The 288,358-nt window shown below is 37.5% G+C and overlaps 1 protein-coding gene across 1 annotated transcript; it reads left to right on the top strand.

The window, feature by feature from the left end:
- Positions 1–54,152: 54,152 nt before the first annotated feature.
- On the top strand, positions 54,153–54,716 carry LOC145164138 (uncharacterized). The gene has a single exon (XM_079082863.1). It carries the CDS (start codon positions 54,153–54,155, stop codon positions 54,714–54,716), a length of 564 nt encoding a protein of 187 aa, XP_078938989.1.
- The last annotated feature ends 233,642 nt before the right edge of the window (positions 54,717–288,358 follow it).

Genomic DNA, 288,358 nt, shown 5'->3' with positions numbered 1-288,358 from the left:
GCATAAAATAGGGGTTTAAGGGGTCCAAGATATGCAAAATACGAGTTTGGGGGAATTCCCGACGTCAAAATATCCTGAACTGAAGAAAAAGTCTGAAATGGACAAAAATCCGGGGTGGAGTCCAGAGCCTGCGAGGGTCCGAAGTCAATTCAAAAATTCCGGATTCATTCTCAAAGATCCGGAGTGAATAGGCGAGGTTCGGAGTGTTTTTTTCTCGGATCCGAAGTCCATGCGAAGTCTGGAGCGAAGCCAGCAGTCCGGACCGGAGGTGCGAGATTTACCAGGAAATTCCGAAGCAAGTCTTAAACCTTCCAGAGCATGCGAGATCTGAAGCAAAAAGGGGGGGGGGGGTTCCGAAGGAGCGACTCCTCTTGGTTCCTTAGAGGGCATTCCGGACTAAGAGGGTTCCGGCCAAGAGGTCCAGGACCAAGAGGGTTCCGTACCAAGAGGTTCAGGACCAAGACGGTTCCGGACCAAGAGGTTTTCGGACCCAGAGGATTCCAGACCAAGAGGGTCCTTTTGCGTTTTCTCCTTCGGTTTTGTGCTGTTTTCGACTTAGGAAGGTACATAGAGAGATTTGGTAGAGATTTCACATACTTGGAGACATTTGGGAGAGATTTCATATTCTTGGAGAGATTTGGGAGAGATTTCATATTCTTGGAGAGATTTGGGAGAGATTTCATATACTTGGAGAGATTTGGGAGAGATTTTATATACTTGGAGAGATTTGCATTCTAACTTTACATCCTCCTCCGGGTCCTCCACTATCCTTCCCCCATTCCCCGGGTTTGGGGGAATAGGATCTCTTGGGTGATGGAAGTCTGTCATGGCGTCTGCATGAGAATATATAAGTACGAGAAAATAGATAGACTGTCAAGATACCCCTATAGTATTTTATTTCTTTTAGTTTTGTTCATAGACCCTTATGGTTTTAAAGTTGGTAAGTTTTAGGTTCGTTGTTCACCTTAACCACTCCTAAACATATGTTGGTCATATCTCAAATAAATATAGTTGATCAGGCTATATTTACCCTATATATGATTACATAACTGTCTAAGTTTAGTCCCGATGTCCAACTCCTCTAAATACTTTTTATTAGTTTCTTTGTAATGACACCATCCCTATCATGCACGCATGTATGTATACTATTTATAAAATACTTATATTTTTAAAGTATACTTTTAGTCAGAGTGTTTTAGTCCCCTTGTATTTGTAGTTGTATATCATGTATGGTGAGATATACTAGTTCACTATAAACAATGCTATGATACCAATATGTCACACCCCCGAACCAGGATGGATGTAACGTCCGGGGGCGGATGACGTCATTGTATAGTATCATTACAATTGAATATGAATGAAACATAACAACCAAACAACATACATTAAGAGATACCAACATACATTGTTTACAAAGTGTATTTGTTCATCAATTACACAAAAGTAACATAAAGTATAAAATTCCAAAATGCCGCAAATTCGGTTCTTAGGTACCTGCTTACTGGTTCCCTGAGAATACAAGTCATTTTGAAAATCGTCAACATTGAATTTTGGTGAGTTCATAAGCATATTTGTATCAAAAGCGTTTGTAACATCCTCATTTGTAATAGTTTGTATGACTCCAGAAAATCCGATATTTTCTATTAAATACGTTTGTAGGTCTCGTTCCAAAACTCTGAATATATGCATGCATGTCCCTTGTTTTCTTTTGTTTGTAAAGAGTTTGTTCCCAGAAAATCCAATTTTTTCTTATAAGTAAAACTATAGTCCTAAACCCTAAGACCAGAAGTGTAAATAGGTGTATACTGAAAAGTAATATGCAGTTTTATATTTTAATAAAACCGGTGAAGTATAAGCTTTCCGTAAATCAAAATAGTATTGTTAATTCCTAAGTAAGTTCATATAACCATGCTTGATATGACTGCTATGCCTGAACGACGTTCTTAAGGCATCAGAATTGGTACACTTTTGTCACCCTAGACTTGCCGGTCTAACTGTAGTGAACAGGTGAGGTGTGGGGTTGTCAATCCCGTATAGATCTATACACAACGATCTCGCTCTCTCTCCATGAGACTCTGGTTATAAAGCAGGACTTAAGGTGTACACTAGGTAGGTACGGTGAAGGAAAGTCTCACAAGAGCATTAACATATTTGCGTGAACTATGACTCCCTTTTTTACTTGCAAAGTAAGATAACTATACCTCCAAATAATTATATGTAACTTTGAAAGGTGTGCTTTGTGACTCCCAAACTATACCAATTATAGTTTATCTTGTTGGTTTGAAACTATTTATATAATATTTTATATAAATGTGAAGGTCTATTCCAGCATGAAAATATGAAATCAAACCATAGTATTTTGGGGTTAAAACCCATTGGATTAGTAAGTGACTATAATGTCCCATTTCTGCTAATAAAGTTATCTTTTAGTATAAGTTCCCAAAAGCCATGTATTTTTACAAATCATAACTTTCTTATGATTTTATAACATAGATTAGGTTTGTTTAACAATATGTAAATCACATATATTTATACCAAAAAGCAGTATAAACCATAAGTTATATAAATGATATTTTATCTTTCATATAAAGATGAAAAACGTGAAATTATTTTTCGGATAAACAAAGTTTTACTTGTATTCTCCCCCCCCCTAAAATATGGAAAAAAGCTTAAAAATATGGGGGGTATGAAGCTCACCTTGAGTGGTTGATGTGTGTAGTTGAAGGGATGAGGTGAAGGTTTTGAGCCTAAAACGCTTGGAGTGTTTGATGAACTCTTGAGGATTATGATACCCTAAAGTTGTCAACAGATAATATTATGTGTAAATAGAATGTAATTAACAAGATCATATGTAGATTCACTAGAAAAACTCAAAATACTTACAAGGGTCTAGGGAATGCTTTGAAGAAATAAGTCCTCTTAAAGCTTGAAGCTTGAATTCTTTGAGAGGAAATTTGGAACTTCACAGTAAGTGAAAGTGGAATTGTAGTATGGGAAGAAGGGTTATCGTCCATAATAAAAGAGAGAGCATTTACATGATATTTACTTGGGTTACTGGAGGTTAATGCCTTGTTATTTGATGGTTAATACATGGTTTACTATGACTACCTTTGAAATGGGTGAAATGTCACACATTAAAGTTAACTATACTTGCTTTTTCTTTACTCTAGACCGTAAACACATTAACACTCCATAACATGACCACAAACACAATGATACATCCAAGCATGGCCGCAAACACATGTGTTTGCGGTCCTAAGATGGGTTTTCCTTTTGGTTTTGCAGTCCTAAGTCCTTTCCCATTGAGTTTTCGTCCAAACATTGATCTAACAAGGTAGTTTTCGGCCAAGGTGCTTGTTTTTGGGTTGATTACGGTCTAGAGGTCCTCTATGGAAAGGGTTTTCGGCCTTAGTGGGGGTGTGATGTTATAATTCGTTGGAAATTGTTTAATATGGGCTTTATTGTTAACTTGTCAAGGCTAATTACAACATGTCTCTTCAAGGCTTACATATATATATATATATATATATATATATATATATATATATATATATATATATATATATATATATATGATATTTTATAAACTCAATGCTCATATGACCTTCAAATATTTTATTGCAACACGGTTATATCCTTTATTGTGGATATACTTGTAAAAAAGACTCCTTAGACTATGTTTGACCCTAATTTTTCTAGGTGTGACAATATTGGTTATTATTTGTCAAATACTTGCGTTATTATTCCACGTTTGTTTTAGATTCATACACAAATATTAGGATTTGGGACCATCAACATCCCTACATGTTTGGATTGTCGTTGAGATCTTGTCGACCTTACTATAAGAATTATTGGTATCATTAAATGGGTCACAGATAGGTTGAGCATCAGGGTTAAGGAGCGGATTTTTTCCATTTGATCCAGTGATGAAATTGTAAGGACTTCTCAAGAAGTTGAGCTTAGATAGAGGAAGCAAGCGCATTAACCATCTCAACCAGAAGCAACCCAAAGATTTAAGCATGCCAATTCAAGGTCTAAAGGAAAAAAGGTTCCTCAGTGTAGTATGTATAGAAAATCTCATGAGGGAACTTGTCGTGTTTCGGTAGTCTTCCAGTGCAGCAAGGTGGGACATTACAAACGAGACTATAAGCAAGAGATGCAAGGGATGCACATTTGTTTCCACTACAATTAGAAGGGCCATATCAAGGTCGAATATACTTATCCAAAACCAATGGGTGCATTGAAGGCTCCAACACCTGCAACCTATAGGATGACAAATGGATGTCTTGGGAAAGAGACCCTACAACCACTAAAGGAGTTGTGTTGTTTCATATCAGGGAAGAGAAGTGACATCGGTAGGAAGTATTTGATAGCATGCTACTATGTCTATTTTTAGTATGTAGGTATTATTAAGTAACCCAACAATCGTTGTTATTGCTTGTAAAATTCTATTACACAATAAAATCCACTTTCTCGTGCATGTGTGTTAGCGCATGTTTAGAAAACATTATGCTTGTCACGACCTTATCTTGTTTTGGTCATGCTATGTGAGAAAATCACTTGCAGTAGGCACAATCAGTAGTACTCCAATAAGAATGTTGAAGCTCATTGGATATGACAGACATGAGTTTCTTCCAATGGAGACACAAAATCATGTAGGCTAGGCCGACTTAGACATCGGCTAGTTACGAGCAGCAGTAGATGACGGGTCGAAACCAAGTGGGGGAGAACTGACCCTTAAGGAGGATGTGCGAAAAGTACTTCAACTTCAAGGTCCATGCGAGTTGCAACACGAGTAGGAGGAGGTTGTTATCTTCTTTTTGGTTGTGCGAGTAACTAAAGAAAGAAGCTATGACTTTCTTGTTTCTTGAGGAAAGGTTGACCTTTCCTCCCAAGCGTCTGATAGGATTTAGGAGTATCCAAATCTTCAGGTGCCACATAGATAGCCAAGAGAACCATGTAGTTTCGTGCCTTCGAGGATGTAGGATTGATCCTCGCAACAGAGGATCGGTAGATAAGAAATTCAGTAGGTCGCGTATATTTCAATTAAAAGCGTCAAGTACTCCACACATATATCGGACTTAGAGATTTGATTCAAACCATATTAAGGATTTAGTTAACTCGCGCAAAAGGATTTTAATAGTAGCATTAATGTCAAAGGAGAGAGCGTTTTCGTACGTACGGTTAGAGACACATAGGAGGAGACAATTCGAAAACGACCATGCCCATTAGGAATATGGTAATACTCCAGTGTTACTTTAGGCATCAGGGTAGACGACATGTGTGGTTTAGTGATTCCCTTTAGTGGTAAGCAAAAAAGTTAATATAAAACTAGGACCAAATTTTAGGTCTACGTAGGACGACAATTAGACTTTAGCATCCATACGATGTAGATTAAGGACCTTGGATCGGTTGTAGTCTCAAAATTTTAAATAGTAAATATCTGTTACGATAAGTAGATATCAAGGAAGGATAAATATTGAGTTCCTTTAGGAGAATCATATAATGATTATGATTCTCTAATACCACCAAATGATTGATCGTGAGTCTTCAGCCCGCTGAAGATGATGACAAGAGAGGTATGGTATTGTAATCCGAGTAGCTGCATCGTATATATAACAAAAAAAAATTAAATAATTACAAATAAATGATTTTTATCTCACAAAATACAATCTAATTAACTAATCCCTTAAACTAATCCAAAGAAAGCAATTAAAACGATAATATGGATGGATCTAGGCCTCTAAACTTGTCACGTAAAAAAAAGGTTCAATGCATTTTCCATTCTTAATAAACTGAATGTAATATGTAAATTTGTTTTAATATGTCGAAGAATATTTCGAAAAATGGTTTATTAGTTCCAAAGACAAAACAGAAATTTAATTTAAAGTTTAGGAAACATCATTAAAAAAATATGCAAATGGTAAAAATATTGTCGTCGTGTGGTAGTGTATTGCAATGATCCATGGGCTTTGAATAGGAAATTAAGTGGGAAAATGAGTCATCTAATTCTTATAAACAAGCTTGTTAATAAAAATAACTAGTATAAATTTTTTTTATCGTAGATATGACCACATTCTCCGGAATATCGTATTCTGGAGTGCGTAATTTCATTCCGGATTTGCGATTCGTAATACGATATTCCAGAGTATTTATGATGTTGTTCCGGAGTTGGTGCTGGTTGGTGGGAATTTTGTCTGGAATCTGACATGTAACAACCCGATATTTGGAATCAATGTAACGATCCAAAGTCAAGTTTGGTAACCTATCTTAATATAATATGAATAACGTCAAAAATGAAATGTTCAAAAATCTCAATGTGAATGTACTAAGTGGTAGATATCGGGTTTTCAAAAATATAAAGACCACAAAAATCCGAGTTATAACGAAGAAGTTATGACCAATCGAAAATCCGCAACAAAACCGGCAAAACACTGTTAAGCGTAAAACACGAAATTTCAATAAAATACTTTTTAGCCTTAAGTATCTAAATGAAAGTTGTAGATATCACTAAACCGTAAGCATACATAAAGCGAACGTCCAAATCTGACTTCGTATGACGAAGTTGTGCTTTTTCGAAGTTTCAGACATAGCAGTAGACAGCTAAAAACTCGAAATAGAGATCAGACGACTTTTAGCCAACACAACCTTAACGATAATCGAAGATCTCATCAATAGTAATACAACGGTAAAAAGACAGACAAAAACGGGCGTCAGATGAAGAAGTTATGGATTTTTAACGGACTTTTCCAGTCCCGGCCTGTTAAAAATATAATATTAAAAATATAGTCAAAATTAGCCAACGGAGACTAAGCGAAAGTTGTAGAGCATAATCTCACCTACGCGTGGATATAAAGAAGGTCGAAAACGGAGATCGTATGCAAGAGTTATGATTTTCTGAAGTTTTTAAATAATTAAAATATATAAATTTAATTATTTATTCGGATAATATCCGAAGAGCTGACGAGTCTGATCTGATCCGAAGGGTACGCCCAGCGTACCGAGGAGTACGCCCCGCGTACATGTCGACACCGAGGTACGCCCTGCGTATGAGATAGCTACGCGCAGCGTATAGCTGCTTTCCTCGGCCCAGAAGCGACCACGGTGCACCATCCGGAGCTCGCTACCTGGAGGTCTGATCTGAACTACGCCCCGCGTAGAGCTTCGTACGCCCAGCGTACGTGCGAGGTTCAGCCCCTATAAAAGGGCATGCGAGGCTGCCGAGTTCTTTTGCTCAATTCTTCTCATTCCCGTGCTTTTGCTCTGCGTTTAACCCCTCGAAGCCACCCCGAAGCGTCGGTTTTCATATCCAAGTTCCGAAGGAAGTTTTACGCTTCCGAGATTCCTGAGAATCCCGAGAAATTAGCTTTCTCCAATCGAAGTTCTGATCGATTTTTGTCTCACCTTCTTCAAGCTACCAAGTGAGTTCATACCCCTATCACTACGTTTTTCAATACCTTTTTAAATGCTTTTAAGGGGGGGGGGGGGGGAATACAAGTAAACACACGGGTAAACTCGGGTGAAAAACATCAATCTTTTGCTATACTTATTTTACTATTGTTATAACTATTATATGAAGTTGTTAACATATAAAACATCACACATCGCAACCTTACCCTCATGGGATACAATATGTTTTATAAATAGAAATATGTTTTATTTATATATCTACATACTACATCCTACTAAGGGTAACCATTTCAACTATAACATCATGTTTATACAAGAAAATACAACTCATTTTTATGCCTTTGTTAACACTGTAGAAGGGGTAATCTTTTCAGAAATCATTCATATATATTTCAAAATACGTGACTTAATTGAGAATATGTGAGTCAATCGTCTTCACCATACCTGTCAAGGTACCACTAGAAAGCCCTGTTTTATAACCAGAGTGTCTGTTGTGAGAACGTGATACGTGTGTATAGATCTATACGGCACTGATGATCTCGCGCCCTGACTGTTAGCTACAGTCCGCGGGGTGACAAATATCATATCGCTTCGACGTCTGAAGAACGTCGCCGCAGGCAAATCCATCATAGTACGCTTATGAAAACTCACAGGATAGACAATTATTATGGTATTTATGTTTTTGCGGGAAAAGTAATATTACAATTATCTTTACGCGAAATTACAAACTTCTTATAGTTTTGTTTACTAATAAAACTATGCATCATTATTTTAAGTATGACATATTTACTTACAAAATCATAGTCTTGGACATTTTAAACTACCCCTCACTGTTAGGAAAATATAAGTTCTTCCTGGTTCGATACCTTCATTCTATACAAACAAAAATTCATACCTCCTTTTATGAGAAAATATCGGATTTTCTGGAAAACAAACACGAACTTTCGAATGGCATACATTTATACAAATATATATTTATGAACTCACCAACTTAATTGTTGACACTTTTTCTTGAAATAACTTGTATTCTCAGAAAACCGCTAAGCAGGGTTAACAACTACTTTTGGAGATTAACGCTCTTGCGTTAACATCATCTTTTGGAATTCATCATTCTGTATTTGACTTTTAAACATTTAATAGATACAATCATGTAAACTTTTCAAATATATGTTATGGTGGTGAGTACTTTCTTTACTATTCAATTGTTATGATACTGAATATGACGTCCTTCGCCCCCGAACATTTCCGCCGTTCTGGTTTGGGGTGTGACAGATTGGTATCAGAGCTTTGTTTATAGTGAACTTAGTATATCAAAACCATTTATTTTTGATATACAACTATAAACACAACTAGGCAAAAACACTCTGACTGAGAGTTATACTTTTAAAATGAAATTTTTATAAAGTATACATGCATACATCATATATCAGGGTCAGCATCATAATGAAAACAATATAGAAGTATAATGGATAAGGTGTGCACTACAGGTATGCCTTGTGATATGTAATCGGAACTGGCATGAATATAGCCTGATCAACTATATTTATCCGAGAGTCGACTAACGTATGCCAAGGAATAGCTGTAGTGGACAACAAGTCTAAAACTTACCAAACATATAAAATTTAGAATCAAACATAACATTTAAAATACTATAGGAGTATTTTGTTAATGCAATAGTTTAACCTACATGTTCAGATTTACATGTTTGAAATTTCTAGACAATTCTCATATCCCTATTCTCGCGCAGACACAATGGCCGGATTTCACTCACCAGGGGACCCCTACTACCCGAACCAAAGCGATGGAGGATGGATTGGGAATGATCCAGAGGAGGATCCAGAGGAGAGTGTGGACGAAGAAGAATTCGGGGAAGGAATGCAAGAAGGCCCCGACACCGACCCCGGAGCCAATAACCTACCCTTATTGACTCCGACCCAAAATCCAAATCCTCGACCGGAATTTCAAGGCTCGACACCTCTGTGGGCAATGAACCTGAATAGGTGGAGTCGTGAACAGGGTCAACCCACTCCGTTCAATGGAGACCAGAACTTCTACAATCTGAGCGAGGGAGGCTCAGCAGACAGATGCCTTCCTATAATGGTTCGCCGAATTGCTCACAATGATGAGCAAGGAAGGGCAACTATCCATCAAACTGAGGAGAATGATGCGAACATCGGGGTCAATACAGTTCGCATCCGACAGTTAGGATTAGCCCATGGAAGAATCGTGAATCACAATGAAGCTCTACAGAGAGAGCTAACTACAACTCAAACTGCAGTTAGAAAACTTCAAGCACACCAGGCAATGTATGAAAGTCGTATGCGCAAGATGGAGCGTCAGTTGGCAGAAACAAAGGCTCGTCCAAGCAGTTCACATCACGAGTAGAGGGCACACTACTCGCTCTTTATGTTGGTTTGTGGAATAACCTTAGTATGTACTCCAAGTAGTACTCTTTCCATGTAAACATTTCTATCTAGCAAGTACTGTTTTACTAGATCTCTATGCTGTCAAGTTTTCCCTGTGTGGTGTATTGTAGACCTACTCCAAGGTCAATTTTTCCGAATTCTATGTAACTTCTATACCAACTATTATGATAGACTTCTTGTTTCCTTTAAATATCATCACTATCAATCCATGCTTTGGCTATGTAAACAGTCCATGTCATAAACTGTCTTGGCAACTCACTACACTATCCTTGTTGACCTAATCTATGGAAGTTCAATGGAATTGAACTTGGAACTTTGTTGAAGTCTTGCCACCGTTTCATCTTTAACCATATAGCTGTAAGATGCCGTCTCGCTAATCAAACAGACCCAATCCTTCGATAAATCCAACTTTCCTATCACCTACACCCTTTAGAGAAAGAGACAGTTACCATAGGATATCAAATCTTTACAACTTCAACTAAGGAAATAAAAACAATGACAAAGATTCAACACACTTGAGAAGGACACCCTATATAGATCCTAGGAGATAACAAATCATTACCACCAAAAATAGGACAAAGAACAGAGGAAACCACTCGAGAAGCATGCGAAGTGGTAGAGAGCCTAATGCGTCAAAACAAATAATTAATAATTAATATTACCCAGTGAATTGGTAATTATATTACTCGCGCTATGAGATAGGTATATCACATCCTTCTTCATAACTAGAAATAGTAAGAAAGATACCCTCTGCCAAAACCCATGAAACTAGATCGACCTATGATTTCAACATATATACCCTAATTTGCTAAAACTTAACTCAAATACGATACCTATTTCAACCCTCATTCATTAATACATCATAAGGATGTAGGTCGAAGCATTAAAAACCGAATAAGAGGATGATAAATTTATACTTATAGAATTCAACTAACAACTACCGTAGTTAGCTAACCGACTCGTTTCATACCTTGTAACAGAATCATGTCTTCACATGGAAATAACCAACCAACCAACGAAACACCACTCCTGCATATAGACTCAACTACTTTTCAAGCTGCGGTCACAGCCGCCGTGACAGTCATCATGGAACATCACAATGCAATTAACGCTAGTAAAAATGAAAATGGTATCGACAATTCAAATCTTAGAAACAACCAGGGAAAAAAACGAGTGTCTACCTACAAGAATACTCCAACCCACAAACCTAAAAACATGAAACAAAAGTTCTGGAATGAAAAGGGGAGCAGTTCGACTCAAGGGCCTATCAAAAGGCAACAAGAGGTAGAAATCCCTACGCCCACTGGCCCTACTCCCTCAACATCGGCAACACCATATTTAGGAAACCTACCACAATGCAAAAGGTGCAACTACCATCATTACGGAGCCTGTAAGGAGATGTATTGTGATAGGTGAAAGAAGAAAGGGCACACCAACGGTCACTGTAGGACTCCGATCCTCAATGCTGGAGTAGATCCAGTATGCTATTTATGCGGTGAAAAGGGGCACTTTAAGAGGGATTGCCCGACAGAGAGGAATGGTGGAGGAACGAGAAGAGTTTAACGACGAGACATAAAGAAACAATAGGGAACCTGGTGGAATTTTGGTACGTTTTCCAAATAACAATAATTAAGCATCAAATTTTCATAAAAGTTTTAGACAATTAAATCAAAATCATAAATTAACACATCAGTCATATAAAAACTTAGGATCCATACGGGTGAACTAGGATGGCTTAGTATAACATTAGGGTCATACATTGTTAAGATTTTGCAGACTTAGAGTACGTAATTCCGCTTTACTTCCTGTTTAATGGTTGATTTTGGACTTAGGGCATAGCTGCTCAGTCGACTATCGTCTCAATCTTAACTATATACGATTTGTTTACACAAATCGAGTATAGAGGGACTTTGTAGGGATCATATTGCGGGATTCCACCAGTAATTACCAAAGTAGTCCTACTAGCTATACTAGCTATAAAGGTGGTACAAATATTCACAACAGTAATAACAAGAATAAAACTGAAGGCACTAAAGACACATGCATAGAAGATGCCATGATCGATTTAACGCGCTTTACGATAAGAAGTTCCCAAGTAGCTATTAGAAATGGATTGGCTCGGTCCTCATTATACCAGCTTCATGTGCTACGGAACGACCCTTTGCTTGAACCGTCGACAGGTTTACCAAGTCTGCCCACTTCTTACCAATCAAGGAGACCGATAAGATGGAAAGACTTACAAGGACTTATATCCAAGAAATCGTGCGACTTCGCGGAGTGCCGATATCTATTATATCGGGCAGAGATAGCCGATTCACATCACGATTCTGGCAATCATTGCAGAAAGCCTTGGGAACTAGGCTAGATATGAGTACAGCCTATCACCCACAAACTGACAGACAGAGTGAGAGATCTATCCAAACCCAAGAAGACATGTTACGAGCTTGTGTAATAGACTTCGGTAAAGCATGAGACATCCGCTTACCATTAGTTGAAATCTCGTATAACAACAGTTATCACACTAACATCAAGACTGCTCCTTTTGAAGCCCTCAACGGCCGCAAGTGCAGAGCACCTATGTGCTGGGCGGAAGTGGGTGACACGCAGTTGGCGAGAGGCCTAGTCCCTGATAGCACTCTCACTAGCCCGCAAATCATTAGAGAGACGACTGAAAAGATCGTTCAAATTCGAGAGCGACTGAAAGCCTCAAGAGATAGACAAAAGAGCTATGCCGACAAAAGACGAACACCCTTGGAATTTCCGGTTGGTGACCGCGTTTTACTGAAGGTCTCACCCTGGAAGGGCATGATACGCTTCGGGAAGCGTGGAAAACTAAACCCAAGGTACATTGGACCCTTCGAATTTACTGCAAGGATTGGTCCAGTAGCTTATAGACTTCAGCTTCCAATCGAACTTAGCAAAGTACATCCGGTGTTTCATGTGTCTAACCTGAAGAACTGTCTATCTGACGAAACTCTCGTGATTCCACTCGAGGAAATCGAACTGAATAAAAATATTAACTTTGTGGAAGAACCCGTCGAAATCATGGATAGGAAAATCAAACGAACAAAGAAAAGTAACATACCAATAGTGAAGGTTCGCTGGATTGCTAAACGGGGACCTGAATTCACCTGGGAGCGAGAAGATCAGATGAAACAAAAGTACCCGCATCTCTTCCCTAGTCCATAGACACTTACCTTGTAAATAATTTCGGGACAAAATTCCCTCTAACGGGGGGATGATGTAAGAACCCGATATTTCGAATCAATGTAACGATCCAAAGTCAAGTTTGGTAACCTATCTTAATATAATATGAATAACGTCAAAAATGAAATGTTCAAAAATATCAATGTGAATGTACTAAGTGGTAGATATCGTATCAAGGTTTTCTAAAATATAAACAACACAAAAATCCGAGTTATAACGAAGAAGTTATGACCAATCGAAAATCCGCAACAAAACCGGCAAAACACTGTTAAGCATAAAACACGAAATTTCAATAAAATACTTTTTAGCCTTAAGTATCTAAATGAAAGTTGTAGATATCACTAAACCGTAAGCATAGATAAAGCGAACGTCCAAATCTGACTTCGTATGAGGAAGTTATGATTTTTCTAAGTTTCAAACATAGCAGTAGACAGCTAAAAACTCGAAATAGAGATCGGACGACTTTTAGCCAACGCAACCTTAACGAGAATCGAAGATCTCATCAATAGTAATACAACGGTAAAAAGACAGACAAAAACGGGCGTCGGATGAAGAAGTTATGGATTTTTAACGGACTTTTCCAGTCCCAGCCTGTTAAAAATATAATATTAAAAATATAGTCAAAATTAGCCGACGGAGTCTAAGCAAAAGTTGTAGAGCATAATCTCACCTACGCGTGGATATAAAGAACGTCGAAAACGAATATCGTATGAAAAAGTTATGATTTTCTGAAGTTTTTAAATAATTAAAATATATAAATTTAATTATTTATTCGGATAATATCCGAAGAGCTGACGAGTCCGATCGATCCGAAGGGTACGCCCAGCGTACCGAGGAGTACGCCCCGCGTACATGTCGACACCGAGGTACGCCCTGCGTACGAGATAGCTACGCGCAGCGTACATATGCTTTCCTCGGCCCAGAAGCGACCATGTTGCACCATCCGGAGCTTGCCACCTAGAGGTCTGATTCGAACTACGCCCCGCGTAGAGCTTCGTACGCCCAGCGTACGTGCAAGGTTCAGCTCCTATAAAAGGGCATGCGAGGCTGCCGAGTTCTTTTGCTCAATTCTTCTCATTCTCGTGCTTTTGTTCTGCGTTTAACCCCTCGAAGCCATCACGAAGCCTCAGATTTCATATCCAAGTTCCGAAGGAAGTTTTACGCTCCCGAGATTCCCTACAATCCCGAGAAATTAGCTTTCTCCAATCGAAGTTCTGATCGATTTTTGTCTCACCTTCTTCAAGCTACCAAGTGAGTTCATACCCCTATCACTACGTTTTTAAATACCTTTTTAAATGATTTTAAGGGGGGGGATACAAGTAAACACACGGTTAAACTCGGGTGAAAAACATAAATCTTTTGCTATACTTATCTTACTATTGTTATAACTATTATATGAAGTTGTTAACATATAAAACATCACACATCTCAACCTTACCCTCATGGGATACAATATGTTTTATAAATAGAAATATGTTTTATTTATATATCTACATACTACATCCTACTAAGGGTAACCATTTCAACTATAACATCATGTTTATACAAGAAAATACAACTCATTATTATGCCTTTGTTAACACTGCAGAAGGGGTAATCTTTTTAGAAATCATTCATATATATTTCAAAATACGTGACTTAATTGAGAATATGTGAGTCAATCGTCTTCACCATACCTGTCAAGGTACTACTAGAAAGCCCTGTTTTATAACCAGAGTCTCTGTTGTGAGAACGTCATACGTGTGTATAGATCTATACGAGACTGATGATCTCGTGCCCTAACTGTTAGCTAGAGTCCGCGGGGTGACAAATATCATATCGCTTCGACGCCTGAAGAACATCGCCGCAGGCAAATCCATCATAGTACGGTTATCAAAACTCACGGGATAGACAATTATTATGGTATTTATGTTTTTGCGGGAAAAGTAATATTACAATTATCTTTACGCAAAATTACAAACTTCTTATAGTTTTGTTTACTAATAAAACTATGCATCATTATTTTAAGTATGACATATTTACTTACAAAATCATAGTCTTGGACATTTGAGACTACCCCTCATTGTTAGGAAAATATAGGTTTTTCCTGGTTCGATAGCTTCATTCTATACAAACAAAAATTCATAACCCCTTTTATGAGAAAATATCGGATTTTCTGGAAAACAAACACGAACTTTCTAATGGCATACATTTATACAAATATATATTTATGAATTCACCAACTTAATTGTTGACACTTTTTCTTAAAATAATTTGTATTCTCAGGAAACCGCTAAGCAGGGTTAACAACTACTTTTGGAGATTAACGCTCTTGCGTTAACATCATCTTTTGGAATGCATCATTATGTATTTGACTTTTAAACATGTAATAGATACAATCATGTAAACTTTTCAAATATATGTTATGGTGGTGAGTACTTTCTTTACTATTCAATTGTTATGATACTGAATATGACGTCCTCCGCCCCCGAACGTTTCAGCCGTTCTGGTTTGGGGGTGTGACAGATTGGTATAAGAGCTTTGTTTATAGTGAACTAAGTATATCAAAACCATTTATTTTTGATATACAACTATAAACACAACTTGGCAAAAACACTCTGACTGAGAGTTATACTTTTCAAATGAAATTTTTATAAAGTATACATGCATACATCATATATTAGGGTCAGTATCATAATGAAAACAATATAGAAGTATTATGGATAAGTTGTGCACCACACGTATGCCTTGGGATATATAATCGGAACTGGCATGAATATAGCCTGATCAACTATATTTATCCGAGAGCCGACTAACGTATGCCAAGGAATAGCTGCAGTGGACAACAAGTCTAAAACTTACCAAACATATAAAATTTAGAATCAAACATAACATTTAAAATACTATGGGAGTATTTTGTTAATGCAATATTTTAACCTGCATGTTCAGATTTACATGTTTGAAATTTCTAGACAATTCTCATATCCCTATTCTCGCACAGACACAATGGCCGGATGTCACTCACCAGGGGACCCCTACTACCCGAACCAAAGCGATGGAGGATGGATTGGGAATGATCCAGTGGAGGATCCAGAGGAGAGTGTGGACGAAGAAGAATTCGGGGAAGGAATGCAAGAAGGCCCCGACACCGACCCCGGAGCCAATAACCTACCCTTAGTGACTCCGACCCAAAATCTAAATCCTCGACCGAAATTTCAAGGCTCGACACCTCTGTGGGCAATGAACCTGAATAGGTGGAGTCGTGAACAAGGTCAACCCACTCCTTTCAATGGAGACCAGAACTTCTACAATCTGAGCGAGGGAGGCTCAGCAGACAGAGTCCTTCCTATAATGGTTCGCCGAATTGCTCGCAATGATGAGCAAGGAAGGGCAACTATCCATCAAACTGAGGAGAATGATGCGAACACCGAGGTCAATAAAGTTCGCATCCGACAGTTAGGATTAGCCCATGGAAGAATCGTGAATCACAATGAAGCTCTACAGAGAGAGCTAACTACAACTCAAACTGCAGTTAGAAAACTTCAAGCACACCAGGCAATGTATGAAAGTCGTATGCGCAAGATGGAGCGTCAGTTGGCAGAAACAAAGGCTCGTCCAAGCAGTTCACATCACGAGTAGAGGGCACACTACTCGCTCTTTCTGTTGGTTTGTGGAATAACCTTAGTATGTACTCCAAGTAGCACTCTTTCCATGTAAACATTTCTATCTAGCAAGTACTGTTTTACTAGATCTCTATGCTGTCAAGTTTTCCCTGTGTGGTGTATTGTACACCTACTCCAAGGTCAAGTTTTCCGAATTCTATGTAGCTTCTATACCAACTATTATGACAGACTTCTTGTTTCCTTTGAATATCATCACTATCAATCCATGCTTTGGCTATGTAAACAGTTCATGTCATAAACTGTCTTGGCAACTCACTTCACTATCCTTGTTGACCTAATCTATGGAAGTTCAATGGAATTGAACTTGGAACTTTGTTGAAGTCTTGCCACCGTTTCATCTTTAACCATATAGCTGGAAGATGCCGTCTCGCTAATCAAACAGACCCAATCCTTCGATAAATCCAACTTTCCTATCACCTACACCCTTTAGAGAAAGAGACACTTACCATTGGATATCAAATCTCTACAACTTCAACTAAGGAAATAAAAACAATGACAAAGATTCAGCACACCTGAGAAGGACACCCTATATAGATCCTAGGAAATAACAAATCATTACCACCAAAAATAGGACAGAGAACAGAGGAAACCACTCGAGAAGCATGCGAAGTGGTAGAGAGCCTAATGCGTCAAACAAATAATTAATAATTAATATTACCCAGTGAATTGGTAATTATATTACTCGCGCTATGAGATAGGTATATCACATCCTTCTTCATAACTAGAAATAGTAAGAAAGATACCCTCTGCCAACACCCATGAAACTAGATCGACCTATGATTTCAACATCTATACCCTAATTTGCTAAAACTTAACTCAAATACGATACCTATTTCAACCCTCATTCATTAATACATCATAAGGATGTAGGTCGAAGCATTAAAAACCGAATAAGAGGATGAGAAATTTATACTTATAGACTTCAACTAGCAAGTACCGTAGTTAGCTAACCGACTCGTTTCATACCTTGTAACAGAATCATGTCTTCACATGGAAATAACCAACCAACCAACGAAACACCACTCCTGCATATAGACTCAGCTACTTTTCAAGCTGCGGTCACAGCCGCCGTGACAGTCATCATGGCACATCACAATGCAAGTAACGCTAGTAAAAATGAAAATGGTATCGACAATTCAAATCTTAGAAACAACCAGGGAAAAAAACGAGTGTCTACCTACAAGAATACTCCAACCCACAAACCTAAAAACATGAAACGAAAGTTCTGGAATGAAAAGGGGAGCAGTTCGACTCAAGGGCCTATCAAAAGGCAACAAGAGGTAGAAATCCCTACCCCCACTGGCCTTACTCCCTCAACATCGGCAACACCATATTTAGGAAACCTCCTACAATGCAAAAGGTGCAACTACCATCATTACGGAGCCTGTCGGGAGATGTATTGTGATAGGTGCAAGAAGAAAGGGCACACCAACGATCACTGTAGGACTCCGATCCTCAATGATGGAGTAGATCCAGTATGCTATTTATGCGGTGAAAAGGGGCACTTTAAGAGGGATTGCCCGACAGAGAGGAATGGTGGAGGAACGAGAAGAGTTTAACGACGAGACATAAAGAAACAACAGGGAACCTGCTGGAATTTTGGTACGTTTTCCAAATAACAATAATTAAGCATCAAAATTTCATAAAAGTTTTAGACAATTAAATCAAAATCATAAATTAACACATCAGTCATATAAAAACATAGGATCCATACGGGTGAACTAGGATGGCTTAGTATAACATTAGGGTCATACATTGTTAAGATTTTGCAGACTTAGAGTAAGTAATTCCGCTTTACTTCCTGTTTAATGGTTGATTTTGGACTTAGGGCAGAGCTGCTAGTCGACTATCGTCTGAATCTTAACTATATACGATTTGTTTACACTAATCGAGTATAGAGGGGCTTTGTAGGGATCATATTGCGGGATTCCACTATTAATTACCAAAGTAGTCCTACTACCTATACTAGCTATAAAGGTGGTACAAATATTCACAACAGTAACAACAAGAATAAAACAGAAGGCACTAAAGATACATGCATAGAAGATGCAATGATCGATTTAACGCGCTTTACGATAAGAAGTTCCCAAGTAGCTATTAGAAATGGATTGGCTTGGTCCTCACTATACCAGCTCCATGTGCTACGAAAAGACCCTTTGCTTTAACCGTCGACAGGTTTACCAAGTGTGCCCACATCTTACCAATCAAGGAGACGATAAGATGGAAAGACTGGCAAGGACTTATAACCAAGAAATCGTGTGACTTTGCGGAGTGCCGATATCTATTATGTCGGGGAGAGATAGCCAATTCACATCACGATTCTGGCAATCACTGCAGAAAGCCTTGGGAACTAGGCTAGATATGAGTACAACCTATCACCTACAAATTGACAGACAGAGTGAGAGATCTATCCAAACCCTAGAAGACATGTTACGAGCTTGTGTAATAGACTTCGGTAAAGCATGGGACATCCACTTACCATTAGTTGAAATCTCGTATAACAACAGTTATCACACTAACATCAAGACTGCTCCTTTTGAAGCCCTCTACGGCCGCAAGTGCAGAGCACCTATGTGCTGGGCGGAAGTGGGTGACACGCAGTTGGCGAGAGGCCTAGTCCCTGATGGCACTCTCACTGGCCCGCAAATCATTAGAGAGACGACTGAAAAGATTGTTCAAATTCGAGAGCGACTGAAAGCCTCAAGAGATAGACAAAAGAGCTATGCCCACAAAAGACGAAAACCCTTGGAATTTCAGGTTGGTGACCGCGTTTTACTGAAGGTCTCACCCTGGAGGGGCATGATACGCTTCGGGAACCGTGGAAAACTAAACCCTAGGTACATTGGACCCTTCGAAATTACTGCAAGGATTGGTCCAGTAGCTTATAGACTTCAGCTTCCAATTGAACTTAGCAAAGTACATCGAGTGTTTCATGTGTCTAACCTGAAGAAGTGTCTATCCGAAGAAACTCTCGTGATTCCACTCGAGGAAATTGAACTGAATGAAAATCATAACTTTTGGAAGAACCCGTCGAAATCATGGATAGGGAAATCAAACGAACAAAGCAAAGTCGCATACCAATAGTGAAGGTTCGCTGGATTGCTAAACGGTGACCTGAATTCACTTGGGAGCGAGAAGATCAGATGCAACAAAAGTACCCGCATCTCTTCCCTAGTCCATAGACACTCACCTTGTAAATAATTACGGGACGAAATTTCCTCTAACGGGGGGATGATGTAACAACCCGATATTTCGAATCAATGTAACGATCCAAAGTCAAGTTTGGTAACCTATCTTAATATGAATAACGTCAAAAATGAAATGTTCAAAAATCTCAATGTGAATGTACTAAGTGGTAGATATCGTATCAAGGTTTTCAAAAATATAAAGAACACAAAAATCCGAGTTATAACGAAGAAGTTATGACCAATCGAAATTTCAATAAAATACTTTTTAGCCTTATGTATCTAAATGAAAGTTGTAGATATCACAAAACCGTAAGCATACATAAAGCGAACGTCCAAATCTGAATTCGTATGAGGAAGTTATGATTTTTCGAAGTTTCAGACATAACAGTAGACAGCTAAAAACTCGAAAAAAGATCGGACGAATTTTAGCCAACGCAACCCTAACGAGAATCGAAGATCTCATCAATAGTAATACAACGGTAAAAAGACAGACAAAAACTGGCGTCAGATGAAGAAGTTATGGATTTTTAACGGACTTTTCCGGTCCCGGCCTGTTAAAAATATAATATTAAAAATATATTCAAAATTAGCCGACGGAGTCTAAGCGAAAGTTGGAGAGCATAATCTCACCTACGCGTGGATATAAAGAACGTCGAAAACGGAGATCGTATGCAAGAGTTATGATTTTCTGAAGTTTTTAAATAATTAAAATATATAACTTTAATTATTTATTCGGATAATATCCGAAGAGCTGACGAGTCCGATCTGATCCGAAGGGTACGTCCAGCGTACCGAGGAGTACGCCCCGCGTACATGTCGACACCGAGGTACGCCCTGCATACGAGATAGCTACGTGCAGCGTACATATGCTTTCCTTGGCCCAGAAGCGACCACATTGCACCATCCGAATTACGCCCCGCGTAGAGCTTCGTACGCCCATTGTACATGCGAGGTTCAGCCCCTATCAAAAAGGCATGCGAGGCTTCCGAGTTCTTTTGCTCAATTCTTCTCATTCCGGTGCTTTTGCTCTGTGTTTAACCCATCGAAGCCATCCCGAAGCCTCAGATTGCATATCCAAGTTCCGAAGGAAGTTTTACACTCCCGATATTCCCGAGCATCCCGAGAAATTAGCTTTCTCCAATCGAAGTTCTGATCGATTTTTGTCTCACCTTCTTCAAGCTACCAAGTGAGTTCATACCCCTATCACTATGTTTTTAAATACCTTTTTAAATGCTTTTAAGGGGGGGGGGGATACAAGTAAACACACGGTTAAACTCGGGTGAAAAACATCAATCTTTTGCTGTACTTATCTTACTATTGTTATAACTATTATATGAAGTTGTTAACATATAAAACATCACACATCGCAACCTTACCCTCATGGGATACAATATGTTTTATGAATAGAAATATGTTTTATTTATATATCTACATACTACGTCCTACTAAGGGTAACCATGTCAACTATAACATCATGTTTATACAAGAAAATACAACTCATTATTATGCCTTTGTTAACACTGTAGAAGGGGTAATTTTTTCAGAAATCATTCATATATATTTCAAAATACGTGACTTAATTGAGAATATGTGAGTCAATCGTCTTCACCATACCTGTCAAGGTACCACTAGAAAGCCCTGTTTTATAACCAAAGTCTCTGTTGTGAGAACGTGATACGTGTGTATAGATCTATACGGGACTGATGATCTCGCGCCCTGACTGTTAGGTATAGTCCACGGGGTGACATATATCATATCGCTTCGATGCCTGAAGAACGTCGCCGCAGGCAAATCCATCATAGTACGGTTATGAAAACTCACAGGATAGACAATTATTATGGTATTTATGTTTTTGCGGGAAAAGTAATATTACAATTATCTTTACGCGAAATTACAAACTTCTTATAGTTTTGTTTACTAATAAAACTATGCATCATTATTTTACGTATGACATATTTACTTACAAAATCATAGTCTTGGACATTTGAGACTACCCCTCACTGTTAGGAAAATATAGGTTTTTCCTGGTTCGATACCTTCATTCTATACAAACAAAAATTCATAACTCCTTTTATGAGAAAATATCGTATTTTCTGGAAAACAAACACGAACTTTCGAATGGCATACATTTATACAAATATATATTTATAAACTCATCAACTTAATTGTTGACACTTTTTCTTGAAATAACTTGTATTCTTAGGAAACCGCTAAGCAGGGTTAACAACTACTTTTGGAGATTAACGCTCTTGCGTTAACATCATCTTTTGGAATTCATCATTCCGTATTTGACTTTTAAACATGTAATAGATACAATCATGTAAACTTTTCAAATATATGTTATGGTGGTGAGTACTTTCTTTACTATTCAATTGTTATGATACTGAATATGACGTCCTCCGCCCCCGAACTTTTACGCCGTTCTGGTTTGGGGGTGTGACATGACACACCATACATACCATACTGATAAAGTGTATTCCGGACTAAAGTCCAGAATAGCCGTACATTTCAGAGTGATGTTCCAGAGAGCTAGCATTAGGGTATTTGTTTGGTTTTTGTCCATATATGCAGTTGATTTGTGCGTTTAATATATCTGTGTGTTTGATACTTTCCAGATACGTTCCGGAATGAGTATATATATGGGATTTTATCGAGTGCCAGTTTCTAGTGGAGGACAATGGCAACGTATCGACAGATGTATGTAATATCTTGCTCCAGACTACACATGATTTGGTGTAGATATAAGCAATGATATCAACTTCGTTAGGTTGGTTACGTTTGTTGCTTCCAATTCTAGATTACAAAGTAATGAAAATCACCTATATCTTTAATGTCCTGGAACCAATATAGTTATGCAGATTCTTTACAATAGTGATGTTAGATATTTTCTTAGTTTTGCTAGTACTATGCCTCCCAACACAATATATTTTTTTGCTGTTAATAATGTTATGGAAAGTGGTACTAATCGATATCCCAAGTAAAATCGTTTCGGAAATGGTTCTTTCGGTGCTGGAAGTAACCAAATTTATAACTCATTTCCTACGACAACCCACCATGTTCCTTCAAACAACAATCCTATATATGGGGGTGATTATGTAAGGTTGTTATTCACATTATCCTTACTGTTCATTTTGATGAATCTACGAATGATGAGGCAAAACTAATGATGTTGGTTGATGATGGTAACATAATTCCACATGAAGAGATAATTGAACATCTTCAATGTTACACTAAATTTGATGGGGATGATCATGAAGGTGGAGAGGAGGAAATTGATCTCTTACAACCATGAGAAGCACAAGAGGAAAAGTTACCTTTTTATATTTTTTATTATGAATAAACACAACTCACCCATTGGGTTATGACTGAACCTTTAACACTGCCTAAATTAGCACATCAAAAACATAATGGGGCCACAACTATACTTCCCATGTGAAGTTATACCAACTCTTCAAAACAAAGACTGAGAAAGAAGAAGACATTGTTGGATTAATGTCTAAGTCCATAACTATAATTGGTAAGACTTGACCCGACCCGACATGGTCCATTTGGGTTGCATGGCATCATGCATTTGGATAGACTATAATGAGAGAAATAACACTTAAGGTTGGTTGATATATTATAAGTTCTAATATATTAATAAGGTTATTTAATTAGTATTGATCAAGAATTAATTTGGAATTAATTAAGTGATCAAAAGGAGACTAATTAAATATATGGGTTGATTGTGTAAATCATTCATTCTTATATATGTGGGCTTGTGATCCAAGATTCCTTATGTTGGACTAAGTCCATGGGGTGACCCATGGATACTCCATGGAGGTTAAAATCCACGGAGCATAAGGAATGGGTAAAGTTATGAGTTACATGGTGTAACCCTAATAGCCACCATATAAAAGAATCTCATGGCTCAAGAAATCGTGGACTAATGTGTGAATATGAGGGCTAGACGATTTCAAGGAGTGTTCCATTTCTCTCAAGTCATTCCATGTGCATTTGGTTTTGTGTGAACCATTTGAGGTGTTACACTTGGGGCACTAGGCACTCAAGCTTCATGGAGACAAGCTACATCAAACAAAGGTATGTATTCTATCCATTTGATTACCCAAGTATCAAGTATTGTATGCTAGATAGGGTAATACCTTGGAAAGTTCATAATTGCATGTATAATAGAGAAAACATAGATCCAAGGTATTTAGGGTTGCATGTACACTTAGGAGTGTTAGAATGCTCAAAACCCATCAGTGGTATCAGAGCCAAGTCTTATTTTCTTGTTATACTTGCAAAATTAGATGAAAAATCGAATTGTATTAGTTTAAAAGTTATGCTAATTACTTGAAAAAATTTGATGTGAATTATCTTTGTTCATATGAGTTTATTAGATTAATAGAAAAGTTAATTGATTATGTGTTTTCAATCCATTTTAATCTAAGAGTTGAATCTAAAATGTGTTTTTGTAACTTGTCCTCAAGTTATATGAAAAGTCACATTTAAGTTTCATAAAACTCATAAAAAGTTGGCAATGGTTACAAAAATGAAGAGTCTTGTCCTCATTAAATGGTTTTATGACTCCATAACTTGTCCTCAAGTTATGGAGGTTCAAGAGTCACTTCATTAAATGATAAAATGTGTAACCTTAATTAGTTCCATAAGTTACAAAAATAAAGAAAAGTTACATTCTTTTATTAGTTTAAAGTCTTCCATAACTTGTCCTCAAGTTATGGAACTTGAAGAGTTTTTTTTTTAATTAAAACTACTTTAAACACATAAGTTATGGAATTAATTAGTTTTGAATATTTTCAAAACTTGCCCTCAAGTTTTGGAATTTATAAAGTTTTCCCCATGAATACTTTAATTCCAAGTTAGCCCTTAGAATTTTGAAAGTTAAAATTCAACCCTTATACTTTATAGTATTATAAGTTAATAATAAATATATGTATAAGAGCAAGTCAGTCTTACCGTTAGTAGGCCTCATTCACGAAGCCGGTCTATAAGGGGGTATAAGGTTACTGCCTATAAAATTGCAGTTTAATGGGTGTCCACTCTCACCCACCGCTTCCTTGACTAGTGGAGGGTCGTTAGCTGAACGGGTAGGACAAGGACCATAATTCTCCCTTCATTAAAAGTATTAATGATAAATACTAAGTAACTAAACACTTATAAATTCCCAATCTTAGTTACTTAGGAAAATGTGAATAAGGTGTTAATCCATGAAATTACACTTTGCACTTTGTTTAAACCGTTAGTGGAGCGTGTGTGGTTAACCGGCACACTAACCTAGATTTAACAAAGTAGGCAAAGGGTAACTTAATATTTATCATAGTATCGGTAGAGCTCGTGTGGTTAACCGGCACATCGATTGAGGGGTAAATATTAAGGGTACCAAGTATATTTGCATGGTTACTTCACACCTTGTTTTGTGATCCTCGGCATCCCAGTCACAAAATCTGAAGGGCACACTCGAGATTGAAACGTGCCATTGAAAAGTTCAATGAATCTCAAAAGATCTAGGAGTTTCAAATCCAATTAAAAACCTAATTACATTATTTCGTTTTTCATGGTGGAAATTGGTAAATCGTCATTTACCTACCTTCAACTATTTTATAACTTGGATTACGGCATCCCTCTTCCAGTTATAAATAGGTTGTTGGATCCTAGCCTTAATATTTCATATTGGGTGTTATATTAAGGACTTTAGATCAACTATCTTGAATATCTCCCAAAAGATGTCTAGTTCAGACATTTATGATCTTCCCAAATTTCTTGGAACTTTACTTCCTCCACCTCCTCCAATTATTCTCCCTAACCCACAAGTTCAAGGTCACTCAAGCCCTAATGGCAAGCAAGGTCTATGTGTGATCACATCTTAGAGATGAAGTCACATATTGACAAGCTGGGAGAGTTGGGTGTCAAAGTCTTGAGAAAGTTGGATGTTCAATCACTTTCTAAGTCACATAGTGAGTTCCTTTGGGACTACTATGAAACAGACTATGTCATGAACCTTAATGATCATATCTATTTGCTTGGTGCTGCTGAATCAGCAATGATTTGGAACGATAGTAAAGCAAATTTGATTAGAAGATCAACTTCCCAAAAACTTTATGGACAGTAACAATGGTGACACTGGAAATCCAGAAAAAGCATTCTCTTCCCAATGGAAAGGGATTGGCCATAGTCAACCCGGTTGACCAAATGGTAAGGAGAAAGGCTAAGTCTGAGATAGTCCCATTACCAAAGGGTCCATATGTTTATTTTGCCAAAGGAAGGGGCGTTGATTGCAAAACTACCAAGTTTACCTAAGGAAGTTAAAGTCAATAAGTCTGACTCTACTTCAGGTAGAGCCCATTATGTAACTCTGTTAAGTTTCTATTCTAAGATCCTCATTACACGATGTGACTGGGTCACATGTTGATGTTTTAAGAATCAAAGAATAGAGAGAAAGCTTAAAGGAAGTATATGCTGATTCTGATCGCGTACATGGATTTCGATCGCATCAGAATTTTGAAGCTGTTACTTAGGAGTTATGATATATTGCTTAGGAATAGATAACAACAAGTTTTTCCGTATGCATTTGCACTATAAGGATAAGTTTTTTCCGCAAAGTTTTGAAATAAAATAAAAGTTTTTAATTTTATATTTATTTTAAATATCCTTACAAGTGGCATTTGTGAAAAATGGTTGTTTATATGATTCCATTGATAGCAATATTTGAAAAAAAAATGGACTTGATTCTTTCGTTTGTGGTAGTGTCATAATTTACCAAATAAGGAAAGATTCTCATTCCCAAGGCTTCAGTTGGATAGAAACTTGGAATCATGCAAGTTGAATAGTATGATGAATGAGAACTTTCAAGCATTGGAAAATTAAGACTTGTTCACATGGATGTGTGAGTCAAGTTAAGGACTAAAGGGATCGAGTACACATTCTTGTGCACTGGTCAAGTCCACCACAAAGCTCGTTAAGACTATTCGTCATGATTTACTAAATTTTAGTAAATATGGTTATACTTACAAGTTTAAGTATAATTCTGAAACATTGGAAAAGTCTCAATGTATGGCAGAACGAATGGGAAGAATCAAATTAGGCAGACAGATAAAAGTTTCTCAAATCTGAAAAGATGGGAGAGTACTTTAGTATCATGTTTTGTGATCATGTTAATGATTAAAGAACCACATCACAATTGGTCTTCTAAGGACATCTTAGTGCATTCTTATGACTAAGAAGAGGAGTCATGAATTGTTGAAATGGTTAAATCAAGAAGATGAGTCATACTTCGTTTCAAAACAAGTCTTAGAGTCATACTCCAAGACTATAAGTTGAGTGACATATCTTAAAGAAAGGTTTATAACACTTGTCAAATGTAAGAGTAAAAGTGTCCTACTCTTGTACATTTGAAGTTGGTAAGTTGTGATGTTTTGGATTAAACAAAGACCAACTAAGGCCAATTGTTTGAAGTGTTTGTCTTGATAAAGAATCTGCACTATCTCTTGAATATTTGGCAAGATAGTCTTATATGTCAAGAGGACAGTGGGAGTCTTAAAGATCCTAAAAAGAATTTCAAGAACTAATCAAGAATAAAACCTGAGGTTCTTCACTAGCACACGACTTGAGGTTTATAACCTATCATGTTGACATATTCTATGCCCATTCCAGTTAAAGTTGGTTTTGCATAGGAGTTCTGAAAGTTCTCAATTGGTTGCATAACAACTTGGAAGCAATGGCAGGCCCTGTACTGCCAGGAGGCAAGAAGTTAAGATTGCATAAGTTCAGTCCATATGAGTTTGGATTTGTCATTATCCTTGTCTTGTGACTATGGTTTTGAAGATTCACATGGATAAGAACACATACACCATAAAATCTAAGGGTCATAAGATTTCTCTCCGATTCATGAAAATGATGGTGAGGAAACACTTCCACCAAGTAGATTTGAAGCAGATGGCAAAAGGTCTAAACAATTGAGACTATGATTACGGCATCCCTTTTCATAGTTCTGAAATTGTTTAGACACACATGCATGCTATCTAAGGAAAGGTGTATGATTTTGATAAAGTTTTATCAAAGCATCTCGTATCAGAAATCTGAACTTTGGTAAGGAAGTCAATAAAGTATTGATTTCTAGAAGTCCAGCTGATTTCTGAGTACATGTCAAAGCTAATGGGAGCATAAGTGTTATGCTAATAATCATCATGTTAGTGGGAGCATGATAATTATTGTTAGTGTTGCAAGTTAGCAATGTTAATTATAGAAAACAAAAGTTTCAATTCGTGAGGCTGCAGAGATTGAAAAAGTTGTTTTGCTATATATGAATTTCATGTTGGATTGGTTCAACTTAAGGAAATTCTATATATTGTGCTCTCAAAATTCGATTATGATTACGCCATCCCTCTTCATAGTCAAATTTTGAAAACATGGCAAATAAAAATATTGTAGCAAAAGACTGGTCTAGAATCATATCTTTATGTGAGACATCATGAATCGTGTACCATTTGCTTTGGGTACAGGATCGATTGCATGTGCTATAATATTTGTCATTTCTAAATTTTTCCAAATGCCCAGAGGCATTAAGAAGGGAAAAGGTCTAGAATTGGATATGACTAAAATGATTAAGCAATTGTCGAGGACAATCTGAGGTTTACCAAAGATTGGTTGCTCAGGGACAGTTGGAAGTATAGTGCTAATTTTGGAAGGACCATATTGACATATTCTGAAAAGAGGCATCTCTTATTCAGAAGTGATAGTCAAAATGAGAATATGGAGTTGTCTCCATAGGTGGAAGTTATCCGTGTAAGATTAGAAAACTTAATGCAAGAAGCATGTCCAAAGCAATGTAATTTGAATATGAGACTTAGTTTCCATGGAGTTGATCTCCATTGGAATACCTTATAATGACTGTTGACAAGTCTTTGTGACTTTGTACATATTCATTACAGGAGGGTCAGTGCATATAAGTTTAAAATCTAAACAGATTTCGATAAATGATAGGAATTTGAAATTCTCACATTTTTCGATAAGGATTTGGGAGTGTGAAATTAGAATCATTGAAATTATGTTCAATTGGTTTATTTCACAAAGTAAGGATCATAGACAAACATAGAGTGCATACTTGGTGTATGGCAAAGCTATTGTTTAAGAAAAACATAGTGTACATGCTTGGAGCATGGGACAACTAGTGTTTTTAATTCAAGTATAAAGTTGATAAAACCGAAACAATGAATAATGAGTAATCAGTATGGTGATAAATAAAAGTGTTTATTTATATTCATAGGGTTTGATACCATATTTGATTCATTTATTCTTGTGTTTCACTTTGCATGTTTTGACTTCCAGAATAACTAAGTCGCTCTTCCTGAATGATTAAGTTATTCAAACCATCCACAGTCGGTCATATGTTGGAAGTAGATATGAATCAAGACTGTCATGGGTTCGTTTGTAGAGGTCCAAGTTGGTGGACAGAGTGGTGCTACAACACTCATGAGTGCTTATAAGTTCTGAGTATTGGATTCAACCCGCGCTCATTTGAATCACTTCATGGATTTTATCACGAGTGATCATGAGACGATAATATCTTATATTCTTCAAACGTAGAGATATGAGTTGTTACTATGAGTTGGTTGTACATTGATTGCACGAAAACGCATTCGGTAACTCGATGTTATAAAACGTGCCTTTGTGTATGATTCAACAAGTAGTAGAACAAGCCATATGAGTCGAAGTTTATCCATTCCTTTTACCTTCGGGATAAAAGCGATATCTGTGGGCCCCTCGATGATTTAAAGATGATACATGTGAGTGCTTGGCCAAGCCAGGACTGATTTGATTTGTTCAATCAGTCAGTCATCATGAATCGGAAATCAGGAAACAACAAATGGACAGAGAGAATGATTGATAATCCATGTCTCAGTCCATATGATATCTAGAATGGAGGAATATATGATCCCTTATCTAATGGACAAGTCATTGACAAAGGTCAGAGTTCATCGACAAGGTCAGAGTTAGACAGAAGCTTTTGAGAGCTACGATTGCTGATCGGTTCCTGAAGTCATACGCAATAATAGTTTTAGACTTATCCAAGTGGGAGACTGTTGGATTAATGTCTAAGTCCATAACTATAATTGGTAAGACTTGACCCGACCCGACATGGTCCATTTGGGTTGCATAGCATCATGCATTTGGATAGACTATAATGAGAGAAATAACACTTAAGGTTGGTTGATATATTATATGTTCTAATATATTAATAAGGTTATTTAATTAGTATTGATCAAGAATTAATTTGGAATTAATTAAGTGATCAAAAGGAGACTAATTAAATATATGGGTTGATTGTGTAAATCATTCATTCTTATATATGTGGGCTTGTGATCCAAGATTCCTTATGTTGGACTAAGTCCATGGGGTGACCCATGGATACTCCATGGAGGTTAAAATCCATGGAGCATAAGGAATGGGTAAAGTTATGAGTTACATGGTGTAACCCTAATAGCCACCATATAAAAGAATCCCATGGCTCAAGAAATCGTGGACTAATGTGTGAATATGTGGGCTAGACGATTTCAAGGAGTGTTCCATTTCTCTCAAGTCATTCCATGTGCATTTGGTGTTGTGTGAACCATTTGAGGTGTCACACTTGGGGCACTAGGCACTCAAGCTTCATGGAGACAAGCTACATCAAACAAAGGTATGTATTTTATCCATTTGATTACCCAAGTATCAAGTATTGTATGCTAGATAGGGTAATACCTTGGAAAGTTCATAATTGCATGTATAATAGAGAAAACATAGATCCAAGGTATTTAGGGTTGCATGTACACTTAGGAGTGTTAGAATGCTCAAAACCCATCAGACATAACCATTGAAATTACAGAATGATTGAGGGCAGCAATAAACATCAATAATTGTTCAAGGTGCTTCGTAACATCAGATTGAACACGAAAACTGACACTTTGAATCTCCAATAACAGTTGAGATGTTGCTTCTTCATTGATGTTTGATGGATAAGAACTGTCACTTCACCTTCTTTATGTCACCAGAGAGCTTCGTCATCACAATAACACTTTCACCTTCGATATGAGTTAAGGCTCATTTGCTTTTGGGATTAGAAAGCAAAATCATATGCTAGACTTTATGAAATCTCGGTTTAAGTCGGTATGACCCAAACCTCGAGGATTCTAGTGCACATGTGTGCCAAAGAAATTGCAGTAATCAAATTAAAAAAAATATGCGTATAGTGACATAAAATAATAATTCGATGTAAAAGCAATTGGATCCCGGGAAAAGAGCACTTCATTCCACATCAAGAGGGATGTCGAACTGCTTTTGTGGTATCCCGTGAAGTACAATCGAATACTCCTTAATGAGCATCGAAGGGCTTCTTTTTACATAGACTTCGAAGATAGGCTAAATTTTGTTCAAAACCACAACTTAACATAAGTGTGAGTTAAAGGAACAAAATTACCTGTATGACCGGTGTAGTCAGGAACAAGTGAGGTTGAGAAACATTTTAAAGTGAAAAGAGTTCTAAAACATATTCAGACTGAAATCATTTTCCAAAAAAAAAATGGATCTTGTTAGTGAAAGAACATTTTGTCAAGACCAAACATAACGAAAGGAATACGATTTTGAATATCGAATTGTGGTACAGAAACAATGTTTCATTGAAATCTTGAACAAAGTTCACCGTCAATCCTTATAAGTTGGGATTGTTGGGTTTCACCATCATCATGGAAAAATGAATCAGGATCATTAACACAGACTTGTGCAATATCTACATTTTGGTTGGTTTCTACTAGAGATGTCGAGGATATGAAGTGATGTGTGTGATTCATGAAGAAAATTTGTGATGAAAAAGATTGGTTTAGAAAACACATTGTACCTCTGTGTATGATATGGACTTAGCAGAAATCATTTAACTCACAACGAGAAGAGAAAGGTAGCTCTTCGACTAATGTGAATATAGCCTGATTGGGAAGGAACACTCGTAGTGAGAGATCCATTAAGGCTTCGAAACACATTGAGATTGTGAGACTTATGGTCAACATATAGCAACATGCTTCTAGGGACACCTAACTAGTGCAAAGATTCGAAATTGTACCTGTCCCGCTTTTGAATATATTCCATAAAGCTTTGGCCACCACAATATGTTGATTCAAGTAGGCACTGAAAAATGTTAAACACACAAAACAAAACGAAGAAAATATTTTTGTATTTTTATTTTTGAAATTTAAAGACAAAAATAAGAAAATCTTTTTGGATTTTTGTTTTTGAAATTAGAAGACAAAAATAAGAGAATGTTTTTAGAGTTTTTGTTTTTGAAATTGAAAGAAAAAAATTAAGAAAATCTTTTTGGATTTTTGTTTTTGAAATTAAATGAAAAAAATAAGAAAAACTTTTTGGACTTTTTGTTTTATAAAACTGGAATTAAACCAGCAAAATCTTACCAAACATTCGATGTAAGAAGTATCGACTTCCAGACAGTGTACATCGAACAACATTTCTTCCAATACAACGAAGGTTGGTCTGAACCATTCAGAGACATTTCGAAAACGAGTGTGGTCGAATGTTGAATGGTGAACAGTAACCTCTGAACACTTCAACAGTATTTCAACAACTATTGATTCACGATGAGGACAAAACCAGGAACGAAGCTTGCATCAATCATTCTAAGACCATTTATGATCCTTAGAAATGAATTCTCGTCCAAAGGTTTTATAAAGATTTCTGCAAGTTGATCCGTCATTTTGAAAAAATGAACCTCGATATTACCATCTTTGACATCATCCTTGATAAAATGGTATCGAAGTGCTATGTGCTTTGTCTTTGAATGTTGCACTGGATTATGGCAGATGCGTATGGAACTTTGTGAATCACAATATAAAGGTATCTTCTTCATATTGATTGTGTAATCACGAAGTTGGCTTTGAATCCATATGACCTGAGAAGTGCAAGTAGCAACTACAACATATTCTGCTCCAGTTGTAGAAATCGAAACAGATGTCTGTTTCTTCGATTGCCAGCTTGTACTGGAATAAATAATATAGTAATATGAACTCACATATACAATTAGTTCGAATATTAATAGATATCCGGAGGATCCCACTGAAGAGAAACGAGCCTAACGAGTATTAACCTATAATACTATAACTTATTAGATCCTAAGTTAATTTAGTAATGTAGGCTATATCTATCACTAATCCCAATGAATACCAAGAGTTCTATCAAGGAAAGATCACCTAGGTAGGACAGTTAGTAGGCAGGATCATTTCAACATGTAGCTTTTCTGAAATCTAACAACCAAGCCAATGTGACCATTCTAGACACCTCTCCCGTAACTAGATCAATCAGCATTTTGACTTTGAATTACCGATAAACCTTATTTATGAGTTCATAGTAATCACTTATTACTATAAATATAAGTTACACTAAAAAAACAAAAGAGTGTAGCTTAAGTTACAGAGGTTTTAACGAAATCCGGGAACTGCAGGGACAGAGTCTCGAATCGCATATGACTTCTTTTCGGGCTCCTAGAATTCCCGAGATTCTACTACAATATTCCTAAAAGTTGGAAGAATCTAACTCAAAAGCTATAGAGGCTTTGAGAAAGGATCAAGTGAAACGAGTGAAGAAAATAAATAAGAACAAAAGGGTATATATAGAGTGAGCGAAGATGCACGTCGCGCATATCAGCCTTGCTGGCCCCTCCCTTCTTTCGACACGTGTTGTTGTCGTATGATCCCAAATCACTTCTTTCTGAACCATGACACGTGTCACAAAACCATGGTGACACATGTCAGATTTGATGGTGCCACATCACCTTGCCTCTTCGAGAATTTTGCGGCCGACCATGCCACATGGCGCCTCCAAGGAGCGCCACATCATCACCACACATCGTGCATCGTGGGCACGTGAATTTCCAATTTTCAAAATAACATAACTTCTTCATACTGGCTTCGTTTTTGACGTTCTTTATTAATAGGAAAGCTCTGGAAGAGATCTACAACTTTCCTTTAGATCCCTACAAATAATTCTCAATCTATAAAAATGTATATTTTAGACAGGCTTAGCATGTTAGAAATCATTGCAGAAAGCATAACTCTGACATACAGACTCTGTTCTAGATGTTTTTTATATCGATGGACTCCTATTGATGAGGTCTTCAAGTCTCCTTTAGGTTATTTTTCCTAATAATCTACCATTCTAAAATTCAATTTCTGTGAGCACATTGTTGCATTAATTCTTAGAAAAATGATAACTTCTTCTAACGAAGTTAGATTTACAACTCTTCCCCACTTATGGAGATTTCTTCCCGAAAATCCGACTCCTAGCGTTCCTTAAGCTGATTCCTACATGTTGTTCTAATAGGATATTTGAGATCATCCCATGATCTAGTTGATGTCATCGTGTAGAACTTCATTATCTTCCTTAGACGCACTCGCGAACTCCTCGTGAAGCCTTCCACAACCAAGAATTCGTCATTTTGGAATATACTCTATGACGAATGACCTTATTCAGATGAGATACTTCGATTGGTTACTTTGCATAGGAACACGGTCGAATGGATTTCAGGCAACTGATTAAGGAAATATATCTACGATGTCCTAACAAAATCCAGTTTCAGGGAAAATGCCTCTAAAAGGCTTAAGCTATATCTTTAAATTACACAACAATCTAGATTACAATGGTAGTTTGAACTATTTCATGTTTTCCAATAGCATGTAAATTAACTAAAGCTATTATTACGGCTTTACAAGTTTGAAGCTTTGGAACAAATATTCTAATATTGGTGACAAACTCATCATAAGGTTTGTTTATCGACTAAAGGACTAACTAAATTAAACATGTAGCCTATCCTGATGCCTAAAGTTACACTAAATTATTATCATATCCTCAATAGGCATAGTCCTTTTTAGGTTGGTCTCATCCTATGGGTTCCTAATTGTACTTATGAAAACACTTTTTTCCTTGATTTTGATTATACTGCTAAAATCATTTTTGCATGGGTTAACTAAATCCTTTACTATTGTTGAAATAAAATCCCTAAGTTTGGTGTATATCTTGAGAACTTTGAAAGTTATCTCTACTCCCCACCTGTGACATCCCCAAATTCACGACCAGAAAAGACCGGTTTAATTTATGCTTTTAAAATAATTTCAGAGTAATCATTTGATTAAAAGAGTTGCAGAATTTGTTCCCAAAACGAAATATGATAAAATAAGATTTACCAAAGCATTTCTTAAAGAAATGCATTTTCATTATATAACAAAACTCGGGATGTCATGTTCCGATACAGACCAAAAGCATAAACGACACATTATAAGCCTTACACCAGTTATATTCACTATAGGCCTATAATCAAAATATCTTGATAAGTCGTTCAACTTATGCTCTCGCGCCACTACCTGTAATACAAAGAAAACTGAGTGGGTTAGGCTTGGGAGCCTGGTGAGCATATAGGGTCTTCAACCCATAATAAATAAATTTATTAATTTCATCAAACAACAATAACCCGATTACCCATTCCCGTTATCCTCACTTTACGTCCCTAAAACAACTATCACAAGGGACCTAGTCTAAGGATTTTCATCGGCGCGACAACACTGCTTTGGGGGTTTTCCAGCAATTTATGTCAAATAAGGCAACCATGTGGGGGATGGAGTACAACAAATGAACACCCAAGTTCATTAACACCTACAGGTTGCGAGCCTGCCAGCGTTCCACAGGACTATCTAGAAAAGTCCGTGGTCGTCATCCATACTCCGCTAGATGACTGGATCACAATAACATCGAGGCCGCTCATCATTTTATTTCATCACACATCAACTATCTACCCATGTTATACCCAACATATTTGTAGATAAAAATACATATACAGTTTAAATAATTTAAAACATGTATAAAATTCTTCATCAAATATAGATAGCAAGTATACAGATAATATGCATACATAGCACGTAATTTATATAAAATACTTCATATTTATGTGTAAGATGAAAATAACTATATACTCACTTGGCTAGTTAGTGGAAACTAACTATTATCATGACTTCAAATTCAACCCTGCTTGCCAACTTATTATATTGTCAAAAACCTTATCCGCTGTTCTGTTGGTTTTCTAAATATATGTGAGTAATGAAAATTTGAGTGGGATACAAATTATATTTACTATGAATTCGATTCATAGTTTTTAGATCATCAAAGCATTGTTACCATACAATTTTGACACCTACCCACCCTTTACTTGAGGTTGCACCATCATTTATTAGACACGTATAAGTATTCTTTTCATCTTATCACTATTTTTAAAAGAAATTTAACTTAGTCTGCAATATGTAATATATATTTTTAATTCATCGTTTATAAACTCACAAATATATACATTTCTTATTAAAACTAATAACTAATCCATTTCATTTATAATCTTTCAAAACGATTAGTTTAATTAAGACATTTATAATATTATTAAATGACAAATATTACCAAACCTATAATAAATATTATTTTACAACATATCAAATTTTATAATTTATTATTAACGTCGTAAAATATACGTAGACAGTTATTTTCGGGAGTTATATCTCGAAAATATATCTAATATATATTTATTTTTGTTCTTTTTATCGACATGCTAGTAATTACGGTCTCTATCGCTTTCATTTAGATTAATATTCTAAATGATCTTTTATTTTTAAACTTTTATTTAGCCCTATTTATTAAATTTGAAAAATGAGCTTTTACACAAATATACACATAATTTATAAATAAATCACATTTATATAAACACGTATTATGTTTGAATGATTTTTATTTTATTTATTCACAAGAAGTTTACATTTGTCGACCGACGTAAATACATATTTTTATAGGATATGCCTAGCGAGAAACGTGGGTGTTATAATTCTCTCCCCCTTAGGATGATTCCGTCCATTGAATCATACATCAGCAAACAAATGCGGATAGCGACTCATCATGTCACTCTCCGTTTCCCATGTGAGATTTGACCCATTCGTATGTTTCCAACGCACAAGCACTAAATCGACCATCTTGCGTCGCAAGTTTTTAGTCTTACGGTCAACGATTGCCTCTGGTTCTTCAATTAACCTCTTGTTTTCATCCAACCTTAATTCAGAAATTTGAATTATGTCGGGTACATCTCCCGTAAATTTCCTGAAATAACACACATGGAAAGTGTTATGAATACCATCTAGTTCTTCTGGTAGCTCTAGCTTGTAGGCTTGGTTCCCAATCCTCTGAAGAACGTTGAATGGTCCAATGAACCTTGGACTCAGCTTTCCTCTTTTTCCAAATCTTATAAGTCCCTTCCATGGTGAGACTTTAAGTAAAACCGAATCTCCAACTTCTAATGTCATCGGTCGTCTCTTCTTATTAACATAGCTTTTCTGACGATCCTGAGCTGCTAACATCCTTTCCCTGATCACTTTCAGCTTTTCAGCAGTCTCATGGACTATCTCGGGGGCCATGAACTGCTTTTCCCCAGCCTCAAGCCAACAAGACGGCGTACGACACTTCTCTCCATACAAGGCTTGATAGGGTGCCATCTTCATGCTCGAGTGGAAACTGTTATTGTAGGAAAACTCTACCAGAGGTAAGTGCTCATCCCAGTTTCCTTGGAATTCCAGGGTACATGCTCTCAGCATATCTTCAAGTGTTTGTATCGTTCGTTCGCTCTGACCATCAGTCTGTGGATGGTAAGTTGTACTCAAACATAACTTGGTACCAAATTCCTATTGTAGACTTATCCAAAACCTTGAGGTGAAACGACTGTCACGATCCGATACAATCGTTAAGGGAACACCGTGAAGCCTCACAATTTCCTTCACGTAAGAATTTGCAAGCTTATCCATAGACCATTTCTCAATGGCAGCTATGAAGTGCGCACTCTTAGTGAAGCGATCCACGACCACCCAGATCATGTCGTGACCGTTCTTTGTTCTGGGCAGTTTAGTGACAAAATCCATAGTGATGTCTTCCCATTTACCCATGGGTACAGGTAAAGGTTCTAAACTCCCATATGGTTTCTGATGTTGTGCCTTCACTCTCGCACATGTCACACACTCGGCCACATACTTTGCAACATCAAGCTTCGTCGTCGGCCACCAGTAATAGAGTTTTAGGTCCCTATACATTTTAGTGCTGCCGGGATGAATTGAGTACATGGTTTTTTGAGCTTCTTCCATCAGAAGATATCTTAATCCTCCTGTCTTAGGTACCCAAATCCGATCTTGGAATACCTTCAGTTCGTGACTGTTTATACCGAACACTAACGTTTTGCCCAAACGTTCTTCCTTTCGGTCATTTTTCTCTGAAGCTTCTTCTTGAGCTTTCTTTATACTTTCCACAAGTGTCGAGACAACTTCTATTCTCAACGCCCTTGGCCTTTTTCATTCAAGATTGACTTTCTGACTGAGAGCATCAGCAACAACATTGGCTTTATCGGGGTGGTAAAGTATCTCACAGTCGTAGTCCTTGAGTAACTCTAGCCAACGTCTTTGCCTGATATTCAATTCTTTCTGATTAAAGAGATATTGGAGACTCTTATGATCAGTGAAAAGTTTGAACTTCGTGCCATAGAGGTAATGCCTCCATATCTTTAGATAAAATACTACCGCTGCCAACTCCAGATCATGAGTGGGGTAGTTCTTTTCATGCTCTTTCAACTGTCGAGATGCATACGCTATAATATTTTCTCTTTGGGTCAAAACGCAACCCAACCCAACACCAGACGCAACGCTATAGACAACGAAGTCTTCAACTCCGTCGGGTAGAGAAAGAATCGGTGCTTCACATAATTTCTTCTTTAGCAACTCGAATGCTTCTTTGTGCTTATCAATCCAAGTGTAAATAACTCCTTTGTGGGTCAAAGCTGTTAATGGAGTAGCGATCAAGGAAAAGCCTTGGATAAATCTTCGATAATATCCAGCTAATCCTAGAAAGCTTCGGATCTCCGTAGGACTGTTCGGTTGTTCCCACTTCATCACAGCTTCAATCTTCGTTGGGTCAACCATTATCCCTTCTTGGTTAACCACATGACCCAAAAATTGGACTTCTTGAATCCAAAATTCACATTTGGAGAACTTTGCATACAGATTATCCTTCTTCAGAACTTCTAGCACTTCACGCAGATGCTTGTCATGCTCCTGCTTGCTTTTTGAATAAATCAAAATATCATCTATGAACACTATCACAGATTTATCAACGTATGGTTTACAAACCCTGTTCATCAAATCCATGAAAGCTGCTGGAGCATTGGTTAGTCCAAACGATATAACCAAGAACTCGTAGTGTCCATATCGTGTTCTGAATGCAGTCTTCTCGATATCCTGCTCTCTCACCTTTAGCTGATGATATCTGACCTTAGGTCGATCTTTAAAAAATAGCTTGAGCCTTGCAGCTGATCGAACAGGTCATCAATCCTTGGCAGTGGATATTTATTCTTTATCGTTGCCTTATTCAACTCTCTGTAATCTATGCACATTCTCATGCTCCCGTCCTTTTTCTTTACAAATAACACCGGGGCTCCCCAGGGTGATGAACTAGGTCGAATAAAACCTTTTTCCAATAATTCCTGAAGTTGTGTCATAAGCTCTTTCATCTCTGTTGGTGCTAATCGATACGGTGCTTTTGCTATTGGCGTCATTCCTGGTAACAAGTCATTACAGAATTCTACTTGTCGATCAGGGGGTAATCCGGGAAGATCTTCGGGAAAAACTTCTGGATATTCACACACCACTGGTATACTTTGCACATCCTTTTTCTCCTTCTTAGCATAAATCACGAATGCCAAGTATGAAGTGTATCCTTTAGATAAACATTTTCTGGCTTTCATTAGGGAAATGATTCCAAAATTTACTATGCCCTTATCTCCGTACACCATAAATGACTCTTTCCCTGGCGAGTTTATTTTTACTATCTTCTTCCTACACAATATTTCAGCATCATTGGCACTAAGCCAATCCATTCCCAGCACGATGTCGAAACCATTTAACTCAATAGGCAATAATTCCTCGTGGAACTTCTTCCCATTCAAGTCAATGAAGATGTTTTTCATACGATGGCTAACAGGTACAAACTTGCCACTAACAACCTCGACTATTAAAGCATTAACTAGTCTATCAACATGGAAAGCTAGTTTTCTACCAAATTCATGCGAAATAAAGGAGTAGTTGGCTCCAGAATCAAACAAAATTTGGGCAGGCAATTCGTTTACGAGAAAGGTACCTGAAGCGACATCCGTTGCATCCTTTGCAGCTTCCAGTGTCATCTGGAAAGCTCTGGCTTTTGGCTTTGGTGGAATGTTGGGTTTTGCTGCCTCCTTCTTTTTCGGACAGTCTTTCAAAATGTGCACTTCCTCGTTACATCCAAAGCACACCTTCTTGTTGGACGGACACTCATTGGCATAATGCCCAGTCTTTCTACATTTGTAGCAAGTCACCTCCTCACTACATTTCCCAGAGTGCTTTTTCTTGCACTTTTCACACCATTTCACTTCGTCTCCTCCTCTTCCTCCAAACTTCTTAGACTTTGAAAATTTGCTTTTCTTGTTGGAACCTGAAGTTCCTTCAAACTTTCTCTTCTCGCCAACTTTTTCCCTCTCCAGACCCTTCTCTCTGATCTGAGTCTCAACATTATTAGCAGCCCAGATGGCGGCTTTCAAAGTGGTTGTTTGCTTGACCATCAGACCAAAGTCCGCTGGTAATCCATGGGCAAACTTGTTGACCTTGGAGAGTTCAGTCAGAACTAGATAAGGAACAAGCTTCATCTTTTCCGTAAAACTAGCAGCATATTCAGTGACGCTCATCTTTCCCTTTTACAAATTCTGGAACTCATTGTTGATTTCCAGAAGATCCTGCTCAGAGCAGTATTGCATTTTCAGTTGTACCAGAAAATCCTCCCAAGACATCTTACTAGCTTCTCCCTTAGGCATCAAATAAGCTAGTAGCTTCCACCAGCTCAGTACTCCAGATTTTAACAGAGGAATCGCGAGAGCGGTTTTCTATCTGTTGCTGCATTCGCAACTTTCAAACATTGTCTCCATTTCGGAGATCCAATTCATGACATCCACCGGTGTCGGGCTTCCAGATAGGCACGGTGGTTTGGATGCCATAAAATCCTTGTATTTACATCCACATCTGTCATTTCCTTCATTCTGATGGTTTCGTCTAACTATCGGTGGGTTGGCTTGACCAATAGTCCCACTGTAGTTTCCTCTTTCTGACTGCCCTTCATTCATTTCGGGCTGTTCAACATGCATCGTAGTTTCTTCCCTATTCTGTTGTAGTAATCGCCTTGTCTCTTCCATTTGGCAATCCAACATCATCTGAATCATTGCTTGTACTCCAGCCATTGTCATTGGCTCATGTGCAGCTGCTACAACAGGTACTTGCTCAAGTACTTGGGGTTGAGGTTGTTGATTCCTGTTTCCGTTTGCATTTCCAACTCCACTACGAGTTCTTGCCATTATAATCTATATACCAAATAAGGCGAATTTAGATCTTTATCCACGATCGATATTTTAAATTCTCCTTATCACTCCAAAACGTTTACATGCTAGTTCTAATATGGTAGTCATACGCTTAGTATCCTAAACACATAAAGTTTCAAGATCCGGTCGGCAACAGACCATAGATCCGAACAAATAACATCATATATGGAAAACACATAACATTTAGCACATAAAAGTATTTTAAGCAACTTTCCTAAAATATACTAGTGCTCGTGTCTAAAATATGGTAGACACTCATCTCACGATCATCACTTAGCATTCTAAGTTTAAGTCTAGAAATCCTACAAATTCCTAGTTCGCTTAAACTAATGCTCTGATACCAACTGTGACATCCCCAAATTCACGGCCAGAAAAGACCGGTTTAATTTATGCTTTTAAAATAATTTCAGAGTAATCCTTTGATTAAAAGAGTTGCGTAATTTATTCCCAAAACGAAATATGATAAAATAAGATTTACCAAAGCATTTCTTAAAGAAATGTATTTTCATTATATAACAAAACTCGGGATGTGATGTTCTGATACAGACCAAAAGCATAAACGACACATTATAAGCCTTACAACAGTTATATTCACTACAGGCCTATAATCAAAATATCTTGATAAGTCGTTCAACTTATGCTCTCGCGCCACTACCTGTAATACAAAGAAAACTGAGTGGGCCAGGCTTGGGAGCCTGGTGAGCATATAGGGTTTTCAACCCACAATAAATAAGTTTATTAATTTCATCAAACAACAATAAGCCGATTACTCATTCTCGTTATCCTCACTTTATGTCCCTAAAACAACTATCACAAGGGACCTAGTCTAAGGATTTTCATCGGGGCGACAACACTGCTTTGGAGGTTTCCCAACAATTTATGTCAAATAAGGCAACCATGTGGGGGATGGAGTACAACAAATGAACACCCAAGCTCATTAACACCTATAGGTTGCGAGCCTGCCAGCGTTCCACATGACTATCTAGAAAAGTCCGTGGTCGTCATCCATACTCCGCTAGATGACTGGATCACAATAACATCGAGACCTCTCATCATTTTATTTCATCATACATCAACTATCTACCCATGTTATACCCAACATATTTGTAGATAAAACTACATATACAGTTTAAATAATTTAAAACATGTATAAAATTCTTCATCAGACATAGATAGCAAGTATACAGATAATATGCACACATAGCACGTAATTTATATAAAATACTTCATATTTATGTGTAAGATCAAAGTAACTATGTATTCACTTGGCTAGTTAGTGGAAATTAACTATTATCGTGGCTTCAAGCTCAACACTGCTTGCCAACTTATTATATTGTCAAAAACCTTATCCGCTGTTCTGTTGGTTTCTAAATATATGTGGGTAATGAAAATTTGAGTGGGATACAAACTATATATACTATGAATTCGATATATAGTTTTTAGATCATCAAAGCGTTGTTACCATACAATTTTAACACCTAACCACCCATTACTTGAGGTTGCACCATCATTAACTAGACACATATATTTCCTTATTGACACGTATAAGTATTCTTTTCATCTTATCACTATTTTTAAAAGAAATTTAACTTAGTCTGCAAGTATATGTAATATATATTTTTAATTCATCGTTTATAAACTCACAAATATATACATTTCTTATTAAAACTAATAACTAATCCATTTCATTTATAATCTTTCAAAACGATTAGTTTAATTAAGACACTTATAATATTATTAAATGACAAATATTACCAAACTTATAATAAATATTATTTTACAACATATCAAATTTTATAATTTATTATTAACGTCGTAAAATGTACGTAGACAGTTATTTTCGGGAGTTATATCTCGAAAATATATCTAATATATATTTATTTTTGTTCTTTATATCGACAGGCTAATAATTACGGTCTCTACCGCTTTCATTTAGATTAGTATTCTAAATGATCTTTTATTTTTAAACTTTTATTTAGCCTTATTTATTAAATTTTAAAAAATGAGCTTTTACACAAATATACACATAATTTATAAATAAATCACATTTATATAAACACGTATTATGTTTGAATGATTTTTATTTTATTTATTCACAAGAAGTTTACATTTGTCGACCAACGTAAATACATATTTTTATAGGATATGCTTAGCGAGAAACGTGGGCGTTACACCACCTTTGTCTCTTTTTAAGCTAGTTTCATGATTAGAATCCCTCTTGAGTTGTATTATTTAGTGCTTATTTGAGTTCAGTACTTAAAGGCCCAAGACACTCAAGAATACAAGAAGGAACTAGTTTTCCAGGTGTCTTATCTTGATTGTAAATACGCTTAGATAAAATCATACACTTTGATTTTTCTATCTTCATCAATACCACAAATCCAAATGGGTTCAAAGGCTTCAAAGGTTGTCATTCTAACACACTCTTTGGTTGTTTCAATATCATTCTAACATTTATAATTGAATCCTAGATGGTTTGGTTTTGTTATAAACTTAAAAATAAACTTGTGTGACAACTAGAAAATTTTGGGTCAAACAAACTCTAAGGGGTCTTGTGTATAAGTGTACCCACAATGTATATTTATGTAACTTTAATGCAATGATGATTCATTTAAAAACGAAGAGGGCATCATTTGTATGATTAAAAATAAATACGTGTTGAAAATCATGTTTGTAGTAAACACTTAAAGTCAAGCAACTCAAATAATTAGTGCAAATCATGAGAGTTAAAACATTACTTCATAGTTTAAGCCTAGTACCCCACTAAGCTAGGGATTTCGGCCCTCCTTGGACCGAAATCACCTCCCAATGGAACGCACCAAACCAAAAACCCTTTGATGGATGACCCCAAGACTGAAATCCCAATGCCTAGAAAACACTAAGGCCGAAAACACATGCTAGGGATCCATTAAGGCCGAAAACAACACTTAATGGAGGTGTAGGACCGAAATCACCAAGGGAACAAGGTGATATCGGTCATGTCTGGCCGAAAACACCCATTTGACCCCTTTTTCTAAGTGATTTCGGTTTATAGAAGGAAATGATTAGGATAGTTGACTTTATGATAAGATACTTCGCCCATTTCCAATAAGATAACAGTATCCCATGCAATTACCCATCAAATATCCATGTATTAACCCCCAGTTAACCAATTAAATTTCACATCATTCCTTCCCTATCTTAAGGCCGAAATCCCTTTTCCACAAACACCACCAATTTCACTTCACTTACTGTAAACCTCATTTGCTCTCAAGAAATTAATTCCAAGTTTCAAAGGGGTTTAAATCTTCAAGCATTATTCTTAGATTCTTGGTAAGTATTCCTTCCAATCTAGTGTATTTATACACTTTTATGTTAGTTTCATTATATTTACACACATATTATTATGTGTTAAACTCTTAGGATACCATTCTTGCCAAGAAAGTTCAACCACCACATTCAAGTGTTAGGCTTGGAAATATTAACACCATCTTCTCAAATAACCCACAAAAGCACTCAAGGTGAGTTCATACCCCTACTTTTTCGAATTTTTCATGTTTTTAGGGAGGAGAATACAAGTCAAAATTTATTTATTACATAAATACTTGTTGTTACTTCTTGATGTTGAAGTATAAACCATTATTTGCTCAAGTTATGATTATCACTACTTTTAATACAAATATTTGTGATATATTAGTTTTGATATGAAAAGTTAACAAAGACATAACCCATTACATGATACAAATATCATCAGCAAAAATATGATTTGTAAAACTACAAGGTTTTGGAAACTTTTATTAAAAGATAGCTTTTTTACCAAAAATTGTTACATTATAGTTATTTACTATTCTGGTGGGTTACAACCCAATGATATCATATTTTGATTTCATATTTTGACACTAGACAAGATTACAACTTTATATTTATATAAAAGATTATATAAATAGTCTCAACAAACATACAAGATAAATTATAATTGGTATAATTTGGGAGTCACAAAACCACACTTTCATTTCAGAAGAACCATATAATTATTCAAAGGTATAATTATTTAATTTTACATGAAAAAGGAGTCATAGTTCACGTGAATCTGTTAATTCTCTTGTGAGACATTCACTTCACCGTACCTACCTAGTGTACACCTTAAGTCCTGCATTATAACCAGAGTCTCCTTGAGGGAGAGCGAGATAGTTGTGTATAGATCTATACGGGATTGACAACCCCGCACCTCAGCTATTAGCTATAGTTAGACCGGCAAGTCTAGGGTGACAAATGCCTACCAGCTCCGACACCTGAAGAACGTTGTTAATGCATATCAGTCATATTAGCATGGTTATAATAACTCACATAGGATTAACAAAACTACTCGGTTTACGGGGTAACTTACACTTCATTAGTTTTATAAAAAGATGAAACTACATACTATTTTTCAGTACAACATTACTTACATTTTTGTCTTAGGGTTTAAGACTACAGTTCATATTAAAGAAAATAATCGGATTTTCTAGAAGTATACAAAATCATTTTAGACGAAACCGTTACAAATCCTTCTCATACAAAATGCTTATGAACTCACCAACTTAAATGTTGACGCTTTTCAAAATCACTTGTATTCTCAGGAAATCAGTAAGCAGGTATTCAAACCATTTTGAGGGCCGGCGTCGTAGTTTCATATTTTTTACTTTTCTATTATTTGTATTTAACTTTTGAACAAACAAAGTTTTGTAAAAAATGTAAACTTTAAATATCAATGTATGAATGTTTGTGTTGCTATGTTTCATTTATATTCAATTGTTATGATACTGTACATGAAGTCACTCCATCCGCCCCCAGACGTTTCCGCCGTCCTGGTTTGGGGGAGTGACAGATTGGTATCAGAGCATTGTTTATAGTGAACTAAGTATATCAAACCATTCAAGATATACAACTATAAATACAATGGGGAAAAAACACTGTGACTAAAAGTATACTTTTAAAATATAAGTATTTTTATAAGAAGTATACATCCATGCATACATACTAGGACAGTGTCGTAATAAGAAACATATAAAGTATTTAGATAAGTTAGGCACTGCGATTAAGCTTGGGCATTTATGTAATCATATATGGGATAAATATAGCCTGATCAACTATATTTATACGAGATATGACCAACATGTGTTTAGGAATGGTCGCGGTGGGTAACGAATCTAAAACTTACCAACCCTAAAACTCTAGAATCAAACACAAAGATTACAATACTATAGGATTATTTTAGAATACTACAAAATCATTACATTTAAGCTTCCATGTATTTCTCATATCTCCATTCTCACACAAACCTCATGGCAGGATTTCACATGCCAAGAGACCCCTATTTCCCTAACCAGGGAAATGGTGGGTGGATCGAAGAGGATCCCGAAGAGGATCCTAAGGAACTGATGGAGGAAGAACCTGAAGAGGATCCAGAGGTGGAGGAAGAAGAATACGAGGAAGAGGAAGAGGAGGAATCGGACACCGAGTCCGAAGTCATAAACCCTCCGTACGTCGCTCGATTTAGGCTACAATGGACCTACGCCCCGTTGGGTGGAAGACCTGGAGAGGTGGAGCCGGCAACAACATCAACGCTCGCCATACGACATGGAGTGAGGATTCTATAACCTCAACCATGGAGGACCGGTAGACAGGGCCCTCCCTGTCATGGTACAGTGAATCACACACCTCGGAGACCAGACTAGGACATCAGTAAATCAGATCATGGAGCTGGGAGCTGTTGTGGAGATCACTGACGCACGAACCCAACAACTAGATAGGAACTACCCCCATGTATGTAGTATCATTGACCGCCTCCAGGAAGACCTTACCACCGCTCGAGCGGAAGTGCGAGAGTGTCAGGAGAGACACACGACTCTCGAGGAACGAGTGATTACAACTGAGTGTCAGATAGCAGAGTTACTGGGCGCCTCGACTTCATCCTCTGGACCACAGTAGACTACCCGTCGTGACTAGGGAATGTACTACTCATATCTTGTTTTATTTACAAGTAAGCGTTAGTGCTACTCTTTCATGTAGACCTTATCAAAGGTCAAATTTTCAAAAACCATGTACTAGTACTATAATATTAATGAATGAGTATGCATTTTTATTTCATTAAATGTTGTTATTTGTTAATAGTAAATTCATTATGAATTGCTTATTTCAATTACAACTAGACTTGATACGTATACAAAACAAGGCATTTCATTATTGGAATGTTCGATTCATAATTTTCTTGAAAACTTATCGGCATTCCACCTTTAAACTTTATGGCAGAATTATGCCACCAAGGAAGTCAAACAGGCGCAAGAACAACACATAAACAGCCCCACCACCGCCACTTCCCTCAAAAATGGACTATACAGTGTTCCAAGCTGCAGTGACAACTATTGTGGCTGTTGTCGTGGCCCAAATGAGCAGTAACAACAACGGAGGCGGAAATGGGACTAACAGCTCCAATCAAAGCGAAAACCAAACACACCCAAGGGAATGCACTTACAAAGACTTTACAAACTGCAATCCCAAGCCCTTCAATGGAAGCGGAGGCGTCATTGCCCTAACTCGGTGGTTCGAGAAGACGGAATCAATATTTGAAATCTGTGCTTGCTCAAAGGAGAGCAAAGTCAAATTTGCATCCTGCACTTTTTCTGATATGGCCCTTTCGTGGTGGAATGGCCACGTCAAAGCCCGAACACTCCCGGTGTCGAACTCCATGAGCTGGGAGGATCTCAAAATCATGATGCTCGAAGAGTACTGCCCCAGGGGCGAGGTACAGAAGCTAGAACATTAGCTTTGGAATCTTATTATGAACGGCTTTGACATCGAAGCTTACACCGCCAGATTCAGCGACCTGGCAATCCTATGCCCTGGAATGATCACACCGGAGAGCAAGAAAGTGGAACGTTTCATCTGAGGACTATCTCCCCAGATTCAAGGGAATGTAATTGTTGCCAATCCAACAACTTTTGACAGCGCCTCGCTCAAAGGCTCATTCATCATGGAGTACGACAAGGCATATTGACTCCCATCCCCGAACAGAAAAAGGGGAGTGTTAGGTGCATTTCATGTACCCATTTTGTAGCTTTATTTCATAAAAGTACATTGCATATAGGCTTAAACTCATGCATTTTGCATGTTTTTCGGGATTTTTCATGAGACAATTTCATTTAAATACTTTTGTGATATTTCAGGGACTTTTGGAGGTAGGATATTGTTGGAGGAGGTAAATAAAAGTTGCGGACAAAATTTCAGGACTTGCGGAGCACCGAGGAGCAAGCTATCAAAGAAATGAAGATTTTGGCTTTACAGAGATTTACACGGCCGTGTAAATGCAAGCCTTGCGTTTACGCGGGCCGTGTAAATGTAGATTTCTGCATAGTATATTTTTGCGTTTACGCAGGCCGTGTAAATGACAGTGTTAATTTACGCTGGCCGTGTAAACATAAATGCAGGTTTTAAAGCAGTTTTTCACCATTTTTAAAGGGGGGAACCGACTTTTTACTTTGGGGGGTCGACTTTTGGAGTAGAGAAGGCGATTTTCTTGAGGATTTTGAAGTTGATTAACACTTGGGAACATTTGATTTCATTTTGTAAGAACTTTAATTTCATTTTCTAGATTTGTGATCTTGTTCTAGTCATGAGTGGCTAGAACCCTAGATTCTCCAACTTTATGTCTTGAATTCTAGTTGTGATTTCAATCATATGACTTGATGTTTTCTTTCAATTTTCTATCTAGTGAATTTGATTTTGTTTCAATCGAATGTTTGATTCTAATTGTGATTCTTATTGGCCATTTGAATTAGGGTTAGATCATTCAAGTTATCTAATTGCAAAATCCGTAATTGTTTTGTAAATTGGACTAGGTAACAAGCACTAAACTAATTTCTATTGAATGAATTTAGTGTAAATCTTATTCACACATTCTTATGCTCCCGAGCTTATGAGGAGTATTGAGTGTTGTTGGGAACATTCACATAAAGTTTAATGCAATCTTTCAACCTAATTCTAAGAGTTTGTTTAGATTAGATTGGTAAGGTTAGGATTAATCAAAGAGCTTGTTTTGGTTAATTATTGTGATGAATAGGAAGTGTTAGAGCTTGTTAACACTTTCAAGTACCAACTTAGATAGAATTAAACAAATATCTTGTCATCCATGGAATCACATTGCTAATTTGTCTTGCATAAAGTTGGAGTACTTACAAATCTTGAACTTATTTCACTTAATCAATCATTTACTTATTGCTTTATTCTATAGTTTAAATCATTGCTTATAAATTCCCCCCATTCTGTGACCATTTTTGTACCTTACGCAAAAAGGTATAAACACTTGTCCCGTGTCTCTGTGGATCGACCCTACTTACTTTGTACTACGTTTTTAGTGCATAGTAGTAGTCTTTAAGGAGTCATTTGTACCCTTTATTTGTTGGGTTTGACACGCCTAACAAATTGGCGCCGTTGCCGGGGACACGGTGTTACTAATTGTTTATGCCAAGCATTTTGTGAGCAGGTGCTTTAAAAAAAAGAAAAAAAAGTCAGGTAGAAGATAAGTTTTCAATTGAAGGAAATGGCGAGAAGGTTAATGTGTTGTAAAGGCCCACCTACTTAGAACAAAACACATTCAGGGGCCAAGTCGAGCCAACGACTTAAAACAAGGGCAGCTAACCGGGAGGCAACCCGAAGTTTTTTTTTTCTTTCTTTTAAAACTTTTTAGTCTTTGGTAAATTTCAATTTTTTTTAATGTCCCAAATGGTTTTAAACTTATTTTTTATGTCTAGAAAATGAATCTCCGGCTCCAAAAATACTTCACGGATAGCTTGGGGAGGATGAAGAGGAGGTTCACACCACAATTGTGAGGCACCAAGAAAGATTTGGTAAATTCTTTCCATATCTTAAGTCGTTCATATTTTGCTTAAAAATTCAATTGGTATGCATCTGTGACTGTTTTGGACCCATTCCCAACCCAGCTACCATCCTCCACCATCCGACTCTCAATAGGCCGGCTATGCCTCTCTCCAAGCATCGAGGACGATGCTATATTTTAAGCTTGGGGAGAGGTATCCATCCATGCATAAATCCCGTTGCATGTAGGTTGCATTAATTTTGTACATATTGCATTAATTTTTATTTTCTTGTTCATTTTTCTGCATAGAAAATTTTTCAAAAACCAAAAATATTTTCTTTCTATTCTAATTTTTATTATTTTCTTTGCATCCAAATTTTTGCATTGCATTCTTTGAAAAAAAAAACAATTGATCCAATCCCAAGCAACCGAATCTTTTCAAAACAGTTGAGCTGGTAAATGAGTCATGTGCCTTGAAATTGGCTTGCTCTTTTTATTGAAAAATCTAAAAGCAAGTTAATCACACACGAACACACCTCCCGAAGCTACTTGTGCAAAACAGAAAGTGAGAAGATTGTCAACATTGGAGCATAACAGCAGGTATGAGTTAATTCTTTGGGACATATGACTGGTCTTATGAGTAGTAAGTTCTCAATTGAACTTAAAATGCCAAATAAAAAAAAAGAATGCAAAATTTCAATGTCCCGAGCCTTCCAGCGCTCTAAAAAGTCCTTTCTACTCATTCCCTTTTATATACCCTGCTTGGGGACATAACTTTCAACTATACTTACGGGTCTTTGCATGTTAACCTTTAGTCCCCTGAAAAATGTCTTAGAAGTCCTCACGGTAATAGACCGTGAGATGTCCCACAATAGAAAAGTCAAGGACGAAAATATAAAGAAATTGGCCAAATAAATAAATAAATTAATAAGAGTGTTATGTGTTAACTTAGTTATTTGTATTTGTGTTACTTAAAAAAAAAAAAAACAAAAAAAAAAAAAAAAAAAAACTATTATTAAGTTAATCTGTGACCTTTGGGATTCGAACAAGTAAACTCTGAGGGGTGTTTTACATCTAATCGCCTAAAGCTAAATTGTTTGGGACTGATTGAGTTGAAAATTCGTTACATGGGTTCCATAGAAAGTCATGAACTTAATAATAGCAAATAAAGCTAATCTGTGGCCTTTGAGGTTCGGGCAAGTAAACCCGAGGGATCTCTTTAAATCTAGCACACTAAGGTCATTTGATTTGGATGTGTTGGTTGGAAGCCCGTTACACGGATTTCAAAGAAAGTCATGAGCTTTATTTGTAAAAAATATAATTAAGAAGTTTGTATATAATTGTGTTTATAGTTTAATTGAATATTGTGTTTAGGAAAAATACTTGGCTGTCAAAAGATTCCCTTGGACTTGGATTTGAACTTATGACATTGGACTGAATGTTAATTACTTTGACTGGTGTAAGTGGTTTGAAGTTTCTAACCAATCTGGATAAATATTAGGGAATTTTTAGAAAAGATTTTTCAGAAAAAGATTGTTGTTGATCAACAAATAGCTGGAATCGGGCATTGTTATATTTTATGAAACAAAGATGGTTGAGCATGTTTTGTCACATATAATTTCACGAGAGTAAGACCATAATTTGTTCCAAGAATTGACTTGATGATATTGAAAGGGAATTAGTGTTGTGATCTTTGATTCTGTTGAGTTGTATTAGGGAGTGGCCAAAGTCTTATTTCTATTATCATATAATATTTTGAGACTAAAGCCAAGTTGACTCAAGGCATGACAGGTACATTCTCAACTATGGTACAAAACAGGGTTAATTGGGTTGGATATATTTTTTCATGTTTGTTTTGATTTCTTGCATCAAGATTAAAAAAAAAAAAGTTTAACTTTGATTTTCTTTTCTTCTCTTTTATTTTATTTTCTCCGGTTTAAATTTTCTTGTTCTTTCTTGAGGACAAGAAAGGTTTAAGCTTGGGGAGATTTGTTAGGTGCATTTCATGTACCCATTTTGTAGCTTTATTTCATAAAAGTACATTGCATATAGGCTTAAACTCATGCATTTTGCATGTTTTTCGGGATTTTTCATGAGACAATTTCATTCAAATACTTTTGTGATATTTCAGGGACTTTTGGAGGTAGGATATTGTTGGAGGAGGTAAATAAAAGTTGCAGACAAAATTTCAGGACTTGCGGAGCACCGAGGAGCAAGATATCAAAGAAATGAAGATTTTGGCTTTACAGAGATTTACACGGCCGTGTAAATGCAAGCCTTGCGTTTACGCGGGCCGTGTAAATGTAGATTTCTGCACAGTATATTTTTGTGTTTACGCGGGCCGTGTAAATGACAGTGTTAATTTACGCTGGCCGTGTAAACATAAATGCGGGTTTTAAAGCAGTTTTTCACCATTTTTAAAGGGGGGAACCGACTTTTTACTTTGGGGGGTCGACTTTTGGAGTAGAGAAGGCGATTTTCTTGAGGATTTTGAAGTTGATTAACACTTGGGAACATTTGATTTCATTTTGTAAGAACTTTAATTTCATTTTCTAGATTTGTGATCTTGTTCTAGTCATGAGTGGCTAGAACCCTAGATTCTCCAACTTTATGTCTTGACTTCTAGTTGTGATTTCAATCATATGACTTGATGTTTTCTTTCAATTTTCTATCTAGTGAATTTGATTTTGTTTCAATCGAATGTTTGATTCTAATTGTGATTCTTATTGGCCATTTGAATTAGGGTTAGATCATTCAAGTTATCTAATTGCAAAATCCGTAATTGTTTTGTAAATTGGACTAGGTAACAAGCACTAAACTGATTTCTATTGAATGAATTTAGTGTAAATCTTATTCACACATTCTTATGCCCCCGAGCTTATGAGGAGTATTGAGTGTTGTTGGGAACATTCACATAAAGTTTAATGCAATCTTTCAACCTAATTCTAAGAGTTTGTTTAGATTAGATTGTTAAGGTTAGGATTAATCAAAGAGCTTGTTTTGGTTAATTATTGTGATGAATAGGAAGTGTTAGAGCTTGTTAACACTTTCAAGTACCAACTTAGATAGAATTAAACAAATATCTTGTCATCCATGGAATCACATTGCTAATTTGTCTTGCATAAAGTTGGAGTACTTACAAATCTTGAACTTATTTCACTTAATCAATCATTTACTTATTGCTTTATTCTATAGTTTAAATCATTGCTTATAAATTCCCCCCATTCTGTGACCATTTTTGTACCTTACGCAAAAAGGTATAAACACTTGTCCCGTGTCTCTGTGGATCGACCCTACTTACCTTGTACTACGTTTTTAGTGCATAGTAGTAGTGTTTAAGGAGTCATTTGTACCCTTTATTTGTTGGGTTTGACACGCCTAACAGGGAGTGATAACAAGAGGAAGTTCGGAAACAAGAAGAAGGTTCAACCAACCCAGAAACCCTCAAAGAAACAACAGATCGTGGCGGTTCATGCCTCACCAGCACCTACCAAGCCATATGTCGGTACTCTCCCAAAGTGTGACAAGTGCAACTTTCACCACAACGGCGCCTGCCGGGAGATGCACTATACAAACTGCAACAGGAAGGGGCACACTGCCCGATACTGTAGAACATCCACACAACAGGCCGCCATACCCACAAATGCTGGGGTGAGCCAAGTGTGCTATGGTTGTGGGGAAACGGGGCACTACAAGAGGAATTATCCGAAGGCCAACAACAAAAATACTAGGGGAACGGGAAAGGTCCTAGCAATAGGACACGAGGAGGTGCTGAAAGAGCCTCTAGTGGTTACTGCTACGTTCCTCCCCAATAACATTTATGCATGCATACTATTTGATAGTGGTGCGGAGAGAAGATTTGTGAGTCATAAGTTTAAACATCTACTCAAACAAAACCCTCAAACAGTAAACGAAACATTCACCGTGGAAATGGCCAACAGAAAAACTGAAACAACAAATGATGTATACATAGCATGCAAGCTAACTATGAAGAATCACTCCTTCCAAATCGACTTAATGCCGATTACCATAAGGAGTTTTGATGTTATCATCAGCATGGACTGGATAAGTCCTCACCGTGCTGATATTATGTGTTACGAGAAGGCCGTTCGCCTTCACCTACCAAGTAACAAAACTTTGGTCATATACGGTGACAAACCCAGTACGAACCTCCGAATCATCTCGTGTATCAAGTCCCAGAAGTGCTTAAACAAGAAGAACCATGCCTTTTTAGCTCACGTTATCGATAAGAAGAAAGGAGAAAGGAACATTAAGGACATACCGGAAGTCTGCAACTTCCCTGACGTATTTCCCGTAGACCTCCCAAGAGTACCCCTCGAACGACTAGTCAAATTCAGAATCGACTTGATACCCGGAGCCACACCAATCGCCAAGTCGCCATGCCGCTTAGCTCTTGCAGAGATGCAAGAACTTTCCAGTCAACTGAGTGAACTGCTGAACATGGGGTTCATCAGGCCAAGCTTCTCGCCTTAGGGAGCTCCGATCTTATTTGTAAAGAAGAAGGATGGATCGTTCCGTATGTGCATCGATTACCGAGAACTAAACAAACTCACAGTCAAAACTCGATACCCTCTTCCCTGAATCGACGAACTATTAGACCAGCTACAAAGATCGAGTTACTTCTCGAAGATAGATCTAAGATCCGGGTACCACCAGCTGCGGGTGCGGGAGGAAGATATTCCCAAGACCGCATTCCGAACTCGCTACGGTCACTATGAATTCGTAGTAATGCCCTTCGGTCTAACAAATGCGCCTTCGGCATTCATGGACCTAATGAATCGTGTGTGTCAACCTTACTTAGAAATTTTTTTGATTGTATCCATCGATGACATACTCGACTACTCACAAAGTAAGGAAGAACACAGTCAACACCTGTGGCAGGTCCTGGAAACATTAAGGGCGTAGAAGTTGTATGCAAAGTTCTCCAAATGCGAATTTTGGATCCGAAGAGTGGATTTCCTAGGTCACGTTGTCAGCAAGGAAGGGATACACGTGGACCCGTCTAAAATCAAGGCAATTGAAGGCTGGGCAACACCAAGAACCCCAATGGAGATCAGACAATTCTTAGGCCTCGCTAGATACTACAGGAGGTTCATACAAAATTTCTCCAAGATCGCTAAGCCACTCACCGCCCTAACCCAGAAGGGTGTAACCTTCAACTGGGAGGAGAAACAAGAGGCTGCATTCCAAACCTTGAAACAAGCTCTATGCAGCGCCTCAATCTTGTCCCTCCCAGAAGGGACAGAAGATTTCATGTTCTATTGTGACGCGTCCACACAAGGATTAGGTTGCGTGCTCATGCAGCGAGGAAAAGTCATAGCCTACGCATCAAGATAGCTAAAGAACCATGAGGTCAACTACACCACACAGGACATTGAGTTAGGAGCAGTAGTGTTTGCTATGAAGATCTGGAGGAACTACCTTTAACGTACGAAGTGCACCATTTTCACGGATCACAAGAGCCTCCATCACATTCTCAATCAAAAGGAGCTCAACATGAGACAGCGGCGATGGGTAGAGCTACTGAATGACTACGAATGCGAGATTCGATATCATTCGGGAAAGGCCAATGTAGTAGCAGATTCCCTACGCCAAAAAGAATACCCGGGTCGCCGAGTAAAGTCATTAACCTTGACTATGCATTCCCACCTGTCTTCGCAGATCAGAGAGGCTTAGCTGGAAGCCTTGAAACCCGAGAATGTCATAAACGAAGCCTTGTGAGGGATGGATAAGAACCTTATACTCAAATACAACGAAATCTACTACCTCAAGGATCGAATCTGGACACCGAATTTCGGTGGGTACAGAGACGTTGTAATGAACGATGCCCACAAGACAATGTACTCCATCCATCCATGTTCGGACAAGATGTACATGGACCTCAAGAAACTTTATTGGTGGCCGAACATGAAATCCGAGATCGCTACCTACGTGGCCAAGTGCCTGAATTGTGCTAAAGTCAAGGTAGAGTATCAGAAGCCCTCGGGTTTACTACAACAACCAGACATACCCCAGTGGAAGTGGGAGCGGATAACCATGGACTTCATAACCAAGTTGCCCCGAGACAGCGGGCGGACTTGACACCATCTGGGTGATCGTGGATCGGTTAACTAAATCCGCACACTTCCTGCCAATAAAGGAGACCGACAAGAGAGAGAATCTAACCACGATGTACATAAAGGAAATCCTGCGATTACATGGCGTGCCAATATCCATTATTTCCGACAGAGATAGTAGATTTACCTCCCGGTTCTGGCAGTCGCTACAAAGTTCCTTGGGGACAAAACTCGATATGAGCACAGCCTATCATCCTCAAACAGACGTGAAGGGTCCATGTTATGTTTTGGGCTAGGCTTTGGATGTATAGGTCATTTAGTCTTGTAACAGAAGTGTTTTGGTATGTTTACGGCCAAGAGTGTGTTTACGGCCGTAAACATGTTTACGGTCGTAAACCTGTTTACGGCTATGTCTAGTTTACGGTCAGGTCTATTTCCCTATATATAGGATCACTCTGTGTCTGTTAGTGGTTGTTGATGAACCAAAGTGTTTACAGTCATTGTCAGAGTTGTACCAGACGTTTTCTGAATACAAACGTGTGCAAGCTTTGATTCATTCTTCTTCTACTCATTTCTCATCTTATTTGATTGTTAGATTGCTTGATCACTGGTTAAGATCTTGTTTCTAGGACCTTACAATTGTAATCGGAGCAAGTCCGGTGTCAAAACATCTTTCAGTCATGTTTTCAGTCAAAGGAGTTCAGTTTCATCATTGTTCAAGACTACATGTGGTGTTTTCGTGACATTTTCGACCGTAAACAGTCAATCTTCATTGACCGTAAACAGTCAATCTTCATTGACCGTAAGCAGTCAATCTTCATTGACTGTAAATCCCTCTTAGACCGTAAACTCACCTCAACCGTAAATCCCTCTTAGACCGTAAACTAACCTCAACCGTAAATCCCTCTTAAACCGTAAACCCTCCTTAACCGTAAACTCCCATTAACCGTAAACCCTCGTTGACCGTAAACTCGTGTTTACGGCCATGATCGTGTGACCACAAAATACCTTTTTGGCATTTTAGTTTATTTTTCAAGTCATTTTTTCAATTAAAAAAATTAGAAAAATGGATCCTCAAGGTCAAGCACTTCATCATGAATTGGATTCCATCATGGGAACAACCACTCGCATTCCCCGACTGTTATCTGCAGAAGGGTTCCCAGAATGGAAATACAGAATCGAGAAATACATCAAAATGAAAGATTTCAAGGTTTGGAGAAGCATTCTCAAAGGACCAGTCAGAATCACTATGAATCTTCCAAATGGAAAAGTAGTTGACAAGCTCTACGCTGATTACACTGATGATGATTTTGAAAAGGTTGAAGAACAAGAAAGAGCACTGGCTACTTTGACTATGGCTCTATCACCTGATATTGCTCAAGGATTCAGAGAATACACTTCAACCAAACCACTGTGGGAAGCTTTGATAGAGGTTTACGAGGGAAATGAAGATATAAAGGAAAGCTGTCAGGATATGTTAAGACAGAAATTCAACATGTTCAATTATGTCGTTGGAGAAACCCTGGAAGCTCAGTTGCAGCGATTTACTGCACTTACTACTGAGATAAGTACAGCTGGGATTTACTTGACTAAGTCAGAGATAAACAAAAACTTGCTGAACTCACTTCCAAAGTCGTGGGACATGATTGTGGCTGTTATCAAAAAGACAAAAGATCTAAATCGTCTTAGTCTTGCTGAAACAATGGCAATCATCAAAGCCTGTGATCTTGATGACAAGCAACGAGAGATGAATCATGTGAATTCCTACTCGACTGCGAATCTTGGAATTTCCTCAAATAATGCTTTTTCATCCTATACCTCTTCACTAAGTCAAGCCTTTGCTGTTAAACAACCTCAGAATCAAACATTTATCACTCCATCAGTTCCACCATTTGTTGCTTCAGCATCTGTCCTCATCCACATGTTGCTTCATCATCTGTTACTCATCCACAAAGTCAATATTTCGTTGTTCCTCAAGCTTTTTCCTCCTCAAGTGCACTAGTTGTAGCTCCAGCTCCCCATTCCAAAAAAACTGATGAGAACTTAGCTCTTGCTACTGGACTTGTCAATTGCTACAATGCTTTTGTAGCTGGAGAGCTTCCTCCGCAACTCTCATTTGCTGACCTGGATCAAATTCATCCAGAGGATGTGGAGGAAATGGACATTACTTGGCAAATAGCTATGGCAGTGTTCAGGGCAAAGCAATTTGCTAAGAAAACAGGAAAGAATAACTGGGGATGAATGCGGATAAGAAAGTAGGGTTTAACAAGGGAAAGTTGCGTTGCTACAATTGTCACGAGCCGGGTCATTTTGCTCGTGAGTGTCCCAAACCGGACAGAAGAGTAAGCAGTGATCGAACAATGGTTCTAGTGGGAAATGGTCATGGAACTGATGCTGTCAACAGTGAGACTGCTAATCTAGCAGTGGTTGCTCAGTCCTTTGACTGGGAGGACCAGATTCAGGCACTGAATATTTCAGGACCTGAAAATGATCACTTGGCTCAAATCAATGATACTCCTGTGGAAGAAGCTGAAGTGGATCCTGAAGAAGAGATGATGGAGTTGCAGTTTGCTTTCATGGTATCTTCTACTTCAGAACCTAAAAAGAATGAGGTAAATCAGTCTTGCTGTTCTCAAACATGCATTGATAAAGTTAACAATCTTCTTAAGCATATAGATTTATTACGTAGAGAGAACGAGGACTTGAGATATGAAGGGTATCAACTTAGAAAAGAATAGAAACCCCTGAAGGCTGAATTAGAAGCAAAAACCAAAGACTTTAGAAAACTTCAGGAAGAGTATAGTACTAAGAGTGTGCATTATAGATATGTAACTGAACAACTTACTGAGGTAACTGTTGAGCTTGATACATTGAAAAACAAATTTGAAAATGCAGATTTTACTTTTAGAAAATTTGATGTGTCAAGTGAAGTAGTTGCATCCATGATAGAAACAAATTTGCAATTCAAGAATAATCAGTCAAAAGGTTTAGGGTATGATAAAGTTCCTCCTCCTTTTAATCATACCTATAATAATGTCCCTTTGTCAAAAGAGGAAATGGATAGAGATCCATTTCTTAAATATGGATTTGTGTCGGGAGGTAGTATTAATGTCGAAAATACTAACGTTTCTACTTACCATGCAGATCAATTTTTAAGTCACTCAAAGCAAGAAGCTGGAGGATCTGTTTCTGAAAATAAACATCTTTCTGAACCTGATGTTTTTGTTTCAAAAAATGATTCTTTTGTTTCTGAGGTTAATGTCCATGATACATCTTGTGATACTTCTGCATCGTATCATGTTGATTTAAATTTCTTTGACATATTTGATGATTTGTTTGATAATTCTGATGTTCCTGAATTTGATGTTCCCGTTTCAAGCACATTCACTTCACCAATCACACAACATGATTCACTCCCACCTATCACACAATCTGATTCTTGCACATGTTCCTGTGGAAAAAGTAAGAGTGTCAGTAACGAAAGCAAATCAGACAAAGGCAGTACCAGTTACAATAATAATAAGCAGATTTGTTTTAACTATGGTACTGCCGGTCACATCGCTATGAATTGTTATAATAGGGTATTTGTGCATTTTTCGTCTCAAAGAGGAAAGAATGAGTCTCAAGGAAGGTCTTTAACTAGAAAGTCTTCGAGATCACGTCCTCGAGATGATGATTGGAGGGCTAATCAAAACAAGAAAATGGCAGTTTTTCACAAGAACAAACAGGTTTTCAATAACAAAGTCACAAACAGTTTGCCAAAATCGAGCTCGACTAAGCTAAGGTTGGTTTTGTCAAAAAGGGAATCTGGATCTTCAACCTTTTCTGGTAGAAAATCCAAATGCCCAAAGCAAACTGAAAAGAAAATTGTTTCAAAATCACCAGTGAATGTTAAAAAACCTAAATGCCAGTGGGTGCCCAAATTATCTTCCAACCAATCATCATCATCCTCTGAAAATGTTTTACATGATGATTCAAAATCAAAAGGATTAAAAGATAAATCTGTGATCGTAAAGGGTCCACCCAGGAAAGAAATGACCTGGGTCCTCAAATCTAAATGATCCTGCTCATTTTGCAGGGACAGTTGCGGAGGAATGTCGTCAGACCATGGTATGTCGACAACGACTGCTCCCGACATATGACAGGAGACATCTCCCAATTGAACGACATTCAGACTTTTAACAGGGGATTCGTTTCCTTTGCGGGCGGTGAAGGCGGAAAAATCACTCAGAGAGGAACTGTAACAAACGGAGTGATGAGTTTCGAGAACGTCAACTATGCTCCCGAGTTAAAGCACAGCTTGTTGAGCGTCTCTCAGATTTGCGACAAGGGTTATTCAACGCATTTTACTGATAATGAGTGTCTGATCTTAAAGCCAGGAATTGTCATCCCGGATGAGTGGATTCTTGTTAAGTCAAAGCGGGATGGAAATGCTTACATTATAGACATGAATAGCAACATTCCTGAGCAAGTCACCTGTCTCTTTTAAAAAGTCTCAGAACAAAATGCTATGCTGTGGCACCGACGACTCGGCCATGCTAACGCTAAGAATCTGAATCGTCTTGCTAAAAACGAAATGGTGTGTGGCCTGCCTGTCAGAGACTTTATTACATTTGAAAAGTGTGTGTCATGTGCCCAAGGAAAGCATCACAGGAAACCACAGCTGCCAAAGCAAATCAATTCAATCAGCCACGTGCTCCAATTGTTGCACATGGATTTATTTGGTCCGGTCAATGTCCTAAGCATCAATAGAAACTCATACTGTCTAGTTGTGATTCATGACTTCTCGCGTTTCACGTGGGTTTTCTTCTTAAACAACAAAGTTGGGGTATCTGATCTGATCAAGAAATTCATCGTAATGATTGAGAACCAAACAAATAACCTGGTGAAGGCGCTTCGAACTAATAATGGAACAGAATTAAAGAATGCAGTTCTTGATCACTTTTGCACATAAAAGGGAATTGTGCGTCAATACAGTTCAGTTCACACTCCTCAGCAAAACGGTGTTGTTGAACGGAGAAATCGAACGCTGGAAGACGCTGCAAGGACGATGCTGTGTGATTCAAAGTTACTAGTTTTCTTTTGGGCTGAGGCGATCAACACTGCTTGCTATGTTCAGAATCGTGTTTTGATCAACAAAGCCCAGATAAAGACTCCATATGAAATTTTATACGGTCACAAGCTATCTGTCAGCCATTTCCGCGTATTTGGCTTCCCTTGTACCCTTCTTCAACTGGAGTCCAACCCGAAGTTTAATGCCAAAGCTGATGACTGCTATTTCGTGGGGTATGCTGCTCGCACTGCGTACAGGGTTTACAACAAAAGAACAAAGCAAATTGTAGAATCCTTTGATGTGCGCTGGCTGGAGGAGAATGAAACAGATGCTAGAATGGGTCCTGATTGGCTGTTTAATTACACATCTTTGTTCAAATCGTTCAATATGTGTTCCGATAGTTTATCTGGTTCTACTTCTGGTTCGAAGATTGTACCTGAAGATGAAGACGAAGACGTTGTATATAGACCGCTGATAGTTTCTTCTGCGATTCCTTCGGTGGAGTCATCTATTCCAATTACTAGTCCAGAATCTCCAAGTCAACAATATGCTCCAGATGCTGATGCCACTCCTCTTAGTCCTGATGAAAGAGAGTTCATGTTACGAGATGCTTCCGCTGTTACTCAAACTTTTATGGAACTTCTCTTTCCCGAGCAGATTGATAATGAGTTTGTGGTAGATCCTTCTACTGAGACAGGTTCATCTGAAGTGGATCATTCAGCAAATGATGGAGTTATAAACATTCACAATCTTCCTGTTTCACTCAATGGCATCAGCCAGGAGATACCTTCACGCATTCAACGCGATTATCCGATCGAAAATGTCATTGGCCAACTGGGTGATGGTGTTGAAACAAGAAGTCAGAGTGGAGACGTCAATAAATGTCTCTATTCTTGCTTTATCTCTCAAATAGAGCCAAAGAACATTGAAATGACTTTGAATGAGCCCAGCTGGGTAGATGCTATGCGCGAAGAGCTAAATCAATTTGAAAAACTTGGGGTTTCGAAGCTGGTTGAACTTCCTAAAGGCAAAAAGTCTCTTGACACTCGCTGGGTATACCGCAATAAGCAAGATGATTCCGGAGTCATAGTACGTAATAAAGCGAGATTGGTGGTTCGCGGGTTTAGGCAGATCGAGGGTCTTGAATACACTGAGGTTTATGCTCTGGTGGCTCGCTTGGAGGCTATCCATATCTTCCTTGCATACGCTTCTTACATGAACTTCATTGTTTATCAGATGGATGTCAAGACAGCCTTCTTGTATGGCAAAGTGAAGGAAGAAATCTACGTTGATCAACCCCCTGGGTTTGTTAACTCGAAGCTTCGCAATCATGTCTACAAGTTGGACAAGACGTTTTATGGGTTACATCAAGCTCCTCGAGCGTGGTATGCAACTCTCACAAAGCACTTGCTCGAACATGGATACTCTCGCGGCAATATCGATCAAACTTTGTTCATCAAGCATGTGGGTAATGATCAGATTCTAGTCCAGATCTATGTTGACGACATTATCTTTGGGTCTACAAGTCCACAGCTTTGGAAAGAGTTCGAAGGAGTGATGAAAAAGAGGTTCGAGATGAGCTCGTTAGGCGAAATGACCATGTTTTTGGGGCTTCAGGTCCAACAAAGATCAACCGGCATCCTGATCCATCAAGCAAAGTATGTGGTCGATATACTTGACAAGTTCGGGTTTCAAGACGCAAAACCTGCCTTGACGCCAATGGCCGAAAGACCCCTGCTGACTCCAGATACTGATGGCGAATCCGTAGATCAAACTCATTACAGATCAATGATCGGTTCGTTGATGTATCTAACTACAAGCCGACCAGACATCATGTTTGTAGTTTGTCAATGCGCACGTTATCAGGCTAATCCTAAACTTTCACATCTTATTGTTGTCAAAAGAATTTTTCGGTACCTCAAAGCCACCCTAAAATTGGGTCTTTGGTATCCGAAAAATTCTGAATTTGATTTATATGCAATTGCTGACAATAATTATGGAGGCTGTGAGCTTGACAGGAAATCTACGTCTGGGGGGTGTCAATTTATTAGTGACCGGCTAGTGTCTTGGCAGTGCAAGAAATAGCACACCGTCTCAACCTCAACAGTAGAAGCGGAATATGTTGCTGCCTCTTCCTGTTGCTCTCAAGTAATATGGATCCAACATCAGCTATTGGCTGCGATTCAGATTGCTAAAAATCCAGTCCAGCATTCGAAAACTAAGCACATTGACATCAAAATTCATTTCATTAGAGATTGTTATGAGCGTTCGCTCATTCGGCTGGAACAGGTTCCCACTGCTAATAATGTGGCGGATCTGTTCACAAAGCCGTTTAACAACGCTCGATTCGATGTGCTTGTGAGCTTTTTGAAAATGCTACGTTTTGAGGACTAATTTTTACTTTAGGTTTGTTTAAATTTGCGCATTTTAATTTCATTCTCACCCATGCACAAATCTAGGGGGAGAAATAAACAAAAACCCAAACAAAAAATTAGAAAATTAAAAAATCCAAAAATAGTGTTATTTCCGTTTTTTTTCAGAAAATATTCCAAAAACATTTACAAATCATAAAATCAAAAATATGTTGTTAATAGTTTTTGTTTGTAGGTGATGTGCTGGGAAGTGATATAATCAAGTGATAAAAGACAATTTGAATCTGTGTAAGATGCCAAAAGTTTAATTGTCTAAGCTCTCTGTTCGATGCGCTGGTAGGCACGAAAGTTTTCAAATGGACTTGACTAGGATCAGATGAACTTAAGGAATTTAGAGACCTGGCAAATGTTGACCTAGATAGTTCCATTTAGCCAGACAATAGGACGCTTGGGTAGGTTGAGCAGAGAGATATACATGGGAATCTGCGGATACATTAAAAGGATTTGTATCTAGAACTGTGGATTAACTTTTCCTCGATGTGCGGACTCTGTCCTTAATTCCAGTATTGACGGGGCAAGTGGGGATTCCGATAAGTTAGGTCTGTAGAAAATTATTTTCTTTCTTTCTATCTGTTAGTCATATGTTGCTTCCTCTACTGATTGGAAGAGATCTGACCTGGATTGCAACATATGCAATTCTATTTCTCTGCATCCTCTATCTATGTAATTCTTTCTACCTGTTAGTCATATGTTGTCTCATTTGCGTGATTTACCATCCGACCTGGTACACAGCATATGCAACCTTCCACTTCTCAAACCCTCTAAACTCTAGTTAGTCATATGTTTCATTCTCTGCGTGATTGGAAGAGATCCGACCTGAGTGTATAACATATGCATTCTAAATCTAACTTCTTCCTCAATAATTGTCTACTCATCTGATGTAAGGAGTATTCTGGAAGAACTTGATTACTGGGGTATATCAGGAAATGGGAAACGCGTTCTAATACAATTAAAATTGAACATTTTATAGATTGTCTGTAGATCTCACTGCTCAATTTAGGTGGACAACAATACCTTTGGTCGTCGTCAGCTGAATGGTCTTTTAGGAATATTATCTAAGTTCATAAGATCGAATGACTTGTCACTTACAGTAAGTACAAAGATTTATCAAAACCTTTCGTGTTTAAGTGGGCCACAATATCGGCGATCGACCAGACATGGACATGAAGACAGAAGTATCGATAAGTGGAATATGGTTGTCTAACAACTTTGATCCCAATATCACAAAATTATTTTTAGTATTAGAAAAAGGTGAAATTAGTTTTAATTTCTCGTCAAATTTTAATTTCATTTCAATTTTAATTTTACTTTTATTTTTTATTTTTCTTATTCTTATTTTTATAAAATATCTTATAGTTTTTAGAAAAATTTCTTTTATTTTTATTTTTATTTTTATTTTTATTTTTATTTTTCTTTTTCTTTTTATTTTTATTTTCATTTTTTTATTTTTTATTATTTTTTATTATTCTATTCTATTTTTGTCCTCAAAATGTCTTATTTTTGTAAAGGTTTTCGGGTATTGGACTTTATCATTGTGGATTGCGGCCCATGAATCTTTTGGACCGGGTATATAAAGAAAAAGGGGTCAGCCAAAAACTTTTTACCCTCATTTTTCATTCTGGCGGCAAACCCTCTAAATTCTCTCTCTCTCTCTAAAAATTTTTCGTGAGTTTTGGTGAAATTGATCTGATAGCTTCAAAAGTATGCTAATTCCGACCAGGAATATGCAAATCTCGCATCAAATCGACATGTTTTCAAGCCTTAATCGATGAAAAACAAACTGTCGGTGTTTAAGGCCAAGCCGTTTACGGCCAAATTTTAAATGTTTAAATATATTGTTTTCTCATTTGGCTTGTTTGAGTGCAGATTGAAATGCCATAGCTCATGTTTGCTGACAGTCACAACCTGGCTATCATCTTGGCTGATCCTCCGGCTGCTCACGGAGAATTCAAATCCATGATGAATGGACTGCGAGAGTGTTGCTTGTCTACTTCTTTTACTGTCAATCCAGATATCTATTAAGGATTGATTAAGGAATTCTGGAAGTCAGCATCAGTGAAGAAAGGAAGTGATGGAGTTGTTTCTGTTGAAGCAACAGTCAAAAACTGCAAAATTACCATCAATGAACAGTTCATCAGAAGTACTCTCAAAATTGACGACCAACCAACCTTCTCCCCTAAGATTGAGATTTCCCAAATTGAAGAATTTCTTGTCAAAATGGGATATGGAGGTGTTTTCTCTCCAACCATGAAGAAGTTGTTGCCACCATTTTGGAGATTTTTAGCTCATGTCTTCGTAAGTTGCATTTCTGGAAGAAAGTCTGGCGCAGATGATATGTCTCTAAGAAACACTGGTGCCATCATCTCTCTTGCTGCGAGATTTGACTACAACTTCTCCAAGTTCATTCTCGAAGAATTAATTGCAAACATCAAAGGGATGACTAGGGACAGGTTCTTGTTGTACCCTAGGTTCATTCAAGTCTTCATTGATGAACAATTTCCTGAAATGGCCAAAGATGGAGAAATCCTCGACATGAAGTCTTTAGGGCCACACACTGTCAGATTAATAAAGAAAACAGAAAGGGAAAAATAACTTTTCAAGGAAAGTTCCCCTTAGTGAAGTTTGGCTTGTTTGCCGATTCAAGTGAGGTATCTGAGTCTCATGTTTCATCTGATCGTGTGACCTCTGAAGATGACATTTTTTCTGAAGATGACGTCATTCCGGTTTCTGATCACGAAGATGATGAAGCTACTCCTGCTTTCATTGTAGCTGAAGAGCATGACCTTCACTCTGTACAAGTTGAGAGTGATTTCAACGAAGAAAATGATTCCTTTGAGGATTTGGATCTTTCGGGTTTTGACAAGGATGATATTCCCTTGAATCTTGGAGGAAATGCAAACCTCTTGTCAAATGAGGATCTTGACTCTTTCTTTGACACTATCCATGATGTTGCTCATCCAGCAACGAAGATAAGGGAGTCAGAAGACGTTCTTGAGACTCCGCCTCCTTCTCTAAAACAAATGGCTGAAACTTCAACTCCTATGTAGACATCTTCAGAGATTCCTCCCTCTGAGAATGTTCCTCCTACTATTGAGCCAACAGTGAGTGAACCTATGACAACTCAGACCTTCTCGCCTTCATTGAAGAGGAGAAGACTTGATCCTAGACCGGGTGTATTTGTGCCTGAACTATCTCAAGGCCTGTCAACTCCACCAATTACTATTTCTGTTGCTACTTCACCTATTCCATCCAATGAAGGACCGAGCACATTTTATGAAGCCAGTGGTTCATCAGTTCCTTCGGGATCATCTCCTCTTAGGCCCTATCATGAGGTTCCCTCTGAGAGGCTTGCTCTACATTTGGCCCACGAACAAAGCTCTGTGCCGTCCTCCCGAGCTAAGGGAATTTTTATCGAGGAAGGCCACTCAAAAGAGGATGATCCCACCATAACTGAATTTCAAAAGGAAATCAGCGTGCTTAATCAGAAGAATATTGAGCTTGATATCCGGGTGGCTGATCTTGAAGCTGAAAAGGTCCAACTTAAAATTCAGGTTGCAGATCTTGAAGCGGATAAAACTCTAAAAACTCAGCAAATTTCTGATCTGCAAACTCATCTGGGATCCTTGACTGCAAGTTATTTTGATCTTAAGAAGAAGCTGGCAGAAGAATTTGGCGACAAATTCAAGTCTTCAGTTCAACAAGTCAACGCTGGCCAGTCTTCTGATCAACAAGTTCAAGAACCTCTTGTTGACCCGCCTACTCAAAGAAGAACTACAATTGTCGATCGCTTCGATAAGGAACCAGCTCAAGCTCCAAGCGTTGTTGCACTCAAATGTGCCAAGTTAGCAGCTTCTGACAAGAAAAAACAACTTCTCTTCAAGAAATCTTCTGATCAGAATGCTCCTGGAAATAAACCCACTATCACCGTCACTGATCTTGAACAGAAGAAATTTGGTCACAAGTATGGTGACAGAACGGGAATTGTCTCATGGGGCTTCCATGATTTCTATTCATGGACAAGAGTTGATCTCTCAGAATTATCCAGTGCTCATTTTTCCAATCCATCAGGTGATCCAAAGGCTTCGCATTTCAAGCTTTTCTTGGAGGATCAAGTAAAGAAGGGATTCCCTGGAATGAAGACTACTGAGTCTTTCATCAAAAGTTTCCCTAACGTGCTGGATCCCAAGACCAATAAGCCCTTTCAGACTATCATGTGGCCGTCAAAAAATCAAGTCAGACAAGTTCCAGTGCTGCAGACATTCAGTGATGGATCTCTCAAAAACATGCATTACTGGGTCTATGATGAAACTACTGTGTCTGCAGTCATCAAGTTCCAAGATGGCCGCTTTCGCCTATACGACAAACAAGACCTACTTAAATTTGGGAAGTGGGATGTTCATCATCTGGCCCTACATCAGATCAAGGTAGCTGAAGATATTTTCGAGCCTGCTGCGAAAGAGTACACAACAATGGTTACCAAGATTATCGCAAAGGAGATGTGGCAAGGGGCAATGGGAGGGTCTTATGTTCTTGTAATTGAGAAAGACTGAGTTACATGTCTACAAGTTGGCAAGGCGGAGATTGAAGGGTCCATGTTATGGTTTGGGCTAGGCTTTGGATGTATAGGTCATTTAGTCTTGTAATAGAAGTGTTTTGGTATGTTTACGGCCAAGAGTGTGTTTACGGCCGTAAACATGTTTACGGCCGTAAACTTGTTTACGGCCATGTCTAGTTTACGGTCAGGTCTATTTCCCTATATATAGGATCAGTCTGTGTCTGTTAGTGGTTGTTGATGAACCAAAGTGTTTACGGTCATTGTCAGAGGTTTACCAGACATTTTCTGAATACAAACATGTGCAAGCTTTGATTCATTCTTCTTCTACTCATTTCTCATCTTATTTGATTGTTAGATTGCTTGATCACTGGTTAAGATCCTATTTGTAGGACCTTAGAAGACGGTCAAAGTGAAAGAACCATATAGACGCTAGAAGATATGTTAATAGCTTGTGTGATAGACGTTGGTAAGGACTGGGATACCCACTTACCACTCGTCGAATTCTATTACAATAATAGTTATCACACTTGCATCAAAGTTGCACCATTCGAAGCCCTCTACAGACGCAAGTGCAGATCCCTTATGTGTTGGGCTGAGGTTGGCGGCATGCAACTGGCAAAGAGACAAGTGCTCGACAGCACTCTCACCGGTCCCGATATCGTCACAGAGACAACCGAGAAGATCGTCCAGATTCGAGAACGACTAAAGGCATCTAGGGACCGACAAAAGGGCTACGCAGATAAACGACGGGAACCCTTGGAATTCCAAGTCGGCGACCGCGGGATGTTAAAGGTCTCGCCTTGGAAGGGAATGATACGCTTTGGGAAACGTGGAAAACATTACTTCATAGTTAAAACATTACTTCATAGTTTAAGCACTTAAAGTCAAGCAAGTCAAATAATACGTGTTGAAAATAATGTTAGTAGTAAACACTTAAAGTCAAGAAAGTCAAATAATTAGTGCAAATCATGAGAGTTAAAACATTACTTCATAGTTTAAGCCTAGTACCCCACTAAGCTAGGGATTTCAGCCCTCCTAGGACCGAAATCACCTCCCAATGGAAAGCACCAAACCGAAAACCTATTGATCGATGACCCAAATCCCAATGCCTAGAAAATACTAAGGCCAAAAAAACATGTTAGGGATCCATTAAGGTCAAAAACAACACTTAGTGGAGGTGGAGGACCGAAATCACCAAGAGAACAAGGTGATTTCGGTCATGTATGGCCGAAAAAACCCATTTGACCCTTTTTTCTAAGTGGTTTCGGTTTAGAGAAGGAAAATATAAGGATGGTTGACTTTATGATAAGATACTTCACCCATTTACGATAAGATAACAGTATCCCACACAATTACCCATCAAATATACATGTATTAACCCCCAATTAACAAAGTAAACTTCACATCATTCCTTCCCTATGCTAAGGCCGCAATCCCTTTTCCACAAACACCACCAATTTCGCTTCACTTATTGTAAACCTCATTTTCTCTCAAGAAATCAATTCCAAGTTTCAAAGGGGTTTAAGTATTCAAGCATTAGTCTTAGATTCTTGGTAAGTATTCCTTCAAATCTAGTGTATTTATACACTTTTATGTTAGTTTCATTATATTTACACACATATTATTATGTGTTATACACTTAGGATAACATTCTTGCCATGAAAGTTCAACCACCACATTCAAGTGTTAGGCTTGGAAATCTTCACACCGTCTTCTCAAATAACCCACAAAACCACTCAAGGTGAGTTCATACCCCCACTTTTTCGAGATTTTCGTGTTTTTAGGGGGGAGAATACAAGTAAAAATTTATTTATTACATAAATACTTGTTGTTACTTCTTGATGTTGAAGTATAAACCATTATTTGCTCAAGTTATGATTATCACTACTTTTTATACAATATTTTTGATATATTAGTTTTGATATGCAAAATTAAAAAAGACATAACTCATTACATGATACAAATATCATCAGGAAAATATGATTTGTAAAACTACAAGGTTTTGGAAACTTTTATTAAAAGATAGCTTTTCTAGCAAAAATGGTTAGATTATAGTTATTTACTATTCTGGTGGGTTACAACCCAACGATATCTTGTTTTGATTTCATATTTTGACACTAGACAAGATTACAACTTTATATTTATATAAAAGATTATATAAATAGTCTCAACAAACATACAAGATAAACTATAATTGGTATAGTTTGGGAGTCACAAAACCAAACTTTCATTTCAAAAGAACCATATAATTATTCAAATGTATAATTATTTCATTTTACAAGAAAAATGAGTCATAGTTCACGTGAATCTGTTGATGCTCTTGTGAGACATTCGCTTCACTGTACCTACCTAGTGTACACCATAAGTCATGCATTATAACCAGAGTCTCCTTGAGGGAGAGCGAGATAGTTGTGTATAGATCTATACGGGATTGACAACCCCGCACCTCAACTAGTAGCTATAGTTAGACCGGCAAGTCTAGGGTGACAAATGTCTACCAGCTCCGACACCTTAAGAACATCATTCATGCATATCATTCATATTATCATGGTTATAATAACTCACATATGATTAACAAAACTACTCGGTTTACGGGGTAACTTAGACTTCATTAGTTTTATAAAAAGATGAAACTACATACTATTTGTCAGTACAACATTACTTACATTTTTGTCTTAGGGTTTAAGACTATAGTTCATATTAAAGAAAATATCGGATTTTCTAGAAGTATACAAAATCATTTTACATGAAACCATTACAAATCTTTCTCATACAAAATGCTTATGAACTCACCAACTTAATTGTTCACACTTTTCAAAATCACTTGTATTCTCAGGAAATCAGTAAGCAGGTATTCAAACCATTTTCAGGGTCGGTGTCGTTGTTTCATGTTTTCTACTTTTCAGTTATTGGTATTTATCTTTTGATCAAACAAAGTTTTGTAAACAATTTAAACTTGAAATCTCAATGTATGAATGTTTGTGTTGCGATGTTTCATTTATATTCAATTGTTATGATACTGTACATGAAGTCATTCCATCCGCCCCCAAACGTTTCCGTCGTTCTGGTTTATGGGTGTGACAACTTGTTATTTTTATAAGACTTCTGTTGCGGTTTTTATGAAAACACACTTATATTTCATATGAAAAGCTATCATGTGCATGGTTAAACGACACACTAATTGGGGACTACATAGTTGAACAATGGAACAACTCAAGTTTATGGTTGTTGATGGACCGTGTGTGGTAATCCGACACGACAATAATAGATCATAAATGAGAACGAGGTTGTCACATGGATTTGCATGGTTATTCACATCCTGTTTTTGATCCTCGATATCGTAGTCACAAATCGAAGAGCATATTCTGAGATTAAAGATGCCATTAAATAATTTGATGAATCTCAATAGATCTAGGAATTTCAAAATAGATTGAAATTGGTAAAGTGCTTTACCAACCATAAATGAATTATCAATTAGATTATGACATTCCACTTCTTAATTTCGAACTGCACTTTTGGATCCTAGCCTTAAATATTAACTTTAGCTGATGGACATTCCTAGATAACCCCTAATAGAATAATTAAATATATAATTTAATCTACTTTAGGCAGTTATCCATGTTAGCTATAGGAGACTTCTAGAACCCTAGGAAAACCGTCCACCCTAGGATGATTATGCAATTTCCTCCCTTGCTCAACTTTGATTAGTTCTAAATTAATTCATAACCATTTCTAAATATTTTATTAATCAAATAATAAATTAACAAATCATTTCATCACAATCCTAAAGTTGTTCCTAGCTAATTCTAGTGATTGAGGGAAACCCAAAAAGGACCCTACTTTTATTCCACAATGTTATATCAATTTCATTATGACCTTAGACACCTTAATCAACCACTCATCCACTTGGATAAGTCATCAACTACAATTGAAAATATAGACTCTGAATAAGCAGCAAAGTGTGCTCTCCAAAGCCACTGCTGAACTCTAAATTATATTAGATGATGGCCCTAAGAAAAGTGATCATATATTCCATCATTTTAAAAGATATCATATAGACACAAGACAAGGATACAAACCAATATCATAGTCCAAAATTATGTTTCAAGATTTTTGATTTTTGATGAGCTTATTAGACTATGATTTGAAGACATCACTTTAGTCCACGATGGGTCGCTCACTATAAATTCTACATCAAATCACCGAGTGGCCCAAAGATATCACTTTTCCTTTAGTAGTGCAAAGGAAATAATAAACTTTGACTATATAATCATAACCTTTACTCATCATGCTATATATGGAACTACATTTTAGAACATCTAGTTACAGATGCGTTAATGTAATACCAATGCACAACAGAGTTGAAAATTATATATATATATATATATATATATATATATATATATATATATATATATATATATATATATATATATGTGTGTGTGTGTGTGTGTGTGTTTCAAGAATAGAAGCTATTATCGTTTTAGAATTACTCGTAATTGAATCCATTAAGTAATCTATAAGCACGGGTTTTGACTAATACTTAAAATCCCTAATGAAGCTCTCATAATTATAACAAAATCTCCATTTTAGAACCAATCACTATGAACAATCTACTAAAAATCTATGACAGTCTTAAATCATTACTTGCATCCCAAAAGTATGACCGACTGTTGCGCTTTGAATAATTTTATACTCAGGAACTAAACATGCAAAATGAAAGACAATAAAGAATAATTGAATATGGTAGTTAAGTAACTCATAAACAGATCTCTACTATTTTATCACCAAAAGCAGTTACAATTTATTTTGTTACATTGTTTCTGATGAGACTAAAACTCTTTAAGATCGATAAGATTCTTAACAAGCAACACTAGAACTCAAAGTAAATAAGAACACACGATGAATCAAACTGGTGTCGAATGATTAATAAGACACAACCTTAGAAGAAATCTATTAAGAATTGCTACTGTAGAGGTGTGGTCGGGTTACAATAATGAATTCAACAACTAGGTAATATACAGTGCATGCATGCACTATATATAGATCCTATAACCCTAATAAATGACGGCTGGACAGGCCCAAACCATATACATAATGGACTAAAACAAAAAGCCCAATGACGCAATCTTCTATACCGAACAATCTCCCCCTTTGCGTCAATTGAGGCGAGAAAAATCTACTGTTGTGCTTGTTTTGTCTTTTTTACTGTCTTGAACAGCTTCGGTATGATAGCCAGTAGAGTATGAAGAAAAATAATATACCAACGAAGCATGTCATTAAAATTCTTTTTAGCAGCATCTTCATTTTGTTTGGACCTATTTATAATACTCAAGATATGCTCCAAACAGGTAGTGGAGAAAAGGTGTTTGTCGGGTAAGGCGAACATGCACTTTTGATTTTCTCCACGAGTGAACATCACCGTGAGATATTTCGTGTCTGTTTTTCCCAATTGCATCTTGTTCACATCGCTTAATTTACCAATAGCTTTGATAGTTGGCTTCTTTCTCAAAGCAGAGGCGATCTCCTGATCCAGCTTTGCTACTTCATGAATATATGAGACCAGTATTCGCTTTATGTGAGCAAGAATGAGGTCATACTTCTGTTCTTTGGTTAACAGAAAATTTGTGAGCAGTATCCAATCGTGAGGGTTATGTTCGGCAGATCATCAAGAGAGATCTCATGAACCGAGTTTTCAGAACCTCGCGTCACCCGAAACTAAACATTGATAAAGCTTCCTGTAGCGACTGGCTTTAGAACTTTGACCGATGTAATCTTCTGTGCACTCCTGGTCAAGTACTGAGGTTGAGAAAAAGCAAGATAGTACTCAATTAAAGATCGATCAGTTTTCGCGTCAGGAGAGGGAATTGATGCTGTTGACTCGAAGCAATGAAAAACAAATGCCCTTCGGGTGATTGGCATATCAAATTCTGAGTCTTTAGAATTCTCCAAGTCAAAAGAAATGATCGGCTCAAGCCAATGAGTTCTTGGAGAATCGATTGCTTCTTTCAGTAACTTTTCCAATGTCCATAATGGAAAGAGAGTTTTTCTACTTTCCAAAAGGTCATGGTGTTCTTTCTCTTTTCGTTCCCTCTCTTCGGCTTCTCGTGCAATGCTGAGATTTTCATCAAGAGTCTGATCACGTTGCTTTCGCTTTAACAACTCTTCTTTAGTTTCTTCTTCTTCTTCACTGTCACCAATGATTTTCTTTCCTTTAGAACTCGAAGCTTCATTACCCTTCGGTCGAAGGAGTATGAGTTGGTTCGGTTGTTGGAGGTTGAGTGGGAGGAGGTTGAGTAGTATGTTCTTGAGTTACTTCTCCCCTTTTTTTCGGAGGAGCACCCGCCTCGGAAACACCCTCAAGGCGATGCAAAATCTCAAGTGCTGGACGAAGTTTTTCTGCTAAGTGTTGACGGACACTGATGGTAAGGATTGAGTCATGAGCATCAAGCAGATTGGTGAGTAGTATACTGACATCACCCACACAAGTCTTCATGACTTTCTTTTCTGACTGGAGCTCATGAATATCCTTGTTCGCTTGTTTGAGCTTTAGAGTCTGAGTTTTGAGCTGAGTAGTGCGAAGAGCCAGTTTGTCCATGATTTTGTTTTCCACTGCTAACTCAGTCTGGAGTTGATCAAGATGAGATTTTACTGAACATACGAACTCATTATTATCAGTTTTAATCCCCGTACGAATGCTTTCAAAATGCTCCTTCTCATCCTGGAGCGAAGTGGTGAGTTTCTCAATAGTAGCGTTCATGGTATTAGCGTTCTTTTTAGCAGCCGACTGGATAGATTCCAAAAATACTTGAGCGTCTGAGATTAGTTTTTCGACATTTTTGGTCGCTTTCTTACAAGAAGATGTAGAAGATCCACAGCTTTGGTGGCTTTATCAATGGATTCCTGATGCTCTTTGATCAGTGTAGAAAACTGGGCCTTGACTACTGCTTCAGAGTATTCAGTAGTATAAGAGGAAGATGCAGAGGCAAGCAAAGTATCAAGCTTCTCATTCATGGCTTTAAGATGTCGTTTAGTAACTGGGGCATCATCATCACTGTCACTTTGAACTGTAAAAGGGCTATAGTGGAATGTTTCAAACTCCCCATCGTTGACACCAAGAATGGTGTTAGACTCGTCAGAGTGAAGTGGGGAAAGTGGTTTAGAAGTAACAGGGATTTCAAAGCCAGAAGTTTGGGCACCCGCATTAGATGCGTTGACATGAACCGGTGGTTCGGTTGTAGTGGTAGTGGTGGTGGTGGTTGTCACGGTGAAAATGGGTGGTGGTAATGGAATTGATATGGGTGGTTGAGATGTAACTGGAGTTGGGCAAGGAGCTATCGAAATAGGAATAGAAGAACGAGGTGACGGTGGAGGCGAATTACCTCGAGTTGGTGAAGGTGGAGGCGAATTACCTCGAGGAGAATCCTCAGACAGATGATCTTCGCGTTCGCTTGACTCTTCTACTTAGTGATCCGAAGGTACATAATCGGAATTGCTTGTTGAGAAGACGTTCGGATTGAGAGTCATCTTTCGCAGCTTTCGCTTCTTAGGAGCGCGAAGGTTCAGCGGTTTGACACTTTCGCTTCTTAGGCGTGATAGGTTTAGAGGAGGGTCCCTCTTGAACTTCCTTCTTTTTGTCCCCTTTCTTACCTCCTTTCTTTGACTTGTCAACCTCATCAAGGGAACGTTGCATCTCGGGAGTGAATACCCTTGGACATGAAAAGGATTGTTTCTTGTATTCAGAAATAATTTTACTTGCCCCAGAAACACACATGTACATTGTCTCAGGGATTGGACCGATGAATGGAAACTTGGAAGAGTCTGCCACGATGATCTTTGTGGTGTGGAAAGTATCAATTGCATACATTAAAGAATCCTCCATGACTGGGACTTGAAATTTCTCCATTGCCCTGTGGGTAACGATGGTCCAGAATCTCCCACATGAAATCTCAGTGTGACGAGAAGATGAATTCAAACTTTGAACCAATTGAGTCTAGAGAATAGACCCATAGTCAAGATTGATGCCATGGTATAGACCAAAGATGATGGTCATGAAAGCTTTGCTTGCACCATCGGATCCAGAAACCCGTTCAGAAAAACCCTTAAACAGAAGAGTAAACAACCCATTCCATGGAGGAGGTAGGCAAGATTTCTTGACTTTTGTGATGGTAGAGAGAAGATCAGTGTACCCCATGTTGTAGAACATGTCGAAGATCTGAGCATTAGTGATCGAGTCAGGACGCACCATTGAGTCCACCTGGGTTAGCCCTAAAAGATGGCAAAACCTATATTTGGAGACAAAAATTTTCTTGTTGAAAATCTCGAACATAATACACTGCTCATCCTTGACGTACTTTGCTGAAGAGTAAACTTGAGATAGGAGAGACATTGGCGCACATTCAACGTAGGTAAGAGCCTTGACCAGTGGTGAATACTTAAGGCATTCGACGAACTACAACATAAAAGCATTATACTGGAATGGATACAAGTCAAGAATCAGGTTCTGATTAGGCTTGATCGTGAGGAGAGTGGATTGAGCGGTGTGTTCGTGAACTGAAGATGATTCTGCCATTGCTGAAGCTTGGTGAAGAAGATGAACAGTAGAGAGAGTATTTCCCTTTTGAATGCTCGAGAGATTTTGTAAGTGGTGAAGGAGAAAATGATTTATGAGAAATCCCTTTATACGATTACCAGGAGAGAGAAAATCCTTAATGATAGCGTAAGCGTGATTTTCTGAAACAACGCCTGATTAGACGTGATTTGACAACTGTTACCCTCAAAAGTGTGTCAGGCGGCGTGATCACTTGGTGACGTTTCAAATTCACGCGTCTTTATTTTGAAATCTTATCCATTCCCCGCCTCTTCATCTTATCCTTTAACGCATCATATTCCAAATTAATAAACAAATCTCCTTTCGCCTGAATAATTCCATGTGGAAGCAAGATACCATAGTAACCACGAACTAGACTTTTGGAAAGTCAATAGACTTTTGTGAAAGGGTGTGCCAAAGAAGAAGAAATAAAACAAGACATATCTATGGGATCTAAGTGATGTCATATGAGACATGAAACTGAGGATCCCGGGCACGAATCTCTTCTTTCAAAGTCAAGAGAGACTTAGAAATGTCTGTGTGGTTTCCCGTTGAAGTACGATCAAATGTTTGTTAAGAAACATTGAAAGGCATCTTTTAATTTCGGCTTTAAAGGGTGGCTTTCGCTTCAACCAAACTACGAACTTGACATAAGAACGAAAGTGGGATGAAGTACTTGTGTAGCCAGTGTAGCATTAAACATCAAGTAGGTTGGATAATTTTGTAGTGACTTGGGAAAAGTTTAGAAATCTCAAAAACAAAATTAAAACAGGATCTTCTGGGAAGAAATGTCTTTGTTTTAGACAATTTCATAAAGATCTCAAAAGAAATATTAAATGAGATTTCTTGGTACATACCACATGAGTGGTTTCCTTATACATGGGTGAAAAACTAGAACATTCAATTGTTCACCGTCAATTCATGTAAGGTATTGGATTGTGGGTTTCACTTAGATCATGGTGAAATGAAACTAAGATCATTAACACAGTTGTTATGTAACCGTAAACCTCAGTGGTACATGTTGAGAATCTCAAGGGTTACTTTCATGGAATCGAAAATAATGGTGAAAAATGGTGAGGTGTTTGAAGAACCGAAAGTACCTCTGCTATACGAAAGTGACCAAGCAGATACCTCTTAACTCAATGTGAGAAGAGTATGGTAGCTCATGACTTAAGTGAAGTTAACAGCCTGGTTGGGAAGAGCCGATTTGTATATATCGAAACAGTAAGGCTTCACTCTAGAGTCGACGAGGCTTTGGACAACATGCAACATCATGCTTCTAGGGACACTTAGCTAGTATATAGATTAAGAGTTGATCCCTTACCCATGATACATTAATGAGACTAACAACAATTGTAAAACAATCTAGGTGAAACAAAAATATTTTTGCATTTTCATTATGTCTGAAAAGGAAATAAGAACATAAAGGAAAAATATTTTTGTATTTGTGGATTTTTCAGAAAAAGAAATAAAAATATAAAGAAAAATATTTTTCGATTTTTTGATTTTTCTAAAAAAGAAATAAAAACAGAAAGGAAAAATATTTTTGGATTTTTGGATTTTTCTAAAAAAGAAATAAAAACATAAAGGAAAAATAAAATGAACAAAAAGTATACATAAAGTATCAACCGAACGTTCGCCTTTTGATAGATGAAGCGAAACATACCGAACGTTCGGTACAATTCGGTGCCCGAAAAATTCGGAACCGAAATAGACCGAGCGTTCGCTCTATTTCGCTTGTTAAAATTTTAATGAGGCGAAGGTGGTTTCGGTACAGATTCAGCTTCCATCATTACTAAGCCTTGGAGTATATTGTTGAAGGTTGCTTCAGGCAAGACTTTCATGAATATGACAGCCAATTGATCAGTGAGGCGCACGAAATGAATTTCAACGTTACCATCTTCCACATGATCTTTGACAAAGTGGTACCTTAGTGCTATGTATTTCGTTTTTGAGTGTTACACTGGGTTGTGACATATTCAGATTACGCTTTCAGAGTTACAATAGAGTGGGATTCGCTTCATATTTAGGCCATAGTCTCCTAACTGACTTTGAATCCAAATGACATGCGAAACACAAGATGCAGCGACTATATATTCAGCTTCAGCTGTGGACAAGGATACACATGTTTGTTTCTTGGACTACCAGCTGACGAGTTTGCCATCCCGAAACTGACAACCGCCTGTAGTGCTTTTCCTATCTAGACCACATCCTCCTAGATCGGCATCAGATAATGCTTGAACAAAGAATCCTGATTTCGCCGGTACCATATGCCGAGAGATGAAGTTCGCTTCAGGTATCGGAAGATGTTTTTGAATGCCACCATGTGAGGTTCATGTGGTTTGGCTTGAAACCTGGCACAGTAACAAACAGAAAACATAATATATGGTCTACTAGTTGTAAGATACATTAGAGACCCTATCATTTGGCGATAGAGCGTCATATCAGCAGCCGGTTTTCCAGAGATGGTGTTAGCTTTGTCCCGAAAGCCATTGGAACCTTCACTCTTGAGTCTCCCATCATGCCGAACTTTGCCAGTAAAGTCCTTGTGCAAGCGTCCTGATTGATAAAAATACCTTCTGGTCCCTGTCTTATGTTCAATCCAAGGAAAAATTTAATTGGACCCATTGAACTCATCTCAAATTTAGTCTCCATCAACTTCCGGAATTCAGCTGTTAGGCTAGAATTTGTGGAACCGAAGACGATGTCATCGACATAAATTTAGATAATCATTAAATGGTCACCCTCTTTTTGTGAAAGAAGGTTGGTTCAATCGAACCTTGTTTAAACTTGGACATCTTTAGAAAACGAGTTAAAGTTTCATACCTGGCTCTAAGAGCTTGCTTCAGACCATATAAACTTTGTCAAAAATATAGCAATGGTTAGGATATTTTTCATTCACGAAACCCGATGGTTGCTCAACGTATACGGTTTCTTCTAGTTCTCCATTCAGGAAGGCACACTAGACATCCATCTGAAATACCTCAAAGTTTTTGTGTGCTGCATATGCCAAGAAGATTCGAACTGATTCTAACCTTGCTACTGGAGAGAAAGTTTCTTCATAGTCGATCCCTTCTTCCTAACAATATCCTTTCACGACAAGTCTCGCTTTTTTCCTTATGACGTTGCCTTCTGTATCCATCTTGTTGCGAAACACCCATTTTAGACAGACCGCAGATGCATCAGGTGGCGTGGGAATCAATCTCCCAACCTTGTTTCGTTCGAACTCTTTGAGTTTGTCTTGCATAGCCTGAACCCAATCAAAGTGATCGAGTGTAGTATAAACTTTTTTTGGTTTGACTTTGGAGACAAATGAATTAAACATGCAATATTCCACTTGAGAGAATAAAGCAGTTTGCTTTGCTTTCAGTTGAGAGCATGTAAGAACTCCCTCACATGATTCACCAATAACTTGAAATTTTGGGTGATCTCTAGTCCAATTCGTGAGCGGAGGTAGGATGGATCATAAGCAGGATCCAGTTCAGCGTTGACTTCCTATTCGAATTCTGATTGAACATCTGAATCAACATCTGTATTTAGATTCTTCGCATCCAATGTTGAAACGGTTTCAACCTCAGGTTCAGAATTCTCCCCTCGAGTGGATCTTCATAGGCCATGGTTGGAGATGGGTTCTCCCCCTGGAAAGGCGAATCTGATTTATTTTCCGTAGACGAACCCTCCCCCTGCAATGGAGTGCTTTCTTTTGAAGGTTCGCTATCCATTTCTTTTGTGGCATCGTCAATTATCTTCTTTATTTCATCGACTTTATTATCTGCTGCTTTTGCTTCAGAGTGGATAGCCTTCTCTGGCTCATCGAAGAGTAGCATGTATTCCTCATAAAGGTCAACTATTGGAATTGTGATTGGACTTGGTGTTGGAAAGATGTCTCCTATTCTACTTTCGGTTGATTGATTCTTCTTCAGGTAGTTGCCGTCAAACGTGATATAATAAGTTTCTTCCATTTTCTTGGATCGTTTGTTGAGAACCCTATATGCCTTAGAGGTCAGTGAATAACCCAGAAAGATACCTTCGTCTGCCTTCACATCGAGCTTGTTTCGGTTTTATTTAGAATTAAAGATGAAACACCTGGAACCGAAGACATGGAAAAACTTGATGTTAGGTTTACGATTATATAAGATTTCATATGGAGTAAGGGTATATCGCTTATTCAAGAAGGATATATTTTGAGTTTAGCATGCTGTGGCAATTGCATCAGCCTAGAAATACAAAGGTAAACAAGAGAAACTAAGCATGGTTCGGGCTGCTTCACCTAAGGAACTGTTTCGTCTTTCAACTACACCATTCTGCTGTGGAGTGTATGGAGCAGAAAAGTAGTCAGTTACTCCCTTTTCAGCTAAGAATTCTTCAAACTGTTTTTTTAAAATTCCAGCCCATTGTCGCTTCTGATGTTACGAACCAGCTTTCGCAACTGAACTTCCACTTATTACCACCGAAACTTTCGATTGTAGATGGTCCACATAGATCAATATGAAGAAGCTCAAGAGGCTCGATGATCTTTGTGTTTACAAGATTCGGATGACTCTTTCTGCTTTGTTTCCCCATTTCGCATGCAGCACACAGCTGATATTTATCAAACTTTAAGAGAGGAAGACCTCGCACGTGATCACCAAGAAGTAGCTTGTTGATGTCTTTGAAGTTAAGGTGCGAAAGCCTTCGGTGCCATAGCCAACTTTCATCAAAGTGAGCCTTCGTTAGCAGACATATAGCACGCTTCCCTCTTATGGGATTAAGGTTTAAGGGGTACATCTCCTCTTTTTGCTATGACTTCAATAGAACTCCTTTGGTGTTTTTCTCTATAAAATCTGATCCTTGATCATTAAAGGATACTTTCAGGCCAGTTCCCATAACTAATTGTGAAACACTAATTAGATTGTGGTGCAATCCCTCCACTTAAGCCACCTTCCGGATTGAAAAATCTCCATTTGTGATCATCCCGTAGCCTTTTATTTTTCAAAAGGAATTGTTACCATACTTTACACATCCACCATATTTGAGAGCATGAAACTCTTTCAACTCTTCCTTTTTTCATGTCATGTGACGCGAGCAGCCACTATCAATATACCATTCGTTGTCAAACTGCTCGTCACGTATGACCTGCAAAATTAAGTTGATTTAGGAACCCAAAGTTTCTTGGGTCCCGGTGAGCCTTTTACAGAACAAGGAAAAACAACAGAAAGATCAAGCATATACATTCGTTTTATTAAAGTGGTTTCGTCTTTCCTTTTAATGGTGAAAACTTTGATTTTGTTACTCGTTTTGTTTGAATCAGTTTGTTTTTCTTTATGTTGATTCTTAATAAATTCTCTCTTTTCCTTCCTAGGGTTAGTGGTCGTCTTCTTTGTTTGAACTTCAGAATCTGTGTTGAGCTTTCCCTTCTCTTTAACATCATTGATAGGAGTTTTCTTTGGTACAGAGTAAGGAGGATTGGGTTTCTCATAAAAAGCTTTTTGGAACTTTTGACTTATGAGCGAAGCTACCATTTTGTTTCTGTGAAGTGCAGGAACTACAGTGAGAACACTGTTTGGGTTTCTCTTGTGGATGTACTTTCGTCTTTTGGTTGGAAGCCTTTTCTTTACGTACATAGTTGGAGTTCTGGGATTGCCAAAACTGCTTCCTTTCGTTGAGATTTTTTTGATATCTCTTATTTCGTTGACGTTTCTGCTCTGCAAGTTGCTTGGAAGATTTGTGAATATTCACATTCGGTTTCGCCTTCTTGGCATGAGGTTCGGTTCTTACTGACTGAGGTTCATTTGAACCTTTTGAAGGGTCACTTTGACCATCCTTGGTGCTACTTGTATTAGATTTATCGAACTTTGATGGTTTATTTAGTGGTTCAGCTACATATTTGCTTTTCACTCTCCACGAGGTTCGTTCGAACAAGCCTTTCTTTTCATCAGCATTGTCGATTGGGGCTGACCAAAAATACTCATCACACCCATCAGTGTTATCTTCATCTACTATGTTTGTTAGCTCAACTGTATGATCCTTAGTAACTCCAGTGGTAGTGTACACTTCATTTGGTACGGTTTGTACCTTTTGGCATACCATAGCCTTCTCTTTCAGGACTTTGACCTTGTCTTTAGACAATCGAGCGAACTCAACAGAGTTTTTAGGATATAAGGACTTTTGTTGGTTTAGGTTCTGTTTTAACAAATTCAGAACAGTCAACCTCATCCTCTACAGATATTTCACTCATGTCACTGTCCTCATCAAATTCAGATGTATTTTCAGCATTGATCTTTTTATCTGAACTCAATTTAGAATTAGACTAATCAAATTTTTGTACAGTTTCGGTCTTTATTTTCAATTTGTCATTTTCATCCAGTAAGTTTCTGAGCGTGTCCTTGTGGTCTTTTGACTTAATAAATGACTCAATTTTGTCTAGTCTAATTTTGTAGGCTTCAGAAGTTTCTTCTGATGAGACAATTGATTCACATTTATAGCAATCAACATCTATTTCGTCTTCCTTTAATTCAAGGAAAGGCAAAATCATTTTATGGATCTTGTTGCCAATCTCACAATTTAAATGCAACTGAGTAATATTGGAATAAAGACGTTTAGCTAACAAGGAAAAAATATTCCTTTGTTTCAAAAACTTAAATTGTCATGTTGCAAATAAATCACTTCATCTCTTGCCCTAACAACCTCTAATTCCTTCTTCTCTATCCACATCCTTCGCTCCTCACGCTTGGAAGACACACTGCTAATTTGATCAGTTAGGTTAGAATTCGTGAGGCGAGTTTGTTTTAGGCTACCACTTAAACTAGTGAACGTGAATTTTAAATCATTTAATACTTTTTCATAGTTAGATACGGGTATTTTAAGATATTCAAGGATGGAATTTACCTTCTTGATCATATGATCACACTCATTGATCTGCTCTCCGACTGGATTTTGGATAAAGCATTTGTCTTCCCTCTCCTTCGCTTCTTTACACTCGCCATCTGTTGTGTAGCCTCTCATTTGTGACACACCAAATGTTACAATTAAACATATGCTAGAAACCTCAGAGCCTTCTTCCTTCGCAATAAATCCCCTTCCATGTGTGGGCTTGCGAACTTCTTCATCTTCCGAGTCAGTAGACCAAACTTCTACTCCACCGAACTCGTTCTCTGCAACATCTTCCTGCACAATCAAAGCAGACATAGATATATCATTAGTTTTCTTCTTGTTGATTTCTTCCAGCTTACGCTTGAAGTAAGCTTCATCATCTTCTGCCTCTTTCTTCTCATTCGTCTTTCTGAGCATGCAGTCCTTCGCCAAATGAGTTTGCCCGCGACAGTAGTGGCAGTCATACCCAGAGTTACCAACAAGCTTTTCTTCATTCTTCTCTTCTTCCTTCTGAGGAGTATTTCTGTTCTCCTCCTTTTCCTTCTCGGAGCTTTAACTCCCTTGCCAGTTTCGGTTCTTAGCAGAAGGAAATTTCTTCCTTGCGAACTGCAGGGGGTTACACACCATTAGAGCATACTCCTAGCAAGTAAGTTCACATTCTGAGAGATCAGTCTCAGGTTCTTCATCATCCATAGATTTACCTTTAGCCACGAGTGCCAAAGAGCCCAAACTAGAAACGACTTTCGATTCTTTTTTCACAACACTTTCATGTGACTTGAGAATCCCTACGAGCTTTGCCAACGAGTAAGATTTGAACTGTTCATGTTCCTTAACAGTTGAAACCACTGCCATCCATTCAGGTCTTAGGCCATTCATGAAAGTGACCTTCTGCTCGATCACCTCTCTGCCAATTCCGTGCTTAATCATCTTACTGAGAAGATGGTTATAACTATTGAATGTTTGAATAATACATTCCTCAGGCTTTTGCTAGAAGTCACCAAACTCTGAAAGTAGAAGAGTTTGGATGGAATGCTCGAGATCCTCATCGGTGGAATATAACTCCTTAAGCCTTTTCCAGATTTCCTTTGCAGTAGTACACGTACTCACCAGATGAAAGGTGTCAGATTGTAAAGCGAATCTGATCATCCTCATTGCTTTTATATTGCTAGCCAGTTTATCCTTCTCATCTTGAGGGACATCTTTCACATCTACCATAAGCTGATTGAGCCCTTTCTGTGTCTTGATGGCTCTGTTGGTTCCTGAAAGTACCGAAAGTAGCTCTGCTATACGAAAGTGACCAAGCAGATAACTCTTAACTCAATGTGAGAAGAGTAAGGTAGCTCATGACTTAAGTGAATTTAACAGCCTTATTGGGAAGAACCGATTTGTATATATCGAAACAGTAAGACTTCACTCTAGAGTCGACGAGGCTTTGGACAACATGCAACAACATGCTTCTAGGGACACTTAGCTAGTATATAGATTAAGAGTTGATCCCTTACCCATGATACATTAATGAGACTAACAACAATTGTAAAACAATCTAGGTTAAACAAAAATATATTTGCATTTTCATTATGTCTGAAAAGGAAATAAGAACAGAAAGGAAAAATATTTTTGGATTTTTGTATTTTTCTGAAAAAGAAATAAAAACAGAAAGGAAAAATATTTTTGGATTTTTCTGAAAAAGAAATAAAAACAGAAAGGAAAAATATTTTTGGATTTTTGGATTTTTCTGAAAAAGAAATAGAAACATAGAGGAAAAATAAAATGTACAAAAAGTATACATAAAGTATCAACCGAACGTTCGCCTTTTGATAGATGAAGCGAAACATACCGAGCATTCGGTACAATTCGGTGCCCGAAAAATTCAGAACCGAAATAGACCGAGCGTTCGCTCTATACCGCTTGTTAAAATTTTAATGAGGCGAAGGTGGTTTCGGTACATATTCGGCTTCCATCATTACTAAGCCTTGGAGTATATTGTTGAAGGTTGCTTCAGGCAAGGCTTTCATGAATATATCAGCCAATTGATCAGTGAAGCGCACGAAATGAATTTCAATGTTACCATCTTCCACATGATCCTTGACGAAGTGGTACCTCAGTGCTATGTATTACGTTTTTGAGTGTTGCACTGGGTTGTGACATATTCGAATTGCGCTTTCAGAGTCACAATAGAGTGGGATTCGCTTCATGTTTAGCCCATAGTCTCTTAACTGACTTTGAATCCAAATGACCTGCGAAGCACAGGATGCAGCGGCTATATATTCAGCTTCGAGTGTGGACAAGGATACACATGTTTGTTTCTTGGACTGCCAGCTGACGAGTTTGCCATCCAGAAACTGACAACCGCCTGTGGTGCTTTTCCTATCTAGACCACATCCTCCTAGATCGGCATCAGAGAATACTTGAACAAAGAATCCTGATGTCGCCGGATACCATATGCCGAGAGATGAAGTTCGCTTCAGGTATCAGAAGATGTTCTTGACTACCACCATGTGAGGTTCGCGTGGATTGGCTTGAAACCTGGCACAATAACAAACAGAAAACATAATATCTCGTCTACTAGTTGTAAGATACATTAGAGACCCTATCATTTGGCGATAGAGCGTCATATCAGCTGCCGGTTTTTCTAGAGATGGTGTTAGCTTTGTCCCGAAAGCCATTGGAACCTTAACTCTTGAGTCTCCCATCATGCCGAACTTCGCCAGTAAAGTCCTTGTGTAAGCCTCCTGATTGATAAAAATGCCTTCTGGTCCCTGTCTTATGTTCAATCCAAGGAAAAAGTTAATTGGACCCATTGAACTCATCTCAAATTTAGTCTCCATCAACTTCCGGAATTCAGCTGTTAGGCTAGAATTTGTGGAACCGAGGACGATGTCATCGACATATATTTGGACAATCATTAAATGGTCACCCTCTTTCTTGTGAAAGAAGGTTGGGTCAACCGAACCTTGTTTAAACTTGGACATCTTTAGAAAACGACTTAAAGTTTCATACCAGGCTCTAGGATCTTGCTTCAGACCATATACGGCTTTGTCCAAAATATAGCAATGGTTAGGATATTTTTCATTCACGAAACCTGGTGGTTGCTCAACGTATACGGTTTCTTCTAGTTCTCCATTCAGGAAGGCACACTTGACATCCATCTGAAATACCTCAAAGTTTTTGTGTGCTGCATATGCCAAGAAGATTCGAACTGATTCTAACCTTGCTACTGGAGCGAAAGTTTCTTCATAGTCGATCCCTTCTTCCTGACAATATCCTTTCACGACAAGTCTCGCTTTGTTCCTTATGACGTTGCCTTCTTTATCCATCTTGTTGCGAAACACCCATTTTAGACCGACCACAGATGCATCAGGTGGCGTGGGAATCAATCTCCAAACCTTGTTTCGTTCGAACTCATTGAGTTCGTCTTGCATAGCCTGAACCCAATCATAGTGATCGAGTGCAGTATAAACTGTTTTCGGTTCGACTTTGGAGACAAATGAATTAAACATGCAATATTCCACTTGAGAGAATAAAGTAGTTTGCTTCACTTTCAATTGAGAGCATGTAAGAACTCCCTCACATGATTCACCAATAACTTGAGATTTTGGGTGATCTCTTATCCATTTCGTGAGCGGAGGGTAGGATGGATAATAGGCAGGATCTAGTTCAGTGTTGACTTCCTATTCGAATTCTGATTGAACATCTGAATCAACATTTGTATTTTGATTCTCCGCCTCCAATGATGAAACGGTTTCTACCTCAAGTTCAGAATTCTCCCCTCGAGTGGATCTTCATGGGTCATGGTTGGAGATGTGTTCTCCCCCTGGAAAGGCGAATTGGATTTATTTGCCGTAGACGAACCCTCCCCCTGCAATGGAGTGCTTTCTTTTGAAGGTTCGCTTTCCATTTCTTTTGTGGCATCGTCGATTATCTTCTTTATTTAATCGACTTTATTTCTTGCTGCTTGTGCTTCAGAGTGGATAGCCTTCTCTGGGTCATCGAAGAGTAGCATGTATTCCTCATAAAGGTCAACTATTGGAATTGTAACTGGATTTGGTGTTGGAAAGATGTGTCCCAATTTACCTTCGGTTGATTGATTTTTGTTCAGGTATTTGTCGTCAAACGAGATATAATAAGTTTCTTCCATTTTCTTGGATTGTTTGTTGAGAACCCTATATGCCTTAGAGGTCAGCGAATAACCCAGAAAGATACCTTCGTCTGCCTTCACATCGAGCTTGTTTCGGTTTTCTTTAGAATTAAAGATGAAACACCTGGAAACGAAGATATGGAAAACTTGACGTTAGGTTTATGATTATTTAAGATTTCATATGGAGTAAGGGTAAATTGCTTATTCAAGAAGGATCTATTTTGAGTGTAGCATGCTGTGGCGATTGCATCAGCCCAGAAATGCAAAGGTAAACAAGCGAAACTAAGCATGGTTCGGGCTGCTTCACATAAGGAACTGTTTCGTCTTTCAACTACACCATTCTGCTGTGGAGTGTATGGAGCAGAAAAGTTGTGAGTTACTCCCTTTTCAGCTAAGAATTCTTCAAACTGTTTGTTTTTAAATTCCAGCCCATTGTCGCTTCTGATGTTACAAACCAGTTTGCGCAACTGAACTTCTACTTCTTTTATAAAGTTCTTCAGCTTTGGAGTGGCCTCTGATTTCTGTTTAAGAAAATATACCCAAGTGAAATGGGAAAAATCTTCAACAATAACAACTATATATTTACTACCACCGACACTTTCGATTGCAGATGGTCCACATAGATCAATATGAACAAGCTCAAGAGGCTCGATGATCTTTGTTTTTAGAAGAGTCAGATGACTCTTTCTGCTTTGTTTCCCCATTTCGCATGCTGCACATAGATGATATTTATCAAACTTTAAGAGAGGAAGACCTCGCACGTGATCACCAAGAACTAGCTTGTTGATGTCTTTGAAGTTAAGGTGCGAAAGCCTTAGGTGCCATAGTCATCTTTCAAAGTGAGCCTTCGTTAGCAGACATATAGCAGGCTTCCCTCTTATGGGATTTAGATTTAAGGGGTACATCTCCCCTTTTCGCTGTGAATTCAATAGAACTCCTTTGGTCTTTTTCTCTATAAAATCTTATCCTTCATCATCAAAGGATACTTTCAGGCCAGTTCCCACAACTAGTTATATTGTGTTGCAATCCCTCCACTTAAGCCACCTTCCGGATTGAAAAATCTCCATTTGTGATCATCCCGTAGCCTTTTATTGTTCCAAAGGAATTGTTACCATACTTTACACATCCACCCTCTTTGAGAGCACGAAACTCTCTCAACTCTTCCTTTTTTCATGTCATGTAACACGAGCAGCCACTATCAATATACCATTCGTTGTCAAACTGCTCGTCACGTATGACCTGCAAAATTAAGTGGATTTAGGAACCCAAAGTTTCTTGGGTGCTAGTGAGCCTTTTACAGAACAAGGAAAAACAACAGAAAGATCAAGCATATACATTTGTTTTATTAAAGTGGTTTCGTCTTTCCTTTTAATGGTGAAAACTTTGATTTTGTTACTCGTTTTGTTTGAATCAGTTTGTTTTTCTTTATGTTGATTCTTAATAAATTCTCTCTTTTCCTTCCTAGGGTTAGTGGTCGTCTTGTTTTTTTGAACTTCGGAATCTGAGACGAGCTTTCCCTTCCCTTTAACATCCTTGATAGGAGTTTTCTTTGGTACAGAGTGAGGAGGATTGGGTTTCTCAGAAAACCTTTTTGGAACTGTTGACTTATGAGCGAAGCTACCATTTTGTTTCTGTGAAGTGTAGGAACTACAGTGAGAACACTGTTTGGGTTTCGCTTGTGGATGTACTTTCGTCTTTTGGTTGGAAGCCTTTTCTTTACGTACATAGTTGGAGTTATGGGATTGCCAAAACTGCTTCCTTTCGTTGAGATTTTTCTGATATCTCTTATTTCGTTGACGTTTCTGCTCTACAAGTTGCTTGGAAGATTTGTGAATATTCACATTCGGTTTTGCCTTCTTGGCATGAGGTTCAGTTCTTACTGACTGAGGTTCGCTTGAACCTTTTGAAGGTTCACTTTGACCATCCTTGGTGCCACTTGTATTAGCTTTATCGAACTTTGATGGTTTATTTAGTGGTTCAGCTACGTATTTGCTTTTCACTCTCCACGAGGTTCGTTCCAACAAGCCTTTCGTTTCATTAGCATTGTCAATTGGGGCTGAACAAAAATACTCATCACACCCATAAGCGTTATCTTCATCTACTATGTTTGTTAACTCAACTGTATGATCCTTAGTAACTCCAGTGGTAGTGTACACTTGATTTGGTACGGTTTGTACCTTTTGGCATACCATAGCCTTCTCTTTCAGGACTTTGACCTTGTCTTTAGAGAATCGAGCGAACTCAACAGAGTTTTCGGATATAAGGACTTTTGTTGGTTTAGGTTCTGTTTGAACAAATTCAGAACAATCCACCTCATCCTCTACATATAATTCACTCATGTCACTGTCCTCATCAAATTCAGATGTATTTTCAGCATTGATCTTTTTATTTGAACTCAATTTAGAATTAGACGAATCAAATTTTTGTACAGTTTCGGTCTTTATTTTCAATTTGTTATTTTCATCCAGTAAGTTTCTGAGCATGTCCTTGTGGTCTTTTGACTTAATAAATGACTCAATTTTGTGTAGTCCAATTTTGTAGGCTTCAGAAGTTTCTTCTGATGAGACAAGTGATTCACATTTATAGCAACCAGCATCTATTTCGTCTTCCTTTAATTCAAGGAAAGACAAAATCATTTTATGGATCTTTTTACCAATCTCACAATTTAAATGCAACTGAGTAATATTGGAATAAAGACGTTTAGTAATCAAGCAAAAAATATTCCTTTGTTTCAAAAACTTTAAATTGTCACGTTGCAAATACATCAATTCATCTCTTGCCCTAACCAACTCTAATTCCTTCTTCTCTATCCACATCCTTCGCTCCTCGCTCTTGGAAGGCACCCTGATAATTTGATCAGTTAGGTTAGAACTCGTGAGGCGAATTTTCCTGCACAATCAAAGCGGGCATAGATATATCATTAGTTTTCTTCTTCTTGATTTCTTCCAGCTTACGCTTGAAGTAAGCTTCATCATCTTCTCCCTCTTTCTTCTCATTCATCTTTGTGAGCATGCAGTCCTTCGCCAAATGATTATGCCCGTGCCAGTAGTGGCAGTCATACCCAGAGTTAACAACAAGCTTTTCTTCTTTCTTCTCTTCTTACTTCTGAGGAGTATTTCTGTTCTCCTCCTTCACCTTCTCGGAGCTATAACTCCCTTGCCAGTTTCGGTTCTTAGCAGAAGGAAATTTCTTCCTTGCGAACCGCCTGGGGTTAGACACCATTAGAGCATACTCCTAGCAAGTAAGTTTACATTCTGAGAGATCAGTCTCATGTTCTTCATCATCTATAGATTTACCTTTAGCCACGAGTGCCAAAGAGCCCAAACTAGAAACGACTTTCAATTCTTTTGTCACAACACTTTCATGTGACTTGAGAATCCCTACGAGCTTTGCCAAGGAGTAAGATTTGAACTGTTCATGTTCCTTAACAGTTGAAACCACTGCCATCTATTCGGGTCTTAGGCCATTCTTGAAAGTGACCTTCTGCTCGATCACCTCTCTGCCAATTTCGTGCTGAATCATCTTACTGAGAAGATGGTTATAACGATTGAATGTTTGAATAAGACCTTCCTCAGGCTTTTTCTTGAAGTCACCAAACTCTGAAAGTAGAAGAGTTTGGATGGAATTCTCGAGATCCTCATCGGTGGAATATAACTCCTTAAGCCTTTGCCAGATTTCCATTGCAGTAGTACACGTACTCACCAGATGAAAGGTGTCAGATTGTAAAGCAAATCTGATCATCCTCATTGCTTTTATATTGCTAACCAGTTTATCCTTCTCATCTTGAGGGACATCTTTCACATCTACCATAAGCTGATTGAGCTCTTTCTATGTCTTGATGGTTCTGTTGGTTCCTGAGTGAACGAAAGGACCCAAAGTAATGGCCTCCTAGATCAAGTATCCGTTATCCTCTGAACCAAGAACGTAGTCTTCAAAATGAAGAGCCCATACATCATATTCATGAGCGTATAGGATCGGAATCCTTGTAGTCGAGCCAATGCGGTTAGAGATGTTAATGGGATTGTTTTGAGACTCATCGAGATACATGATGATTTGATCTGCGTACCTGTCAAGAATCAGACTTGTAAAGATTGAGTTAGGGTAATATCAAGATCTAGGAACAACGTTAATAAAGTGATGACGGCTCCAAAGGATTCGATAAAAGCGGAAACCCTAAAGATTTTCTTCTAACAGAAGAGATGTGTATTATTTACACAGCCTCCTGCTCTGATGCCAATTGATCAGACTAAAACTCTTTAAGATCGATAAGATTCTTAACAAGCAACACAAGAACTCAAAGTAAATAAGAACACACGATGAATCAAACTGATGTCGAATGATTAATAAGCCACAACCTTAGAAGAACTCTATTAAGAATTGCTACTGTAGAAGTGTGGTAGGGTTACAATAATGAATTCAACAACTAGCTAATACACGGTGCATGCATGCACTATATATAGATCCTATAACTCTAATAAATGACAGCTAGACAGGCCCAAACAGTATACATAATGGACTAAAACAAAAAGCCCAATGACGCAGTCTTCTATACCCAACCGTTTCAAACTATCAACTAATCACTAAAACTAATATCATCTATTAGCCCAATGTTCCTCACGTGCTCGAAGTTAATGTTCTTGCTTAATCCCTTTGTAAAAGGATCTGCATGATTATGCTCTGATGATAGTAAATTAACCAGGAGGTCGCCATTTTCAACTCTATGCCCGACATAATTGTATTTTCTTAGAATGTTCCTTTACCTCTCTTGATCCTGTGGTTCTTTTCTTAAACCAACAACACCTTCATCATTGCATGAAATTTATATGGTTTCTTGGATTGATGGAACAACTGTAACATCACCACTGAAGTTCTTCAACAATTTTGCTTCTTTTTCTGCTTCAGTTGATGTGATGTACTCTTACTCACAAGTAGAATTATCCACCATCTTTTGCTTGGAACTTTTCCAAGTTACTGCTCCACCATTCAATAAGAATACACAACCATATTAAGAAAAAAAGTTATCTCGTTCCATTTGAAAGTTGGCATCACTATAACCACTCACTCTTAAATCGTTGTTGCCACCGAAAACGAAGAACTTTTCTTTGGTTCTCACAAAAACCTCAGAATACGCTTTACTGCTATCTAATGAGCTCCGCAAGGATTTTCATGATTTTCACTAACCATGATCAAGGCATAACACACATCATGACAAGTCCAAGTCATAACATATATGATCGATCCAATAGCCGAAGCGTATGGGACTCAACTCATAACATTAATTTCTTTATCACTACTGGGACATTGAGTGTTGCTCAATTTAACAACATGGTGTATGGGGAAATCCCCTTTCTTGGAATTCTCCATATTTAAATGCTTCGATATTTTATCGAAGTATGTACTTTGACTTAGACCTATTAGACGTTTTTCTATATCCCTATAATCCTTATTCCCACAATTTAGTTCGCCTATCGTATATCCTTCATAACAAAACATTTCCTAAACTAATATTTCACCTCTTGTAAAGTTGGAATATTGTTTCCTATAAAGACTATGCCATCGACATACAAAACTAGAAAGGTTACAACACGCCCAATAGCTTTGGCATGCACATGAATCATCTTTACATCTAGAAAATCCAAACTCTTTGACCTTTTCATGAAAGCAAAGATTCTAGCTACGAGATGCTTGTTTAAGTCCATAAATGGACTTCTAAAGCTTTCGCACCTTATTAGGATAGTTGGATGGTTCAAAACCTTCTGTTTGAGTCAAATAGATATCCTAGTTAAACTTCCCATTAAGGAATGTGGTTTTAAAATCCATTTGCCACACTTCATAATCATAAAAGGCAGCTATGGAAGCATTATCCTAATTTACTTAATCTTAGCCACTATTGAGAAGGACTCATCATAGTCAATCCCTTGGGTTTGAGTATAGCCATTCGCCACCAACCCAACCTTGAATGTGTGTACATTCCCTTCCATGTTAGTTTTCTTTTTGAAGATCCATTTACAACCCATCGTCCTCAGACCGGGTTTATGGTCTACCAAATTCCACACTTGGTAATCATACATGGATTGAATTTAGCTATTCATAACCTCTTTCGATTTAGCGGCCTCAGGTCCGACCATATTTTCCATGTACTAGTTGGCTCATCCAAATTTATTAGTGATATATCATAAATAAACGTATCCCCATCCGCAGTTATATGAAATACATACAAGTCAGGTGGCATACTAACTCTACTAGAACAATGAAGAGGTAATGAATTATCAAAAGGGACATCGGGTGTTTCTTCCCAGGTTGAGCGCTAGTTTCATCCAAGTTTTCTCATCCGCCGACTCTTGAGTTTCTTGAAGAAAGACTGTACTGTTGGATTAGGTGTCTAAACCCATAACTATAATTGGTATGTACCTGACCCGATAGTAGCATGGTCCATTATAGGTTGCATTCTCCAAAGCAATTTGATAGGATGGATTTTGAGAAAGAGGTTATTTGTGATTTACTAATATATTATAAGTATAATATATTAATTGAGGAATCATATTATTTAATTGGTATTTGATTAAGAACTAATTTGGAATTAATTTAGTGATCAAAAGAGACTAATTAAATTTATAGGGACTGATTATGTAAATCAATGATACATATAGTTTGGGCTAATGATCCATGATTGATTGGTGATGGACTATGTTAGTCCAAGGAGTTATCAAATGGCTATTGATCATAAGACTAAGTGTAAGAATTAGGGTTTACATATGACTCTTGGAATTCTACACTATATATGTAACCCCTTAGGCCCCAAAGTCGGAGACACATGTGATACAACAAGAGTATAGCCGATTTTATGTGGTCCTAACCTCTCTCAAGTTCCTCCATTTGCTCTTGGTGTGAACCATTTGAGGCATCACACTTGGGGTGCTAAGCTCTTCAAATGCCAACTTCAACAAGCTACAACAAAAGGTATTATTCTAACTAGTTTTTATGATTCAAATATACAGTTGCATGCTAGTTATGCTTCATGCTTTGGAAAAAAGAAAATTGCATGTATAATTAGAGAAAAATTAGAGCCAAAACATTAGGGTTGTATGTGCACCATAGGGATGTTATAGTGCTTAAAACCCATCAGTGGTATCAGAGCCTAGGGTGTTTTCTATTATATTGATGCAATTGTTTGATTTTTAAAGCTGAAAAAATGACATTTCTGGCTACTGACTACTGGACTCGTCGAGTCCCATAAGGGAACTCGACGAGTTGGATCGTATGAGATGAACTCGTCGAGTCCATTCCATGAACTTGACGAGTTGGATCCCTTGTTTGTAGTTTTTTGAGTTTTTTTGGCCATAATTGGATTAGGATCATTACCACAAACTGTTTTGTATCATAAAGTTCATTTTTCTTGATTTGGTGATGATTATCCTCTTCCAATTAAAAGAAAATTATCAAATATTAAGATAATAAGTTGATTATTTGTATTATTTTATTGGAATTGCCTTGCTATGTGAGTTAATTAGGCCAAGTTAGTAAATGAAAAATTATATGATAATTTTATTAGTTAAATTTGATCTAAAATGGTTCTTGAAGAGTTTCATAACTTGTCCTTAAGTAATAGAACTTAAAAATTTTCATTCATGAATCATTAACTTCATAAGTTATGGAACACAAAAGGTTTTGAAGAGTTACAAAACTTTCCCTCAAGTTTTGGAACTTGAAAAGTCTCATTTATGAAACTTTAACTCTAAACCCTATAATTTTAAAAGTTTAAAATTCAACCCTTATACTATTATAACATTAAAACTTTAATACTTATATAAATGTATAAGACAAGTCAGTCTTACCGTTAGTAGGCCTCATTCATGAAGCTAGTCTATAAGGGGTGTTTAAGGAAGCGGCCTATAAAATGACAGCCATTGGGTATCTACTCTTACCCACCGCATTCTTGACTAGTGGAGGGTTGTTAGCCGAACGGGTAGGATAGGACATTAACTCGCATTAAAAAGTATAATGATAATTGTAAAGTAACTAAATGTTTTTCATAAATTCCCAATCTTAGTTACTTTAGGAAAAATGTGTAAATGGTGCTATTCCATGTAATTGCACTTTACACCCTGCCAAGTCGTTAGTGGAGTGTGTTTGGTTAACCGACACACAAATTTGGGACTACAAAGGGTGGAAAAGGGTAGCTTGATATTTATCATTGATTGATGGAGCGTGTGTGGCTAACCGGCACATTGGTTAGGTGATGAATGACATCGATAGTGCCAAGCACATTTGCATGGTTATTCACACCTTGTTTTTGATCCGCGGTATGCTAGTCACAAACTTGAAGGGCATAATCGTGATTTTAACATGCCATTGAGAAGTTCAATGAATCTCAAAAGAATCTAGGAAATCCAATTCATTTAAAACTTAATCTTTAATTTCGTTTTCATGGTGGAAATTGGTAAATCGTCATTTACCTACCTTCAAATATTTTGCAATTGGATTACGGCATCCCTCTTTCGAATTGTAGAATATTGTGCTGGGTCCTAGCCTTAATATTTCATTTGGGTGTTATATTAAGGATTCTTATCTAATGTGAACTTTGTCTTTCTTTTCAGATGTCTTCCAACACTGCTTCCGGCTCAAACCCTTCTGGCTCTTTCTCCCTCATGAACTTATGTGGGAAGGTCATCTTTGATGGATCGAATTTCAATGACTGGATTTGAAACACTCGCATGGCCATTCGTTACAAGGAAAAAGCATATGTCATCGACAAAGAGCTTAAGGAGATCGATGAATCTACTGCCAATCCTGGACATATAGCTGAGTATAGGGCTCATGAGAAGAATGCGACAAAAGTGTCGTGCATCATGTAGCTTCTATGACTCCTGAGCTTCAGAAGTCATATGAGGACTTCTGGCCTTACCAGATGAACCAAGACTTGATGGAAAGGTACCATCAAAGTGCTCGACAGGAAAGGTATGAAAGCATTGCCTCCATGATTACAACAAAAATGAAGGATGGAGAGTCTATCACGGCCCACTTGCAAAAGATGCAAAGGTTTGTGGACCGCTTGCTGAATTTTAATGTTAACTTTGATGAAGAGTTGGCCATTGACATTATCATACACTCTTTGCCTCCTTGTTATGATCAGTTTCATATGACTTATCATATGAAAAAGGAGGAGGTCACTCTAAGCAAGCTTCAAGGCCTTCTAAGAACTGCTGAAAGTAGTTTGAAAGGCAGATCTGTTGTACCCACTCCTACTGCTGTTGCGCCAGTCCTGGCAATTCGACATGGGAAAGGGAAGAAGAGGAAGGCTCCTTCTAAGAGCCACAAGGGAAAGTTGCGTGATGGATCCTCTCCTAGAGGGACCAAAGGTGGTTCTGCTACTCCCTCTTCTAATTCGAAAGAAGCAGAGTCCTTCTCATGTCATGATAAGGGGCACTGGAAACGAAGTTGCCCTAAATACTTGCAGGACATCAACGATGGGAAGATAAAGCCCACCTTTGCAGGTATTTACACTATTCTATCTAATAATTCATCACATGCTAGTTCTTGGGTCCTTGATACAGGATGTGGTCTTCACATTTGTTCTGATTTGCAGGGTCTAAGAAGAAGTAGGGATGTGGAGCATGGGAAGATGAACCTGATCATGGGGAATAGGAAATCATCGCATGTCACCAAGATTGGAGTTTATTCTTTATTGCTTAATAATGGATTAGAGTTAGATATGAATAATTGTTGCTACTTCTGATATGGAGAGGAATATTATTTCCTTTCATGGTTTGTATAAACAAGGTTTTCGATTTTTGTTTAATAATGAAATTGGATCTATTAATGCTTTTTATAATGGTACTATTTATTTTGAAGCATTGCCTTGTGTCACACCCCCGGACGTTTCCGCCATTCCGGTGGGCAGAGCCACCCATCCAAACGTCTTTTCAATCTTAATTATATACGACTTGTATACACGAGGTAATGATAGATGATCCAAGTATGAGTTTTACCATGAACTTCGGGACAAAAGCTGCACAGGACTACGAGTAGACATCCTACCAGTTGGATAAACGCATTCAAGTAAGCCAAACCCGCACACTCTCTACCAATCAGAATAAAAGATCATATAGAAGCGAAATACCTACCTATTTCCTAGTTCCTAGTAGCAACTCAGAATTCGAATTTCGGGACGAAATTCCCTCTAACGGGGGGATGATGTCACAACTCGAAATTTTTAGATCAAGTAAATCCTGAACCCTAACCAAGAACAAGTGAAACCACATTGCAATCCTTGTAGCATTTTATCATCTATAGCCTTAGGGCTTGTTTAAAGAATTAACAAAGAGGTATGGATTGAAAACTTAAACTAAATTGGAGTGTTATAAATGAGCATAAGTTAAAAGTCTAGGGGTTTAAAACATAAATAACCCTCATTAAATGAGTTTTCACCCAAATTAATTAAAGGGAATTAATGCCAAATGGAGTTCATGGTTGAAATCAATTCACCACAAGAGTTAACGGTTTGAAAATGAATCAATAAATGTAGTTCACGAACTTAATGCTTAAACAATTGATGTTTATGGATTGGAATTTAATCAAAAGGAGTGCACGAATTTAAATAATTATTTAAATGGTGTTCACAGCCAAGAGGTGACAGTGAACACAAACCAAAGCTCATATATTGGGCGTAAACCCCTTTAAATATCTCAGAACTTATCCAATTTTGCTTCCCAATGAGATTAGATCCGTAAACCTTACAACCGCCTCATGAGTTCCTTCATACTTAAGTTACTTCATATATAAGATCCTTATTTCATTCTACACATCCAGTGAACAAAAACGTTACCATTCTCTCTCAAAGTAGCAAACCCATTTTCTTTCATGCTTTCAAATTGAACTCCCAGTAGGTCTTCATCTCAAGTAGAATTAAGTGTTGGTGAGTATTCTTCAATTATTTTGGTGTTTATTCAACACATAAATTGTAGTTTCATCACATTCACACATATTATTATGTGTTTAAAACTATTAGGAACACAACATCCTTCTCGTAATCTAGCCCGAAGGTCATCGTTTCTATTCCATATTTGTAACACTAGTCAAAATTGGTCAATAGACAATCACATGTGATTATGCCAATCATGTAATGTGATTTTGTTAAACTAGTAATGTGGTAAGAGTGCTATGTAGTTCGTGATAAATTCTAATACAAATATGAACTTTCTTTATGATACAACACAAAGTATACGTCCATACGATTCCAAAGATACAAAGAACTTCTGAATCTGACTTCGCATGAAGAAGTTATAATAAACTGAACACTATAACTCTCTATAATAAGAGGAATTTAAAATAGACTTCGAATTAGCTATTAGGCTCTAAAAGAGAGTTTTAGTACTTGTAAATACCAACACGTGTATATAAAGAACTTCAAAAACGGCGTTCGTATGTGAAAGTTACGACCTTCCGAAGATTCAGCTGTCAGAAACCCTAATCTGACTGAGCTCACGACGTGAGCACAGAAACTCACGACGTGAGGAGTAATTTTGCCACATCTCAGAATCTAGAAGGTGTGTGACGAGGCTACGAGGCTATAAGATCCAAACTCACGACATGAGCAAGGATATCTCACGACGTGAGGAGTCACATGGCCACCTTCTGAAGCTAGGGACGCAAATGGCAAGTCTACGGGGATAAGATCCAAACTCATGACGTGAGACTATATGGCTCATGACGCGAGGCTCCAAAATCCTTCCTATAAATAGCATGTCCGACTTCAGCTATTCCTTACACCATTTCCCTTTCTCCTCTCTCCTTTGCTGAAGCCATCTTGCATCCCGAGCCCCGACGACCTCGTACGCTGACCGTTTCTGCTTAGATTACATAAAATCACGCTACTAGGGTTAGTTTCACGGCCCCACTTTCTAATATTTTGGGGGAAAACGCATGCTAAATATTGTATATACATTACTATTATGTCTATATGATAGTATATAGTTATAATAGCCGGAGTATAGTTGTTCTAAATATAATATTTTGAATATATACAACTATTATCAACTTGTCATCATGTTATTATACTAATGTAGATCTTGAGTTATACTTAGGATTCTATATATATGTTGTGTGCGATATAGTTCCGAAGTTATATTCGGAAGTTCTATATGTTAATTTATAAAGTATGTTGCTATTATTGGTTTTATGTCAAGATAAAACTTGGTATGTTGTATGTTGTTATTGTTAGTTTTATGACAAGATAAAACTTGGTATGTTATATGTTGTTGTTGTTATTGGTCTTATGTCAAGATAAATCCTGGGTTTACTTCAAGTTATAGTTGTTATACTGCCTAAATGTTATGAAGTTAGGAGTAATGTTTAAAAGTATGATCTAGTAACTTAGGGTTTTAGACATGAAAATGCTTTTATTGTTAGAGCTATAGGAAGCCGTCGAAGTCTACATGAGTAATTGTATTCATCAACTAAGATTGGGGATCTTAGCGGAAATCCTCTGAACTGTAACCATTAATCCCGTGTGAGCGAGGAAGTCGTGTATAATTAGTATACTGGTTGACCACCCCACTTGTGACTGTTAGCTACAGTCAACCAAAAGCGAGTGATGAACTATCCTTTTACTTGTTATTGTTCTGGCGCCGATGAAGCGTACGGTGTTGTTTCTCATGGTAAATCATGAGTGTGTTGTTTCTCATGGTAAATCATGAGTGTGTTTTATCAAAGGTATTATGTCACAGCAGCGGTTACAGGCTCATGGTAGGAAATTTGATAGGCTATAATTTTGTGGTTTGGGCTAGGCATTATAATGTATAGGTCTTGGTAGGATGATAGAGAGTGTTGTAGTGATTGTAACTTGTTAGTGGGTGTGTGCTGCCGTACATATGTGTGCGGCCGCACACAGTGTGTGCGGCCGTACACGTGTATGTGCGGCTGCACACTTGTGTGCTGCTTCATGTGGTATAAATAGTATGAGTCTGCGTCAGTTGAAGAGTGACATATATATGTGTTTCCCAAGGTGTACCTGACATTTATGTGTAATAGATGTGTGCATGCTTGGCATAGTTCTCTTTCTACTTCTTCTACACTATGTTTGATTGTTTGCAATTCATTGATTACTGATTTGGATCTATAGATCGGGACTTACAATTGGTATCAGAGCCTAATCAGTTGCAATTTGAAGAATCATAAGAGTGTGCGGTTGAAGATAGTTGTGGTTTTTCAAGTGCACTTATAATTTTTAATTGAGAAACTGCTTCTAATCTCTGTTTTTACTAGTTTGAAACCAAAATTCACTCAAAAATCTAGTATTTTTGGGTGTGCGGTTGAGACTTTGAAGGTGTGAGGCTGAGATTTTGAAGGAGTGCGGTTAAGGAGTACGGTTGAACGAGTGCTGCCAAGTGAAAGGCTAGGTGTACTGCCCAGTGTGCTGCCAAGTGTATGTTTGGGTGTGTGGTTGGTCTGTGTTGTTAAAGTGTACGATTGAGTGTACTGTCAGGTGTACGGTTAGTGTGTGCGGTCAGCGTGTGCGGTTAGCATGTGCGGCTGAAGTGTGAAACAATTTTTTTTTTGGTTGACAATCTTTTAATTTTGATCTTCCTGTTGAGTTGTTCCCTCTAGAAAAGGACAAAATGGAATCTCAAAGTGAAACTCATTTCCACGAACTTAATACTGTCATGGGTACTACTACGTGTATTCCAAGATTAATGTCTACATATGGTTTTCCTGAGTGGAAGTACAGAATTGAAAAGGACATTAAAATGAAGGATTTCAAAGTCTGGATAAGCATTCTTAGAGGCCCTGTTAGAATCACTATGACAGTTGGAGGACAAGTGATTGACAAAGCGGTTGAAAACTACACATATGAAGAGTTTGAAAAGGTGGAAGAACAGGAAAGGGCCCTAGGCACTCTAACCATGGCACTATCGCTTGATATTGCTAAAGGCTTCCGAGAGTATACTTCCGCTAAAGATTTGTGGGAAGCACTAATTGAGGTATATGAAGGAGAGTCGCCGGGACATGTTGCGACAAAAGTTCAATTTGTTCAACTACGTTCCCGGAGAGACTCTTGAGGCACAGCTGCAGCAATTCACAACTTTCACCACTGACATGAACATATCTGGGATTTTCTTGACCAAGTCAGAGATCAACAAGAAGCTTCTGAATGCTCTTCCTAGATCATGGGACATGAATGTTGCTGTGATTAAGAAGACCAAGGATCTAAATCGCCTCACTCTTGCTGAAATCATGGCGATCATCAAAGCTTGTGATATTGATGATAAACAGAGAGAAATTAACCATGTGAACTCGTACTCTACTGCAAATCTTGGAATCTCATCCAACAATGCTCTCTCATCATTCATGTCTTCCTCAGGTCAACCTTTTGCTACTCAACAACCTCAGATTCAGACCTTCGCTGCTGCATCATCCATTCCTCATTCTCAAAGCCAGCCATTTATCACTCCACAAGTTGTTCCCTCTCTAAATGTGCCAGTTGTAGCCTCTTCCTCAAACACTAAAGACACTGATGAAAATCTGGCTCTAGCCACTGGGCTTGTTAACTGCTACAATGCTTTTGTAGCTGGAGAGCTTCCACCTCAGCTGTCATTTACTGACCTGGATCAGATTCATCCTGAAGACGTGGAAGAAATGGACATTATATGGCAGACTGCTATGGCTGTTTTCAGGGCCAAGCAATTTGCTAACAAAACGGGGAAGAACAACTAGGGCATGAATGCTGACAAAAAAGTGGGATTCAACAAGGGCAAGCTACGTTGTTTCAACTGCCACGAGCCGGGTCACTTTGCTCGTGAGTGTCCAAAACCAGATCGTAGGACGAACAACAACAAGACAATGGTTGCAGTGGGAAACAACCGTGCAGGTGCTGCGGTTAATGGTCAGACTGCTATGGTCGCTCAGCCCTTTGACTGGGAGGACCAGATTCAGGCTTTGAATATTTCAGGGCCAGAAAATGCTCACCTAGCTCAAATTGATGATCTTCCCATGAAGAATGATGAAGCTGATCCTGAAGCTAAAATGATGGAGATGCAGTTTGCTCTGATGGTATCTTCTACTTCCGAGCCCAGGAAGAGTGAGGTAAATCTACCTTCTTGCTCTCAGGCATGTAATGAATATGTCAAACTTCTTCATGATGAAATTCAGTTATTACGTGGAGAAGTAGAGGATCTTAGATATGAGGGCTATCAGCTTAGGAAAGGACAGAAACCCCTTAAGGCCCAGTTAGAAACAAAAATAAAAGATTTTAAAAGAATTAAAACAGAGTACAGTGAAAAATGTGAACTGTATGATTATGTTAAGAGACGAAATGATGAGTTAATTACCGAGCTTGCTACATTAAAAAGACAATTTGAAACTGCAAATTTTGATTTTAGAAAATTTAATGGATCAAGCGAGGTAGTTTCCAACATGATTGATCACTGCATGCAGTTCAAACGAAACCAACAAAAGGGTTTAGGATATGATAGTGTACCTCCTCCTAACAATCATACATATCAGTATCAACCCCTATCCAAGGATGAGATTGCCAACGAATCATTTATGGTTTATGGCAAGCCGTCTGGTTTCATTTCAGGCAGATTTATTAATGTTGAAAGTACTAACATTTCTACTTCCCCTGCAGATCAACCATTAAATCAGTCAAAGCGTGAAGCTGGAGAATCTGTTTCTGTTTTTGTTTCTAATTCTGATATTTCTGTTTCAAGTGAAAATGTTTGTGTTTCTGATGATAAGACTGATAATGTTTCGTGTGATGTTTCCACTTCTGCTACTGTTGAACTTAATTTCTTTGATATGTTTGATGAATTGTTTGGTAATTCTGATGTTTGTGATTCTCATCAAAATCCATCAATTCCACAAATTACACCATCTGAGGCACCTTCACTTATCTCATAACCTATTTCTCATGCATGTTCTTCTGAGAAGAGTAAGAGTGTCTGTCAAGAAAATAAATCTGAGAAATGCAGTACAATTTCAAATAATAAACAGATTTGTTTTAATTGTGGTGTTGGTGGTCATATAGCTAGGAATTGTCAAAATGGGATCTTTGTGAACTATATGTCACCAAGAGGAGAAAACGAATGTCATACCCCGAAACCGAAGGCGGAAACGTTCCGGGGCGGAGGACATCATTAGTAGTATCACAACAATCGTATCATAGTAATCAAAGTAAACACAACCATTACATTGATTTAAGAATATTTACATCTGTTTGGAAACATAATTGGTACATATCGTTATATTTAGAAGAAACAAAAGATAAAGACTGGACTTCAAGATGCTCCGTCTTCTCCAAAAAAATGAGCGGAGGTACCTGTCTATCGATGTCCTGAGAATACAAGCGGTTTTGAAAACGGGACAGCATAAAGCTGGTGAGTTCATAAGCAGTTAAATCTGGCGAAAGAAATGTTTCCTTGATTCTTTGAAAAGTTGTTTCCCAAGAAAATCCCATATTTTCTTATGAAAGAGGTTTGATTTCCCATTGGTTATATGATAAACCATCTGTTTATGAAAGATTGAGTTATCCCAAGAAAATCCTATATTTTCCTAAAGGTTGATAGTTGATTTTCCATACGCGAGTATCTACCATACTCGGACAGCAGTTTTCTTTTCGAAACTCTGGTTACACCCAGAGGAGTATATTAGCCGTATTTTCGAAGCACTGGTTACACTAAGAGGAGTACATTGGCCGTATTTTCGAAGCTCTGGTTACACTCAGAGGAGTACATTGGCCCTATTTTCGAAGCTCTGGTTACACCCAGAGGAGTACATTGGCCGTATTTTCGATGCTCTGGTTACACCCAGAGGAGTATATTAGAAAAGTAAATTCTCGTTACCTAAGTTGTGAGTGCCATAACCGTACTGACACTGGATAAGGCGCGTAAATGGGACAGTATCTTTTATGACTTTGTCACCCGTAAACCAAATGGGTCCGCTGTAGCTAGCAGCGAGGGTGTGGGATAGTCAGTCCCATAGAGATCTATACACAATAGTCACACTCTCCCTCGAAGAGATTCTGGTTATAAGTCGTAGTCCTCCACTCACGAATCCGGGGGAGTGTTATCGAGGACATGTCTCAAACTTAGCCTAACGAACTTACAAGTAACAATGTTGAAAATCCTGTTTATAATTTGCGTGAATCCTTTATGAAATAATACATATTATGATAAGGTTCATAAGTTCCTTGTTTTATATTTGAAAACTGTTTCTACGAGTTGATTTCTAAATCGAGTGGTAAAACGGTTTTCTGTGTTTGAAAGCATACTGAACATCAAGTTATTTTAAACAGAATAATATATTTGAGTACAAGTTTCCTTGTACTTTTGCTTGTATTCCCCCCTGAAAACATGAAAAAGTCGGAAAAGTATAGGGGTATGAACTCACTGTTTATCGTAGGATCCGAAAGCACAATTGGTTACGAGTGTTGAGTGTCAACCGATGTTTCGTAAGCAAGTGGATCCTATTACCATGTGATAACACATAGGTGTGTTAGAATTTGGGTGTTTCATGACAAAACATGATGGGAAACCACCCTAAAGAGCGTGTGTGCGGCCAGGGTGTGCGGCCAGGCTGCGTGTGCGGTTGCACACAGGAGTGTGCAGCCGTACAGAGGGTGTGTGCAGCCGTACACAGGAGTGTGCGGCCGTACACTCCTCATTCATGTCAGAAATGTCGATTTTGAGGTGTTTTTGAGGTGTTCTAGTGCTAATACCAAGTCCAACTAGCAAATAGAGTCCAAAATCTTCACTTTGGAGAGTCTTTAAGGCGTGTGCGGCCACCTTATGAAGGTGTGCGGCCGTACACCTTTAAAGGATGAAGAACACGAAGAACACTATGAGTTTTAGGCTTAGATTCAGGTGTCTTACCACTATAAAAGGTTGAATGTTGGAGTAGTTCACGTTTTTGAGGCCCTTTTGAGTGTTCTTGGATGAAGACTTTAGAGGGAGAAAGTAGTGAGAGAAAGTAGAGTGCAGCCAAAGGAAAGAAATGAGTGAAGGGGGTCTCCTTATATATATATATATATATATATATATATATATATATATATATATATATATATATATATATATATATATATATAAGGGTGAGTGCGGCTGGAGGGTGGTTGTGCGGCAGGCTGGCCGCACACGCGGGTGTGCGGCCGCACACACCTTCTTTGGTGTGTTTGGCCCGATTTTGTGAAGCTACACACTTTCTAACCCTTATTAAGACTCATATCTAGGTTATACTAAGCCTTGAGCACTCATATGGACCCACAATTTCGTTAGAAGATGATAAATTCGAGTTTAATATTGATATACAGATCAATTGCACTGGATAAAAGTTTTCGGGTTGTCACATCATCCCCCCGTTAGAGGGAATTTCGTCCCAAAATTCGAACATAGAATACAAATCATGAATTTGGAAAGAGATGAGGATATTTCTATTTCATCTGATCTTCGCGCTCCCAAGTGAATTCCGGTCCTCGCTTGGCATTCCAGCGAACCTTCACTATTGGGATGCGACTTTGTTTTGTTCGTTTGATCTCCCTATCCATGATTTCGAATGGTTCTTCCACAAAGTTTAGATTCTCGTTGATTTCAATCTCATCGAGAGGGATAGTAAGAGTCTCGTTGGATAAGCACTTCTTAAGGTTCAAGACGTGGATGACGGGATGAATGTTACTAAGCTCTTGAGGTAATCAGAGTTTGTAGGCTACATGACCGATCCTGGCGAGGATCTCGAATGGTCCTATGTATCTTGGATTTAGCTTTCCACGCTTTCCGAAGCGTATCATGTTTTTCTAGGGTGAGACTTTTAGCAGGACATGGTCTCCAACCTGGAATTCCAAGGGTTTTCGTCGTTTATCGGCGTAGCTCTTTTGTCTATCGCGAGAGGCTTTAAGTTGTTCTCGGATTTGTACAATCTTTTCTGTGGTTTCGCGGATGATTTCTGGACCAGTGAGAGTGCTATCTGGGACCCGCCCCTTGGCTAGCTGCGCGTCACCCATCTCAGCCCAGCACAGAGGGGATCTGCACTTGCGGCCATAGAGAGCTTCGAAGGGCGCAGCCTTGATGCTGGTATGGTAACTATTGTTGTAGGAAAATTCAACCAAGGGCAAATGGATGTCCCATGACTTACCGAAATCGATGACACATGCTCTCAACATGTCTTCCAAAGTTTGAATGGTCCTCTCACTTTGCCCATCTGTCTGAGGATGGTAGGCTGTACTCATGTCCAGCCTAGTTCCAAGAGCTTTCTACAGGGACTGCCAAAACCTCGAGGTGAACCTGCTATCTCGATCGGAGATAATGGACACAGGTACACCGTGCAGTCGGACTATCTCTTGGATGTAGATTTGCGTGAGTTTCTCCATGTTGAAGTTTTCCCTGATCGGCAAGAAGAGAGCGGATTTAGTTAGTCGGTCGACTATTACCCAGATGGTGTCGTACCCACTCGGAGATTTGGGTAATTTGGTGATCAAATCCATAGAAATCCTCTCCCACTTCCACTCCAGTATCTCCGGCTGGTGGAGTAGGCCTAAGGGCTTCTGATACTCGACCTTCACCTTGGCGCAAGTCAGACACTTGCCCACGATGGTAGCAATCTCTGCTTTCATGTTCGGCCACCAATACAGTTTCTTTAGATCGAGGTACATCTTGTCCGATCCTGGGTGAACGGAGTATCTGGTCTAGTGAGCTTCGTTCATTACAACCTCTCTATAACCACCGAACTTTGGGGTCCAGATCCGGTCCATGAAGTAATAGACTTCGTCTCCCTTGATCTCTAGGTTCTTTTCCATTCCTCTCAAGGCTTCATCCGGCATGTTCTCTGGTCTTAAGGCTTCCAATTGAGCCTCCTTGATTTGCGCGGATAAATGGGAATGGATAGTCATGGTCAGTGCCTTCACTTTACGACCTGAGTACTCCTTCCGGCTGAGGGCATCGGCAACCACATTGGCCTTGCCAGGATGGTAGCAGATCTCGCACTCGTAATCGCTGAGTAGCTCGACCCATCGCCGTTGCCTCATGTTCAGCTCTTTCTGGTCAAAGATATGCTGCAGACTTTTATGGTCAGTGAAGATAGTGCACTTGGTTCCGTAGAGATAATGTCTCCATATCTTCAATGCGAAGACTACTGCTCCCAATTCCAGATCGTGTGTTGTGTAGTTGACTTCGTGTGCTTTCAGCTGTCTAGAGGCATAAGCAATGACTTTTCTCCGTTGCATGAGCACACAACCTAGGCCCTGATTGGATGCATCACAGTAGAAAACGAAGTCCTCCGTCCCTTCGGGTAGAGACAAGATAGGTGTGTTGCATAGGGCCCGCTTCAACGTTTGGAACGCAGTGTCTTGCTTCTCACTCCAACAAAAGGGTACGCCTTTCTGAGTCAGAGTGGTTAAGGGTTTGGCAATTCTGGAGAAATTCTGGATAAACCTGCGATAGTAGCCGGCGAGACCCAAGAATTGACGAATTTCTGTGGGTGTCTTCGGTGCTGACCAGTTCTCTATCGCTTTGATTTTGGAGGGGTCCACGTGTATGCCTTCCTCGCTTACCACGTGACCTAGGAAGGTTACTTTACGAATCCAGAATTCGAACTTGGAGAACTTTGCGTAAAGCTTCTCCGCCCTGAGAGTTTCTAACACCAATCTCAAGTTCTGTTTGTGATCTTCCTCTCTTCTGGAATAGACAAGTATATCATCGATGAATACGATGACGAACTTGTCCAAGAAAGGACGGCACACCCGATTCATCAGGTCCATGAATACTGCCGGTGCGTTAGTTAGACCGAAAGGCATAACTACAAACTCGTAGTGACCATATCGAGTCTGAAATGTTGTTTTAGGACCATCACCCTCAGACTCGCAGCTGATGGTACCCTGATCTTAAATCTATTTTCGAGAAGTAGCTGGCTCCCTGATGTTGATCGAAGAGGTTGTCGATTCGAGGAAGAGGGTAACGATTTTTGACAGTGAGCTTGTTCAGCTCTCGATAGTCAATGCACATCCGAAAGGATCCATCCTTCTTTTTCACGAACAAGATCGGGGCTCCCCAGGGTGAGGAACTCGGTCTGATGAACCCTTTGCTGAGCAACTCATTGAGCTGACTAGATAGCTCCTGCATTTCTGCGGGTGCTAGGCGATATGGAGATTTAGCCGCGGGAGTAGCTCCGGGGATTAAGTCGATACGAAACTCGACATGGCGTTCAGGAGGGATTCCCGGGAGATCTTCGGGAAAGACATTGGAAAAGTTGCAGACTTCGGGGATGCTCTCGAAGTCTTTAACTTCCTGCTTCTCGTTAATGACATGGGCTAGGAATGCATAACACTCCTTTCGCAGGAGTTTCTGAGCTTTGATGCACGAAATGATGCGAAGGTTTGAACTGAGTTTATCACCGTAGATCATGAGGGTTTCTTCGGATAGAAGATTGAGACGGATAGCTTTTTCGTAACAAAGAATATCAGCACGATTGGGGCTCAACCAATCCATGCCGATGATGACATCAAAACTTTTTATAGAGACTAGCATAAGATCGATGGGGAATGAATGGTCGTTCAGAGTGAGGATACAACCCACGAATATGTCTTTAGTGCTCTCTTTATCACCGTTAGCCATTTCGAAGGTAAACGTTTCGGTTAAAGGTCGGGATTTATGTTTAAGAAAATGCTTGAATGCATGACTAACAAAACTTCTTTCAGCACCGGAATCAAAAAGAATTGCATGCATAAGAGTTATCGAGGAGGAACGTACCCGTCACAACGGTAGGGTCGGTCACGGCTTCCTCTTGACCCATCGTTAGCACTCTCCCTATGCCACCTGCTGTTGTTGCCTTGGGGCAGTTTCTCTTGAAATGTCCGACTTCCCCACAGCCATAACAAGCTTTACTGACACCTGCTCCAGAGGCCTGGTCGGTTGGTTGGACTGGTGTCTTGCAGCTTCGAGCCATGTGACCCTTCTTGCCACAGTTGTTGCAGAGCGTTTCACGGCATGGGCCGGGGATATCCACTGGTAGGTGCATTTACTGCACCAAGGGAGGGTACCAGTATATCCACTGGTAGGTGCTTGAGTGGCAGGAGCAGCGGCAGGAGTAGTAGCAGCGTGGACTGCTACCGTGTGTTGCTTCTTTGAGGGTTCCTGCGAAGATTGGCCCTTTTTCTGTCTCCAGAACTTTCTTTTCTCACCACTCCCTTTAGCCAGTTCAGGAGTGACTGTCACTTCATCGAGATCGACTCCATGATCTATAAGGGTCTGCGCCAGACACTTAGCGCTGTCGAAGGTGTTTGGCCTAGCAGCCAGGACGTTTCCTTTGGTCGGTTGGGTCAGCCCCCAAATGTATCTTTCAACCTTCTTGCTTTCCGGGGTGACCATTCCCGGACAAAGAAGCGCTAGGTCTTCAAACCTAGAAGTGTAGGTAGCAATGTCGGAACCCTTCATCTTTAGGTTCCAGAGTTCGTGCTCTAACTTCTGCATTTCGCCCCGAGGGCAGTACTCAGCTATCATGAGTTCCTTTAAGTTCTCCCAACCCATAGCATTTGCTACTGGTAGGGTTAGGGATTTGACCCGACCATTCCACCAGGTCAGTGCCCTGTTGGCGAAAGTGCAAGCGGCGAACTTTACTTTATTGACCTCCGAACAGGAACAGATTTCGAAGATGGACTCAATTTTCTCGATCCATTGAGTCAGGGTAATGGCACCCCCAGTTCCGTCAAAGGATGTGGGTTTTGCGTTGATGAAGTCTTTATAGGAACACTCCTTCTGGTGTCCCTGACCACCTTCATGATTTTGGGGATGAGTACCACCTCCCTGACCACCAGATCCGCCAGGATTCATCTGTGACATCGCGGCTGCCACAACAGCAATAACAGCTGCTTGGAACATAATGGGATCGAATTGAGGGGGCGGGGGTGGTGGTGGAGTGTCGTCATTCCTCCTCTTAGGTCTTTTACGGGGAGGCATCTTGTTTTAGAATCAATCAGGAAGAAGAGGATGGTAAGTCCTCTGGAATCGAATCAAGAGATATAAAGCAAGATGTATCTCAATATGATGGTTAGAGTGTTCTACTAAGTGATAAGCAAAGAAAGGTTACTATGCTAGTAAGTTATCGCTAAGAAACGAATAGGTAGCAACACTAGGAATGAATTTCTACAAGGTATTCGACTCTGACTAAAATACTCCTATAGTATTTTAAGTTGTATGGATACCGGGTAAGTTTTAGGCCTGTTGCAACACCAAAGTCACTCCCAAGCACATGTTGGTCATATCTCGAATGAATATAGTTGATCATGCTATATTAACCCTAGACATGATTACATAACTGCTCAGGTTTAACCGTAGTGTTCAACATCCAAAATACTTTTGTTTTATTCTACTTAAGACACAAATTCTGGTACTCGGGTATACTTGTATACTTTTTGTAAAAATACTTATATTTTAGAAGTATACTTTTAGTTCAGAGCACTATAGCCCCTTAGTGTTTATAGTTGTATACCATGTAAAGTTCAGTATACTTAGTTCACTATAAACAATAGCTCTGATACCAATCTGTCACACCCCGAAACCGAAGGCGGAAACGTTCCAGGGCGGAGGACGTCATTCGTAGTATCACAACAATCGTATCATAGTAATCAAAGTAAAGACAACCATTACATTGATTTAAGAATATTTACATCTGTTTGGAAACATAATTTGTACATATCGTTATATTTAGAAGAAACAAAAGATAAAGACTAGACTTCAAGATGCTCCGTCTTCTCCAAAAAAAATGAGCGGAGGTACCTGTCTATCGATGTCCTGAGAATACAAGCGGTTTTGAAAACGGGACAGCATAAAGCTGGTGAGTTCATAAGCAGTTAAATCTGGTGAAAGAAATGTTTCCTTGATTCTTTGAAAAGTTGTTTCCCAAGAAAATCCCATATTTTCTTATGAAAGAGGTTTGATTTCCCATTGGTTATATGATAAACCATCTGTTTATGAAAGATTGAGTTATCCCAAGAAAATCCTATATTTTCCTAAAGGTTGATAGTTGATTTTCCATACGTAAGTATCTACCATACTCGGACAGCAGTTTTCTTTACGAAACTCTGGTTACACCCAGAGGAGTATATTAGCCGTATTTTCGAAGCTCTGGTTACACTCAGAGGAGTACATTGGCCGTATTTTCGAAGCTCTGGTTACACTCAGAGAAGTACATTGGCCGTATTTTCGAAGCTCTGGTTACACCCAGAGGAGTACATTGGCCGTATTTTCGAAGCTCTGGTTACACCCAGAGGAGTATATTAGAAAAGTAAATTCTCGTTACCTAAGTTGTGAGTGCCATAACCGTACTGAGACTGGATAAGGCGCGTAAATGGGCCAGTATCTTTTATGACTTTGTCACCCCTGAACCAAATGGTTCCGGTGTAGCTAGCAGCGAGGGTGTGGGATAGTCAGCCCCATATAGATCTATACACAATAGTCACGCTCTCCCTCCAAGAGATTCTGGTTATAAGTCGTAGTCCTCCACTCACGAATCCGGGGGAGTGTTACCGAGGACATGTCTCAAACTTAGCCTAACAAACTTACAAGTAACAATGTTGAAAATCCTATTTATAATTTGCGTGAATCCTTTATGAAATAATGCATATTATGATAAGGTTCACAACTTCCTTGCTTTAGATTTGAAAACTGTTTCTACGAGTCGATTTCTAAGTCGAGTGGTAAAACGGTTTTCTGTGTTTGAAAGCATGTTGAACATGAAGTTATTTTAAACAGAATAATATATTTGAGCACAAGTTTCTTTGTACTTTTGCTTGTATTCCCCCCCTGAAAACATGAAAAACTCGGAAAAGTATAGGGGTATGAACTCACTGTTTATCGTAGGATCCGAAAGCACAATTGGTTACGAGTGTTAAGTGTCAACCGATGTTTCGTACGCAAGTGGATCCTATTACCATGTGATAACACATAGGTGTGTTACAATTTGGGTGTTTCATTACTAAACATGACGGGAAACCACCCTAAAGATTTGGAAATGCTTGTCGGGACCCTATATGATCAAATAAGGGAGGTGTACAGCCAAAAGAGCATGTGTGCGGCCAGGGTGTGCGGCCAGGCTGCGTGTGTGGTTGCACACAGGAGTGTGCGGCCGTACAGAGGGTGTGTACGGCCGTACAAAGGAGTGTGCGGCCGTACACTCCTCATTCATGTCTGAAATGTCGATTTTGAGGTGTTTTTGAGGTGTTCTAGTGCTAATACCAAGTCCAACTAGCACCTCATGAAGGTGTGCGGCCGTACACTCCTCATTCACTTTGGAGAGTCTTTAAGGCGTGTGCGGCCACCTTATGAAGGTGTACGGCCGTACACCTTCAAAGGATGAAGAACCCGAAGAACACTATGAGTTTTAGGCTTAGATTCAGGTGTCTTACCAGTATAACAAGTTGAATGTTGGAGTAGTTCACGTTTTTTAGGCCCTTTTGAGTGTTCTTGGATGAAGTCTTTAGAGAGAGAAAGTAGTGAGAGAAATTAGAGTGCAGCCAAAGGAAAGAAATGAGTGAAGGGGGTCTCCTTATATGTATATAAGGGTGAGTGCGGCTGGAGGGTGGGTGTGCGGCTGGCAGGCCGCACACGCGGGTGTGCGGCCGCACACACCTTCTTTGGTGTGTTTGGCCCTATTTTGTGAAGCTACACACTTTCTAACCCTTCTTAAGATTCATATCTAGGTTATACTAAGCCTTGAGCACTCATATGGACCCACAATTTCGTTAGAAGATGATCAATTCGAGTTTAATATTGATATACAGATCAAATGCACGGATAAAAGTTTTCGGGTTGTCACAACGAATCTCGAGGAAGGTATTTAATTAGAAATTCCTCAAGAACTCGTTCTCGAAATGATGATTGGAATGATGATCGAAGCAGAAAAAGGGCTGTTTTTCAAAAGAATAAAAAGGTTTTTACTAATAAAGCTCCAAACAGTTTGCCAAAACCGAACAAGGCTCCGCCAAGATCGGTTTCATCAAAAAGCAATTCTGGGTCTTCAACCACTTCTGGTAGAATATCTAGAGTCTCAGTACAAACTAACAAGAAACCTATTTCAAAACCACCTGAGAATGTTGTAAAACCCAAATATCATTGGATGCCCAAATCAATTTCCAATGTATCATCACCATCCTCTGAAGTGATTAGGAATGAGGATCCTAATTTGAAAACATTTAAAGATAAATCAGAGAAAGCGAAAAGGAAACCCAGGACAGTGATGACCTGGGTCCCCAAATCTAAATAATTCCGCTCATCGTGCAGGGACAGTTGCACAGGAATGTCATCAGACCGTGGTATGTCGACAGTGGCTGCTCCCGACACATGACTGGAGATATCTCCCAACTGCACGACATTCAGACATTTAATGGGGGATATGTCTCCTTCGCGGGTGGAGAAGGCTGAAAGATAACGCAAAAAGGAACGGTGACGAACGGAGTGCTTAGTTTTGAGAATGTCAACTATGGTCCTGAGCTGAAGCACAGTCTGCTGAGTGTTTCTCAAATCTGTGACAAGGGCTACTCGACACACTTCATTGATAAAGAATGTCTAATCTTAAAGCCAGGCATTGTCATTCCGGAAGAGTGGATTCTCGTCAAATCTAAGCGGGATGGGAATGCCTACATTATTGACATGAACAGCAATGTACCCGATGAAGTCACCTGTCTCTTTTCCAAAGTCTCCGAACAAAGCGCAATGTTGTGGCATCGTCGACTTGGCCATGCAAATACAAAGAACCTGAACAGGCTTGCTAAGAACGAAATGGTCCGCGGTTTGCCCGTCAGAGATTTCATTACTTTTGAAAAATGTGTTTCCTGTGCTCAAGGCAAACATCATCGGAAACCATATCTGCCAAAACAAGTCAACTCCATCAGTCAGGTGCTCCAGTTGTTGCACATGGATTTGTTTGGTCCGGTCAACGTTCTCAGCATCAACAAAAATTCGTATTATCTCGTTGTGATAGATGATTTCTCTCGTTTCACGTAGGTCTTCTTTCTGTCCAACAAAGCTGGGATCGCTGACCTCATCAAAAAGTTCATTGTAATGATCGAGCATCAAACCAACCACCAAGTGAAAGCGCTACGCACATATAATGGAACGGAGTTCAAGAACGCTGTTCTTTATCACTTTTGCGCTGAAAAGGGTATTGTGCGTCAGTATAGCTTTGTTCGGACACCACAACAAAATGGTGTTGCTGAACGGAGTAATCGAACGCTACAAGATGCAGCAAGGACCATGCTCTGTGATTCTAAACTTCCAGTTTTCTTTTGGGCAGAGGCGATCAACACTGCGTGCTACGTTCAAATTCGTGTCCTGATCAACAAAGCCCAAATCAAAACACCATATGAAATTCTTTATGGACACAAGCCATCGGTCAGCCATTTCCGAGTATTTGGTTGCCCTTGCACCCTTCTCCACTTGGAATCCAACCCAAAATTCAATGAAAAAGCCGATGATTGTTACTTTGTCGGTTACGCTGCTAGTACTGCTTACCGGGTATACAACAAGAAGACGAAACAAATAGTGGAGTCTTTCGATGTTCACAGGCTTGATGAGAATGAAACGGACGCTAGGGTGGGTCCGGATTGGCTATTTGACTACACTTCACTATTCAAATCTTTTAGTGTGTCATCTAATAACCAAGTTGGGTCTACCTCTTGCTCGAAGACTATTATTGAAGACGAAGATGAAGAGGTTGTCTACATACCACCATTGGTTTTTGCTACTGATCCTCCGGTGGAGTCTACTGTTCCAATTGCTTCTCCTGAGTCCTCAACACAACAATCTGCTCCAGATGCTGATGCTACTCCTCTAACTCCGGTCGAAAGAGAGTTCATGAACCAAGATGCTTCCGCTGTCACTCAGAATCTGATGGACCTTCTCTTTCCCGATCAAATCGCTGATGAGTTTGTAGCAAATCCACCAAACCAAGCTGGTACATCTACCGTGGATTCTTCAGCACATGAAGGAGCTGTTAATATTCATACTCTTCTCGTTTCACTCAATGACATCAGTCACGAAATCCCCTCTCGCATACAGCGCGATGATCCGATAGAGAACGTTATTGGCCAGCTGGGCGACGGAGTTTAAACAAGAAGCCAGAGTGGAGATGTCAACACATGTCTCTATTCTTGCTTCATTTCTCAAATAGAGCCCAAGAACGTCGAAATGGCTTTGAATGAGCCTAGCTGGGTGGATGCCATGCATGATGAGCTCAATCAATTCGAAAAGCTCGGGGTTTGGAAATTGGTGGAGCTGCCTAAAGGCAAGAAATCTCTCGACACCAGGTGGGAGTTTCGGAATAAGCAAGACGATTTGGGTGTCATTGTCCGTAATAAGGCGAGATTGGTAGTCTGTGGGTTCAGGCAAATTGAAGGTCTTGATTATACAGAAGTTTATGCTCCGGTGGCGCGCTTGGAGGCTATTCGTATCTTCCTCGCCTATGCTTCCTACATGAACTTCACCGTATACCAAATGGACGTCAAGACGGCTTTCCTATACGGCAAGGTGAAAGAGGAGATTTATGTTGACCAACCTCCTGGGTTTGTTAATTCGAAACTTCCCAACCATGTCTACTAGTTAGACAAGGCTTTGTATGGGCTGCATCAAGCTCCTAGAGCCTGGTATGCTACCCTTACACAACACTTGCTCAATCATGGCTACTCACGTGGCACTATCGATCAGACCCTATTCATCAAGCACGTCGGTCCAGATCAAATTCTTTTTCAAATCTATGTGGACGACATCATTTTCAGGTCGATGAGTCTTCAGCTATGCACAGAGTTCGAGGACGTCATGAAAAAGCGGTTCGAGATGAGTTCATTGGGGGAAATGACCACGTTTTTGGGGCTTCAGGTCAAACAACCTTCAGCCAGAATCCTAATTCATCAAGCCAAATATGTGGATGATATGCTCGTGAAGTTCGGGTTCAAAGACGCCAAACCTGCTTTGACGCCCATGGCGGAGAGACCACTGATGACTCCTGATCTTCAAGGCGAATCCGTAGATCAAACGTACTACAGATTGATGATCGGATCGCTGATGTATCTAACTGCCAGTCGCCCAGACATTATGTTTGCGGTCTGTCAACGCGCGCTACCAGGATAATCCTAAACTGTCTCATCTTATTGTTGTTAAAAGGATTTTTCGGTACCTCAAAGGCAGCCCAAAACTGGGTCTTTGGTATCCGAAAAACTCCGACTTTGACCTTTATGCTTTTGCAGACAACAATTATGGCGGCTGCGAGCTTGACAGGAAATCGACTTCAGGCGGATGTCAATTTATCGGAGATAGGCTGGTCTCCTGGCGATGCAAGAAGCAGCATACTGTCTCGACCTCAACAACAGAAGCAGAATACGTAGCTGCGTCTGCCTGTTGTTCTCAAGTCATATGGATCCAACATCAATTGTTGGATTACGGTTTGAACTTTCAAGAAACCCCTATTTTTTGTGACAATGAGGCTGCAATCCAAATTGCTAAAAATCCAGTTCAGCACTCAAAAACCAAGCACATCGACATCAAAGTTCATTTTTTCAGAGATTGTTATGAGCGCTCGCTCACTCGGCTAGAACAGGTTCCCACTGCTAATAATGTGGCGGATTTGTTCACCAAGCCGTTTAACAAAGCTCGATTCGATGTGCTGGTAAATTTTTTGAAAATGATTCGCTTTGAGGATTAATTTTTGTTTAGGTTAGTTTAAATTTGCGCATTTCAATTTCATTCTCACCCATGCACAAATTTAGGGGGAGAACTAATCCAAAACCAAACAAAAATTAGAAAAACAGAAAAATCAAAAATATTATTGTGAAGTGATGTGCTGGGAAGTGATATCAACTTGTGATAACAGGCAATCTGAGTCTGTGTAAAGTACCAAAGCTGAATTGTCTAGGCTATGTGTTCGATGCGCTGGTAGGCATGAAAAATTTAATGGACTTGACTAGGTGCAGATGAACTTAAGGAATCTAGAGACTTGATAAATTCTGACCTAGATAGTTCCATTTAGCCCGACAATACGACGCTTGGATAGGTTGAGCAGGGAGATATACATGAGAATCCACCCGTCACATTAAAGAACCCGTATCTAGAACTGTGGTTTAACTCTTCCTCGATGTACGGACTCTGTCCTTAATTACAGTATTGATGGGGCGACTGGGAAATTCCGATAAATTAGCTCTGTAGAAAATTATTTTCTTTCTTTCCTACTGTTAGACATATGTTGCCTCCTCTGTGTGATCGAAAGATCCGACCTGGACTGTAGCATATGCAACTCTATTCCTTTGCATCTTCTATCTATGCAATTCTTTCTATCTGTTAGCCATATGTTGTCTCCTTTCCGTGACTAACAATCCGACCTGGTACACAGCATATGCAACCTTCTAATTCTCAATCCCTCTAAAATTCTAGTCAGCCATATGTTTCACTCTCTGCGTGATTGAAAGATCCGACCTGAGTGTACATCATATGCATTCTAAATCTATCCTTTCTATGAATAATAGTCTGCTCACCTAAAGTAAGGAGTATCTCGGAAGTTCTTGATTATTGGGGTATGTCAGGAAGCGGGAAACATGTTCTAGTACACTTAAAATTAAACAATTCTAGATTGTCTGTAGATCTCGCTGCTCAATTTAGGTGGACAACAATATCCTTGGTTGTCGTCAGATGAATGGTCCTTAGATATTTTTATCTAGTAACTTAGGATCAATCTGTCCTGTCACTGATAGAATTCCTAAATCTTGTCACAATTTTTCGTGCTTAAGTGGACCACAATACTGGCGATCGACCAGATCTATTCATGAAAGGAGAGGGACTGATAAACGGGTAATAATTGTATAACAACTTTGATCCCATATCACAAAAGGTTAATCAATTTCAATATAGAGGATTAAATTTAGGTTGAATAAAGTTTTATTTTATTTTTAATTTTATTTTTTATTTTTTATTTTAATTTTTAGGATTGGTAAATCTTAGAATTTACTTCTTTTCTAATTTTAATTTCATTTTTATTTTTATCCTGTAATTAATCCTCAAAATGTTTCTTTTTTAAATATTTTTGAGTTTTGGGTCTTTGTTGTCAAAAAGTAAAAAGGAAAATGGGAGAGGGGGCAGCCTTATTGGAATGTATATAAGGGGGAATGTGCGGTCAAATTTCTTTCTTCACTTTTGCTCCACTGAAAAATTCAACCGCACACTCTTCCACTCTCTCTCTCTCTAAAAACTTCAAGAACACATCTCATTTTTCATGAAATTAAAGCTTAATATTTGTAAGTATCATGAAATCGACTCCCATAATTCAGTTTTTGAGCAAAAACGACATTGAATCGATGCTCAATTGAAGGAATCGGTATCAACTATGCGTGTGCGGCTGGCCCCGTGTGCGGTTGACTCATGTGTGGTTGACTCGTGTGCGGCTGGACCCGTGTACGGTCGCACCCCCGTGTACGGTTAGACTCGTGTACGGTGGGACCCGTGTACGGCCGCACCATCCGTGTGCGGTTGCACTCGTGTGCGGTTAACACTATGTGCAGTTGGAGTCGTTGTGTAACTGTACACCGTGTGCGGCCACAGACCTTATGTGTGTGGCTGAATGTAGGTGTATTTCTGCATACCTAAAATTGACTTAAAATTTTAATTAATGGGAAATCTCTTAATTTTTCTAATGCTTTAAATTTATACTTGCCTTTTTCAGAAAATCATGGGAGATCTTGAGTTCGCAAAAGTGCACAACTTGGCCATTTTTCTAGAAGATCCTCCAGTGGCCCATAACGATCTCAAATTTATGTTCCATGGTCTAAGAAAATGTTGCTTGGTCTCTGCTTTCACCTTTAGCCCAGCAATTTATCAAAATCTGATTAAAGAATTTTGGAGAAGCGCATCTGTGAAAAGGAACAATGGCGATGAGAAATACCTTGAGGCATGTATACAAGGAAAGAAAGTATTAGTCTTTGAAGACATCATTCGAGGAGCCCTACAAATTGGTGATAAGCATGAATATCTAAGGGAAATTGATATTAATCAGATTCAAGAAGTTCTTGGGCAAATGGGCTATGAAGGAACCTTTCCACCTACCCACAAGAAGCTATTGCCACCTTGTTGGAAATATCTGGTGCTAACGAGATATCCCTGGTGAATACTGGTGCCATCACTGCTTTGGCCTCTGGAGTAGACTTTAATTTTTCAAAATTTATGTTGCATGAGATGATCTTGAATATTGAAGGAAACAAAAGGGCAAGTTTCTGATGTATCCAATGTTTATCCAACTGATCCTTAACATCATGCATCCTGATATTGAAAGGAAAGGAGAGACCCTGGATATCAAGTTAGTCGGCTCAAGTGCTTTTGGTCTAATGAAGCAAAAGAGATCAGGAAAGCTCAACTTTGAAGGAAAACATCCTTTAATCAGATTTGGTATTTTTGCTGAGGAGAGTGACCAATCTGAACCCATTGAGTCTTCTTGTCCTACGGAGACCGAAGATGCAGTCATCTCCACTTCTGAACATGAAACTGAAGAAGGTTTAAACTCTCTTGTGGCCAGAGTTGCATCAGAACATGAAATGATACATATTGTGGAAGATGAGAGTGATTTTGATGGAGATAGAGGAGAACGTGAAGGAAATGACGAATTTCTACATGACATGGACTTCTTAGGCCTTGACAATGTTGCCATTCCCCTCAACTTCGATTTTGAACATGAGGTTGAACTTGACACAGGTCTGGATCTCTCCGACAGGTTCTTCGAAAAGGTCGATGAAGTTGCTCAAACTGAAACTGAGACTAGGGTTGCATAGAAGACTCTTAAAACTATACCTCCTTCATCTACCCAAATGAAAGAAAATTTAAGCCAACAGGGTACAGATTCAAGGATTCCTCCCCTAGATTCTGCTATTCCTACGTCAATTTTTTTTTTCAGGTATCTCGACACAGAAACAGACCTCTCTGCCTCCTCTACCAGGAAGGCATCAAAATTTGAGGCAGGGAGTGTTCACTCAAGGCCAATCACCACCAGTTTCAGCCACAATCATCACCACAACTGTTGCAACACCACCTCTCCAATCCAATGAAGGTCCAAGTACCATGCTTGAGACAGGCGGACCATCTAATGTTCCAGAATATTCCCCAACGAGACCATTGCTAGATGAGGCCTCAATCAGAATCGCTAATCATTTGTCTCAACATAGCCTAAAATCTTCCTTCCGTGGAAAGGGAATATCTTTCGAGGAAGGTCGCTCAGGAGTTGATTATCCTTTAGTGTCCAAACTTCAAGAAGAAATTGGCATTCTGAAGCAGCAAAACATTGAAAAGGACATCATGTTGGAACAACATGGCAACCTTATTATTGAGCTTTAAGTAGAAAATGCCTCAAAGTCAAAACAGATTCCTGACCGGCAAACCAATCTTGGGTCAGTAATTGCCTTTTACTTTGACTTGAAGAACAAGCTTTTTGACGCTTTTGGGGATAAGCTTAAATCTCTGTTTCAACAGCCTCATGGTATTGAAGATCCCCCATAGCTTCCTCTCAACCTTCAGGAAGCGACTTTCCTGTTAATCCACCTCATCCAAGAACAACAACCATCGTTGATCGGTTTGAAAAGGAACCCGACAATGCAAAACTCGGATCACGATCAGGCATGGAAAAAGGACCGTCACTGCAAACAAAAATGAAGGATTACTATTTATGAAGAATTCAAACGAAAATCGCAAGTCAAAGGATCCTGAATTTACAGTGACGGATCTTAAAAAACGAAAGTTTGGTGACGAGTATGGAGATCGCTCCGGGATCAGAATGTGGGGTTATGATCCTGAGTCTAATCTATGGGTGGTTTAGAGGAATTCTGGTCACTCAGAATACTACAAAAACACCCATGATTTTAACTCATGGACGAAGGTCGATCTCTTTGAGCTCTCAAGAGCCCCATTCCACAATCCCTCTAACGATCCTAGCGCTACAAATTTCAAGCAGTTCCTGGACAGACAGGTCAGGGATAACTTCCCATCAATGAAGACGGCAAAAGCGCTGGTTAGAAAGGATAAGGATATTATTGATCCTGAAACTAACCAACCAATGAAGATCATGTTGTGGCCTGCTACAAATCAAGTCAAGGCGATTCCCATCCCACAACATTTTCAGGATGGATATCTTGACGAGATGGAGTTTTGGGCCTTTGATGACGAAACGGCAACTGCGGCAATAAAGTTCAAAAACAGCGACACCGTTCTGAGGCTCGTCTGCGCAAAGGATCTTCTGAGATTCAGGGAGAGAGACATGCATACCCTAGCTCGTCACCAAATCATTTGCAGAAAAGAAGTCATGGAGGTTGCTGCCAAGGAATTCACTGGAATGGTCGCCACTATCATAAATGGAAAGCTTTGGATGGGATCCATGGGAAAATCTGACCTGAAGCTGTTCGATAAACCTGGAGAATGAAGACCAAGTCAATGCTAGCCGCAAACCAAGGGGGAGATTGGTAGGCTATAATTTTGTGGTTTGGGCTGGGCATTCTAATGTATAGGTCTTGGTAGGATGATAGAGAGTGTTGTGGTGATTGTAACTTGTTAGTGGGTGTGTGCTGCCGTACATATGTGTGCGGCCGCACACAGTGTGTGTGGCTGCACACTTGTGTGCTGCTTCATGTGGTATAAATAGTCTGAGTTTGTGTCAGTTGAAGAGTGACATGTATGTGTTTCCCAAGGTGTACCTGACATTTATGCGTAATAGATGTGTGCATGATTGGCTTAATTCTCTTTCTACTTCTTCTACACTCTGTTTGATTGTTTGCAATTCATTGATTACTGATTTGGATCTATAGATCGGGACTTACAAAATTGTTAGAAACATTATACTTTGTCGTATACAAGTATTAATGTTAAGTATAAGTTCCCCCCTACTTATACCTTAGGTTTAAGGAATGTTTAGTTATAACACTTAATTGATAAGTAAACTATTATACCTAATATACATACTACATGTTGGAGAGTCAAAATGATACTTTCAAAACCTTTTGAACATGGAAAATGTATTATTTTATGGAGTCAAAACCTGTGGACTCACCAACTTTATGTTAACGTATTTTAAAATGCATGTGTTTTCAGGAACTTGAAAAGGTGGTATGTATTCGAACAGGAGAAGTTTTACTATTACCTTTCTGTTCATTAAGAAGTATGTCATAGTCGGATATGATGTAATAGGTTCTAGAAAAACAGTTATGTAACTTTCAATTATCAATAAAGGTATGTATCTTCTTTAGTACTGTTCAATGTATGTTATATAACTGTGATACGAAAATGACGTTACACCACCCGGTGTTTCCGCCGATGGCTAAGGTTTGACAGAATTGGTATCAGAGCTATTAACTATAGTGAACTAGTACTTTCTTAGGAAAGCACGTTTATCGTTTAGGGTTTACTCTATTAGGTTTTGGTATATCCCTTAGCCTACAATAAAAATTATTATTAATTATTCTACTGAAGGACTACTTACAGGAGCGGTGACAAGGATAGTCATGTCGATTTGGGTTGCTGGATTCCAGAACGGCTATATGCTAAAATGATCATGCCCTTTCGACTGTCCTGATTGGCCGGAGCCTTATCAGATAGACCTGAAGTAACAAACAATAATTAAAGCGTGAGTACAATAAATAAGAATATAGAGTCATATATAAAGACTCAGACCCGCGATGAGAATACACCTTAATACCCGAAATGTTTTAGATTTCAAGGATTTAGATCAAATATTCCAACTAAAATTTATATGTGCATATATCCTATCACAACTAGGTGTAGGTGCGCAACTACATTTTATTATGATCAGATCATATGAACTATTTAATTTGGGAGTAATATTTGATAGACTAAAACTCTTGGTGATCCAAAATGTATAGGAATTCGACATGGCACATTCACGAGAATGGATAATCATCGAGGATACGGATGAAGAAGAGGAAGTTTCATTCCCCATGATGGAAGGCGATCCTTACTACCCTATAAATCCAACCACCTTTCGTCCAATACCTTCTGACGATGGAGCACCTTTACCCTCCAACGAATGGGAAGAGAGTGAACCAATGAAAGAAAGCGAATCAATGGAGAAGACATAATCGGTGGCATCATATTTACCACCACTGAACACTCTTTACCGTAAAGTTCCAGGAGGAGCAAAAATGAAACGCACGGCACGTAAATCCATACCGATATGGCAAAAGATTAAGAAGAATCAGAAGGCGACATCTTCAGGAAGTCATAGAGTTGAAGATGAACCTGCACGGATCGCACAAACCGTTGATAGGTGGGTGGCGGAAGAAAGAGCTGCTAAGATGTATGAGACTGGTCAATCATCTCGACCACATCTCCCACATTCTTCTGAAGTTAACACTTTATCTCAATTGTTTGAGAAAAGTGTGAAAATTGAAGATAAGATGGAAATTGTCGAAGGAAGGGCTACTCATCTCTCCGGAAGAGTACGAAGGCTAGAAGGACAAAGGACGCGAGATCAGGAATCGGTGATGGATGTCCATCATCGTATAAATTTTTCTTATAATGACATGATTACTCACGATGCAAGGATTGCAGAGTTAGAGCTCTATAATCAAACCTCAAGAAATGAAGAACGCACGGGAAGTCTTGAGCAGATAACTCAAGCACTTGAGGAGCAAGTGATTAATGTCACTGACGTGCTAGGTCATCACTTAAGTTTCTGGTGGATAAGTTAAAACTAGTGGTTGTGTAAATACGAAAATCATACTAGTTAAGGCAAGAAGAGTAAAGTTTATAGAAAGGATGTTGAAAACCTTGTTAATTTTGCAATGTTTATAGAAACTTTTCTCTTATAAACGTAAATAAACTTATGTAACCGTTGTGTTGAATCATGAAAAGTGACCCTATTGAACTTCAGCTACCGCAGTCAAGCTCCCTCTTCAGCAACCGTATCCGAAGTCATCTAGTCAACCGCAGTCATTCTACTTTACTTAGTCTATTTGTCTTTCTGTAATACTCTCTATTGTCCAGTATGCCTTGCATGGGTACTCTTAGAGAGTGATTCAAATATAACTTATTGAGTCTCTATAAATAGAGCTCATTCTCACTTATTATAATCAATCTGAATACACATCTCTGAATTTATCTTTTCTATCTCTCGATCTACGCATCACTTCTTACTCTCAAATCTTACTACAATATAACTTATTACAATCTCTCTTCGGAGCAAGTCTCTTGTGACTTAATCACTAAGTTTGATCTCACTTATTAACTTGGCTTGAATGCATTCCTCGTTATGAATCAAATTATGTGTATACTTGATATAACAATTGTTGTCATTTCCATTTCTTTTCTTTTCCGCAACTAACTCTCTAACAATCTAACTCTAACTTATTAATATTATTGTTGAGCTTTTAGATCCTTCGAGATTAACTATTCCGCAATATACTTGTTCTAACGTTTGTTCAAGTGTGTCTCAAAGTTTTTCTCTCAACAATTGGTATCAGAGCCATGGTGGTTGCTTTTTGAAAACGGAACTCTGATTTTCAAAGGGCCTTCTATACCACTGAATCTCATTTCTTAAAAAACGCTTCAAAAAAATGGCACAATCGTTATCTCTAAATGTTTCCAACAGTGTTGGTGGTTCTAATCGAGCCCCAATATTGGTTGCAAATGAATATCATCACTGGTCCTAAAGAATGGAAAGATACTTAAGGAGACTTGGTAGAGATGTATGGCGATCCGTAGAAGAAGGACCACATGTCCCAGTTCTTACACCAGACCAAACTGACGGCGCTACAACCAGACTAGGAGGAGGTCAACCAGTCATGAACCGTCCCACCAAGGATGATCTCGATAAAATGGAAAATGATGCTGTTGCTTTTTATGAAATCTCTTATGGAGTTGCTCCTGAAAACTTCGATATTATCATAAATTGCAAATCAGCAAAAGAGATCTGGGAAGTTCTCAAGAATTTGTAAGAAGGCTCAGAACAAGCACAAGACAAGAAGCTTACAACCGCACTCAATGAGTTCAACATCTTCAAAGCTCATACTGGCGAAACCTTGGAAGACTCCTTCAAAAGGTTCAACCTGATTGTCACCAAGTTATCCAATGCGAGCACCATCCGCAGTAACCATGAAACAAATCTTCAGTTTCTTAATGGTTTGGGAAGATATTGGACTACGGCTAAGATGATAGTCCAAGGCGATAGAAAGATTCACTCATTGTCTCTCTACAAGCTATATGGAGAACTGCAAGCACAAGAATCCACCGTACTCAAAGACTGTGCTGACTTCGGAGGACCACTTGCTCTCATAGCACAAGCTTCACATAATCAATCTTACTCTTCCTCGTATGACACTCCACCACAGTCATACGAAGCTGATTCAGAGTATGATGATGAAGTAGAATTTCAGAAGGCTATTGCTCTAGTTAGCCAACAGTTCAACCGTCTACCGCCTCCTTCCTTCCGCAAGAATCAACAGTTCAACAAACCTCCATTCAACCGTAACTTCATTCCACAGAATAATCATCTTCGATATCCCAAAAGTTCTTATCCACCACCGCAATCACAAAATACTCAACCAAAGGAGGCACCGTAGTCTACTCAAACCACTGACTCCGGTACTCCCTCACAAGACAAAACTGATGTTGTGATTTGTCACAAATGCAACAAAGAGAATCATTTTGCAAGAGATTGTAAAGCCAATGTAGTAAAAGATAGAGCATTCTACCTTAGAATGGCTCAAGAGTTGGGAGATAAGGAAAAGGCAAGGGCATACGTAGCCCATGTCAAAAGAGACCATCAAGTTTGGTCATCTGGAGACGAAGATGAAGCCATCAACAGTGTCAAAGGAAAAGGGAAAATCTGCATGCTGTCAACTGCGGATGATGATGGGTCTACAAAGCTAGACAAAAACTACTGCTAGATGGCAAAGGATGGAACTATAAGCATCGTCGAACATGTAAAACTCATGATCCAAACTCTAAACTATAGCATGCATGACTGTCAACCTTACATAGATGATCTTAATGACACATGTGCTGCCGACCTTACAGACTATAACAAAGCCCTAGATGAGAAGAACATTGCGTCCGAATAGATGTTCCATGTGAGAGGACGACTGGATAACAAAAGACTCAAAATGGCTATGTTAGAAAAGGACTTATAGTTAGAAAAAGATGCAAGAATGTTAATTGAAACACAATTAGAGATAGCTTTGAACCAGAGAGATTTAGCTAAGAGTGAAATTGTACGCTTAAATCTCTTAATCGAAAAATTGTTCAATGAAAGTGAAGCTATTGAAAATTTGGTAAATAATGGAACCGTGGACAATACATACAATTGGGGTTGGTCGAATGGATATCCTACCGCAATGGATTCCTCACCCCGGTTCAACAAAGACAGACTGTATGTCCCTCCAGACCGAGAATTTCATTTCCCAGTCAATGACAAGACCTTTCCCGAAGACATCAAAACTTACTTCGGTAGACTTCATAATCTAAGCAATAATTGTGTCATTGAGGAAATTGTGCCTGAGGTTTCGGGTCACACAAGCGATCAAATTCCTATTTGTGGCACCATTTACCCAAATTCTCAAACCTCATCAGCAGTTGATGAAGAAATCGTCATTGAGGGCCCCGAAGTCTCGAAAGACTTCCCATCTCTGCCCTCAGACCGCAGTGTCTCACACTGTAGTCAAAAGTCCCACAAAAGTCCCAACTCAGACTTACTCTGCAGTAGTCAAATCATCACTACCGCAGTCCTCAGTAAAAGGAACTGTGACTCTTCAGCCAATTCATCATGAATTACCCACAGAGAACTTTGAAGTGGGTCAATGATCTCAGACCCCTGAATCTTTTCGGATGACTCAAGCCCACGTTTTCAAAGTTTCTCTAAGAATTCCAGGAAACCGCAGTTGAGCATCAAAGACTGCGGTTCCCCAAAAACTTTAGCAAAAAAGGCTTTCAAAGAGGAAATTCGCTCCCGAGGCACAAATAGACAAAATTTTCGAAAAACAAGAAGCATGTCAGATTTCCAAAGTCCAAAAGTCCAGAAAAATTTGTTTTCTCATACTACTTTTCGAAAAACTCTCCCATCAAGAAAACATACAAAAAGGAATGTACAGTTTCAACAATCATTCCTAATTCATCTGACACAACCCAAAAAAGTGTAAAGTCTTTTCGAAACAATGGTTTTCAAATCTATTCCTCAGATGATCCGAAATGGAAAGGTATCTTACCCACTCCAACACTTTTAAAGTCACATCAAAATTTTCACAAGTGGAAGGGTATTCTACCAAATCCAACAAAAATGACACAAAGATCTACACGTGCTAAACCTTTTTCAAAACAAACTTCTCAGAAACCAAACAACACTCATGTCAGATCTTTTCAACCTCGGACCAGTCACAAGCCCAACTCGCCCTTTAGACCGCTGACCAAATGTGGTGTCAGAACAAAAGACAAAATCTCAACCTGTCAATGTCAGTGTAGTTGCCAAAAAGATTCATTCTATGTCAAATCTAGTTGGAGTCAGAAACCTCGTAATTTTTCAAAAACACACAACACTCCAAAACTGCACAAACACCCAGGACTAGGATTAAAATTTGACAAGAAACCAATCCCTGCAACCTCGGTCCATGCATCATTCAGAAACTCATTTATTGTCCCAGGCTCCAAACTAGTTTGGATGCCTAAACTAACCGTGTAATTCTCAGGCCTTATGCAAGGAGGAACAAGAAGAAGAATGGTTAATCGACAGTGCCTGCTCCTTGCACATGACAGGAAGGTTAGAATACCTTCGGGATTTCAGGCCAATTTGCAACGGTGGAAATTTCACGTTCGACAACAATGCGAATGGGATCATCCGAGGTTTTGGTGTTCTCACTACGAGGAACTTCTCTATTCAAAAGGTTGCTTATGTAGAAAGCCTTAAACACAATCTCATCAGTGTTGGCCAATTATGTAAGGCAGGTCATCGAGTTGAATTTGATGATCAATTTTGCTATGTAATGACAAGTGATAGGAACACATGTTTGATCAAATCTCGATCCGAAGGTACTATGTATCCTCTGGATGTCTCTCTGATCATAGGAAAACCGCAGTTATGTTTCCTATCCAAAGTTGTATCCGAAGTCAGCTGGCTATGGCACCGCAAGCTAGCTCATCTCAACTTCAGATACATCAACAATTTGGTCACTGGAGAACTAGTCAGAGGACTCCCTATTCTCAAATTCAGCAATGATATTCTCTGTCCTGCCTGTGAATGTGGAAAGCAATCCAAAGCAAATCACCCCATGGTGATTGACTCTTCAATTTCTGAACCACTAGAGCTCCTGCACATTGATCTCTGCAGTCCAAACATCGTAGCCAGTCTCCATCACAAGAAGTACATACTGGTTATAGTAGATGACCTCACACACTTCACATGGGTTTTCTTCCTCAGACTCAAGTCAGAAACACCGCAGATTCTCATCAACTTCATCAAGGAAATAGAACTTCAGATCAAGCTGCCAGTAAAATGAATCCACAGTGATAATGGAACCGAGTTTACTAATTATCTTCTCAACAGTTTCTTGGTTTCCAAAGGCATTACTCACAACTTCTCAGTTCCCTACACACTACAACAAAATGGAGTAGTAGAGAGAAGGAACCGCACTCTAGTAGAAGCAACCAGATCGATGCTCAACTTCGCACACCTTCCTCTCTACTTCTGGGCTGAAGCAGTAGCAACCACATGCTTTGTACAAAACCAAAGCATTGTGTGCAAACGTCTCAATAAAACACCGTATGAGGGCCTTAACAACCGAAAGCCAAATGTTCGCTTCTTTCGTATCTTTGGGTGTAGATGTTTTGTGATCAACAACAGAGATCATCTTAACAAGTTTACACCGAAGTCTGATGAAGGCAACTTCCTTGGCTACTCCACTAACAAGGTTGCTTATCGAGTTCTCATTAGACGCACAAGGTTGATCATTGAAAGCTTCGATGTGAAATTTGATGACTATCACATCCGCAACGCCCCTCCATCCACTGAAACCACAACAATCCTGGAAAGTGATATTCCTGCCTCTTCGGGTCCATTAAACTTAGTTGAAGTCAACTATGACGATCTCTTCGACCCTGTAGAAATAGCCAAATTATCCGAAGTTCTTGTGTCTCCAGAAGCTCAACAGCAGCACGCTGATGTATCTGGTCCATCACTATCCGAAGTAGCATCTCTCAATACTTCCACCTCGCCGGTTGAGGGGGAAAGCTCTACTTCGGATCAAGCAACAACCATTGAGGTTCCAGTACTTGGTATAGCTCAAGTTCCCATCCGCAGAGAATCATTACCCTCAAACGTCTCTTCTGACTCGGATGATGAAAACATAGAGAACATTGACACAAGAACAGACTCAAGGATTATCACTCTCCCATCCACAGTCCAAGGGGAACCTACTCAGGTTCCAGAGGAACTCCCATCAGCAATCCAGGGGGAACCTCTTCCAACTGCTCAAGAAAATTCCATTCTCGCTCCAACAACCGAAGCTAGGGATGCAAATGGAAAGTCTACAGGGATAAGATCCAAACTCACGAAGTGACACTATATCGCTCAAGACGTGAGGGTCCAAAATCCTTCCTATAAATAGCAGGTCCGACTTCAGCTTATCCTTACACCATTTCCCTTTCTCCTCTCTCCTTTGCTGAAGCCATCTTGCATCCCGAGCCCCGACGATCTCGTACGCTGACCGTTTCTGCTTAGATTACATAAAGTCACGCTAGTAGGGTGAGTTTCACGGCCCCACTTTCTAATATTTTGGGGGGAAACGCATGCTAAATATTGTATATACATTACTATTATGTCTATATGATAGTATATAGTTATAATAGTCAGGGTATAGTTGTTCTAAATATAATATTTTTAATATATACAACTATTATCAACTTCTCAGCATGTTATTATACTAATGTAGATCTTAAGTTATACTTAGGATTCTATATATATGTTGTGTGCGATATAGTTCCGAAGTTATATTCGGAAGTTCTATATGTTAATTTATAAAGTATGTTGCTATTATTGCTTTTATGTCAAGATAAAACTTAGTATGTTGTATGTTGTTATTGTTAGTTTTATGACAAGATAAAACTCGGTATGTTATATGGTGTTGTTGTTATTGGTTTTATGTCAAGATAAATCCTGGTTTTACTTCAAGTTATAGCTGTTATACTGCCTAAATGTTATGAAGTTAGGAGTAATGTTTAAAAGCATAGTCTAGTAACTTAGGGTTTTAGACATGAAAATGCTTTTGTCGTTAGAGCTATAGGAAGCCGTCGAAGTCTACATGAGTAATTGTATTCATCAACTAAGATTGGGGATCTTAGCAGAAATCCTCTGAATTGTAACCGTTAATCCCGTGTGAGCGAAGAAGTCGTGTGTAATTAGTATACGGGTTGACCACCCCACTTGTGACTGTTAGCTACAGTTAACCAAAAGCGAGTGATGAACTATCCTTTCACTTGTTATTGTTCCGGCGTCTATGAAGCGTATGGTGTTGTTTCTCATGGTAAATCATGAGTGTGTTTTATCAGAGGTATTATGTCATAGCAGCGCTTACAGTCTCATGGTAGCAATTTGTTAGAAACATTATACTTTGTCGTATACAAGTATTAATGTTAAGTATAAGTTTCCCCCTACTTATACCTTAGGTTTAAAGAATGTTTAGGTATAACACTTAATTAATAAGTAAACTATTATACCTAATATACATATTAAATGTTGGAGAGTCAAAATGATACTTTCAAAACTAAACTTTTGAACGTGGAAAATGTATTATTTGATGGAGTCAAAACCTGTGGACTCACCAACTTTATGTTGACGTATTTTAAAATGCATGTGTTTTCAGGAACTTGAAAAGCTGGTATGTATTCGAACAGGAGAAGTTTTACTATTACCTTTCTGTTCATTAAGAAGTATGCCATAGTCGGATATTATGTAATAGGTTCTAGAAAAACAGTTATGTAACTTTCAATTATCAATAAAGGTCTGTATCTTCTTTAGTACTGTTCAATGTATGTTATATAATTGTGATACGAACAATGACGTTACACCACCCGGTGTTTCCGCCGATGGCTGGGGGTGTGACAATATTCAAAACCGTTACAGTATATAAGGTGAGTTCATACCCCTGTATTTTTACTATTTTTCACTGTTTAAGGGGGGGGGGGGGGGGGCGGGATACAAGTCTAACACAAGATTGTTGTGTTTACAAACAAATGATTTCTAAACATTTCTAAACCGACTTTTAAATTTCTTAAACTCTTTTAAATATTGTCAAACTCTTTTAAATGTTTAAAAAACTCTTTTAAACTAATACTTTGCTTTATTTCATTTTCCTTGTTTGGATGCGGGCTTAGGGTATATATATATATATATATATATATATATATATATATATATATATATATATATATATATACATATATATATATATATATATATATATATATATATATATATATATATATGTATATATAAATATAAGTTATTTCAATCAGATTCATATTCTCGTTGTAACATGTCGAGCAAAAGGGGGTACTTTCATGAATATTAAATATTAAGCAGAACACAAATATAAATTATAATATGTATAATTTATGAAATTCTCACACAATTTTTAGTAGTCAAGTATACAGGGTTTAACTATATATACACTCTCGTACAAAATTATTTACATATACTTTACAGTTTAAGTATAATAATAATACATCATACCGGGTTTGCACTAACGGGGTACAAATACAACGTACCGGGTAAGAACTCACGGGGGTAATAATACATCATACCAGGTTTGCACTAACGGGGTACAAATACAACGTACCGGGTTAGCACTCACGGTGTAATAATACATCATACCGGGTTTGCACTAACGGGGTACAAAGAAAATGTATCGGGTTAGCACTCACGGGGTAATAATACATCATACCCGGTTTGCACTAACGGGGTACAAATACAACGTAGCGGGTTAGCACTCACGGGGTAATAATACATCATACCGAGTTTGCACTAACGGGGTACAAATACAACGTACCGGGTTAGCACTCACGGGGTAAAAAATACAACATACCGGTTTAAAAGAAAGGAAAACATAACAATATTGAAAACAATCTTTTTATAGTTTTATTATGAACTAAAACTATGTTACACTATTTTCATAGTACAACAACACTTGCACAGAACGGTTTTATGGTATTAAAACTACTTTTCAATTATATTAGAAAATATTGGAATTTCTGGAAACAAATACGATTGTTTACACATCGATGTGATTACTTAGTGAATAAATTGGGTTATATACAATGAAGATTCGATAGACAGTGGAATGTGTGATTTCCGCCTCATTTCCTGTTCCTTGTTTGGTTGTGGACTTAGGGCAGATCCACCCATTCAACTGTCCATCCGATCTGAATTATATATAACTTGTATACACTAAGTAATCATAGAAGGAACTTGTATAGTTATTAATTAATAAGAAAACATAGGATTTTTTGGAGAAACACAGGAACATATTTTAAGGAACAAAGAATTACTTTCTAAAACAAAATACTTATGAACTCACCAACTTAGATGTTGATACTTTTTTTTTTAAAACACTTGTATTCTTAGGGAACCAGTAGACAGGTACATCCCAGGATTTTGAGAGGACGATGCAGTTTAGAGTCACTTCTTCTAACTTTCTCTATATAACTTTTGATGTCATATATACAATGACTTGAATACTTATGTATAACTTATACTTATTAATGCAATGGTTGTTGTACTTTAATTACTATGATACATGTGTTGTGATACTCAACATGAATTCATCCACCACCGGATGTTTCCGCCTTTCCGGTTTGGGGGTGTGACACCTTGTAATGGTATATATGAAACTGTAATGGTTGTAGACAACTTAGGAAATAATGTGCTGCATATCGATTCGTTAATGGTTTGGACAAAGCATGCTTATGGAAATGTCGTCTTGGACATGTCAAGAAGAAGCGCATAGCCCAACTCCAAAAGGATGGAGTTTTGGAGTCATTTGACTTAAAAATGGATGAAAAATGTGAATCTTGCTTGCTTGGAAAGATGACCAAGTCACCCTTCACTAGTACTTGTGAAAGGGGTGAGAGTTTTTTGGCTCTCATACACACCGATGTGTGTGGGCCCTTCAGATCTTCCACAAGGAATGCTAACCGCTTCTATGTGACTTTTACTCATGATTATAGTAGATATGGGTATATTTAATTAATCAAGCATAAGTCAGAAACCTTTGAAAAGTTCAAGGAGTTTAAACAAGAAGTGGAGAATCAGCTGGGCAGGAAGATAAAGATGCTCCAATCCGATCGAGGTCGTGAGTATCTTAGTATCGATATCCATGACTATCTTAAGGATTGTGGAATTGTTTCACAATTAACGCCACCTAGGACACCACAGCTTAATGGTGTGGCTAAGAGGCGCAATCGAACCCTGCTGGATATGGTTCGTTCTATGATGAGTCGAGCTTCGTATGCTGTAGAGAGTGCGGCATATATCCTTAATCTAGTCCAAACTAAAAAGGTTGCCAAAACACCTCACGAGATATGGACAGGGAATGTGCCATCGTTAGCACATATCAAGGTTTGGGGTTGCGAGGCTTTTGTAAGACGATAGACTCACGACAAGCTCGAACCTCGCAGTGAGCATTGTATTTTCGTCGGATACCCGCAATTGTCCTTTGGGTATCTCTTCTATAGATCGAGTGGCAATGTTGTCTTCGTTGCGAGGAGAAGGGTTTTCCGAGAGAGAGAACTCATATTCCAACAGGACAGTGAGAGGCAAATTGACCTTGAAGAGCTTCAATAGTTAAGTGATGAAGGAACCTCAAACACTAGCGCTCAACTCGAGGAGGCAACTCCTGTTGAACCAATTGACGAGTCCATATTACTACAGATGGCACCTGATTTTATGGATTCCATATTACTACAGATGGTGATACATTTATCAGTGATAGTACACTAGTAAATTTGGATGAGCCTAATAACTACAAGGAAGCTGTGACAATCCGAAATTTTCATCTAGTGCTATTATTCAAATCAATTAAAGTTAGAATCGTTTTTGCTATTTTCTAGCTTTGTTTTGAGTCGTTTAGGTGTTCTAAACCTACTTGATACAAGTTAGAAGTTCGGATTTGTGTTCCGCAAGTTCACCATATGCGAAAAGTGGCCAAACACTCCAACAATAGGAGTGTACGGCCGCACACATGGGTGTGCGGCCGCACACACCCTCCTGGTAGCACACTCGAATGTATATAGTAGAACTCATCCTTCCTTAAACTCTTTTCACACTCCTAATTCAAGAACACACTTCTCTCTCAACTATCATCCGAATTTTCTTATAGATCTTCCAGTGGTAAGTGTTTATCCTTATGTTAAGATGATTCAATACACTTCCTAAGTAACAACATATGATTTCATCCATGAAATTTCTCTTTTTGTTTAGATCTTCAAGTGTTCTTCAAGAACACCAAGAACACCAAGAACACCTACTAAGTTCTTGAGCTCCAAACACTCCTATACACTTATAAACTGTAAGTACCCTACTGCTACATGTGTTTAGCTATATTTGAGCCTTGTTAAAAGTCCAGAACTCGATCTTCAAGGAGTGTGCGGCCGCACACACTCATGTGGCCGTACACCCCTTATTTTGGTGCTTTAAGGACTCAAACTCAACTAGTATACTAGCAAACGATCAAACACAATTAGGGGACACAAGATATAACCTTAAAAACATGTTTTTGACCATTTTCCCTAGGAGTGTGCGGCCGCAGACTCCCTTACCGCACACACCTGGCCGCACACCCAATGGGCAGCACACCAGGTGGCCGCACACGACCCTGTATGGCCGTACAACCACTTCAGAAGGCTTTTGATGCTTCTAACACTTTAATATAAGTGTTTTCTATGTCCTAGGGTGTTTTCCTTTCATAATTAGTGGTATATAGACTAATTATATTCATATATATGCCAATATATGCTCATTAGGGTCCGTTGTGCTCAAGTCTACACTTAACACTTAGCATCCTTCAACCCGATCTTTCATTCGAACCACTCACTACAGGTGAGTTCATACCCCCTTAATCAACCTTTTAAATGATTTTATGGGGGGATACAAATTGAACTATTATAGTTATTATATATATCACATGTGATTAATAACTACCAAACAAAGGATTTGCTATTCAATTAGCTGTTTTATCAAACAAACTACTTCAAACTGTTTTACAAACTATTTTACATGTTAAATTACTATTATTAAACTCTAATAAAATTATACTTTGTCAAATGTGTATCTATATAGATATAGTTATATAAGTAGGATTGAAAAGACTTAGGACTGATAACTCGCCTTGCTTCATGTTCCTTGTTTGGTTGTGGACTTAGGGTATCTGTTGTTTGTCCGAAGGTCGTTTGAATTTTAGTTATATATTATGTATATGTACATAGATATAAAAGTTCCTTCTTTCATTTCAATACCTTTGGGTAGCAAAGATATACAAACACGTTCATTCATACAAACAACATTACTAGTAAACTATAATAGATATAGTTTAGGAAGTTACAATACTATTACTAGAACAGTGAAACACACAATGAGTCAGTTCATACATGAGCCAATACATACAGATAGAGAATACTATAACGAGAAACAAACATAACATACAGATAGAGAATACTATAACGAGAAACAAACGATAACATACAGATAGAGAATACTATAACGAGAAACAAACGATAACATACAGAGAGAACATACATACATACTAGACAGAGAGAACATATAATATAGCTAGTACATACAATACATATACAAGAACATTACAACAGTTATGTGAGCCACGTAACGGGGCATGGAATCACCTGTCATGGCTCGTTTTGTATCCAGAATCTCCTTAAATGGGGAGCGTTGAATTTGTGTATAGATCTATACTGGATTGACTATCCTACACCTTGTTGCTCGCTACAGTAGGACTTGCAAGTCTACGGGTGCCAAATGTCATTTCTTCCGACGTCTTTCATCGTCGTGTTTATAGTCGGTAGTATGGTATAGGCATATCACATGTTACTTTAAAGAACATATTGGTTTAAGGTAATTAGTACAGCAGTAGTTACTTAATACAACACTACAGTACTTTATTATTTCCCCATTGCATTCACTTTGTGATCTTCACACAATGAACAGTAATGTAAAACTATATTTTTGGTTAATGATAGTCATACTTGGGAAAATATACACTTTTAGAAGAAACAAACATACATGACAGTTGATGCCTTGGTAGAAGGCTACGTTTAGTAGAAAATATAGGATTTTCTAGGAGATTCAAACATTTACAAACATTTACAAATATTTACAAACTTATACATTGTGACAACCCAAAATTTCTATTATGTACAACCATTCACTTCAATAGAAGTCAGAACTGTTTCTGCTAACTTTCAAGCTTTTTGGAATAAGTTTGAGTGTTTTAAGATTAGTACTTCAGGAGATAACAGGAGAGAGGATGCCCTAAGGTTTATTGTGCAACAATAATGTCCCAAAACTCCAAGAGTTTGGAGATTACGGCCAAAACAAAGGTGTTTAAGGCCGTAAACCCTAAAAGGGGGTATAAATATGACACTTAGTCATTATTTACCACTTTTCACATTTTCAAGATCCAAAACCCATTTCTCTCTCAAGTATCATCCAACTTTTCTTCAAGATCTTCAACTTTGTAAGTGTTTCTAGCCCTAAAAAGTTGATATCTTACTTAATCTAGTGATCTTACATGATTCCATCCGTGAAATCATTCCAAAAGTGTAGATCTTCAAGTTTCACCAAGAACACCAAGAACACACACTAGTGTTCTTGGACCTTTAGCACCTTTTCAAGCTTTTACCTAGTAACTAATCTTACCCTAGTGTATTATAAGACTTGTTACACTTCTAATCATCAATAAAACACCCAAGAAACACAAGATCAAAGGTGTTTACGGTCCAAGAACACATTGGACCGTAAACCCTAACAAAGGGGCCAAAGTGGCCCTAGTCCCTTACGAAGCCTTGGAAACTAGCCTAGACCCCTTCCTTGATGTGCTTAGTACTTGAAAACATCAAAAGACCATAAACCATTTGGGTTTACGGCCGTAAACCCAAGGAGAAGTGGTCCAAGGACCGTAAACTCCCTAAAGAAGTGAAATGGTGCCCTAATCTCTTCCTACGGCCGCACACATGGGTGTGCGGCCGCACACACCCTCCTGGTAGCACACTCGAATGTATATAGTAGAACTCATCCTTCCTTAAACTCTTTTCACACTCCTAATTCAAGAACACACTTCTCTCTCAACTATCATCCGAATTTTCTTATAGATCTTCCAGTGGTAAGTGTTTATCCTTATGTTAAGATGATTCAATACACTTCCTAAGTAACAACATATGATTTCATCCATGAAATTTCTCTTTTTGTTTAGATCTTCAAGTGTTCTTCAAGAACACCAAGAACACCAAGAACACCTACTAAGTTCTTGAGCTCCAAACACTCCTATACACTTATAAACTGTAAGTACCCTACTGCTACATGTGTTTAGCTATATTTGAGCCTTGTTAAAAGTCCAGAACTCGATCTTCAAGGAGTGTGCGGCCGCACACACTCATGTGGCCGTACACCCCTTATTTTGGTGCTTTAAGGACTCAAACTCAACTAGTATACTAGCAAACGATCAAACACAATTAGGGGACACAAGATATAACCTTAAAAACATGTTTTTGACCATTTTCCCTAGGAGTGTGCGGCCGCAGACTCCCTTACCGCACACACCTGGCCGCACACCCAATGGGCAGCACACCAGGTGGCCGCACACGACCCTGTATGGTCGTACAACCACTTCAGAAGGCTTTTGATGCTTCTAACACTTTAATATAAGTGTTTTCTATGTCCTAGGGTGTTTTCCTTTCATAATTAGTGGTATATAGACTAATTATATTCATATATATGCCAATATATGCTCATTAGGGTCCGTTGTGCTCAAGTCTACACTTAACACTTAGCATCCTTCAACCCGATCTTTCATTCGAACCACTCACTACAGGTGAGTTCATACCCCCTTAATCAACCTTTTAAATGATTTTATGGGGGGATACAAATTGAACTATTATAGTTATTATATATATCACATGTGATTAATAACTACCAAACAAAGGATTTGCTATTCAATTAGCTGTTTTATCAAACAAACTACTTCAAACTGTTTTACAAACTATTTTACATGTTAAATTACTATTATTAAACTCTAATAAAATTATACTTTGTCAAATGTGTATCTATATAGATATAGTTATATAAGTAGGATTGAAAAGACTTAGGACTGATAACTCGCCTTGCTTCATGTTCCTTGTTTGGTTGTGGACTTAGGGTATCTGTTGTTTGTCCGAAGGTCGTTTGAATTTTAGTTATATATTATGTATATGTACATAGATATAAAAGTTCCTTCTTTCATTTCAATACCTTTGGGTAGCAAAGATATACAAACACGTTCATTCATACAAACAACATTACTAGTAAACTATAATAGATATAGTTTAGGAAGTTACAATACTATTACTAGAACAGTGAAACACACAATGAGTCAGTTCATACATGAGCCAATACATACAGATAGAGAATACTATAACGAGAAACAAACATAACATACAGATAGAGAATACTATAACGAGAAACAAACGATAACATACAGATAGAGAATACTATAACGAGAAACAAACGATAACATACAGAGAGAACATACATACATACTAGACAGAGAGAACATATAATATAGCTAGTACATACAATACATATACAAGAACATTACAACAGTTATGTGAGCCACGTAACGGGGCATGGAATCACCTGTCATGGCTCGTTTTGTATCCAGAATCTCCTTAAATGGGGAGCGTTGAATTTGTGTATAGATCTATACTGGATTGACTATCCTACACCTTGTTGCTCGCTACAGTAGGACTTGCAAGTCTACGGGTGCCAAATGTCATTTCTTCCGACGTCTTTCATCGTCGTGTTTATAGTCGGTAGTATGGTATAGGCATATCACATGTTACTTTAAAGAACATATTGGTTTAAGGTAATTAGTACAGCAGTAGTTACTTAATACAACACTACAGTACTTTATTATTTCCCCATTGCATTCACTTTGTGATCTTCACACAATGAACAGTAATGTAAAACTATATTTTTGGTTAATGATAGTCATACTTGGGAAAATATACACTTTTAGAAGAAACAAACATACATGACAGTTGATGCCTTGGTAGAAGGCTACGTTTAGTAGAAAATATAGGATTTTCTAGGAGATTCAAACATTTACAAACATTTACAAATATTTACAAACTTATACATTGTGACAACCCAAAATTTCTATTATGTACAACCATTCACTTCAATAGAAGTCAGAACTGTTTCTGCTAACTTTCAAGCTTTTTGGAATAAGTTTGAGTGTTTTAAGATTAGTACTTCAGGAGATAACAGGAGAGAGGATGCCCTAAGGTTTATTGTGCAACAATAATGTCCCAAAACTCCAAGAGTTTGGAGATTACGGCCAAAACAAAGGTGTTTAAGGCCGTAAACCCTAAAAGGGGGTATAAATATGACACTTAGTCATTATTTACCACTTTTCACATTTTCAAGATCCAAAACCCATTTCTCTCTCAAGTATCATCCAACTTTTCTTCAAGATCTTCAACTTTGTAAGTGTTTCTAGCCCTAAAAAGTTGATATCTTACTTAATCTAGTGATCTTACATGATTCCATCCGTGAAATCATTCCAAAAGTGTAGATCTTCAAGTTTCACCAAGAACACCAAGAACACACACTAGTGTTCTTGGACCTTTAGCACCTTTTCAAGCTTTTACCTAGTAACTAATCTTACCCTAGTGTATTATAAGACTTGTTACACTTCTAATCATCAATAAAACACCCAAGAAACACAAGATCAAAGGTGTTTACGGTCCAAGAACACATTGGACCGTAAACCCTAACAAAGGGGCCAAAGTGGCCCTAGTCCCTTACGAAGCCTTGGAAACTAGCCTAGACCCCTTCCTTGATGTGCTTAGTACTTGAAAACATCAAAAGACCATAAACCATTTGGGTTTACGGCCGTAAACCCAAGGAGAAGTGGTCCAAGGACCGTAAACTCCCTAAAGAAGTGAAATGGTGCCCTAATCTCTTCCTACGGCTTAAACATGAAGTAGGAATGCTTCTTACGATCTTTATGGCTTCAAAACACAAAATGGTCAAGTACCATGAGTTTACGGCCGTAAACTCATGGGTTTACGACCGTAAACTCAATGAGTTATGGTCACAAAACCGTAAACTCCAAGGGAGTTTACCCTTGAACCCTAAACTCAATTACAATGTCCTACAACCCTTAGATGCAATCCTTAGCACTTATAAGCACTTAAATCAAGTGTTTTACATGTCTTAGGATGTCTTAACTTGGTTAATTAGTTGTTTAATGACTAATTGGATACATATATGTGTGATTATATATTAACTAGGATCCTTGTGTGTGTTCAAGTCTTCACTTGACACTTAGCATCCTACATCATCCGTTCATCCAAACCACTCACTACAGGTGAGTTCATACCCCCTTAATCAATCTATTAAATGATTTTAAATGCTTTCATGGGGGGGGGGGAATACAAGTAGAAAACATGAAGTTATAGAATCAATCACATGTGATTTATAACTGTGTTTTCAAACAACTGATTTCACATACTTCAAAATGTGATAAATACAATGCTTTTCAGTTATTTTTACCTTGTTATCAATAGATTACTTTTGAATTATTTTATAAACTGACATCAAGTCATTATTATTTATTGTTCAAAACTCTTAAATGTTTTACAAAACCCCTTTCAATTTACTGTTAAAAACCATATCTATACATTTATGTTTCATGTATATATGTATTGATATGAGAGCTTTCATTCTTTCTTCAGTTCTAACACTCTTGAGTAGCAAGGGTGTATAAACCTACTTGGACATTCAATTTACATTTCAGTAAACTATTATAGGTATAGTTTAGGGGATACAAATTACTATTCCTATTACAAGGAATTACACAAGAGTCAGTTCATTCATGAGTCCATACTACTATATGAAGAGATACTATTACATGTTATCCAGAGAGAAATACTATATCTATACAGAGAGAAATACTATATATATACTATACGGGACTGACCATCCTACACCTGGCTAATAGCTACAGCGGGACCTGTTCATCGACGGATGATCTCGGTTATACTGTTCGGCGAGTTTACACGCCGTGTTTATCCTAAGGCAAAAGGATACGATTTCAATGATTATATAATTTTCCCTATTACTTTTATTTTGTGACACATTCACATAAACGATGTGGTAGACTATATTTTTATAATAATAGTTGTACAGGGAAAAATCTTCATTGATACAGAAATGCAAACCTTCAAAGCATTTGGGTCTTGGTAGAAGACTACTTTTTATACTAGTAGGAAATATGGGATTTTCTAGGGTTTTCACACTTATACTAAATGTTTCATTAAATATTTACAAGTCTTTCATAACAGCTTTTCAAATCAATGACACCATAATACTTATGAATTCACCAGCTTTATGCTGATCTACACTTTCAAAATAACTTGTATTCTCAGGTCACCAGTAGACAGGTACGATGACCAGGTTTTCTGAACACGGAGCACAGACAAGACTCGTCTTTTATTTTGATTACATATTTTGGTGTCTTATTACTATGAAAGAACACTCATGTATTAAAACTTTACTTTTAATGCAATGGATGATGTTGTTGCTTGTTTACTACTTTGCACTGTTATGATACTTTACATGACGTCCTCCACCCATGAACGTTTCCGCCTTTCTTGGTTTTGGGGTGTGACAGATTGGTATCAGAGCTTTGTTTATAGTGAATTGAGTATATCAACCCATAAAAGATATGCTAACTATAAATACAATAGGATTAAAATACTCTGACCAAGAGTTTATACTTTTAAATAATAAAATATTTAATTAAGTATACATGCCTGCATTCATACTAAAATCAGTGTCACAAAGACAAAAACAAAAGTATTACGATTGTTGGATATCATAGGTAAGCTCGGGGATGTATGGTCAGTCCTGGGAGTGGCATAGCCTGATCAACTATGCTGGTCTGAGGAGTGATTAGCATATGCCCAAGAATGGTTGTGATATGGCAACAAGTCTAAAAACTTACCAACATTACCACAATGAAATACCATAGGGTTATTTGGTATTACTATAATTACTTATTTGAGAACTAAAAGGTCTTTATCAGTAGGTCAATAGTTGCTGAGTGGATACACTAAGGTTATATGCACCTAGGACGTCATAGACTTAGAATCTGTGAATCTTTGCTTTACTTCTTATTCCTTGTTTGGTTGTGGGCTTAAAGTTAGGGTCACTTATTCGAAGGTCTATCCTATCCTGAGTACATATAACTGGTATGCACTAAACAAGTATTGAAGTAACTGATAAATATCATCTTATAATTATCTTAGTTAGTACGTCTATTAATTTCTTCTTATATCCCTTTTCTCGCGTAGATATCATGGTTGGATTCCATCCCCACGACGACCCGTACTACCCTAACCACGGCAATGCTGGATGGCTCGGAGAAGAGCCAGAGAATGATCACCCAATTCCTTTGGATGATCACAAAGCTGAAGGCTTTTCTGATAGTTCAGACTCAGAACCAGAAGTCCACAATCTACCTCCAGCTGCTCATGACCCAAACCCTCGTCCAGCATTTCAAGGACCCACACCTCTGTGGGCCACAAACTTGAATAGATGGAGTCAGGAACAGAGTCAACCCATCCCCTACAATAGAGACAGAAGCTTCTACAACCTCACTGAGGGAGGTTCAGCTGACAGGGTCCTACCCATCATGGTTCGTAGGATTTCCCGGAACACCGTACAGGGTCGAGCCGCGATCGACCGAGTCATGGAGATTGACGCCAACTCTGGCGTTAACACAGTCCGCATTCGCCAACGAGAGTCTGCTCATGAAAGGACTCCGGTCCACAATGCAGCTCTGCGGAGAGAACTTGCTGGAACCCAAGCTGAAGTCAAGGAACTTCGAGCTCAGCAAGTAAGATATGACAGGCGTGTGAGGGACATAGAACGCCTTCTGTCGGAATCAAGAACTCACTCTAGTAGTTCTCGTCGCCGATAGAATCTCATCGACTTCTCTTTTGGATATAACCTAGTTATGTAAAACTCTGGTCTAATTTCCTATCTTTGTAAATCTTAGACCTGTTAGGTCTTGATTAGGTCGTAGTCCTGTCAAAATTTTCCCATCATGGTTGATGTAAGGCCTCCTACTAGTCCATTTTTCCCGAACTTGTTACCTCTGTAATTCCAGTAATATTGACAGGTACCTGATCTCATGGAAATTATTATCCAAATGCTATCATCTGTTAGTTCTAGATCTACATTCAATCGTGCTGTTGAACTATGAAGAGTTAGTCCATGAGTCATTTTCATCAACTTTCCTATTGAATTCTTATCAATATCTTCATCTTTCTAAACTTATAGTTAAAAGATGCCTCCTCGCAGAAATCCGAGGCGTAACAATAATAACGAAACACCGATACCACCACCTCCACCACCTCCTCTGTTCGACGCTGCTATGTTCCAAGCAGCTGTTACGGTGGCCGTAGCGGCTGCCATGTCACACATCAATACTCCTGTCCCTAGTGGATCAGGAACTGGTGCACCTATTTCTAACCATGGAGAGAGCCATGGGCACCCCCGAGAATGCACCTACAAGGATTTTATGAATGCCAAACCCAGAAATTTCAATGGAACTAGAGGGGTTATGATCTTAAGGCAGTGGATCGAAAAGACAGAAGCGGTCTTTGAAATTTGCGCCTGCCCAGAGAACAATAAGGTCAAGTTTGCTACTTGTACCTTTTCTGACAAGGCTTTAACTTGGTGGAATGGCCACGTTAAATCATTGACTCTGATAGTGGCAAATTTGATAAGCTGTGAGAACTTGAAAGCCATGCTGATGAGAGAGTACTGCCCACGAGGGGAAATTCAAAAACTCGAGCAAGAACTATGGGGTCTTGTAATGGTTGGTTCTGACATATCAACCTATACTAATAGATTCTGTGATCTGGCAATTCATTGCCCTGATATGGTTGCTCTAGAGAGCAAGAAAATAGAGAGATATATTTGGGGACTGTCACCCCAGATCCAGTCAAGTGTGTTAGCATCAAGTCCTGTTACTTTTGACAGCGCTAAAGAGCTGGCATAATCTCTTATAGATCACGGAAACTACCAGAACCCAATGATTTCTACACCCGAGCAACAAAAGGGAAACAACAACAACAAGAAAAAGGGGTGGAACAAGAGGAAAAGCGGGACTTCACAAGAATCCTCAAAGAGACAACAACTAGTTACAATCAATACTGCCAGGGTAACTCCTGTTGTCCTTGCTAATACCTTACCAGCGAAGCCTTATGCCGGTAATCTTCCGAAGTGCAACAAATGCACCTTCCATCACAACGGACCTTGCCGGGAAATGCAGTGCACTAACTGCAACAGAAGGGGGCATACTGCCCGTTTCTGCAAGACTCCAGCAAGGCCGACCGCTCAAGTTCCTAACGCCGATGTGGGCCAAGCTTGCTATGGTTGTGGCGAAGTGGGCCACTACAAGAGGAACTGCCCTAAGGCAGTGATAGCTAGAGGAGTAAGAAGAGTTCTGGCCATAGGCCACGAGGAAGTCGTAGCTGATCCTACAATAGTTACTGGTACGTTTCTCCTCGATAACTCATATGCTTGCATACTTTTCGACAGTGGAGCGGAGAAAAGTTTCGTAAACCAGAAATTTGCACACCTGCTTAAACAAAAACCACGTGCACTAGATAAATCATTCACTGTAGAAATGGCAAACGGGAAAACGGAAAGTACTAACTGCACATACATATGTTGTAGTCTAACTTTAGACGGCCATACTTTCAAGATAGACCTCATGCCGGTCCCAATTAAAAGTTTCGACGTCATTATCAGCATGGATTGGTTGAGTCTTCATCGCGCCGATATCTTGTGCTTTGAAAAAGCAGTTCGTCTTAACCTTCCTAACAGCGAAACTCTAGTTATCTACGGCGACAAACCTAGTACGAACCTTCGCATCATTTCGAGTATCCAAGCTCAGAAGTGCATGCGAAAGGAATATCATGCATTCCTCGCACACATCGTCGATACGAGTCAAGAAGTGAAAGATATTCAGAACATCGCAGAAGTACGCGACTTTCTCGACATCTTTCCAGAAGAACTTCCAGGATTACCACCACAACGCAAAGTCGAGTTCAGAATCGACTTAGTTCCAGGGGATACTCCGGTAGCCAAATCTCCATATCATCTGGCACCAGCGGAGATGCAGGAAGTTTCCAGTCAGCTTAACGAACTTCTCCAGAAGGGATTCATTAGGCCAAGCTTCTCACCATGGGGAGCACCGGTCTTGTTCGTCAAGAAGAAAGACGGATCGTTTCGTATGTGCATCGACTACAGGGAACTCAACAAGCTTACCATTAAAAATCGTTATCCCTTACCCCGCATTGACAATTTATTTGATCAACTTCAAGGAGCCAACTACTTCTCGAAGATAGATCTACGATCCGGGTACCACCAACTACGAGTGTTAGAGGAGGATGTTCCCAAGACAGCCTTCCGAACTCGTTATGGGCACTACGAATTCGTAGTGATGCCATTCGGATTAACTAACGCGTCCGCAGTATTCATGGATTTAATGAATAGGGTGTGTCGTCCTTACTTGGATCATTTCGTCATTGTCTTCATCGATGACATACTCATCTACTCTCGTAGTAAGGAGGTACATAGTTAACATCTTCGTCAAGTCTTAGAAACATTACGATCGGAGAAGCTCTATGCGAAGTTCTCCAAGTGCGAATTTTGGATTCGAAGAGTCGAATTCTTGGGCCACGTAGTTAGTGAAGAGGGAATTCACGTGGACCCTTCCAAAATCAAGGCCATTGAGAACTGGTCAGCACTGAAGACACCTACAAAAATTCGTCAATTTCTAGGTCTCGCTGGCTACTATCGCAGGTTCATTCAGAACTTCTCCCGCATTGCGAAACCTCTTACAACACTGACCCAGAAGGGTGTCAAAGGCTACACCCTGTATGGTACAAAAAGCACTATCTTTACAGACCACAAAAGCCTACAACATATATTCGACCAGAAGGAGCTCAACATGAGACAACGACGGTGGGTTGAGCTACTCAGTGATTACGAATTTGAAATTCGTTATCATCCAGGTAAAGCCAACGTACTAGCCGACGCCCTAAGTCGGAAAGAATACTCTGGTCGTAGAGTCAAATCTTTGACTCTAAGTATCCATTCACACTTGTCCATGCAAATTAAGGAGGCTCAGCTCGACGCTTTGAAACCTGAAAATGTGGCGAGTGAATCGCTAAGAGGGATGGATAAGAACTTGGAAGTCAAGGGTGGTGGAGCCTTATATCTCATGGATCGGATCTGGACACCGAAACACGGTGGTTTCAGAGACTTGGTCATGAACGAGGCGCACAACACTCGTTATTCCGTCCACCCAGGTTCAGATAAGATGTATCTGGATCTTAAAAAGCTATACTGGTGGGCTAACATGAAAGCAGAGATTGCTACCTTCGTAAGTAAATGCCTTACTTGCACCCAGGTCAAGGTCGAATACCAGAAACCCTCCGGTCTTCTACAACAACCAGAGATACCGGAATGGAAGTGGGAGCGGATCACTATGGACTTCATAACCAAGTTGCCCAAGACAACGGGTGGACTTGATACCATATGGGTCATCGTCGACAGATTGACCAAGTCCGCACACTTCCTGCCTATCAAAGAAACAAACAAGATGGAGAAGTTTACAAGAACCTACATTCTGGAGATTGTACGACTGAACGGTGTTCCCATATTCATTATCTCGGACAGAGATAGTAGATTCACTTCGAGGTTCTGGCAGTCGCTACAAAGTTTCCTAAGAACTAGGCTGGACATGAGTACAACCTACCATCCACAGACCGACGGACAAAGTGAGAGAGCTATCCAAACCTTGGAAGATATGTTGCGAGCCTGTTTGATTGACTTTGGGAAGGCATGGGATACTTATTTACCCCTTGTCGAATTTTCCTACAACAACAGTGATCACACGAGCATAAAGGCTGCTCCATTTGAGGCCCTCTATGGCCGAAAGTGCAGATCCCCTCTATGTTGGGCTGAGGTAGGTGATACCCAGTTAGCTAAAGGACGAGTTCCTAAAAGCAATCTCACGGGTCCGGAGATCATCGGAAAACGACAGAGAATATCGTTCAGATTTGTGAATGATTGAAAGCCTCTAGAGACCGACAGAAAAGCTACGCTGATAAACGAAGGAAACCGTTGGAATTCCAGGTGGGAGACCGTGTTCTATTGAAGGTCTCACCCTGGAAGGGCTTAATATGCTTCGGAAAGCGTGGAAAGCTAAATCCAAGGTACATAGGGCCTTTCAAGATTCTTGCCAGAATCGGCCCTGTAGCTTACAAACTTAACTTACCGCGCGAACTCAGTAACGTACATTCTACTTTCCACGTCTCGAACTTGAAAAAGTGTCTGTCCGACGAGACTCTTGTAATCCCACTCGACGAGATCAAGATCAACGAGAGCCTCAACTTCGTTGAAGAACCAGTAGAGATCATGGACCGGCAGGTCAAGCAAATGAAACAAAGTCGTATCCTGATAGTGAAGGTTCACTGGAACGCCAAGCGAGGACCTGAATTCACTTGGGAACGAGAGGATCAGATGAAACTGAAATATCCTCGTCTTTTTACTTCGTTATTTGTAAGTACTTATTTGCTTAAACCCTAATTTCGGGACGAAATTCCTTCTAACGGGGGGATGATGTGACAACCCAAAATTTCTATTCTGTACAACCATTCACTTCAATAGAAGTCAGAACTGTTTCTGCTAACTTTCAAGCTTTTTGGAATAAGTTTGAGTGTTTTAAGATTAGTACTTCAGGAGATAACAGGAGAGAGGATGCCCTAAGGTTTATTGTGCAAGAATAATGTCCCAAAACTCCAAGAGTTTCGAGTTTACGGCCTAAACAAAGGTGTTTATGGCCGTAAACCCTAAAAGGGGGTATAAATATGACACTTAGTCATTATTTACCACTTTTCACATTTTCAAGATCCAAAACCCATTTCTCTCTCAAGTATCATCCGACTTTTCTTCAAGATCTTCAACTTTGTAAGTGTTTCTAGCCCTAAAAAGTTGATATCTTACTTAATCTAGTGATCTTACATGATTCCATCCGTGAAATCATTCCAAAAGTGTAGATCTTCAAGTTTCACCAAGAACACCAAGAACACACACTAGTGTTCTTGGACTTTTAGCACCTTTTCAAGCTTTTACCTAGTAACTAATCTTACCCTAGTGTATTATAAGACTTGTTACACTTTTAATCATCAATAAAACACCCAAGAAACACAAGATCAAAGGTGTTTACGGTCCAAGAACACCTTGGACCGTAAACCCTAACAAAGGGGCCAAAGTGGCCCTAGTCCCTTACGAAGCCTTGGAAACTAGCCTAGACCCCTTCCTTGATGTGCTTAGTACTTGAAAACATCAAAAGACCATAAACCATTTGGGTTTACGGCCGTAAACCCAAGGAGAAGTGGTCCAAGGACCGTAAACTCCCTAAAGGAGTGAAATGGTGCCCTAATCTCTTCCTAAGGCTTAAACATGAAGTAGGAATGCTTCTTACGATCTTTATGGCTTCAAAACACAAAATGGTCAAGTACCATGAGTTTACGGCCGTAAACTCATGGGTTTACGATCGTAAACTCAATGAGTTATGGTCACAAAACCGTAAACTCCAAGGGAGTTTACCCTTGAACCCTAAACTCAATTACAATGTCCTACAACCCTTAGATGCAATCCTTAGCACTTATAAGCACTTAAATCAAGTGTTTTACATGTCTTAGGATGTCTTAACTTGGTTAATTAGTTGTTTAATGACTAATTGGATACATATATGTGTGATTATATGTTAACTAGGATCCTTGTGTGTTCAAGTCTTCACTTGACACTTAGCATCCTACATCATCCGTTCATCCAAACCACTCACTACAGGTGAGTTCATACCCCCTTAATCAATCTTTTAAATGATTTTAAATGCTTTCATGGGGGGGGGGGAATACAAGTAGAAAACATGAAGTTATAGAATCAATCACATGTGATTTATAACTGTGTTTTCAAACAACTGATTTCACATACTTCAAAATGTGATAAATACAATGCTTTTTAGTTATTTTTACCTTGTTATCAATAGATTACTTTTGAATTATTTTATAAACTGACATCAAGTCATTATTATTTATTGTTCAAAACTCTTAAATGTTTTACAAAACCTCTTTCAATTTACTGTTAAAAACCATATCTATACATTTATGTTTCATGTATATATGTATTGATATGAGAGCTTTCATTCTTTCTTCAGTTCTAACACTCTTGAGTAGCAAGGGTGTATAAACCTACTAGGACATTCAATTTACATTTCAGTAAACTATTATAGGTATAGTTTAGGGGATACAAATTACTATTCCTATTACAAGGAATTACACAAGAGTCAGTTCATTCATGAGTCCATACTACTATATGAAGAGATACTATTACATGTTATCCAGAGAGAAATACTATATCTATACAGAGAGAAATACTATATATATACTATACGGGACTGACCATCCTACACCTGGCTAATAGCTACAGCGGGACCTATTCATCGACGGATGATCTCGGTTGTACTGTTCGGCGAGTTTACACGCCGTGTTTATCCTAAGGCAAAAGGATACGATTTCAATGATTATATAATTTTCCCTATTACTTTTATTTTGTGACACATTCACATGAACGATGAGGTAGACTATATTTTTATAATAATAGTTGTACAGGGAAAAATCTTCATTGATACAGAAATGCAAACCTTCAAAGCATTTAGGTCTTGGTAGAAGACTACTTTTTATACTAGTAGGAAATATGGGATTTTCTAGGGTTTTGACACTTATACTAAATGTTTCATCAAATATTTACAAGTCCTTCATAACAGCTTTTCAAATCAATGACACCATAATACTTATGAATTCACCAGCTTTATGCTGATCTACACTTTCAAAATAACTTGTATTCTCAGGTCACCAGTAGACACGTACGATGACCAGGTTTTGAGAAGACGGAGCACAGACAAGACTCGTCTTTTATTTTGATTACATATTTTGGTGTCTTATTACTATGAAAGAACACTCATGTATTAAAACTTTACTTTTAATGCAATGGATGATGTTGTTGCTTGTTTACTACTTTGCACTGTTATGATAGTTTACATGACGTCCTCCACCCCTGAACGTTTCCGCCGTTCTTGGTTTTGGGGTGTGACATACATCAAGTACTTACAAACACTTTCATACAAGCAATGACACTAAAATACTTATGATCTCACCAGCTTTAAGCTGATAAACTCTTTCAAAATAACTTGTATTCTCAGGTCACCAGTAGACAGGTACCGGTGCCATGTTTTGAGAAGATGGAGCTCGTTCAAGACTCATCTTTTATTTTGTTTCATATTTTTGGTGTCTATTAAACTTAACAGAACACACTTGTATTAAATTATATTATTAATGAAATGGATGATGTTGTTGCTTGTTTACTACTATGCATTGTTGTGATACTGTACATGACGTCCTCCACCCCTGAACGTTTCTGTCGTTCCGGTTTTGGGGTGTGACAGATTGGTATCAAAGCATTGTTTATAGTGAATCGAGTATATCAACCCATAAAAGATATACAAACTATAAACACAACGGGATTAAAATACTCTGACCAAGAGTTTATACTTTTAAATAATAAAATATTTAACCAAGTATACATACCTGCATTCATACAAAAATCAGTGTCACGAGGACAGAACAAAAGTATTACGATTGTTGGGCAACACAATTAGACTTAGAGACTTATGGTCAAACCTGGGAAGATATAGCCTGATCAACTATATTATCCGACGAGTGACTAGCATGTGCCTAAGGGTCGTTGTGAGGTTGCAATAAGTCAAAAAAATTACCAACAATAATACAATGAAAACATTAGAACATAACATAAACTTAAAATACTATAGGAGTATTTTGTGTTACTATATTTGCTTATCTGAGAATTAAAGCTTTTTATTAGTAGGTCAATAATTTCTAAGTGGATACGCTAAGGTTATATGTGACTAAGATGTCATAGACTTAGAATTTGTGATCTTTGCTTTTCTTCCTGTTCCTTGTTTGGTTATGGATTTGGAGTTAGGATCACTTATTCGAAGGTCTATCCTGTTTTGATTACATATAACTAGTATGCATTATGCAAGTATTGAAGTGACTAATAAAGATCATCTTATAATTATCTAATTAGGTCGTCTATTAATTATTTCTTTACCCCTTTTCTCGCGTAGATATCATGGCTGAATTCCATATCCCCGGAGACCCGTACTATCCCAACAACGGCAATGCAGGATGGCTGGGAGAAGAGCCAGATGATGATCACCCAATCCCTTTGGATGATCACCAAGCTGAAGGCTTTTCTGATGGTTCTGACTCAGAACCCGAAGTCAACAACCTACCCCCAGGAGCTCAAAACCCAAACCCGAACCTTAACCCCCGACCATCATTTCAAGGTCCCACACCCTTGTGGGCAACAAACTTGAACCGTTGGAGTAATGAGCAAGGTCAGCCCATACCGTATAATGGAGACCGAAGATTTTACAATCTAAGCGAGGGAGGCTCAGCTGATCGAGTCCTACTCATCATGGTCCGTAGGATAGCTCGGAATGTGGAGCAAGGTCGAGCATCTGTTGACCGAGTCAAAGAAATTGACGCCAACTCTGGCGTTAACACGGTCCGCATTCGCCAACTCGAGGTAGCTATGGAGAGGACTAGGATAACCAATGGGACTCTGCAGCAACAGCTAGCTACATCCCAAGCTGAAGTTAGGGACCTTCGGGCTAGACAGTCAATGTCTGAAAGGCGCATGAGAGACATAGAGCGCCGTCTGTCAGGATCAAGGACTCATTCTAGTGGTTCTCGTCGTGGATAGAGCCTACTTAACTTTCTCTTTTGGATATAACTTAGCTATGTAAGACTCTAGTCTAATTTCCTATCTTTGTTAAAACTTGGACCTATTAGGTCATGATTAGGTCGTAGTTCTGTCAAAATTTTCCCATCTTGGTTGATGTAAGACCTACTTCTAGGTCATTTTTCCCGAACTTGTTACATCTGTAATACCAGAATTATTGACAGATATCTAATCTCATGGAAATTAATATCCATATGCTATCATCTGCTAGTACTAGATCTACATTCAATCATACTATTCAATTGTGTTGTTGGGCTACGGAGAGTTAGTCCATGAGTCACTCTCACCAATTTCTCTATTCTTACCCGTTTTGTCATCTTTGTAAACTTTTAGTTGAAAGATGCCTCTGCGCCGATCAACGAGACGCAATCCCCTGGTAACTGCAACCCCACCTACTCCTCAAATCGATACGGCAGCTCTAAATGCTGTAGTAGCTACGGCTGTGGCAACAGCCATCGCTCAATATCATTCTTCCAGTGCCACCGGAGGAGGAACACCTGTTCATTCTACTCACGGTGAAGCCCCTGTGCGCTTGAGAGAGTACTCCTACAAGGACTTCACCAACTGCAAGCCAAAGTCCTTTAAAGGGACTGGCGGAGTCATTGCCCTCTCGCAATGGTTCGAGAAGACCGAATCGGTTTTCGAAATCGGCTCCTGTATAGAAGGGAGCAAGGTCAAGTTCGCTGCTTGCACCTTTGAGGAAAAAGCCCTGACATGGTGGAATAGCCATGTCAAGTCATTATCTCTAGTGGTGGCTAATGCTATAGGCTGGGAAGCTCTTAGAGAGCTAATGATTGAAGAATACCGCCCGAGGGGCGAGATCCAGAAATTGGAACAGGAACTGTGGAGCCTAACCATGAAGGGCTCCGACATAGTTTCCTATACCGCCAGGTTCAGCGAGCTGGTGGCCCTCTGTCCCAACATGGTTCATACAGAGGGAAAGAAAATAGAGAGGTACATCTAGGGGCTGGTGCCTCCATTTCAGGGGAATGTTTTAGCTTCAAACCCCACTACATTCGATAGTGCCAAGCGGTTGGCACAACGACTTATTGATCATGGGGTCCGTACCCTAGCAGCAACAACAACCCTAGCCATCTCAGAACCTTCCAAATCCGCTGATTCCAAGCAGAAGTTCTGGGATGACAAGAAGAAGAAGAAGGCTGCCAAAAAGCAGCAGGTCGTGGCAGTTCATGCTGCGATAGCACCTGCCGCTGCTGCTCCAATCAAGTAGTACACTGGAAGTTTGCCTAAGTGCAACAAATGCAACTTCCACCACATCGGAGCCTGCCGGGAAATGCAGTGTTCAAACTGCAACGGGAAGGGGCACACTGCCCGTTTCTGCAAAGCTCCGGTGAGGCCAATCAACCAAGTCCCCGGCGCAGGAGTGGGCCAAACTTGCTATGGTTGTGGCGAGGTGGGCCACTACAATACGAACTGCCCTAAGGCAGGGAATGCCGGTGGAGTGGGAAGGGTTCTGGCCATAGGCCACAAGGAAGCGGTTGCCGACCCCACAGTGGTTACTGGTACGTTTCTCATTGCTAACTCTTATGCATGCATACTATTTGATAGTGGAGCGGAAAGGAGTTTCGTGAACCAAAAATTTGCTCATTTACTTAAGCAAAAATCACGAGCACTTAAAGAACCATTCACTATAGAAATGGCTAATCGAAAGACGGAGAGCACTAGCAGTATATTCATAGGATGTACCCTAACTCTAGATAGTCATTCATTTTCGATCAACCTCATGCCGGTCTCAATTAAAAGTTTCGACGTCATTATCGGCATGGACTGCTTGAGTCTACATCGTGCCGAAATCATGTGTTATGAAAAGGCTGTTCGCCTTAATCTGCCGTCTGGCGAAACTCTAGTAATCTATGGCGACAAACCCGGCACGAACCTTCGTATCATCTCAAGCATTCAAGCCCAGAAATTCTTGCGAAAGGAATGTCGTGCATTCCTTGCTCATGTTGTAGATGTGAGCCAAGAAACGAAAGACATTAAGAACATTCCAGTAGTACGCGATTTTCCCGATATCTTTCCAGAAGAACTCCCAGGATTACCTCCGCAACGTCAAGTCGAGTTCAGAATAGACTTAGTTCCAGGGGCTACCCCAGTAGCCAAATCGCCCTATCGTCTAGCACCTGCAGAGATGCAAGAACTGTCCTGTCAACTTAACGAACTGCTTAGCAAGGGCTTTATAAGACCAAGCTTCTCACCCTGGGGAACTCCCGTCTTGCTCGTCAAGAAGAAAGACGGATCGTTTCGTATGTGCATCGACTACAGGGAGCTCAACAAACTGACCGTCAAGAATCGTTACCCTCTGCCTCGTACAGACGATTTGTTTGACCAACTGCAAGGGGCGAAATTCTTTTCAAAAATCGATCTAAGATCCGGATATCACCAACTACGAGTGTTAGGGGAGGATGTTCCGAAGACAGCCTTCCGAACTCGTTATGGGCACTACGAATTCGTAGTGATGCCGTTCGGATTAACCAACGCGCCCGCAGTATTCATGGACTTAATGAATAGGGTATGTCGTCATTACTTGGATCAGTTCGTCATCGTCTTCATCGATGACATACTTATCTACTCTCGTAGTAAGGAGGAGCATAGTCAACATCTGCGACAGGTCTTAGAAACGCTGTGTTCGGAGAAGCTCTATGCGAAGTTCTCGAAGTGCGAATTTTAGATCCGAAGAGTCGAATTCTTAGGGCACGTGGTTAGCGAATAGGGAATACACGTGGACCCTTCCAAAATCAAAGCCATTGAGAGCTGGTCAGCACCGAAGACGCCTACTGAAATTCGTCAATTTCTAGGCCTCGTTGGCTACTATCGCAGGTTCATTCAGAACTTCTCCCGAATTGCGAAACCTCTTACAACACTGACACAGAAGGGTGTAGCCTTTGACTGGGAAGAGAAGCATGAGAGAGTGTTCCAAACGCTCAAGCGAGCCTTGTGAACCGCACCAATACTATCCCTCCCCGAAGGGATAGAAGACTTCGTTGTCTATTGCGATGCGTCAAATCAAGGGCTAGGCTGTGTTCTGATGCAGCGAGGTTAGGTCATCGCCTATGCCTCGAGACAGCTGAAGACACACAAGGTCAACTACACCACTCACGATCTTGACCTAGGAGCAGTTGTGTTTGCTTTAAAGATCTGGAGACACTACCTGTATGGTACAAAAAGCACTATCTTTACAGACCACAAAAGCCTACAACATATATTCGACCAGAAGGAGCTCAACATGAGACAACGATGGTAGGTCGAGCTATTCAGTGATTACAAATGTGAAATTCATTATCACCCGGGTAAAGCCAATGTAGTAGCTGACGCCCTAAGTCGGAAAAAATACTCTGGTCGTAGTCAAATCTTTGACTATGACTATCCATTCACACTTGTCCACACAAATTAAGGAGGCTCAGCTCGACGCTTTGAAACCTGAAAATGTGGCGGGTGAATCCCTAAGAGGGATGGATAACAACTTGGAAGTCAAGGGTGGCGGAGCTTATTATCTCATGGATCGGATCTGGACACCGAAACACGGTGGTTTCAGAGACTTCGTCATGACCGAGGCGCACAACACTCGATATTTCGTCCACCCGGGTTCAGATAAGATGTATCTGGATCTTAAAAAGTTATACTGGTGGCCTAACATGAAAGCAGAGATTGCTACCTTCGTGAGTAAATGCCTTACATGCACCCAGGTCAAGGTCGAATACCAGAAACCCTCAGGTCTACTACAACAGCCGGAGATACCGGAATGGAAGTGGGAGGGGATCACTATGGACTTCATAACAAAGTTGCCCAAGACAACGGGTGGACTTGATACCATATGGGTCATCGTCGACAGATTGACCAAGTCTGCACACTTCCTCCCTATCAAAGAAACAGACAAGATGGAAAAGCTAAAAAGAACCTACATTCGGGAGATTATACGACTGCATGGTGTTCCTATATCTATTATCTTCGATAGAGATAGTAGATTCACTTCGAGGTTCTGGCAGTCGCTACAAAGTTCCCTAGGAACTAGGCTGGACATGAGTACGGCCTACCATCCACAGACCGACGGACAAAGTGAGAGGACTATCCAAACCTTGGAAGATATGTTGCGAGCCTGTGTGATCGACTTTGGGAAAGCATGGAATACTCATTTACCCCTTGTCGAATTTTCCTACAACAACAGTTATCACACGAGCATAAAGGCTGCTCCATTCGAGGCCCTCTATGGCCAAAAGTGCAGATCCCCTCTGTGCTGGGCTGAGGTGGGTGATACCCAGTTAGCTAAAGGACGAGTTACTGACAGCACTCTCATAGGTCCGGAGATCATACGGGAAACGACAGAGAAGATCGTTCAGATTCGTGAACGATTGAAAGCCTCTAGAGACCGACAGAAAAGCTACGCAGATAAATGAAGGAAACCGTTGGAATTCCAGGTGGGCGACCGTGTTCTATTGAAGGTCTCACCCTGGAAAGGCTTGATATGCTTCGGAAAGCGTGGAAAGCTAAATCCAAGATACATAGGGCCTTTCGAGATTCTCGCTAGAATCGGCCCGGTAGCTTACAAACTCAACTTACCACGCGAACTTAGTAACGTACATTCTCTTTTCCACGTTTCGAACTTGAAAAAGTGTCTGTCTGACAAGACGCTTGTAATTCCACTCGACGAGATCGACATAAACGAGAGCCTCAACTTCATGGAAGAACCAGTAGAGATCATGGACCGAGAGGTCAAGCGAACGAAACAAAGCCGTATCCCGATAGTGAAGGTTCGTTGGAACGCCAAACAAGCACCTGAATTCACTTGGGAGTGCGAGGATCAGTTTAGACTGAAATATCCTCATCTTTTTGCTTAGTTATTTGTAATGGCTTACTTGTTTAAAACTCTAATTTCGGGACAAAATTCCCTCTAACGGGGGGATGATGTGACAATCCGAAATTTTCATCTAGTGCTATTATTTAAATCAATTAAAGTTAGAATCGTTTTTGCTATTTTCTAGCTTTTTTTGAGTCGTTTAGGTGTTCTAAACCTAGTTGATACAAGTTAGAAGTTCGGATTTGTGTTCCGCAAGTTCACCATATGCGAAAAGTGGCCAAACACTCCAACAATAGGGGTGTACGGCCGCACACATGGGTGTGCGGCCACACACAGCCTCCTGGCAGCACACTCGAATGTATATAGTAGAACTCATCCTTCCTTAAACTCTTTTCACACACCTAACTCAAGAACACACTTCTCTCTCAACTATCATCCGAATTTTCTTATAGATCTTCCAGTGGTAAGTGTTTCTCCTTATGTTAAGATGATTCAATACACTTCCTAAGTAACAACATATAATTTCATCCATGAAATTTCTCCTTTTGTTTAGATCTTCAAGTGTTCTTCAAGAACACCAAGAACACCTACTAAGTTCTTGAGTTCCAAACACCCCCATACACTTATACACTGTAAGTAACCTACTCCTACATGTGTTTAGCTATATTTGAGCCTTGTTAAAAGTCCAGAACTCGATCTGAAAGGAGTGTGCGGCCGCACACACTCATGTGGCCGTACACCCCTTATTTTAGTGCTTTAAGGCCTCAAACTCAACTAGTATACTAGTAAACGATCAAACACACTTAGGGGATACAAGATATAACCTTAAAAACATGTTTTTGACCATTTTCCCTAGGAGTGTGCGGCCGCACACTCCCTGACCGCACACACCTGGCCGCACACCCAATGGGCAGCACACCAGGTGGCCGCACACGACCCTGTACGGCCGTACACCCACTTCAGAAGGCTTTTGATGCTTCTAACACTTTAATCTAAGTGTTTTCTAAGTCCTAGGGTGTTTTCCTTTCATAATTAGTGGTATATAGACTAATTATATTCATATATATGCCAATATATGCTCATAAGGGTCCGTTGTGCTCAAGTCTACACTTAACACTTAGCATCCTTCAACCCGATCTTTCATTCGAACCACTCATACAGGTGAGTTCATACCCAAACAAATATGGGGGATACAAGTTGAACTATTATAGTTATTATATCAATCACATGTGATTAATAACTACCAAATAAAGGATTTGCTATTCAATTAGCTGTTTTATCAAACAAACTACTTCAAACTGTTTTACAAACTCTTTTACATGTTAAATTACTTTTATTAAACTCTAATAAAATTATACTTTGTCAATTGTGTATCTATATAGATATAGTTATATAAGTAGGATTGAAAGGACTTAGGACTGATAACTCGCCTTGCTTCATGTTCCTTGTTTGGTTGTGGACTTAGGGTATCTGTTGTTTGTCCGAAGGTCGTTTGAATTTTAGTTATATATTATGTATATGTACATAGATATAAAAGTTCCTTCTTTCATTTCAATACCTTTGGGTAGCAAAGGTATACAAACATGTTCATTCATACAAACAACATTACTACTAAACTATAATAGGTATAGTTTAGGAAGTTACAATACTATTACTAGAACAGTGAAACACACAATGAGTTAGTTCATACATGAGTCAATACATACATATAGAGAATACTATAACGAGAAACAAACATAACATACAGATAGAGAATACTATAACAAGAAACAAACATAATATACAGATAGAGAATACAATAACGAGAAACAAACGATAACATACATATAGAGAATACTATAACGAGAAACAAACGATAACATACAGAGAGAACATACATACATACTAGACAAAGAGAACATACAATACAGCTAGTACATACAATACATATAGAAGAACATTACAACAGTTATGTGAGCCACGTAACGGGGCATGGAATCACCTGTCATGGCTCGTTTTGTATCCAGAATCTCCTTAAATGGGGAGCGTTGAATTTGTGTATAGATCTATACTGGATTGACTATCCTACACCTTACTGCTCGCTACAGTGGGACTTGCAAGTCTACGGGTGCCAAATGTCATTTCTTCCGACGTCTTTCATCGTCGTGTTTATAGTCGATAGTATGGTATAGGCATATCACATGTTACTTTAAAGAACATATTAGTTTAAGGTAATTAGTACAGCAGTAGTTACTTAATACAACACTACAATACTTTATTATTTCCCCATTGCATTCACTTTGTGATCTTCACACAATGAACAATAATGTAAAACTATATTTTTGGTTAATGATAGTCATACTTGGGAAAATATACAATTTTTAAAAGAAACAAACATACAGGACAGTTGATGCCTTGGTAGAAGGCTACGTTTAGTAGAAAATATAGGATTTTCTAGGAGATTCAAACATTTACAAACATTTACAAATATTTACAAACTTATACATCAAGTACTTACAAACACTTTCATATAAGCAATGACACTAAAATACTTATGATCTCACCAGCTTAAAGCTGATAAACTCCTTCAAAATAACTTGTATTCTCAGGTCACCAGTAGACAGGTACCGGTGCCAGGTTTTGAGAAGATGGAGCTCGTTCAAGACTCATCTTTTATTTTGTTTCATATTTTTGGTGTCTATTAAACTTAACAGAACACACTTGTATTAAATTATATTATTAATGACATGGATGATGTTGTTGCTTGTTTACTACTATGCATTGTTGTGATATTGTACATGACGTCCTCCACCCCTGAACGTTTCCGCCGTTCCGGTTTTGGGGTGTGACAGAAGCCATGGCAGGCCCCGAGTCTGCAAAATGGAAAGAGGCTATGGACAGCGAGATTCAGTCTATGTATGACAACCAAGTTTGGAACTTGGTTGACAATGTACCAGGTCGTAATACGGTCGGGTGCAAATGGATCTTCAAGAAGAAGATCGACATGGATGGGAAAGTACACACATATAAGGCGCGATTGGTTGCGAAGGGCTTTACTCAAACTCCTAAAGTTGACTATGACGAGACCTTATCACTAGTGGCCAAAATTAAATCTATAAGGGTTATGCTAGCCATAGTTGCATTTTATGATTATGAAATATGGAAATGGATGTCAAAACTGCCTTCCTAAATGGGAAGTTGGCTGAAGATGTTTACATGAGTCAGCCAAAGGGTTTTTTCATTGCAAAGTATCCTAATAGAGTGTGTAAGCTTGAGAAATCCATTTATGGATTGAAACAAGCATCTCGCAGATGGAATCTTTGTTTCAATGAGAATGTCAAAGAGTTTGGCTTTTCGAGAAGCGTGGATGAGTCCTACGAATATGTCAAAGATAATGGGAGTATAGATAGCTTTTGGTGTTGTATGTAGATGACATACTTCTCATAGGAAATGACATCCCAACCTTGCAGGAGGTTAAGTCCTGGCTTGGGAAGTGTTTCGCTATGAAGGACCTCGGGGAAGCAGCTTACATTCTAGAGATAAGGATATTGAGAAATATGAGTAAAAGACTAATAGGTCTTAGTCAAGGTACCTACTTGGACAAGGTGTTGAAACGTTTCAACATGGAGGATTCCAAGAAAGGAGAATTGCCAATCCTGAACAATACAAATTTGAGAAAGACTCAAAGCCCGAGTACCGATGTCGAGATAGCATAAATGATTCGAGTACCATATGCTTCTGCAGTTGGCTCGATCATGAACGCTATGACATGTACTCGCCCTGATGTGGCATTTGCTTTGAGCATGGTCAGCAGATATCAAGGGAATCCTGGTAAAGCTCATTGGACTACAGTAAAGAACATTCTTAAGTACCTATGGAGGACTAAGGACTGGGTTCTTACCCTCGGTGGGAGTGATGACTTGAGAGTGACAGGGTATAGTGACGCCATCTTTCAGACCGACAGAGATAATTTCCGCTCTCAGTCTGGCTGGGAATTTACCCTGAATGGAGGAGCAATAACTTGGAAAAGTTCCAAACATGATACTGTAGTTGATTCAACGTGCGTATCAGAGTACATAGCAACAAGCAAAGAGTCGAAGGAGACAATATTACTGAAGAACATCATTGGAGACCTTGGAGTTGTACCAGCTGTAAAGGAGCCTATTGAGATTTTCTGTGACAACGAGAGTATGGTAGCCTTAGCCAATGAACCGAGGGATCATGGCAGATCCAGGCACATCAACAGAAAATATCACTTCATAATACATCAAGTAGAAGAAGGACTCCTCTTAGTAAAGAGTGTATCATTAGAGGAGAACCCAACAGATCCCCTTACGAAGGGACTGACTAGGGTTAAGCTCTTACAACATGCTAAGAGTATTGGGCTGAAATTCGATATTAGTTTTTATGATTAGATAGTGTTTAGAAACTTGTAATAGATAAAAATGTAATGACATTTGATGATTGAATAAAAGGAGTTTTATTTATAAGTAAAGTTACTATCTTGTGTCAATTGTTTGCTATTGTTTCACTTTTGCAGGTTTTGACTTCCAGAAAAATAAAATTCTTCAAACTATCCATAGTCGATCATACTTTAGAATTAGGCTATGCGATTAGACTCTCATGAATTGGCTTGTAGATTGTCTAAAGTGTTTAGACATAGCAAAGGTTTGCTGCAACATTCATGAGTGCTCTTGAAATAAGATTTGAGTATGAATCGCTTCATGGAATTTATCACGAGTGATTGTGAGACGATAATATCGTATAGTCTTCAAACGAAGATATATAAGTTGTTGATTACGAGTTGGTTGTACATTGATAGTCGAAAACGCATCAGCAACTCGATGTTATAAAACTTGTTATTGTGTATGACTTAACAAGTAATTAGTATAAGCATATAAGTCAAAGTTTATCTGTTCCTTTTATCCTAAGAGGACTAAAAGCCATATATTGGGCCCCTCGATGATTTTGTTTTGACTTATGTGCCGGGCACGGTCAGGACTCAATTGATGTGTTCAATTAAGTTCTATGTCAAACAAATCCAAAATTGGGAAACAAAGAGCTGGACAATAAGTATGACTATGTTCCATGTATTTGTCCGCATGATATCTTGAAGAACAGAGGATTATATGATCCCTTATTTTAAAGGACGCGTCAGAGTTCGACAATGGCTTTTGAGAGCTACGATTGCTAATCAGATTTTAAAGTCGTTCTTGCAAGTATAGTTATTAGACTTATCCAAGTGGGACACTGTTGGATTAGGTGTCTAATCCCATAACTATAATTGGTATGTACTTGACCCGATAGTAGTATGGTCCATTATGGGTTGCATTCTCAAAAGCAATTTGATAGGATGGATTTTGAGAAATAGATTATTTGTGATGTATTAATATATTATAAGTATAATATATTAATTGAGGAATCATATTATTTAATTGATATTGATCAAGAATTAATTTGGAATTAATTCAGTGATCAAAAGAGACTAATTAAATTTACAGGGACTGATTATGTAAATTAATGATACATATAGTTTGGGCTAATGATCCATGATTGATTAGTGATGGACTAAGTTAGTCCAAAGAGTTATCAAATGGTTATGGGTCATAAGACTAAGTGTAAGAATTAGGGTTTACATATGACTCTTGGAATTCTACACTATATATATAACCCCTTAGGCCCCAAAGTCGAACACACATGTGATACAAGAAGAGTATAGCCGATTTTGTGTGCTCCTAATCTCTCTCAAGTTCCTCCATTTGCTCTTGGTGTTTTGTGAACCATTTGAGGCACCATACTTGGGGTGTTAAGCTCTTGAAAGGCCAACTTCAACAAGCTACAACAAAAGGTATTATTCTAACTAGTTTTTATGATTCAAATATCAAGTTGCATGTTAGTTAGGCTTCATGCTTTGGAAGAAAGAAAAATGCATGTATAATTAGAGAAACCCCATCATGTACTTCCATTGTCCTTTTTGAATATGAGTTCTCACTCACGAAAGACTTCCCTTCAAGCTATGAAGATCTCATTTTCACTTGGTCCGAAGCACAAGTATCTAAATAAATTTTTTGGGTAACCAATAAATATACATTTCTTAACTTTGGGATCTATTTCTTTATCTGTCTTGTGCCTAATAAGAGCCTCATGGGGTAATGGAATTCCTGCTTAGCATCTTGATGATGGTGAAGTCACCGATAAACAAACATATATGTTGGCCTGTGAACATGTGAAGTGTTACATTGATCGCTATCTAGCACATCTTGGCTTATCAGACTTCGAAATTGCCAAATCATAGAACAAGCCACCATTGAATCCAAACTCTAAACTTGATTATGTTGATATCAATCAGTACGAAGACAGTGAGATTTTTTTGAAGCCATTGGGAGATGTCTTTCAAGGAAAGAAAATGAAATGAGGAAAAAAAATATTTCTTCTACATAGATCTAAATGATATACATCAAATCTGAAAAACATTATTATAAGGATAATGAAGTGTAAGAGAAATTATGATGTTGATAAATAGAAATTAGAAAAGTTGTATGTCGGTACTTGGAGATAAGGAAGACACTGATGGAAGATGTGAAGGCACTAACACCTGTTTGGAGACTTGGATACTCTTTGCAAATGGGGTGAATGTTGAGCCGATATTTTGTGTCGAAGTCTTTGTTTGTAATGTTGAAGTGAGTTTTTGTTATCTTTATCGAAGTTTACGTGTCTTTGATATATCTATATCTTTCAGGGAGAGCTTTTTTGTCTGAACGCGATTGTTGAAGTCTTCTTGTATATTTTGTATCTGTTGATAGTCATATAAATACTTCTATAATTTAGGTCATTTGTACGCTATCTTTTACATTTTTTGTTATCTACTCTTGTACTTGAATTTTGGCTACATTCCAGATAATGAGAACTTAAACCATATTTATTTAGAACTCGTGTTCATCTACTTTTGTGAAATCAATACTTGATTGAATTCTTAATTCTTAAAACTTTGATCTAATCTAGATATAATCGAAAATTACAAAGATTAAAATACATACCTTGTAAAAATTAGATATTGCAACACTTTTAATCTTCAAGTCTTCCTTGGAAAGCTAGCACCAATAGTGTGAAATCAACTACCCCCCCCCCCCCCCGGAAACTCTATTACAAAGCAAGTCCTAATGACGCAAACTTGGTTTCCAAATTAATTAAAGCCACCCTTTTTGAAATTTTCTTTGAAAACTTGTCCTAAAGCCTCAAACTTCCATTTCGTTTAATTAGTTTTCACCCTCCCTTGATAACTTTTTGTAAAATAAGTCTAAAACTCAATCTTGGAATTTAATTAAACCATTTTAGTCCCTTTCATGAAATATGATTAGAATAAAAGTCCTAATTATTAATTATTTTGCCATACCAACCCCATACTTAGTAACTAATACAAAATATATCATTAGGTTAAATAGGTAACTAAATTAATCCCAACGGTTCATTTACGAAGTGGCCCATCTCGGTTTCTCGCGTCAAATATTCGAAAAAAATCGAGAACCACATGTTAAGGTGACTGTTACGACCCTTTTTTATATTTTCGGGGGGGGGGGGGGAGGGAGGCGGGATACATGTACTATTTGTAGTAGATAATATAAAAATACATATATATATATATATATATATATATATATATATATATATATATATATATATATATATATATATATATATATATATATATTATTTTATGTAGAAACTATAACTAGTTTTTAAAATATTAGTTTAACTTTTATATGTTACGAACACATGAACTAGTTTTAAATACCAATATCTATATATGTTATGTGGTTAAAAGATACAACTAATAAAAATAACATAAGTCGTTTTGTAGGAGTTTCCCCTTAACCTTGTATCATGTCTTTTATTTGGATTGTATTTATATATTAAGGAGTCAGTGTATGATTAATTTCTCAATTCATCTAAGGTATTCTTCTACATCAAATGTTTAGTACAAACTTCCAACAGTTCTAAACTACATGAGTTTAAATTCCAATATGATTTGTGTTTAATTTCAATCAGTAAGTGACAGTTTTTTTCCAAATTCCAACCTATATGGTGTAGTGCCAAAGCATCTTTTTTAATGCAGTTCGAAATACCCATAATGCATCTTGCAACTTGTGGAACCATTCCTTCCTATTACTACCAATTGATATTTCTAACATCCTTTTTGGAGCTCGATTTGTTACTTCACTTCGGCCAGTTGTTTGATGATGATAGCTTTTGAAAATAGCTTTTTGATTTGTGCGTTACAAAAGTGAGTTCCGGTCTCACTAATTTGTGTTTTAGGAATACCAAAATGACAAAATAACAGTTTAAAAAAATTAAGGATGACACAAAATTCATTAGTGGGTAAGGCTTGCGCTTCCGCTCACTTCCATACGTAGTTGACTGCTACTAAAATGTACTAGTTACCTCGTGAAGCTGGAAAGGGATGCATAAAGACAATGAAGTTAATGTACAAGATTTCACAAATTAGATGCTGGTTTCAAGCATTTGATAGCGAGAGTATTTTCCAAACCATACAACTTAAGGTGTCTTCAAGTCTATAGTAGTTGATAGTGATCTGCTCAACAGATAGTAATCAGTTTTAACTTCTTCCGCCCATACTTGCTTAGATATGTTAGTAAATATCCACATGCACCATGCACATTAGATGACTGTTTGGTTCATCTGTTCTGTCACTCCATTTTTTTTGTGGTGTGCATCATACATTGCGGTGCCTCCCATAAGTTAGGAGATGTCCTCTAGCCTCTTCACAAAAACATCCATGCTTATGATATTGTTGGCACAACTTCTAAACGGGTATGACTCATCCCAAAACTACTACTTGATACCAACGAAAAATTTATTCTTTTTATTATTCGTCAAGCTTTTCACAAGATACCTAGTTGTTAAAAAGTTTACAAAATCTGCAAATCATGGATACTCGCCCGCGACCATCATTAAATACTCATTGGAAAAATTATTGTCAATCTCAAACTCCTTAAGATCGTCCACTTTTGTATTTCCTATCTCGAAAAATGATCAGCTGCCACATTTTCCAATCCCTTTTAATCTTTTATTTCGATATCAAATTCTTGAAGTAAAAGAAACCTTTGAATCAATGTTGGTTTACATTTTGTTTTCCAAATAAATACTTCAATACAAAGTTATTAGTAAACATGATAGTTTTAAACAAAATTTAGTAAGGACAAAATTTATCGAAAGCATAAAGCACAAAAATTAATTCTTTTTCAATTGTTGTGTATATTTCTTGTGTAGATTGAGTGTTTTGATTACCTAATAAATTGGTTAAAAATAATTTTTAACTCTTTGTACTAAAAGAACTTCTAAAGGAAAATGATTCGCTTCACACATTAGTTCAAATGGCAAGTCGTAGTTTGGGGCATTAGTAGCATAAAAAAAGAGCATTCCTCGTCATAAATATGTTTGCTTGTGGCAATTGTAGCCTCTCGGGAGATCGATGACTACATCTTTGATGCACTTCTAGTACTAGTACATCTGACAATTATTAATTAGATAGTTGTAAATAGCCCCAGGCTACGGAACAGAGGAGTATATCAGGCCTACACCGAGGTGTTGACGGTGATTTTCAAATCTCCTCAAGTAGGATTCAAACCTACGACCAATCGGTTAACAACTGACCGCTCTACCACTAAGCGATTTAGGAACAGCGGGAGATTTGATCTCATAGAGTTCCATTCCCGTTCTCAACCCATGACCAATATGATCTCGAAGCTTGCTTCGTAACTCCCGGAATTTCTTTGTAGTGGCTCCCTTCCACGCCTCATTTCATAGGGAACCCCAAAGTGGCTCTATTTTATTATATTCCATCCATATCCCAATTCCATTCATTTAATATCCTTTTAGTGTCATTAAAGGACGAGTGGTTTTGGAAACTCTTTTCTAAACCAACATTACAAATCCCTCATGTCATAGAAAACTCTGCACCCTTTTCTCGTTTGATGGACGTGGATATTTTGAAATTGTATCAATTTTTTCTATGATCACCTTTATCCCCAACATGGAAACTTTACGTCCTGGCACAATTTCTTCTTTAACCATAACACAATACTTTTTAAAACTCAAGACCAAATTTATCTCCTCATACATAGCAAGCATATCATAAAGTTTAGTTAAAAATATATCAAAAGAAGAGCCAAAGATACACAAATCATCCATAAAAACTACCATAAACGTTTCCATCGTGTCGTGGAAGATTGCGGTCATGCATTTTCAGAAGGTGGTCGTTTCATTACATTACCCAAATGGCATGTGTTGGTGTGAATGAAGAATAAACTAAAACAACAAATGTTTCTGAGGACTTGTTCAGAAAGAAGAAGCTGAAACTACCTACCCCTCTAAACCAAAACCGTCCCACATAAAATACCGGAGAGTCTCAAATGTCTCCTTTAGTTCTTCGATTACACGTTGAATCACCCGTTAGAACCCCGTCCGTCCACTCTACTACAATAAGTGTAACGATTTCAGATTGTGATTATGGAGACAATATCCAATCAGTATTTCAAGTGGATCCTGATGTCGATAAAACTCCTAAGGTCTCGAGGAGAACACAATTGAATATTTTTACACCCAAGGAGCTGTACCATATCTTTCTTTCTGTAACACATACACTGCAAACATAAAATGCATCGCATGGTCCTTTTTTAGATACCCTATCTGGAATATGGCTGAGGCAAAATTTGGTTATATACCAAGGAGAATGAGGAAGCACTAGAAATCCTTCATCGTCGAATTTATGACCAAGCGGCATAAGCATGGTGAGCACCAATGTGAAAGGATCCATGAACTCGCGGGGGGGGGGGGGGGGGGGGCATAGTTGGACCAATCACCAGCCCTGCACATAATCCAAAAGGAAAAGATTGAAATCATTCAAAAAGGATTTAAGTGCAAGAAAGTAAAGGTAAACATTTCATCAAGAAAGGAATGAAGAGGAGATCAAATATGTTGCAGCATACTGGACAAACTAGATCATCAATCTGAAAACAAAATCTGATCTCTAGACTGCATAGAGATAGATTGATAACTTGGAAGAAATAGTACGAAGAGATGAAGAAGCTGAAGGAAATTTAGTCGGAGGATTAAAGCCCATTCCTTCACCAATTGAAGTTAGTGACTCCAATGACGGTGGAACCAAAATTCAAATCAGTTAGGGACCGGGATTTAATTTTTTTTCCATGAAGATGAGGATGTACAGAAACAAGGTTGTTTTGAAGATTTTGACATGTATTTGTAGGATGAAGAATCAAGTGGATCTCAGCACTCCACTTCCAAGTCGAACCAGAAGAAGAAAAATAAGGCTACAATGTCAAGAAAAGAATTACTTGATCTTAAAAGCGAAACTGATAAATTTCTCATTGTTGTATCCTCTCAACAGCCCCCGCAGACTCCTGCACCTCAAGCTCTTCAGTCTTTCGAGGAAAGACTCATGGCTATTGAAGGAAGATAAAAATGGACTACTGATAGGATTCTAATACGAATTGAGATAGGGATCTGGCAACTTGATCAACAAATACAATAAGTTTATAAAGAATTCATCAAAAAGGCCGAATACTTTCTTTCTGATATGAAAGAGTTATAGGATCAACTGATCAAGATGACCAATGAACAGGAGACGAATTCAAGGTTTTTGATTGACGAAACACACAACGCCTATGAAGCTGGTTATATTGAACTTCAAGATACGATACAAGGTCTACGTCGATCTGTCTCAGTCAGAAAAAGTATAGACGAAATCCTCACCATTTCAAAGGACATCTACAATCATCTCAAGCATCCTGAAAATGCTGACCACCAATGATCTTAATGGTCAAATCTTGATCCAGTTCAACAAGACCTTCTCCATGCTGAAAGATCTGTAGGATTTGTTTGAAGAGAAGGGAAAGCCTTCTTCCTCAAAAGGGTTTCTACCGTTTGGATTATTCTAAAGAAAAGTATTTATCTAAAAATGTCCAACATTAAATGTTGTTAAGGGGCACTTTAAATGTAATTTATGATGAAATGGATAAACGTGGGGTGGTAGATGAATTACCTATCAGAAATCATGGGTTAAAGGCAATTGCTTTTCGTCCGACAGTAGAATTTGGACCAATTACCTGACAATATGTTTGGTAAAGTACTTTTGTTGAAAAGAAAATTTTTCATTTTTATTTTTAAAGGAAAAAAGTATGGTTTTTGAAAAGATACCCTCTTATGGTGTAAAAAAATTAATGAAAATGAGCTAAAACCATTCAAAAGGTTTATCCGATTCATTAAATAACACACCTTTAAAAAAACTTTGTTTAATGCCAAACAGAAAGACGAAACTTCATGTTCTTAAAGGAAGAACTACGGTATGTTCGATGATAAAGACTGCAGAACAATGAGCACTGCAGAGCAACTTGATCACAAGGTTAGACACAAAAACAATAAACTGACCCGGAGAGTACATAGGTCATAAATAGTCTTTGGTATCCATAGCGTACTGAGGAGGCATTTATAAAATTTGTGCTCAATAGTTAATCTTAAAAGAAATAAATTTTACATTATAGACAAATATATATGCATCAAAGATCAATGTTTAGATGAATAAAGCATATCTATTTGCGAGATGCAATGACTTGAGGTCTTCACAATTTATCCTTTTAAGAAAAACTGAGGACCATGGTTCATCATTCCTAACATTTCTAAAAATCCATTGAGTTTCGTGGAATCAAGTGCTTTTGTGAAAAGATATATTATTTCTTCATGGGTTGGAACAAATATAAGTTCAATATTACCTTTTAGGATATGATCCTTGAGAAAGTTATACGCTAGTTCAATGTGCTTCATCTTTGAGTGATGAATTGGATTATGAGAAATAGAAATTGCACTCTCTAAGTCACAATAAACCGGTATTCGTAAAATTCTATATCCATAATCCATGAGTTGTGTTTTCATCCAGAGGACTTAAGAACAGCAGCAGGGTGCGGCAACGTATTCTACCTCTGCGGTGGAGAGTGAGACCCATTTTCGCTTTCTTGAAGACCAAATCACCAGTCTTCCACCGAGGATTTAACATCCTCTAGAAGTGATCTAGCTGTCTCATCGATATCCCGTATGGTCTGATTCTATAGAAGCTTGCAGACTGAAGACGCTTCCTGCTGGGTACCAAAGACCAAAAGCTTTACTCCCTTTGAGGTATCTGAAAATCTTATTGACTGCATTCAGATGAGAAACCTTGGGACCAGCTAGATATCTGGCTCACAAACCTGTTCCGAAGACGATATATATTCTACTTGAGGTCAGGTACAATAGAGAACCAATCATTCATCGGTATAACAACTGAAACTCGGGTGGGATCTGCGGTGATCTTGTATGCAAAGGCCATAGGAACCTTTGCCGAAGAGGAGTTATCAATGGAGTATTTCTTTAATAGTTATGTGGTATACTTTTCTTGATGAATGAAGATTCCTTGTGAGAATTTTTTGATTTGAAGACCAAGAAAGAGTTAATCTCTCTATTCACGCGAATTTGAAACATATTGATCATAAGCTTGACGAAGTCGTCTGCCATAACTTGATCAGTTGAACCGAAAATGATGTCATCCACGTTCATTTATACAAGCATCAGATGTTTTCACTTGGACGTCGAAAGAGGGTTAGATTAATTACCCTACGCTTGTATCCATACTCAATAAGAAACGTAGAAAGTCTTTCATACCAAGCTATTGGTATTTGCTTCAAGACATACACAACTTTCTCTATTTTGTAATAGTGATGAGGAAGATCAAGATTCCCAAAAAGGTGGAGGTTGTTGTAAGTATACCTCTTGTTTCAGTTCGCCATTGAGGAAAGCGTTTTTTACATCCATTTGATGTACTTTTACATTCTTATGCTATGCATATGCCAGAAAGATGCGTATGGCCTCAAGCCTCGCAATTGGAGCATATGTTTCGTCATAGTCAATTCTTTCCAGTTAACTCTAACCTTAGCTACAAGTCTGATCGTGGAAAATGGAATTCGGTCACATGGTTCGATGATCGGAATTTGGAGCTACTATTTAGGAGTTAGGATAATTTAATAGCTTGCTATTACTTTCAGGAGAAGTCTAAAAACATATTTTTTATTTTATGCGTTGTAAGGAGAAGTTCGAATTTTTTGTTTATTTTCAATAAAAGTGAAAATTTGGTTTATTTGGTTGCCTCATCTTATACTTCTTTACAATGGCATTTATGAAACTGTTGATTACATTTATAATATTAGAAATATTAATTGTGTTTTTGATTCTTATCACTTATGGTATTGTCATAATTGATCAAGCGAAAAGAAATCTCATCACCAAATGGACAGATACTTGGTATTATACAAGTCGTATTGTATATTATATGAGAATCTTGTTCATTGGAAAATTATAACTAATTCATTGATCACATGTTTATGTGAGTCAAGAGAATGACTAATGGGAACATTATTCCAACAACCATTGATTTGATTGGGCATCTTGATCTATCTTTCGACATAATGTAGCTGTATTCACATCGAATTCAACATGATGACTAGCTTTGCGGAGTTGCCCAACATTAATGAGATTGCGTTTTAACCCTACAACATAGGCAACCCTTTGAATTGAAAAGTTTCCATTTTTTAAAACACCATATCCTTGAATGGTTTCATTTGCATCGTTTTCCAAGAGCTTCGTGACCACCATGTGTGACTACCTTAATGTTACGAACGTATTGCAACCTTCCTCACATGTGCAAGGAGCTGACGCTATCGGTTAACTATTCTATTTCATAATCTTCCTCGCATATTGCCTATAGTACTACTTAGTTAATTTGGTTACCCAAACTTGTTTGGGGCGTGCAACAAGATAATGAGATTTGTTAAAGTATGTAGTGTATGGTTTTGTTGTTACTTTTGACGATGTGTTGTTCTTTAACTACTTTCTCTTCCAAATACTTTTGGGATAAAATCCTTCTTTTTGGATCTAAGGGAATTTTTCTTAATGGGTGGATAGAAGGTAAAAGTAAGTTTCTTTTCATTTATCCATAATTTTTCCTAGGTTTGGATTTAGGAACATAATCGATATGCTTCTTAAGATTTTATCTCATTTAAGACTTTTCTTTGTCCTTTTGATTGAAAGTTGTTGTGTCATCAATTTTGACTGACTTGAGTTTTTGGCAAGGTCTTTTATTCAAAGGAAAAACAACTTCAGTGTTGTTATTCTTGATTGGTTTTGGGTTCACAGGTTTGAGATCTTTTGGGACTTGGTAACCTATTGGGACTTTTGACTTTTTGTTCCTATTTTAACTTCTCTGAAGAGTTAGATTTGCTAAAAAGTTTTTGCACAGAGTTATTTTGAAAAGATTTTCCAACTGTACAGTCTTTTGAAAACACTTTCTTTGAAAGTGGTGACCTTTTATTTTGAGTAACCTTGAGATTCGACTCAGCTTGCCTTTTCTCAATACGAGATTTGATTTCAAATTTTAAGGCTTGCTTTGCTTCATCTTTTGTTGGCAAAATATCATATATGTTCAGTTTAGGTATTTTGCTTAATATATATATATATATATATATATATATATATATATATATATATATATATATATATATATATATATATATATATATAACCATAATTATGTAAGGAAAATTTGTTAATTGCATTCAAATTCTATTTTAATATTCTAACTTTTCAACTTCCAATTAAAAGTTTTTTAGAATTAAACCACGACAATTAATTATGTTTTTTCATTCATGGTAATTAATTGATACTTATGAGACTTAATAAATATGATTAAAATATTTAAATTATGTTTTATAAATTAAATGAATAATATAATCATCTAATGTATAGATCAGATATTATACCAAAAAACTTTAAACCAATTATTAAGAACTAAATTATGTGCATATTTTATTTTGTATGTATTTATTTATATTAGAGTGTAATGTTAAATTTTCCTCCACAAACATGTTAATTAAATTTATAATACAAAGTTATATATTTAAGACAACAATTTCATAACTACCTAATAAAATTATTCACATTTATATGTATTAAATTACAAAAAAATGGTTACAGATGCAATATACACAAATTTAAGACCCTGTGCTTACAAAAACTAGCGTTTCGTTACCAGCCAATCACGATGATCACTCACCTCCTGAAATCAAGAAGAATATTCCCTAAAATCATAGCAGGTCCGATAGCTCCAATCATCTCCCATGCGAATATAAAATTCTCCCCTGGCACTTCCAAAGACCAAAAACTCATGCAAATGTCACCACCATGCCTTACTACCGCTCCTCCCATAGCAACGGTAGTGTTCGAGCCCAAAGTTCTTCCATAGACGACTGCCGATCCCACCGGATCAAAAGATACAACAACTGAACGTGACCTCATTGGCGAACTAACCCGCTAACCCTGACCATGGATCCTCCAAACAATACCCCTGAAATGATCCCATCAAGAACCGGGAAAGCAACCGAACACACTGAAAACCTGCTCAATAAGATACGACCCACTGATGATTCATTCAAGACTCTTGGCATGCAGAATGGCATATAACAATCCTTGATAATATAATCTAGACAATAACATAAAACCAAACCAGGGATAATGCTTACCCTAAACCCAAGCAAAATTCCAAAGCAATACAAATTTCTGATAATAACACAGAAGAAAGAAGAAGATAACACACCCACAATAGCACTTGAGATAATCCTAACCTCCTCCAGCTGATGCTGCAATCCTTGGCTCCTCCCAGATCGGGCTCTTGTCCCAAACTCATGACCAGTAGAGATCCTCAAAGAAACCGGGGCAGATGCACTCATTTCCCCACCTCTCGACATCTGACAATCGACCTTCTAGTGGCCCACTGGATTTCAGCGAAAACAAAACAGACTTGCCCCATTACAACCTCAACCCAAAGGCCCCGAGACGACCATCCAAGAGCTTCGAAATCCCTTTTTTGACTGACCAATGATCACAGGGTCCTGCTCCAACATACCACGAGCAATATCCGACAAGATGATTCCCCACATCCGCGCATCGACCGTTCAGTACCTGCACCTGAACCTAACCCGAACCTGAACCTCCTTCCCAAGATCTCATCACCAAACAGAAACAATATGCAAAATGATCAGAACATGCCCAATAATCCACATTCCACAGGCTCCCTAACTTACTTGAGTTCGGTAGATTGCATGCACCACACCCTTTCTTGCTTTAGAAAACGTGTTTTTCCTTTTTAATTAATTTTTCTTTCATTTTGGAAAAACTTTACCAAATCCTCAATTTGAGTTCAAACACCCCCGAGAGTATGTCCAAATCCCTCAAACCAAGGTTCTGATACCAACTTGTAACGTTCCAACTATAAGACCTAAAAATTTCATTTTTAATTTAAAAAAATCAGTATTGCAAAAACATCATCAATACAATCCCAATAAATCCAGTGTATCAATTGACCTATGAGATAAGAGTAAATCACAAAACACGGAACGAGGTGGTGTAACAACCCCCCATTTCCTGTTTCTAAAACTCTGAACTACAAGCATGTTTATTTAACATATATACAAGTTTATGGGAAAACCATGTTGAAATAGTGTAGTATAAACTTCATATTTAACATACAATTATACCAAAGCAAATCAAACTTACGCTAGTGGAAATTAAGGGGGCTATACTTGAAGTTATTTAAAAGATAAAGGGGTTGAAATGTGTTTACGGATTTGGGGACACCCAAACCGTGAACACATGTTTTATGAAGGAAATCAACCATGAACACCCTAAAGGGTGTAAACCCAAACCGTGAACCCTTTTTCTTTGACCAAAATCCGTGAACCCCTTTATCCCCTTTTGACTTAAGACCGTAAACACCCCCTTCTAGAAGCACTAGGACCGTAAAAAACCCCTATATATATGTTTTTTGGGCGAGAACACTTCATTTCACTCACTTTCCTCCGTAAACACCCCCTAAAATCCTCTCAATCTTCAACTGTGAACAATCCCATTTCCTCTCAATCTTCAAGAGTTTACGCCCAGTTCCTTCAAATCTTCGTATTCCCCATCAAGAACATTAAAATTAACCCACATTCAAATCTTGAAGTGATCTTCAAATCTTCATAATTATTCAAGATCCAACCGTGAACCCCTAAAGCCCCGACCGTAAACCACTATTTTACAACCAAAAACACTTTGCAACATTTCCAAATAATTCCTATTAATTTTGTAAGTCCTTCTTATATAATTAAATTATTATTTAACCCCATTATTGAAATTAATATATTATTAATTAAAATACGACGTCGAATATAATTATTTTTAGGATAACGTTAATCATGCTTACGCTTACCCGGGGATCGTCTCTACAACTCGCTAATTCATGTTAACGCACATTTGAGGTGAGTTCATACCCCTACATTTTAAATGTTTTTAATATTTTTAGGGGGGAATGCAAGTAAAACACAGGGACTTTTGTGTTCATTCAAACATTTTTAAATAGTTTTAAAAACTTTTGCAATTGTTCAAACCGAGCAACTCGCCACACTGCCTAAAATTTTTTTATATATTTTAACCCTTTTGTAATATGTCGAGTATAAGGGTAATTGCTTTCATACAATTAAATTGCAAATGTTTTCATTTCACTACGAAACATACATTTAAACTAATTGACATGGTTTGGAAATCTCTACACTATTTTGCTAAGTACAACACACGGAATCAAAACATTTATTCAAACTATGATAGGTATAGTTTGGGAAACACTACTCTAATACATTGGTACAAGTATACACTACTAAATAATTATTTAAAAATAATTATTCTACATATTCAAATACAAGAAAACACTATTACACCACACTACACGTAAACTAGTTAATACAGGGTTGTAGGCCACTACTTCATTAGTATCCACCAGGGTACGGAACTAAATCTTATACAGTATAACCAGAGTCTCCTGGAGGGAGAGCGTGAGATTTATGTATAGATGTATACGGGATTGACAATCCCGCACCATAGATGCTTGCAACAGCTTGGCCGGCAAGCCTGTGGTGACAGATGTCATAACTTTCAGACGCCTGAAGAACGTCTTACAGGTCACTAGGTCATATCAAGCATGGTTATATGAAACTCACAACAATATAATTTAACACATATGTTTACGGGATTAATACTACTTCAGTGATTTTATTTTATTTAATAAAATTATAGTACTGTATGATACACTACTCTACACTACCTATAGGGGTGCCCAGGCATTCATACATTGTTTTCGTACAAATACTACAATGACGCACTTCTTTACACTACTACCGGTGATATCCATACATTTATGCAAGGATTTTTATACACATACAGTTACAATACACTATTTTCTAGTACCAAGTACACCACTACAATATACATTTTTAAGGAACATACATGACTACATTTCATTCACTATAGAATATATTGGATTTTCTGGAGAAACATACTAGCTTTTTCAAAGCATAAAGACGAGTTTTCCATCATTAAAACATACTTATGAACTCACCAACTTAAATGTTGATACACTTTCAAAATCACTTGTATTCTCAGGAAATCAGTAGACAGGTACACCGCAGGATTTTGAGAAGACGAAGCCTTATAGAGTCGCATCTTTTATACTTTTGTTATACCTTTTGATGCCATACAACTATGTTATGAACAGATGTAATTACTATAATTTATCAATGTAATGGTTGTGTTTGCTTTGATTACTATTATACAACTGTTTTGATACTGTACATGACGTCCTCCGCCCCCGAACGTTTCCGCCGTTCTGGTTTGCGGGTGTGACAGATTGGTATTAGAGCATTGTTTATAGTGAACTAAGTATATCAAAACCTTACATGATATACAACGATAAACACTATGGGGGCGAAGCGCTCTGAACTAAAAGTATAATTTTAAAATCTAAGTATTTTATAAAACGTATACAAGTATACATACATACCAGAAACAATATCAAAAGAAGAACAAAACAAAAGTATTTAGATGATGGACACTAAGGTTAAACCTGAATAGTTATGTAATCATATTTGGGATAAATATAGCTTGATCAACTATATTTATTCGAGATACGACCAACATGTGTTTGGGAGTGATAGTGGTGTTGCAACAAGTCTAAAACTTACCGAACTCTGTACAAAGGAAACACTAGAACCAAACCTATATTTAAAATACTATAGGAGTATTTTGTAGCACTATAATACTAGAGCCAAACACGTGATAACAAAGAACTCTTGCTAATAGATCTATAATTGCTAAGTGTATACCCATAAGTTATATATAAGTAAGATTTTATATACTTAGAATAGGTGATTTCACTTTACTTCTTGTTCCTTGTTTGGTTGTGGACTTAGAGTAGGATCACTTAGTCGAATGTCTATTTGATTTTAGTTATATATAATTTGTGTACACTATGTGATTATAGGGGGATCAGGCACGAATCACATTATACAAATTCATTCCAAGTGTTGCTATTAATTTCATGGCGATTGTTTACTTGTATTAGTAGACTTCCTTTGTAAATCGCTTAATAGAACACTATAACTATCAATTTAAGATATATCTCGTTCATTATCACCTGACTCCTGACCACTATAGAGGACTTATCGTTACTTTCTCTTTAATCATTATAGAGAAAGATGCCTCCAAAGAAGTCTAACAGGAAGAAAAGCAACACTTCGACAAATCCACTACCGCCACCACCACCGCCACCACCACCCCAATTTGACCCTGCTCTCTTCCAAGCAGCAGTAACAGCCGTTGTGGCAGCCACCAAATCACAGATCAAAAACAGCGCTACGACCGGATCGGGTAGTGGTACCAATCCTCTTAACCTCAGTGGTATCCAGGGACACCCGAGAGTGTTCCTACAAGGATTTCACGAATGAAAAAACCCAAGTCCTTCGATGGAACTGGAGGTATCATTGCCCTAACTCGTTGGTTCGAGAAGACCGAATCAATCTTTGAGATCTGTACGTGCCCTGAGACGAGAAAAGTAAAATTTGCAGCATGCACCTTCACTAATATAGCACTAACTTGGTGGAACAGCCAAGTCAAATCCCTAACTCTCCCGATAGCTAATGCTATGAGTTGGGACGATTTGAAAGAACTGATGCTGGCTAAGTACTACCCGCGGGGCGAAATGCAAAAATTGGAGTAGGAGCTCTTGAACCTGAAGATGAAGGGTTCTGACATTGATGCTTACACTGCAAGGTTCAGTGACTTGGCTTTACTCTGTCCCGGGATAGTCACCCCGGAGAGTAAGAAGGTAGAGAGGTACATCTGGGGATTGACACCCCCAACTCAAGGAAATGTCCTAGTTGCCAAACTACTTACCTTTGACAGCGCCAAGCATCTGGTGCAGACACTGATAGATCATGGAAAAAGCCAAGACACCGTGACAGTGATTCTAGAACATCCTAAGGAGAGCGGCAGCAAAAAGAAATCCTGGAACAAGCGAAAGGGCCAATCTTCGCAGGAGCCCTCAAAGAAACAACAAACGGTGGCAGTCCATGCTGCTACCCTTCCTGCTATTGTTCCCACTACTCTAACACCTCCGAGTCGATATGCTGGGAACCTTCTGAAATGCGACAAATGTAACTTCCACCATAATGGACCCTGTTGGGAGTTACACTGTACTAGCTGCAACAGGAAGGGACATACAGCCTGTTTCTGCAAAACGTCTGCGCAGCCTAAAGCTCAGGCCGCTGGAGTTGGAATAGGCCAGGCCTGTTATGGTTGTGGTGAGACAGGGCATTACAAGAGAGATTTTTCTAAAACAAGAAACGCTAGAAACACCGGAAGAGTGCTGGCAATGGGCCAGGAGGAGGCAGTAGCAGACCCCTCAGTAGTTACGGGTACGTTCCTTCTCGATAACTCTTATGCATGCATACTATTTGATAGTGGTGCGGAGAGGAGCTTTGTTAGCCACAAATTTAAGCACTTACTCAAACACAAACCACAACCACTACAAGAAACATTCACTGTCGAAATGGCTAACGGGAAGAAAGAGAGCACTAACGATATATTCATAGGTTGTACCCTCACTCTAAACCACCATTCTTTACTAATCGACCTTATGTCGGTCTCCATAAAAAGCTTCGATGTCATTATTGGCATGGACTGGTTGAGTCCTTATCGTGCTGACATCCTTTGGTATGAAAAAGCCATTCGCCTTAATCTGCCTAATGGCGAAGCCCTCGTTATCTATGGCAACAAACCCAGTACGAACCTTCACATCATTTCTTGGATTAAAGCCCAAAAATACCTACAAAAAGAGTGTCATGCATTCCTAGCCCATGTAATCATCAAAAAACAAGAAGTAAAGGACCTCGTGAGCATTGCCGAAGTCTGTAATTTTCCTGACATCTTCCCCGAAGATCTTCCAGGAGTTCCTCCTGAACGCCAAGTCGAATTCCGAATCGACTTAATCGCTGGGGCTACCCCGGTAGCCAAATCCCCGTATCGCCTAGCGCCAGCAGAAATGCAAGAATTATCCAGCCAGTTAAATGAACTACTCAGTAAGGGATTCATCAGACCGATCTCTTCACCGTGGGGAGCGTCGTTCTTGTTTGTGAAAAAGAAAGACGGATCGTTCCGCATGTGCATAGACAAACGCGAACTAAACAAGCTCACTATTAAAAACCGATACCCTATCCCGCGAATAGACGACCTCTTCGATCAACTTCAAGAGCCAGCTACTTTTCAAAGATAGACCTAAGATCAGGGTATCATCAGTTGCGCGTCCATGAGAACGATGTTCCCAAAACAGCTTTTCGGACTCGATATGGTCACTACGAGTTTGTAGTGATGCCCTTCTGTCTAACGAATGCACCCGCAGTATTCATGGATTTAATGAATCGAGTGTGCCATCCCTTCTTGGAAAAATTCGTGAGAGTATTCATAGACGATATACTTATCTATTCGCGGAGTAAAGAAGATCATAGCCAACAGCTGAGACAAGTCTTGGAAACATTGAGGGTGGAAAATCTTTACGCAAAATTCTCCAAGTGTGAATTTTGGATTAGGAAGGTAAACTTCCTTGGTCACGTGGTTAGCGAAGAAGGAATACATGTGGACACTTCTAAAATAAAGGCGATTGAGAACTGGTCGGCACCCAGGACACCTACAGAGATCCGTCAATTTCTAGGACTTGCTGGCTACTACCGCAGATTCATACAAAACTTCTCCAGAATTGCTAAACCGCTTACCGCCCTGACTCAGAAGGTCGTAACTTTTAGCTGGGAAGAGAAACAAGACACTGCATTCAGAACGTTGAAGCAAGCCTTGTGCAGTGAGCCTATCTTGTCTCTTCCAAAAGGTACAGAAGATTTTGTGGTGTATTGTGATGCATCCAATCAGCGGCTAGGTCGTGTCCTCATGCAGGGAGGAAAGGTTATTGCTTACGCCTCGAGTCAGCTTAAATCACACGAAATCAATTACACCACTCATGATCTTGAATTAGGAGCAGTAGTGTTTGCTCTGAAGATCTGGAGACATTACCTATACGGTACCAAGTGCACTATCTTCACCGACCATAAAATCCTTCAACACATCTTTGATCAGAATGAACTTAACATGGGACAGCAACGATGGGTAGAGCTACTCAATAATGACGAATGAAAAATTCTCTATCATCCAGGTAAAGCTAATGTAGAGCTGATGCCCTTAGTTGAAAGGAGTACTCAGGTCGTAGAGTGAAGGCACTAACCATGACAATCCATTCACATCTGTCAACACAAATCAAGGAGGCCCAGCTAGAAACCTTGAAGTCGGATAATGTGGCACATGAAGCCTTAAGAGGAATGGAGAAAAATTTAGAAATCAAGGGTGACAGAGTTCGTTACTTCATGAATCGGATCTGTACACCGAAGTTTGGTGGATTCCGAGAGGTTGTCATGAATGAAGCCCACAAGACACGATACTCCGTGCATCCAGGTTTAGATAAGATGTATCTGGATCTCAAGAAACTATATTGGTGGCCAAACATGAAGGCAGAGATTGCTACCTATGTGGGCAAGTCCCTAACTTGTGCCAAAGTTAAGGTAGAATACCAAAATCCCTCAGGTTTACTTCAACAGCTAGAAATACCTAAGTGGAAGTGGGAACGGATTACAATGGACTTCATAACCAAGCTACCCAAGACTACGGGTGGTCATGACACCATTTGGGTAATCGTCGATAGATTAACCAAATCTGCCCACTTCCTACCAGTTAAAGAGACAGACAAGATGGAGAAGCTAACCCGAACTTACATCTGAGAGATAGTACGGCTGCACGGTGTGCCCATATCTATTATCCCGGATAGAGATTGTAGATTCACCTAGAGATTTTGGCAGTCCCTTCAGAAGGCTCTTGGAACTAAGCTGGACATGAGCACAACTTACCATCCTCAAACTGATGGGAAGAGTGAGAGAACCATTCAAACCCTAGAAGATATGCTGAGACCATGTGTAATTGACTTTGGTAAAGCATGGGACACCCATTTGCCACTGATCGAGTTTTCATATAACAACAACTATCACACTAGCATAAAGGCTGCCCCATTCGAAGCCCTCTACGGCCGTAAGTGCAGATCCCCTCTGTGCTGGGCTGAGGTGGGTGGCACGCAGTTAGCTAAAGGGAAAGTTCCTGATAGCACTCTCACTGGCCCGGAAATCATTCGATAAACCACAGAAAAGAATGTACAAATCCGAGAATCGTTGAAAGCCTCAAGAGATAGACAAAAGAGCTACGCAGACAGGAGACGAAAACCCTTGGAATTCCAGATTGGTGACCGCGTTTTGTTGAAGGTCTCACCCTGGAAGGGCATGATACGCTTTAGAAAGCCTGGGAAGCTGAACCCAAGGTACATTGGGCCATTCGAGATCCTTGCTAGGATCGGCCACGTAGCTTACAAACTCCGTTTACCAAAAGAACTTAACAACGTACACCCCGTCTTCCACGTGTCAAATTTAAAGAAGTATCTAACCGACGAAACTCTTGTAATTCCACTCGACGAGATCGAGGTAAATGAGAGTCTTAACTTCTTGAAAGAACCAATATAAATCATTTATAGGGAAGTCAAACAAATGAAACAAAGTCGCATACCAATAGTGAAGGTTCGCTGGAATGCCAAGAGGGGACCCGAATTCACTTGGGAGCAAGAAGATCAGATGCAACAAAAGTACCCGCAACTTTTCCATAGTCCGTAATGTATTCTCTATAGCAAGAATTTCGGGACGAAATTCCCTCTAACGGGGGGATAATGTAACAACCCGCTATTTCCTGTTTGTAAAACTCTAAACTACAAGCATGTTTATTTAACATATATACAAGTTTATGGGAAAACCATGTTGAAAGAGGGTAGTATAAACTTCATACTTAACATACAATTATACCAAAGCGAATCAAACTTACACTAGTGCAAATTAAGGGGGATATACTTGAAATTATTTAAAAGTTATAGGGGTTGAAATGTGTTTACGGATTTGGGGACACCCAAACCGTGAACACATGTTTTATGAAGGATATCAACCGTGAACACCCTAAAGTGTGTAAACCCAAACCGTAAACCCTTTTCCCTAGACCAAAATCCGTGAACCCCTTTATCCTTTTGACTTAAGACCGTAAACACCCTTCTAGAAGCACTAGGACCGTAAGCACCCCCTATATATGTGTTTTGGGCGAGAACACTTCATTTCACTCATTTCGTCCTTAAACACCCCCAAAATCCTCTCAATCTTCAACCATGAACAATCCCATTTCCTCTCAATCTTCAAGAGTTCACGCCCAGTTCCTTCAAATCTTCATATTCCCCATCAAGAACATTCAAACCCACATTCAAATCTTCAAGTGATCTTCAAATCTTCATAATTAATCAAGATCCAACCGTGAACCCCTAAAGCCCCAACCGTAAACCCCTATTTTACAACCAAAAACACTTTGCAACATTTCCAAATAATTCCTATTAATTTTGTAAGTCCTTTTTATATAATTAAATTATTATTTAACCCCATTATTTAAATTAATATATTAGTAGTTTCAATACGACGTCGAATATAATTATTTTTAGGATAATGTTATTCGCGCTTACGCTTACCCGGGGATCATCTCTACAACTCGCTAATTCAAGTTAACGCACATTTGAGGTGATTTCATACCCCTACATTCTTAATGTTTTTAATATTTTTAGGGGGGAATGCAAGTAAAACACAGAGACTTTTGTGTTCATTCAAACATTTTTAAATAGTTTTAAAAACTTTTGCAACTGTTTCAAACCGAGCAAGTCGCTACACTTCCTAAAAATATTTTATATATTTTAACCCTTTTGTAATATTTCGAGCATAAGGGTAATTGCTTTCATATAATTAAATTGCAAATGTTTTCATTTCACTACGAAACATACATTTAAACTAATTGACATAGTTTGGAAATCTCTACACTATTTTGCTAAGTACAACACACAGAATCAAAACATTTATTCAAACTATAATAGGTATAGTTTGGGAAACACTACTCTAATACATTGGCACAAGTATACACTACTAAATAATTATTTAAAAATAATTATTCTACATATTTAAATACAAGAAAACACTACTACACTACACTACACGTAAACTAGTTAATACAAGGTTGTGGGGCACTACTTCACTAGTATCCACCAGGGTACGGAACTAAATCCTATACAGTATAACCAGAGTGTCCTGGATGGAGAGCGTGAGATTTGTGTATAGATCTATACGGGACTGACAATCCCGCACCAGAGCTGCTTGCAATAGCTAGGCCGGCAGGCCTGTGGTGACAAATGTCATAACTTTCAGACGCCTGAAGATCGTCTTACAGGTCACTAGGTCATATCAAGCATGGTTATATGAAACTCACGACAATATAATTTAACACATATGTTTACGGGATTAATACTACTTCGGTGATTTTTTTTTATTTAATAAAATTACAGTACTCTATGATACACTACTCTACACTACAGCTGGGGGGCCCAGTCATTCATACAAGGATTTCATACAAATACAACAATGATACACTACTTTACACTACTACTGGTGATATCTAGACATTTATGCAAGGATTTTCATACACATACAGTTAAAATACACTATTTTCTACTACCAAGTACACCACTACAATATACATTTTTAAGGAACATACATGACTACATTTCATTCACTATAGAAAATATTGGATTTTCTGGAGAAACATACTAGCATTTTCAAAGCACAAAGACGAGTTTTCCATCACTAAAACATACTTATGAACTCACCAACTTAAATGTTGATACACTTTCAAAATCACTTGTATTCTCAGGAAATCAGTTGGCAGGCACACCGCAGGATTTTGAGAAGACGAAGCCTTATAGAGTTGCATCTTTTATACTTTTGTTATACCTTTTGATGTCATACAATTATAATATGAACAGATGTAATTAATATAATTTATCAATGTAATGGTTGTGTTTGCTTTGATTACTATTATACAACTGTTGTGATATTGTACATGACGTCCTCCGCCCCCGAACGTTTTCCGCCGTTCTGGTTTGGGGGTGTGATAGGTGGTGTGCACCCTGCAATCATCCCGAGCTCCTACCTTTGAAACCAAAAGAACCTAAAAGAAAAACTGAAAACCGTAAAAACAAAGCTTAGTGTGTTCTCCAAGATACCACATACCACACATACATAAATCACATGCGAGGCCCCGCCCTCCATCGGGCCTTGCCTGGTATCGAGTCCCACTCAGCCTCGGGCCCCTCCCGGCATTGAGCCCCGCGCGGCTTCGGTTCTCGCTCCCTTCCCGTACTTTCCTCCCCACTAAAAAAAGAGCGATTGAGAATCTTGATAACCTTTCTGAGCGTCTGTCTTTGTGTTGCATCATCAAATTAATATTCATGTTGGAGTAATTAACACCTCGGTCCAAGTTGTCATGATACATATGCAACGACACATTGTAAGGATCCATTGGCATTTCATCTTCTTCGGGGATCACTATGGGTTCTTCGTGCATTCCATCGGGACGTGGCCTTACCCGATGCCCTCGATCCGGTGAAACTACCGAATAATCGTCGGGAATGGAAAACTTACTGCCACCATTATCTTAGACTATATGTGCCCATTTAAACAAAAGGCGGTTAAAGGCACAAGCCGGTTCCAAAGTTAGAAAATTAGCCTTTCTTCTTTCAAATATGTCATAAGACTGGGCTAATTTTGTGATCAACAATCCCCCGCATATTGGTGCCCTCGCTCTATCTTTTCCCGCTTTTCCGTCAAGAATTCTGCCACACAATAAGGGATGTTACAAAAAAACCCCCCAGAGTGATGATGCACCATAAGAATAAAATATCAAGATTCGGGACCTTGGCCCCCTCCTTTTTCTGGTTGATAGTAAAACTGATCAACCGATGAATAAGGCGATGAATAGGTGACCAAATTTCACCTTCTTGTACGGTCCCGGGAATATAAACCCCATTTGCTATTGTGCTCCACCAAGTTGTCTCATTGATTCCATCCAGAAGAGTTTTATGGAAATGATCAATAAAAACATCAAACCCCTCATATGTAGCATCTGATTGGTCTTACAAATATAACCTCCAAGCGAGCTCTACCAAACTGCACTTTCGTGTTTCACCACCCAAAAAAAAGTAAGATTATCTGGATCATAAAATTCAATTATCGTTCAAAACCAAATAGTTATTAAGAATTCCATACGAAGTTCTCTATACACCAGTTCTTGGAATCTAAGAATCCGTCTCCAAGCCGAGTATGTAAGACTAACATTATCCCCAACAAAAACTCTAGTCAAATAGGGGTCAATTTCTTCAACCAAACCGATCTCTTGCATCCAATCCCAATCTATTTCATTGAATACATGAATTTTCCATGTTTGTAGCTTTGCTAATCTGCTTTTCTAGTTAACTAATACCAGGGGAGAAACCACCTCGGGAAATTAATACCAAGGGATTTTCGGGCACTCCCTGTGGCCGTGTTGCTGGGCTCTATATCCTTTATGCATTTTCTGAAGAAAAAAAAACAAGGCAACAACAACAATCCAGAAGCAAAACATACATCAAAACCGAAAAGATTGAGTCTAACCGTAAGGCAAACATGGCGTTGTTGTGCACCAACACGTCGTCATTGACGAACAGGGTCATGGATCGAATTTGTACTCGTATGAATTCCATCCAGATTAAATCAAATTAAGTACAGGGGTTTTTTTGAGTTACCAAGATACACCATTAGATGTGATTTTCATTTAAGAATCAAGTCAAAATAACCCAAAATCAAACCTCATTCGAAACCCTAATTTTATAAAAATCATTACAATTTTTCTAGATACTCAATTAATGCGGAAAAAACTCTTAACCATGCAAAAAAAAACGACTTATACTTGAAAGATGTTACCTTTTTTATTAAAAACGTGGAGAGTTGATAGAATTATCGAAGGTGGAATTTGTGGTGGGGGCAAACTCGGGATGTGGGGGTAGAGTGATAGTGAATAGTAAGAATTTTTTATCTTAAGGGTTTAAACTTAAGTTACTGCGTAAAAACGACACCACAACATGTTTAAGGAGAACTTGTCGTGTTTTTGGAAAAATCCCTTAAAATCATTAAATGTAGCTGACCACGGCATGGGAACAGCTCATCCACGCCGTGGTGCTGGGTTTATTCATTTTTTTCGAATTTTTTTCATGAAATTCCACCACACCCCACACTTATTTCCATGCTTTCTGTCACAACATTAATTAGTAATAGAAAGACAAGAGTGAATATACTTTTTCAACAAAACAAAATAAAACAAAAAGCAAAATAAAAGAAAAGGGAAAGCAAAACGCAAACTCAATATCATGGGTTGCCTCCCGAAAGAGCTTCTTTTAAGGAGTCATGAACCGGACTCCCTCCCACCTTATGCTGTGGCGGCTACCCCCAAGTGCATATTTTCTCCTTCTTTCTCCACACTTGTCATTCCTTCTTCATACTATTTCACTCAATGTCCATTAACCTTGAAAGTGGTACCATTATCTACGCTTAGCTCGATAGCTCCATGGAGAAATACTCGCTTCACTACAAACGGACCGTACCATCGTGTCTTTAATTTTCCGGGAAAAAGCATCATTATTGAATTGAAAATTAGGACCTTATGACCCACTTCAAACTCCTTGTTTCCCTTCAACCTAGCATCATGTCATCTTTTCATTTTGGCTTTGTAGATTAATGATTTTATTTATGACTCATTTCTCAACTCATTTAAGGCATTTAATTGCATTAGGTGATTGGTGCGCAATTTGGTCAGTTCAAAGTTGCATGTCTTCAAAGCCCAATATGCCTTATGTTTAATTTCCACCGGTAAATAAATTTGTTTACAAAATACTAACGTATAGGGTGTAGTACCAATTTGTGTTATGAAGATGGATCGAAATGCCCACAATGCATCATCAAGTTTTTCCGACCACTCCTTCTTGTTACTCCCAAGCAATCATTCTAGAATCCTTTTTAATGTTCGATTTGTGACTTTGGTTTGTATGTTAGATATTGGGGAAGGAGTAGGGACTTTTGTTATGGTATTGGAGAAACTTGATGGGTGCTTCATCATAACCTCTGATCAAACCTTTCATACGCCTTTCATTCCAATCGGGATTAACTTCTTCGATGTTATTACTGGATTCACATGAGGACATTATTGTGTATATCGATGTGTCGTATTCGGGGTTAGCTTGGCACTCTCGAGCTCATTTACCAACTAATCAATGTGACGGTTAACCACACACGCTCCATTGATCTATTGTAATTCTAGAGCTACCCTTTGCCACACTAGTTAGTCCAAGTTAGTGTGTCGGTTAACCACACATGCTCCACTAACGACTTCACAATGTGCAAAGTGCAATTTCATGGATTAGCATCATTTTCACATCTTCCTAAAGTAACTAAGATTGGGAATTTATAAAAACATTTAGTTACTTTATTATATTCATTATACTTATTATTGAGGAATTGATGTCCTATCCTACCCGTTCGACTAACGACCCTCCACTAGTCAAGAGTGTGGTGGGTAAGAGTGGATAACCAATGACGGTCATTTTACAGACCGCTTCCTTAAACACCCCTTATAAACCAGCTTCGTGAATGAGGCCTACTAACGGTAAGACTGACTCATCTTATATATATATATATATATATATATATATATATATATATATATATATATATATACATATTAATCTTTTAATATTATAATAGTATAAGCGTTGTATTTTTAAACTTTTAAAACACTAGGGTTTTAGAATTTAATATTTCAAAATTAAAACTTTTAATCAAATTTTAAATTCCAAAACTTGAGGGAAAATTTTGAAACTTTTCAAAAACTTCTAGATCAAATTTTAAATAATTAAACTAATCACATAATTATGGACATTATCTTAAAATTTGACCATTAGCTTTCAATTAGATGAGAATATTCATTACCGTAACAAAAAATTCAAATTTTAATAGTTAAAAAAATTTAAGGTAATGATCATTATCTAATTTAGGCTTGAAATCCGAAAAATCTGCCAACACACGAACCAACCCCTCGAGTCAGGGCATGGACTCGTCGAGTTGGTCCAACTCGTCGAGTTGCTCATTGGACTCGTCGATTTCATCAGGCAGAGACCAAAAATCGATTTGATTTAGCTTTGAACAAAATACAATTGCATCATATATAACAGAAAAACACCCTAAGCTCTGGTACCACTGATGGGTTTTGAGCATTACAACATTCTTATGGTGCACATGCAACCCTAATTGCTTTGGATCTACGTTTTTCTCAAGTTATACAAGCAAATCAATTTTCTAAAGAAAGAATCCTAAACTAGCATACAATTTTCAGATTCAATGAATAAACTAGGGTTAGAAGAATACCTTTCTTGTTAACTAGTAGTAACAAGCAATTCTTTCCTTGATCTTGACCTTCAAGAGCTTAGTGCCTCAAGAGTTGCACCTCTAATGGAGTCAAAAACACCATAAGCAAAGAATGAGCAGAAGGATAGTAGAATTTCGGCGAGGGTTTCCCTTGGATGCCGTGGCCGAAACTGAGAGGTCGGGGGGCTTTAAATACTTGTGGTTGCTAGGGTTTCTAGGTGGAAACCCTAATTCTTGATTAGGCTCCAAGTAGTCCATGAACCCCCTTTCTACAAGGCATTGGACGATTTCTATAGGGCCTCCTATAGAATTCGTCCAACCCTTTACAAGGGAGTCCAACAGCCCAATATTGCCACTATCAGTGATCTGCAATATCAGTACCTGTACTTTTAATCAGTCTCTTTTGATCACTAAATTAATTCCAAATTAATTTCTGATCAATACTAATTAAATAATATGATTTCTCAATTAATATATTATTCTTATAATATATTAATAAAACAGTAATTAATCTCTTTCTCCAAAACTCATCCTATCAAACTGTTATGGTGATAGAAACCCAAAAGGACCATGCTACTATCGATTCAAGTACATACCAATTATAGTGGGCTTAAACAGCTAATACAACACACCTTAGATTCACTCGGTGGACTTTAGATGCGCACGACGCGCCTAGAAAAAATTGCTATAAATAGTAGCCTTTAACCTCATTCTTCCACACCTATTCTCCAAACACTCTCTCAACTTCTTAGGAAAGAAACTAAGTTCTTTCTTCGATATTTCAAAGTTTCTTAGCATAGCGAAGCTCTGGGTATCTAGTCCAGGAAAATAGAAGTTATCGGGTCAGAGAGTTAAGTTGCACTTATCTTAATTTAAATGTAACTTATATTTATTTTCATAGTCGTTATTATGAATCTATAAATAAGATATATCATTGACTTAATCTCATAATATTTATTGATCTACTTACGAGGGTGATGTATAGGCTAGATTCAGTGATATGTTTAAAGTGGGATTTCCAAACAGTATATTTTGTATACCAAACAGACCCTTCCTCCGATATGATCTTACCTGGTTTCTCCTTCAAATATAGATCTTGATATAAACATTAGGATTTTTGAGGAATATAGACTATCATTAGTCACCGGGAGTATAATAGTAAGACTTAGCGATGTATATACCTGGTTACATAAAAGGAAAAGCTAAGTGTTAAGGCGATGCACTGCCCAAATTTCTGAGTCGTCACTTTTAGCAAGTGAGTGCATAGTTACTTCCATATTAGACATGGATATGAAGTATTTAGATAACTAAGTGATATATGTGCCTAATGCGTGTGATTAAGCCCTTTTGTATTAAATGAAACTATATTAGATTATTTTCGGTAATCGTATATATGTATTTTCATACTTATAATATTTGGGGTAGTGAAGGGTAAAAAGAGTTGAAAATAATGATGAGAGGCCACGACCTTTACATTACTATCAGACTAGAAATGTAGTCACCAAGTAGGATATTGTTGATAACCACAGACTATTTTAGGCAAGTCAGGTCAAACATTGACAGGCGTGTAACCTGTAGATGTTTATAAACCATACACCTACATGCTTACAACCTGTAGGTGTTAATCGATCTTACATGGGCAGGCTTACAACTTGTAGATGTTAATAGATGGTATGTGGACATGTCTATGACCTGTAGGCATTGATGAATTGTACACGGACAGGTCTACGGCCTGTAGGTAATACAAAAATGAGCATGGGCAGTTTTCCGACTTGTAGATGTGAAGGAACCACATACGTATAGGACTATCACCTTTTTTTGAAACGGCAAATCTAACATACTCCTAAACTACACCTTAAATTCACCTATGTCCACGGCGGGACTTGAACCCTCAACCTCAAGGAGGGAGGGCAACATCGGATACCGCTGGGCTAGAAGCCCTTTGGTGACTATCACCTATACGTATGAATGACCTATTCATGAGGGTGCTCTACTCACCCCATGGTTGTCTTATTAACACATATTGCCAAGGAATCCCCAAGGCATTATTGTTTACTCAGAGATCCTTTAGGATAGAGGCCTTGAGATTATCAGTTTAGGATCATGGAGTGAAAACAATGGGAATGGGTAATCGGGTTAACTTTTTGATGTGACTTATATAATTAAGACCAATTAATTATATTATCGTTGGTTGAAAACCCTATGCGCTCAGCAGGCTTCCAAGCCTGGCCCAGTGAGCTTCTTTGTGTCACATGTAACAGTACAAAGGTACATGGATAGTGATGTTTGGATCTGATGAGAGATTTGAGGAGATATATCCATTAGTATAAATAATGATGTAAAGCCTATAATGACTATGCTTAGGCTTATTTTTCTTGTATCAGTTATGATATCCCAAGTTTTTAATAATTAATGAAAAACATTTCTTCGGAAACTCATTTATGGGACAAATTCCACAATATAAAGAATACTCTATTTTAAAATAAGAATAAAGAAAAGGTCCTTCCGGTCCGTAAAAATGGGGATGCCATAGTTGGTATTAGAATATTAGTTTAAGAGAACTAGGAATATTTAAGGATTTCTAGACTAAAACTTAGAATGCTAATCGATTATCGTGAGATGTGTGTCCATTTTATTTTAGGTAGTATACCTGAATTGACACAAGTACTAGCTTACTTTAGCGTAAGACCTCTAACTTGTTGTTATGTGGTAAATGATTTATATTATATCATGTCATAGGTTGTCTACCTGAATTGCTATTACTTGACTAGATTTAAGGTATGTTACCGACCTGGATTAGGAAACTTTATCTGTTGAGGATTCTAAACGTATAAATTAACGTATTAGAACTGGTATATAACTTTTCAGAGTAATAAGGAGGATTATACGTCTTAACATAACTAAAACATTCTCTATCATAATATACTCACGATTTTCGGTACCATAAACAATTGTTTCTAGTGTAATTAACATCATGGTGAGAACTCATAGCGCACTAGGAAATGGTATCGAAAATCAGCAACCTAATCCTCAGCAAGCGATTAAGCGTGCACCACAAGTTGTATCGGTACCCGAACCAATCATGATGGAAGGAGTTCAAGCCATGATTTGAGCAATGCTAACTCAACAAATGGAATAGACCAGACAACTACTTCAAGGGAATGGGAAAGAAGTCACTACACCGGTTAGTGAACCAGTGATGAATGAGGTCAGTCCGAAGAAGGAAGATACAATAGGATTGTTGAATAAGTTGAACCATGAAAGATTAGAAGAAACAACCACAATGATGTGATTGAAAGAAATGGATGCAAGTACAAAGAATGCATGGAATCCAAACCACCAGGTCGTTTTGGAAGACCAACATCAGTGGAAGTGGATAACTATGATAACAACAACAGATAAAAGACTATCTTAGCGGTTAGACAGCTAAAGACTGGAGTATTGAGCTAGTGGAGGCTATTGGTCAGTTAGAATTAATTAATTATTAGTCAGAATTAATACATAATAAATTCAGAATTAACTATACTTAATTAAAGGTCATAGGGTTGAATTGTAATTGTTCTTAATTGAGCAAAGAAGGTAAATTCTAGAACCCTAATAGTGGTGGAGGATTTTAGGAAGGATTCTAGGGTTTCTGGAATATTCCTAAAGCTGATAAGGATAGCATATTTTAAAAGATTAAAACTAAATTTTTTATTATACAAATCTAGTGTTTCCCTTATGTCATCCACTCTATAAATAGGACCCTAAGGCTTGTAATTTTCGTTCACCACATTCCCTAGAGGATACTGTGGTCGAGCATTACCACCTCCTCTCTACTCTCTTATCTTTTAGTTCTAGGGTTTGGGTATGAGCCATTAGAGGCATCATCCTTTTGGTGCTAACATTTCTAGGACAATAATTACAAGGGACTGAAGTGATTTACTTACTACAACAAACTAAATGTATGTAACCCTAATTTGGTATTTTTGATTACATTAAGGTTTGTGTTAGGTTTTGTTGTTCATTATATGATACCTTCAAAGTGTTATGCCATATATCCTTATAGGTTGCAGATGCCCTTAAATGTTAAGTGATTTTCCGCATATACATGTATTTTACAACCTATAAAATAAATCACCGGTATCAGAGCATTGTTCTAACATTGATTGTGCATGAGATGAATTTGACAAAAAAATTGACAAATTGGTTTGGCACGACGTGACAGGCTCTCTGTCACGACGTAAGATCTGTATAAATCTGATATTTAGGATTTTCTGCCTAATCTTATTACTATGGCTATTTTTAGTGATTAAACATTATATATATATATATATATATATATATATATATATATATATATATATAACATTTAATACTATATGTATAAGAAAAGTCAGTTGAATGTCTAGTACGCGTCATTCACGAAGCCATAATATAGAAGGGTATAAGGAAACGTCGTATAAAATAATCGTTGAATGGGTGTCCTTTTCATCCACAGCTCATTTGTATGGTGGTGGGTCGTTAGCCAAAAAGGGTCGATAAGATATAATCACAATAAAAGTATATTGCTATAAAGTACTATAACCTTCTAAAATCTCACTCTAGTTACTTTGGGAAAAATATGAAGATATATGTTAATCCATGAAAATGCACATCATTTCTTTATTAGTCGTTAGTGGAGCCTATGTGGTTAATCGGCACACTAATGTGGGACTATAAAGATGAAATGATGAAACAACTCATGTTTATAATTGTTGATGGAGCATGTGTGGTATACCAACACATCGATGGGATATTACAAGTCGATCGGGGGTGTTTGAGCAGGTTTGCATGGTTATTCATATCTGAATTGTGATCCTCGACATTCCAGTCACAATTGGTAAGAGCATAATCTGAGATTAAACATGCCATTGATGTTTCAATGAAAATCTAATAAGACCTAAGAGTTCCATGTGATTGAAATTGGTGAAATCTTTCAACCTACCTAAAATAGTTTCATGATATGACTATGGCATCCTTCTTCATATTACAAAATGAAAATATTGATCCCAGCCTTAATTTAAATTTGGGTTAATAATTAAGGATTACGATCAACTAACTTGAATTCCTTTTTTCCCACTTTTTGATGTCTAATCAAGATAAAAATGGTCTTCTTCGTTCTTACGGAAATGGTTTTTCTCAATATTCTAGAGATGGTCTTCTACATTCTGATCAAGGTGAAAATGTCTTCCCTTTTTGGGTAATGATGGAATGGGACATCGTCCTTATTAAACTTTTCCACCTCTTCCTCTGTGAATCTCCCAACGTCATGTTTTCCTCAAGTTAAAAGATATGAAACTAATCAAGCTCTATTGGCATGTAAACACGAAGATGGTAAATATGTGTGTGTGCATGTTCTGAAAATGAAATCGTACATTGAAAGATTGGAAATAACGGGTGTTTTATTCATAAACGGGAAAGCCATTGATTTGGTTCTTATCTTGCTTCCTAAGTCATATGGTCAGTTCGTTGAGAGCTTTCATGTGAAGAATTTCGACGTAACCCTTACTAATCTAACCCATATGTTGATAATTGTTGAAGCATAAATGCTTAAGTGTACAACTGAAGCAGAAATGCTTAGTGGATTTAATCCCAAGAGTTCCATGGACATTGACAATGGTAACATTGGTGATCTAGAAAAGATTTCTCTTCCCAATGGAGAGGGATCCACCAACATCAAACCGTTTAATCATATGCTAAAGAGAAAGCATCGTTCTAACATTGTTCCATATGTTGACCCCAATGAGTCGATTTGTTTCTATTTCCAATTAAAGGGACATTGGAAGCAAAGCATCCCAAAATACCTAAAGGATCTTGAAGATGGTAGAGTCAATTCATGTGACACTACTTCTGGAACATCCATTATCTAACTCCATAAGTTCTTATTTAATGACTATTAATACATAATGTCATGATCACGTCTTAATGGTATTGCATAATCTAAAAGAAAAGAAGGATGCTTGAGCAAAGTGAGTTAAATCTGATCGTGGAAAATGGACTTTAGTCGCATTGTTCGATGGTCGGAATTTGGAGCTACTAATAAGGATTTGGGATAATTTAATAGATTGCTATCACTCTTCAGATATGTCTTTCAACATAGTTATTCAATTTTCATGCATTGTACGGACAAGTTGCAATTTTCTCTTTAATCAATAAAAGGGTAAGTTTTGGTTTATATGGTTGCCTTATTTTATATATCCTTGTAATGGTAGCCATGAATGTGTTGATCATGATTCTAATAATAGCAATATTAGTTGTGGATTAATTTGATTCTTATGATATCACTTGTGGTACTGTCATAGCTGACCAAATGAAAAGAAATCTCATCACCAAGTGTCAATTAGACAGAAACTTGGAGTCATACAATTCGAATTGTATGATGCATGAGAATCTTGTTCATTGAAAAATTATGACTAACTCATTGTTCACATGTTTATGCGAAGCAAGTGAATTATTGATTGATCTAGTATATATTGATATACACCTTTCAGATCCACTACAAGGGACGATAACTCTTTTCGTCATGATTTACTTATGTTTCAGTAAATATGATTATGTTTATAAGATTAAACATAATTCTAATACTTTTGAAAGGGGTCAAAGAGTAGCAAAACAAATAGAAGAATCTATTAGGCAAAAAGATAAATGATTATCCAATCTCAAAATTAATGAGAGTACTTTAGTATCCAGTTTTATAATCATCATAGTAATTGTGGAATTGTATCGTAATTGATCCTCAAAGAACATCTTAGTGAAATTGTATGACTAAGAATAAGAATCGAACGTTGTTTGAAATGGTTCAATCATAGATTAGTCATGTTTCGTTCCATTCAAGATTTAGAGTTATGCTCTAGTAACTATAATTTTATCTTGAAACTCATTTCAAACTAAGAAGGTTTATAACACCTCATGATATGTAGAGTAATAATGCTTTTCTTATTGTAGAACATTTAGAATTGGAGTTGTGATGTTTTCGTTGATCGAGAAACAAAATATAAACTGAGATCAATTCTATGAAGTGTTTTCATGTCCGGAATTCGCACGAACTTTTAAATATTTGTTTTAGCTCGTCAAGGAATGTTCCTTGAGAGAAGAACCCATATGTCAAGAAGTCAATGGGAGTCATGTTGATATTGAAAATTGCAAGAGTCAATCGGCAATAAACCTTTAGTTATCACTATCATGCGACCAGAGGTTGAAAACATGTTGTGTTTTAAGACATATTCTAATTTTTGTGCACCTCCAGTTATGTTAGCAATGCTTTTGATTTCTATGTTTTTTATTTAAATGCAAAATTAAATCATGTTCATCAGTGAATGTACATTGATCAATATGGGTGGGTTGTTAACAACATGAAAGCATTGGTAGAACCATGTACTACCAAAGAAGCAAGAAATTTAGAGTAACGAAGTTCAGCCCAGGAAGGAAAACTAAGTTTGAATTTGGTTTGCCCCAAACCTTGTCTTATGACTGAAGGTTGAAAAGATAGATTCACATAGATGGAAACGTATATACCTTCAAGTCTATGTGGAAAAAGATTTCGCTCTAATTAATTAATATGGTTATGAGGAAACACTTTCGCTAATATATTTTAAAGATTTGATAAAGATCAATATGCATATTAGTTGTGCTAATTGTATTCTCAATTTCACAATATAATTATGGTATCCCTCTTCATATTTTCATTTGTGAGGAATGACAAGGAATTGTTTGAATTTTCGATAGATATATCTATCAGTTTTGAAAGGTTTAAAGAAACTCATCTTGAGTCGATGATGTTGAAGAAGAAAGAAACTCCCGTTTAAGCGTTGATGAATCGGAAAGACGTCTTGATGTGTGGCGGGTTCTATTAATAATGACATATGATGGAGACGACGGGGAGCAATCTACAAATAAATAAATAAATAAAAAGCGGTGGGACAGTATCCGAGTTGGAGTTATATGAACAATATATGAGTCATGAACAGTACCCGACTCGGGTATCGTTCATAAGGATTATGTTTAGATAATTGAAAAACCCAAAAAATATTATGATAATTATTATAAAAAAACCCAAAAAGTGTTATACGATAATGACGAAATTTATTAGTAAAATATTTTATAAATTATTATATATTTCAGTTTCAAAATATTTATTTTTCTAAATGATAGGTTTCTTTACCAACTATTTTTTTACTTTTTAAATATTGATTAAATAAAACTATTGTTAACTTACCGACATACTTCTAGTATAATATTGTTGCGTGATGCAAGATGAAATGAAATTTATGTGAAATACATAAAAGTATAAAACAAAGAATATGTTCAACGGCTGGAAAAAAAATAATAAAATAAAATAAATAAATATATAAATAAATAATTTTTGTTCCTTTTCTTTACAACTGCCAACCTTTATATCACCTTCAATTTTTGTTCGTTAACTAGTCCTAGCAGGTTAGAGTGGCCTTTACAATAGGCAAATCGTATCCACCTCTACCCATTTTTGGCTTAGGTATGAAGTTGAGAGATGTATTAACATAATAGAATAATTAATATATATATATATATATATATATATATATATATATATATATATATATATATATATATATAGAGAGAGAGAGAGAGAGAGAGAGAGAATGAGAGAGAGAGAGGGAGAAACGTTATTTTGATAACTTAAATATTTGTGAGAACTCAAAAACTCATAAACCGTTCATTATTTTTGAAAACCAAAACCACCATTAAACTCCTAGAGATACGTCTAAGAAAGATCCATAGTAAAAAAAAAATAAGTATTGAACAACTTTTTGTATGTTTTTTTGAAATGTGTACATATGCATATCTAAATATTCATTCATGCACCTTTATGTTTTTTGGATTCTTTTTACGTTTTTTTAAGTTGTGGTTCTCTTAAACGTGATTAAAATGTGCATATATGAACATTAAAAAAAATAAATAAATAATCAAAAATAAGAACTTGTCAAATCTTTGTTTTGAGCTTGAATCTCTCTTAGACACAATTCTAGGAGTCCAATACTGCTCTTGGTTTTGAAAAATGATAAATGGATTAGGAGTTCCTGAGTTCTCGCAAATCTTTAAGTTCTTGTAATAATTATATATATATATATATATATATATATATATAGAGAGAGAGAGAGAGAGAGAGAGAAAGAGAGAGAGAGAGAGAAATAAGTTAATGTGAGAACAAATTTCAAAGTGAGAATATGAGGATCAATAGGAGCTCTTGATTATTTATAATTAAATGGTTAAAAAATTGACCAAATTTTACAAGCTGGAGATTAATTTTGAAAAGATACATTATATTTAATACGTGATTCAATTAAGTTCTCCTAAAAATATGGTAAAGTAAATATTCCATATCATCTTTAATAACAAAACATAGGAAATCCGTTTATTAGTTGTTCAACCATTCAATTGTGTACGTTATTAACCATTCAATCTTGTTCCCTAATCTAAAGATTATAGTATTCTTCAAATCCAATGTATTCATCATCTTCTAGGCTTTTTCTATGTTCAACATCTAATCCGTAAGTATGGATTCATTATTCTCAAACGAGTTTGATTTTAACCACCATTCGAATGAAGATCGTAACTATTCAACTGATGAGGAAAACACTTTAGTTTAGTAGAAATTTTTTATACTGACAATGTCGACATATCAGAAAATCACGATGAGGAAGACTGCAAATCTGTTGATAATACTCTGATATCAATCCCCTGGTAAGTTAAAACTTTTACTTATTGTGTATAATGATTATTATTTCAATGAATCAAACTTTTATTCACGTATGATTAATTATAAATTATTTTTGTATATTTAATACTAATATGTTGAATGAATCAAATTCCTAATCACACGTGAAAACATCACCTTTTATGTAATCCTATGTTTATTATTCATGTATACATAATCTACTACACTATTTAGTCACATTAACTAATAAACCAACATTCATAGAGGTCAACGTATATTCATAATCCATTTTTATGTGATCAATATACTTTATTTATACGCTAATGTAAATTGCAAATTTTATTGTATATATGATTTAACAGTAATTGAAACATTCCAATATTTAATGTATGTTTACAATATTTCTTCTTAAAATTTACAGATATTGAATCCTCTAAAGCTATAAGAGATGGATGTATTGATATGCATGTGGTAATTGTTGGTAAAAATAATTGGATACCAACTGTCCCGAATGAGATTAAGCCAATAGTCGATGAACTTTACCCATCATATGGTGCAATTGAAGACATGTACTATAAATACGCAAGTGCGGCAGGTTTTGATGTTAGAAAGGCAACAAACAAAAGAAGCATGTAATTTTTAGGCTCAAATATGTTGTATGTAACATGCAAGGTTTACGAAATACATCTACCGTTGTTGATATTTTGGATCCAAAAAGGAGTAAGATTAAAAGAAGAGCTGACACGATTTATCTTTTTCCTTTGTTTATTTGCCTTTTAGTCTTCGAGGCAATTTTTTTCCAATATTTCTTATTCATCTACTTTTTCTATTTAATTTGGAATGTTTATTCAATTTGTTTATTCGCCGTATAATACTTTTAAATCTTGAATCCATAGTTTTATTAAGTTTACAAGCATGCACTTTTTAATCACATTATATTGTGTGTTTATCATACCACTATTCAACAAGGTTTACTCTACTTCCAAAAGGTGTTTCTTAACTCATTCGTATGCTAAAAAAACATTTCGTTTTCAGACATTCTATACTGAATTTATAGCTCCCCACTCATCTTTTCGACACTAGCATACCGTCATATTTTAGTTTAACTCTCACTTAGCATTCCAAGTCCTATGTGTTAAATGTAAACACATCGCACCTTTTGACCAACATGTGTGAACCATTACACTAGTTTTACTTTATCATTTACACCCATTAATCTAAAAATAAATGTTATTAACAAACGAGTTCATGTCAACTTATCACACAATTTATGTTTCAACACAACAATCATTTTACTTGCATTCTTTCATTATAATTTCATCCTTCTATTAATTCTCATTAACTAACTTCACCTTAATTTAATAGTTAGATCTTTATTATGACTAATATCATCCACTTTTTCATTACCACATGTGCATCAAAAATCTCACACTATTTACATTCCAATATGAATGGACAATTCATTTTTTATTTCCATTGCGTTTATACATACATTCTATATCAGCATATTCCCATTACATTTCTAGATTAAAGCATCGCTCATTTATCAATTGCATTTTCCATTTGCATAAAAGATATTCTGCAAGCACAATCTTCACGTACATCTAATAAGTAACATTTTACATACATTACTACTATAATAACTTATGCCATTAAATAATATTCAAACACGTTCATCATTCCATAACTAAAATAAGTTTAACAAAATAAATTCCAAGTTTTCCAACTCCTTGTTACATGCCTCATTTCCAAGTATGAGTTTTTCCTCAACATTCCTTTCCAACCGTTTCCTTTTCATTTGGTTATCTTTCTTCTCAATCTTAAGCTTTTTATTAATATCAACAAAGTCATCATCACTTATGTCATCCTTTTATTCATTCTTCCTGTTTTTCAACTCCCTGCTACATGTTTCTTTACCATTCCCTTTATACTCCACATTCACCTTTCCAGGTGCAGTTTCTCCCATCACCTTTTTACTTTTTCCCCAACATGTTGTCACGAATTACTCGAACACTTGATGATCCTGAAAATTTTTAACCATCAGCCACCACACATAGTATAACTATTATCCTTTTTTATAAACATTCACCTTTCATTTTATCGCTTAAACTAAAGTACACATAATAACAACTCGTTATAGATTACAGTAAAACATAATATCATACAACTCAGTCACAATAGAATTCTTTTGTTGTATCAACACATATATTTACTTTCTACATTAACATAAGTTCCACCTCAGAACACATCATAATGGAATTTTCCAGTACACAAAAAACCATAATTACTACATAATAATTCTCAATGCCACCTTCAATTTAGAATCATCTTCATTCATATATGCACTAACAATCATTCCTTATATATATATATATATATATATATATATATATATATATATATATATACCTTTTATACTTCTGCATTCCAATTAACATTCACTTTAGAATAAACATATTCATATGCAAATTCTATATATTCTATTTAAAAATCTTCATTCTAATTAGCTTTATTGATATCTATCAAGGTTGTCACACCCCCAAACCAGAATGGCGGAAACATTCGGTGGTGGATGACTTCACGTACTATCATAACAGTTGAATATTTGTAAAGAAAGTAAACACAACCATCATAAATATAATTTAAAAGTTACATTGTTGAATACAATACATGTCTCAAAATAAATTACAATATGATGAGTTAATAAGTTTTTAGACTGACGTCTTAGCGTCCCTTCTCCAAAAGCTGATGATTTACATGTATTACTGAATCCCTGAGAAATACAAGTAGTTTTGAAAAAGTGTCAACAATTAAGTTGGTGAGTTCATAAGCGTTTTTGTTTAAGAATAGAATCCTTTTTGGTGTAAAATAACCGAGTTTGTTCCTAGAAAATCCAATATTTTCCATATATGTGTGTTAGTTTGAAAAGGTTCCAAAGACTGAATGCATAAGTGTTTTCCATACTTGAAATAGTATAAGCAGATTTATATAAGTATATATAATCACTAAGGCATCTAACAGCCCCGTAAACCGAGATGTATTAATACCCCATGTGAGTTTTTATAACCGTGCTATTGACCCAGACTGCCTGTAACAACGTTCGTCGGGCGTTGGAATGATATGACGTTTGTCACCAGACCTGCCGGTCTAACTGTAGCTAACAGTTTAGGTGCGGGATTGTCAGTCCCATATAGATCTATACACAAATATCACGCTCTCCCTACAAGAGATTATGGCTTATAAAACAGGACTTAATCTGCGAACTGAACGGTTCGATGAATTCAGATATCTCACAAAATTTGGTATCACAGGTTTACGTACGAAAAGTCCATTTTCCTTGTGAATATAAGTATTTCCTCTTTTGTTTATAGTATGTAAAAATATCATGAATATCTCGTAACTATACCTATTATAGTTTTAAAAAGGGTGTTCCGTTAGGATGAAAAACCTTGGTGTATTACCAACCTTGCATGAAAAGTAGTCTTTAACTTTAGTAGTTACGTTATTTTATGTATTTAACATTTATACATAAGATGTAGGTAAAACATTTGAACTTATAAGTATTTCAACGTAAGTTTTTCTTGTGTTTCACTTGTATTTCCCCCCCCCCCCCCTAAAACATAGAAAAGACGTGAAAATATAGGGGTATGAACTCACCTGGAAAGTGTGGTGATTTGAAGAAAACGGGATTTTTCTCGGGCAGCACTTCGACCGGAAAGTGGTAAGTTTTTCGGGAATCTCGAAACTTCGGACCTTCGTTGGAACTTGGATACGAAACTGGGGCGTCGGGATAGTTTCGGGAGGCTCGAGAGTGAAAAAATGGGAGAGAAAATGGTGAATTAGCAACTTAAAATCGGAAGCCTCGCATCTTATTTATAGGGGGCTGCCAGGCTTCGTACCCTGGGCGTACTCCGAAGTACGCGGGGCGTACCTCGTCCGCAACTCGTACGCTGGGCGTACCCTCGTACGCGGGGCGTACGTCAGCGATAACGTCATCATCGGTCGCCGGTCTTCAGGAGTAGAATCGCATAGGGGAGACGTGGCTGATCCGAGGCCTTGTATCGGGTACGCTGGGCGTACATCCGAAGTACGCGGGGCGTAACCCTTCGGATAAGCCTCGAAGTGTGTGCCCAAATCTTCTAAAATGCGTAACTTTCGTATACGAGCTCTGTTTTTGACGTTCTTTATATCCACGCGTAGGTGAGAATATACTCTACAACGTTCATTTAGACTTTGTCGGCAAATTCTGACTTTATTTTTAAATATATATTTTTAACAGGCAGGGACTGAAAAAGTCCGTTAAAAATCCATAACTTCTTCATCTGACGTCCGTTTTCGTCAGACTTTTTACCGTTGTACTATTATTGTCGAGATCTTCGATTCTCGTTTAGATTGTGTCGGCTAAAAATCAATCGATCTTTATTTCGAGTTTTTAGCTCTCTACTACTGTTCTGAAACTTAGAAAAATCATAACTTCCTCATATGAAGTCAGATTTGGACGTTCTTTTTATGTGCGCTCATGGTTTGTTATTATCTACGACTTTCGTTTAGATACTTAAGGCTAAAAAGTCTTTTATTGAAATTTCACTTTTTACACTTATTAGTGTTTTACCGGTTTTGTCGCGGATCTTTGATTGGTCAGAACTACTTCGTTATAACTCGGATTTGAGTGTTCTTTATCTTTCTTGAAACCTTGACACGATATATAACATTTTTATGTATCCCAATTGAGACTTTAGAACATTTTATTTTTGAAGCTATTTTTATTATATCAGAAGTAGATTACAAATCTTTGACTTTTAGGTCATTACTTTGACTTGAAATATCGGGTTGTCACATCATCCCACCGTTAGAGGGAATTTCGTCCCGAAATTTTAGTCTAGGATAAGTAGTTATGGACTAGGGAAAAGATGCGGGTATTTCTGTTTCATCTGATCTTCGCGCTCCCAGGTGTATTCAGGTCCTCACTTTGCATTCCAGTGAACCTTCACAATGGGTATGCGACTTTGTTTTGTTCTTTTTATTTCCCTATCCATTATTTCTATTGGTTCTTCTACGAAGTGGAGACTCTCGTTGATTTCGATTTCGTCCAGAGGGACAACGAGGGTCTAATTGGATAAACACTTAAGCTCTTAACATGTCTTCCATGGTTTGATTCGTTCTCTCACTTTGTCCGTCCGTTTGTGGATGGTAAGTTGTACTTATGTACTAGCCTAGTTCCCAAAGATTTTTGTAAAGGTTGCCAAAAACGAGGGGGGGTGCATCTGCTGTCTCGGACTGAGATAATAGATATTGGTACACCATGCAGTCTAAAAATCTCTTTGAGGTAAGTTCTTGTTAGCTTCTCCATCTTGTCGGTTTCTTTTATTGGTAGAAAGTGTGGATTTGGTCAATCTATCGACAATCACCCCAAATGGTATCATAACCACCCGTTGACTTGGGTAAAATAGTTATGAAAATCATTGCATGGATTATGCCTGATTCATCTAATACAATTCCGTGTATACGAGTCGTATATAGTTAAGATTGAAAAGGCAGTCGAATAAATGATTCATCTTTAAGCCCACATCCAGACAAGGAAAAGGAGTCAAAGTGGAATCATCAATTCTAAGCATGTAGAATCTTAATTACGTACTACTCTTATGTATACATTTGATAGTATTAAATCAATCGCATAAACTTTTTGGGGTCTTTGTTGGTGAACTTGACTTTCTGTGCGAGTAGTATTCCTGGAAACCTTGTTGGCAGTACTTGAGCAAAGTTATAGAAAATTTGGTGCTCCTTACGTGACTACTTCATCGGAGGTTTTTGTTGGTTGCCTTGATTGCCATTAGGGTTCGAAGTGTCGACCCCGTTTTCATTTTCTTTTGTGTTGTTAGGGTTGAATTGCGCCATGACAACTGCCACTGCTGGCGATACAACGACTTGGAACGTAACGGAGTCTATGTGTAGGATCAGGGTTTCGTCGGTTAGTTGATCAAAGTAGTCATCTACACGAGGTAGTGGGTAACTATTCTTAATGGTATGCTTGTTCAGTTCTCGATAGTCGATGCACCTACGAAACGATCCGTCTTTATTCTTGACGAACAAGACCGGTGCTCCTTATGGGGAGAAGCTTGGTCTAATAAATCCTTTACTGAGAGGTTCGTTATGTTGACCGGAGCGTTCCTGCATCTCTGTTGGAGCTGGACGGTAAGGCGATTTAGCTACAGGGGTAGTTCCTGGAATTAAGTTGATTCAAAACTCGACTTGACGTTGTGGTTGAAATCTTGATCGTTCTTCTGGAAATATGTCAGGAAGGTCGCCTTCTTCTGGGATATTATTTGGTGTTCTTCGCTTTAAGTCTAAAAGCTATTGGGTAGGTTAGAAGGGCGTGGTACCCCTCGCATGGGTACTTCTGAAGGGTTTTGCGTTACGGGTCGGAAAAATTTGACCTGACGGTTGTTTAAGGGAAGAGTTCTTTTCATCTAGCACATAAACTTTGCATGGTAAGAACCAAGCCAAACTATGTCGGATGATGATGTCGTAACTTCTTGATGATTTTAATATTATGTTGGTCTGGAAGAGGAAATAATTACTAGGATGAAGAATTAACCTTGATCCCTATTATATCACAATTTACAAGTAAAAAAAACTAAATGAGGGTTCTGATAGTTTGAAATAATGAACCTTCGTGAAGTAATCCCTACTAGGGTTTTCTATTATCGTCCGGTGTGTGCAAGAAGGTATAGTTATAACGTAACGTGTAAAATTCTGTAAAATTTCAGGGGTCTAATATTTGAGGTTTAGATACGCACCAGAACTTCTTACTAGAGTTCCTTGTTGCCCTTTTTATGTTCCGTTGTTACACTCCCCCTGTTCCCCGTCATTCCTCTCCGTTGGGCACTCCCTCTTGAAGTGTCCTATTTCACCACAAAGCTGGCATATTAGACTGGCGCCCACATTGGTGGTTGAAGTGATGAGCTCGACCGGGGTCTTACAGAAACGGGTTGTGTGCCCCTTCCTGTTGCATCTATTACAATGCAGCATTCGGCAGACTCCATAATGATGGTAGTTGCACTTTCTGCAGAGTGGGAGGTTTCCTAGGTACGGTGTGGTCGGTGTTGGGATACCAGGGTTGATGGGGATATTGACTGCACCAACATGATACTCTTCTGAAGGCCCTTGAGTTGAACTGCTCCCTTTCTCGCTCTCGAACTTTCGTTTCAGGATGTTAGGTTTGAGGTCTCGAGTGTCTTTACAAACAGACACTCGTTTTTGTACTTGGTTATCACCGTGATTGGGGTTGTCGATAACATTTCCACTAACATTTGCGTTGTTAGCATTTAGGTGAGTCATGACAGCTGCTACGGCAGCTGTGACCGCAACTTGAAAAGTAGCCAAATCTATCTGAAGAGTTGGTGCTTTGCCAGCGGTTTGGTTACGTTTCTTCGAAGGCATGATTCTGTTATACGATAAGAAAATGAGTTTGTGAGCGATTATGGTTGGCTCTAGATATATTTTGATCATTCATGCGAATGTAAGTTTTTCGTTTTGTTATACTGTTCTCGATGGTTCGACCTACATCCCTATGATGCAGTCCTGGTAAAGAGTAGGAGTAAGTTTCTAAAATGGTTACAAGACGAGTGTTTATCCAAATAAATCATCTTTGATTGGAGGTATAATGCTTTCCACCTTTGAAAATATTTGAAAGTGATACATGATGGAGTCTATACAAGGTAGACTTATGAGTTTGAGAATTATTCACTCTCGACTGGAATTCCGTGATCTGATATATTGCTATTAGTCATAACGGAAAGACGATAAACTTAAAACCTAACGCGAGAAAGGCAATCACTAAATCACTATGTGGCATTAGTAGCCATTACTATGACGAAGGGGGTATTGAAGCACTTCGTATGGAACACGCATGGTTTTTCCTTGGTTCTATGATTTAATCCGAGCAGTAATGGTTTATTCTCCCTTGGTATCTAGATGGTGACCTTCACCTCTGCAGGTACATGGAATTTCTGTGTCGTCTTACTTCCGATTCTAACACTGATCCCCATTACTTCATAACGGAGAGTTCAAATCCCGAAAGTTCACGCGAACTTTTACTCGGTGTCTTTAACAAGGTAGCGGCATGTTGTGGTTTCTATAGTTTCCTCTTGGTTGCAAGTACAGACGGTGATAATTTCAGAGGCAGCATCTATCAACTAAGTTTGCGAATATGGAGATGATGGTAAGAATTTAAGAGTGAGAGTAATGAAAGTGAACTCAATCACCATAGCTTAATCATTAAATGAGAGTGTGATCTTGGTAGAGTTCTAAAAATAGAAGGATGAAAGTATTTGGACAAGGATTTCCCTAGGAGATTAGACGTTTGCCGATGTCATTGGTAGAAAAGATGTGATACGTTCGGGGAAAATTGACCTTGGAGTAGGTCTTACATCACACCAGAATTGAGAAAATTTCGACAGTACAGAGACCTAACCGACTGAAAGTTCAAGGTCTTAACATAAGCATGAAATTAATACTAGAGTCTATACATAGACCTAATTTATATCCAAAAGAGAGAGTAGAGTAGACTTTACTTGCGGCGAGAACCGCTCGAACGAGTCCTTGATTCTGCCAGACGACGCTCCATGTCCAACATGCGTCTTTCAAACGTTGCCTGATGACCTCGAAGTTCCCTGACTTCAGCCTGGGTTGTAGTTAGTTATCTCTGCAGGGTCATATTCTGGTTTAGGGTTCTTCTATGAGCATTCTCTAGATGGCGAATACGAACTGTATTGACTCCCGCATCGGCATCAACCTCCATGACCTGGTTGATGGCTGCCCTTCCCTGTTCCTCATTACGAGCAACCCTACGAACCAGAACAGGCAGGATTATGTATGCTGAGCCTCCCTCGCTCAGATTGTAGAAGCTTCGGTCTCCGTTGTAGGGTAAGGGTTGACCTTTCTCGTGACTCCATCTGTTCAAGTTTGCTGCCTATAGGGGTGTGGGGCCTTGAAATCCTGGTCGAGGGTTAGGATTTGGGATAGGAGCCAGTAGGGGTAGATTTTTGTCTTCTGGCTCGGAGTCAGAATCTTCTGCGAAATTGTCATCCAATGGAATTGCATGATTCTCTTCTGGCTCCGCATCGATCCATCCACCATTATCTTGGTTGGGAAAGTACGGGTCGCCGGGGAGATGGGATCTAGTCATGAAATCTAAGCGAGGAAAGGGATGTAAGAAATATCTAATAGGCGTATAACTTAGATAATTTTAGGATGATTTTTACTAGTTACTTCAATACTTGCGTAGTTCATACCAACCATATGTAATCAAGATAGAATAGACCTTCGAATAAGTGACCCTAACTCTAAGTCCACAACCAAACAAGGAACAGGAAGTAAAGCAAAGATCACAAATTCTGAGTCTATGACACCCTAGTCACATATAACCTTAGCGTATCCACTCAACAACTGTTGACCTACTAATAAAGACCTTTTTGTTCTTAAATAAGTAATTATAGCAACACAAAATACTCCTATAGTATTTTAAATTTTTAAGTTTGATTCTAGTGTTTTCTTTGGTAAGTTTTCGACTTGTTGCTCACTACGACTATTCCCCGACATACGTTGGTCATATCTCAGATAAATATAGTTGATCAGGCTATATTCATCCTCGATCTTATTACATATTCTGAGGCCTAATCATAATTTCCAACTTGCCTGAAGGACCCTGGAAATGGTTTGGTCTAGGCTTTCACTGTTTTTTGTGTTCAGAATGAGTCTGTTATAGTGTATACGGGTTGTTTGCTGTCTGTTGAACATTTTGTCTGTTTACGACCGTAAACTGGGTTTACGGCCGTAAACACATTTACGACCGTAAACTGTGTTTACGGCCGTAAACACAGTTTACGACCGTAAACTCAGTTTACGGTCGCAAACCCAGTTTGCGGTTGTGTCTTGATCGTGTCTTGTATATATAGAGGAGGTGTTAGTCTTTTAGGGTGGTTGATGCCAAAGAAGTCCTATCGAGTTGTACCAGACGATTTTCTCAATATAATCGTGTGCAAGCTTGATTTCTTTCATCTTACTCTTATTTTGTGATTGATTGTTGTGCAACTACCGGTAAAGATCCTTATTTGGACCTTACAATTGGTATCAGAGCAGGAACCGGTGTTAAATCTTCTTTCAATCGATTTTTGGGCTATTTCAACCGATATTTTTGAAGTTCGGACCTGCTGTTAGTGTTTACGAAGTGAAGGGAATCGTTTCTACTGAAAAATCGTATTCATAAAGGTTTTCTGGGAGTTTGCTGTCAACCGTAAACTCTATTTACGGTTTTTGAATCTTCATAAACCGTAAACCAAGCTTCAAGAACCGTAAACACATAAACCGTAAACTTTTCAAACCGTAAACTGTTCAAACCGTAAACTGTTCAACCGTAAACACAGTTTACGGTCGTAAGCTCAGAACCGTAAACTCAGAACCGTAAACTCCGTTTACGGTCAAAATCATCTGGACCGTAAACTCGGTTTACGGTCGTAAACCCTTTCAATTGTAAACTTAAATTTTGAGCTTAATTTGCTTAATTTCAAATGGATTCTCAAGGTCAAAATCATTTCCATGAACTTGATGCTGTTATGGGCACCACCACACGAATTCCAAGATTAATGTATGCGGATGGTTTTCCCGAATGGAAGTATAGAATTGAAAAGTACATCAAAATGAAGGACTTTAAGGTATGGAGAAGCATACTTAGAGGCCCTATTAGAATCACTACGACAGTTGCAGGTCAAGTGATTGACAAGGCGGTTAAAAACTACACTGATGAGGAGTTTGAGAAAATAGAAGAGCAAGAAAGAGCTTTAGCCACTTTAACTATGGCATTATCTCCTGATATTGCTCAAGGTTTTCGTGAGTACACTTCAGCTAAAGATCTATGGGAAGCCTTAATTGAAGTTTATGAGGGCAATGAGGATATGAAAGAGAGTCGCCAAGACATGTTGAGACAAAAGTTCAACATGTTCAACTACATTCCAGGAGAGACCCTTGAGGCTCAATTGCAGAGGTTCACAACTCTCACAACGGATATGAACATATCTGGGATTTACTTGACCAAGTCAGAAATCAACAAAAAACTTCTCAATGCTCTTCCCAGATCATGGGATATGAATGTTGCTGTGATCAAGAAGACTAAGGATCTAAACCGCCTCACTCTTGCTGAAACCATGGCAATCATCAAATCTTGTGATATTGATGACAAATAGAGAGAGATCAATCACATGAGCTCATATTCTACTGCAAATCTTCGGATCTCATCCAACAATGCTCTTTCCTCGATCATGTCCTCTTCAGGTCAAGGATTTACTGCTAAACCACCTCAAATTCAGACCCTCGATGCTGTATCACCTAATCTTCATCCTCATAATCAATCATTTATCTCCCCACAAGTTGTTCCTTCCCCAAATGTACCTACTGTAGCCACTTCCTCAAATCCTAAGGATACTGATGAAAATCTGGCTCTAGCTACTGGGCTTGTTAACTGCTATAATGCTTTTGTGGCTGGAGAATTTCCACCTCAGCTGTCATTTGCTGACCTGGACCAGATTCATCCTGAAGACGTAGAAGAGATGGACATTACGTGGCAGATTGCTATGGCTGTTTTCAGGGCCAAGCAGTTTGCTAAGAAGACTGGAAAGAGCAATTGGGGCATGAATGCTGATAAGAAGGTGGGATTCAACAAGAGTACGTTGAGATGCTTCAACTGCCACGAGCCGGGTCACTTTGCTCGTGAATGTCCTAAACCAGATCGCAGGGTCAACAACAACAGAACGATGGTTGCAGTGGGAAACAACCGTGCAGGTGCTGCAGCTAATGGTGAGACCGCAATGGTCGCTCAGTCTTTTGACTGGGAGGACTAGATTCAGGCTTTGAACATTTCAGGGCCAGAAAATGCTCACCTTGCTCAGATTAATGATGCAACATTAAAGACTGATGAAGCTGATCCCGAGGCAGAAATGATGGAGCTGCAGTTTGCTTTCATGGCGTCTACTTCTTCTGAGTCCAAGATAAGCGAGGTAACCCTACCATCCTGTTCTTATGCATGTAAAGAATATGTTAAAGTTCTTCGTGATGAAATCCAATTATTGCGTAGAGAAGTAGAGGACCTTAGATATGAGGGCTACCAACTTAGGAAAGGACAAAAGCCTCTTAAAGCTCAATTAGAAGCTAAGATAAACGATTTTAGAAGAATCCAGGCAGAGTACAGTGAGAAATGTGAACTGTACATTTATGTTAAAAGACAAAATGATGAGCTAACTGTCGAGCTTGATACATTGAAGGAAAGGTTTAATTCTGCAAACTTTGCTTTTAAAATTTTGATGGATCAAGTGAGGCAGTTGCCACCATGATTGATCACTGCATGGATTTTAAACGAAATCAGTCTAAGGGTTTAGGATATGATAGCGTGCCTCCTCCATATAATCATACCTATCAGTATCAACCCTTGTCTAAAGATGAGATTGCCAATGAATCTTTTATGGTTTATGGCAATCCATCTGGCTTCGTTTCAGGAGGATTTATAAATGTTGAAAGTACTGACGCTTCTTCTTCCTCTGCAGATCATCCTTTAGATCAGGCAAAGCATGGAGTTGGTGTTTCTGTTTCTGCTCCTATTTCTGATGTTTCTATTCCTATTTGTGATTCTAATATTAAGACTGATAATATTTTGTGTGACGTTCCTATTTCTGATTCTGTTGAATTCAATTTCTTTGATATGTTTGATGAACTTTTTGGTAATTCTGATGATGGTCATTCTCATGAAAATTCATCAATTCCTCATGTCATACATTCTGAGGCACCCTCACTTGTATCACAATCTGTCTCTCATGTATGTTCCTCTGAGAAAAGTAAGAGTGTCCTTCAAGAAAATAAATCTGATAAATGTAACACAAGTTCAAACAATAAACAGATTTGTTTTAATTGTGGCATTGGTGGTCACATAGCTAGGAATTGTCATAACAGGATCTTTGTAAACTATATGTCACCAAGAGGAGAGAACGAATCTCGAGGAAGATCTTTAATTAGAAAATCTTCAAGAAATTGTTCTCGAATTGATGATTGGAAAGATGACCGAACCAGAAAAAGAACTGTTTTTCAAAAGAATAAAAAGGTTTTTATTAACAGATCTCAAAAGAGTTTGCATAAAACGAACAAGGCTCTGCCAAGATCGGTTTCGTCAAAAAGCAATTCTAGATCTTCAACCACTTCTGGTAGAACATCCAGAAGCTTTGTGCAAACCTCTAAGAAATCTATTTCAAAACCACAGGAGAATGTTGTAAAACCTAAACTTCAATGGAAACCTAAATCACTTTCTAATTCATCTTTGCCACCCTCTGAAGTAATTAGAAATGAAGATCCTCGTTTGAAACCTTTAAATATTAATTCAGAGAAAGTAAAAAGGAAACCCAGGACTGTAATGACCTGGGTTCCTAAATCTAAATGATTCCGCTCATTTTGCAGGGACAGTTGCGGAGGAATGTCGTTCGTCCCTGGTACGTCGACAGTGGCTGCTCCCGGCATATGGCTGGAGACATATCCCAATTGAGCGAAATTCAATCCTTTAATGGGGGGTATGTTTCCTTTGCGGGAGGAGATGGAGGAAAGATCACGCAAAGAGGAACAGTTACAAATGGAGTGTTAAGCTTTGAGAATGTCAACTTCGCTCCCGAGTTAAAGCACAGCTTGTTGAGTGTTTCCCAAATTTGTGACAAAGGCTACTCCACCCACTTTACTGACAAGGAATGTATGATCTTAAAGTCAGGCATTGTCATCCCGGAAGAATGGATCCTCGTCAAATCTAAGCGGGATGGGAATGCTTACATTATTGACATGAACACAAATCTCCCTAAACAAGTCACTTGCCTATTCTCAAAAGTCGCCGAACAAAATGCAATGCTGTGGCACCGAAGGCTAGGTCATGCTAACGCTAAAAACTTGAATCGTCTTGCCAAGAATGAGATGGTTCGAGGCCTACCCATCAGAGACTTTATTACATTTGAAAAGTGTGTTTCCTGTGCTCAAGGCAAACACCATCGGAAACCACACTTGCCCAAACATGTCAACTCAATAAGTCAAGTGCTCCAATTGTTACACATGGACTTATTTGGTCCGGTCAACGTTCTGAGCATCAACAGAAGCTTATACTGCCTCGTTGTGATCGATGATTTCTCTCGGTTTACGTGGGTTTTCTTCTTATCCAACAAAGCGGAGGTTGCTGACCTGATAAAGAAGTTCGTAGTGATGATTGAGAAACAGACCAACAATCAAGTGAAAGCGCTTCGTACCGACAATGGAACTGAGTTCAAAAATTCGGTTCTTGACCATTTTTGCGCGGAAAAAGGGATAGTGCGTCAATATAGTTCAGCTCACACACCTCAACAGAACGGTGTTGCTGAAAGGAGAAATAGAACATTGAAAGACGCCGCAAGGACGATGCTTTGTGATTCCAAGCTACCTGTTTTCTTCTGGGCCGAGGCGATTAATACTGCTTGCTACGTGCAAAATCGTGTTCTAATCAACAAAGCACAGATGAAGACACCGTATGAAATTCTCTATGGACACAAGCCCTCTGTCAGCCATTTCCGTGTATTTGGCTGTCCTTGCACCCTTCTTCATTTGGAATCCAACCCTAAATTCCATGCCAAAGCCGATGATTGTTACTTTGTAGGGTATGCTGCGCGCACCGCATACAGGGTGTACAACAAGAAGACTAAGCATATAGTCGAATCCTATGACGTACGTTGGCTGGAGGAGAATGAAACAGACGCTCGAGTGGGTCCTGACTGGTTATTTGATTACACATCGCTTTTCAAATCTTTAAATGTGTCTTCAAATAGCTCAAGTGGATCCTCTTCTGGTTCGAAGATCGTGTATGAAGACGAAGACGAAGAAGTTGTTTACAGACCTCCAACGGTTGAGGGGGAGTCCTTTGCTCCATCTGGGGAGGAGTCCTCTGTTCCACCGGAAGGGGGGCCATCTGATCAACCTAATAGTCCAAAGTCTAAAGTTCAAGATGGATCTCCTAATACTGATGCTACACCTCTTACACCTGTTGAAAGAGAGTTCATGTCCAGAGATGCTTCCGCTGTCAATCCAACGTTTATGGAACTCCTCTTTCCCGAAGAAATCGCAAATGAGTTTGTAGCAGATTCATCTAATATGAATCAATCAGTAAATGATGGAAGTTTCAATATTCACACTCTTCCTGTTTCTATCAATGATATCAGCCAAGACATTCCCTCACGTATTCAACGCGATCATCCGATCGATAACATCATTGGACAGCTGGGAGATGGAGTTAAAACCAGAAGTCAAAGTGGAGATGTTAATGCATGTCTCTACTCTTGTTTTATATCTCAAATAGAGCCGAAGAATGTTGACATGGCTTTGAATGATCCCAGCTGGGTGGATGCAATGCATGAAGAGCTGAATCAGTTTGAAAAGCTCGGGGTTGGAAGTTGGTTGACTTACCGAAGGGCAAAAGGGCTCTTGACACGTGTTGGGTCTATCGAAATAAGCAAGATGATTCGGGTGTAATCGTGCGAAATAAAGCAAGGCTGGTGGTTCGCGGGTTTCGACAAATTGAGGGTCTTGACTACACTGAGGTATTTGCTCCTGTAGCTCGGTTGGAGGCTATTCGCATCTTTCTTGCATATGCTTCCTACATGAAGTTCACGGTCTACCAAATGGATGTCAAGACTGCCTTCTTGTATGGCAAGGTGAAGGAAGAAATTTATGTTGATCAACCCCCTGGGTTTGTTGACTCAAAGTTCCCTAATCGTGTCTATAAGTTGGACAAAGCATTGTATGGGTTACATCAAGCTCCTCGAGCTTGGTATGCGACTCTAACAAAGCATTTGCTTGAGCATGGATATTCTCGCGGCACCATTGATCAAACCTTGTTTATCAAGCATGTGGGTAATGCTCAGATACTAGTTCAAATCTATGTTGACGACATTATCTTCGGGTAAACCTGTCCCCAGCTTTGCAAGGAATTTGAAGGTGTGATGAAGAAAAGGTTTGAGATGAGTTCTCTTGGGGAAATGACCATGTTTCTGGGTCTTCAGGTCAAACAATCTTCTACCGGAATCCTAATTCACCAAGCGAAGTATGTGGATGATATGCTGGAGAAGTTTGGGTTCCAAGACGCGAAAACTGCTCTTACACCCATGGCGGAGAGACCTTTACTGACTCCTGATCTTGAAGGCGAATCCGTAGATCAGACGTATTATCGATCAATGATCGGATCACTTATGTATCTGACTGCCAGTCGCCCAGACATAATGTTTGCGGTCTGTCAATGCGCACGCTACCAGGCCAATCCTAAACTCTCTCATCTAATTGCTGTTAAACGGATTTTTCGGTATCTCAAAGGTTGCCCAAAACTGGGACTTTGGTATCCGAAAAATCCCGAATTTGACCTTTATGCTTTTGTAGACAGCAACTATGGCGGGTGTGAGCTAGATAGAAAATCGACTTCAGGAGGATGCCAGTTTCTTTGAGATAGACTGGTCTCATGGCAGTGCAAAAAGCAACATACGGTCTCCACCTCAACAGCAGAAGCGGAATATGTAGCTGCGTCTGCTTGTTGTTCTCAAGTCATATGGATCCAACATCAGCTGTTGGACTACGGTTTGAATTATCTAGAAACCCCCATCTTTTGTGATAATGAGGCTGCTATTCAAATCGCTAAAAATCCTGTCCAACATTCCAAAACCAAGCACATTGACATCAAAATTCATTTTATTAGAGATTGCTATGAGCGTTCGCTCATTAGGCTAGAACATGTTCACACTGATAATAATGTTGCGGACTTGTTCACAAAGCCTTTTCACAAAGCTCGATTCGATGTGCTTGTGGGATTTTTAAAAATGATTCGTTTTGAGGATTGATTTTTAGGTTTTCCTAGTTTAAATTTGAGCATTTCAGTCATCTCATTCTCTTCCATGCACAAATTTAGGGGGAGAAATAAACCAACAAAAGTCCAAAAACATTAGAAAATCAGAAAATTAAAAAATTGTCTCTTATAGTTCTGCTTGTTGATATATGTACTGGGAAGTGATATTATCAAGTGATAACAGGCAAATCTGAGTCTGCGTAACGTACCCAAAATTAAAGGGTCTTTACTCTAGGCTGATGCATCGGTAGGCACGAAAGATCTTAAATGGACTTGACTAGGCAAAGTTGAACTTAAGAAATTCTTAGTCTTGACAAATCTTGACCTAGTTAGATCCGTTTAGCCTGACAGTACGACGCTCGGATAGGTTGAGCAGGGAGATATATATGGGAATCTACTCGTCACATTAAATGAACCCGTACTTGGAACAGTGGATTAACTTTTCCTCGATGAGCGGATTTTGTCCTTAATTCCGGTATTGATGGGGCGACTGGTAAATTCCAATGAGTTAGGTCTGTAGAAAATTGTTTTCTTTCTTATCTTATCTGTCAGTCATATGTTGCCTCCTTTACGTGATTGGAAGAGATCCGACCTGGACTGCAATATATGCAAATCTATTTCTCTGCAAATTATATCTATGAAATTCCTCCTATCTGTTAGCCATATGCTGTCTCTTTTGCGTGACACATAATCCGACCTGGTACACGGCATATGCAACCTTCTACTTCTCAATCCCTCTAAAATTATAATTAACAATAATCTGAATCTATCTTCTCTCTTAATGATTGTCTGCTCACCCGATGTAAGGAGTACTCTGGAAGTTCTTGATTACTGGGGCATATCAGGAAACGGGAAACATGTTCCAGTACAATTAAAATTGAACACTCAAAGATTGTCTATAGATCTCGCTGCTCAATTTAGGTGGACAGCAATATCCCTGGTCGTCGTCAGCTGAACGGTCCTTAAGATGTAATATCTAGGAACTTAGGATCAGATATAGTATCTTGGAACTTAGGGTCACCTTGTCTTATAACAAATAGTATGTCCTAAATCTGTCATAATTTTTCGTGTTTAAGTGGACAACAATACCGGCGATAAACCAGATAAAGATGTGAAGATGAAAGGTACCGACAAGCAGATTAAGGCTGTCTAACAACTTTGATCCCAGTGTCACAAGATTTTGTTAGTAGTGTTGAAGTAAATTTTGTCTTTTCAAAATTTAATTTTCCTTTTAATTTTATTTTTATTTTATTTTATTTTTATTTTTATTTTTATTTTTATTTTATAATTGTCAAAAATTTATTTTTTAGTTTTTAAATTTTAGAAATTAGTTTATTTTATTTTAGTTTAATTTTATTTTTATTTTTGTTTTTACTTTTATTTTAATTTTAAAATCCTCAAATGTTTTATTTTTAGAAATTTTATCGGGATAAAAGACTGTGTTTTTAACTGAGTGGGAGACTGGTAAAAGTTTAAGGAGTATAAAAGGGAAGGGCTTACTACCGTAAACCCTTTCCACTCCCTCTTCTCCCCTTTACAGCCGCAATCTCTTACTCTCTCTCTACACTCTCTCTCATCGAATTTTTTCTGTGAAGTTTTGAGAAATCGACCCTGTTCACATCGAAGGTATGATGAATCCGACCAAGGATCTGTTTTCTATTCGCCATTCCGACCATAAACGAAGGAGTAATCGAAGTTTGAAGTTTCGTCAGCGTTACTGTTCATCGGGGGTTTACGGTTTCAGATCATTCAAGAACCGTAAACCCAAAGTGGTCTTACGGCCGTAAACTCAGGTTTTGGTCTTGCGACCGTAAACCCAAGTTTTGGTCTTACGACCGTAAACTTAGGTTTTGGTCTTACGACCGTAAACTCAGGTTTTGGTCTTGCGACCGTAAACCCAAGTTTTGGTCTTACGACCGTAAACTCAGTTTACGGTCAGTTGACCAACTTTGACCGTAAACCCTTGGTTGACTTTCTTTGACCGTAAACTCTTCAGTTTGACTATTTTGACCGTAAACTCAAAATTTTTGTTGTCAAATTAAGAAAACTTAATGTTTTGAATTATTATATTCTATGTTTTCTTACTTGGCTTGTTTAGTGCAGAAAAAAATGGCAAATCTAAAGTTCGCGGATATGCACAATTTGGCGATTGTATTGGATGATCCTCCTGTTGCCCATGCGGAGTTCAAGTCAATGATATACAGGCTAAGGGAGTGCTGCCTATCCTATACCATCACAGTAAACCATGTCATTCATCAGAACATCATCCGGGAATTTTGGGAGACAGCAAAAATGGAGAAAGTCAACGGAGAGATAACAATTGATGCTGTTGTCAAGGGTTGCAAGATCATGATCACAGAGCAATACATAAGAGATACCTTGCTGATCAGCGATGAATCCACTTTCCCCACTGAGATTGGAATAGATGATGTGCAAGGAGTTCTTGAGAGAATGGGATACGAGGGTGTCTACCCTCCCACAGTGAAGAAGCTCCTGCCTCCGTACTGGCGATTCTTGGCACACGTGTTCGTGAGCTGCATTTCAGGAAGGAGATCAGGAGCCGATGAGATCTCCCTCAGGAACACCGGGGCAATTGTCTCCTTGGCTGCTGGCATAAAGTTTAATTTCTCAAAGTTCATCCTTGATGAGTTCGTGGTGAACATTAACGCCATTACCCGGGGGACCAGAGACGCATTCCTACTTTATCCAAGGTTTATCCAAGTATTCGTTGACGATCAATTTCCAGAAATGGTGAATGATGGTGACAAGTTGGATATTAAATCTTTGGGCCCTCACACAGTTGGTCTCATCAAGCAGAATAGAAAGGGAAAGGTCATTTTTGAAGGAAAATATCCTCTGGTGAAATTTGGTAAATTTGCTGAGATTGACGAGTCCTCTGAGTCGCATGGAACGTCAGAGAAAATATCATCTGAGCCAACTTCCTCCGAGAGGGTTATTTCAGAAAATGTCATCACTGTCTCAGATCATGAAGAAGAAGAAGATCCAGCTGTTAATGCTGATGTTGCTTCGGAACATGAAATGACATCTGTTCGGGTTCAAGATGAATCTCACAGGGGGTCGGGGTCAGAAACTGACTTGTATGAAGACCTGGATCTCACAGGTTTTGACAATGATGAAATTCCTATTAATTTTGGGAGTAACGAGGATTTCTTGACAGAGGAAAACCTCAATGAGCTACTCGACACTGTCGATGAAGTTGTTAAACCAACAACTGAGACAAGGGAAGAAGAAGATGTTCTTGAAGCTACACCTCCTTCAACCAAAACATCGGCGGAAATAGCAATTCCTATGGTAGTGACGTCAGGGATTCCTCCCCTTGATGTTATCTTACCTACATCTGCGCCGATAGAAAGTGATCCTCCAGTCACCCAATCTACACCCCCCTCTAGCAAAAGACGAAGACGTGACCCTAGATTGGTAACTCAAAGTGCTTCAGCTTCACCAACAACAACCCGGGTCATAGTCTCAACCGTGCCAAACAGTGAAGGTCCCAGTACCTTTTATGAAGCCGGTGGCTCGTCCTTCCAAACGGACCTCTCTCCTCCGAGGCCAGAGCACAACGCTACCTCTGTCAAGTTAGCAACGCTCTTGGCCAGAGAACCATTTTCAACATCACTCTTACGTGGCAAAGGAATTCATATAGGGGGTGATAACACAGGAGAAGAAGGTCTTACACTAGTTGGTCTTCAGAAGCAGATCGATACTCTGAATCAGAAAAATGTAGAGTTGGATCAGAGGAATATTGAGCTTGACATTAAAGTCACAAGCCTTCAAGTTGAAAACACACAGCTCAGTATTCAAATGGCAGAACTTAATGAAGAAAATGCTGCTAAGACCAAACAAATTACAAATCTCCAGACTCATTTTGGCCTTCTAACAGCCAGTTACTATGATTTGAAGAAAAAGCTGGAAGATAAGTTTGGGGACGAATTCAAGTCATCTATTGAAGAGCCACAGATTTATCTTCCTAATCAAGATGCTCCCATTGCCCCTTCAACTATCAGAACCACCACTGTCGTAGACCGCTTTGAAAAGGAACCAGAGCAAGCTCCACGTGGAAAGGCCTTAAAACGCAAGAAGTCGACCCAGGAATCTGAAAAGGGTCAACTTCTATTCAAACGAAGCGCAGATCATAAGGCGCCCTGGGATAAACAACAGGTTACTGTTACGGATCTGGGCGAAAATCGCTTCAGAGACATTTATGGTGACAGGTCTGGAATCATCTCATGGGGATTCCATGACACATTGAACATGTTCATGGTAAGGAGAAAGAGCGGCAAAAATGAACTATACAAAGATGCTCACGACTTTGACTCTTTTACCAAGGTTGATCTTATTGAGCTGTCTAAGGCTCCTTTCTCCAATCCTTCAAATAATCCCAGGGCGAACCAGTTTAAATCGTTTTTGGAAGATCAAGTTGCTAAAGGATTTCCTTCGATGAAGACCGCTCAGTCAATCGTCAAGGTTCACCCCAATGTGCTTGATCCCAAAACTAATCAGCCTTTTAAACAAGTGATGTGGCCAGCCACTGCTCAAGTGAAACAAGTCCCTGTTCTTCAAAACTACTCTGATGGTTCTCTTGCATCCATGCTGTATTGGGTATATGATGAATTAACAGATGCTGCTGTCATCAAGCTTAAAGATGATTGCATCCGTCTTTACGAGAAAAGGGACTTGCTTCAATTTCACCAATGGGACATTCATCATCTTGCCACTCAGCAGATTATGGTGGCTGAACCAATATTCGAGCCCGCGGCGAAAGAATACACGGCAATGGTGGCTGAGATCATTGAGAAGAAAATGTGGAATGGTGCAATGGGAAAGTCGGATGTTCTGGTGGTCGACAAGGATTGAGTCTAGGCTAGATCCAAACCAAGGGGGAGATTGAAGGACCCTGGAAATGGTTTGGTCTAGGCTTTCACTGTTTTTTGTGTTCAGAATGAGTCTGTTATAGTGTATACGGGTTGTTTGCTGTCTGTTGAACATTTTGTCTGTTTACGACCGTAAACTGGGTTTACGGCCGTAAACACGTTTACGACCGTAAACTGTGTTTACGGCCGTAAACACAGTTTACGACCGTAAACTCAGTTTACGGTCGCAAACCCAGTTTGCGGTTGTGTATTGATCGTGTCTTGTATATATAGAGGAGGTGTTAGTCTTTTAGGGTGGTTGATGCCAAAGAAGTCCTATCGAGTTGTACCAGACGATTTTCTCAATATAATCGTGTGCAAGCTTGATTTCTTTCATCTTACTCTTATTTTGTGATTGATTGTTGTGCAACTACCGGTAAAGATCCTTATTTGGACCTTACATTGCCTTAATACTTCTGTATAGTTTTGACTATGATACTAGATCGTTGTGCATGCATGTACTTATACTTTTATAAAACTAGCATTTTAATTTAAAAAGTATAGTTTGTGTGAAAACGTTTAGTAAGAGAGTTTTAGTCCCTTTCCATTTATAGTTTGCATATCTTATGTGGTTCGATATACTTAGTTCACTATAAACCTGGCTCTGATACCAATCTGTCACACCCCTAAACCAGAATGGCGGAAACATTCGGGGGTGGATGACTTCACGTAGTATCATAACAGTTGAATATTTGTAAAGAAAGTAAACACAACCATCATAAATATAATTTAAAAGTTACATTGTTGAATACAATACATGTCTCAAAATAAATTATAGTATGATGAGTTAATAAGTTTTTAGACTGACGTCTTAGCGTCCCTTCTCCAAAAGCTGATGATTTACATGTATTACTGAATCCCTGAGAAATACAAGTAGTTTTGAAAAAGTGTCAACAATTAAGTTGGTGAGTTCATAAGCGTTTTTGTTTAAGAATAGAATCCTTTTTGGTGTAAAATAACCGAGTTTGTTCCTAGAAAATCCAATATTTTCCATATATGTGTGTTAGTTTGAAAAGGTTCCAAAGACTGAATGCATAAGTGTTTTCCATACTTGAAATAGTATAAGCAGATTTATATAAGTATATATAATCACTAAGGCATCTAACAGCCCCGTAAACCGAGATGTATTAATACCTCATGTGAGTTTTTATAACCGTGCTATTGACCCAGACTGCCTGTAACAACGTTCGTCGGGCGTTGGAATGATATGACGTTTGTCACCCCAGACCTGCCGGTCTAACTGTAGCTAACAGTTTAGGTGCGGGATTGTCAGTCCCATATAGATCTATACACAAGTATCACGCTCTCCCTACAAGAGATTATGGCTTATAAAACAGGACTTGATCTGCAAACTGAACGGTTCGATGAATTCAGATATCTCACAAAATTTGGTATCACATGTTTACGTACGAAAAGTCCATTTTCCTTGTGAATATAAGTATTTCCTCTTTTGTTTATAGTATGTAAAAATATCATGAATATCTCGTAACTATACCTATTATAGTTTTAAAAAGGGTGTTCCATTAGGATGAAAAACCTTGGTGTATTACCAACCTTGCATGAAAAGTAGTCTTTAACTTTAGTAGTTACGTTATTTTATGTATTTAACATTTATACATAAGATGTAGGTAAAACATTTGAACTTATAAGTATTTCAACGTAAGTTTTTCTTGTGTTTCACTTGTATTTCCCCCCCCCCCCCCCTAAAACATAGAAAAGACGTGAAAATATAGGGGTATGAACTCACCTGGAAAGTGTGGTGATTTGAAGAAAACGGGATTTTTCTCGGGCAGCACTTCGACCGGAAAGTGGTAAGCTTTTCGGGAATCTCGAAACTTCGGACCTTCGTTTGAACTTGGATACGAAACTGGGGCGTCGGGATAGTTTCGGGAGGCTCGAGAGTGAAAAAGTGGGAGAGAAAATGGTGAAGTAGCAACTTAAAATCGGAAGCCTCGCATCTTATTTATAGGGGGCTGCCAGGCTTCGTATGTTGGGCGTACTCCGAAGTACGCCAGGCGTACCTCGTCCGCAGCTCGTACGATGGGCGTACCCTCGTACGCGGGGCGTACGTCAGCGATGACATCATCATCGGTCGCCGGTCTTCAGGAGTAAAGTAGCATAGGGGAGACGTGGCTGATCCGAGGCCTTATATCGGGTACGCTGGGCGTACATCCAAAGTACGCGGGGCGTAACCCTTCGGATAAGCCTTGAAGTGTGTGCCCAAATCTTCTAAAATGCGTAACTTTCGCATACGAGCTCCGTTTTTGACGTTGTTTATATCCACGCGTAGGTGAGAATATACTCTACAACTTTCATTTAGACTTCGTCGGCAAATTCTGACTTTATTTTTAAATATATATTTTTAACAGGCAGGGACTGAAAAAGTCCGTTAAAAATCCATAACTTCTTCATCCGACGTCCGCTTTCGTCAGACTTTTTACCGTTGTACTACTATTGTCGATATCTTCGATTCTCGTTCAGATTGTATCGGCTAAAAATCAGTCGATCTTTATTTCGAGTTTTTAGCTCTCTACTACTGTTTTGAAACTTAGAAAAATCATAACTTCCTCATATGAAGTCAGATTTGGACGTTCTTTTTATGTACGCTCACGGTTTGTTATTATCTACGACTTTCGTTTAGATACTTAAGGCTAAAAAGTCTTTTATTGAAATTTCACTTTTTACGCTTAATAGTGTTTTACCGGTTTTGTCGCGGATTTTTGATTGGTCATAACTAATTCGTTATAACTCGGATTTGAGTGTTCTTTATATTTCTGGAAACCTTGACACGATATCTAACATTTTATGTATCCCAATTGAGACTTTAGAACATTTTATTTTTGACGCTATTTTTATTATATCAGAAGTAGATTACAAATCTTTGACTTTTAGGTTATTACTTTGACTTGAAATATCGGGTTGTCATAAAGGTCCTCCTTTGTAATTCAATTACTTCAAAACACTTCATTAAAATTACCATTTTACCTATCAGAATAGCTTTCATACGTTAATTATTCAACCCAAAATATATATATATATATATATATATATATGAACATACCATTCATATATGAATAGTTTCAGTACCTTTTACCTTACTATTTAACTTACTGAACAACTAAATTAACAATTACATATGAATCATCATCCCCATTATCAAAAACTTCTCAGTAACTACATTTACTAACTGGCATAAAAACTTGTGAAAATGGAAGAAACGTCATACCAGAATAAAACACAAAACTTTTATAAACCGTTGTTTCAAAAGAAAACCATACTTTCAGAAAACTGTAATTTCTCTAATAGTTTAGCATCAAAATTAAAGATTTTCTTTAGTTCACATTCAAATACTCTATACTCACCAGTTTGACAAAAAAAATCTCGTTTTAGAAAACCCTAATTTCACCAACAGTATAAAGATAAAATCAAATTTTTTAATGGATATTACCTAACTCAATACACAAAACATCGACTTCTTCAAGGTCAATTGCATCATCTGTTGTGTTGGTAAACTTGGATTTCCATCTTGTTTCCCTCATTCTTGGACTTTTTTTGTAAGTTTTGTGATGTCGGGAACAGAAGAAAACTAGTTTCTTGGAAAATTTATTGAAGGTTAACCCAATCCTTGAAAACGGAGGAAAATAAGGTGGGAGGATTTTATGGTAATGATTATCGCGTTTGTTTGACAACTGATACATTTACCTTTCTTTAAATCCTATTCGATTTACCGTTTTCCCTTTCTTTATCACCTATGCGTTTTAATCAGTATGGAATATGTTGGAATACATTAATCATCAAGGAATACCCCAATCTTACGTAAATGAATTTAAGCCTTCAAATATTTTTAATCTAATGGCTATTAGTTGTCCTCATGTTCTCACTTTAAAAGTTGTTCTCATATGAACCATCCCCTATATATATATATATATATATATATATATATATATATATATATATATATATATATATATATATATATATATATATATATATATATATATATATATATATACCATTCTCATTAAAAGTGTTTTTATCAATTCTATTATTTATATTACAACACATACTAAATACTACAAATTCAAGATCAATTTCAGTTTATCATCAATTATTCAAACTCACACTCTCACCTCTGTCACTCTCTCTTTCCCTCTCTCTCTTTCTTTCTTTCTCTCTCTCCAGCCTCCAGCCGTCACAGCCACCACCGGTAGACTACCACTTTCAGATTTGGAACTGCCATCTTTAGATCTAGAACAACTACCTTGAAAATTGCAACCAAAGCCTCCAGATCTAAGATTTACCATCTATTGTTGAATAAGATCTTTCACCACTGTAACAAATGCTTTGTCATTGCAACCACCGACACCTCATCCTCCTCCCCCTCCTCCTCTCGCTTCTTCTCCACCACTACAGGAATCTTCTCTTTTCATATTCATTCCACCCCAACCAAAATCTCCTCGCCTTATATCCATTGCACCACCGCCACCTCCTCATCTAACCACTCTTCTTCATCTCCGACCACTTATAGATCTGTAATTTATGTTTCATTGACTATTTTCGACCATTGACTTCGCCAGCACAAAAAAAAATGCACTTTCCATGAGTTCATCACCATTTGACGTCGGAAATGTTGAGACTCCTATAGATCTGGTCAGATATGATGTTGATAATACATGTGCATCTGGTGTGTGTGGGAGCACACAAGGAGTTTGATGAAATGCCTCAATGAACTTATGTAAGTTACTAGGTTGTGATTGTGTATTTTTTATATATTATGTTGTGAATTTGTATATATTTTTCTATATTAAGATGTGAATTTCTTTTGAGTTGTATAAATATTGTGAATTTTAGATATGATCTCATCAATATTGTGCAATAATTCATCAATATTGTGTAATAATCTGTGAATGATTTATCTGATCTTGTGAATGTTGTGTAATAATGTCTAAATTTATTGTATTAAGTTGTGGATTTTCTTTATTAAGTCATGAACTGACAGTATTATGTTGTTTATATACTGTGAGGTAGTTGTGAATGTGTTCTATTAAGTTTTGAATTATTTATTATTTCTGTAAAAACTTTGAGAGATTAAATTAATATGTTTATTAAATTGTAAATGTAATATTTTACTTAAGAATATTGTTTAATGAAAACGTGGGAAATAACTTTTTTTTTTCTTGTCTTTTTCAAATATATATATATATATATATATATATATATATATATATATATATATATATATATATATATATATATATATATATATATATATATATATAATTCTACTAATTCATCATATGAATCCTTTTGTTTTCAAATGAAAAGATTGTGGATTGCAATTTAGAAAATAATTCCCAGGTATCTTAATTGCTGCTATATTAGTTTAAATATGTGTTTTTTATTAAAAATTTGTGTGCCAAAACAGAATTTCTCATTTTAATTGAGTTTCTAGCGTTTGCATTATTTGAAAATTTATATATTCGTCAAACTCGGGATCTAAAGTTGGAGCGCTATATCAAAAAATTTAATGACCTAGATCAAGTATGACAAATTTCAATTTATCATCAATTTCAAGGGTATCTTACACTTTTAAAAATGATTATAGTAATCAAAGCACAACAACCATTATATTTATAATGTATAGTTTTTACATTTGTGTTCAAATCATTGTATACTTGCACCAAAAGTATATAGCAAAAACTAAAAAGACGTGATGCTATGATGCTCCGTATTCTCAAAACCTGTGTGGATACATGTCTACTAATTTTCTGAGAATACAAGTGGTTTTGAAAAGAGTACCAACAATTAAGTTGGTGAGTTTATAAGCATTTTTGTATTAGAAGTCTGTCTTTTGTTCCTTGAAAACGTAAGTGTGTTCTTCCAGAAAATCCTATATTTCCTGTTGTAAATTAATTGTAGTCTTAATACCTTAAGAACAAAATGTGTAAGTGTTGTTGTACTCTAAAATAGTATAATGTAGTTTTATTATTGAATAAAACCATATGAAAATGAATGTTTCCCTGAAATGTAAGTTCCGTTGTACTGGAAAATAGTGTTCTGTAATTGTACTTGTAGGAAAACTCTGTGAATGTATGTGCCTAGATCCACGAGCTGTACTGTAAAATATTATATTGTAATTTTATTATTAAATAAAATGATTTGAAGTTGTTTATGTATTCGTACACTAATCGTATTGTTCAATACCAAATTGTGAGTTATTATAACCATGCTTGATGACCTACGATGACATGATACGACGTTCTTCAGGCGTCGCAATTGCTACGACATTTGTGACCCCAGGCCTGCCGGCCTAACTATAGGTAACAGTTTAGGTGCGGGATTGTCAGACCCATATAGATCTATACATAAGTGTCACGCTCTCCCTCCAGGAGACTCTGATTATATTTTCAGGACTTTCATTGGCACTTAGATAAATACTTGAAGTGTGTCTCACAAAGCTATATTGACGGTTACGTGTAGAATAATGAAAAGCCATTTTGTAATGAATAAACCGTATGTATGTCTCCTTTCATAGTGTAATCGTAGTGTAAATAATTATACTTTTATATAATTATTTTTGTATTGTATCCTGAACTTAGTAAAATAGTATGTATATTCCATAAACTATACCTATTATAGTTTAACATGTATGTTCTGTTGAAATGAAAATCTTTGTATTTTTATCAACTTTGAACGTTTATAATCATAAATATGTGATAAAGCTATTTCGTGAAATTTAAGGTTTTTGTACCTACGGTAATAAAATAAGTTGCGAAATATTCTTTTTGTTTAACGTGTTGTAATAATTTTATACTTTTATATATATATATATATATATATATATATATATATATATATATATATATATATATATATATATATATAAGGCATATATAATTATGATTGAAAACATAGTCGAATAAATGATTTTACCCTAAGCCCACAACCAAACAAGGAACAGGAGCTAAGGCAAAATCTCCAATTATAAGTCTTTAGATTAATGTTTGAACTTACTTTTCTCGGAATTTTGGATTAATATTTGAAGATACTCTTGAGGGATTATGAAGATATGAAGATTACTGGGTAAATATATGAAGACGTGAAGGTTCTTTTATGAGTTTTGAGAGCAAACTTGAAGAATTTCGAAGTGGAAATGTGAGAAATGAAGTGGGTTTTCGGTTTTGGTTTATAAATATGGGATAAATTGATGTAACATGTGTGTTGGGATGTGTAAATTATCATCTAGATTAGTGTGCCACTGCCTAGAATTGGAGTTTTCGGCCTATCCATTCAACCGAAAAAGGGAGTTTTCGGTCTAAATGTCCAACCGAAAAGGGGAGTTTTCGATCTAAACTCCACCAAAATCCCTTGATTTCGGTCCATGTTCTCGGTCTCGCAATGGGTTTTCGGTCCCTTTCCAAGGTGATACCTTTAACAGACGTGGTCACCAAACTGAAACACCAAGGGTTTTCGTCGTTTGTCCGTATAACTCTTTTGTCTGTCTTTAGAAGCTTTCAGTCGTTCTCATTTTTGGACGATCTTCTCTGTTGTTTCTCGAATGATCTCGGGACTGGTGAGAGTAATATCAGGAACTTGTTTCTTTTCTAGTTGTGTATCACCCACTTCAGCCCAACACAAAGGTTATATGCACTTACGGCCATAGAGGGCTTCAAAATGGAGCAACTTTGATGCTAGTGTGATAGCTAGTATTGTACGAGAATTCGACGAGTGGTAAATAGGTATCCCAAGCTTTACCAAAATCTATCACACAAGCTCTCAACAAGTCTTCCAGTGTCTGAATGGTTCTCTCGCTTTGCCCATCAGTCTGGGGATGGTACGCTGTACTCATGTCGAGTTTGGTTCCCAAGCACTTTTGTAGTGATTGCCAAAACCGCGAGGTAAATCTACTATCTCTATCAGAGATAATGGATATTGGCACACCATGCAATCGTACTATCTCTTTAACGTACGTCTTGGTTAACTTCTCCACCTTGTCGGTTTCTTTTATTGGCAGGAAGTGAGCGGATTTAGTTAATCTGTCGACGATTACCCAAATGGTGTCATGACCACCCGCTGTCTTGGTCAACTTGGTTATGAAATCCATAATTATCCGCTCCCACTTTCATTCGGGTATTTCTAGTTGTTGTAGTAAACCCGAAGGCTTCTAGTATTCTACCTTGACTTTGGCAAAAGTCAGGCACTTGCCCACATAGGTAGCAATTTCAACTTTCATGTTTGGCCACCAATAAAGTTTCTTAAGGTCCAGGTACATCCTTTCTGAACTGGGATGAACAGAGTATCTAGTCTTGTGTGCTTCATTCATGACAACGTCTCTATACCCACCGAACTTCGGTGTCCAGATCCGGTTCATGAGGTAACGAGCTCCGTCATCGTTAACTTCTAGGTTTTTATCCATTCCTCTTAAGGCTTCACCTGCCATATTTTCGGGTTTCAAGGCTTCCAACTGAGCCTTTTTGATCTGCATGGACAGGTGTGAATGGATGGTCATAGTCAAAGACTTTACTTGGCAGCCCAAGTACTCTTTTCGACTAAGGGCATCTGCTACTACATTGGCTTTGCCTGGATGATAACGAATCTCTAATTTGTAATCATTGAGCATTTCTACCCATCGTCATTGCCTCATGTTGAGTTCTTTTTGATCAAAGATGTGATGGAGGCTTTTATGATTCGTGAAGACTGTGCACTTCGTACCATAAAGGTAATGTCTCCAGATCTTCAGAGCAAAAACCACTGCTCCCAGTTCGAGGTCGTGAGTGGTATAGTTAACTTATTGGTTCTTAAGTTGTATCGAGCATAGGAAATGACATTTCCTCGTTGCATAAGAATGCAGCCTAGCTCTTGCTTGGACGCATCGCATTAAACTACAAAACTTTCTGTCCCTTCTGGGAGGGACAAGATCGGGGCGCTGCATAGGGCTCGCTTTAGTGTTTTGAAAGGAGTTTCTTGTTTTTCCTCCCAGTTGAAGGTTACACCCTTCTGAGTCAAGGTGGTGAATGGCTTTGCGATCTTAGAGAAGTTTTGAATGAACCTTCTGTAGTATCCAGCGAGTCCTATAAATTGATGAATCTCTGTTGGGGTTCTTGGGGTCGCCCAATTTTTGATTGCTTTGATTTTGGAAGGATCTATGTGAATTCTTTCCTCGCTGACCACGTGGCCTAGGAAATCCACCTTTCGAATCCAGAATTCGCATTTCGAGAGCTTCACATATAACTTCTTTGCCCTTAATGTTTCCAAGACTTGTCGTAAGTGTTGGTTGTGTTCTTCCTTACTTCGGGAGTAGACTAGTATGTCGTCGATGAAAACTATTACAAATTTATCTAAGTAAGGCCGACACACACGATTCATCAGGTCCATGAACACTGCGGGCGCATTTGTTAAACCGAAGGGCATTACTACAAAATTATAGCGACCGCAGCGAGTTCTGAATGTGGTCTTAGGAATATCCTCCTCCTAGACTCGTAGCTGATTGTATCCTGATCTTAGGTCGATCTTTGAAAAGAAACTGGCTCCTTGGAGTTGATCGAAGATATCATCGATTCGAGGTAACTGGTATCGGTTTTTGATAGTAAGTTTATTTAATTCACAATAGTCTATGCACATGCGGAACGATCCATCCTTCCTCTTCACAAACACGACCGGTGCTCCTCATGGCGAGAAGCTTGGTCTGATGAATCATTTGCTTAGCAGTTCGTTTAGTTGACTGGATAGTTCTTGCATTTTTTCTGGTGCTAAACGGTACGGGAATTTGGCTACGGGGATAGCTCTGGGAATCAAGTCGATTCTGAACTCGACTTGGCGTTAAGGAGGAACTCCTGGGAGATCTTCGGGGAATATATCGGGGAAGTTACAAACTTCGGGGATATCCTTGATATCTTTTACTTCTTGTTTCTTCTCTACCACGTAAGCTAAGAAGGCGCAGTATTCTTTGCGAAGATACTTTTAAGCCTTTACGCAAGAAATGATTTGAAGGTTCATGTCGGGTTTGTCGCCATAAATGACGAGGGTTTCGCTACTTGGCAGATTAAGACGAATGGCTTTTTCGTAACATAGGATATCAGCACGGTGAGGACTTAACCAATCCATGCCGATGATAACGTCGAAGCTTTTTATTAAGACCGGCATAAGGTCGATTTGGAAGGAATAGTTGTTTAGAGTGAGGGTACATCCTATGTATATGTTGTTAGTGCTCTTTGTCTTTCTGTTTGTCGTTTCTACGGTGAATGTGTCTTTCAGTGATTGGGAATTCTGTTTAAGTAGGTGTTTAAATTTATGGCTCATGAAACTTTTCTCCGCACCACTATCGAAAAGAATGCATGCATATGAATTATTGAGGAGAAACGTACTGGTAACAACAGTAGGATCTGCTATTGCTTCTTCGTGACCTATTACCAATACACTTCCCACACCGCCAACATTCTTTGCTTTTGGAAAATCTCTCTTGAAGTGTCATGTTTCACCACACCCGTAACAAGCCTGGCTTACTCCAACTTCGGGGACCTGATGATTGGTTGTGTCGGTGCCTTACACAAACGAGCGGTGTGCCCCTTCCTGTTGCAGTTTTTATAGTGCATTTCCAGGCAAACTCCCATGCGATGGAAGTTACACTTGTTACACTTTGGAAGGGTTCCAGCATATCGATCCGGGGGTGCTGGAGTAGTAGGAACAATAGCAGGAAGAGTAGCAGCGTGGACTGCCACAGTTTGTTGCTTCTTTGAGGGCTCTTGTGACGATTGGTCCTTCCTTTTGTTCCAAAACTTCTTTTTGTTGCCACTTTCTTTGGGTTGCTCAGGAATGACTGTCATGAAGCTTGGCAAATTCCATGATCCACGAGTGTTTGTGCCAGACGCTTGGCATCAAAAGTAAGTGGGTTTGCAGCTATCACGTTTCCTTGGATCTGAGGAGGATCTGAGGAGATAGTCCCCAGATGTACCTTTCCACATTCTTACTTTCCGGGGTGACCATCCCGGGACATAATATAGCCAGCTCACTAAATCTGGCAGTGTAAGCTACAATGTCGGAGTCCTTCATCGTCAGACTCCATAGTTCTTGCTCTAGCTTTTGTACTTCACCCCTTGGGCAGTATTCTGCCAGCATCAGAATCTTTAAGTCTTCCCAGTTCATAGCGTTGGCTACTGGGAGAGTCAACGATTTAACATAACTGTTCTACCAAGAGATGGTTCTATCCATGAAAGTGCATGCTGCAAATTTGACTCTACTAGCTTAAGGGCACACACAAATTTCAAACATTGATTCTGTCTTTTCGAACCAGCGGGTTAGAGCAATGACACCTCCAGTGCCATCAAAAGACTTTGGTTTGGCATTCATGAAATCTTTATAGGAACATTCCCTCGGATGTCCCTGACTATCTCTGTGGTTAGAATTGTTGGCACCACTACCCGCTCCATTAGCACCACTTGCATTGATTTGTGTCATGGTGGCTGCCACGACGGCTAGTACTGCTGCTTGGAAAACAATAGAGTCAAACTATGGAGGTGGTGGAGTTGGTGGTGTGTTGTTGAAATGCCTGTTTGATTTACGTGGCGACATCTTTCTCTATAAGGTTTAAAGAGGAAGTGATGATAATGTTGGGTTATAACACTCCTAAGTGTACATGCAACCCTAAATACCTTGGATCTATGTTTTCTCTATTATACATACAATTATGAACATCCAAGGTATTATCCTAATCTAGCATACAAAATAATAAATATAACAAGATAGAATACATACCTCTTTGATGTAGAATGTCTTCATGAAGCTTGAGTGCCTAGTGCCCCAAGTGTGACACCTCAAATGGTTCACACAACACCAAATACACTTGGAATAACTTGAGAGAAACTTGAACACTCCTTGAAATCGTCTAGCCCTCACACTCACACATTAGTGCACGATTTCTTGATCCATGGGATTCTTTTATATGGTGGCTATTAGGGCTACACCATGTAACTCATAACTTTACCCATTCCTTATGCTCCATGGATTTTAACCTCCATGGAGTATCCATGGGTCACCCCATGGACTTAGTCCAACATAAGGAATCTTGGATCACAAGCCCACATATATAAGATTGAATGATTTACACAATCAACCCATAGATTTAATTAGTCTCCTTTTGATCACTTAATTAATTCTAAATTAATTCTTGATCAATACTAATTAAATAACCTTATTAATATATTAGAACTTATAATATATTAACCAACCTTACGTGTTATTTCTCTCATTATAGTCTATCCAAATGCATGATGCCATGCAACCCAAATGGACCATGCCGGGTCGGGTCAAGTCTTACCAATTATAGTTATGGACTTAGACATTAATCCAACAGTTTCCCACTTGGATAAGTCTAAAACTCTTATTGTGTATGTCTTCAGGAACCGATCAGCAATCGTAGCTCTCAAAAGCTTCTGTCGAACTCTGACCTTGTCGATGAACTCTGACATTTGTCAATGACTTGTCCATTAGATAAGGGATCATATATTCCTCCATTCTAGATATCATATTGACTGAGACATGGATTATCAATCATTCTCTCTGTCCATTTGTTGTTTCCCGATTTCCGATTCATGATGACTGACTGATTGAACAAATCAAATCAGTCCTGGCTTGGCCAAGCACTCACATGTATCATCCTTAAATCATCGAGGGGCCCACAGATATCGCTTTTATCCCGAAGGTAAAAGGAATGGATAAACTTCGACTCATATGGCTTGTTCTACTACTTGTTGAATCATACACAAAGGCACGTTTTATAACATCGAGTTACCAATGCGTTTTCGTGCAATCAATGTATAACCAACTCATAGTAACAACTCATATCTCTAGGTTTGAAGAATATAAGATATTATCGTCTCATGATCACTCGTGATAAAATCCATGAAGTGATTCAAATGAGCGCGGGTTGAATCCAATACTCAGAACTTATGAGCACTCATGAGTGTTGTAGCACCACTTTGTCCGCCAACTTGGACCTCTACAAACCAACCCATGACAGTCTTGATTCATATCTACTTCCAACATATGACCGACTGTGGATGGTTTGAATAACTTAATCATTCAGGAAGAGCGACTTAGTTATTCTGGAAGTCAAAACATGCAAAGTGAAACACAAGAATAAATGAATCAAATATGGTATCAAACCCTATGAATATAAATAAACACTTTTATTTATCACCATACTGATTACTCATTATTCATTGTTTCGGTTTTATCAACTTTATACTTGAATTTAAAACAATAGTTGTCCCATGCTCCAAGCATGTACACTATGTTTTCTAAACACTAGTCATGCCATACACCAAGTATGCATACTATACAACTTGCATGATTCCAAGTTTCGGTCCAATTGAACCTTGGGTGATGAGAATCTTTCCTTATTTGGTAATATTAGACACTACCACAACCGAAAGAATCAAATCCATTTTTCCAATATTACTATCAATGGAATCTTATAAGCAACAACTTTTCACAAATGCCATTGTAAGGATACTTAAATAAATAAAATCAAAACCTTTTTCTTTTATTTTAAAACTTTGCGGAAAAACTTATCCTTACAATCCATATGAAAACCTTGTTGTTATCTATTCCTAAGCAATATAAATATCATAACTCTTAAGTAATAGCCCAAAATTCTGATCACCAAACCATGAGATTGAAATCCATCTTCGCGATCAGAATCAGCATGTACTTAATAGAGTTAGACAATGGACTTTACCTGAAGTAGAGCCAAACTTATTGACTTTAACATCCTTAGGTAAATTTGGCAGCTTCGTAACCAATGCCCCTTCCTTTGGCAATAGTTACCTATGGACCCTTGATAATGGGACTATCTCAGACTTCGCCTCTCTCTTTACCATTGGGTCAACCAAGTTGACTATGGCCCATCCCTTTCCATTGGGAAGAGAGAGCTTTACTGGATATCCAATGTCATCATTGTCAATGTCCATAGCATTTTAGGAAGTTGATCTTAGCAAATAGATAAGATCATTAAGGGTCTTGTCTTAGTCTGTTTCATAGGATTCCCAAAAGAACTCACTATGTGACTTAGAAAGTAGTTGAGCCACCAACTTTCACAAGACTTTGATACCCAACTCTCCCGGCTTGTCAATATGTGACTACATCTCCAAGATGTGATCACACCTAGACCTTGCCTTGCCAATAGGGCTTGAGTGACCTTAAACTTTTTAGGAACTTGTGGGTTAGGGAGAATAATTGGAGGAGGTGAAAGAAGTATGATATCCATGGGACATCATCTTCATTTAGGAAAGCTTGTTTCAAGAGATTTGGGAAGATCATAAATGTCTAGACCAGACATCTTTTTGGGAGATATTCAAGATAGTTGATTTAAAGTCCTTAATATGACACCCAATATGAAATATTAAGGCTAGGACCCAACAAACTATTTTATAACTTAGAAGAGGGATGCCGTAATCCAAGCTATAAAATATTTGAAGGTAGGTGAATGACGATTCACCAATTTCCACCATGAAAAACGAAATAATTTATTAGGTTTTAATTGGATTTGAAAGTCCTAGATCTTTGAGATTCATTGAACTGTTCAAAGGCATGTTTCAATCTCGAGTGTGCCCTTCAGGTTTTGTGACTGGGATGCCGAGGATCACAAAACAAGGTGTGAATAACCATGCAAATATACTTGGTACCCTTAATATTTACCCCTTAATCAGTGTGCCGGTTAACCACACACGCTCCACCGATACTATGATAAATATTAAGTTACCCTTTGCCTACCTTGTTAAGTCCATGTTAGTGTGCCGGTTAACCACACACGCTCCACTAACGACTTAAGCAAAGTGCAAAGTGTAATTTCATGGGTTAGCACCAAATTCACATTTTCCTAAGTAACTAAGATTGGGTATTAATAAGAGTTTAGTTACTTAGTATTTATCATTAATACTTTTAATGAAAGGAGAATTATAGTCCTTGTCCTACCTGTTCGGCTAACGACCCTCCACCAGTCAAGGAAGCGGTGGGTGAGAGTGGACACCCATTAAACTGCCATTTTATAGGCAGTAACCTTATACCCCCCTTATAGACCGGCTTCGTGAATGAGGCCTACTAACGGTAAGACTGACTTTACTCTTATACATATATATATATATATATATATATATATATATATATATATATATATATATATATATATATATATATATATATTATTAACTTATAATATTATAAAGTATAAAGGTTGAATTTTAACTTTTAAAATTCTAAGGGCTAACTTGGAATTAAAGTATTCATAAGTAAAAACTTTTCAAATTCCAAAACTTGAGGGCAAATTTTGAAACTATTCAAAACTAATTAATTTCATAACTTATGAGTTTAAAGTAGTTTTTTTTTGTAATTAAAACTCTTCAAGTTCCATAACTTGAGGACAAGTTATGGAAGACTTTAAACTAATTAATAAAAAAAATAACCTTTTTTATTGTAACTTATGGAACTAATTAAGGTTACACTTTTTTTTTAATTTAATGAAGAGACTCTTGAACCTCCATAACTTGAGGACAAGTTATGGAGTCATAAAACCATTTAATTAGAACTAGACTCTTCATTTTGTAACCTTTGCCAACTTTTATGAGTTTTATGATTCTTAAATGTGACTTTTCATATAACTTGAGGACAAGTTACAAAAACACACTTTGGAATCAACTCTTAGATTAAAATGGATTGAAAACAACTATTTCACACAACTTTTTTATTAATCTAAGAACCTCATAAGAACAAGATAATTCAAATCATGAATCTTCAAGAAATTAGCATGAACATACAAACTAATACAAATCTTGAAATTATGACAATTATCTTAGTAATTGGATTAGCATGAACATCACCACATCAAAAACAAGTTTATAAGTCCAAAAACATCTTAGGGTAATGTTCCTAGTCCAATTCCAGCCAAAACAATCGAATATATGCATCCAACTCGATTTTTCAGCTACTTTTGCAAGTATAACAAGAAAACAAACCTGGCTCTGATACCACTGTTGGGTTATGAGCATTCTAACACTCCTAAGTGTACATGCAACCCTAAATACCTTGGATCTATGTTTTCTCTATTATACATACAATTATGAACATCCAAGGTATTATCCTAATCTAGCATACAAAATAATAAATATAACAAGATAAAATACATACCTCTTTGATGTAGAATGTCTTCATGAAGCTTGAGTGCCTAGTGCCCCAAGTGTGACACCTCAAATGGTTCACACAACACCAAATACACTTGGAATAACTTGAGAGAAACTTGAACACTCATTGAAATCGTCTAGCCCTCACACTCACACATTAGTGCACGATTTCTTGAGCCATGGGATTCTTTTATATGGTGGCTATTAGGGTTACACCATGTAACTCATAACTTTACCCATTCCTTATGCTCCATGGACTTAGTCCAACATAAGGAATCTTGGATCACAAGCCCACATATATAAGAATGAATGATTTACACAATCAACCCATATATTTAATTAGTCTCCTTTTGATCACTTAATTAATTCCAAATTAATTCTTGATCAATACTAATTAAATAACCTTATTAATATATTAGAACTTATAATATATTAACCAACCTTAAGTGTTATTTCTCTCATTATAGTCTATCCAAATGCATGATGCCATGCAACCCAAATGGACCATGCCGGGTAGGGTCAAGTCTTACCAATTATAGTTATGGACTTAGACATTAATCCAACAGATAAGTCCTCTATAGTGGTCATGAGTCAGGTGATATTGAACAAGATATATCTTAGTTCTAGACGCATCATATCCTGACTTTTATAGTGTTCTATCATCGATTTACAATAGAAGTCTACTAAAATAAGTAAACAATCGCAATTTCAATTTATGAAATTTATAGCAACACTTCTAATGAATTTGTATAGTGTGCCTCATACTGAGTCCTCCTATAATCACATAGTGTATACAAGTTATATATAACCAAGACCAAATAGACCTTTGAATAAATGATTCTACTCTAAGTCCACAACCAAACAAGGAACAGGAAGTAAAGCGAAATCACAAATTCTAAGTCGATAAAATCTTAATTATACATAACCTTAACGTATACACTTAGCAGTTATAGATCTACCAGCAAGGACCCTTTTTTTCACATGATTGATTATGGTAAGAAGGCCCTTCTCGACTATTAGTTTATATAACTATCGATGCCTAAATATTGTTGTTCTAGTGCTATAGTTCCATAAAATACTCCTATAGTATTTTAACTTCATGTGTGGTTCTAGTGTTTCCTTTTGTATATAGAGTTGGTAAGTTTAGACTTGTTGCAACACTACGATCATTCCCATACACATGTTGGTCGTATATCAAGTAAATATAGTTGATCAGGCTATATTTATCCAATATATGATTACATAACTGTCTAGGCTTAACTACAGTGTCCAACTTATCTAAATACTTTTATGTAGTTCTTTCTGTGATATTGTTTTTGGTATGTATGCATGTTCGTATACTTCTTATAAAATACTTATATTTTAAAACTATACTTTTAATCAGAGCATTTCAGCCCCATTGTATTTATAGTTGTATATCTTGTGTGGTTTGATATACTTAGTTCACTATAAACAATGATCTGATACCAATCTGTCACACCCCCAAACCAGAACGACGAAAACGTTCGGGGGCGGATGATGTCATGTATAGTATCACAACAATTGTATAATAGTAATCAAAGCACAACAACCATTATATTTATAATGTATAGTTTTTACATTTGTATTCAAATCATTGTATACTTGACACCAAAAGTATATAGCAAAAACTAAAAAGACGTGACGCCATGATGCTCCGTCTTCTGAAAACTTGTATGGATACCTGTCTACTGATTTCCTGAGATTACAAGTGTTTTTGGAAAGAGTGTCAACAATTAAGTTGGTGAGTTCATAAGCATTTTTGTATTAGAAGTCTTTCATTTGTTCCTTAAAAACGTAAGTATGTTCTTCCAGAAAATCCAATATTTTCTGTTGTAAATGAATTGTAGTATTAACACCTTAAGACCAAAATGTGTAAGTGTTGTTGTACTCTGAAATAGTATAATGTAGTTTTATTATTGAATAAAACCATATGAAAATGAATGTTTCCCTAAAATGTAAGTTTCGATGTACTGGAAAATAGTGTTCTGTAATTGTACTTGTATGATGAAAACTCTGTGAATGTATGTGCTTGGATCCACCAGCTGTACTGTAAAAATATTGTATTATAGTTTTATTATTAAATAAAACTATTTGAAGTTGTTTGTGTATTCATACACTAATCATATTGTTCAATACCAAATTGTGAGTTATTATAACCATGCTTGATGACCTAAGATAGCCTGATACGATGTTCTTCAGGCGTCGGAATTGGTACGACATTTGTCACCCCAGGCCTGCCGGCCTAACTGTAGTTAACAGTTTAGGTGCGAGATTGTCAGTCCCGTATAGATCTTTACACAAGTGTCACGCTCTCCCTCTAGGAGACTGTGGTTATAATTTTAGGACTTTCGTTGGCACTTAGATAAGTACTTGAAGTGTGTCTCACAAAGCTATATTGACGGTTACATTTAGAATAATGAAAAGCCATTTTGTAATGAATAAACCGTATGTATGTCTCCTTTCATAGTGTAATCGTAATGTAAATAATTATACTTTTATATAATTATTTTTGTATTGTATCCCGAACATAGTAAAATAATACATATGTTCCATAAACTATACATATTCTAGTTTAACATGTATGCTCTATTGAAATGAAAACCTTTGTATTTTTAACAACTTTGAATGTTTATAATTGTAAATCTGTGATAAAGGTATTTCGTGAAATTTAATGTTTTTGTACCTACGGTAATAAAATAAGTTGCGAAATATTCTTTTTTTTTAACGTGTTGAAATAATTTTATACTTATATATATATATATATATATATATATATATATATATATATATATATATATATATATATATATATATATATATATATATATATATATAATGCATATATAATTAAGATTGAAAAGACAGTCGAATAAATGATTCTACCCTAAGCCCATAACCAAACAAGGAACAAGAGTTAAGGCGAAATCACCAATTCTAAGCCAGTAGAATCTTAATTATATATATATATATATATATATATATATATATATATATATATATATATATATATATATATATATATATATATATATATTCGTAAAAACGACAATTGATATAATTTGAAATAGTTTAGATATTAACACAAGATTTATTGTGTTTTACTTGTATCCCCCCCCCCCCCCTAAAACAATGAAAAATCGTGAAAACGTAGGGGTATGAACTCAGCTTGGGTGTGTGTTCTTGATTGGATATGATATGATAGCGATGATCCTCGGGTTAGAACTTGTGTAAATAGTCGTATCCTAATAATATTTATACACGGTATTGTTTATAAAATAGTGAATTAACAATTTAAAGTGTTAAACAACACTAAATGATGTAAGGATACTTACAATATATCCTTGGAATGAACTTAGTTTTCTGGGAATTTTGGATGAATGTTTGAAGATGCTCTTAAGGGATTATGAAGATATGAAGATTACTGGGCAAATATATGAAGACATGAATGTTCTTTTATGAGTTTTGAGAGAAAACTTGAAGAATTTCGAAGTGGAAATGTGAGAAATGAAGTGGGTTTTCGGTTTTGGTTTATAAATATGGGATAAGTTGATGTGACATGTGTGTTGGGATGTGTAACTTATCATCTAGATTAGTGTGTCACCGCCTAGAATTGGAGTTTTCGGCCTATCCATTCAAACGAAAAAAGGAGTTTTTGATCTAAATGTCTAACCGAAAAGGGGAGTTTTCGGTCTAAAGTCCACCGAAATCCCCAGATTTCGGTCCATGTTCTCGGTCTCGCAATGGGTTTTCGGTCCGAAGTGGGGTCCTCGCATGGTGATTTCGGTTGAAGTGTTTTCGGTCCAATTGATTCTCAATTTGGTGTTTTCGGTTTTGTGCTTATTGATTCCTAATACCGAAAACCCATAAAGCAATTTAAATTTTCATTATTAAATCAAATAATTTTAATTATTTAACTTTTATTTGACGTAGTTGACTTGCTTTGACTTTGGTTTGAGTTGTTTGACTTTTATTGACTTTCTTTGATTTTTATTGACTTGAAAGAATCCGATTGTTAATATATATATATATATATATATATATATATATATATATATATATATATATATATATATATATATATAGGGTGAGGTTAAATAGAAAACCATAATTAACAAGGAACAAATGAACCAATTGTGAGCGTCTGAAATAATACTAATCAACGGCCAAAGAAATAGATGTACACTTGTACATTGGACGTACACACACCGGATTATACCAAAAAATCCACCTTCTAACCAAAAAACTCACATCTTTTTTTGGTTGAAAATTTTTTTAGGTCACATTTTTTATCGTAAAAAAAAACCGAATATACTGTTGTTCTCGAATTTTCGTCATCTTTCCATAGAGATCGATGTTGATATAAAAACAACAATTTTTTTTTCGAAAAAACCTACTTCATTTTGTTAGTTTTTTCAATATTTAAGTTTATTTTTATCAAAAAAAAAATTAATTATACAAAAAATGTTAATTTTTTGTACTTTATTAATAAACATCAACACTGACTAAAAAAAACCTCGATCAGTGTAGATTCATACTGTGAATGTAAACTGTAAATATTTCAATTTTAAACATTCACAATGTGAAAAAACTCGACCAGTTCAGATTTACATTATGAATCTGACTTATTATTATGTATATTGTGAATCTGAGAAGGTTCACAATGTGAATCTGAACAGGTTCACAATATAAATCTGAACAGGTTCACAATGTGAATCTGAACAGATTCACAATATGAATCTGAACAGGTTCACAATGTCAATCTGAACTGAAATATCGTTTTTTTTAACATGAATATGAATCTATGTTTAAAAAGTACCAAAAAGTATGAATTTTGATCTATTTTTTAATTTTTTTCTATAAAAAAATAAACCTTAACTTTTCAACAAAGAGAATGAAGTGAGTTTTTTTTTTAAAAAAAAGTTTGTTTTTTATATATCAACATGTATCTCTATGGAAATAGGACAAAAAATCGTGAACAACGGTATATTCAGTTTTTTTTTCGATAAAACACATGGCCTAAAAAAATTTTAAGCGAAAAAAGGAAGTGTGTTTTGTTATAATTCGGTGCATGTGCGTCCATTATAAAAGTTTACAACCATCATTTTGCCGTTGATCGCTTTAAATTTCGACGCTTTGGATTGGTTCCTTGGTTCATTGATTAATAATGGTTATCTATTAAACTCTCTCTCTCTCTCTGTATATATATATATATATATATATATATATATATATATATATATATATATATATATATATATATATATATATATATATATATATATATATATCTGTGTGTGTGTGTATGTGTGTGTGTGTGCGTGTTTGTGTGTGTTAGAATCCTGAAAGACGAAAGACAAGTATGTATATTTATAAGTTGGAAAAACATTAACCGTATTATAGTACAAACCACACTTCGATTTTTCGTTTTTCCTTTACTTTTTAGTGTTTATTTTTATTATAAAACAAAGTAGATATATGGTCAGAATCTTTTGCGAACCCATATTTTTCCACGAACCACTCTTTAATATACGAATTTTTTTGTGTGTTATTTTTTTCTAAAAAAGTGACATGAAGCACCAAATCGGTCGTATACAAGCATATTCGCAAAAAAAAAAAGAATAAAAAAAGAACTCGAGAAAAAGCTACGACAGATGGATATGTGCACAAAAGTAAGAAATTCATAAAGTTCGTAAAAAATGCACATATGCACCTTTCGTATATGCATATTTTTTTCGAGATTGATATCTCATGCTCTATATCACTTTTTTTTAAAACATATCACACAAAAAAAGTTCGTATTTTAAGAATGGTTCTCGAGAAAATATGAGTTTGCAAAAGATTCTAACGATATATATATATATATATATATATATATATATATATATATATATATATATATATATATATATATATATATATATATATATATATATATATATAGAAAGAGAGAGATAGACAGAAAGAGAGAGATAGAGAGAGGTAAGTTCAATTGAGAAAATAAAAAAGGTTGAGAATGGGGGAATCATTCTCAGCCATTCATTTATTTTTGCCGCAAAAGCCTCCGTCGTACCAGCGGAAATAGGAAAGGAATACACATGTGTTTTCTAACAAAACATGTTTCCTTAAACTATGCTAATCATTACCTTAATATATATACAAAAACATAGTTTTTTTTCGTTTTTTTTAATTTTTAAGAAGCTATTTTTATCGAAAAATTATTTTTAAATATACCAAAATTCATGAATTTTTATTCTTTACAAATGTACCTCCATATTGATATAGTTTTAAGATAAAATAAATTGTTTTTTTTATATTTTCAGCTATCGTTATTCATAAGTGAATAAAAATGCATCAGATTTTTAGTACAACACATTCGTTATTCACTTATGAATAAAATATCTGATTAATTTTTTTGACAAATTAAGTATCATTCATATATAAATATAACATATAATAAACTCTTTACAGCTTATATCAACTCTCGTCATATGTTATATTCACATATGAGTAAAACGTGTATTGACTTTCCTCACAAGTTATATTTATATACGAAGAACACACACACACACACACACACACACATATATATATATATATATATATATATATATATATATATATATATATATATATATATATATATATATATATATATATATAACATGTGACGAAAGATGATGTAAAAAAAATATATTTTAGGTAAGAAAACTTTATAACGTGTTATATTCATATATAAACGATAATTAAATTGTAAAAAAGTTAAGCATGCGTTTTATTCATATGTGAATAACGAATATACTGTAATAAAACTCTTATACGTTCTTATTCACTTATAAATAAGGATAGCTGAAACTCTAAAAAATATAAGTTTTTTATTTTATCTTAAAACTATATGAATATGGATGTCTATTTATAGAGAATACAAAATTATGAATTTTGATATTTTTAAAATAAAATTTCAAAAAAATAGCATTCTAAAAATCAAAAAAAAAAAATGTTTTTGTTTATTTTAGGTAATGATCAACATTCTTTAAGGAAACATGTTTGGTTGGTAAAACACATGTGTATCGGTTACCCATTCTGCCGGTACACCTAAGTGTTTTGTGGCAAAATAAATGTGTGGCTGAGAATAATTCTCTCATTCTCAAGCTTCTTTTTTCTCAATTGAACCCTCGTATAATATATATATATATATATATATATATATATATATATATATATATATATATATATATATATATATATATATAGGGAAAAGTGAATATACATTACAGCCCCACCTAAGCTTAGGTACTAAACCTCATGAAAATACGTTGTTTTACTATATAAAGATTACGATTAGGTTACCACTTGAAGTTGTAGTTTCATAATATACACAATAGTTTTGATAAGGAAGCAAGAACGTTGATATATATATATATATATATATATATATGTATATATATATATATATATATATATATATATATATATGGTTAGGTTATTGTGTTTTAACTAATTATTGTGTGGATGTAGGAATGATTGTGAACCAATCACTTTATTTATTTTAAAAAAGTGATTAATAAATATTTTTGAATTAAAGATAATTGAAAACTACCATCTAATTTCATTTTAAGGGTTTTTTAGTCGGTTAACATAATTTAAAAAAGGAAATTTATGGATTTTAGGGAATAATTAATTTTCTTTTACTATGAAAATATGATTTTCCTAGAAAATAATTCTATTAATTCGGACATTATAACAAAATGTGTTTATGATTATCTTGAAAAAAAACATTATATTCTGACAGAAGACTATAAGCATATATTATCAAGACCAATAATTTTTAATGAATACAAATTTTTATATGAAAAGAATTTTAATATTTTAGAATCAATAATTACATTCATTTTTAAAGAATACAACTATGAACATAAATTACAATCATTCTTAAAATCTCTTGCAAAAAACTATCTTCATTCTTGAAAGAATCCCCATTCACCTTATCGTTTCATTTCTAGATGTCATGTGTATCTTTGACCTCTAAGCCACTTCAAAATACGCTATCATACTGTGAGATTGACATTTTGTGAGATTGACATTCTATCAGAACTGCATTGCGTGAGAATGACTTTATACAAGGAGTTGTAGAAGGAGATAAACTCAAGCATGCTAAGTGATCCCTAGGTAAAACTTGAAACATATGAAAAGGATAAGAAACAAAAAACATGATAAAAATTAAGCCAATTGCAATAGAACCCTGACAAAATCATTCTTATGTGATTCTACCATAATCATTTTTATGTGATTATACGAAAAATACAATTCTGGCAGAATCATGCTTATGTGATTCTGGAATAATATAATACTCTTTACACATTATTCAAATAGAAGAATACATTAGATGCAAAATATTTTTAAATAATGAAACAGTTCAAGATGAGAATAACACCCAATGATAAGGTAAGAAAGTTATTCTCATAGAATTAGCTTAATTAGTTTAAAGGGAATACACTATTGAATACAATTGAATTTCACAAAAATAAAGCCATTTTAAAACCTTTTAAAAAACAATAAACAGTAAAATCAAATAATCATCTTCATTCATTTCAACCAACAAAAAAAACCATAAGATTACCAAATGACATTTTAGCTTCAAATGGTTAAAAATGAAACAAGTTATTGAGTAGTGTAATCACCTGGTACTTTGCCAGATGTCACAATGGGCAATTAGGAGAAAAAGACAACAAATGGGAGATAAAAAATGAATTAGCCCAAACAGTATACTAGAAATAAAAGACCCATGCTTCTCGCCTTTTTCATACCGCGTAGAAAACAAATAAATCAGAAAAAACTAAAAGCAATGGTTTATGTGTATTTAATAAATGATTAAATCACCAATTAAGAAAGCATGGCGATGTGGAAGACAAAACACTCCCTTCTCGTTATGCATTTTTTTCTATGATTTATTGGTTCGAACCATGAATTGCAGTATCGATTTAGAAACAATTAACTTTGGTGGTTGAAAAAATCACTAAACCCGTACAAAATCGATGAAATTGATATATCCAATAATATAAAAACCGATACAGAATGAGTCAGTCAACTATATATTAAAAATAAGATTGATAAAAATTAAATGTATATAACGAAATAAACTTGCATACATAAAAATTAAATGTATATAACGAAATAAGATCGATATCTTTTTTTTTCTTGCTTTTGATTAGTTTGCTTCTCAAGATAATTGGCAACAACTTCAAAAGAAATTATCGAGAACATGCGGAAGAAATACGGCTTGGAGATCAGAAAGGGAAGGTGTTCCAGATTCCATCATGACGAAGGAATGAAACGATGGTGTTGGTGGGGGAGAAGACAATGTTATTTGAACGAGTATATAAGAAACTACTTGCAGATTTTTAGGGATATGATGAGATTTTAATTTTGGAATTTATTTAATATTTATGTAATATTACTAATCCACCTTATTGATTTAATTAATGATCTAAATTTTGCTAAATTGTGATTGGTTCCTACATCCACACAATAATTGTCTATCTAAATTTTAAACTAGCTTTCTTTCTCTCTCTCTCTATATATATATATATATATATATATATATATATATATATATATATATATATATATATATATGGTTTAACCTCATTTGGATTCATATGTAGATCTCAAACTCAAATTCATATTTAAATTTGAACTGTATCTGATTTATATATATATATATATATATATATATATATATATATATATATATATATATATATATATATATATATATATATAATGTTTTTGCTCATCCTATTTCACATTATGAATTTAAATTCTTTTCATGAACTATTTTGTAGTTTCAGCTATTTTACATTTATATTATAAATTGAAACTGTATCTAGTTTGACACAAAGTAATTCATATTAAAATGACAATTATATCACATGTATGCAATAATTCATGATCGTTTACATGCAAATTTAAATAAGTATACTTGTAAATCTCAATAAATTCATTATATATGATAAACTTTTGTAATTGTATAAACTATTGAAATGAATTACCTGGATTTACATGTACAAATGTATATTTATTTGAATTCAAATGTAAATTTTGTATGACTACATAGTGATCATTCGTATAAATATTTTTCATTTATCTTCATTAATGTATGTGGTAACACTCATATTGAATATTAATATTAGGATGCTGTCTTAAGCGCCTAACAAATATTAAATACATTTAAGAATACTGTTTAATTGCACTCTGGAGAGGTACAGGAAAACATGTTCGAATCCTCTAGGACACACTAGTCTGGCAGTAAATTAAATTGGGAGGTTTTGATGGTTAAAGTTAATATTAAACGATAAATTATGAAAATTAAACTAATAACTTTTGAGAATTAAGATGATTAAAATAAATTTGTCTTTCGTGATGACTCTTCTCATCATTCAAATAACCTTCTACTTGATTTTTTGAATTTTGTAATGTCTAAACTGGTACTGAAAATCATTAGCAAACTCTAATAATATTCTTTTACCAAATTGTTTAACCAAAACATGCTATTTGAATTAAACCTTACTCTTTACAAAATCAATCAAACAAACTCTTAATTGATCTAGAAAAGCAACATTAATAACAATGTATAATTCTTAGTAAAGTTCAATACATGATGTAGGCTTGGAAACATAAAAACTTGCTCAATGAGTTTATATTAGATTTGAATCCTTAAACAGAACCAATCTAATATTCATTACTTATTACTGATTAATTAAGACAATTACGGATCCTAACAACCAGTTAACAAGAATGATCTATTATCAATTGAAGTGGCCAACAAAAACTAAATCAAAATCAAACTTTCATTTAAATGTAAAATTGATCAAACTAGACATGATTCACAACCAAAAATCAAGCCTAATGTTTACTTGCATGAAAACTCGAGTCGATACTAAACTGAAATCTATAGTTTTTAGCCAGATACAAAGGTTAATAATAAGTACTGAATGATTAATCTTACTAAACTGAAATAACAAATTGAATCATTTTCTTTGAATCTTCGTCCTTCACTTAAAATCCTTAGAAAATTTCCACTGAGTTGTATGGAACTAAGTTAGGGTTGTGGAAGGCTCTCAAGGAATTTCAAGACAATTTTCAACCTTGAAGGACAAACACATTTGTGGTTTTGAAAGAAACACGATCATGTTTTTGGGTTTTTTCTTAGACTTCAAAATGTGGTTGCATAAAACTCGAAGCTCTTACATGATTGTGGTTTTGAGAAAACATGATTTTGCACTACTATAAAACAGCCCTTTAATGACACGCAAACAATGACACGTACTAATAGAGGACACGCATTTGTGCGTCCCCTAAAAATTAATGACAGTTTTCCAAAATTTGAAGAATAGAGGACACACATTTGTGCGTCCCCTAGTATTAGTGTCCAAAAAAACAAAACTAAAAACGCAGAGGGGACCTACCATAAAAAGGGTGTCGTGTAAAAGTGTCGTTTTATAATTTTTTTCATGAACGCACGTTCTCCGTTTTTTAAGAGCCAGGGGGAAATGAAATCCCAAAAAATTGAAAACACTGCCTGATATTCTCCTCCTTCTCTTTCGTATGATGTAAAATCCTCTTCCAAAGAAACCCTAATAGCATTGTGCGGTTGTCAATCTTTTTCCCTTTCATATTTTTGAAGCTTTACAGCCATACGGAGGTCAACGACGGCGGCCATCCTCTTTTCTCCACTATTTTCTGCCCCTGAGACATCTCCCTAATAGTTATCATAAGTGCGAATATATCTAGCTTATAGCTTAAGTCAAACCTAACTTGAATTTCACCAGATAATTCATTCTCTCTCCATCTCTCATACACAATTACAAAGTAATTTCAGTTTTGAAGTTCCTGAAATCGTATTTTAGACTTCCCGTTATGTGATTTTTCCGAATTAGTATTTGGTGTGGACAAGATCAATAATTTTAGGTGTGAGATGTGAGTGATTGTTTCATGACATAAACTCGTCGCCATGCACTTGCTGCTTAGTTAGGTGAGTTTGACTTTGAATGTTCTACATTTACATCACTGGTTTCCTGTTTTTTATTTATTTTCTTCAATTAGGTTTTGTGATTATTGTTTACTCAGGTCTTTAGATATTATACATATTACACTTATATCTAGGTGTATATATATATATATATATATATATATATATATATATCGTATATTGTGTATGTGTTTTCAAGTTCTTTTGGTGTATATAAGTAGTGAAAGGATTGAGAGGGACTGGTCATCTTCTCTACACTACTATTTGTACTAGGACAAACTTTTTTTTCTTTGTTTCAGTTTTTTTAGTGAATGAACTATCAAACATTTGTATTTAGAAAGGGTTAAGTTATTTATGTTAGTTTATTGACTCAACGGGAGCATGGCTTAGTAATCTTGTACATTATGCCATTGTTAGTTAGTTTTATGAAATTTCAATTGCTTAAGTTATGAAATGAATGGGGATTACCTAGATGTGAAAATAATGGTATTATGAAATTTCAATTGGTTAATTGTAATATTATGTTCTTAATGTAATATCCTTATATTTGATTCTAAGTACTTAGGGAAATCTAGACCAAAATACCCTTGTTAATAACTATGTGGTTCCACTGAACCTGGTTACTACTTTCCTGCATTGAGGATGTGGTAGACTTTGCTCAAGTACAAACTACAAAAAATTGGCCTAAATGGGAAGTATATATTTATACATATAGGACTTCTTCCCCTAGATTGAAAATTCTACCCTTGCATCAAAATCTAGTCCGATTCTATTCTATCCAGTAAGACTCTTACCTGTGCACTCACTGTCATTCTTTGTAGAATGGTAAATTAATATTTTGTGAATTTATGGCCTTTTCACTTATGAAATATGTTGTATTGGATTTGGATATGAAAAAATGTTCCTGTTCTTTAAAATGGTAACATCTTTTTTAGCATTGTTTTCATCTCTTATTGTCCAGGGTGAACTTGGAGGAAGTGCAATATTAGTTGTGCTAATGGCTGCTCGCAAAGTTGGAGCTACTGAGAAGGAGGCATGCACAATCTAATATTTGTCGTCTAATTTATTTGGTCGTCAGAATAATATCACTCATAAATAAAATATTGAAGTGATGTACTAAATGTTATTTTCAGGTTCCACTTTAGAAAAGTACTGATGATCTTTCTGGCAGAGGAAGTAATGTCCTTCCTCTTCCTACCTTCACACTAATAAGTAGTGGAAAACATGTTTCGTTTTCCACTTTAAAAACATGTTTCATTTTCCATTACTTATTTGCCATATTTTAAAATCATGAAATGCAGCTATGGCTAGCATAACCCTAATAGATTTTATCTTCGCTAGTGGTGAGAAGGTCTCGTCATAGTCAACTCCTGGAGATTGAGTAAAGCCCTTCGCAACCAATCGCGCCTTATAAGTGTGTACTTTCCCATCCATGTCGGTCTTCTTCTTGAAGATCCATTTGCACCCGACCGTTTTACAACCTGGTACATTGTCAACCAAGTTCCAAACTTGAATGTCATACATGGACTGAATCTCACTGTCCATAGCCTCTTTCCATTTCGCAGACTCCGGGCCTGCCGTGGCTTCCTTGTAGTTAGATGGCTCATCCTAAGTTACCAGTGTAATATCACTAATAAACGTATCACCTTCTGTAGTAATATGAAAACCAATAAACTCTGGTGCCATCCTAACTCGAGAGGAACGTCGAAGAGGTAATGACTCGTCAACTGGTTCAACAGGAGTTTCCTCTTCGGGTTGAGCGCTAGTGTTTGAGGTTCCTTCATTACTTAACTCTTGAAGCTCTTCAAGATCAATTTTCCTCCCACTGTCCTCTTGGCATATGAGTTCTCTTTCATGGAAACCCCATCTCCTCGCAACGAAAACAACATTGTCACTCGGTCTATAGAAGAGATATCCAAAGGACTTATGTGGGTAGCCGATGAAAATACAACGCTCACTACGAGGTTCGAGCTTGTCGTGAGTCTCTCGTCTTACGAAAACCTCACATCCCCAAACCTTGATATGCGCCAACGAGGGAACCTTCCATGTCCACATTTCGTGAGGTGTTTTGGCAACCTTCTTAGTTGGGACTAGATTAAGGATATGGGTGGCAGTATCTAAGGCATACCCCCAGAATGATATAGGTAACGAAGCTCGAATCATCATGGAATGAATCATATCCAACAAGGTTCGATTGTGTCTCTCAGCCACACCATTTAGCTGCGGTGTCCTAGGTGGCACTAATTGTGAAACAATTCCACATTCCTTAAGATAGTCATGGACTCAATACTAAGATACTCACCACTTCGATCGGATCCGAGCATCTTTATCTTCATGCCAAGCAGATTCTCCACTTCTTGTTTAAACTCTTTGAACTTTTCAAAGGTTTCTGAGTTATTCTTGATTAAGTAGATATACCCATATCTGCTATAATCATCTTTAACAGTCACATAGAAGCGGTTAGCATCCTTTGTAGAGGATCTGAAGGGCCCACACACATCGATGTGTATGAGATCCAACAAACCCTCACTTCTTTCACAAGTACCAGTGAAAGGTGATTTGGTCATATTTCCAAGCAAACAAGATTCGCACGTGTCATCCGACTTTAAGTCAAATGACTCCAACACTCCATCCTTTTGGAGTTGGGCTATGCGCTTCTTGTTGACATGTCCAAGACGACAATGCCACAAGCATGCTTTGTCCAAACCATTGGACGAATCAATATGCAATACATTATTTCCTAAATTGTCTACAACCATCACAGTTTCATATATATCATTACAAGGCATTGCTTCAAAATAAAATTTACCATTATAAAAAGCATTAATAGAACCAGCTTCATTATTGAATGAAAATATAAAAACTTGTTTAAACAACCCATGAAAAGAAATAATGTTTCTCACCATATCTGACGAGTAGCAACAATTATTCAAATCTAACTCTAACCCATTATTAAGCAATAAAGAATAAACTCCAATCTTAGTGATAGGCGACACTTTCCTATTCCCCATGATCAAGTTCATCTTCCCGTGCTCCACATCCCTACTTCCTTTTAGACCCCGCAAATCAGATCAAATGTGAAAACCACATCTTATATCAAGGACCCAAGAATTAGCATGTGATCAGTTATTAGATAGAATAGTATAAATACGTGCAAAGGTGGGCTTTATCTTCCCATCCTTGATGTCCTGCAAGTATTTGGTGTAGCTTCGTTTCCAGTGCCCTTTATCATGACAATAGAAGCACTCTGCTTCTTTCAGATTGGAAGAGGGAGTAGCAGAAGTACTTTTGGACCCACTAGAAGAGGATCCATCATGAGACTTTCCCTTGTGATTCTTTGAATGAGTTTTCCTTTTGTTTCCCTTCCCATGTCCAATTGCCAGGACTGGGGCAGTAGTAGTAGGAGTGGGTACAATAGACTTGCCTTTCAAACTACTTTCAGCAGTTCTCAGAAGGCCCTGAAGCTTGCTTAGAGTCACTTCCTCCTTGTTCATATGATAAGTCATACGAAACTGATCATAACAAGAAGGTAATGAATGTAGGATAATGTCGATAGCCAACTCTTCATCAAAGTTGACATTCAACTTCAACAAGCGGTCCACAAACCTTTGCATTTTTTGTAAGTGGCCCATGATGGACTCTTTATCCTTCATTTTTGTTGTTATCATGGAGGAAATGATTTCATACCTTTCCTATCGAGCACTTTGATGGTACCTTTCCATCAAGTCTTGGGGCATATCGAAAGGATAGTAGTCCTCATAGGACTTTTGGAGTTCAGCTGTCATAGTGGCAAGCATGACGCACGATACCTTTGTCGCGTCCTTCTCATGAGCCCTATATTCAACAATTTCTTCAGGAGTAGCAGTCGCTTCATCATCCTCCTTTAGCTCTTTATTGAGGACATATTCCTTCTCCTCGTAACGAGTGACCATCCATATGTTTCGAATCCAATCATTGAAATTCGACCCATCGAAAATCACCCTCCCATATAAGTTCATGAGGGAGAAAGAGTCGGAAGGGTTGGAGCCAACATCATTTGGGGTAGACATCTGAAAAGAAAGACAAATTTTAGATTAAATAAGAATCCTTAATATAACACCCAAATAAAATATTAAGGCGAGGACCCAACACAATATTTCACAACTCGGAAGAGGGATGCCGTAATCCAATTGCAGAATATTTGAAGGTAGGTAAATGACGATTTACCAATTTCCACCATGAGAAACGAAATTGAGGATTAAGCTTTAAATGAATTTAAATTCCTAGATTCTTTTGAGATTCATTGAACTTTTCAATGGCATCTTTAAATCTCGATTATGCCCTTCGATTTTGTGACTGGGATACCGAGGATCACAAACAAGGTGTGAATAACCATACAAATGTGCTTGATACTCTCGATGTCATTTATCACCTAATCAATGTGCCGGTTAACCACACACGCTCCATTGATCTATGATAAACATCAAACCACCCTTTTCCACTCTTGCTAGTCCAAGTTAGTGTGCTGGTTAGCCACACACGCTCCACTAACGACTTGGCAAGGTGCAAAGTGCAATTTCATGGAATAACATCAATTTCACATTTTTCCTAAAGTAACTAAGATTGGGAATTTATAAAAGTTTAGTTACTTTATAATATCATTATACTTATTAATGAGAGTTAATGTCCTATCCTACCCGTTCGGCTAACGACCCTCCCCCGGTCAAGGAAGCGGTGGGTAAGAATGCACACCCATTCAATTGCCATTTTATAGGGAATTTCCTTATACCCCCCCCCCCCCTTATAGACCAGCTTCGTGAATGAGGCCTACTAACGGTAAGACTAACTTTTCTTATATATATATATATATATATATATATATATATATATATATATATATATATATATATATATATATATATATATAAGTATTAATCTTTTAATATTATAATAATATAAAGGTTGAATTTTAAACTTTTAAAATTCTAGGGTTTGGAATTTTAATGTTTCATAAATGAGACTTTTCAAATTCCAAAACTTGAGGGCAAGTTTTGAAACTCTTCAAAACCTCTTGAATTCCATAACTTAAGGAGTTAATGTTTCATGAATGAGACTTTTCATGTTCCATAACTTGAGGACAAGTTATGAAACTCTTCAAGAAACATTTAGATCAAATTTAACTAATAAAATTATCATATAATTTATTATTTACCAAATTGACCTAATTTAACTCATAAAGCAAGACAATTTAAATCAAATAATAGAAATAATCAACTTATTATCTTAAAATTTGATAATTGTCTTTTAATTGGATGAGGATAATTATCACCATATAAAAAAATGAATTTTATGATACAAAACAGTTTATGGCAATGTTCCTAATCCAATTCTGGCCAAGAAACCCGAAAATCTGGCATCTGATGATCCAACTCCTCGAGATAGGCTATGGACTCGTCGAGTTCATCACCATATGATCTAACTCGTCGAGTTCCCTTATGGGACTCGACTAGTCCAGCAGTCAGTGGCCAAAAAATAACATTTTTTCAGCTTTAAAAAATAAACAGTTGCATCAATATAACAGAAAACACCCTAGGTACACATACAACCCTAATGCTTTGGATCTAAGTTTTCTTTAGTTATACACACAATATTCTTTTTCCAAAGCATGAAGCCTAACTAGCATACACATTTTATATTTGAATCATAAAAAACTAGTTAGATGATTACCTCTTGTTGTAGCTTGTAGAAGTTGGTCTTTCAAGAGCTTAGCACGTCAAGTGTGATGACTTAAAAGTTTCACAAAACACCACCAACAATTAGTTGACAATGAGAGAGAGCTTGGAGCACCAAAAATCGGCTATATCCTCTTAGAATACTCTTGGTGCCAATTTTTTGGGGCTTATTGGTTACATATATAGTGTAGAATTCCAAGAGTCACTTGTGAACCCTAATACTTACACTTAGGCTTATGATGAAACAATTGATTTGGACTAACACTTCATGGACTATCTCATAAGCTTAGTCCATCACAAATCAATCATGGATCATTAGCCCAAACCATATGTATCACTGATTTACATAATCAGTTCCCGTTAATTTAATCAATCTCTTTTGAGCACTAAATTAATTCCAAATTAATTCTTGATCAATACTAATTAAATAATATGATTTCTTAATTAATATATTATACTTATAATATATTAATAAATCACAAATAACCTCTTTATCAAATATCCATTTTATCAAATTGTTCTGGTGAATGCAACCCAAAATGGACCATGCTATTATCGGGTCAAGTACATACCAATTATAGTTATGGGCTTAGACACCTAATCAAACAATTTGAACATACTGGTACAAGAGGAGTTATTAAAACTCAAGGCGACTATAAAAAAATTCTTCTTGAAGTTAAAGATTGTGACAACCCGAAATTTCCATCTTATACAGCCATACAATTCAATCAAAGGCCAGCCTTGTTTATGTTGCCTTTTAGCCTTGTTAAAGGACATTCTAATGAGTTCTAAGCCTAGTACACTTAAGGATTGAGTGTTAGGAAGTGGTAGCTTGAGGTCGGGAGGATAAATTCGAACTAGAAAGTCACTCATTAGGTGTTCACGGCCGCAAACTAGGTTCACGGCCGTGAACCACCTCCCATATATGTTGGAGTGGCCTCATTTTCACCTCACTTCTCCTCCTCCCAACCGTGAACCCACCCATTATCTCTCAAAACTTCTTCAACCGTGAACACCCTAAAGCTTCAAAAACGTACGTGTTTCATCCCTAATCTTGTTATACTAGAAAGACTACTAGATCCAAGCCTTGAATCCTCAAAAATCATCATCATCTTCATGAGTTTGAAGTGTTCACGGCCGTGAACCCTTCATAGGGCCGTGAACCCTTCATGAGTTCATAGGGCCGTGAACCATTCATCCATATTGGGCTGTGAACTCATCCCTTGGCCGTAAACAGCCCTTTAATCAATCACATGTGATTCTAACACTTCATTTCAAGTGTTTCATAGACCGTAAGGTAGTTTCCTTGCATGTTAGTTGTCTCAAACAATAATTACATGGCTATATATACCATTATATGTCATTTAGGACTCGTTTGTGTCTCGAGAATTCATTCGTGGAACTTCTCATCCTTACGCGCATATTCGATTGAATCACCCACATAAGGTGAGTTCATACCCCTATAATCAATCTTTTCAACGTTTTAAAATCTTTTAAGGGGGGAGGGGGGATACAAGTTGAACACAATGATAATTGTGTAAATGATTTATGATAAACATCATTTCAAAGAATTGCTTATGTGTTTATAAGTGATCAAATCATTTCAAAAACTCTTTTAAAGTTATGTTACTTTATTGTTTATAAAACTCTGTTTTTAAAAGTACAATCATAACTCGGTAGATAAATGAGTATTTTCTTCAAAGTCAGTATCAATTCAAGTAAACACACTAGTAAACTATAATAGGTATAGTTTAGGGGTTCAGTTCATACTATAGCTAGTATAGGGAGGAACATACTATAACTAGTACAGGGAGGAACATACTATAACAAGTACAGGGAGGTACATACTAATACTATAACAGAAGAACAAATCATGATTTACATACTTATACTATAAATTCCCAGTAACCTAGGAAGGGAAAGTATCATTAACTCATTGTTATAAACAAAAGATGATAATAAACAAGGTATAAGGTTATATATATATATATATATATATATATATATATATATATATATATATATATATATATATGGTGCATCTACAATATGCCATGATTTATATATATATATATATATATATATATATATATATATATATATATATATATATATATATATATATATATATATATATATATATATATATATATATATATATATATATGGGGTACATCTACAAAGTACCAGTTTTATTTATAAAGGGTACATCTACATAGTACCGGACATTAATAAATATAACACATAAATATATACAAAACTCACACTAGTATAGACTGAGGCGTTAAGAGTACATGATTTCATTACTCCTAGTAATTGTCCAAACCATAGAACAACGCCACCTAACTTACTAGTAACATGAACAAGTACTTCAGTAGTCATTTTAAAAGACTACTGCATACTTTCATTTTCCCATTACATTCATATTGTGATATTCTCACATAAAAGGTAATGTAAACTATTTTCTAGTAAAGATAGTTATAAACTAGGGAAAACTTACATCATTACAAACGACAAGAAGAACAGTTGAGTCTTATATATATATATATATATATATATATATATATATATATATATATATATATATATATATATATATATATATTCCGTATACACCAAGTAATCATAAGGAGTACCAGGTATGGGTCAGGTCATAGTATACTAATTCAATACACCGTTTTCTAGTACAAAACATACTTTTCAAATAGAACATTTGGTAGACAAAACTAGAAACTTATCCGTAAAAGGGTTTAATCCATTTTATTAAACCAGTATAACTTAAAGGACCTTTAGTGGTTAATTCTATAATACCTTAGTTTATACATCAGGGTTATATATAATTAATATCCGATAGATAGTTGGATGTGTGCTTTCCGCCTTACTTCATGTTCCTTGTTTGGTTGTGGGCTTAGGGCATATTCACACAATTAACTATCCATTCGATATTAGATTATTTATGGCTAGTATAAACTAAGTGATTATAGAAGGAGCTATTGTGGTTACCATTTTTACTAAAGGAAATAAGGGTTTTTCTTAAAGAATGTTTTCATCAAATATAACAAACAATGGGATGCATGACTTCCGCCTCATTTCCTGTTCCTTGTTTGGTTGTGGGCTTAGGGCAGATATACACAACCGATTGTTTGATTACTCTAGGTTTTATATAACTTGTATCCGTTTAGTACTCATAGAAGGGATTGTCGAGTCATTTTTACTTATCTTTCATCATATTAGAAGATATATGATTTTCTGGAGGAACATTTTCTGGAGGAACAGACGAACTTTTCTAAAAAGAACTTTCAACTTACTTTACATCACTAAATACTTATGAACTCACCAACTTAAATGCTGATCTACTCTTTCAAAATAACTTGTATTCTCAGGAAACCAGTAGAAAGGTACGTGCACTGGGATTCAGAAGATGGAGCATAGTAGCTTCATGTCTTGTTTTGTTATTTACTTTTGTAGTCTATCTTATGTGAACCACATACTTTGTAAACACTTTCTTTCTAATGAAATGGTTGTTTGTTACTTTGATTACTATGATGCATGTCTTATGATACTAAACATGACGTCCTCCACCCCCGAACGTTTCCGCCATTCCGGTTTGGGGGTGTGACAGATTGGTATCAGAGCATTGTTTATCGTGCACTAAGTATATCAACCGATAAAAGATATACAACTATAAATGCAATGAGGCCGAAGTTCTCTGGATAATAATATATTTTAAAAATATAACAATACCTTATAAAAGTATACATACATGCTTCTACATATATACATACTAGAACAAGTATCACAAGAAGAACAGAACAAAAGTATTTAAAGGTTGAACACTGCGGTCAAACCTGGACAGTTATGTAATCGTATCTGGGATCAATATAGCTTGATCAACTATATTCATTTGAGATGTGACCGACATGTGTATGGGAGTGATGTGGTGTTGCAACAGTCTTAAAACTTACCTAACTCTATTCAAGGGATTTGTAGATCAGAACATAAAGTTAAAATACTACAGGAGTATTTTATGATACTATAACACAACAACAAGTTTAAAACATACCAAGTTCATTACACTAAAATACTATAGGAGTATTTTAGGCACTATATAAATAAGTTATGTGATAATTTAAAAGACCCTTACGGATAGGTCTATAATTTTGGAATGTATATTTCCAAGGTTTTATATAATTGAGATTTTATAGACTTAGAATTTGTGATCTAGGCTTCACTACCTGTTCCTTGTTTGGTTGTGGTTTTGGAGTAGGATCACTTATTCGAAGGTCTATTTAATCTTAAATTATATACCACTTGTATACATTGCGCAATTGTACGAGGACCCTGTAAGGATCACCCCATAATGTTTCACTTAATCTCATAGATTCTTTAGACACCTCCATTCTCGCACGAAAAACCCAGATAGATGTAACCACGTCCTCATAGCGGTCAGCCGAAGAGTCAAGGAGGAAAAAGAAGACGTTCATGTAGAGTTTTTCAAAGGAGGGATCAACCGAATTAACTAAAACGTCTTATGCATCACACTAATAAATAATAATCTTGTTTAACTTAGTGAGCTGGTGGGGACACTGCTCACATTATGTGTTAGGACTATTTTATTTTCATGCAACTGGTAACAGTTATTCAATTCACAGATTTTCATTCGAGGATAGCCGCTTCTGATTCATAAAGTTTATTTTATATAGACTACCTTTATGAATTGTTTCCAGAACCCTATGAAAGTCAGAACCAGATACACTCAGAATTAGGATAACTTTGTCATTCAGCTTTCGGTTATAACCACTGCTATAGAATTATTTCCATCTCATCTTTGTATTCTTTTTAGCAAGATGACCCCATGTCGATCAACGAGATGCACTACTCCGATAACTCCACCTCAAACACCACTACCTCCTCCATAATTCGATCCGGCTGATCTTCAAATTGCAGTGGCTGCGGCTGTTACGGCAGCCCTAGCTCCATTCAACACGACCGATACTAGCAGGAGTGGATTAGGAGTTAACTACACCCAAGATGGTAGTCACGGGCACCCAAGGGAGTGTTCGTATAAGGACTTCATGAACTGCAAACTCAAATCCTTTAATGGAAATGGGGGAGTCATTACTCTGATGCAATGGTTCGAGAAAACAGATTCGGTCTTCGAAATCTGTCTGTGCCCAGAAGGGAGCAAAGTGAGGTTTGCTGCATGCACCTTCTCCGATAGAGCCCTGACACGGTGGAATAGCCATGTTAAGTCACTGACCCTATCAGTAGATAACTCTATAGGTTGGGAGAACCTAAAAGAGATGATGTTAGAAGAATACTGCCCGAGGGGCGAAGTACAAAATATGGAACAAGAACTATGGGAGCACACCATGGTCGGCTCAGACATAGCGACCTATACTGACAGGTTTAGCGACCTGGCTGCACTATACCCCGGGATGGTTATCCCGGAGATTAAGAAGATAGAAAGGTACATCTGGGGTTTATCTACCCCGATTCAAGGATATTATCTGTCTTCTAACCCAACTACATTCGTTAGTGCCAAACATATGGTCCAACGACTCATTGAGCATGGATTCCGCCATGGCGTCGTGGTTCCAGTTCCCGAGCCATCAAAGGGAGGGGACTATAAACGGAAGTCGGGGAAAAAGAGGAAGAAGCGAACAACACAGGAAACCCCGCAAGGGGAATAAACATGTACTATATACGCCGCCACAACACCTGCTACTCTAGCATCTGCTAGTCGATATGCTGGAACTATCCTAAAGTGTGGAAAGTGCAACTATCACCACACCGGAGTATGTCGGGAAATGCAGTACCTGAACTGCCACAGAAAGGCACACACTCTCCGTTTCGGCAGGGCACCGGCTCAACCGATCTCCGAAGTCCCCGAAGTTGAAGAAAACCAAGCCTGCTATGGTTGTGCTGAGAATGGACACTATAGGAGGGACTGCCCGATAACAAAGAACTCAAGAGCGGATGGACGAATTCTGATGATCACCGTAGGAGAATCTACCCCGGAGTCGCCAGCGAGCAGCGGTACGTTTTCGAAATAAAGAATTACTTTAAAAATTAATTTATATTTATATAAGATTAAAACTTGGGGAAACATTAAAAAGTAATTATAATAACACACTTATCTGAACAAGTCACAATATTCACAAGAGAACTAAAAGATCCGTGTAGGGGAGCTATGGTGGCTTAGTATGTACATCAGGGTTGTGCATATCTAAGATGTTGCAGCCTTAGAGTGAGTGATTCCGCATTATTTCTTGTTCCTTGTTTGGTTGTGGATTTAGGGAAGAGTTACTCAGTCGACTGTCTTATTATCTTAATTATACATAACTTGTATATGCCAGCCGATCATAGTGGTACCGAGGAGGATCATAATATAAAGTACCGACACTAGTTATCAAAGCACTTTCACAGTAAGTACTCGCTCATCGCGGTACTATTCGTGGAAGTGGTAACATCAAGGAGAAAACAGAAAGCATTAGAAAGTCTACATAGAGTACATTGTCGAGCACACTAGGGATACATCATCATATAACGAACGTTTCTTTCAAATCATCCTAACCTTTGATTCTATAAAGAGTCCGTTGTCATCATTCGTCATGGATTGGCGTAGTCCTTACCATACAATGTTCATATGTTTCCAAAATTTTATCGCCTTAACCGACAACTTAACGAAACCCTCATCATTCATAACGACAACCCGACCTAGACCTCAGTTTTGTGTCTTGTCTTCTAAACCCCGAAGTACTCATACAAGGAGTACCTTGTCCTCCGAAACCTTGCCGTCGTATATTCAGCAGACCTTCCCAAACTACCACTCGTCCAGCAGATCAAGTTCAAGCACAGAGGCTAAGGACGAATAAAGCCCACCTATCACTATTAAGTGTATACGCGAGGGTGGTATACAATTATGATTATGCAGACTTAGTATGTGTGTTTCTGCCTTATCTCCTGTTCCTTATTTGCTTGGGGACCTAGGGCAGAGTCGCACATCCGACCGTCTTACTAATCTTAATTATATACGACTTGTATACACGAGATGATGATAGATGGACCAGGTATGAATCGTATCATGAGCATAAGGGCAAAGTTGCCAGGTCTACGAGTGGATATCCTTCCATTCAGAAGAGCACCACCGCAGGAGTACTACTAAGAAAGCTAATTTCGGGACGAAATTCCATCTAACGGGGGGATGATGTGACAACCCGAAATTTCCATCTTGTACAGCCATACAATTCAATCAAAGGTCAGCCTTGTTTTTGTTGCCTTTTAGCCTTGTTAAAGGTCATTCTAATGAGTTCTACGCCTAGTACACTTAAGGATTGAGTGTTAGGAAGTGTTAGCTTGAGGTCGGGAGGATAAATTCGAACCAGAAAGTCACTCACTAGGTGTTCACGGCCGCAAACTAGGTTCACGGCCGTGAACCACCTCCCATATATATTGGAGTGGCCTCATTTTCACCTCACTTCTCCTCCTCCCAGCCGTGAACCCACCCATTCTGTTTCAAAACTTCTTCAACCGTGAACACCCTAAAGCTTCAAAAACGTAAGTGTTTCATCCCTAATCTTGTTATACTAGAAAGACTACTAGATCCAAGCCTTGAATCCTCAAAAATCATCATCATCTTCATGTGTTTGAAGTGTTGACGGCCGTGAACCCTTCATAGGGTCGTGAACCCTTCAAGAACTCATCATGTTGGGCCGTGAACCCTTCATGAGTTCATAGGGCCATGAACCATTCATCCATATTGGGCCGTGAACTCATCCATTGGCCGTAAACACCCCTTTGATCAATCACATGTGATTCTAACACTTCATTCAAGTGTTTTATAGTCCCTAAGGTAGTTTCCTTGCACGTTAGTTGTCTCAAACAATAATTACATGGCTATATATACCATTATATGTCATTTAGGACTCGTTTGTGTCTCGAGAATTCATTCGTGGAACTTCTCATCCTTACGCGCATATTCGATTGAATCACCCACATAAGGTGAGTTCATACCCCTATAATCAATCTTTTAAATGTTTTAAATGCTTTTAAGGGGGGGGGGGGTACAAGTTGAACACAATGATAATTGTGTACATGTTTTGTGATAAACATAATTTCAAAGGATTGCTTATGTGTTTATAAGTCATCAAATCATTTCAAAAACTCTTTTAAAGTTATGTTACTTTATTGTTTATAAAACTCCGTTTTTAAAAGTACAATCATAACTCGGTAGATAAATGAGTCTTTTCTTCAAAGTCAGTATCAATTCAAGTAAACACACTAGTAAAATATAATAGGTATACTTTAGGGGTTCAGTTCATATTATAGCCACTACAGGGAGGAACATACTATAACTAGTACAGGGAGGAACATACTATAACAAGCACAAGGAGGTACATACTAATACAATAACAGAAGAACAAATCATGATTTACATACTTATACTATAAATTCCCAGTAACCTAGGAAGGGAATGTATCATTAACTCATTGTTATAAACAAAATATGATAATAAGCAAGGTATAAGGTTATATATATATGGTGCATCTACAATATGCCATGATTTATATATACATGGGGTACATCTACAAAGTACCAGTTTTATTTATAAAGGGTACATCTACAAAGTACCGGACATTAATAAATAAAACACATAAATATATACAAAACTCACACCAGTATAGACTGAGGCGTTAAGAGTACTTGATTTCATTACTCCAAGTAATTGTCCAAACAATACAACAATGCCACCTAACTTACTAGTAACAAGAACAAGTACTTCAGTAGACATTTTAAAAGACTACTGCATACTTTCATTTTCCCATTACATTCATATTGTGATATTCTCACATAAAAGGTAATGCAAACTATTTCTAGTAAAGATAGTTATAAACTAGGGAAAACTTACATCATTACAGACGACAAGCAGAACAGTCGAGTCTTAGTACATTCAGTCAGAAGGGGGCCTATAATTCTAACTTTATGATTCCTCGGTAGGTACATCAGGGATATATATTAATAGGATCCGATAGGTAGTAGGATGTGTGCTTTCCGCTTCATTTCCTGTTCCTTGTTTGGTTGTGGGCTTAGAGCAGATTCACCCAGCCTACTATCTATTCGATCTTAGCTATATATATTTCGTATACACCAAGTAATCATAAGGAGTACCAGGTATGGGTCAGGTCATAGTATACTAGATCAATACACCGTTTTCTAGTACAAAACATACTTTTCAAATAGAACATTTGGTAGACAAAACTAGAAACTTATCCGTAAAAGGGTTTAATCCAATTAATTAAACCAGTATAACTTAAAGGACCTTTAGTGGTTAATTCTATAATACCTTAGTTTATACATCATGGTTATATATAATTAATATCCGATAGATAGTTGGATGTGTGCTTTCCGCCTTACTTCCTGTTCCTTGTTTGGTTATGGGCTTAGGGCAGATTCACACATTTAACTATCCATTCGATATTAGATTATATATGGCTAGTATAAACTAAGTGATTATAGAAGGAGCTATTGTGGTTACCATTTTTACTAAAGGAAATAAGGATTTTTCTTAAATAATGTTTTCATCAAAAATAAAGGAACTTTTACAGTTAACTCCGTGAGTACCAAGTGAATACGCCAGGGTTATATACAACATAGATCTACCAAACAATGGGATACGTGACTTCCGCCTCATTTCATGTTCCTTGTTTGGTTGTGGGCTTAGCGTAGATATACACAACTGATTGTTTGATTACTCTGGGTTTTATATAACTTGTATCTGTTTAGTGCTTGTAGAGTAATTTTTACTTATCTTTCCTCATATCAGAAGATATAGGATTTTCTAGAGGAACATACGAACTTTTCTAAAAAGAACTTTCAACTTACTTTACATCACTAAATACTTATGAACTCACTAGCTTAAATGCTGATCTAATCTTTCAAAATAACTTGTATTCTTAGGAAACCAGTAGACAGGTACGCGCACTGGGATTCAGAAGATGGAGCATAGTAGCTTCATGTCTTGTTTTGTTATTTACTTTTGTAGTCTATCTTATGTGAACCAAATAATTTGTAAACACTTTCTTTATAATGAAATGGTTGTTTGTTACTTTGATTACTATGATGCATGTCTTGTGATACTAAACATGACGTCCTCCGCCCCCGAACGTTTCCGCCGTTCCGGTTTGGGGGTGTGACAAAGATGTCCCATAGGACGAAAAAGACAAGCTGATCAGCAATGTAAAGGCGATGAGGATAATCAGATTCGCTTTGCCTCCAGACACCTTTCTTCTGGTGAGTGCCTGTGAGACAACAAAAGAGATTTGGGACAGGCTCAAATAACTCTATTCTAGTGATGCTGATCTTGAGCATTCCATACAGACACCGCTTCTCTCGGAGTTCGGAGCCTTTGTCCAGAAGGCTGAGGAAAATCTCGATCAAACGTTCAACCGGTAAAATCATCTTTTAAGCAGGACGGTGAAAAACAAGATTGGACGCGAAGTGATTGAAAAAAAGTTCACATTCATGAACGGTTTGAAGCCAGAATGGAAAGCTGTGGTGTCAACGGTTAAAGCGCATGAGCAGTTTAAGTCCTACTATTTAGCGAAGCTTGTGGGAATTCATAGGTCTCACGAGGACGAAGTTACAAAAGAAGAGAAGATTGTTTCTAGGATGGGTTCTTTGGCATTAGTCGCGAAGAACAAGTAGGTTGTACAATAGGAAGGTTCGGAGATGGACCTCTCAGATTGTGAAGTCTCAAAGGAAGAATATGCACCGATGGTGTCAAACCCTAGGAAGTTTGCCAAAAAGAACTTTTGACGAAACAAAAACAGAAACTGGCAAGGAAGTTACAGCTCTGAGAAGACGAAGGGTGAGAGTGTCAACAACCCTCTAAAGGAAAAAGTGAATAAAGATAGCAAGCTGGTGGGAGATTCTGGATATGACTGTAATTACTGTCATGGGAAGAATCATTTAGCAAAAGTGTGTATGTTGAAAAGGCTTAATGAGAAGAAGGATGAAGGAGAAGAGAAAGATGAAGCCTACTATCTTTGCAAGATAGAGGAGCTCAAGAAAAAGAAGAACACTAATAATGCTAAACTTGCTTTCATTGTGTAGGGTGGAAGAGTTAAAGTTTGGTCAGCTGACTCGGAAGATGACGAAGTTTGCAGACCAACACATAGAAAGTGCTTCGTTGTGAAAGCTGGTGCTTCGGAGTGCAAGGGAAAATGCTTCATGGTCAACAGTGATGTTTCAGAGCAAATGGGATACACTTCCGACAGTTGCTTCGCTGCGAAACCCGTCACAGAGCATATCAACGAATGTGAGAAGATGATAAGCAAGGTAAATTCTATTCTCGAATCTTTAAATATTCCTGTCTCTCGGTATGAAACTAAATTAGAAGACTTAAAATTTACAGTTTCTAGTTTAAGTGATAGTTTAAATAGAACCCGTTTAAGTAATACTAACTTACCTGATCAGATCAACAGGGTAACATCAAAAAGTGAGGAAAGGCGGATGTGGATTGAGAAGTTAGAGTTGTAGTTATCTAAGTCTAGGAATGATTTAATTTATTTGCAACAACACAATTTAGGGCTTTTGAAACAACGAAATATTTTTTGTTTGATTGCTAAACGTTTTTATTCTAATATCACTCAGCTGCACATTGATTGTGAAACAGGGAAGAAAATCCATAAAATGATTTTTCTCTTTCTAGAAATGAAAGAGGACGAAATCTATGCAGATTGTTTCAAATGCGAATCCATCGTATCATCTGACGAAGTCTCTGATGCTTATAAAATCGGACTATACAAAATTGAATCTTATATACAACCAAAGAGCATAAGAACATGCTAAAACAGATTTTGAGAGAAAAAGATAAAGAGCAAATTAAATATGATACTTTACAGAAATTTGACTCTTTATGCACTAAATTGAGTTCAAATAATACACTTGACATTGAAAATGTATATGAATTTGATGATGAAAGTGACATGAGTGAGATCTCTATGGAGGATGAGGTTGATTGGTCAGAATTTGTTAAAAGCGAACATAAACCTGCGAAAAAATTAATTTCTGAAAATTCAGTTGAGTACGTTCGAATTTTTGAAAATGCTTCAAAAATTCTAAAAGAAAAGGCAACTATTTTCCCAAAGGTTCAAACTGTTCCGAACCAGGACTTAACAAAAATCATACCAAAGAACTGTCGTCCCTTGTAGAAGAAGACAATGCTGATGGGTGCGATGAATTTTTCTGGTCTGCCCCTATTGATAATGTAGGTGAAACCAAAGGTCTCTCGGAAATTACCTCTTGGAAGACTAAGGGAAGATACGTGGTGGAACCATTAAACAAAGTCAATTCTAGCTACGAAATTGGAAGTCTGAGTGGAACTAAAAAAATGTTCCAAGTGATGCATCATCTAAAAAGCCCGAAATCCCTGTTAAAAATCGAAAACCTATAGTTAATCTGCATAAGTACGTTGAGCAATTCGCTGCTCAGAAACGTCAAAGAAATGCTAGATATAATAAAAATTTAAAGAAAGAAAGCATTTCTGGCAATCCAAAAATCTTAACTTTATTCATCAAGAAAAGCAGCAAATCTTAGTGCGAAAGTGTCTTCAAATCTGAATCCTAAAAGTTTTTCAAAAACTCATTTATCTTCTTCTCCGATTTCAAAATCAAAAGTTTCTCAAAAACCACAGTTTTCAAAGCAAGAAAAATCTTTTGAGCAAACAAAACAAATTGTTTCACAATCTGCCAAAATATCGAAAGACACAAAGGGCAAAGAAAAGGTTGTTTTGGAGTCAAACATTCACTCCAAACAGTCCGACTCAAACTTGAAAAAGGAAAAGATGGTTGAGAAAAGAACTGTCAAGCAACGAATTAAAGATAATCAAAGAAAAACCTCTTTTCAAAAGAATCCGAAAGACGAAAGGATCGTTGTTTTTAAAATCACTAAGAAAGATAATTCCACTCTGATTAAACGATCTTACTTGGTTGATGAAGCAATAACATTTCCTGTGTCTATGAAAGCGTCACGTGGACCCAAACAACTTTTGGTTCCTAAATCTCTTTGATTTTTGTAGGTGATGTATGATGAGCAGTTTGACACTGAATGGTACATTGATAGTGGCTGCTCGTGTCACATGACAGGAAGGAAGGAAGAATTGAGAGAGTTCAGACCACTGAAGGATGAAGGGAGAGTCAAATACGGAAATAACTCTCTTGGGGAAATTAAAGGCTATGGAATGATTATAAATGGATAAATCTCTATTCGAAAGATATCATATGTGGAAGGCCTACAACACAACCTAATCTGTGTATCACAATTGGTTGTAGGTACATGTTTGAAAGTGTCGTTCGACGATGAAGGATCTGAGATAATCGAAAAGAAATCCAAAATAGTGTTGTTGAAGTCCAAGAGAAAACGAGAGATGTGTCCACTTATTATGAATCCCATCAAAGGAAAGCCAGCCATATGCCTTTTTACGAAAGCACCTTCGAATGATAGTTGGCTTTGGCACCGTAGGCTCTCACATCTCAACTTCAAAGACATCAATAAACTCCTACTTGGTGATCATGTGTGAGGGCTACCATTGCTGAAGTTTGAGAAGGATCATATGTGTACTGCCTACGAACTTCGGAAGCAAAGCAGAAAGAGTCATCCAAAAATCATAAATACCAAAGTGATTGAGCCACTTGAGCTTTTACATATTGATCTCTATGGCCAATCTGCCATCGAGAGCATTTGTGGTAACAAGTACATTTTAGTTATTGTTGACGATCTTTCCAGATTTTTGTGGGTGTATTTTCTTAAGAAGAAATCAGAAGCCACCCTTAAGCTCAAGGACTTTATAAAGCAGATTGAGCTTCAACTACGAAAGTTGGTTCGTAACATTCGCAGTGACAATGGTTCGGAGTTCAAAAACCATGCGTTTGAAAAATTTGTGACTGGAAAGGGAGTTTCCCACAACTTCTCAGCTCCTTACACTCCTCAAAAAAACAGGGTCGTTGAAAAGCGAAACCGATCTCTGTGCGAAGCTGCGAGAACCATGCTATCTTTTGCGAACCTGCCACTCTATTTTTGGGCAGAAGCTATCAGCACAACCTGTTTCACACAAAGATGATCTTTCCTGAACAAAAGATTTTCCATTACCCCTTACAAAATTATTAATAAAGAAAACCTAATGTTAAGTTCTTCCATGTATTTGGTTCCAGGTGCTTCATCTTCAATTCTAAAGAATAAAGGAACAAATTTGATGTTAAGGCTGACGAAAGAATTTTCTTGGGGTATTCTCTAACTTCGAAGGCATATAGGGTTCTCAACAAAAAGTCCAAAAAGATAGAAGAAACCTACTATGTTACCTTTAATTAATCTTAAATGAAGAAGTTCTAGACATCGAATCGTCAATCAGAGGAGATATTTCCTGTAAAGTATCCTATGACCTTTCGTCTCTCAAACCTGTATGATGAATTCCTCAATTTGTTTGATGAGCTAGAGAAAGCGATCTCCTCCGAATCCAAGGCAGCAGATAACAAAGAAGACGAACTGAAAAAGATTATTGACGATGCTGCAAAAGATATTGAACACTTGCCTCCCACTCCGAAAGACTCTGAAAATCCGTCTCAACCACAAGATGTGAATGCTCCACCGCAGAGGGAGGGTTTCACTTCAACCTCCTCATCTCATACACCTGTTCAGGGGGAGAATGACACCCTTGAAATCAACTTAGAACCACCATTCCAGGGGGAGGATTCAACTCCGAATGAAGAGCAAAATCCATCATTCGAGGGGGAGAATGAAAATACTAATGATGATTCGGATGCTTAATCTGAATTTGAAGAAATAAATGTTGAATTGAATCCATATTATGATCCAAACTATCCTCCTCTAACCAAATGGACAGGGATCATCCCAAAACACAAGTAATCGGAGAAGCCTCTGCAGGAGTTCTTACGAGAGCACAACAAAAGGCGAATCAGACTGCATTATTCTCCAAAATGGAATTCTGCATGTTCAATTTGTTTATCTCCAAGATTGAGCCCAAAAATGTTAAGATTGCTCTTGATCATTCTGATTGGGTGCAAGCAATGCAGGAGGAGCTTAATGAGTTTGAACGAAACAAGTTTTGGAGGCTAATTCCAAATCCAAAGGATGCTTCCGTCGTTGCTATCAAATGGGTGTTCAGAAATAATCTCGACAAAGAGGGCAATGTGATCCGAAACAAGGCGTGGTTAGTCATAAAAGGGTATTTCCAAGAAGAAGGGATTGACTACGAGGAAACTTTCACACCAGTAGCAAGGCTGGAGTCGGTTCGCATCTTTCTGGCATATGCAACACATAAGAACTTTGAATTCTATCAAATGGACGTTAACTGTGCCTTTTTGAATGGGGAATTAGAAGAAATAGTGTATGTGGAACAACCACCTGGATTTGTAAATGAAAAATATTTGAACCACTGTTACATTCTTGACAAAGCAGTCTATGGTCTAAAGCAAGCTCCACGAGCCTCGTATGAAACTCTTACTACATTTTTAAAACAAGCTAAATTTAAACAAGGCTCGGTCGACCCAACCTTCTTTCACAAGAAAAATGGTGACCATTTTGATGATCCTCCAAATCTATGTTGATGAAATCATTTTCGGATCTACTAATCCTAGATTAACAGCAGAGTTCCGAAAGTTGATGGAAACTAAGTTTGAGATGAGCTCAATGGGTCCGATTAACTTTTTCCTTGGTTTGAATATAAGAAAGAGTCAGGAAGGAATCTTTATCAACCAGGAGGCTTATACGAAGTCCTTACTTGCAAAGTTTGGAATGGTGGGAGATTCGAAGGTGAAGGTTCCCATGGCATTCGGAACTAAGCTAACACCGTCTTTGGACAAACCAGCTGCAGATATGACACTCTGTCGTCAAATGATAGGGTCATTGATGTATTTAACTGCTAGTTGTCCAGAAATTAAGTTCTCTGTTTTCTATTGTGCTAGGTTTCAAGCGAATCCTCGCGAACCCCACATGACCGTTATGAAGAACATATTCAGGTATCTAAAACGAACATCCTCGCTCGGAATTTGGTACTCATCTAGTTCAGGGTTCTTGATCGCAAAAGTACAACTAGAGGATGTCAATTTCTTGACGGGAAACTCATTAGTTAGCAATCAAAGAAACGGACCTGTGTCTTCCTATCAACTGTCAAAGCTGAATATATTGCAGATGCATCTTGTACCTCGCAGGTGATATGGATTCAAAGTCAGTTAAGGGACTATGGCATAAATATGAAAAGAATCCCCTTATACTGCGATTCCAAAAGGACCATTCGCATCTTTCACAACCCAGTGCAGCACTCAAAGACAAAACACATCGCACTGAGGTATCACTTTATTAAAGATCACGTGGAAGATGGAAATGTCGAGATTCATTTTGTTAAATCCGCTGATCAACTGGAAGACATCTTTACTAAATCCTTACCAGAACAAACCTTTAATCGCATTCTTCAAGGCTTTGGAATGATTGAAGCTGAATCAGTTCCGAAACCACCTTCGCACTAGGAATCTATTGGATTAATTGTGAATGGGTGCGAACGCTCGTAGTGATTCGTAGTCTACTGTTCATCCGCAAAAGCTTGTAGTGCTTTGTAGTATATTGTTCATCCACAAAAGCTCGTAGTTATTCGTAGTCTACTATTCATCCGCGAATGCTCGTATTGGCTCGTAGTCCTTTGTTTATTTGGAGGTTCGAAACTTCTTGTATACTCTCGTATATTTCGTGTGTTTTTGCTTATCTAATTTTTATGTTTTTATTTCTTTTTCTGAAAATTCAAAATCCAAAATATTTTATTTCTGTTTTTATTTCTTTTTCAGAAAATTCAAAAGTCCAAAAATATTTTCTATTCTTAGTTTTTATATATATATATATAACATCAAAAATAATAGATAATTGAGCAGGGCTGACAAAACATATCATTATACTCTCAATTACGAATGATGGGGTATTGAATTTCTAATCCTTACACTAGTTAAGTGTCCCTAGAAGCATGTTGTTGCATGTAGTCCGAAGCCTCTGAGACTCTATGTTTGACCCCTTAATGAATTGATAATACCAATCATTTCTTCCCAATCAGGCTGATATTCACATAAGTTATTGAGCTACCTTACTCTTCTCACATTGAGTTAAGAGTTGACTTATTGGTCACTTTCGTATAGCAGAGGTACATTTCTCTTCAGAACCATCTCCAAAGTTTCTCCATCACATTCGTTTCCACCCTCGTAACCCCTGAGACTCCTAGAAATTACCACTGAGGTTTGTGGTTGCATAATCTCTGTGTTTATGATCTTAAATTCGTTATCACCACGAATTGAGTGAAACCCAAAATCCAACACATATTTATGCATTGACGGTGAACAATTTAAATGTTGTAGTTTAATCACCATGGAATTGACGAAACTCCACTTTTGTGGTTCATACCTTGAAATCTCTTTTTATTTTTGAGAGATATTAATGAAATGTTTTAGACCTAAGACTTTTCTTCCCATAAGATCCAATTTTTATTTTTCTTGAGATTTCTATATTATTCAACCACTCAAAAAATTTTCAAAGCATACTTGTTCTTATGGCTACACTGGTTAGAAAAGTACTTCATACGAACATTTAAACTTATATTGAGTTTCGGACATAGTTGAAGGGGAAGCCACCCCTTTTTGCCTTATTAAAAGAAGCCTTTCACTGCGAAGGAAGAGATTGTTGCCCGAGATCCATCTGCTTTATGTCTTTAATGACATCACTAGAATCACTTAGAAAACTTGTTTTATTTCTTTATCTTTGGCACACTCTTGCACGAAGATCCTAGTGATTTTCAAAAATCTTGTTCGTTGTCCTAATGATTACTTTCAGGGTCAGAGAATAGTAAATGGTGATCAATTTCGAAAGTAAGAAACTGCAAAAGTTAACAACTGAAACGACGGTACTTAATGAATAAGATTTGCATTTAGGCGCGTGAAGTTTGAAACGTCGCCTGATGTCATGCCGCCTGACACACGCCATCTGACATCAGAGTTGTCACTCACGACTTTTTAGGTGACTTTCTAGTGACTTGATATAACCAAAACCCGGATTTCTCTCACTTATCAAACGATATATAAAGATTTCGACGCTTCATTATTTCTTTACCACTTTCAACAAGCACTCAAAATTATCCTGATGATTTCTCTCTCTACTGTTCATCTTCTTCTTCACCAAGCAACAATGGCAGCCTCATCTGAAACCCCTTCAATCGCTGAACAAATGGCATAATCAACACTGCGCAATCTCAAGGCTAACCAGAATCTCATTCTGGACCTTGAGCCATCCAAATACGATGCCTTTCTCCAACCGTTAATTGAATGTCTGTGCTATTCTCCACTGGTTATTTCTTTGACGAAAATTGAGAACGTACCTTTGGCTCATCTGTCCAAAGCGTACTCGACTGCTAGCTATCTCAAGGAGGAAGAGAAGATTACCTTTGAAATCAATAACCAGAAAACCCACATCACTAAGTCCAGTTTCTGTAGCATGTTGGGGCTTCCTCTACGTTGTGACTTAGTTAATCCAGAATCCGTCAACAACTTTGTTATTCTAGAGATGTTCTACAATATGGGATATCGTGAACACCTTGGCGTTGTCTCTAAATTTAAGAAGCCTAACTTTCCACCAGTATGGAATGTATTGTTTACCCTTATATTCAAAATCTTTTCTGAAGGAGTAACAGGATCCGACTGTGCTAGTAAGATGTTCATGACAATCATGTATGGTGTTTACTCCGGAGTTAATCTTGACTACGACATAGTGCTTTGGGCTCAACTTGTCCAGAGAACACTCTTTACAACAAGGCATAATGAGATCTCCTGTGCATGCTTCTTGGAAATCGTTGTTCAGAGGGAAAATGAACGCCACAATATTTCAGAGATCGATGGTTTAATCATTGTTGTCATTCCAGTTTCCACACCACCAACATCATCCTGTCAGATACTTCCAGATTCACCTTCATTGGATCTATTCTGGAATCGATGCTTCGCAATGTACCAACTGCGAGTGAAGTTATTCGAGCCTACCGCAGTCTATCGGCTTTAGGTCCACGTCCAATGACCTCTGAAATGCGAAAGGTTCTTGAGGAGGCTGATAAGCCAGAGAAGGGATGAAAAAGAAAACTAAAAGCAGGACCCTCCGAACCTGCTCAATCTCCAAAGAAGGGAGGTAAAATAAAACCAAATGAAGGACCCTCCGAACAAGCTCTCCAAAGAAGAAGAAAATCAAGCACGTTGCTCGCAGGCCAAGGACTCCCACTCCAAATGATGAGGAGGATTCGCTTTCCAACAACATATCAGACATTCGAAGTCCTGAGCGAGTCCAACAAGAACATGACGATACAGCTGCAACTTCGCATCCTATGGTTTCGGAGCCTATCACTATGAATCCTGAGGTAACCTTCACTTACCAACTTCTGTTCCAATTACAGATGAATTTTCTAGGATTTTGCTCCACCTTCTCCTCCTCCTTCATCTACAACTCCAATCACCATCGCTCCTTGCCCACCTGTATCCATGGAGTCTCACAACCACATACTACCACTTCCGTTACTGCTCCATTGTTCTCGGACTCCACAACAACCACAACAACAACCTCAAGTTCACCACCAAGCACTACCAACATATTTGATACAGGGGTAAGGGCTTCTGGGGTTTTTTTTGGTCTAGAATCCACTCCAATCTCACCACTGCGTCATGATGATCCAAACACCGTATTTAGTGATGACTGGGATGCATTTGAGGGCCTTAATTTTAGTCCTTTTAATATCCAACTGGAGAGTGATGAAGATGATGCATTTGAGGGCTTTCATAAAGAACTGAACTCCAAGCTGGATTCGTTAATTGAGTCTTCCAAAGCTGCATCAAGCGATGAATACCCCCAGGCTTCTGTCAAAGCCTTCTTGGAAACGCTTACAAAAGAACATGCTTCCAACCTTGCTTTCACCAATAAAGTTGTTGCTGATTCTGCACAGACTTGCAAGGATACGATCAAAAAAGTCACAAAACTAATATCTGATGCTCAAGCCTTTATGGGTACATTCCAGGCATCCTTTGAGTCAAACACTGCGAAAGCGAATCAGGTGATTTCCAATTTCGAACTTCACTTCATACAGAAAAGGATGCTCTTGAGAAGGTTCGCACCGCCATTTAATCCGATAATGTAGAGTTTCACAATTCTATCTCTTCAAAAATTGACAAGCTTCAGGTTGATCAAGCTCATGAAAACAAGATCATGGATGAGCGTGTTGTGAAAACAGAGCATGTGAAGGTTCTTTCAGTGAAGTTAACTGCTGCCAACAACCAGATTGTTGATCTCAAGTCAAAGAAGGTTGTCATTTACAGTTACGTTGCTGATGCGAATGTGGAGTTGCACAATCTAATAGAGACTTGCAATTCTCTTCTTATTGTTTCCGTTCGTCAATATCTCGTAGAGAAATTACAGCCTATCTTTTCCATGTTAGACAGGATTTAGGGTGTTTCAAAACAATGCTCTGATACCAATCTGTCACACCCCTAAACCAGAACGACGGAAACGTCTGGGGGCGGATGGAGTGACTTCATGTACAGTATCATAATAGTTGAATATAAATGAAACATAGTAACACAAATATTCATACATTGAGATTTCAAGTATTACATTGTTTACAAATCACTGTTTGTTCAAAAGTTGAATACAAATAACTGAAATGTAGAAAGCATGAAACAATAACGCCGGCCCTTAAGAAGGGTTGAATACCTATCTACTGGTTTCCTGAGAATACAAGTGATTTTGAAAAGTGTCAACAATTAAGTTGGTGAGTTCATAAGCATTTTTGTGTGAGAAAGATTTGTAACGTTTTCGTGTAAAATGATTTTTGTAAACTTCTAGAAAATTCGATATTTTCTTTTGTAAATGAAATGTAGTCTTATACCTTAAGCCCAAAAATGTACAAGTTTTCTTATGCTTAAAATTTGTAATACGAAGTATGAAATTCATGTAAGTAGTCTAACCCTTACCGGTTCCTTCTATGATCACTTAGTGTATACAAGTTATATATAATTAAGTTCGAAGAGACAGTCGAATGAGTGGTTCTTCCCTAAGCCCACAACCAAACAAGGAACAGGAAGTAAAGCGGAAAGCACACATTCGACTGCCTATCGGATCATCATTTTATATAACCCTAACGTATACACTAAGAAATCATAGAGTGAACAATAATGGTCCTATAAGAAATGTAAGTTGCATTGTACTAGAAAATAGTATACTGTAATTGTATTTGTATGTAATCCTTTTAATGTATGTGGCTGGATTCACTAGCTGTACTATAAAATATTATATTGAAGTTTTATTATTAAATAAAACTATTTGAAGTTATTTATGTGTTCATACAATAATCGTTCTGTTAATACCAAATTGTAAGTTATTATAACTATAAATGTATGTATTTCCTTTGTATCATTTCCTTGTAAAATGATAATGTGTCTTTCCAGAAAATCCAATATTTTCTTAAATGTGAATTGTAGTCTTAAACCCTATGACCAAAAATGTATGAGTATTGCGGTACTGAAAAATAGTATGTAGTTATATCTTTTTATAAAACTAATGAAGTGTAAGTTACTCCGTAAACCAAATCGTTTTGTCAATACCTATGTGAGTTATTATAACCATGCTTAATATGACTGATATGCCTGAACGACATTCTTCATGCGTCGGAATCGGTAGACTTTTGTTACCTTAGACTTGTCGGTCTAACTGTAGCGAACAGCGGAGGTGCGGGGTTGTCAATCCCGTATAGATCTATACACAACTGTCTCGCTCTCCCTCAAGGATACTCTGGTTATAATGCAGGACTTAAGGTGTATGCTAGGTAGGTACGGTGAAGAAAAGTCTCACAAGAGAATTAATGGATTTACATGAACTATGACTCCTTTTTCTTGTAAAAATGAAATAATTATACCTTCGAATAATTATTTGGTTCTTCTGAAGTGAAAGTGTGGTTTTGTGACTTCCAAACTATACCAATTATAGTTTATCTTTTGTGTTTGTTGAGACTATTTATATAATCTATTATAAGAATATAAAGTTGTTATCTTGCCTAGTGTCAAAATATGTAGGCAAAAGATAATGTCTTTGGGTTGTAACCCAGCAAAATAGTAAATAACGATATTGTAGTTTACTAAATCATGCTTTTCCTTATGATATTTGTAGCATATACTGAGTTATGTTTTTGTTAACTTTGCATACCAAAACGAATATACCACAAATATTGCATAAGAGTAGTGATAATTATACCTTATGCAAATAATATCTAATTTTTAACATCAAGATGCAAACATGTAAGTATTTGTGTGATAACAAAGTTTTACTTGAAATCGCCCACCCCCCCTCCCCCTAAAAACATGAAAAAGCTTGAAAATATGGGGGTATGAACTCACCTTGAGTGGATTTGTGGGTTGTTTGGAGTGATGCAGTGAAGATTTCAACCCTAAACTCTTGAATGGTGTTGATGAACTTCTTGGATATGTTACTATCCTTAGTGTTTCACACATAATAACGTGTGTAAAGATTATGAAACCAACATAAAAATGTATATAAACACTAGGGTATTATGAAAATACTTACCAAAATCTAAGGATGGACTTGGAGCTTAAAGTCCTATGAAACTTGGAAATGAATTTTTGAGAGAATAAGGAAGTTAACAGGAAGTAGGATGAAGAAATGGTGGAGTTTGGGAGTGATTTCATCCAAATATAACGAAAGGAAGGTGATGAGATGTTTACTTGGTTAACTGCGGGTTAATACATGGATATACGTTGTGTATTGTTTTGCATGAGAAACTGATGAGATATCACATCTTAAAGTCAAACCTTATCCTTTGTATCCCACTGGAATCACTCTAGGATGGACTATCTTGGAGTTTTCGGCCATACATGACCAAAATCTCCCCATTCCCTTTGAGATTTCGGTCCTAACTTCCCCCACTAATGTGATTTCGACCTTAGTATTTGGTTTTATTTAAAAAAAAAAAACTAGTTTCAAAAACTACAAATAATGGCAAACAGAAGACTTGAGTTTTGTAAAATAACATAAACATTTTATCACCCACCAAGGATTATCTTGCAAGTAAAGGAAAGATTTAAAAACACAAACATAGAAGGAAGATGTGGTAACAACCTTTGAAGCACTTTGAGTCCTCTAGGGGAGGCTTGGAAGTTGATGGAGTGAGGATGAACCCTTGAGACACCAACAATGTGCCAACTTGATGTAATGCTAGTTACCACTCTTAAGCTTTTAAGCCAAAACAAGATTATGACTTAAAGAGAGAATGCAAGCAACAAAAATCTTCAAAGTTCAAGACTTTAGAGAGAAGATGGGGAAGAAGAAAGTGATCTCGGCAAAGGAGAGTGGAGTGAAGGAAAATTAGAGCACTCACCTCTTATTTATAATGGAATTATGGTCCAAGAGTTATTAACCATTAGACAACTTTGTCACCTATGTCATGAACACATCTTCCTAGGTTTGATTCTTTTGCATTATACCAATGCAAATGTCTTTTCTCTTCATCTCATGTTTCCAAGAAGAAAAGACAAGTCAAGAGTTTATATTTTACAAACTCAGAGTTTATAAGATATAAAATTTGTCTTTTTGCTAAAAGACAAAACGTTTATTAGGTCCAAAAAGATGTACATCACATATTATATTCATACCATATGAAATAATTTGTTACTTGTATTGTAAAATAAATATTTCATTGAAATAAATATTTTCCCAATTATTATAAGAGTTTATGAATATTTATTAAATTCAATTTCTAACAAATAATCATTTGTATCAAGTTGTTGTTAGTGTGACCCTTAGGATCATATGTTATTTAGCAATATCATTTTAATATGACTCTTGAGCATACTAGATCTTTCAATCTTCTTGTGTGCTCGGGGTTCTTTTGCCAAAGCAATAGCACGCTCATTGTCACAGAAATCGTCTAGGGGGTTCTGAATGGTAGGGACTACCCCTAGATCCCCAATGAATTTCTTTATCCAGGCAGCCTCTTGTGCAGCGTCAGAAGCAGCAATGTATTCTGAATCTGTAGTGGATTGTGCAACAACACTTTGCTTGGAGCTTTTCCAAAATACCGTACCCCCATTGATAATGAACACATATCCTGATTGTGATTTGCAATCATCTCGATCAGTTGTGAAGGAAGCATCAGTGTAGCACTTTACACTTAAGCTTTCTTCCACGCCTCCATAGACGAGGAACAAATCCTTAGTTCTTCATAAATACTTTAGGATGTTCTTCACAGCTCTCCAATGACTCTCCCTTGGATTTTGTTGGAACTTGCTTACCATGCTCATAGCATAAGCAAGATCAGGTCTTGTACAATTCGTAGCATACATGATGGATCCAATTGTTGAAGCATATGGAATATCTTTCATCTTGTCTAGCTCAGCCTTTGTGCTAGGACATTAAGATGAACTTATTATAGTGTCATGTGGCATCGTTATAAATCATCTCTTAGAGTTTTCCATATAGAACCGTTTTAATACTTTCTCAATATATGTACCTTGGCTTAGACCTATTAATCGTTTTGATCTATCTCTATAGATTTTGATTCCAAGAATGTATTATGCCTCACATAGGTCCTTCATTGAGAAACACTTTCCTAGACAAGACTTTACACCTTGTAAAGTTGGAATATGATTTCCAATGATTAATATGTCATCCACATATAGGACCAAGAATGTCACCAAGATCCCACTAGTTTTCATGTAAACACAAGATTCATCTTCATTTCTAATAAAACCACACTTTGTGATTTCATCATCGAAACGATGATTCCAGTTACAAGATGCTTGCTTTAACCCATAAATGCATCTCTTGAGCTTACATACTTTATTAGGATGCTTTTGGTCGATAAAACCTTCAGGCTGATCCATATAGACATCTTCATCCAAGTGTCCATTCAGAAAAGCGGGTTTGACGTCCATTTGCCATATTTCATAGTCATAATATGCAGCTATGGCAAATAGTATCCTAATTGATTTAATCATAGAGACTGGTGAAAAGGTTTCATCATAATCAACCCCATGAGTTTGAGTGAATCCTTTAGCAACCAATCTTGCTTTGAATGTGTGTAAGTTTCCATCCATGTCAATCTTTTTCTTGAAGACCCAATTACTTCTAACAGTCTTGCTAATGGGAGGAAGATCAACCAAGTCCCAGACTTGATTTTCTCTCATGGATTGCATGTCAGCGTTCATGGCTTCAAGCCATTTGGCAGATTCAGGATCTGTCATTGCATACTGGTAGCTGACTGGCTCATCAGCATTCGTCATTATGAAGCACTCATCATTTAGAAATCCATATCACTCAGGTTCATGACGAATTCTACCAGATCTGCGAACGCCTTGTGTTTCAGTAGGTTGAAGGATAGTGATCTCTTCATCTTCAACAACCTCTTGTTCAGTACTAGTGCCAAATAAAGATGCATCGGGTTGAGGTTCTTGATCTTCTTCAAGTTCCACACGCCTCCCACTTGCCTCATCCGTTAGAAACTTGCTTTCTAAGAATTCAGCTTTTCGTGAAATAAAGATCTTATTCTCATTAGGGATGTAGAAGTAATATCCTAAACAATATTTAGGATATCCCACAAAGATGCATTTGGTAGATCTAGGCTCAAGTTTGATGGAAGTCTCTTGTCTAACATAAGCTTCGCATCCCCAAACTTTCATATAATATAAGGATGGAGGTCTTCCATACCACATCTCATTAGGTGTTTTCTTTAACTTCTTAGTTGGTGCCATATTCAAGATATAGGTTGCGGTGAGTAAAGCATAACTCCAAAAAGATAAAGGAAGGGTACTTCAACTCATCATAGCTCGAACCATATCAAGTAAGGTCCGATTTCTCCTCTCAGAAACACCATTAAGCTGTGGTGTTCTAGGTGGATTGAGTTGTGAGATAATCCCACAACTCCTTAAATGGTCTTGGAACTCTTGGCTCAAGTACTCGCCTCCTGTATCCGAACGAAGGATTTTGATTGTTTTGTCAAGTTGATGTTCAATTTCACTTTGAAACAATTTAAACTTTTCAAATACTTCATGTTTATGTTTCATCAAATAAACATAACCAAAACGGTTGTAGTCATCAGTGAAGGTGATATAATATCTCTCACCATATCTAGACATTGTTTTAAAAGTTCCACATACATCGGTGTGTATGATGCCTAATAAAGCACTTGCCCTTTCATTTGTTCCAAAGAAAGGGGATTTTATCATCTTGCCACATAAACAAGATTCACATATGTCAAATTACTCTATGTCATTTGCCCCTAAAAGTCCACTCTTTTGGAGTTGAGATATGCGTTTCTTATTTATATGTCCAAGGCGACAATGCCATAGATATGTTTGGTTTAAATCTGCTTTAAGCCTTTTGGTGCTGACATGATAAAGGGACTTGTTGTTTAAGATGTCATCTAGGTGTAGTTCATAAATTCCATTTATTGGTCTAGCCTCAAAATAGAAGATTCCTTTCAGGAAGGAGTGAATGTTATCATCAACAAATTTGAAATCATAACCAGATTTTCTCAAATGTGAAACTGAAATGATATTTCTAGTAATATAAGCAATTAAACACACATTTTCTAATGTCAAATACAGACCAGAAGGTAAACATAAATCAAAATCTCCTATTGCTTTGACTGCAACCTGTGCTCCATTGCCCACATGCAATATGATCTCATCTGCTTTCAGTTCTTTACTCTTTCTGAACCCCTGTAACGAATTACAAATATGAGTTCCACAACCAGTATCTAATACCCAAGTGTTTCATGAAAAAGTAAATAATCCCATTTCAATCATGAAAATAGATATACCTGAAGGGCCTTCCCCAGCCTTGTTGTCTTTTAACTCCGCAAGGTACTTAGGACAATTCCTTTTCCAATGCCCGACAACTCCACAATCAAAGCATGTGTCATATTTGGCAACCTTTTCGTTCTTCTTGGGTTGTGGGTTTTGAGGAGCTTTCTTCCCTTTGCCCTTGCCAGCTTGTGTCTTTCCCTTGAAGTTCTTGCCTTTGTTCTTCTTGACTTTTCCTTCCCTAATCATGAGCACTTGGGGAGTTTTACTTGGGATATTCTTCTCTGCAGTTTTTAGCATCTCACACTACTCAGAGATTGGTTTCTCCCACCCATTCATGTTATAGTTCATGATGAAAGCATTTTAAGACTTTGGCAAAGTGTTCAGGATGATATCTGTAGCCAAGTCTTGTGGATATGGAGAGCCCAATCTCTCTAATTGATCCACATAGCTTTTCATCTTGAGAACATGTATGCTCATATTCCCATTCTCCTCCATTTTCATGGAATGAAGTGCTCTTATATTGTCAAACCTTTCGGTTCTAGATTGTTTTCTAAACATCTCCTTGATATGTTCAATCATGTCAAAGGCAGTGTAGTGTTCCAGATCCTGCTGAAGATCGGGAGCCATAGAGGCAAGCATGAGACATGAAACATCAATTGAATCATCTACATGCTTTAGCCATGCATCATGTGCAGCTTTTGGGAGAGCAGGTAGTTCATCAGGAGTTTGGTTTTCAAGGACATAGTCTTTCTTTTATTGTTTCAAAATGATTCGTAAATTTCTGTGCCGGTCCAAAAAGTTAGAGTGGTTGAGTTTTTCTTTGTCAAGAATTGACCGAATGTTCATTGGGTGATGTGTTACAGTAATTGGTGGAGCCATCTACAAAAGTATAACAAAGTTTTCATTTAGTATTTAATTCTTTAAATAATAATACCCTTTTGTTTCCAAAAACATTATTTATTTAAAGTCTAGGATCCAAATTACAAATCAAATAAATGGTTAGGTATCCTTTATCCCATTTACCCAGTTTTAACAAGGTAAATAACTTGTATTAATTACACCATTTGTAATTCCTAGATGTATGAGACCCTTAACAATCCATTTGTTAATTTGACATGTTTGGTCTCATCTATGGCTTGGAACACTTTTGCTTAGGTGACCTTTATCACAAGAGGTTTCCAATCAAGTCATTCAATTAGAGAAACTTGTACAATTGGCCTATAACTTGGTTATAGAAATCGCAAAAATACTTTGGCCATCAAAAGATAATACTAATGGTTAGGTATCCTTTATCCCACTAGCATTATACAAGTGACGTGCACATGTTTCTAAAATTGGATGGCGTAGACTAGCATTTTTAAAAAGGGATTTGTATGTTTTATTATTCTATATAAAACATGTGATATCATGAGAATTGCATGCATCCAATATGTCATGGTATCAATTTTCTAAAAATCACTTTTACAGTTCTTATAAAAAACCCGGTTTTTATATTTCGGCTTGGTTCAATTTTAAAATTAATAACTAGTATTAAGTTTGTGTTTGAGCCATGTAGAACCCTTTTAATATTGTTTAATAAGACTTCCTTTCATTAAATAATACTTTGGAGTTTCAATAAGTTATAAAAATATGATTTTTACAACAATAATTCAATATTTCAAAAGTTGTCGTAATTAACAATTTTTATAAAACTGGTTTTTATTTTATGGCTAAAACATGTTACATCTAATGTCCATATTTTACATTTTAAAATCCAAACTCCATGTGATGTTTATTTTGTCAAAAAAATAGTTTGGGCTTGTGAAAAACTAAATTATCAACCACACAAAATATTTACTTGAAAAATAAACAACACAAGCATGCATTTGACATAAACAAGCCTTAAACTATATAACACTTTTGTGAGCCAACATAAAAGTGTTAAGTCCTTTCCTAAGGGTCAAGGGGACCAAATATTACAACTTGTTCTTCATGTGATCTTCAAGCTCCCACTTGCAATGACAACCAACTTTGTTGCAATTTTATAAAACCTTTTTAAAAAGTTATAAACCTTTATAAAATCTTTATAAAATCGTGGGTCTACACGGTTCTTCAAGAAATGGCCTTCATCTTCATCTTGTTACATTTTTCATAAAATAAATCTAGTCTAAAACTAATCTATTACATAAAAATAACAAGAATAAAAACAAGTTAATTTTATTACATACTTTATGAATAAAAAAATATTACAAACCATTTTCAACCAAATCACACAAACAACAACACAAATGATCCAAGGCTTGTTTGTGCTTGTCTAAAATACATTTAATCATAAAACAACCTTTGTGTTTCTAAGACAACTTTAAGTGACAAAAATGCATGTAAGTTTTGTCACATAAAATAACAATTATAAAGTTGTCAAAGAAAATATGTATGAACTTGTTTTTATACAAAAACAAGTTATCCATATTCTCCAAAAACTAAGATTTCCATAAATCAAAAAAATTATAACCAAAACTTGCAAGGTGGCTTTGATACCAATTGTTGAGTTTTATTTAAAAAAAACTAGTTTCAAAAACTACAAATAATGGCAAACAGAAGACTTGAGTTTTGTAAAATAACATAAACATTTTATCACCCACCAAGGATTATCTTGCAAGTAAAGGAAAGATTTAAAAACACAAACATAGAAGGAAGATGTGGTAACAACCTTTGAAGCACTTTGAGTCCTCTAGGGGAGGCTTGGAAGTTAATGGAGTGAGGATGAACCCTTGAGACACCAACACTGTGCCAACTTTATGTAATGCTAGTTACAACTCTTAAGCTTTTAAGCCAAAACAAGATTATGACTTAAAGAGAGAATGCAAGCAACAAAAATCTTCAAAAGTTCAAGACTTTAGAGAGAAGAGGGGGAAGAAGAAAGTGATCTCGGCCAAGGAGAGTGGAGTGAAGGAAAATTAGAGCACTCACCTCTTATTTATAATGGAATTATGGTCCAAGAGTTATTAACCATTAGACAACTTTATCACCTATGTCATGAACACATCTTCCTAGGTTTGATTCTTTTGCATTATACCAATGCAAATGTCTTTTCTCTTCATCTCATGTTTCCAAGAAGAAAAGACAAGTCAAGAGTTTATATTTTATAAACTCAAAGTTTATAAGATATAAACTTTGTCATTTTGCTAAAAGACAAAAGGTTTATTAGGTCCAAAAAGATGTACATGGCATATTATATTCATACCATATGAAATAATTTGTTACTTGTATTTTAAAATAAATATTTCCTTGAAATAAATATTTTCCCAATTATTATAAGAGTTTATGAATATTTATTAAATTCAATTTCTAACAAATAATCATTTGTATCAAGTTGTTGTTAGTGTGACCCTTAGGATCATATGTTATTTAGCAATATCATTTTAATATGACTCTTGAGCATACTAGATCTTTTACTTAGTGGACTCATCCTTAGATTTTTCGCCCTTAATGGACTTACCTTTTGAGTTTTCGGCCTCGGTTCTTTCTAAGCATTGAGATTTCGGTCTTGTAGTGATCTTATGGATGTGTTTTCGGTCTTGAGTAATAGAAATCACAAAGGTGGTGGCCTTAAAGTCGAGAATTCAAGGTCATGGCATAAATACATGTTTTTGTGTTAAAACCATTTGATTCTTGTTTGACTTGTATTGACCTTTCAAGGTTTATTTCAACGTGAATTTCCAAGTGTATATTATCTTTAATCATACAAATGGTGCCCTCTTGGCTTTCAATAAACATTATTGCATCAAAGTTACATAGATATACATTGTGGATACACTTATACTCAAGACCCCTTTGACTTGGTTTGACCCAAAAAATTTCTAGTTGTCACATCATCCCCCCGTTATAGGGAATTTCGTCCTGAAATCGGCATCTTGGACGGGCTCTTGCAACTAGAGAAAAAGTTATGGGTACTTTGGTTTCATTTGATCTTCACGCTCCCAAGTGAATTCAGGTCCCCATTTGGCATTCCAACAGACCTTCACTATGGGTGTTTAGCTCTGCTCTGTCCTCTTGCCTTCCTTCTCCATTATTTCTACAGGCTCCTCAGTGAAGTGGAGATTCTCGTTTACTTCAATCTCCTCAAGGGTGATGACAAAAGTTTCCTCAGATAGTCGTTTCTTCAAATTGGACACGTGGAAAGTAGGATGTATGTTGTTGAGTTCTTGTGATAACCGAAGTTTATAGGCCACTGGACCGATCCTGGCGAGGATCTCGAATGGTCTAATGAATATTTTGTGCTTGATGCCCTAGAGGTAGTGTCTCTAGACCTTAAGGCGAACACTATTGTCACCAAGGTTAAGGTTGCATGTGGTGAATTTGGCCTTATAAATCTTAGGTTGTCTTGGGGATTTCTTCCTACGGGATTATGAGCTAGTGGTATGTCGACCTTTTCTTGTTACTTGAAGTTGGTTAAATATGTCGTCGATTTGGAATAGAGGATATTGGCCCTTGATGGCGGGTTAGTTTGGCTCTTGGTAGTCAGTGGTCATATGGACACTTCGCCATTCCTCTTTACAAGCCAGACTGGCGCTCTCTGAGGTAAGAGGCTGGGCCCCATAACTCCTTTACTTGTTATATCGTTTTGTTGACTGGCAAATTTCTTGCATTTCCGTCGGTGCTAAGCGGTATAGGGATTTGGCTACGTGAGTGATTCCAAGGGTCAAGTCAATTTCTAACTCAACTTGGCACGCGGATGGTATTTCTGGAAAATCTTCTGGGAACACATCGGGAAGGTTACAGGCTTTCGGGATATCCTTGATGTCTTTTGCTTCTTGTTTCCTATTTCTATTGTGGGTTAAGAGAAAGTGTGGTATCTCTTACATAGGTACTCTTGAGCCTGGATACATGGGATGATTCAGAGGATTGTGTTGGGTTTGTCATTATAGATAGCACATGTTTCATTATTTAGTAAATTAAGTCGAACAGTCTCTTGTAACGTATGATATGGGTTCGGTGAGGGCTTATCTAAAACATATAAATGGTCGTGCCGGAGTTTCCTATTGTTACTAATATTAGGTTGATTTTAGAAGAAATGTTCGTTTAGAGTTAGAGTGCATCCTAGGTATGTATTGTTGGTGGTTTTAGTTCTTCCCCTAGTCATCTCTACCGGGAATATTTTCGTAAACGTTTGAGGGTTTTGATTTAGCATGCAATTATACCTTGTGACTTATGAGTTTCCTTTCCGCATCTCTATTGTAAAGTACATATGCATATGAGTTAATTGGGGAGAAGTGTACTAGTAATCACATTGGGGTCCTCCGTTGCCTCCGTGTTTTCCATTGTTGAAATATTTATGACGTCTCTGACATCTATGTCCTTAGTCCTTGGGCACTTTCTCTTGAAATGCCTCGTCTCTCGCATTCGTAGCAAGTCTGACTTATTCTAGCCTTAGCAGCTTGGGTGGCCTGTCGAGTTGGCACTCTACAAAAGCGAGTGGTATGCCCTTTTCTGTTGCAATTCTTGCAATGCATCTTTTGGCAGGATCCTTTGTGATGGAAGTTACATTTGTGGCATTTGGGTAGGTTTCCAGCATACGATTTCGTCGGTACTGAGGGAGTAGGGGTAGTGGTGGCATGAGCTGCCACAATTTGTTGTCTTTTGGTAGGTACCCGCATCAAACGACCGCCTTTTTTGTTACAAAACTTTTGTTTCTTGGGTAGTAGCCTTCCTTTGTCGCGGGATTTCTTAGGTTTGTGATTTGGGGTGTCCTTGCAGGAACACACCTACTGGTGTCCTTGGTTGCCACCGGGGTTGGTCCAGCTGGCACCGTTCCCGTTTCCGTTTGCGTTGATAGAACTAAGTTGTACCATGACGGCTGTTACAGTGGCTTGAAATGTAGTGAGGTCCATTTGTAGAACGGGTGTTTCGCCGGTAGGCTGGTTACTTCCTTGTTGCAGCATGATTCTATAGTATGGTATGAAACGAGTTCGTAAGTAACTATGGTCGTTGCTAGTTGTATCTCATCCATAAATATATATATATATATATATATATATATATATATATATATATATATATATATATATATATATATATATATATATATATATATATATATATA

This window comes from Lactuca virosa, chromosome 3 (genome assembly GCF_052849685.1).
Source record: "Lactuca virosa cultivar CGN04683 chromosome 3, Lactuca_virosa_CGN04683_v6, whole genome shotgun sequence".
Lineage (NCBI taxonomy): Eukaryota > Viridiplantae > Streptophyta > Magnoliopsida > Asterales > Asteraceae > Lactuca > Lactuca virosa.
Note: the sequence above shows the minus strand (reverse complement) of the source record. Positions and strands in the feature narration are given on the sequence as shown.

What these genes read in the sequence shown, in the direction of transcription:
- LOC145164138 (XM_079082863.1), top strand. Translation starts at nt 54,153, where the DNA reads ATGGCCAACAGAAAAACTGAAACAACAAATGATGTATACATAGCATGC.